This window comes from Saimiri boliviensis, chromosome 1, assembly GCF_048565385.1.
Source record: "Saimiri boliviensis isolate mSaiBol1 chromosome 1, mSaiBol1.pri, whole genome shotgun sequence".
NCBI classification, from domain to species: Eukaryota; Metazoa; Chordata; class Mammalia; order Primates; family Cebidae; genus Saimiri; species Saimiri boliviensis.
This window is the reverse complement of record NC_133449.1, coordinates 160,006,459-160,289,307: the sequence shown is the minus strand read 5'-3', so window position 1 is coordinate 160,289,307 and position 282,849 is coordinate 160,006,459. Positions and strand designations below refer to the sequence as shown.

General features: G+C 48.6%; 7 protein-coding genes, 1 long non-coding RNA gene and 3 pseudogenes across 17 annotated transcripts; 5 read left to right on the top strand and 6 right to left on the bottom strand.

Moving 5' to 3' along the window:
- Window positions 1-13,203: 13,203 nt before the first annotated feature.
- Window positions 13,204-35,880, top strand: SLC26A2 (solute carrier family 26 member 2). Of its 7 annotated transcripts, XM_074379411.1 has the most exons (6): window positions 13,292-13,450; window positions 17,168-17,301; window positions 27,061-27,110; window positions 27,980-28,149; window positions 30,171-30,897; window positions 33,143-35,880. In XM_074379411.1, the coding sequence occupies exons 5-6, from the start codon at window positions 30,196-30,198 to the stop codon at window positions 34,673-34,675; spliced, it is 2,235 nt and encodes a 744-aa protein (XP_074235512.1). In that variant the 5' UTR covers window positions 13,292-13,450; window positions 17,168-17,301; window positions 27,061-27,110; window positions 27,980-28,149; window positions 30,171-30,195; the 3' UTR covers window positions 34,676-35,880. The 7 variants fall into 7 exon arrangements, with proteins under 7 accessions (XP_039326080.1, XP_074235503.1, XP_074235512.1 ...); XM_074379402.1 differs by lacking the exons at window positions 13,292-13,450; window positions 27,061-27,110 and adding an exon at window positions 13,243-13,264; XM_074379416.1 differs by lacking the exon at window positions 17,168-17,301.
- A 16,009-nt stretch (window positions 35,881-51,889) lies between these two features.
- On the bottom strand, window positions 51,890-59,363 carry TIGD6 (tigger transposable element derived 6). The gene is given in 8 exon segments (XM_074379378.1): window positions 51,890-53,863; window positions 53,866-53,987; window positions 53,989-54,956; window positions 54,958-55,165; window positions 55,167-55,201; window positions 55,204-55,359; window positions 58,580-58,783; window positions 59,125-59,363. Coding segments are annotated over 6 exon segments (1,623 nt in total). The 5' UTR covers window positions 58,580-58,783; window positions 59,125-59,363; the 3' UTR covers window positions 51,890-53,729.
- A 5-nt stretch (window positions 59,364-59,368) lies between these two features.
- Window positions 59,369-114,324, top strand: HMGXB3 (HMG-box containing 3). Of its 2 annotated transcripts, none has more exons than XM_003934010.4 (20): window positions 59,369-59,829; window positions 63,522-63,660; window positions 65,055-65,229; window positions 69,242-69,739; window positions 71,654-71,752; window positions 80,014-80,145; window positions 85,657-86,075; window positions 87,771-87,946; window positions 88,085-88,182; window positions 91,858-91,956; window positions 94,066-94,215; window positions 98,203-98,504; window positions 98,997-99,124; window positions 102,242-102,373; window positions 103,274-103,458; window positions 106,961-107,180; window positions 108,844-108,977; window positions 109,795-109,911; window positions 111,475-111,684; window positions 112,934-114,324. In XM_003934010.4, the coding sequence occupies exons 2-20, from the start codon at window positions 63,524-63,526 to the stop codon at window positions 113,399-113,401; spliced, it is 3,879 nt and encodes a 1,292-aa protein (XP_003934059.1). In that variant the 5' UTR covers window positions 59,369-59,829; window positions 63,522-63,523; the 3' UTR covers window positions 113,402-114,324. The 2 variants fall into 2 exon arrangements, with proteins under 2 accessions (XP_003934059.1, XP_010342839.1); XM_010344537.3 differs by having other exon boundaries at window positions 59,744-59,829; window positions 85,900-86,075.
- LOC101040808 (transmembrane protein 185B-like) lies at window positions 74,307-75,293 on the bottom strand (annotated as a pseudogene).
- Window positions 90,474-90,570, bottom strand: LOC120365924 (small nucleolar RNA U13; annotated as a pseudogene).
- A 158-nt stretch (window positions 114,325-114,482) lies between the features above and the next one.
- On the bottom strand, window positions 114,483-149,017 carry CSF1R (colony stimulating factor 1 receptor). Its single transcript, XM_003934081.4, has 21 exons — window positions 148,764-149,017; window positions 143,642-143,899; window positions 142,925-143,209; window positions 141,120-141,256; window positions 140,314-140,473; window positions 135,648-135,840; window positions 132,482-132,597; window positions 132,263-132,383; window positions 131,954-132,144; window positions 130,010-130,125; window positions 123,004-123,130; window positions 122,782-122,886; window positions 121,847-121,957; window positions 121,044-121,206; window positions 118,632-118,717; window positions 118,417-118,514; window positions 117,408-117,530; window positions 117,216-117,327; window positions 116,427-116,526; window positions 115,506-115,614; window positions 114,483-115,408 (listed from the first exon to the last, which is right to left on the bottom strand). The coding sequence occupies exons 1-21, from the start codon at window positions 148,810-148,812 to the stop codon at window positions 115,283-115,285; spliced, it is 2,886 nt and encodes a 961-aa protein (XP_003934130.3). The 5' UTR covers window positions 148,813-149,017; the 3' UTR covers window positions 114,483-115,282.
- A 2,442-nt stretch (window positions 149,018-151,459) lies between these two features.
- On the top strand, window positions 151,460-152,764 carry LOC101043886 (histone-binding protein RBBP4 pseudogene; annotated as a pseudogene).
- A 20,907-nt stretch (window positions 152,765-173,671) lies between these two features.
- Window positions 173,672-216,835, bottom strand: PDGFRB (platelet derived growth factor receptor beta). Of its 3 annotated transcripts, none has more exons than XM_010344540.3 (23): window positions 216,356-216,835; window positions 197,381-197,547; window positions 195,933-196,256; window positions 195,126-195,392; window positions 194,256-194,383; window positions 193,970-194,144; window positions 193,225-193,417; window positions 192,466-192,581; window positions 191,052-191,175; window positions 190,274-190,485; window positions 186,886-186,980; window positions 185,465-185,597; window positions 184,775-184,879; window positions 184,314-184,424; window positions 182,809-182,968; window positions 181,712-181,872; window positions 180,649-180,767; window positions 180,326-180,448; window positions 179,449-179,560; window positions 178,937-179,036; window positions 178,229-178,334; window positions 177,093-177,325; window positions 173,672-175,764 (listed from the first exon to the last, which is right to left on the bottom strand). In XM_010344540.3, the coding sequence occupies exons 2-23, from the start codon at window positions 197,418-197,420 to the stop codon at window positions 175,575-175,577; spliced, it is 3,327 nt and encodes a 1,108-aa protein (XP_010342842.3). In that variant the 5' UTR covers window positions 197,421-197,547; window positions 216,356-216,835; the 3' UTR covers window positions 173,672-175,574. The 3 variants fall into 3 exon arrangements, with proteins under 3 accessions (XP_010342842.3, XP_003934058.3, XP_074235452.1); XM_003934009.4 differs by having other exon boundaries at window positions 197,381-197,426; XM_074379351.1 differs by lacking the exons at window positions 195,933-196,256; window positions 197,381-197,547; window positions 216,356-216,835 and having other exon boundaries at window positions 194,256-194,385; window positions 195,094-195,367.
- Window positions 216,836-227,840: 11,005 nt separating this feature from the next.
- On the top strand, window positions 227,841-247,176 carry CDX1 (caudal type homeobox 1). Its single transcript, XM_010344602.3, has 3 exons — window positions 227,841-228,384; window positions 245,458-245,603; window positions 246,145-247,176. The coding sequence occupies exons 1-3, from the start codon at window positions 227,940-227,942 to the stop codon at window positions 246,352-246,354; spliced, it is 801 nt and encodes a 266-aa protein (XP_010342904.2). The 5' UTR covers window positions 227,841-227,939; the 3' UTR covers window positions 246,355-247,176.
- Window positions 247,177-254,563: 7,387 nt separating this feature from the next.
- Window positions 254,564-276,059, top strand: SLC6A7 (solute carrier family 6 member 7). The gene is made up of 14 exons (XM_003934011.3): window positions 254,564-254,876; window positions 259,280-259,463; window positions 261,257-261,388; window positions 261,574-261,808; window positions 264,344-264,482; window positions 265,877-266,011; window positions 267,069-267,172; window positions 267,287-267,411; window positions 268,404-268,516; window positions 268,611-268,742; window positions 269,240-269,339; window positions 269,536-269,636; window positions 270,152-270,319; window positions 274,414-276,059. Exons 1-14 carry the CDS (start codon window positions 254,844-254,846, stop codon window positions 274,621-274,623), a joined length of 1,911 nt encoding a protein of 636 aa, XP_003934060.2. The 5' UTR covers window positions 254,564-254,843; the 3' UTR covers window positions 274,624-276,059.
- On the bottom strand, window positions 262,975-274,420 carry LOC141580080 (uncharacterized). The gene is made up of 2 exons (XR_012512084.1): window positions 274,313-274,420; window positions 262,975-265,227 (listed from the first exon to the last, which is right to left on the bottom strand). It is a non-coding gene; the product is annotated as an uncharacterized LOC141580080 (long non-coding RNA).
- Window positions 276,060-282,849: the final 6,790 nt, after the last annotated feature.

The window sequence follows — 282,849 nt, the reverse complement described above, 5'->3', positions numbered from 1 at the left end:
TCAGTGAATGAGCAAAAATAAATATATAAATAAATAAATGAATGAATAAAAGAAGATCCATGTGAGTTGGGCTATACCTGTAGTATTCAAGAGGCTGAGGTGGGAGGATTACTTGAGCCCAGAAGTTGGAGGCCAGCTAGGCTCAAGTGAGACCTTCATCTCTCAAAAAAAAAAAAAAAAAAAAAAAAAATTCCTATAGTACCCAGTTCCCAAGTGTTCGCCTATCAAATAGTAACCAGCCCAATACTGCTTAGGAGACATCAGACACATTCAGGGTGGCAGGGCCATGAACTCTATATCATGATTATCTTTCAGAGGTATTTCCCATTCTTTTTTTTTTTTTTTTTTTAAGACAGGGTCTCACTCTGTCGCCCGGGCTAGAATGCAGTGGCGCGATCTCAGTTTACTGTAACCTCTGCCTCTGGGATGTAAGCGATCCTCCCACCTCAGCCCCCTGAGTAGTTGGGACTGAAGTACACTTCCATGCCCAGCTAATTTTTGCATTTTTCATAGAGATGGGGGGTCTCACTATGTTGCCCAAGCTGGTCTTGAACTCCTGGACTGAAGTGATCTACCCACCTCAGCTTCCCAAAGTGCTGGGATTACAGGTATGAGCCACTATGCCCAGCCTGTCCCATTCATTTTAACTATTGCAAAGCATTTCACTGTATGGGGGTACCGGAACACCATAGGACTACCCTCTGCAGCCAGGTTTCTCAACCTTGACACTATCAACATTTTGGGTCCAGTAATTCTTTGTCGTGGGAGGCTGTCCTATACGTTGTAGGATGTTTACTCTGATTTCTACCCTAGACACCAATAACATCTGCCCTAAGTTGTAACAACCAAAAATATCTCCAGACATTTCCAAATTACCCCAGTTGATATCCATTATCCCATAGTTAGATATTTCAGTTGTTTCTAATTTCCTAATATTAGAAACAATGTTGTAAGAACATCCTTATATCTTTCATTAAAAAATACCTAGAAGTGAAATTCCACGTGATGTGCAGTTATCTAAGCAATTTGATAAATAATGTCAGATTTTTGTCTCCAAGGCTTTACCAGTGTGAACGACAGTGCCTGTCCCTAACCCCTACCCAACCTCTCAACAACGTGTTGCAAAAAAAAAAAAAAAAAGAAAGAAAGAAAGAAAAAAGAAAAGGCCGGTGTGGTGGCTCATGCCTGTAAGCCAAGCACTTTGGAGGCCAAGGTGGGCAGATCACCGGAGGTCAGGAGTTCAAGACTAGCCTGACCAACATGGTGAAACCCCGTCTTAAAATAAATAAATAAATAAATAAAAATAAATTCCTGTTGCCTAGGAAATGAAACACTTTTTCTTAATCCTGGCATTAACAGCTCCCTAGAACTTGTCCCCAACACTTCTTACTTTGTTTTCCACAATTTCTCTACACATATTCCAAGCTTCACCCCAATGTTTTCATTCTTTTTCGGTTTTGCTTCTTTATTCTTGCTGTGCCCTTTACCTATCCCTTACCCCCCAATCCAAATGTCATTACTTCTGTTGATTCTTCTTTGATACCCCATTTAGACTTTCTACTTGCAACCCCCAAACTATTGGTTTCCTTCCATTCTAAGGGGAGTTGCTACATTCTAGGTTATTTCTGCACACCTATACTTTCATCAAGAACAAACTCCTTGAATTATAGGAGTAAAACTTAGCCCATTTAAAAAAGTTTCCTAGAGCCAGGCATGATGGCTCATGCCTGTAATTGCAAGTACGCAGGAAGCTAAGGCTGGAGGATTGTTTGAGGCCAAGAGTTTTAGGCTGCAGTGAGCTATGATCACGCCACTGCATTGCAGCTTGAGCAACAGAGTGAGACCCTGTCTCTAAAAAGAGATTTCCCAGAGATCAGCACGGCTCCTTTTCCATAGCATATCCACCAAGCTTAGTTCTGGTTAGAAATATAAGCAACAATTTGCAGAAAAACCTACTTTTATCTCATTTTTCAACATGCCAGAATGAGGAAGGCAAGGCTATTGAAACACTTCAGTCTAATTGCTGGTTGGGTACAAATAAGTTGGTATTTGGAGTGAGTCACCTAACACCTAACCTGTGAAATGGACCTGATTTCAGATGTCAGGGAAGAAAATGGAAATCTGAAGCTTCTTTTATTGGTAACAGGGGCTACCAGAAGAGTCAGGGGAGATGTTTGTATAATCTAATTTAGACAAGAACATGTACTATTAGAAAGAGGAATACAAGATTTAGATCCAGCAATGCCATTGACTCATTCTGTAACTTTGAGGAAGTCCCATCCTCTTTCAAGGTTTTGATTTCCCTATCAAAAAAACAAAGGATTTGAACAATTTATCTCTAATACTCCCAGTTCCATGACCCCAGGTGGGCTTTGAGTGAGGGAGGTCACCGTATTTGCAATTCCAGACAATCCCCACCAACCCCACAAGAAACCTCATCCCCATTAGCAATCAGTCCCAGCTTTCTTCTCCCACTATCCCCTGGTAACCTCTAACCCAGTTTCTCTCTCTATGGGTTTGCCTATTCTGGACATTCATATAAGTGGATTTATATAATATGTAGCCTTCTGTTTCTGATTTCTTTCACTTAGCATAATGTTTTCAAGGTTCATACATGTTGCAGCATATATCAGTATTTTATTCCTTTTTTTCCAGCATGGTCTGCTGAAATGTATCATTCCTTTTTGAATGAAAAGTATCATTCCTTTTTATGGCAGAATAACTTTGCATTGCATAGATATACTGTATTTTGTTTGGCCATTCATCAGTTAATGAACATTTGGGTTGTTTCCACTTTTTGGCTATTATGAACATTCTTGTACAAGTCGTGTGGATGTAGTCATTTCTCTTGGGTATATGTCCAAGAGCAGAATTGCTGGGTCCACAGATGGTTTTAAGTCTGCAAGTGGGGCCAGGCACAGTGGCTTATACCTGTAATCCCAGAACTTTGGGAGGGCTGAGTGGGTGGATCACTTGAGGTCAGGAGTTCAAGACCAGCCTGGTCAACATGGGGAAACCCAGTCTCCATTAAAATTGCAAAAATCAGGCGAGGTGGCATTCATCTGTAATCCCACTACTTGGGAGGCTCAGATGGGAGAATTGCTTAAACCCTGGAGGCAGAGGCTGCAGTGAACCAAGATCGAGCCACTGCACTCCAGCCTGGGTGACAGAGCGAGACCATCTCCAAAAAAAAAAAAAAAAAAAAGAAAGAAAGAAAGAAAAGAAAAGAAAAAAGACTGCAAATTTGGAGGTAAAAAGGAGGGAATAAAGAAAAGAAAAAGGACCAAGTAAGGAACCAAATGGATCAAGGAGAGAAGTTTTGCAAGGTCCCTTTTTGGAAAGAACAGCACTCTGAAATTCAGGACCTGCTATAATGTGAACAGGCTGGTTGGCATATGAGCAGCCACCACAGATTCTAGTGTGGGGTGTAAAGGTCTCCACAGGCCATTCGTCACTACTGCCAGTAGCCATGGTGAAGGAATTGATGGTATTCAATTGGGAGGAAGCTCTGAAATGCTTTTGGGCGTGAGAGACGGTGCCAGTTTGTTCAGGAAGGTTCCAGAGAACAGTAAAAGCCAGCAGATGAGACACACAGATTGTTATAAGAAGACAGTACCCAGAGTGCTTAAGAGGTAGAGCTTGGGAGTTAGACCTGGGGCTGAGTCTGGGCTTGTTATTTGCTATCTGTGTAAATTATTTAATTTCTCCTGGACCTCACTTTGCTTGTCTGTAAAATTGGAATTGTTTGACATGGTTGTTTTGGAGAGTAAATGAGATAATATAGTAAATATAATGCAAAGCTGTTGAATATTAAGTTAAACCATATAAAACTGCCAATGATTATTTTTATTCTGCACAAATGACAATTTCATACTGTTCAGTTTAATCATCGGAATTCAATCATTACTAGCTATTGTCACTACCAAAGACTAACTGGATTACCTGATAGGTAGTGAGCTCCCTGTCACTGAAGATATGAGAGCAGAGACTATGGCAAAGAGGAATCAGATATCAATATTTATGTAAGAAGATGACTCTGGGGCTAGCAAGTCAATAAGGAGGCTGTTGCAATCTTCCTAGAGGAATGAGGAACTGGCCCAGGATGTAAGGCAAAAGAACGGAGAGGAGTAGGTTAGAAACGAGAAGGAGAAAGTGGAAGCCACACGGGCTGACTAGGAGAGGGGGCATGAGAAAGAGTGATGCAAGCTTGTGTGACTTGTGTGTCCTTGAGCCCCTGTAGGACACCCCGGAGGCACTAAGTGTCCCCCTTCTGGACATTTCACTGGAGTTAAATGTCAATTTAGCCTTCATTTCCTAACAGAAGCCTTTGTGCTCCTGGCTTGCCAAACCCTACCTCTTCCGGGAAGCCAGAGAAGGGAAGACAGTCTCCCCCGCGAACCAGCCTTTAGAACTGCCGGAACAGGCTTGTCGGTCTTCCCTCTCCTTCTGTTCTTACCTTGGCACGCTCCCACATCTCATTTATGCTTACTGTCATCTAGAGTTGAGGTCAATTCCTGGTTGTCTGGCTGCCTGATGATTTAGTGACTTTATTTGGCTACATGGGACCTGTTGAGTCTGTGTCCCTGAAGCTTGGTTAATCTTTGAAGTTCTCTTCGTTTTCCCTTAAGAGATAAAACCTCTAATCTGGGTCTGCCGATGAGCCATGAAAAAGTTTGTCCTTATGTGCATTTTAACCTTATGTCTGTTTTTCTAAAGGCAGATTATGAAAGTAATCTATACCCCAGAAGAGTTGGGAACTTGGGGCCATCCTGGAAAGTCATAAACTTAGGTCCTAAAAACATGCTGTTTGGCAACAGTCACAGAAAGGCTGGGCCTTATATGGCACATCTGTAATCCTCAGGAGGCTGAGATGGGGGGATGTGGGGGGATTTCTGGGGCCCAGAAGCTGAGTTTGAGGCCAGCTTGGGTAACACAGCAAGACCTTGTCTCCAAAAATTAAAAAAAAAAAAAAAAAAAGGAAGGCAACAGGCAGAAGGTGCGTTTGGAACCAGACAGAGCTGAGTTTAAACCTTTTTCTCACAATGCATCATTCTGACATTGGACACATTATTTACTCTCTAGTCTTCATTTTCTCATTTGGAAATTGTGGGAAACTGATATTTATTTTAGAGAGCTGTTGTGGGGAGAGCAGTATATGTACTGAAACTGGTTGATGGCCAGCACTCCATAAATTTTGCGATAAATAATGATAGTGAAGTATGAGGCAGTGACATTTGCTAAAAAGAAGTAAGATAGATTTTTTTATTACTTTTAAGCCAAAAATTTTTTAAATAAAGTAATACATCTTTGAGTTGCAGATAACTGAGAATATACAAATAAACAAAATAGGAATATAACAGTTACTACTCAGAAAAACATTTTAATATATATCCTTTTTTTCCAATCATGTAATTTAAAAAATACAACTGTGATTTTGCAACACATATTTTGTTTGTTTAAAAAATATGTAAACAGCCGGGTATGGTGGCTTATGCCTGTAATCCCAGCACTTTGGGAGGCCAAGGCTGGTGGATCACATATGGTCAGGTATTCGAGACCAGCCTGGCCAACATGGTGAAAACCCATCTCTACTAAAAATACAAAAAATTACCCAGGTGTGTAGGTGTGCACTTGTAATCCCAGCTATTTGGGAGGCTGATGCAGGAGAATCACATGGACCCAGGAGACGGAGGTGGCAGTGAGCCAAGATAGCATTATTGCACTCCAGCCTGGGTGACGACAGTGTGAGACTCCGCCTTAAAAAAAAAAAAAATAGCTGGGTGTGGTGGTGGGCACCTGTAATCCCAGCTACTTGAGAGGCTGAGGCAGCAGAATTGCTTAAACCTGGGAGGTGGAGATTGGGGTGAGTTGAAATTACACCACTACACTCCAGCCTGGGTAACAGCAAAAATCTGTCTCAAAAAAAATTAATAAATAAAAATAAAAAATACATATATATAAAAAATAAAATACATATAAACATCTGTGCTATTAAATATTCTTTTATCAAGTGATCTTTTATGGCCTCACAGACTTCCATGGGGAGGCTATACTATAATTTATTTAACATATTTTTAACTGTTGGTTATTTTGACTGTTCATTTTTTTAAGTGAACATTTGTGTAGTTAAATCTTTGCCCACTTGCTTATTTTTTTTTTCTTCTTAAATCAAAAACTTGACCAGAAAGATAGAACAAAATAATCCTTTACGATGTTGTCCTGGCTATCCAGAAATCTGAATGTAAATAAGGAAATAATAGGAAAGTCAATATTTTAACACAAAGATCATGTTTCATTTTGAATGACCATCTCCCACAGCTCTTAGCCCATGTATCTGAAAGAACAGATCTGAATGGTGGGGTTTGTAATTGCTGTGAAATGTCAAACAACAGATCACTTTCTGTACCTAAATATTTATAACAAGGGTGATTTGTACTCCTTCACCCTGACTGTAAGAGTCACATTACTTTTCTTTCTCCAAATCAAATTTGATTTCAATGTTTTTATTTTAATTTTAATTTTTTTTCAGTCAGGGTTCAACCAGACCAGATCAAATTTTGTATGTTCTAAGCCCCTACCCCACAGTGCTGGCAGGATATTCAATCTCAATAATTACTGTGACCAATATCCCACTCCGGGGTCATGTGAGGGTCTATTGGTCTTACTCTAGCCTCGAAAAGCCTTCTGGCCTTTAGTATGCTCTGCCTCTACAAATACACCCCTCATCTAAGCTGGTATGGCCCCAGAAAAGCTAGCAGTTCTGCTCTTAGCCACGCACTGGAGGTCCTTGCTATGGCTGGGACCTCGCTCCCAGGCTCCAGCCTCCCAGGTCACTAACAGCCACCCTCATAGGAGGCTCTCCCCACTCTCCAGGGCAGAAAATGGCCTGGATTCTTTTCACTCAAGGATCCTGCAAAGCTTAGACCCTGTCTTCATTTTGTGGGAGGCTCTCAAAAGTCTTTCTCCTTGACTACCTGGCCCTCCATTCTTCCTCCTGAATTTAAATAAGAAAATAATAGGAAACTCAACATTTTAACGCAAGGATCACGTTTCATTTTGAATGACCATCTCCCACAGCTCTTAGCCCATGCATCTGAAAGAATAGATCTGAATGGTGGGGCTTGTGATTGCTGTGATATGTTAAATAACAGATTGTTTTTTGTACCTAAATATTGATCTGTACTGAAGCACTTCAGCCTAATTTCCCTCCAAGGCCAACAGCAGGAATAGATAGCTGCTTTCTTGAGCCTGGGCATGGTTGCTTTCTGCCCTGCCAAGGTGGCCCTAAGAGGCAACTGGTCATGAAGGGTCAAGCCCCCTTTAGGGATTGGGTGAGACAGGGCAGAGGAAAACTGTCAACATTCAGAGAACTGCTTATAATATTAAAAGAGTAAAAACAACATCAGTGTCTGTCAGTGCTTAGATAATTGATGATACATGCAAAGAATGGAATGCTATGCAGCTACTGTGGCCAATTACTTCCTGTCTCACATCCCTTTCTTACCATGCAACTTTGACACTTGACCCATCGAGACTTGAGGCCTATTCCCCTCCCCTTAGAATCAGGCAGGCTTTTATGACTATGAACCAACAGACTGCAATGGAGGTGAAGCTTCGTGGCTTTTGTTTTTGTTGTTGTTTGGCACGATCTCCTGTTGCCCAAGTTGGAATGCAATGGCACCTTCATAGCTCACGGCAGCCCTGAACTCTCGGGCTCAAGGGATTTTCCCACCTCAGCCTGCGGAGTAGCTGGGACCACAGGTGCACACCGCCACCTCTGGCTCTTTTTTTTTTTTTTTTTTTGGTAGAGACTAGGTCTCATTACGCTGTCCACACTGGTCTTGAATTCCTGGCCTCAAGCAATCCTCCTACCTCAGCCTCCCAAAGTGCTAGGATTATTGTGACCCACTGCACTCTCTCTCTGTGACTTTTGAGGCTAGATCCTAAAAGGTTATACAGCGTCCCCCTTACTGCTGGGACATTGGCTCTTGAAGCCTTCACCTACCTTTTAATCACAAACTGTCCTGAAACTGTGTGAGAAAGTCTAAACTAGCCCCTGCAGAGAAACATAAGAAGCCCTGCAACCATATGAAAGAGAAAGATGGCAGTCAGCTGCTCTAGCCCCGATTCTGTCCCAACTCTAGCCACTATCTAGAGTCACATTGCATCTCTGAGAGATCTAAGCCAGAACCACGCAGACAAGCCTTTACCACATTTCTGACCATGCAACTTTGACACTTTACCCATTGAGAAAGAAACTGAGAAAAAAATAGGCTGGGCGCAGTGGCTCACGTCTATAATCCCAGCACTTTGGGAGCCTGAGGCGGGTGGATCACCTGAGGTCAGGAGTTTGAGGCCAGCCTGGCTAACATAGTGAAACCACATTTATACAAAAAACAAACAAACAAACAAAAAAAATTAGCCAGACGAGGTGGGGCGTGCCTGTAATCCCATCTACTTGGGAGGCTGAGGCAGGAGAATCGCTTGAACCAGGGAGGCAGAGGTTGCAGTGGGCCAAGATCATGCCATTGCACTCCAGCTTGGGCAACAAGAGCGAAACTCTTGTCTCAAAAAAAAAAAAAAGTAAATCAATAAAAATAAATTATTGTTGCTTTAAGCTTCTACCTTTTGGAGTGATTTATTCAGCAATAGGCAGAAAGCAGCTCTATATGCACTGATATAAAATAATCTTCAATACATAATTTTTAAAAAGGAAAAGAATGGTATGTATTCTGTACCCCTCTAGTTTAACAATATATACAGAGAGAGTCTTATATATGCATACAATAGTGGTTTGCCAAACCTAGGTGTGCTTAGAATCTCTAGTGCAGCTGGGAGCTGTGGCCCACGCCTGTAATCCCAATACTTTGGGAGGACGAGGTGAGGGGAATCACTTGAGGTCAGGAGTTCAAGGCCAACCTGAGCAACATAGCAAGACCCCCACCTCCACAAAAAGTACAAAAATTAGCCAAGTGTGGCAGCACGTGCCTATAGTCCCAGATTCTTGGGAGGCTGAGGGGAAAAGGTCACCTGAGCCTGGGGCAGTTGAGGCTGCAGCAAGCCACGGTTGCACCACTATACTCCAGTCTGGGCAACAGAGTGAGACCCTGTTTCAAAAAAAAGGGAAAAAAAAGAAAAAGAATCTCCTAAGGAGCTTTTTAAAAAAAAAAAAAAATTATTTTTTTAAATTTATATTTATTTTAGATTCAGGTATACATATGCTTGTTTGTTACATGGATATATATATACCAGAGGGAATTGGGCTTCTAGTGTACCCAATACCCAAATACCCAAATAGTGAATATTGTACCGGACAGGTAATTTTTCAACCCTTGTGCTCCTCCTTCCGAGTCTTCAGTATCTGTTATTTCCATCTTCGTGACCACGTGTACCCACTGTTTAGCTCCCACTTATAAGTGAGAACATGTGTGTTTGGTTTTCTGTGTCTGAGTCGTTTTGCTTAGGAAAATGGCCTTCAGCTCCACCCATATTGTCGCAAAGGACGTGATTTTGTTCTTTCTGATGGCTGCATGGCAGGCTTTTAAAAACTATCAATGTCTGGGTCCACTCAACACCAATAAAATTATATCTGGTGGTGGGATCCAAACATTACCATTTTTTTAAAAGTTCCCCAAGAGATTCTTTTTTTTTTTTTTTTTTTTTTTGAGATGGAGTCTCGCTCTTGTTGCCCAGGCTGGAGTCCAGTAGTGCGATCTCGGCTCACTGCAACCTTTGCCTCACAGGTTCAAGCAATTCTCTTGCCTCAGCCTCTCGTGTAGCTGGGATTACAGGTGCCCGCCATCATGCCCAGCTAATTTATTGTATTTTTAGTAGAGAGAGGGTTTTACCATGTTGGCCAGGCTGGTGGAAAACTCCCGAACTTGTGCAGCCAGAACTGAGAACTCTGGTACAGAATAAGCCTGGAAAGCAACACAGGAAATGGGTGATGTTTGCCTCTAGAAAGGTACACTGGGGTAAGAATGTATAGGGTATGAGGAAGATTTACTTTTTCCTGTAAACCCTTTGACCTTTTGAATTTGTTTACTTTGTGTTACCTATTTACAAGAACAATCAAGCTAAGGTTTTAAAAAATGCTTTTTAAAAAAGCAAAACGGGCCAGGCATGGTGGCTCATGCCTGTAATCTCAACACTTTGGGAAGCTGAGGCAGTGGGATCACTTCAGGCCAGGAGTTTGAGACCAGTCTGGGCAACATAAAGAGACCCCATCTCTACAAAACATAAAAAAATTATCTGGATATGGTGGTGTTTGACTGTGGTTCTAGCTACTCAGGAGGCTAAGGTGGGAGAATCACTTGAGCCCAGGAGTTCAAGGTTACAGCGATCTATGATCTCACCACTGCACTCCAGCCTGGGTGACAGGAGACCTTGTCTCTAAAAAAAAAAAAAAAAGACACTTATAGCAGTGAAAATGAAGGCTGCATAATACACTGGGAATAGCTCATTCAATAGTGGGGGTCCAGTGGGAGTTCAAGGTCCAGTGGGGCTCAGAAGAAGTGACCTGTCCCACCCGGGAAGAGTGGGTGGTCAGGAAATGCTGAGGAGGTAAATCCTGAAGTGGCCCCAACCTGAAATGACTTCTTTGCTGGCCTACCATGTCCCCAGTGCATACATCATTAGTTATGCTTTGGAAAAGCTGTCGGGAAGGATAAGAGCTGTAATATGCGGCCCTCGGGCTATCAGTCACCTCTATGAACCCTGAGACCAACAGGAGGGAAAATGCCCAGGCTGGGAGAGGTAAAGCAATCCAAGTGCTGCTGACACCATGTCATCCAGGTAATGTCATTAAGGTAAAGCTAATGATTAACCAGCTTTCCAGTAGCAGGGATTTGATTACCCCTCCACCCCCTTTGATTCCTGCTGTGGAGCACTGGAGCATCAGGGAAGGTAAGGTGGCATGGCAGACCAAAGCCCGGCTCCATGGAGCCCCTTGGGATGTGTGTGAGGTCAGGGAGGGACCACAGCATTAAACAGCAGCCAGGGATGCTGAACTAGGAGGCAAAGAGGCACCAGTGGCCAACCTAAAGCTTCTTCACTAGCACCTTCTCCTGGCCCCGGGCCATAGCTGCATGATCTTGGGTGTTGGCATGTCATAGCTCCCAGGTCAAAATCCACCTTCATCCCATCTCAAAATCCACTGCTTGTTAGCTAAATAAACTTGGTAAGTAATAATATTCTCAGCCCCAGTTTCTTCAACTGTAATGCACATGAATATGTATAAAATGAAATCAAAGAATGATAGGCAGTATTAAATTGGACTGGTCTGGTGTTTATTTTTGTTTGTTTGTTTGTTTGTTTTTGAGATGAGGTCTCACTCTGTCACCCAGGCTGGAGTACAGTGGCATGATCTCGGCTCACTGCTCTCTCTGCCTACCAGGCTCAAGCTATTCCCCCACCTCAGCCTCCTGAATAGCTGGGATTACAGGCACATGCTACCATGCCTGGTTTTTTCCATTTTTGGGAGAGATGGGGTTTCACCACATTGTCCAGGTTGGTCTGGAACTCCTGTGCTCAAGTGGTTTACAGGCATGAGCCACCATGCATGGCCAAATTCGGCCAGTCTTTATTATTGTCTGTTATGTGCAAGGTCCTGGCGTCCCCAAATAGACAAGAAAATAAACAAACAAACAAATAAATAAATAAATGTTACATGCAAGAATGCAAGTGAATTCTTGCATTAGGAAATACTGAGGCAGTAAATCCTGAAGAGGCCCCAACCTGAAATGATTTATTTGCTGACTTACCATGTCCCGAGGGCATACATCATTAGTTATACTGTGGAAAAGCTGTTTGGGAAGGGTAATGGCTATAATATGTGGCATTTGGGCTGCCAGCTGCCTCTATGAACCCTGAGACCAAGAGGAGGGAAAATGGGGCTGGAACAAAGTACTTTACACTGATTGCATTACTTGACCCTCTCCAGGACTCTGGGTGCTAGGGTGTTAACCACCCTTTGACAGGTGAAAAGGTTGATGCCCATTGAGGTGAAATGATGTGTCCTCAGCCACAAGGGACAGCATCAGCTTATGACTTTTCGGAAACTCTAAATCTGATGGGTGACAGAAACTTGGGATCATCTCTAGATAAGAAAGGGAGTGCCTTGAATGACTGTGAAGACATTCTCTGGAAAGGGAAGGAAGTTAATCATGCTTCCTTCACAGGCACTCCTTCACTCCCATCTAGTGGGCCCAAGCAAGCTACAGACAAGGTGAAGAATGAACAGATTAATACTGGCCACTCAATAGTGGCCAGTTCGGGGCAGATAATTAAATCAAGATGACCCGAAAGGATGTGACTGGCTGGCTAGTTTACACAGGGTGGTCAGGGCCTAGCTGTGGAGAGGGCTGGTGTTTTGGATGAGACCTGAGAGACCAGAAGAAATCAGATAGCCAGAAACAATGTCTAGGTCCCTAAAGAGAACAAGCTTGGCGAGCAAAAGGGGCCAGTATGGGTGGAGATCATCAAGGAAGGGAGACAGAGATGAGTGCCTGAAGCATGCAGGACCTTGAGGGAATAGGAAGGGTTTGACTTTACCTGTAAATGCCGTGGAAAGCCACTGAGGATTTTAACAAAAACTACAATTACATTTTAATTTACATTTTACTTTTTGTAGAGACAAGAGTCCCGCTATATTGCCCAGGTTGGTCTCGAACCCCTGGGTTCAAGCGATCCTCCCTACTCGGCCTCCCAAAGTGCTTGGCTCATAGGCATGAGCCACCGCGCCCGGCCTTTTAATTTGCATTTTAGCCTGGCTACTGGAATCTTTGATGGGGAATGAATTAGAGTGGGGCAAGAGCCTCTAACATTCCAGGAGACCTTTTCCCTTTCGAGGCCTCAATTTCCCCTTCTACAAAAGCGGGTGGGAGGGAACAGGGTCCCAAGAAGCCCTAGGTAAAGACGTGGCCAATTGCAAACGCTGGGCACTTCAAAACTTTGGGCAAAGCGCTTCCGCGCCTCTCCTGCTGCTTCATCCCCGCCACACATTAGCGGCCGAGGCCTGTCATCAGCTCTCCTTGGAGGACTCAACGCCACACATGCAGGGGCGGAACCTTCCTAAGAAGCCGTGTAGCGTAGGCTCTTCTGCCCAGGACAGCCAATCGCGAGGAGGAGAGCGGCCAGGGGGCGGCACCCTCGCCGGTCCGGGCCGAGTTATTGGTTGGCGGTCGCGTCGCTCGCTCGGCAGAACTACGTGACTGTCTCGGCCGCTGGGATTCGCACCGGTTCTGCCTCCCGCACCTCTACGCCGGTGAGTCCTCGCAGCGCCCCTGGATGTCGCCAGCCGGGCCCCGCCTCCTCCGGAGGCCGAGCAGTGGGCGGGGAAAGGGACGGACGGGTTTAGCTCTGTCGGCGCCGCGGTGTCCACCTCAGTCCTGCCACTGTGGAAGACGCGCACCGCGGCGCCTGGTCGCGTGGGGCGGCCCGGACCCAAGAGGTGAGAAGAGGGAAGCGGACCAGGGAAGAGGGAGGGAGGGGTGCTGGCCGCCGCGGGGTCAGCGGGCCCCTCCCAGAGTCATCCTGCCTGGGTCCCCGCGTCGTAGAAGCCCAGATCAGGGGTTCCCGCTGTGGAGGGGGGCGCGCGTCGGGTTATTTCCCGCGTGGTCTGGGGCCGGGCGAGTGGCGCTGCACCCCTCGTATCTGGGCCCGCCCCTCTGGCTGGCGGCTGTCCACTCACCCGCCACCCCGCATATCTTGCTGGGTGCCACGCACCCCACTGTTCTTCCAGTCCTCGTTGAATATCTGGAAGCGGGACCGAGGAGATAGGAGCCACCACCACCCCGGACAGATGGGGAAACTGAGGCCTGTACAGTCGAGACAGCTTGGTTATGTTGGTTATTAAAAATCACACACCCCGGCCGGGTGCGGTGGGTCAAGCCTGTAATCCCAGCACTTTGGGAGGCCGAGGCGGGTGGATCACGAGGTCAAGAGATCAAGACCATCCTGGTGAACATGGTGAAACCCCGTCTCTACTAAAAATACAAAAAATTAGCTGGGCATGGTGGCACGTGCCTGTAATCCCAGCTACTCAGGAGGCTGAGGCAGGAGAACTGCTTGAATCCAGGAGGCGGAGGTTGCGGTGAGCCGAGATCGCGCCATTGCACTCCAGCCTGGGTAACAAGAGCGACACTCCGTCTCAAAAAAACCAAAAAACCAAAAAAACAAAAATCACACACCCGATTAAGTACAGAATCAGGACCTGTTCTTTCTGACTCATACACTAAGTTGAAATTCTTTCACTGGATGGATGGAAACACTGAGAAGACAGAGAGGGCCCAGAGCCTTGCCTAAAATTACACAGCAGGTCTTTTGCAGAGCTAGGACCTGTACTCAGCTCTCCAGACTCATAGATTATCAGGCTGGACTCCTTCCCTGCACAGATTGGGGAGCACAGTGAGTTAGAAACGTTCAGAACTTAAATTTCCTTCTGGCGCCCGTTCTAGTTAACCTTGTTTTCTTCCTGTCCCTAAGAGCTGTTGATGTGAAATCTACAACTAATGCAATATGCAATACTAGATTAAGCAGAACTTTTGTTTTTGAAAATTGAATCAATAAGAAATGGAGGCCCAAAACTGTTGAAACAGAATGAATCATTTAAACAAAACAACAACAACAAAACCCAGGAATCTGAAGGCAGGACAGAGACTGCAGGCAAGACAGAGACTGATAGCTATTGTTTATTGAGTAAATGCTATGTGCCAGGCACTGTGGTAGCTAGTTGTGTTAGCCAGCAAGTTAGGTAACGTTACCCCATTTTACAGGTCAGGAATTGATGCTGAGTAAAGTGAAGTTTTACTCGGTGCCGTATGGCTGCTGAACAGTGTAGCTGGGATCTGAACAGAGGTCTATTGGACTTCCAGAACACATCCAGTGATTCTCCAAGTGTGGTCCTAAGCTCACTGTTCAGTATCATCTAGGGTGCGGAGTCCTGGATCTTATCCTTGGATTTGCAGGGGTGGTCCTAAGAAGCTCACAGCTTTGTATATTTCAAAATCATTGTACTGTAATGTGCTGCCTCCTAGGGGAAGATCTAGAGATGAACATATTCTGGGCTAGGGGTAATTTTTGAGGAAAGCAACAATCACACTTTTATTTTTGCTTATTTCTGATTTGACTGTTTTTTCTTTGAGACCTGGTCTCACTGTGTCACCCAGGCTAGAAGTGCTGTGGCGTGATCTAGGCTAACTGCAGCATTGACCTCCTGGGTTCAAGCAATCCTCCCACCTCAGCTTGGACCACAGGTGCATGCTACTACACCTGGCTAGTTTTTGTAGAGATGGTGTTTCACCGTGTTGCCCAGTCAGCTTTCAAACTCGTGAGCTCAAGAAGTCCTCCTGCCTTGGCCTCTCAAAGTGCTGGGACTGCAGGCATGAACCACTGTACCTAGCCCATACGTTTATTTTTTATTTTTTCCCCATGATTGACAGGAGAATAATCACAATTTTAGTGAGCACAAACCCCCAGGCAGATGCTTGCCAAGCTCTTGACATAAGCTTGGTTTTGCCTTGTGGGGGCAGAAGAGTGGGGGTTGAAGAGTTAAGTTAGAATGGGGAAAGTCACTCCTTTTTTCTTATCAGATAGCTGTTAAATTCACTCAGCAGGTATTTGCTAAGCACTTATTAGGTGCAAGACATGTTCAAGACACTGAGAATACAGCTTTGAACAAAACAGAGCAAGTGACTCCCTCATGTGAAAGACAGACAGCTAACACTGTGTAGTATGGAATGGTGAGAAGGGATATGGAGAAAAATAAAGCAAAGCAAAGGGCATAGGAGTGCAAGGCAAGGCTGGGCCCATGAGGGAGATGTGGAAATGGCAGTAATGGCAGTGATATATATATATATATGTTTTTTTTTTTTTTTTGAGATGGAGTTTCACTTTTGTTGCCCAGGCTGGAGTGTAGTGGCACAACCTTGGCTCACTGCAACCTCTACCTCCTGGGTTCAAGTAATTCTCCTGCCTCAGCCTCCCTAGTAGCTGAGATTACAGGCACCTGCCACCACCACACATGGCTAATTTTTTATATTTTTTAGTAGAGATGGGGTTTCACCACGTTGGCCAGGCTGGTCTCGAATTTCTGACCTCAGATGATCCACCTGCCTCGGCCTCCCAAAGTGTTGGGATTACAGGCGTGAGCCACCATGTTCAGCCTGCTATTTTACATATTTTTTTAACTTTTTTTTTTTTGGTAGAGTTGAGGTCTTGCTATGTTGCCCAGGCTGGTCTTGAACTCCTGGCCTCAAGTGATCTTCCTGTTTTGGCCTCCCAAAGTGCTGGGATTACAGACATGAACCACCATGCCTGGCCTCTATTTTATATATCGTATCTAGGAAGGAGCTCGTGTATAAGGTGTCATTTGAGGCTGGGCAATATGAACAAAGGCCCCGAGGACAAAGGCTGCTTAATATTTTCAGGGACTGGTGATTGGAACACTCATGCATAGGAGGAAGCAAAACAGTGGGCGGTTTCAGATTCATTTATAGAAGCTGATACCAACATTTTTAGACTATAATTGGTAGGAGGTGGGGAGCCAGTGCAGATTTTTGGGGAGCATATCCAAATGGTTGACCTCATCTTGCTAATGAATGCTTCTTTTGCAGAAGAGACATGCATAGTGCTTTAAAAATGTAGGTTCAGGCCGGACACCATGGCTCATGCCTGTAATCCCAGCAATTTGGGAGGCCAAGGCCAGCAGATCACTTGAGTTCAAGAGTTTGAGACCAGCGTGGACAACATGACAAAAACCTGTCCCTACAAAAAATACAAAATATTAGCTGGGCATAGTGGCATGCACCTATGATCCCAGCTACTCAGGAGGCTGAGGTGGGAGGATCACTTAAGCTTGAGAGGTAGTGGTTGCAGTGAGCTGAGATCGTGCCATTGCACTCCAGCCTGGGTGACAGAGTGAAACTCCATCTCAAAAAAGATAAAAAATTAAAATGTAGGTTGAATATTAGAGGAAACTAAGTGAACATTATACAGGAACTCTGTACTGTTTTTGCAACCTTTCCGTAGGTCCACAGTTACTTCAAAATAAAAATGTTTTTAAAAATTAAAAATATGAAGATTTAATAAAGTGTTTAAGGCTGAACTTTGCCTGCAGCTTCTTTTTTGTTGTTGTTGTTTTTTAACTTTTTTTTTCTTTTTTTTTGAGGAATTCTGGAATCTCTAGCAACTTTCAAATAGTTCAAAAACGAGAAGAATAAAAAAAAATCCCTATGAGTATGGAGAGAGTACTTTAACATCTTACATGAATTGTAAATTGTTTAATAGGTGAATCGTTATTCTGTAAGTATTCCATGTATCATTCTTTCAACTTTTCTGAAGGTTTAAAAAAACCTTCAAAATAAGCAATCAAGTGACAGTATAGTTTCGAATCAGGCAGGCTTGTTCAAGTCATGATTCCCCTACTTACAGGCTGTGTGTAGCCAGGCGTGATGGCTCACAGCTGTAATCCCAGCACTTTGGGAGGCTGATCACCTGAGGTCAGGAGTTAGAGACCAGCCTGACCAACATGGTGAAACCCTGTCTCCACTAAAAATACAAAAATTAGCTAGGCACAGTAGTCCCAGCTACTCGCGAGGCCGAGGCAGGAGAATCGTTTGATCCCGGGAGTGGAGCTTGCAGTGAGCCCAGATCACACCACTGCACTCCAGCCTGGCCAACAGAGCAAGACTCCGTCTCCAAAAAAAAAAAAAGCTGTGTGAAGTACTAGAAAATTATTTCCAAATTATATATTCTAGTCTAGTCTACTTATTTTTATTTTAAAAAAATTATTTCTTAATTTTTTTTTCTTATATCGTAGCTCTTACCAGTCTAGTTTGAGATTTTTCCATCTAAGAGAAGAGACTTACTTTGGTAGTTGACTTGTTCATACTAATACTGGATTAATGTTAAGACTTGAGGTTTTCCACAAACTTGAGATCTATAGGTTGTTACTAGGTTGGCTAGTTTTTCTGTAATTATTTGATGTATTTATACACTTACGGAAACTGGCATAGGCAATCTATTAAAGGAAAAACGTTAGCAGTCGGGATACTTGGGTTCTGGATCCATCTCTGCCTTTAAGTAGCAAATGATTTCACTAATCTGAACCTTGATTGATTGATTGAGACAGTCTTGTCTGTCGCCTAGGCTGGAGTGCAGTGGTGTGATCTCAACTTACTGCAACCTCCATCTCCTGGGTTCAAGTGATTCTTATGCCTCAGCCTCCCAAGTAGCAGGTATTATAGGCATGTGCCACCACACCTGGCTAATTTTTATAATTTTTTTTTTTAATTAAAGATGGGGTTTCACCATGATGACCAGGCTGGTCTTGAACTCCTGACCTCAGTTGATCCACCCACCTCGGCCTCCCAGAGTGCTAGGATTACAGGTGTGAGCCACCACGCCTGGCCTAATTTTTGTATTTTTAGTAGAGACTGGGTTTCACAATGTTGGTCAGGCTGGTCTTGAACTCATGAGCTCAAGAGATATGCCCACCTCAGCCTCCCTACGTGATGGGATTACAGTTGTAGACCACTGGCGCCCAGCTGAATCTATATTTCTTATCTAAAAAAACATAGCGGTTAGATTTCTTGATCTCTGTCCAGCTCTAAAGTCCTCTAATTCAGGAAAACTGCCATTAATGATTTGATCATTTAGCTTGAACTGTCTCATGTTTGGGACAGAGGGTTATGGCTGCCTGTATTCCAGGGCTCCTGACAACAGGTTAATTTTTCTACTGACCCTCACTGCCTGTGGTTTTAGGTTGTGTATGTGTTTAACGCAGTTACTTAAGCACACATACACAAACGTGCATAACCGTATTTACAATAGGTTGTGAAGCTCAGTTTTAAATGGCCTAGCTTTCTTAGGAAAATCCCGGTACAAGTTGAGTATCTCTTATCTGAAATGCTTGGGACTGGGAGTGTTTCCGATTTCTGATTTTTTGGGGTTTTTAAATATTTGCTTTATACATACTAGTTGAGCATCTCTAATCTGGAAATCTGAATTGTACCAGTGAGCACTTCTTTTGAGCATCATGTTGGTACTCAAAAGTTTCAGATTTTGGTGCATTTTGGATTTTGGATTTTTTGATTATTAATATTATGTTATCAAGTCTATCCAATGAAGCTATCATATTTTAAAACCAAATATAACTGTTTTTTGAAAAATATTACAAAAAGAAGTAAAACACTGCTTAAATACTTTCTCCCAAAGTTAGTTGTGTGTGTTTGGGCACTTATGAAACACATTTCCCAAGGCTGCGTATCCAGAGTATTGGAACATTCAGTGATAATTTCTTAGGAATTGAAATATAAACTGCAGTTGAAAACAAAATGACTTAGGTGGGCACAGCAGCGTTTGTCCCTAATCCCAGCTAATCTGGAAGCTGAAGTGGGGGATCGCTTGAGGCCAGTAGTTCAAGGCTGCAGTGAACTATGATCACGCCTATGAATGGCCACCACTCCAGTCTGAGCAACAGTGAGATTGTGTCTCTTAAAAAAAAGAAAAAGATAATTATGTAATAGATTATATTCAAGCTAGTCTTTTCCCCTTCAGATAAGAATTAGACTTTTTATAGCTTTATTGTAGTGTAATTGACATACAATAAATTGTATTAAAATGTACTCTCTCTATATATGTATATATAAAACTGTCACCACAATCAAGATAGTGAACATATCCATCAATCCCCAAAATTTCCTCATGCCCCTTTATAATCTCTCCCTCCTATCCCTCCTTACTTCCTATCCCAAAATAACCACTGATTTACTTTCTGTCACTATACATTAGCATAAACTTTTTCTTTTCTTTTCTTTTCTTTCTTTCTTTCTTTTTTTCTTTCTTTCTTTCTTTCTTTCTTTCTTTCTTTCTTTCTATCTTTCTTTCTTTCTTTTGGTGGAGGTGTCAGGAAATGAACTTGGGGACTGATTAGTTTGCATTTTGTAAAGTTTTTTCCGTGAAATCTCGTTCATCTAATATTAACATAGTGTACAATACAGTGGCATTAAGTACATGCACAATGGCTTGTAACCGTTACTACTATTTATTTCCAAAACTTGAAATAGAAACTCTGTAACCAGTAACTCACCACTCCCCCCAACAGTAAACGCTTATCTGTTTTCTGTCTCTATGAGTTTGCTTATTCTCTCTCTTTATACATGTATTTTGTTGTTGTTCTGTCACGTGGGCTGGAGTTTAGTGGCACGATCGTAGCTCACTTCAGCTTTGACCTCCTTGGCTCAAGCAATCCACCCTCCTCAGCCTTCCCAGAATGCTGAGATTATAAATATGAGCCACTGTGCCTGGCCCCTTTTACCTTTGCTAGATATTTTGTGTAAGTGGAATCATACAACCTTTTGTGTCTTTTTAAAAAAATTAGATCCAGGTACTACATGTATCATGTCAGTCTTTTGCTTAACATGATGGTGTTAAGGTTCATGCATGTTGTAGATGAAGAGTATCAGAAATTAATTCCTTTTTAATTGTCAAATAATATTCTATTCCATGGTTATACCATGCTTCATTTATCTGTTCATCTGTTGATGGACACTTGGATTGTTTTCTCCTTTTAGCTATTGTAAATAGTGTTGTTAATACTAATACAATATCTGTTTGAGTTACAGTCTTTAATCCTTTGAGTATAAGTGGAATTTCTAGGTCATATAGCAATGCTGTGTTTAACTTTTTGAGGAATCACCAAACGGTTTTTCGTTGTGTTGGCACCATTTTACATTTCTACCAGCAGTGTATCAGCTGTCTTCTTTTGAGATGGATTCTTGCTTTGTTGTCCAGGCTAGAGTGTAGTGGCATGATCTTGGCTCACTGCAACCTCCACCTCCTGGGTTCAAGCAATTATTGTGCCTCAGCCTTCTGAGTAGCTGTGATTACAGGTAATCAGGTGTGTGCCACCACCACGCCCAGCTAATTTTTGTATTTTTTATTGCCATGTTGCCCAGGCTGGCTTTGAACTCCTGACCTCAAGCGATCCACCTGTCTTGGCCTCCCAAAGTGCTGGGATTACAGGTGCGAACCACGGTGCCCATCCTCATATGTCTTTTAAGGAAACAAAAATCAAATTTTTGTCAAACAACAGTCAAAGCTAATTCTTCTTGGAGAATTTTTTGTTAAAATAGCTTTTTAAAATAAAAACCAATCTCTCCATCAAAAACTATTTATTAGATACTTCCTGTATGTGCCTAATTCTATGCTAGGTATTATGATAATACACAAAAATTGTAGAACATCTTGAATAATTTTAATCTAGTTGGGAAGATAAAGCACATATTCAACAAACATTTATTGAACATATGAATGGAATTCAGAGGAGGATGAGATACCATATAGCTTTCCCTCCACCCCATTTATTTTTCCAATGTTGGCTTCTCTCCTGTGCTTGAGAACCACATTTCTAATTGCCTGCTGGACATACCATCTGGACATATTATAGAAATCTCCAACCTAAAAAACCCAAAGTCAGACTTTCTGCTGCTTCCTGTCTTTCCATTTTCTTCTCCATCTTCCTGTATGTCATCCTTCCTTTTGTGTGGTCCCTCTCAGAATTCATCTTAGACTTGTTTGCATATGTCTTTTTAAGCACCACGTCTTACCTAGTTGTACCACTGAAACGTCACACCTCTTGCCCTGCCTTGGAGGTTAGGCCTCTGGTAACTATCTTAGAGGATGAACTCGTGACTTCTTGGGATTACATAAAAACTAATCTTTCCCTCCAGCCTTACCTCCTACAACTTTGCTCCTGGAACTTGGTATGATGTTTTCCCGGGTCTTGGACTATACTGTGACCTTTCACTTGCCTGAGTTATCTTTTCCCTTTTTATTAAGGTTGCAGCTTCCTACTTCACATTGGCCTGCAGCCTATTCTCTACTCTCAGAATGCTCTAAATCTTTCTGTTATGGTACTTAGAATGCTGTTTAAAACTGTCTTAATCCACTGATTGTGGGTAGAAATTGAGTTCTTTATGCCAGGCGAGATGGCTCATGCCTGTAATCCCAGCACTTTGGGAGGCCAAGGCGGGCAAATCAAAAGGTCAAGAGATCAAGACCATCCTGTTCAACATGGTGAAACCTCGTCAGTGCCAAAAATACAAAAATTAGCTGGGCATGGTGGCGCGTGCCTGTAGTCCCAGCTACTCAGGAGGCTGAGGTAGGAGAATCACTTGAACCTGGGAGGCAGAGGTTGCAGTGAGCTGAGATCGCACCACTGAACTCCAACCTGGTGACAGCGTTCTTATTCATTTTAGCAGGAATTTACTGAACCTCTACTATGTGCTAAGCATTGTTCTTGATAATGGAAATAAAATAAGTATGAGAAAGACTGTAAATAATAGTTTTACTTATAAGTAACAGAATTTCAAAAGTCTGAAGTGCTGTGAAGAAAATAAAGCCAGGTAAGGATATAAAGAATGCTGGAAAGGAGGTATTTTATTTGGTTGGGATGGTCAAAGAAGGTTTCTGTGAGGAGGTGACATATAAACTGAGGCCAGACATGGTGGCTCACACCTTGGCGGTGGCTACACTTTGGTAGGCAAAAGTGGAAGAATTGCTTGAGCCCAGGAGTTCGAGACCAGCCTGGGAAACATAGCGAGACCCTGTCTCTATAAAGGAATAAAAACAAATTAGCCAAGTCTCATGGTGTGTACCTGTAGTCCTAGCTACCTGGAAGGCTGAGGTGGGAGGATTGCTTGGGCCTAGGAGTTCAAGGCTATAGTGAGCTACGACCATGCCACTACACAGCAGCCTGTGTGACAGAGTGAAATCCTGTCACTAAAAAAAAAAAAACTGAGACCCAAAGGATGAGAACATGCCTGTACAGATCTGTGAGATGATTATTTCAGGCAAAGAGAACTTGAGCAAGTGCAGTGACCCCAAGAATGGAATTGACTTGGCATGCTCCGGCAACCTCAAAAAGCCAGTAGGAAATAAGGGCGAAAAGGGAGGCAGTGTTCAGATCTTGTAGGATATTAGAGTATTCCAGGTGAGGGAGAATAGTAGGAGGGCAGTGAGATGTGACTGGATTTGTTTGGCTAGTGGGGAGAGGATAAATATATTATTCAAGGCACAGCAGACAGGACTTTCTGATGGATTACATATGGGAATATAACATAGGGCAGGCGTCCCCAAACTTTTTACACAGGGGGCCAGTTCACTGTCCCTCAGACCGTTGGAGGGCCGCCACAGACTGTGCTCCTCTCACTGACCACCAATGAAAGAGGTGCCCCTTCCTGAAGTGCGGCGGGGGGCCGGATAAATGGCCTCAGGGGGCTGCATGCGGCCCGCAGGCCGTAGTTTGGGGACGCCCTGACATAGGGGAAAGAAAGATTGACATCTAGGTTTGGGGTTTAGGTTCTGATGCATTGTGTCTAGCACAGTGGTTAGCTTATAGTAGGAGCTTAAAATATGTTTATACTTTAATGAAGACCAGTACCCAACCTCTAGGAGCTCACATGGAAAAGTTAGCCAATCCAGCCGGAGACGGCTTGTTGACACCTGAGAACACCGATGGAGTACGCAGGGGTTGCAGGCCCATGGATGGATCTGAGTTTTCCTCTGATGAGTAGTCATCTTAGCTTTTCCTCCAAAGGACTGGTCCTCTCACAGTATTAACTTCTCAGTCCAGGGCAAGGGCCTGGAAAGTAGCCTGCACTTTAACCATCCTGGTTGTAGCCATCTGTGAATGAAATGGAGAGGAATACAGAAGGCTTTGCTCATCCTTGGCCCTCCTGGACCTTTATAGTGCTATGATCTTTCCCTGGACTTTCTGACAACAGTGAGTTAGAGGATCAGATGGTACTGTATACATGGAGAATCTGTCTTGGTTGTACCTGTTTATAGTTTATTTTTGTTTATTCTGAGAAAGGGTCTCATTCTGTCGCCCAGGCTGGAGTGCAGTGGCATGATCTCAGCTCACTTCAGCTTCCACCTCCCGGGTTCAAGCAATTCTCATGCCTCAGCCTCTTGAGTAGCTAGGATTACAGGCGTGTGCCATCACGCCTGGCTGCCTTTTGTATTTTTAGTAGAGACGGGGTTTCACCGTGTTGTTCAGGCTGATCCCAAACTCCTGACCTCAAACAATCCACCCACCTCGGCCTCCTAAAGTGCTGGGATTATAAGTATGAGCCACTGTGCCTGGCCTAGTTTTGTTTTTCTAAAACTACCTTAAACTATTTTTTATCCGTAAAAGGAAAGGTAAAATGCTTTAGTGAAATAATATAACATCAGACCAGAACATATATAATTATTTGCCAAATGAGTGATACAGTAAGTGACTTTCTCAAAAACTTTCAGGGCCTATGCATTGCCTGCAGATTAAAGGCTCACTTTCTTGACCCGGCGTAAAGGGCCCTCCAGATCTCCCCCAGGTACCTCTGTTGGCTCCTCTCCCACTAATCCCCCGTAAGCATTCTGCATTTTAAATATAACATTCTCATTTCTGATTCTTTTCCTCCAACATTAGAACTATTGCTGTTTGTGTTTTCTTCTCCCTCACCTATATTCCAAGCCTTCTCTCATCCTTTCAAATCTGACCTAGACTTCAGAACCCGAGTTAGGTATGTTCTTCCCTTGAAGACTTTCTAAACAAACTATTCTCTTTCAGATTTTTCTCTGCTTAGATGCCATAATCATAGTAGTCAGTAGCTTCTGGTTTTATTTAGCAGTGAGTTTGTAGCATATATACATAGGTAAAGCAAAGCATGATTATGGAACTTTGTGGATTCAGACTGGTGGCTGAGTTAGTTCTACTTGTGGGACTGTTTCTGAGTGAATACCTAAGTTTCTAAGAGCTGGAGATGAGAAAGGACCATGGCCATGAATGTAGAGAAAGGGAGAGTTGGGAACAAGATTGTCAATATTATTACTGGATCATTTTGGGTATCAGCTAGGTGAAACTGGAATGTGTAGAATAGCTGAATTTAAGGTGTTCGGAAATATCTGAAATTAGAGAAGCTAATTAGATAGGAATAGTAACATATTAAAAAAGGATCTATTCTTGGGAATCCCAAAATGTACATTTTATTACTTTGCTCTGTCATTTATAAGCTGAATAAATTACTAAATTGGGCCAGTCCTTTCACTTTTAAACTATCTATATCTTTAAAGTGGGTTTCAAGTAGACAGCAAATTGGACCCTATTTTTTAATTCTATCTGACAGTCTCCATCTTTAATTGGCAAGTTTAGACCATTTAGATTTAATGTGATTTTTTTTATTAAACGCTACCATCTTACCAACTGTTTTCAGTTTGTTCTGTTTATCTTTTATCTTTCTTTTCTACTTTATCTTGTGTTGACAGTTTTTTATGATTCTATTTTATCGCCACTATTATTATTTGTATCTTTTAAAAAATGTAGTGGTTACTCTTAGGTTTAAATGTACATCTTTAATCAGAGCCTATGTTCAAATAATATACTATTTCATATCTACTGTAAGACCTTACAGTTTGCTGGGCATGGTGGCTCATGCCTGTAATCCCAGCACTTTGGGAGGGCAGAGTAGGAGGATCCCTTGAGCCCACAAGTTTGAGACTAGCCTGAACAACACAGCGAGACCTCATCTCTTTTAAAAAATAATAATAATCAAAAAAAATTTTTAAAGACTTTAAAATTCCCAATTCCCCCTCCGATTCTGTGTGATTGTTGTGTCACACATTTATTTTGCATATGCTGTAAACAAAATGCATTCCCATCTTTGGTTTAAACAGTTATCTTTTAGAGCAATTAAATATATATATATATATATATATATATATATATATATATATATTTTTTTTTTTTTTTTTTTTTTAAGACAGAGTTTCGCTCTTGTTACCCAGGCTGGAGTGCGATGGCGTGATCTCGGCTCACCGCAACCTCCGCCTCCTGGGTTCAGGCAATTCTCCTGCCTCAGCCTCCTGAGTAGCTGGGATTACAGGCACGTGCCACCATGCCCAGCTAATGTTTTGTATTTTTAGTAGAGACGGGGTTTCACCATGTTGACCAGGAGGGTCTCAATCTCTTGACCTCGTGATCCACCCGCCTCGGCCTCCCAAAGTGCTGGGATTACAGGCTTGAGCCACCGCGCCCGGCCCAATTAAATATTTTTTAATTGAAATAATGAATTTTACTTTATTTGTTCCATTTCCTGGACTTTACTTCTTTGTTATGTAGAACTGAATTTCTGATTGGTATATTCTTTTTGCCTAAAGAACCTTCCTGAAACTGTCTCTCTCTCTCTCTGTATGTCTTTCTCTGTTTCTCTCTCTCTACCCCTTCTCTTCTCCACTCCCTCTCTGTCTTGGTCTCCCTTTCTCCCCTCCTCTCCCTCTCCTCTTCCCCCCACATATATATATGGTGCTGGTCTGCTGGCCTGAAATCCTCTTAGTGTTTATCTGAGAAAGTTTTTATTTCTTTTTTATCTTTTATTGATTTTATTTTATTTAAGACAGAATCTCTCTCTGTCACCCAGGCTGAAGTGCTGTAGCATGATTGCAGCTCATTGCAGCCTTAACCTCCCAGGCTCAAGCAATCCTCCTACCTCAGCCTTCCAGGTAGCTGGGGCCACAGGTATACACCGCTATGCCTGGCCTCTTATCTTTTAAAATATTTTTTCTAGGTAAAGAATTCTGTGTTAAAAGTTATATTTCTGGGGTCAGATGTGGTGGCTCATGCCTATAATCCCAGCACTTTGGGAAGCCAGGGTGGGAGGATCACTTCATACCAAGAGTTTGAGACCAGCCTGGGGAGCTTAGTCTCAAGACCCTGTCTCTAAAAAAATTTAAAAATTAGCCAGGTGTGGTGGTGCACACCTGTAATCTTCACTAAGGAGGCTGAGGTGGGAGAATCACTTGAGCCCATGAAATGGAGGCCACAGTGAGCCATAATTGCATGCCACTGAACTTCAGCCTGGGGAGCAGGGCAAGGCTCTATTTCTAAAAAAGATACATATTTCTGGGATGTGAAGATACCACTCTATAATGTTCTGGCCTCCATGATTTCCAATAGGAAGTCTGCTATAATTATTATTTTTGTTTCTACATAAGTAATATATGTTTTTTCTTTGTCTTCAGGATTTTCTCTTTGTCTTTTGTTTTCAGCAGCTTGAATGTCATATGTATAGGTGAGGATTTTGTTTTTATATTTATCCTTCTTGGTATTCTCTGAGATTCTTGGAGATAGATATAAATGCAGAATGTGTGTGTGTGTGTGTGTGTGTGTGTGTGTGTGTGTTTGTGTATACACATATACATATTTTGTTTGCTTGTTTGTTTTGTTTTCTTTTAAGACAGAGTTTCACTCTTGTTGCACAGACTGGAGTGCAATGGCACCATCTTGGCTCACTGCAACCTCCACCTCCTGGGTTCAAATGATTCTCCTGCCTCAGCCTCCTGAGTAGCTGGGATTATGGGCATGTGCCACTATACCCAGCTAATTTTATATTTTTAGTAGAGATAGGGTTTCACCATGTTGGTCAGGCTGGTCTCGAACTCCTGATGTCAGGTGACTTGGATCTATATTTTGATGTCTCATTAATTTTGGAAATTTCTTGGCCATCACATCTTGAAATACTTCTTCTGCCCATTCTCTCTCTTCTTTTGGGATTTTAATTATGCATATGTTTGATACTTTGATGTGTCCTACAGCTCTTGGATATTATGGTACATTGTTGATAATTGGGTTTTTTAATTTTGTTTTGTTATTTAAATTGTTTTTGCATTTTAATTTAGGTAATTTCTGTTGACTTGTCTTTGAGTTCATTGATTCTTTCTTTGGTTTTCAGGTCTACTAATGATCCTATCAGAGGCATTCTTCATCTCTGTTACTGTGTTTTTCACTTTTAGCATTACTTATTTGATTTTTTCTTATAGCTTCCATTTCTTTGTTGTATTTTCTAGTATTAATTTTTATCTATATTCTTCCCAGATAGCAGCCATACAGGGCAAGATTTGGATTCCATGTTTTTTCTTATGTCTCTTTTGCATATCTTAGGCTTGGAAAAACCTTTTGACCCAGAAATCACCAAGAGCTCTCCAAAGTAGGACATTGGTGCACTCAAGCTAGCTCAAGAAAGCAGGAAATGAGAAGAGAGTCACAGACTGGTTGCGTTGTGGAGCAAAGAGCTGCTGGGTGTATCCATCAACCTGATTGATTTTCTCAGGGTCAGTGGCCATCTAAGTCTATTCTTTCTTTCCTTATCTACTTCAGAAGACCATCAAAATATTTACTCTTGTTAAACCTAAGCAACATGAGTATGGGTTACTTTTACATATCTTATGTTTTTGAATAAGACATAGGTCCTGGATTTTGTCACTTTCGTAACATTAGGTTTATAGAACCTCACAAGGGCTCCTTTTTCTGTCAGTTCCAAAATAGGAAACTTCCTGAGTCCTTCAGGAAATATGTTGTCTCAGCTGGGTGTGGTGGCTCACGCCTGTAATCTCAGCACTTTGGGAGGCCAAAATGGGTGGATCACCTGAGGTTAGGAGTTTCAAGACCAGCCTGACCAATATGGTGAAACCCTATGTCTCTATTAATAATACATAAATTAGCTAGACGTGGTGGCATGCGCCTGTAATCCCAGCTAGTCAGGAGGCTGACACAGGAGAATTGCTTAAACTCAGGAGGCGGAGGTTGCAGTGAACCAAAATCATGCCACTGCACTCCAGCCTGAGCAACAGAGCAAAACTCTGTCTCAAAAAAAATAAAAAATAAAAAAATATTGTCTCTATCTGGCCATAGTCACAAACGTTTGTTCATTTATTGATTCATTGATTCAAATGTTTTGTAAGCCTGCTATCTCCGCGTTACTACATTACATTCAGATTACACTGATGAACAAGATGTCTTTCCTCCAGGAGCTAGAGATTCCCACTTTGCTAATAAAAGAGTATGTTTAGTACTATAATGGAGGTGCAACATGCTATGGGACCCAGAAGGTGTAGTATTTCATTTGGGCTAGGGGAGATTGGTTAGTGCTTTCTTGAAAAGGTAGCATCACAACTGGGTTTAAAAAAATTATTAGGATCTTGACAGGCTGAGGTGGATGGCCATTCCAAGCTAAGTAAACAGCTAATGTAAAGACACTAATTCATGAAGTATTTGATAAACGATTTATACTCTCTACTCCTTTGAGACCCAGGTTCATTTTCTTCTTTTACTCCTGTTATTTGACTTATTTTTTGTTGTTGTCCTTTCTCACTTTTGGTTATCTTTACCTCCTTTGTTTTCGTATAGTTCCTAGTGGTAGGTCTTAACGGTATTAGTTTTACCGTAGGACCCAGAGATGGAGGATCACCTGTATTTCCTACAATACAGGAAGTGCAGGGCAACATTATTTCTCTATTCAACCCGTGTTGCAGAGTGTGTACTTAGACTAGTAAAGTGAATTTTAGATGAATGTGGGCCCTGCCCACAGAGCAGATGACTCCGTACTAGAACATAGTGGAATAGACCACAACCTGCTACAGCATGGATGAGACACTTGGCCCGTCAGCCCTCTCCATGCCCTTTACATTCAGCATCCTCATGTCAACTTCTCTCTCCTCTTTCCTACGAAGCAACGGAGTACTGTTCAAAGACTCAAATGCATTCTGCCCTAGTTTATTTTTATTGCCGAAAACATTTACCTTTACCCTGCAACTTACTTTTTCTTCCATTTATTTTCAACATTTAGCAGGTTGTTTAAAAAGGGACCCAAAATTTTTTTAAAAAAGGACCATCTTCCTTGTTCCAGGGACTGGTAGGTAGGGGTTAAGGTGACAGCAGGGGTTAAGACCAGATCCTCTTTTGCAATCTGCCTGGGAGGTGAAAAGCCTGGGAAGAAGACCACTGGTAGCATATGTATGGAAAGGGAACAGGCTGCCCTTATACCTTTTCTGGAGGAAAAACTGCAGGGGGAGCCAGGCATATATGGAGAAGAATCCTTAATGGCTTACACTCTTGAGAAGTCCTGTACCCAGCCAGTTATTTGCTTTGACTTGGCTGTTTATGGTCTGGTTCTGGTCTTTTCTTTTGTCCCCTACCCAAGACAAATGAGTCTCAATTAAGGAAAAGGGACATAAGATACCTATTCCAAAAGTGAATTCCTCTTAACTCTCATGAAATGGCAAGTAGAATTGTTAGCATATGTGAGCCCTGAAAATCACTTGATCGATGAACACTGGTATTTTCTCTGGTGTAGGAAGCTGAACCATCTATCTCCAGAAATGTCTTCGGAAGGTAAAGAGCAACATGACCTTTCACCCAGAGACTCGGCTGAAGGAAATGATCCCAGTTCTCCATCTGGGATCCCTCTGGAGCTTCAAAGGGAATCAAGTACTGACTTCAAGCAATTTGAGACCAGTGATCAATGCAGACCTTATCCTAGGATACTTATTGAGCGTCAAGAGAAATCAAATACAAACTTCAAGCAGTTTCTTATTAAAAAGCTGCAGAAGAATTGCCAGTGCAGTCCAACCAAAGCCAAAAATATGATTTTAGGTTTCCTTCCTGTTGTTCAGTGGCTCCCAAAATACGACCTGAAGAAAAACATTTTAGGGGATGTGATGTCAGGCTTGATTGTGGGCATTTTACTGGTGCCCCAGTCCATTGCTTATTCCCTACTGGCTGGCCAAGAACCTGTCTATGGTCTGTACACATCTTTTTTTGCCAGCATCATTTATTTCCTCTTGGGTACCTCCCGTCACATCTCTGTGGGCATTTTTGGAGTACTGTGCCTTATGATTGGTGAGACAGTTGACCGAGAACTACAGAAAGCAGGCTATGACAGTGCCCATAGTGCTCCTTCCTTAGGAATGGTTTCAAATGGGAGCACATTATTAAATCATACATCAGACAGGATATGTGACAAAAGTTGCTATGCAATTATGGTTGGCAGCACTGTAACCTTTATGGCCGGAGTTTATCAGGTAAGAAGCAATGAAACCAACTGGTTATTTCTAGAAAAGTAATCTATTACATGAAATCTCATCTCTGTATGGGATCTTAGGAATCACAATAATTAAAGGTATCATTTATCGAGAGCTCAGGGTTTATAAAGGGTAGAGGCAAAATTCAAACCCTAACTGGACCACAGGTAATATAAGGCTGGTTCTCTGGACCTCACACCATCTAGTACAACTCTTTAATTTTACATGTCAGAAACTCTTGGCTTTGCTTGAGATTATTTATGGTTGGTTATTGGCAGAGTCAGCATTAGCAGTTAGGCAAGTGGGTAACAGATGGGGGTTGAGAGTGCAGGAGTTTTTCTTTTTTTTTTCTTTTTTTTTTTTTTTTCTTTTTTTTTTGAGGCAGGGTCTCTATCACCCAGGCTGGAGAGCAGTGGCACTATCTTAGTTCATTGCAACCTCAGCCTCCCTGGCTTAAGCAATCCTCCTACCTCAACCGCCTGAGTGGTTAGGCCTACAGGCATATGCTACCACACCTAGCTGATTTTTGTATTTTTTGTAGAGACAGGGTTTTGCCATGTCGCCTAGGCTGGTTTCGAACTCCTGAGCTCAAGGAATCCTCCGGTCTCGGCCTCCCAAAGTGCTGGAATTATAGGCGTGAGCCATCACACCCAGCCTCAAATTCTAAATGTCCCTCACCTTCCATTAGAATTGCTAATCTATTGAGTGACTCTTACTAAAGGTAGTAGTTCTCTTGGATTGTTGTGGAGAGAGGGAAAAAGTTGGGGACCACAGTTTCATATTATCAGCCAGGAGAAAGGATTAGAAATCAAATTCTTCTTGAGTCTCCTATAGAATCCACTAATCTGTCATTATCATCATGCCCCTGGCTTTTGGCATCCAGGAGCCAGTGCCAGGATTAAACCTCTTCTCTAATACAGGCATTTCAAACCAACGAGGGAAAGGGAAGAGTAGCTCACTTTATTTGGTGCTCAGACGAGTGGGGAGGGAGAGTGAGGATGGTGTGAAGGTGAGCTGTGCTTCTTAGAGTCAACTTACTTACTTATTTATTCATTTATTTATAAAGAGACAGGGTCTGTTGGTCTCAAACTCCTGGACTCAAGTGATCCTCCCAACACAGCATCCCAAAATGCTGGGATTACAGGCATGAGCCATTGCACGCAGCCAACTTTTGCTTTTTTGTTAGTATGCCTCACCAAGAAGGAGGAAGGCATAATAGAATTCTTAAAACTTATTAGAAAGTGGAAAAAATAAGTAAAATGCAGAATTATTGTTAATATGGGAGACAGTATGGCATCAGTACACATATACTACATGAGAATGGTTTCTTAGTATGAGGTTAAAGATAATTGTACAATTTTTAAAGTGTGATTCTATTTTGATGTGAATCTAATTTTTTGCTTTACCAATTAAAACTTCACTTGTACACTTGCTCTTAGACAAAAGGCTGAGAAGCAGTAAGACTTGACTTTTACAGTAATGATTGTATTTAAGGAAAATACATGGTTTCTTAACTAGAAGAATTTTTCCAACTTGAAGTTTTCTTCTGGATCCTTGAGAATTTTTTTCTTTTAAAAGAGATCTGTTATGGCGGGGTGCGGTGGCTCATGCCTGTAATCCCAACACTTCGGGAGGCCGAGGCAGGTGGATGAAGAGCCAAGAGATGGAGACCATCCTGGCCATCATGGTGAAACCTCATCTCTACTAAAAATACAAAAAAATTAGCTGGGTGTGGTGGCACACACTTGTAGTCTTAGCTACTCGGGAGGCTGAGGCATGAAAATTGCTTGAACCCAGGAAGTGGAGGCTGCAATGAGCCGAGATCGTGCCACTGCACTCCAGCCTAGTGACAGAGTGAGACTCTGTCTCAAAAAAAAATAAATAAATAAAATAAAAGAGAGAGAGAGAGAAATCTGTTCTTTGTGATGGAAAGAATGAAAAATTAAAAAAAAGAGGTGTGAACCTTATTCAAGCTTAAGTAATATTGTATGAAAAGATAGAAATCTCATGTTCCTGTCTCACCTGGGCTAATAATTAACATTGTGACCTTGGGCAGGTTGCTTAGCCCTTTAAACATAATTTTTCCTTTGTAAAATGAGAAGATTGATGTATGATTGTGTTTATTCTAGCTCTGACATTCTGTGATGCTCTGATGATATGTCTCCATGCAAGAAATGTCAGGATAATACAAAACGTAGACGTTCTTTTCCATTTGTATTTAACAGTTCTATATCCTTCCTTCCAGGTAGCGATGGGCTTCTTTCAAGTGGGTTTTGTTTCTGTCTACCTCTCAGATGCCTTGCTGAGTGGATTTGTCACTGGTGCCTCCTTCACTATTCTTACATCTCAGGCCAAGTATCTCCTTGGGCTCAACCTTCCTCGGAGTAATGGTGTGGGCTCACTCATCACGACCTGGATACATATCTTCAGAAACATCCGTGAGACCAATACCTGTGATCTTATCACCAGCCTTTTGTGCCTTTTGGTTCTTTTGCCAACCAAAGAACTCAATGAACACTTCAAGTCCAAGCTTAAGGCACCGATTCCTGTTGAACTTGTTGTTGTTGTGGCAGCCACATTGGCCTCTCATTTTGGAAAACTACATGAGAATTATGATTCTAGTATTGCTGGACATATTCCCACTGGGTTTATGCCACCCAGAGTACCAGAGTGGAACCTAATTCCTAGTGTGGCTGTAGATGCAATCGCAATTTCCATCATTGGTTTTGCTATCACTGTATCACTTTCTGAGATGTTTGCCAAGAAACATGGCTACACAGTCAGAGCGAACCAAGAAATGTACGCCATTGGCTTTTGTAATATCATCCCTTCCTTCTTCCACTGTTTTACTACTAGTGCAGCTCTTGCAAAGACATTGGTTAAAGAATCTACAGGCTGCCAAACTCAGCTTTCTGGTGTGGTAACAGCCCTGGTTCTTTTGTTGGTCCTCTTAGTAATAGCTCCTTTGTTCTATTCCCTTCAAAAAAGTGTCCTTGGTGTGATCACAATTGTAAATCTACGGGGAGCCCTTCGTAAATTTAGGGATCTTCCCAAGATGTGGAGTGTTAGTAGAATGGATACAGTTATTTGGTTTGTTACTATGCTCTCCTCTGCACTGCTGAGTACTGAAATAGGACTGCTTGTTGGGGTTTGTTTTTCTATGTTTTGTGTCATCCTCCGCACTCAGAAGCCAAAGATTTCATTGCTTGGCTTGGTGGAAGGGTCCGAAGTCTTTGAATCCTTGTCTGCTTACAAGAACCTTCAAACTACGCCAGGCATCAAGATTTTCCGTTTTGTAGCCCCTCTCTACTACATAAACAAAGAATGCTTTAAATCTGCTTTATACAAACAAACTGTCAACCCAGTTTTAATAAAGGCAGCTTGGAAGAAGGCAGCAAAGAGAAAGGTCAAAGAGGAAGCAGTGACTCTTGGTGGAATCCAGGATGAAGTGTCAGTGCAACTTTCCCATGATCCCTTGGAGCTGAATACTATAGTGATTGACTGCAGTGCAATTCAATTTTTAGATACAGCAGGGATCCATACACTGAAAGAAGTTCGCAGAGATTATGAAGCCATTGGAATCCAGGTTCTGCTGGCTCAGTGTAATCCCTCTGTGAGGGATTCCCTAACCAAAGGAGAATATTGCCAAAAGGAAGAAGAAAACCTTCTCTTCTATAGTGTGTATGAAGCAATGGCTTTTGCAGAAGCATCTAAAAATCAGAAAGGAATATCTGTTCCCAACGGTCTGAGTCTTAGTAGTGATGAATTGGGAAAGTAGAAGAATGCCTAGCCAATAGGTTAAAATTTCAAGTGTCCAACATTTCCCATTTCCACAGTGGAAAATTTTGCACACTTGAAATTTTAACCAAGTAGCTAGATATTATTCCTCCTTTGAAGCTAATGGCGTTTGTTATATACACTGCCAGCAGAGCTTATAGCTGGACAGAGTCAAAAAGAAGAAAATATGGTTTCAAGCTTTCTTGCAGATGTGAAGGATTCCTGGAATGCAGTAGGTATGTATTGAATTGAACTGTAAAGTAGTTCCAAAACTTAATTACTGTACTGTTTTAGGGCATATTCCCTTCTCCAAGAGATGAAGCGGTGAAGTTGAGATTTGCATTGGAAGTGGCATAGTTGTCTTTATGTGGCTCAGTGAAGGGGGAGAGAAAGGAGGCAGGGAAAGAATGTTGCACCTGCTGTAGTACCAGTAGATCAAGAGGCTTCTGGGTCACCAGGTTATACCAGATAGGTTTGTTCTTGTAGTTCTCTATCCCCAGGCTTTGCTCTCCAGATGGCAGCAGGTTTTTAGTAGGGAAGTGCCATTGCTCTCCGTAAGGCAGAGTCTCATCAGGGGTTTAACACCTGGGCAGATTAGTAACGTCCTGAGACTCAGCCTGATATTAGACAGAATACCCTTTATAATACATTTGATGTTTTTAGTCGTGCCTTTTTGTTTAGGGTAAATAGGTAAGCACAAAGAACTCTTCAAAATCAGAAAATACAATAGGAGTCCTTCCTGGTCTTTTCTGTGATCTCTGTCTGTCCTTATTTCTGAGACTTTCTCTACCATTAAGCTCTATTTTAGCTTTCAATTATTCTAGTTTGTTTCCCATGGAATATGTCTTAAAATGGTATTTTTGTCAGTGACAATCTTGCCAGTCAGCAATTTCTAACAGCATTTTAAATGAGTTTGATGTACAATAAATATTGATGACAATGACAGTTTTTAACTCTTTGAGTCACCAAAAACTATTATGCAGGAGGATTTAGAAGGATCACATTCACAAAACCCAAGTGCTATGGATGTATTATTCATGATAGCTGGCCACAGGTTATAAATTGAGGAATAATTTCCTTTCAAAAAGCAAGAATGTCCAACATTGAAAGTTTATGGTTTTATATTTGGACCTTGACAGGTAAGAAAAAACCAGGTTCTCCAAAGTTAGGAATAGGGAACTAATTTATGAAACAGCCATTTTTTTTTTTTAAAAAAAGCAAACTGCAGACGTACAAAATTATTTTTCAATCTGTTCCTACATTCTAAACAATTTAAATATTTATGAGAAGCAAACCCTATGTGTAGGGCATCTGTTGGAGTGGGATGCTTTTAGATATATATTAAATATGTACATGTTTAATATGTATATTTAATATATATAATTATATCTATATTATCCATATATATATATATATATGTAATTTAGCTGTTTTGTTAGCTCCATAAGCTGCCAGTGTTGCTTTTCTGTTGGTAGAGTGCTCCCATTTGTTGACATGGAAAATACCTTTCCATTAGCACAACAAAATAGTTTCTCAGTAGAAAGTCTGGATTTCTGTTTTGTAGGTGATTCACATTATGATTAAATGTAGGTTTCCTGAATTTTGACATCCTTTTAGAACTTGAGTCTGGAATTCCAGAAATATCACTTGCTCCTTGTATTTGTGCTTGTTTGTTTTTAGCCAGCATTTGCCCTTTCTATCCAGCCTTGTGAATAACAGTAGTAAAATCACAGTATCTTGGTCAGTCTTTATTTTTTTCCTGTTTGCTTTTTTAAGAGACAGTCATCCAGGCCAGAGTGCAGTGTGATCATAGCTTACTGAAGCATCCAACTCCTGGGTTCAAGTGATCTTCTCACTTGGCCTCCTGAGTAGCTAGACCATAGGCATGCGTCACCACATCCTGCTAATTTTAAAATTTTTTTCTAGAGATGGGGTCTCACTGTGTTGCTCAGGCTGGTCTCAAACTCCAGGCTCAAGCAATCCTTCAGCCTCAGGCTTCCAGAGTGTTGGGATTACAGGCGTGAGCCACTGCACTTGGCCAAATCATTTGTTTTTAATCTCTCTTGCCCTTCTCCCAAGGCAGGCTTAAGTTGATACAGGTGTCTAATACTCTGTAACAGAGTAATGAATACATGCTTAAGACGTTATAATTAACCAACACCAACACAGAAAAAAATATCATTTCAGCCATAGACTGGAAAATCCCTTAGGACGGATAACAGGATTTGACCTTTACCTGTGACTTCTGTCCGTATGTGGATATAAACAGTTCTGGAACATTATGCATAACAGTTTACAAACTCTTGATCTATGTCTGGTTTGTACTTGTCCCACCCACCCAAACAAGCAAGAGCTTCTGCTTTTCGTAGCCATTTGTAAAAACATTTAAGATCTCACTAGAATTTATATTTCATCCTCTCTACTTGGGTTGAGATGTTTTGATTGCTGATATTCAGAGGAATCAAACCTGGAACCAAAGCCTAACTTGCCAATAAAAAAAGTTTTCATTTGCTCTCTTGACCAAAGGCTTGAATTTCAGTTCATTAGGCGTTATATTTTAAATACTATATTGATACAAAAGCATCTTGCTCTCTAAACTTTAGAGTCTAAATGAAGCATTTAGTATATGCTTACTGACATATACAGAATTAGTATATGCTTACTGACATATACAGAATTCTGAATATCATAAAACGGTTATCATTTAATTGAAATGTAGTGTGGTGTACTCTTGATGGTTAGAACTCTTACAAATTACTTATTTTTAAATTTGTTATAGCCAGAGGGTTGGAGTGTGCCGGTGCACAGGTGGACTGAGGAAAACATTGTAGAGGAGTGAAGAGAATAGACCATTGAAAAGACTATTGGCAGTGGAGGCAGAAGAGAAGGACACACTTGAATAGGATCCAATCCCTGGGTAGCCCCCACACAATAATAGGGAGACCAGGATTAGGAGCCATACCTCTGAGAACAAGGTCTCTTTCTAGAGCAAGTTTCTTTCTAGAAGGGAAGAGTCACAGAGTCAGATTCACCAAGGGGCTGCGGAGCTCATGGTAGCCTGGGTTAACCTACTCTGAAGCATGGTGTCTTCCTTTTAAACTGAATGACTATAGTACTCTCTGTGCCTCTGATGGTAATAAAACTGACAGATGTCTAATTTTTTTTTTAAGTAGGACCAAAGGAAAACAAGATTTAGATAGTCCGACTTTGCTTTTGAACAACAGCAGGCATTGCAAGTCAAAATTTGTCAAATTTACATATGGTAAATTATGAATTAAAAATGTGTCCAGGTGTTAGATGAGTTCATTCGACTATTTTAATGCTAATGGCTGTGATTTTTTTTGTTTTTTTTGTTTGTTTGTTTGTTTTTTGAGACGGAGTTTCGCTCTTGTTACCCAGGCTGGAGTGCAATGGCACGATCTTGGCTCACCACAACCTCCACCTCCTGGGTTCAGGAAATTCTCCTGCCTCAGCCTCCCGAGTAGCTGGGATTACAGGCACACACCACCATGCCCAGCTAATTTTTTGTATTTTTAGTAGAGATGGGGTTTCACTATGTTGACCAGGATGGTCTCGATCTCTTGACCTCGTGATCCACCCGCCTCGGCCTCCCAAAGTGCTGGGATTACAGGCGTGAGCCACTGCGCCCGGCGGCTGTGATGTTTTAACAACAGCAGCAATTCTCTGCAGTGTACAGCCTCAGTAATTAGGGTTGGCCCTGATCTGAATATAAAAGTGAGAAAAGGTCTACAGTGCATTACTTGGGAACTGACATTGAGTCCTGAAGTTATAATCCATTTGAGTTCTGTGATCCTTATTGTTCTTAATGAATTGTATTCCTCTATGTTTTCTTAACAGATGAGCCATAGGTTTCTTTGTATCAATGTAGACATTACTTCAAATACCTCTGAGGACCTACCCTAGTCTAGGACCCAAGTGCTGGGACTATGGTACCGCATCCAGTAGATAAGCTGTGTAGTTAACACTCCAGGGAACACACTAAGGTACTTAGGGAGGTGCTTTGTGGAACATGTTGAAGCTTTGAGAGCTGAGCACGAGGCAGTGGTGTCCCTGCACTATTCAGGGAAAGATTACACTGTGAAATGGTAAACATCCAGTTGGCAGGATTTACATTTTGCTTAGTGTTTCTGCTTTTTAATATTTCTCTCCCCCACCTCAATATTTTCTTTATCCATTCTAGTGATGCCTTATTTAAAATTGGGCTTAAACTGCAAAAAGAATGAAGTTAGATTGAGAAAGCTGTTAGATCACTGAGTGGTATTGAGGGTGAAACTTCACTAGTGAAGTTTCCTCAAGCCTAAAATAATAATAATTAAAAAAATAGAAAGCTTTTAGGCTCCAAATTTGTGAGGGTTTTTTTTAAATTTTTAATTTTTTTGTATAAACAGTTTAGATAATCCTGAATGTAATCATTAACTTGGGTGCTAATTATAAGAATGAAAATTATAATGGAAAAGGACAAAATAATATACCAGCTGGTTTGTTGTTATAGTCCATGTATTAAAATACTATTGAAATATGTTAAAGGTAAATTTTTAAGGTTTAACAAAATTTAGTAACTTGTAGGGATAGAGAATTTAGATGTGGAGGTGTGGAGATTTTTATAAGGTAATTTTTATCCTGAGAAGGACTTAAAAAAAGTTTTGCAACTGAAAATTTAAAGTAAACATGTTAAATATATTTAGAAAGTAAAATAAGCATTATAATAAATAGTCGATTCTCTGGTGTGTATTTTTTATCTTAGTGTTGTAAAATAGGAAAATAATGAACTGAGGTCTAGAAACTGGAATAAATGAAGGACACTAACTGCCTTTATTTTAGATACCATGTTTGTAAGTCTATAGATAAGCAGCTTAAGCCAAAAAGGTCTTTTAACTGAAGTTTTAATAAACGTATTTTGGAGACACTCTCTTCCCTTACCCCATGCGTCATCCCTGAAATAATAAGATACATGGAATTAAGCAGCCCTTGCCTTTTCAACACAAATGAGTTGGAAAATTGTGGTTTGAGTTCTGTTGCTGCCATGGCTTCTGCTTCTTAGAAATGAGTGTGTATGAACGAACCAATCTATGTAATAAGCTACCTTTTTTTGGTCTTCTTTGCAACTTCGTATACAAACCAAGACAGTATCAGGGTGACAGGTGAATGAATTTAAATTCTCAGTCTTGTCTATTCACCAAAAAAGTATACTGCCTTTTGTTTTCTTTAATTATTCAAGGTTGATGACTTTTAGGAACATGTTTTATACTGTATTTTTTAATTAAAGCAAGTGCCTTGATGTAACTTCATGTAAATCATTGCTTAACCCTCTTATGGGATGAGAATGAGTCATTAATGTATTGCAGCCTACTAGAAGGGAGGGAGAGTTGGCTAATAGCAGATACTTTTCTTCTAGAAGGCTATGTTTTATGCTGTTTATTATGTAAAATCCTATATGTGTGTTGAGATTTAGAGGTTTCATTTCTTTTGTCTGCTAATAAATTGTTACTCTAATAATACATTAGTCTGTATTTAAATTATTTAAGTGCACGGATCGTTCTGACTAAATCACATTTAGGCCTCAGTGAGTTTTAAAATACTACCTGTTGACCAGGCATGGCAGCTCATACCTATAATCCCAGCACTATGGGAGGCCAAGGCGAGTAGATCATTTGAGGTTAGAAGTTGGAGACCAGCCTGGGCAACATGGTGAAACGACATCTCTACTAAATATGCAAAAATTAGCTGGGTTTGGTGGTGCACACCAGCTACTCAAGAGGCTGGGGCATAAGAATTGCTTGAGCCTGGGAGGCAGATGTTGCAGTGAGCTGAGATTGCACCTCTGTACTCCAGGCTGGGTGACAGAATAAGACTCTGTCTCAAAAAAGTATATAAATAAAATACAACATCATCTGTTTACATTTGGAGAGTAATTCAGTCGTGTTTCCCAGCAATAACAAAAGGATCTGTCCTCATAGAAGGACATAAAGAAATTCAGTTGTTTTTCCTTTATGATGTTGAATGAGTCACCTAACCCTTTGGTGAAGAGGGGAGGGCTAGATTGCTTGAGGACCCTTTTCGTTTTTTGTTTTGAAACAGGGTCTTGCCCTGTTGCTCAGGTTAGAAGTGTAGTGGTGTGATCATGGCTTACTGCAGCCTTGACCTGGGCTTAAGCAATCCTCCTGCCTCAGCCTCCTGGGTAGCTGAGACTATAGGTGTGTGCCACCACATCCCTGATAATCAATATTTTTCTATTTTTTGTAGAGACGGGGTTTTACCATGTTGCCCAGGCTGGTCTTGAATTCCTGGGCTCAAGCGCTCCTCCTGTCTTGGCCTTCCAAAATGCTGGGATTACAGGCGTGCATGACTCCTATTCCATACAGTGCTGGGATCAGAAAACCCAATTTTGTATCATGTTTTACTACTATCTTAACTCTGAATTTGGGCAAGTGACCTTTGAGTGACATTTTTTCCATCGGTAAATAGAGGCTAACACCTTATGATGACTGAGAGAGCTAGGAGTGGCTTCCTGACTGGAGCACCACACTTTGTAAGGAATAGAGCACTACCCTCACCCTATAGTTGCCGTGAAACCTCTCCCAGAATGTCCTCTCCTTTATGCCTCTCTCAATTCATGAGGGTACAGGGTTAAGGACAGTTTTTAGCCTTCCTTTTGCAGTAACCCTGAGCATTCTCCCAGCCTCATTCCCACCTCACAGAGCGCAGGAGTTGAATAGTCTAAGGGTCCTTCCAGTCTTAGCATAGTGCACACTCCTGCCTGTAAGCAGCACCCTGTGAGGTCCACGCGGCCGTTCTCCAGCATCTCCGTCCGCCATCTTGGAGGGCCCTGCTTCCCCATCTGCCCTTTCAGTGCCTGTGTCCTCGGCCCCTTCTCTCTTCACTTAGCACCACTGCTTAAGTTCTTTATTTTCAGATCCAGTTGAGGCTGATGAAAGTATGACACAGGGAAATAGCCATATGTGCAGGTATACACATACAATTGTAAAAGGGTTGGCTCACGGACCTTCATATGTTGAACACCTTGCATTTTAAGCCCCTTCTAGATAACTTCATCCACAGCACTTTGCTATCTGTGGCAGCTAATAAAATATTTCTAGCCTAACCATTCTAGAACGTCCAACAGTGTATCCGTCTATATATAAGTCTCCAGGGCTGTTGTTACTAGACAACTCTGCCTGGATGCCCAGAGACATCTCACATGTAACATGACCCTCAAACTGGTCTTCCTTTCCCCTGGTAACGTACCTTGATTATGGCATGACCTAGCCACTTAAGCAGAAACCTGAAGTTTCATGAATCTTCGTTTACAACTCCCACACGAAATCCATCTTACTTTGTAAATGCCTCTCAAATCCAACATATTTTTCCTACCCCTCCGTGTTAATTATTTCCCCTCAGGACTATACCACAACCTAACTAGTTTATCTGCTTTTCTACAATCCAGCCTCCATGCTAAGTCATCAGTTATTTCACTTAAAAAAAAATTGATCATTGCTACTTGTCAGGGCAAGTAGAAGGGGTCTCCAGCGTCTTTAGGATGAGTTCAAAATAAATGGTCTAACCCACAAGACTTTTTTTTTTTTTTTTTTTTCAGATGTTGTTTTATTTATTTAGGTTCTGGGGTACACGCGCAGATCGTGCAGGATTGTTACATAGGTACACACATGGCAAGGTGGTTTGCTGCCTTCCTCACCACCACCACCACCACCACCACCACCCCCGCCACCCCCACCAGTCACCAGTTTCTGGTATTTCTCCCCACGTTATCCCTCCCCACCCTACCCCCGCCCCCCGCTGTCCCTCCCCTAGTCCCAACTGACTGCAGTGTGCGATGCTCCCCTCCCTGTGTCCACCACGTGTTCTAACTGTTCAACACCCGCCTTAATTTTTCTTATTCTGTGTATGTGAGTATGTGATATTTGTAAGGTTGAGAATAAAGACTAAAGTTAGAGAAAGAACACTTTACATTAATCATACAGCTCCTATGTAACCTTCTTGTTTGTCAAACATACCCTGAATGGTTTTGAAAAGTATTAGGTTGCTGTATCCATCACTTGTTAGACTTCAGTGATCACTTTCTACTTTATCCATTTAAATATTCCCTAACATATCCAAAGTTCTGTTATTGATGCATAAGTGCTCAGACATAAAACTATTAAAATATTATTGATAAAAAGATGAGGCTCTATTTTACTACAGCGTTTGTGCCACTAAGCTTAAGTCCCTTGAACCTTTAAAATTATACTTCAGTTTTTTTCTTTTCTTTTTTGAGATGGTGTTTCGATTTTGTTTCCCAGGCTGGAGTGCAGTGCAGATCCCGGCCCACCGAAACCTCCGTCTCCCAGATCCAGGCGTTTCTCCTGCCTCAGCCTCCCGAGCAGCTGAGACCACAGGCACGCACCACCATGCCCAGCCAATTTTGGATCTTTATAGATATGGGGTTTCATTTATGTTTGTCAGGCTGGTCTCGAAATCCTGACCTCAGTGGATCTGCCCGCCTCGGCCTCCCAAAGTGCTGGGATTACAGGCGTCAGACACTGCGACCCGCCCACTTTCGTTTTTTCTTAGTTTTCAAATCCAGTTATGTCAAAAGTACATATAACAAGAATTTGAATGTAAATTATTTTGGAATTGAATCCAAATCATTAAATACTAAATTTGGCAAATGCATTTGACTGGGCCAGAAATTGTTTTTAAAAATTGAATAGAAAGTGTGACAAAGCTGAAACTTGTAAAATATACATGCTTTTATGACAAATCATTTTGTGATCATTTAAATTTTCAAGTTAGCAGTGTTATATAGTAGACTTCAATATAAGTTGGCTGTTTGAAATGTGAATATTGGGCCGGGCGCGGTGGCTCAAGCCTGTAATCCCAGCACTTTGGGAGGCCGAGGCGGGTGGATCACGAGGTCAAGAGATCGAGACCATCCTGGTCAACGTGGTGAAACCCCGTCTCTACTAAAAATACAAAAAATTAGCTGGGCATGGTGGCGCGCGCCCGTAGTCCCAGCCACTCAGGAGGCTGAGGCAGGAGCATTGCCTGAACCCAGGAGGCGGAGGTTGCAGTGAGCCGAGATCGTGCCATTGCACTCCAGCCTGGGTAAGGAGAGCAAAAATCCATCTCGGAAAAAAAAAAATTGGGGCCGGACGCAGTGGCTCACTCCTGTAATCTCAGCACTTTGGGAGGCTGAGGCGGGTGGATCACGAGGTCGAGAGATCGAGACCATCCTGGTCAACATGGTGAAACCCCGTCTCTACTAAAAAGACAAAAATTAGCTGGGCATGGTGGTGCGTGCCCGTAATCCCAACTACTCAGGAGGCTGAGGCAGGAGAATAGTCTGAACCCAGGAGGCGGAGGCTGCAGTGAGCCGAGATCGTGCCACTGCACTCCAGCCTGGGTAACAAGAGCGAAACTCTATCTCAAAACAAACAAACAGAAAAAAAACAAACAACAACAACAACAACAAAATCTTGTGACATTTAAAGATACACTTTGAGAATATATTTCGAGTAAAATAAGCCAGTAACAAAATGATGGATGTTATCATTTCACTTATATGATATAAAATAGTCACACTCATAAAAACAGAATGTGAAATGGTGGTTCTCAAGAGCTCAAGACAGAATAAAATGGGTAAATGTTATTTAACGCATACTGAGTTAGTTTTACAAGAGGTAAAATTTCAAGAAGTGTTTTGCATAATGAGGTGAATGTAGTTGACATGCCTCAAATACACAGTTTTTTTTTTTTGTTTTTTTTTTTGTTTGTTTGTTTTTTTGAGACAGGGTCTCAAATTGTCACCCAAGTTTGAGTGCAATGGCACAATTATGGTTCAGTTCAGCCTCACACTCCCAGGCTCAAATAATCCTGCCCCTCAATCTCTCAAGTAGCTGGGACCACAGGTACACATCACCATGCCTGTCCATTTCTTATAAAAAAAAGTTTGTAGAGAGGATGTCTCCATATTTTCCCCAGGCTGTTTTCAAACTTTTGGATTCAAGCAATCCTCCTGTCCTGGCCTCTCAAAATCCTGGTTTTACAGATGTGACCCACTACCAATGTCTTCTGACATGTACATTTAAATAGATTTAAGAAGGGAATTATATATACCTTTACAATTTTTTTTAACTTGACAAAATACAGAATCATAAATCTTTTTTTAAATTACCTTTAAATCACCGGATGTGGTGGCTCATGTCTGTAATCCCAACACTTTGGGAAGCCGAGGTGGGCAGATCATGAGGTCATGAGTTCGAGACCATCCTGGCTAACACGATGAAACCCCCGTCTCTACTAAAAATATAAAATTAGCTGGGGATGGTGGCACGTGCCTGTAGTCCCAGATACTCGGGAGGCTGAGGTAGAAGAACTGCCCGAATCCGGGAGGCGGAGGCTGCAGCGAACCGAGACTGCGCCACTGCACTCCAGCCTGGGTGACAGAGGAGGACTCCATCTCAAAAAAAAAAAAAAAAAAAAAAAAAAAAAAAAAAAAAAAATTACCTTTAAATCATTAAAGTGTTAAAGTGTTTTTCTCACACAAAGAATATACATGTTCATGATTAAACACATGGTGAAAATAAGACTATTTCCAAGGCTACTCACTTAGAGAAGATAAAAGGAACACCGAAAATGAGCTAAGAAACTGGGCAAGGTGGCTCATGCCTGTAATCCCAGCACTTTGCAATGCCAATGCAGGCAGACACCTGAGGTCAGGAGTTCAAGATCAGTTTGACCAACATGGGGAAACCGTGTCTCTACTAAAAATAGAAATTAAAAATTCCTGATAAAAATCCCTTTATGAGAGAACCAGGCATCATGGTTCACATTTGTAATAATAGCTACGTGGTACATTAAAGTTGGAGAATTGCTTCTGGTCAAAACACTAAGACCTGCCTGGGTTACGTAGCAAGACCCCATCTCAAAAACAAGTGTCTTTTTTTTTTTTTTTTTGACAGACTCTCACTATGTTGCCCAGGCTAGAGTGCAGTGGCACGATCTCAGCTCACTACAACCTCCACCTCCCAGGTTCAAGCAATTCTCCTGCCTCAGCCTCCCGAGTAGCTGAGACCACAGGCTGGCACCACCATTTCCGGCTATTTTTTAAAATTAATTTATTTACTTCAGGTGCATACTATATCTGGCATTTCTTCCCATGTTATCCCTCCCCATCCTCCCCTCCCTTCCCATCCCCTGCTGTCTCTCCCTACCCCCCTCAACTACCCCCAGTGTGTGATGCTCCTCTCCCTGAGTCCACATGTTCTCGTTGTTCAACACCCACCTATGAGTGAGAACATACGGTGTTTGGCTTTCTGTTCTTATATTAGTTCGCTGAGAATGATGGTTTCCAGATTCATCCAAGTCCCTACAAAGGACACAAACTTGTTTTTTATGGCTGTGTAGTATTCCATGGTGTACATGTACCACATTTTCTTTGTCCAATCTATCATTTATGGGCATTTGGGTTGATTCTATGGAAGTCTAGTATTTCTTTTTTTTTAGAGACAGTTTCCAGTTGACACTCAGAAACAGGTTATTCAGTTTCCCAGTGGTTATGCGGATTTGTGTGTGTTTCTTGATCCTGAGTCCTATTCTGACTGCGCTGTGGTCTGATAGACTGTTTGTTATGATTTCTGTTCTTTGGCGTTTGCTGAGGGGTGATTTGCTTCCAATGATATGGTCAATTTTAGAGTATGTGCAATTTGGTGCTGAGAAAAATGTATATTCTGTGGATTTGGGGTGGAGTGTTCTATATATGTGTATTAGGTCCACTTGGTCCAGCTCTGCATTCAAGTCCTGGATATCCTTGTTAATTTTCTGCTAATATTGACAGTGGAGTGTTGAAGTCTCCCACTATTATTGTGTGGGAGTCTAAATCTTGTTTTAGGTCATTAAGAACTTGCTTCATGTATCTGGGTGCTCCTGTGTTGGGGACGTATGTATTTAGGGTACTTAACTCTTCCTGTTGGATTGATTCTTTGACCATAATGTAGTGTCTTTCTTTGTCTCTTTTGATCTTTGTTGAAGTCCATTTTATCAGAGACTACGATTACAACCCCTGCTTTTTTTGTTATCCATTTGCTTCGTAAATTTTCTTCTATCCCTTTATTGTGAGTCTATGTGTGTCTTTGTATGTGAGATGGGTTTCCTGAATACAGCACACCGATGGGTTCTGACTTTTTATCCAGTTTGCCAGTCTGTGTCTTTTGATTGGAGCATTTAGGCCATTTACTTTCAATGTTAATATTGCTATATGTGATTTGATGCTGCCATTTTGTTACTGACTGGTTTTCTTTCCAGTTTCTTTCCATTTTCTTCATTGCATTTTTGGTCTTTGCCAACTGGTTTGCTTTTGCAGTGACTGGTACTTGTTCCTTTCCATGCTTAGTGTTTCTCTCAGGAGCTCTTGTAGGGCAGGTCTGGTGGTGACAAAATCTCTCAATAATTCCTTGTCCGTAAAGGATTTTATTTCTCCTTCACTTACAAAGCTTAGTTTGGCTGGATATGAGATTCTGGGTTGAAAGTTCTTTTCTTTAAGGATGTTGAATATTGGCCTCCACTCTCTTCTGGCTTGTAGGGTTTCTGCAGAGAGATCTGCTGTGAATCTGATGGGCTTCCCTCTGTGGGTGACCTGGCCTTTCTCTCTGGCTGCCCTTAGCATTTTTTCCTTCATTTCAACCCTGGTGAATCTGACGATTATGTGCCTTGGGGTTGCTCTTCTTGAGGAATATCTTTGGGGAGTTCTCTGTATTTCTTGAATTTGAAATTTGGACTGCCTTGCTAGACTTGGGAAGTTCTCCTGGATAATATCCTGGAACATGTTTTCCAGCTTGGATTCATTCTCGCCGTCATATTCAGGTATACTGATCAAGCGTAGATTAGGTCTTTTCACATAATCCCATATTACTTGGAGGCTTTGTTCATTTCTTTTCACTCTTTTTTCTCTTGTCTTGCCTTCTCTTTTTATTTCATTGAGTTGATCTTCAATCTCTGATATCCTTTCTTCTCCTTGATCGATCTGGCTATTAGAACTTGTGTTTACTTCACGTAGTTCTTGTGCTGTGTTTTTCCACTCCATCAAGTCGTCTATGTTCTTCTCTATGCTGGTTATTCTAATTAGCATTTTGTCTAACTTTTTTTCAAGGTTTTTTTTTTGCTTTGCTTTGAGTTAGAACATGTTCCTTTAGCTCAGAAATGTTTCTCACTAGCCACCTTCTGAAGCCTTTTTCTGTCAATTCGTCGCACTCCTCGGTCAAGTTGTGATTCTGTGCTGTTGAGGAGTTGTGATGCCTTGAAGGAGAAGAGGTCTTCTGGTCTTTGATGATGGTTTCATCTTTTTTGTGCTGTTTTTTTTCCCATCTTTGTGGATTTACCTGGCTGTGGTGTCAGGGAGCTGCTTGATGAGGTTGCTTGTCTGCCCAGGAAGGCCAGGATTCTGTAGTTCTCTAACATCACATTCCTATATAAATTCCGCTGTGCAGGGTCCAGGCATTGCCACTCCTCCAGAGAGAATTCTATGGCCATATCCCTAAATGTCAATGGTTCCATTTCTAGGCTTCTAGGGGGTCCCGGCGTCGTAGCTGTAGATCTCCAATACCTGCAGGTCACAGGGCCACACAAACCAGGCGTCTACCCACAAGACTTTTAAAAACTCTGCCCTGGGGCCGGGCGCGGTGGCTCAAGCCTGTAATCCCAGCACTTTGGGAGGCCGAGGCGGGTGGATCACGAGGTCAAGAGATCGAGACCATCCTGGTCAACATGGTGAAACCCCGTCTCTACTAAAAATACAAAAAAAATTAGCTGGGCATGGTGGCGTGTGCCTGTAATCCCAGCTACTCAGGAGGCTGAGGCAGGAGAATTGCCTGAACCCAGGAGGCAGAGGTTGCGGTGAGCCGAGATCGCGCCATTGCACTCCAGCCTGGGTAACGAGCGAAACTCTGTCAAAAAACAAAAAAACAAAAAAAAAACTCTGCCCTTGCTTTCATCTCCAGCCTTTTGTTCTACCACATGCCCTTTGCTTGGCATACCAACCACTGACCTTAGGTGCTCCCAAACGGACCATTAAACAAAATACTCCGGGCCTTTATATATGCTCTTCTGCCAGGAGTTGCCTCTCAGCCCTGTCCCCCTAACTCCCTACTTTTCCTTCCAGACCTGTCAAATGTCCTTTTTCCTTGGCAACATTTCCTACTGAATTCCTCTTCTCTCATTCAGGGGCTCCTTTGGGCTTCACCTCTATACTCCTGTATATCTGTGCATCCTCTAAAATGACATTTACCACTCATAGAGTAAAATATATTATTTGCATATTCTCTAAAATGACATTTATCACTCATTTCACCAGACACCATGTATCTCCTCTACTAACCGATCTTCTTGACATGGACATGTTTGTTGGGTAATTATTTCCCCAGTACTGGTTCATTTCCAGAGCATGAGTGTCTATCCACGATCAGTTTCATAGCCTATAGTTTTTTGGTTTGGAGTTCTTTTGGGGGATTTTTTGCTTTGAGACAGGGTCTTGCTCTTTTACCCAGGCTGGCATGCAGTGGTGCAATCATGACTAATTTCATTTTTGTAAAAATGAGGTCTTGCTATATTGCCTAGCCTGCTCTCAAATTCCTGGGCTCAAGCAATCCTTCTGCCTCAGTCTCCCAAAGTGCTGGGATAACAGACGTGAGCCACCATGCCCAACCTGGCCTATGGTTATTAATAGGTTGGAAAAAATCTCTAGTGAAGAGATAGCATGTAATAGAGGGGATTAGGTGGTCCCAGGCAATTACTTCTAGGTAAATTGTTTGAACAAGTCCAACATCCTATGTCTCTTCTTTCCTCGTTGCCTGCCTTCTCAATCTGTACCACATCAGAGAAATTACAAGTGGCGGCTCCATAGGTTTCTTTAATTGACGGAACTGTCTCCGTATGTAGTCCACCCGTGCCCTCTGGTGGCCACAATATGATACCACATTCCACTTTAAAGATAAATCTGGCTTTAGGTAGCATGAACAGCAGTTTAATAGGTCCACAACCTTGGAATTAAATTATCTGAGTCTATTGTGGTTTTATATTATGATTGACTAAAAATATTAAATAGTAAGCCATGCTTGAAATATAATAGACAATAAATCTTAGCTTACTTGCTTTTGAATCAGAGCCCTTATGAGTAATGGCACAGAAAACTCCTTGAATTTTAATCTATTGATTAGGCTGGTGGCCCTCAAACACTGAACTCCAAGATGTGTTAGTGGAAGAAAGGGCTGATAAGGCAGGTCCCTGACTCTAGATGGTACTCATTACGTTCCAAATAGGGACAGAATGACAATAGAGCGCATTTATAGAACACGTAGTCTGTGCCAGGTATACCTTTTTATCCTCATGACAACACAATTGAGGGAGGTGCCTAGGCCTAGTATGTTGGCCTACAGAGAGGATTAGTCAACTGGAGCAGAAGTGGGGTTGCCTCTCAAGTGAGGTTGGAATGACCGAAGAGGCAGGGAGAAGCCACAGAAAGCCTGACAAGGGATAATATCAGCCTCTTTTAGCTTAACAAAGTACCAAAATGACTGGTGTCCAATAGAATCAAAGTTTTAGCCTGTGTAAACTAAACTGCAAAAGTTTTCTTTTTTTGGATGATTTCCATCTCCCAGGATCTAAATCATGATATATTAAATAAATCAAGAATGTTACATTTGTTTTTATTTTATTTATTTATTTTGCGATGGAGTTTGACTTTGTCACCTAGGCCAGAGTGCAGTGGCAACCTCTATGTCTCGGGTTCAAGTGATTCTCCTGCCTCAGCCTTCCAAGTAGCTAGCATTACAGGCATCCACCACCATACCCGGCTAATTTTTGTATTTTTAGTAGAGACGGAGTTTCACCATGTTGGCCAGACTGGTCTCAAACTCCTGACAGGTGATCTGCCCACCTCAGCCTCCCGAAGGTCTGGGATTACAGGTGTGAGCCACTGCACCCAGCCAGGAATGTTAAATTTGCTTTTTAAAGAAAGCAAGTTTAAGCACATATTTACTGAACATCTACCGTATGCAAAGCACTTAGACAAACTCTTTCATACTAAACTCCTGGGTGTATAAATGGAAGCCAAAAGAGATCCTGCAATGACTTTTTGGTGGAGGGACATGGCTTCAACTATATATCATATATACTTCATATACTTATCAAATTATATTCTATATAATTCATTATCAAAGAAGAGAGATTATAACCTGGATTGGAATTATGTTTGAGGCAACTATATTCATAGAAAAATTTTGTAAACCCTTTTAAAAGGAGTAAAACCTTATCTTATCTCCAAGCCATTTCTAGAATTAAAGCTTAATAAAGCTTTAAAAATAAGGTGACTTTGACACATCATATGTGTCTATCAATTTATTCACAAATGTGCCTGTGATGTGTCCAGCACCGTCCTAGGCACCATTAAGATTATAAAGGTTAACTGATTCCTGCGTTCATGGAGCTTACATTCTAAAGAGCCAGAGAACATCTAGAAAACACCTGTTTGAGTGGTAGAGACAAGAAGTTTGGAGGGGATGAGGGGAAAACAGGTGGAGTAGTTGCTGGAGTCTCCAAGAAAGCCTAGAAGGAAGAGGATTCCAGTTAGTTCTTAAAGAACGTGTAAGGCCTAGGTTAGGAGAGAGCAGGGTGAGGCATCTGGGCAAGGCACACAGGCAGAAGTCGGTAGGCAGTGAAAGAAGACAATGGCCTCTTCAGGGAGCATTATCTACATGGAATTGTGCCGAGCTAACAAGGTGGGAATGCAGGCTGTAGTCAACTATAGAGGATACTAAAACTCAGCTAACTAGTTTTTTGGAGGCATTTGAAAGCCACTGCAGACACTTGGGCAGGGGAAATGGTGTGATGCCAACAGATCAAACAGTATGTGCAGAAAGGACTGCGGGGGAAAGGTGAGGGAAGGAATTAGATACTATGGCAGTAATCTTGACACAAGAGGATGATGAGAACAATTAAAAAGCTGACAAAGAGATATAACCACAGGACTTAGCCTGAAGAGTTTTCCTCTCCCACGTTAAGAATTTTAAATATGTACAGTACTTTTAATTCAGATGATCATATTAGTTTGTTAAAAGAAAAAAATATCCAAAATAAGCTATAAAAGGATCTACTTAAGGCCGGGCACAGTGGTTCATGCCTGTAATCCCAGCATTTTGGGAGGCCGAGGCGGGCAGATCAAGAGATCAGGAGTTCGAGACCAGCCTGGCCAACATGGTGAAACCCCGTCTTTACTAAAAATACAAAATTAGCCGGGCATGGTGGCGCGTGCATGTAATCCCAGCTACTCAGGAGGCTGAGGCAGGAGAATCGCTTGAAACCGGAAGGTGGAGGTTGCCCTGAGCCGAGATCATGCCTGGGTGAAAGAGCAAACCTCGGTCTCAAAAAAAAGAATCTAAACATCTGCTGTTTTTCAATGATTGTTGTTTTGTTAATGTGAAAGCAATACTTTCTATGATTAATCTGCTATATCTGTTTTGACTAAATTACTACAAAAAGAAAAATCAATGAATTCCTATGGGTTTCTGAAATATCCAAAAATTTAACCTGAAGTGGCAGGGGGTGGGGGGGATGACATCACATCATTAGCAGGTATTGTGTGAAACTTCTAAAAACTGAAACTGACATGTATCTGACTTACTACGAATAAATACTCTAATAAACTCTCTAGTGAAACTTCCTCTCACCCTTTCTGGAAAGTGAGAGGCATGCTGGGCTGCCTGTTCTCCCCCATGATTCTGATTAACAGGATTCTCTGTTATTATAACCTCCTTCCCAGATTGTATCCACGTCACATTTTTTTTTTTTTTTTTTTTTTTTGGAGATGAGGTCTCACTGTATTGGCCAGGCTGGCCTCAAACTCCTTGCCTCAAGTGATACTCCCAAAGTGCTAGGATTACAGGCATGAGCCACCATGCCCAGCCTATGTCTTTAATGCACTGTATTTCCTTGTACTCCAGCTCCCTAGTAGTGAAATGCCTATTAAAACATTAAGGCCAGCATGGCAGTGTGCATCAGTAGTCCTATCTATTTGGGAGGATGGCTTGAGGCCAGGAATTAGAGACAGTAGTGTTCTATAATCATGCCTGTGAATAGCCACTGCATTTCAGCCTGGGCAATATTACAAGACCCTATCTCTTAAATTAAAAAGAAAAAAAAGTCTTGTAGTGCTTCTGGTATATCGGCAGAAAGGAGAAAGAGTTCTAGAGTAAGAACAGTTGATTCTTTTTTCTTTTATAAACAATTAGTAATGGGGGAGTGTTCAGATGGCCAGCTAAAGAGAGAAGTTCTAGAACTCAGCTAGACCAGCATATTGCTTTATTTAAATTGGCTCAATATCCTATTTAAAGCTGGACCAGTGGTTTTCAAAGCATGCAGCCTGGACTGCATCCGCTGAGAATACATTAGAAATGCAAATCTTTGGGTCCCACTTGAGGTCTACTGTATCAAACTCTGGGGGTGGGCCTAGCAGCATTGGGCTTTAACAAGCCTTCCAAGTGATTCTGTTGTGAGCTGAATTTTGGAAGCCCCCGAGACAGACGTACGGGAAAGAAGCTAGACGCAGGCCCATAGTGTACTTGATTTTCCTGTGATTGGTTCGGTTTCCAAACTTGTCTGCACATAGGAATCACCTGGAGAGCTACAAAAGTACCACTGCCTGTGACCCATCACCAGAGACTGTGACTTAATTGGCCTGGTGTATGGCCTGAGCTTTGGAATTTTTAAAGGATTCTCAAGTGATCCTAATGTGCAGACAAGTTTGGAAACCCTTGGATAAATCAAAAAACATCTTGAATCAAGGACCAGAGACAGGAAAAAATAGAAAAGAAAAAGGAAATAAAAGACAACACACGTCAAATTCCATTTCCAAATCCCATTCAAGGAAGTTTCCTGGCTATTTCAGAGTACTGGAATATTGTCATAATAATATTGCTTTAAATTGGTTCAACAGCCTATAAAGAAAACTTTATTCTTGTAAACTGTATCTTCTGAAATAAATTCCTGCATTATTTTGTTTGGAGGAAATCTGTAATTTTGGAATCAAAAAGGGTTTGTGTCACTCTTTCCATTAAATATGCATCTATGCCATTTAATTGTCCAAAAATGGCATCAGGAACACCTACACAAGAGGAAAGGAACTAAGTTTCTGTACACTTGATATGGCTTCTGTGATGGTGACTCTTGGTTGCTCTGGTAAAGATACTTCCCCTTCATCTTCACTTCCTGCTTCCCTGGTATTTTCACCAGCCACCGTGCCCTGGATGCTCTGTGTCCTGGGAGATAATGAGATCATCATCTGCAGTAACAAAGCCCTGGAAATTTACTTCATTTGGGACACGGGTGGCAATAGCCACTGTGTGCCACAACTTTTCAATGGCAATGTCTGGTTCACTGGCTGCTGATTCTGTGTCATATTCTGCAAATTCCATTGGGATGATGCCTGCCTTCTGCCAACATTTCACCACTGTGGATGGTGTGACTGACCACGCTGCAGCAATCATGTCAATGACCTGCTTGATGTCCACCTTTTCTTGCCTCTCACTGCTGCTGAGCTTGAGGAGGATCTGTTTTAGAAGGTGGCTCCCGTACAGAACTTTCATGGTGTGAATTGTGCCAAGATTCAGTGGCTGTAGGACAGCAGTACAGTTTGAGGGCAGATATCCAACCTGAATCCTTTCCAAGCGTGGAAGCATGTTATGAGCAGAGCAGTTGTCGATGAGCAAGAGGACCCGGCATTCCGCCCTCTTCATCCTGGCATCCACTTGCATCACTCACTCATTAAACAGATCTCTTGTCATCCAAGCCCACTAGTTGGCTTGGTAATCGCAAGGGAGGGAATGGATGTTCTCGAGGCAGCGTGGGCTGGCTGGCCTACCAACAATCAATGGTCTCCTTTTTTCAGTCCCCGAGGCATTGCAACAAAAGAGTGCTGTCAACTACTGCTTTGCTTTCTTGCCCCCTCTACAATGGTCTCCTTCAGCAGCAAGCGTGTGCTGGGGCAGCAGCTGGAAAAACACTCCTGTCTCATCAGCATTAAAGATATCATCTGGGTTGTAGTCGGCAATCAGTTTTATAATTTCCCCTGCATACCACTCATTAACCTTATCTATTCCTAGACCATTCATTAACCTGTCACTATCTTCCGTATAGCTTGCTTTCAAAGCAATTCCATGGCGATCTCTAAATCTGTTCAGCCAGCGTACATTTGCTTGAAAACTGTCATAGCCAAGCAATGTTGGCCAAGTTTGGTGCTTTTTTCTAAATGATAGAACCAGTCACAAGAATGTTTTTGGCATGGATTTCTTGAAACCAAGCAAAAACAGCCTTATCAATGTCATCATAAAGAGCATTCCTCATCCTTTTCCGCTGGGGTCCCACGGATGCCTCCCACACCTTTTCTTCAAATTTGGTGCGATCCTTTAAGAATGTAGACAGTAGAGAGAGTGATACCAAATTCTTTTGCCATGTCACCTTTCCTCAGTTTCCTGAGTCTACAGCTTCCACAACTTTGATTTTCTCCTCCAGAGAGAACTGCCGACGCTTCTTGTTCCCCTTGTTTGCCATTTCCAGGGAATGAGGCCTGGCCACAACTAACAGGGCTGTCTGGTTCCCTCCTCGAAGCTTGCTTTGCCCCATCTGTGGAAAACAGAGAAGACAAAATGGAGTACCTATCAGGAAACAAAGATAATGGATTTCCTCTAAAAGATGGTTCAGGTTTTTACAAACTGTATTAGGAAATGACAATTTATGGTCAAAGTCAAGAGAATATAGGATCCATGCTACTGACTTTTTGTAGAGGCTACTTATAAAGACTCCTAGAATGTTTGAAACAGAAGAGATATTATCTAGTTTACTTAAACTTTCTGAGCCTCCATTAATATGGGAATAACAATGTTTGCTCTGCCTATCATGAAAATAGACTGAAATAAGAGGCTGTGAAAAAAGCTTTGGAAATAGCATTGCACTGTATACTTCAGAGTTATTATCCAGCTTCTTTGATGAACACAGAAACTAAGGCCCTGGGAAGGGGCCTAGTCAGGTTCATGCAGCTTAGATTTCTTAACTCAGATTTCTACTTATTATACAAAGGGTGGTCAGGGGTGTCCTCACTAAGATGGCATTGAAGCTGAGATCTCCAAGAGTATAGGGAAAGGGCTGTCCAGCAAAAGACATAGCATTAGCAAAACCTCAAAAGCAAGAATAGCTTGAGGTATTCAGGGAACTGAAATATTTGCATGACTCCAAGTATATGACAAAGACAGGGGGCCAGACCATTCAAAGATGCCATGGTAAAGAGTTGGTATTTTGAGTGGAATAGACATCCACTGATGTTTTCAGGTATTTTAAAAGGATGGCTTTGGCTGTTTTGTGAAAAGTGGATCAAAGAGGCAAAGAGACCAATTAGGATATTAGGATGATGTTGCTGATAATCTGGGTGACAGATTATGGCAGAACTGATGGGCAGGTTATGGTACAGTCCCTCTTGCAATGGCATAATCTCAGCTCACTGCAACCTGCATCTCCTGGGTTCAAGCGATTCTCCTGCCTCAGCCTCCCAAGTAGCGAGTAGCTGGGATTATAGGCATGTGACACCCCACTCTGCTAATTTTGTATTTTTAGTAGAGACAAGGTTTCTCCATGTTGGTCAGGCTGGTCTTGAACTCCTGACCTCAGGTGATCTGCACACCTTGGCCTCCCAAAGTGCTGGGATTACAGGTATGGGCCACTGCACCCAGCCCCTGTTTTCTTATATTAAAATGAAGAGGTTGGACTCAAGCAGGAAGGCTTATCACGATCTGATATCCAGGCCTGACCTAGGAACTAATGAATCAGAATCTAGGCGGAAATACATATTTTTGAAAAGCTCTCAGAGTGATTCTGATCTGTCCCATGGTTGCAAACCACAAGACCAGATGATGCCTAAGGGTCCTTTCAGATTTAAGTCTTGGATCCTAGGTAGGTTCTCCAAACTCAAATGCCTTTAGGGACCAGGATGATGGCATAAGTGATTAAAACAGGGATTAAAGTATTTGGAGAATGTGGTAGTGTATCCTGTCTAGAAGTATTCAGAATTTAAATTAAGCAGCCCCCCGGCCCCAGGCTGGTCCAACAAAACATGACCCAGCAGTAGCAGTTCTGGGTAATTGCCTTAGTAGGCATTTTATCATGAGAATCCTCAAAGGACAAGAGAATCTGCTGGGACTTTACACTATGACTGTCCCTTCTCAAGGGTAGATTTTTACTATCATCTCCATACATATATCCATCAATTCATGGCATGTGCTATGTGTTAAGGAGTATGCTTGATGCCAGCCATACAGAGATGAATGCAGCATAGTGCCCAGCTTTGAGGAGCCTTCCAGGGAAGCAGGGAAGACACTAGAGTATGTGAAAACTATAATAGAGGTTACAGAGTACTATTGTGATATAGCTGGCCTAGAGTTAGAACCTGAGCAATGCCATTTTATACAAGACAAAGCTATTTTCCAAAAATAAGTTGTAATGGCTGCCCCATTCTCCTCGAAATAACTACTGACCTTGGCTTCTGTAAAATGCCCACTATGTAAAGTTGCTTGCCTTGGCTTATCAGTAACTGCCAGAAGTGCTTGCCTTTGCTGATCAGTAAGTGCTAAAAAAGTTGCTTGCCCTGCATCCCCTCACCCTCTCGGTCCTAAATCCAGCATGTGGTTTTTCAGCTTAAAAACCCCCGCTCCCCCTGAACTCGGGGCCACAGGTTGGAGAGATGTGAGTCCTCCGTGGCCGCCGGCAATAAAGACCCTGCAATTTGGTATACTTCTGTCTTGGCGTTAACTTTCTATGCTCGGTCCAGTATAACACTATTGGAACATAAAAGTGCAGATAATCAGCTAGAGTGGGGCATCGATGGGCAGTGCACTTCAAAAAGGGAACAATACGGTGGGTCTTAAAGAATAAACAAGTAGGAACTCATGAGATGAAATATTTAATATGAAAGGCAATGAAATACTACAGAAAATAGAATGTCCTGTTCAGGAACAAGGAAGTCTTTGGAGAAGAAAGCAAGGACCAAATCACAGGAAGTCCTAGTTAGGATTCTAGCTTGCTTTGGGGGCATTAAGAGACTTTTGATGGTTTTTTAGTTTTGTTTTTTTGGAATGACATGATCAGATTTACAATTTAGAGTCATTTGGTTGCATGCAGGGCAGAGAACCTAATGGGTAAAGTTGATTTTCCTAAGAGATGGCCCTAAATCTAAAGACAAAAGCAGGGTAGCCCAGCAGGCCATATACAGTTTGGACGTGAATTTGAGTGCAATAGGAAGCTACTGAAGGATTTTAAGCAAGAGAGATGACTGCTGTGTAAAGAATAGAAGGGTTTCAGAGAAAAAAGCAGGAGTCCACACAAGATAACGGTGGCTTGGATTAGAGTAGCAGTAATAGAGATGGTGAGAAGTAGTCAGTTTGAGGCTGTTTTTGCAAGCCTTGTGATTGACTGGATGTGAGGTGAAGGTGGAGTCAAGGATAAAACCCAGGTTTCTGGTTTGAGCACTGAGCAATCCAGCGGATGGTGCTACCATTTACTGAGGTGGGAGGATCTGCTGCGTAAACCTAATTTGTCAAGCACTTTACATGCTTAATACTGCTTACTGGTGGCAGGGGTGGGATTCAAACCCTGGGAGGCTCACCACAAAGCTAGCACTCCAAACACTACAGAGTGCTATGTAGCTGGTTCTGGGAACTACTAATACTGAAAGGAGACATAAAGAATGAAGCAAGAGCCAAATCAAAGTCTTGGTCAAGCTAAGACGTCTGCATTTTATTTTAAATGAATGAGACATTGGAGGGTTTTAAGTAGGGAGTGACTTGGTCAGACTTACAGTGCAAAACGATCACTGACTGCTTCGTGGAGAACAGATAGTAGAGGGGACGTGGGGAGAACTACATCAGTCCAGGCTGGAGATGACGGTGGCTAGAAGGTTGGTGAAGGTGGTAGATGGAGAAAGGTAGGCAGACTGGACACACATTTGCAGTAACAGTGAGAGCTGTGCGGGAACTTGTACAAATGTGGACAACCTGTGACACTGGAGAGAAAGGACAATCCAATCCTATTTGATTTCTCTCCACACGGTCATTCAGCTCAGCTTGAGTCACTCCAGGAACTCAGCTCCCATCACACTATCCGTGGGCCGGTGAGAGAGACGGATTGAGGGTAGATCGCTGGAGTGACGAAGGCACTACTCGATGCGGCACTACGTATGAAACCCATCCTGAATGAGAGCGAAGGACTCAGACAAGCTGAGATCAGGCCTTGAACGCCGTGCTGAGTGGGTGGTAATGTAGGTTTCCCAGCGCCAGACGAGGCTCTGAGAGGTGAGGCGGGGCCTAGATTCCCTCAAGCTCGGCACAGACCCGCCCCTGTTACCTGAACGCCCCACAGCAGTAACCGGGCGCTGAGTGGCCCGCGTGCCACACCGCCGGCAGCCACAGCTTCCTCCTCCACCCGTGACCTCTGGCCGGAAGCTGTCCGTTCCCCTTAACAGACCCCCTCCAAACCTTTAAGCAGTGCGTATGGGTCCGCCCCCCAGCTGGGGCTTGGCTGTTGCGCATGCGCGAGGGGTCGCACGCAGTCACGCGCACCGGCCGTTTCCGGTGCGCCGCGAGGGTCGCCGGGACGGATCTCCCTGGCGATTCGTGGTGTGCTGCTGCCGCCGCTGCAGCCGCTAAACCGGTGCCGCGGTGACGTCCGTGTCCCTGCTGTCTTCCTCGAGCTCCCCGGGGCTTGATCCCCGGGGCCCTCGGCAGGCATCAGTGAGGAGCCTGCGGAGCGAACCTGTGCTCCTGCACTTGCCCTTCACGATCCCATATCGCGACTCCGAGGAGGGGAAGCGAGAGGAGCTGTCGCGACTCCGCGCCGTGTGTCGCCGGGCGGGGCCGCGGGGCCGGGGCTCCTCCAGCCCCCGGGATGCGCGCGCGAGCCCTCGCCTCCACTTCCTTGTTGCTGCTGTCACGACTGGAGCCGCCTCTCGCCGACAGCGGGGAGCGCGAGTGCGCCAGCCATCCCCCTCGTCGAGACCCTGGGCCGAGCGCCTCCGGGAATGTGAGCGGCGCGGCTTGCACGCTCCTCCGGGTAAGTCCCGCCTTCAAGGGCCGTGCTGGGCCGCTGGGCGACCTCGAGTTAGGTGCTGCGGCTCTCTGAGCCTCTATTGACTCTCCCACAAAGTAGAACCAGTGAACCTTAGTGTCTTCCCGCAATCCGAATGAGACATTCGGACGTCCCAGACGTCTTAGCTTGAGCAAGACTTTGGTTTGGCTCTTGCTTCATTCATAACCCAGAATGAGGGAGAGGAGCTAACCCAGAGTCAAACTGTGGCCCGTGGCTGAGCCCTCAAAGGACATCTCGTGAGATTCCGAGGAGGATCCGATGGGACAGTGAAAGTGTCTCGCATATTTCAAGTACTGACCTTAACTTAATTTTACAGATGATTACAGAGAGTTAGGGTAAGTAGATTGCTTAAGGTCACAGGGCTCCGTGCTGGTGCGATTAAACTGTGTAGCTTATACCAGAACCCAGATCTTTTGTCCTCCAGAGCCCTTGGTTTTTAACCTTTATATTTATTGTCCTGCTTTTTTTTTTTTTTTTTCTTTGCATTGCTATACTGAGGCCTCGAGTCTGTAAACAAACTTGGACCCAGGCTTAGAACAGGGTGGTAAAACAAACAAAACCCTAGGGTAGTCTCCTGCGCTCAGTCCAAGGTGGTTGTAATGACTGTTTCCTAACTCGTTTTGCTCTGGGTGCTTAGTACCCTAGATGCCATTCTTTACAGATGCTTTCCTGCAGTTACTGCCCTTCTCCACAAGGCTTTCAACCGTCCAGAAGTCAATTAAGGGCAAAAAAGCGCAGTTCTCAGGTAGCCTTGATTTGAAATCCTGCTTCCCTTATCCTTTACTGGCCTATTGCTTACCCAGCCAAGTTGTAGACTACCGTATGTTCTCTTCCTAGGTTGCACTAAGACAGTTAGAATGTGGATTTTGTTTTTCTTTGTTAGTTTAGTTTTTAATGGGAAGAGGAATCATTTAGAGATGACAGAGAACTAGGAAGAATGGGAAGAGGAATCATTTAGGGATAACAGAAAACTAGGAAGAACCTTAGGAATCATGTTTAACCTGGGGCATATCTTTAAAATTATAGGTGAAATACGGTGTGTTTGCACTTTCTAGGAGAGGGTTTTTTTTTTTTTTTTTTTTAACCTTTCACAACATTGTCAAAAGAATTCTTGCCTCCAAAAAGATTAGGAGCCACTAGGTTTATCCTCTTCTCACAGCAGAAACAGTTGAAATTTAGGATGTGGAATAGGCTTGAGATCATATGGTTAGAGTTTAGGTCTCTTGACTCCACATGCAGTGCTCGCTATACCTTATGATTTGTGAAGTCTAAATGAGATGTGAGTGGGCTTTGTACTACACAAAGCAGTCCCATATTTACTACCAAAACTGCCTCTTCCCAGAATTCTAAATTTCCTCCTGACAGATTTTTCAGGGACAACTGTGTTATTTCCCTCTTATAAAATTCAAGTGGTTTCTGGGAGCCTTTCTCCCTCCAGGGATTGAGACTTGCGGTAAAACTCCAATTTAGAACTTGGCTACAAGTAAACTAACTGTTCTTGAACTAATTCTTATGTTGTTTTTATGCCTCTTTTCCTAGACATAAAAGCTGTTAGTAGATTCCCTGTTTTTTAGGTCAGCACAAGAGAGCTGATGTTGGTTGGTCAGATGATTGTTTAGGTCTTCCCTGTCTCTAGCTCCTGGCATATGTTGCTATTTAAATTAATTACGATTGGCCAGGTGTGGTGGTGGCTCACTCCTGGAATCGCAGCACTTTGGGAGGTCAAGGCAGGAGGGTTGCTTCAGCCTAGCAGTTTGAGACCAGCTTGGATAATATAGTGAGACCTCGTCTCTACAAAAAATTTAAAAATCAGCCAGATGTGTGTAATTTAAAAATTAGTGCACGTGTGTAGTCCCAGCTACTTGGGAGGCCAAGGTGGAAAGATCACTTGAGCTTGGGAGGTGGAGACTACAGTGAGCCAAGATCACACACCATTGCACTTCAGCCAGGAGAGAGAGTGAGACCTTGTCTTAAAAGTAAATACATTTAAAATTAAAACGAATTCTTCAGTCACACTAGCCATATTTCAAGTGCTCGGTAGCTATATGTGGCTGGTGGCTACCATATTTGACAGCACAGATGTAGAACATAACATTTCCATCATCAGAGTTTATTGAACAGTGCTGGTTTGGAGGGTTGCCAGTAGAGATGGGTAGCAGCATAGCATAATGAAAGAAGGCCCAGGGAGTTGGATTTTTGAATTGAAAATCTATCAAGTCCCTGTTTGGGATTGATGGCCTTGGGCAGGTTGTTAAGCATCTCAGACACAGATGATAATCTTTAACAGAAGCCAGATGTGGTGGCTTACGCTTGTAATTGCAACACTTTGGGAGGCTGACGTGAGAGGATCACTTGAGCCCAGGAGTTCAAAACCAGCCTGGACAACATAGTGAGATCTCATCTCTGTTATTATTTTTAAATTATATAAAATTAAAAAAAAACTCTTAATAGAAAATGAACTCTTTCATTTTTTTTCCTACCAATTATCTGACTTTAGGAATGAACCCAGCTGGGTGCAGTGGTTCACACCTGGGATTCCAGCACTTTGGGAGGCCAAGGTGGGCACATCGCTTGAGTCCAGGATTTTGAGACCAGCCTGGCCAACATGCCAAAACCCCATCCCTCCAAACAAATACAGAAAATTACCCAGGCCTGGTGACACGCACCTGTAGTCCCAGCTACTCAGGAGGCTGTGGTGGAAGGATTGCTTGAGCCCAGGAGGTTGAGGCTGTAGTGAACTGAGGGTGTGTCACTGTACTCCAGTGACAGAATGAGACCCTGTCTCAAAACAAAACAAAACAAAACAAAACTCTTTTCATTTGTATAGCAATTGACTATTTTCTTTTTCGTTTTTTTAAAGATTTTTTTTTTTTTTTTTTAATAGAGATGGGGTCTCGCTATGTTGACCAGGCTGGCCTCAAACAGTACTCCTATCTCAGCCTCACAAAATGCTGGGATTACAGGCATGAGCCACTGCACCCAGCCAACTATTTTTAAATAGAGTTGTGTCTATTGTATCCTTTGAGTCCTATCACTATAAATCTGTGGGAAGGTAGGTGAGACATCTCTTTTTTTATACATGAGAGGGAGAGAGCTGAACAAAAAACAGCTAAAACACCTGCCCAAAATTGCACAAGCTGGCAGAGTGTAAAGAAATCATATAGGCCCTTACTACATGTTTGAGTGAATCAATATAAAGACATTTGCTTAAGTTGATGAAGCATAGGAGGAATGGGCCAGAACGTCTGGTTCCTGGCCAAGCATTCCTTTTACCTGTTTCCATATGGAATTGTTATAATTTGAGGCTAATAAGTCTTTGTGTTAAAGGGATGGGTGGGTACTGTATCCCATGAATATAAGTGAAAAGCCTTTCTAACCCAGTAGTCACACATTTGCCCGCTCTAAGGAATCACCTGAGGCATTTGTTAACCATATGGATTTCCATACCCTCTGGAGATTGTGATTCAGAAGGGCTGTAGTGGAGCTCTGGAATCTATGTTTAACAACCAACCCAGGTGCTTCTTGGGATATACTGAGTTTGGGAAATGTTTAAGCCTTAAGGCACTGGCAGAGGTATGGGATTATTTGATTAGGAAGCCGCTGCCCCACTTAGGGTAGATTCTGGAAACTTTATTTTTGACTTTCCTTTCCTCTAGCCATGGACGCATCATATGATGGTACTGAGGTAACTGTCGTGATGGAGGAAATTGAGGAAGCCTATTGTTACACCTCTCCTGGGCCACCCAAGAAGAAGAAAAAGTATAAAATACATGGAGAAAAGGCCAAGAAACCCAGGTTAGCCAACACATTTTGGTTGCTGTTGGTATTTATAAATGGAAGTTGCTTGGAGAGCTGCATTGAGGAAAACTGTAAGATTCTTTGAGAAAGAGTGTTATTATTGAAGTCTTGCAGTGAGCAATGGGTAGTGGGAAGTGATGGGATTTCTGCCAGCATTGCCATTACTGGCTAGACTTTGCTTTTGTTTCCAGGTTGTCACAGGAAGTTGTACCATACTGATGGTAGAAGCTAGGTACAAAAGAGCTACATTATTTATTATGCCATTGTTGTTATGTGAACATTTAAAACAAGGCATTAATTACAAAATAGAAATAAAGCCAGGCGCAATGGCTCATGCCTGTAATCCCAGCACTTTGGGAGGCCAAGATGGGTGGATCACCTGAGGTCAGGAGTTCGAGACCAGCCTGACCAACATGGTGAAATCCTTTTGCTACTAAAAATACAAAAATTAGTCGGGTGTGGTGGTGAGCACCTGTAATCCTGGCTACTGGGGAGGCTGAGGGAGGAGAATTGCTTGAACTCCAGAGGCGGAGGTTGTAGTGAACCGAGATCATGGCACTGCACTCCAGCCTGGGCGACAGAGCAAGACTCTGTTTCAGAACACACAACACACACACGCAAATAATACCAATTACATCTGTACAGAATATCCAAATTGTGGCTCTAATCTCACTCTTGACTGTGAATACCGCAAAATTGCTGAAACTACCAACATTGGTCATTTTAATTGGTCTGTTTGCTTCCCTGTCTTATCCTTGGGGAGGTGCTGTTGACCAGGTAGGTGATCAAATGCTGGGTAGGGGAATACAGAGTGTGAATGATAACCAGCCCCTTGAGGAAGCTTTCCCTGAGAGTTGAATGACAGGACAGGACACCTGTATCTTTCTTTGCTTTTGTTGGGTTTAAAATCATCCTGCAAAAAAGTGATCTTTAGGAAAGTCAGTCAAAGAGCCTTTGCATCCAGTTTCTGAAGGGAGAACAGCCACTTGCTGTCTTTCCTGTTCATTTTCCCCTCCTCCCTTGGAGCCCCTTATCTTCCTGGATAGTTATTCCTGACCGTAATATAGTGGCTCTAATGTAATAATTTTAATATGGCAGCTTTTATAGGCATTTCTCGTATATGATGAGTTTTCATATTACAAAGCGAATGTAATATAATTTGTGTTGCATTGACAGCTATCAGTTATAATCAGAAATAAGAATATAACTTACAATAACAGCATCTGAGGATGTTATTTAAATGTTTCTTTAGTTGACTTCCAGCCCCTGTTTAGATAAATGCTTTGAAATGAGAAGCTAGGTTTTATCAACCTCTTGACTACCCATACCTTAGCATAGTCGTACTTACTGGTTGAATAACAGAAAGCCTGAAGAAGTCATTGCTTCCTCAGGTCTGCTTACCTCCTGTACTATTATGACATCTACCTGAAAGTGCAGCAGGAGCTCCCCCACCTCCCTCAGTCCGAGATCAATAAGAAGATTAGTGAGAGCTGGAGGCTTCTCAGCGTGGCCGAGAGGAGTTACTACCTGGAGAAAGCCAAACTCGAGAAGGAAGGTTTGGATCCTGTAAGTAATTTTTTTTTCCCAGCTATTTTTCCCATTGGTTCAGTGATGAAGGCCTTGGGGAAACCAAGCCCCCGGTTCTGTTTCCTTTTCTTTTCTTAGGAGAGCTTTGGTGATTTTATCCTTCTCGACTCTGGTCTTGCTTGTTTCCATTTTGATGACGCCCTGCACTCTCCTGTCCTCTTCGGTTGCAGCAATACGTGGAGCTGACATTTTTTGTATTTTTTGCAGTGAGCCTTAGGTTCCTTTTCTAAATTTTAATGTAACTTGGAGCCCCTTGTAGTTACTATAATGTAGCAACTTTAATGTGGTAACTTTAACATAGTAGTGTATATAGGCATCTCTCCTACACCATGAGTTTTCATATTCCAAATTGAACGTAATGTAATTCGTATTGTACTAACTGATCAGTTATAATCAGGAATAAGGCTTGCATGTTTAGAGGTAGATAGAGCTGCTTGTGTAATACAGTACCACATGATTTTGTTAGCACTGGTGATTAGAAACTATGCTAAAGCAAAATGCAAGTAAAGCCAAAGATGGAGAAGACTGAAGCTTTGAGTGCTTGGGTTAAAGGACTAACGAGGAAGCATTGAGATTTACGTCTGTCAGCATTTTCTGTTTTCTAGTTCACAATAACAAAATACACTGACACCTATTTAAACTGCTGGGTTTTTGTTTCTTTTTTTGAGAGTATCCCTGTCATGGCATAAACTGCTGTTTTGTTTTGTTTTGTTTTGTTTTGTTTTAAACTGAAATTCCTGCAGGAAGAATAACCTTGCTGTTGCAGGCTGAAATCTTTTAACCTTAACTCCTTCTTTCAGTAGAAACGATTGTCTGTAACTTGTATTTTGGTAATGTAGAGCGGCAGCAACAGCTATGTTACAGCAGAACCGGTTGTATTTTTCCTTGTTGGAGCCCCTCTGCCACTGTCTTTTAGATTATTTTGTGCTTATTGGCCTGGCATTCTTTTTTCTGGGAGAGCTTTGTCTTACCTGTAGGCTTGAAGATGCCACTCTGTGCTCCATCCTCTAGGTGATTTGCTTATTAACTGTGAGTCTGGGAAATAATCCCTGTAGTGGAGTGAAAGTGGAGTCTAGGAAAAGTTTACTGTCTTTGGTTTCCTTATTATAATGAAATCAGCAGTCTGGGCCAGGTGTGGTAGCTCATGCCTGTAATCCCAGCACTTTGAGAGGCTGAGGTAGGAGGATCACTTGAGCCCAGGAATTTGAGACCAGCCCCTGGGCAACATGGTGAAACTCTGTCGCTACGAAAAATACAAAAAAAAATTAGCAAGATGTGGAACACACCTGTAGCCCTAGCCACTCAGGAAGCTGATGTGGGATCAGTTGAGCCCAGGAGATGGAGGTTGCAGTGAGCCGTGATTGTACCACTGCACTCTAGCCTAGGCAACAGAGTGACACACACATCAGTAATCATTTTGTGCATGGTAAAAGAAAATCCTACCTAATTCTGGAGTGATTTGGTTTTTAAAAACTACACACTAATGTCGATTATTATCAAGCCTTTAAAAAAATTTAAATCACCTGCAATGATTCTTCCTTATTTACCTGCTTATTTGTGTCTACCACTATCTGCCACTGCCACCAAGAACATGAATAGGTTAGCTCTGATACTAGCCAAGTGACCATTTTAACTTTTGAGTCTTGATTTCCTCATCTGTAAAATGGCAATAATGTCTTCTCATAATGTTTAAAATAGGTAATATAAATCACCTAGCTGAATTATTGATAATATTGACATATAAATACTACCCTTTAGTAGATTAAACATTTAGTGACCATATAATAAGGAAAAGTGGCATTTATTGAGTACTTTGAATATACCAAGACTGAGCGAAGCTTTATGTGCCGTGTTTGACCTCTCCCAGACTGCCTGGCATGATGGTAAGACCCTCAATGCCTGCATACCTTGGGAGCCTGTCAGAGCCCTGTGGCGGGCTGTCTCCTCAACAGCCCGTCAGGTCTCTTGCCAAGTGCGGGTTCCAGTGTTATGCCTCTAATCTATAAAATGAATATCATTCAGGCCACCTGGGTTTCTCTGTGCTTGGATTTGTGAAGTCCAGGCCATCCTATGTGTATTTGCCACCATTTAGTCTTGTTCTAACATGGATGCTTGAAAGGGTGGCTTGAGAATGCCATTTCCTCATTACCTCTCCAATAAAGGCTCCATCAGAGATTCAGTCCGTCTGCTTTTATGCTTCATCTGAGTGCTGCTTTTAACTTTTCATTTCTGAGGGCTTCCTTTATGCCCTAAGTAGTGTCATTGACTTCTTGCTTTTGATTTATTGAAGAATTCTTTTGTGGTTGACTTTACTGTTCCTTTTAAAAGATACTTCTGAAGTATTTTTTTGTTCTGTTTAATTTCAGGTCTCACTTAACTATTCATTTTGTAATTTCCTGTTTTCCTTATTGGGTGCCTTTAAGTTTAAATTGAAAAATAAAACATAAATGACTTTTTCTTAGTGCCAATTAGCTATTCAGGGCTGTGCTTCTTAGTACCTGGCCTGGAGTCCCAGCTTTATTGCTTACTAATTTGTGTTTAGGGAAAGTTTACCTCCCTGAGTTTCATCCTTAATTTTCTCATTTGTTAAATGGGAATAATAATCTTTTCTAACTTAGTAGTGTTGTGTTTTTTTGTTTTGTTTTGTTTTTTTTTTTTTGAGATGGAGTTTCGCTCTTGTTACCCAGGCTGGAGTGCAATGGCGCGATCTCGGCTCACCGCAACCTCCGCCTCCTGGGTTCAGGCAATTCTCCTGCCTCAGCCTCCTGAGTAGCTGGGATTACAGGCACGCGCCACCATGCCCAGCCAATTTTTTGTATTTTTAGTAGAGATGGGGTTTCACCATGTTGACCAGGATGGTCTCAATCTCTTGACCTCATGATCCGCCCGCCTCGGCCTCCCAAAGTGCTGGGATTACAGGCTTGAGCCACCGCACCCGGCCAGTAGTGTTGTTTTTAAGATAAAATCAGATAATGTGTTTAAAAGCATTTTGTAAACCTGAAGGTACTAGGTGATTGTTAATATTCACCTTTTTTTTTTTTTTTTTGGAACGGAGTTTAGCTCTCATTGCCCAGGCTGGAGTGCAGTGGTGTGATCTTGGCTCACTGCAACCGCCACCTCCCGGGTTCAAGCGATTCACCTGCTTCAACCTCCCAAGTAGCTGGAGTTACAGGCATGTGCCACCATGCCTGGCTAATTTTGTGTTTTTAGTAGAGACGGGGTTTCTCTGTGTTGGTCAGGCTGGACTTGAATTCTTGACCTCAGGTGATCTGCCCGCCTCGGCCTCCCAAAGTGCTGGGATTACAGGCATGAGCCACCAAGCCTGGCCAGTATTCACGTTTTTTTTTTTTCCTTAGTATATTCAGGACCTTATCACATAACCCCTTCTATATACATTTTCTCTCACAAAAGCTTCTCATGAAACCCCTTAGCTTTTTGATCTATTCATCCTCTTCTTTGTAAGTCTGGGGAAAACCAGTGAGGTTAGAATCCTTACTTGCTGCCTTGAGTTTCAACTTAGCCCGTTAACGTGTATTTTATGCTTTTTGGGTTTTTATTGAACATTATATATTCTGGTGTTTGAATCTTATACTACTTTGGAATCCTAAAGTATCAAAGCTCAAAAGGAACTCATAAACTGCCAGATTCAGCTCCCTTGTTTTACAGATGGAGCAGCTGAGGCTTCAGGAAGGGAAAGGATTTGCTCAAGGCTATGCCAGGCCTCAGGTTCCAGCTCACAGTTTCATATGGCAAGACCAGTGCCCTTTCCAGAGTTCAATCCATGCTGTTTGCTGTGTGATTGAGTGAACAAGCTATACTGGCTAGTGTGATTCAGATGAAGATGACTGCTGTTGACAGGGGCTGACCCTATCTGAATTAGGTCAAGAGAGTAGTTTTTCTAGTTTCTTTTGCAGAAAAGCAAAAGCGCTCCGTGTGGTCTTAGTCTATTTATCTCTGCTTGTCTCCCCCTTCCTGGCTTCCTCATCCTCAGAACTCTAAGCTCTCTGCACTGACTGCTGTGGTTCCGGACATCCCAGGTTTCCGCAAGATCCTCCCACGCTCAGATTACATCATCATCCCCAAGAGCAGCCTGCAGGAGGACCGAAGCTGCCCTCAGCTAGAACTATGTGTGACTCGGAACCAGATGTCCCCGAAAGGACCTCCTCTTGTGTCCAACACTGCCCCAGAGACAGTGCCCAGCCATGCAGGCGTGGCGGAGCATTGCCTGGCTGTGGAGGCCCTGGCTGAGGAGGTGGGAGCCCTTACCCAGTCAGGTGCTATACAGGAGATTGCCACCTCAGAGATCCTCAACCAGGATGTGCTCCTAGAGGAGGCTTCCCTGGAAGTAGGGGAGTGCCACCAGCCTTACCAGACAAGCCTGGTAATTGAAGAGACCTTGGTGAACGGCTCACCAGACCTCCCCACTGGAAGCCTGGCTGTGCCGCACCCCCAGGTTGGGGAGAGTGTATCAGTGGTAACAGTCATGAGGGTAAGTGGCTTTGGTACTGATGTCTTTGGCTTTGTCTAGAGTTACTTAAAGGGCAGCTAGCACCGTGCAGTATGATTCTAGAGCAGTGGTGATCAAGAGTGCTGCTGTGAGCCGGGCGCGGCTCAAGCCTGTAATCCCAGCACTTTGGGAGGCCGAGGCGGGTGGATCACGAGGTCGAAAGATCGAGACCATCCTGGTCAACATGGTGAAACCCCGTCTCTAATAAAAGTGCAAAAAATTAGCTGGGCATGGTGGCACGTGCCTGTAATCCCAGCTACTCAGGAGGCTGAGGCAGGAGAATTGCCTGAGCCCAGGAGGCGGAGGTTGCGGTGAGCCGAGATCGCGCCATTGCACTCCAGCCTGGGTAACAAGGGCGAAACTCCGTCTCAAAAAAAAAAAAGAGTGCTGCTGTGGCACTTCTCCTGATACTACAGTTCTCTTGATTGTTTCTTGCCCCTGGGCTCACTCCAGAGTTGTTTACAGTTTCTCAGGCACTCTTACCAACTCCTTTTTGCCCAGCTTAGCCAGGATTTTCTTCACATGAGATGGTATGTAAGCTACATTAGCAAGAAAGCTGCAAATGGTATTTGAATTATCCGTGAGTCAAAGCTAGTATCTGTCAGGCTATTAGTCAGGATTTTATGTTTTCTGAAGACCGTTTTCCTTTTTTTGAAATGGAATCTCACTCTGTTGCCCAGGCTGGTCTTGCATTCCTGGGCTTAAGCAGTCTTCCTGCCTCGGCCTCCCAAGTAGCCAGGATTATAGGCTTGTGCCACCACACTGGCTCCCTGAAGACTATTTCAGCAAACAATGGCACCCTGAACTGTGTACAAGAATTTTCACCCAAGACCGGAACCCAGGTCTTCCTAGGTACAAATGGGGTAGGAAGAAAGAAGTCATCATCAAGGCCAGGTGGTTGGGACTCATATCTGAGAAAGAGGAGGCAAGTTTCTACAGTGGCCTAAGCGTCATTCTCAGTTGAGGGGAAAGCAGCACTTTAGTGATCTCAACAACCTCATCCCCTAGAAGTGGAGAGAAACTGCTACTGTGCCGTAGTATAATATGTAACCTGCCCTTTATAACCTTGGAGAGGATAGCATTCTCAGAGACGGGAGTCTTCCTGTTCAGGCTGAGGACCAGCTCGCTGTAGTCCTTATGGTCTGGGCAGAAGAGAGCAAGTACCCTTGCAATCTGTCCCAGATCCAAATCCTTTTATTTGTTGCCTCAGTGCTGTTTATGATAATGAAACATGCCACTAGCCCGTTTTTGTTTGTTTGTTTGTTTGTTTTTTGAGATGGAGTTTCGCTCTTGTCACCTAGGCTGTAGTGCAATGGCACGATCTCGGTTCACTGCAACCTCTGCCTCCTGGGTTCAAGCAGTTCTCCTGTCTCAGCCTCCTGAATAGCTAGGATTACAAGCGTGTGCCACCACGGCCAGCTAAGTTTTATAGTATTTTTAGTAGAGACGGGGTTTCATCACGTTGGCCAGGTTGGTCTCTAACTCCTGACCCGAGGTGATCTGCCTGCCTTGGCCTCCTAAAGTGTTGGGATTATAGGCATGAGCCACCACACCTGACCGCCACTAGCCTGTTTAAGGCAGGTAAATAGGGGGCTAAGAACACTTGAAAGGGTTAGAATTGGGTTCTCTCACTAACTGCATATGTGAGCTTAGAAGTCCTAAATCTCTTAGAACCTCAGTTTTCTCATCTGTAAAATAAAGATAGCACATTTCCTGTGGTAATAGTTTTCTCTTTGTTCTTAATTAAACTTTCTGAGATAATCATAGATTCATTCCTTTTAGCAAGCACATTGGGATGAGTACATTGTTATTAAACTTGATCCAGGCATCCAGTGTCAAGTGGCCTGGGTGTTCTTTACTCTGTTTCAGTGAAACTGTCCTCTTCATTGCCCGTAGGATTCCAGTGAGAGTAGCTCCTCTACACCAGCCACACAGTTCATCATGCTGCCTCTGCCTGCCTACTCGGTTGTGGAGAACCCCACCTCCATCAAACTGGTCAGTACTGTCTGTGGGGGACTGATAGTAATTAGGGTGTCAGAGCACTTTTTTCGTTTCTGAGCTACCAGTTGTAGGACCAAGTAGATTTCTTAGAACCTCAAGATGTGAGGACTGGCAAAGGTTTCAGGGATGATGTGGTCCATGTGTTCATAATGTGGGTGAGGGGGTTGTGGATAGATCTCCATGGGATCCATGAGCTCACCTCAACTTTTTTTACAAACTTTTTTCCTGGAATAGGTTCTTTGACTTTTAGAAAATTTTCAGAAGCGTACATGATTTAGGAAAATGAACAGCCACTGATCTAATTCAATACTGTGATCGTACAGATTAGGAGAAGGGCCCAAAGAAGAGAAAGGACTTGTTCAAGGCTGCTAGGTTACAAAACAAGTCAGACTGGATTCAAGTTTCTTGATTCACATGCAGTTGATATTTTTCTCCTCACTCACTGCAGCATTGGGGCTGAGATTTATCCCTATTTCTTTTTCTTACACTATTATAAACGGCATTTTTAAAGAAAATTTTCAATCTCTGATTGCCTACAGCTAGTACTTTGTAATACAATTGATTGCTTTGTGTATTGGGCTTGTATTCTGCAACTTTGCTAAACTCACTTATTCTGGTAACTTTTGCAGATGCTATTGGGTTTTCTACATTGTTAATCATGCTGTCTACAAGTAATGTCAGTTTTATATCTCCTTTCTGATTTGAATTCCATCCTTGTCTTGCCTTATTATATTGTCTAAGACTTCTGGTACAATGCTGAATAGAAGTGGTAAGAGCAGACATCTTTATCTTGTTACTCATGTAAAGAGGAAAGGATTCAGTCCTTCATCATTAAGTGTGTTTTTTCTATAGGTTTTTCCTACATGCCCTTTATCATGTTTAGGTAGTTCCCTCTATTCCTAATTTTCTGAGGGTTTTTATCAGGAATGGATCTTGGATTTTGTCAAGTGCTTTTTCTGTGTCTATTGAGAGTATTATAAAAATTTTCCAGAAGTTGGCTTATGTAGTGAACTTCACTGTTACTCATATTGTAAATCACCCTTGTATTCCTGGGATGAACCCCATTTGACAGTGATGTATTATCCCTCTTATAGATTGCTGGATTTGATTTGCTAAAATTTTGCTCAGAATTTGATTCAGAATTTTCTTCTACAGTCTTTGTTTTTTGTATCAGGATAATGCTTGAGTCTTAAAATGACTTGGGAAGTATTTTCTCCACTTACTTTCCTTAAATGGCAGTATTACCAGTGAAGTCATCTGGGCCTGGACTTGACTTTATGAGAAAATTTTTAACTGGAAGCCCAATTTAAAAATATATATATAGGACTGAATATATATTTTAAAAAATACATATTCAGATTGTCTTTTTTGGAATGAGCATTTGGTATTTTGGCTTTGAAGGAATTTGTCCATTTCATTTAGGCTGTCAAATTTATTGACATAAAGTTGTTCATAACATTCCCTTATTACCTTGTAATAAACACTGTACTTATCTGCAAAGATAATTTGAACTGTTTTTTTTCTGTTGCTTACAGATGAAAAAGTTTAGACCTTAAAATACTACTTGATTCTGTTGGCCACTTCTGGTTAAGGCCACTGTCTCCAGCTTTCCAATGACAAGTATTGCTTTACATTACAGCCAACTAATATTCTAAGATTCTTAGAAATGGACAAACCACTTGTTGCTTATTTCGTTTTTTTTTGTTGTTTTTTTTTTCCTGGACAGTTCCTGTGTGGAAAAATTCAGGGTGCTAAATAACACCCTGAATTTTTTTTATGGCCTGGTCACAAGTTCCCAAGGGCGGTGGCTCCTCCCTCTACTAACGGGTACTAACAGAGACCTTCATACAGCGCAGATCTCAGTTACTAACACCTAAATGTTAACACCCATGGGATTTGCAGTCCCTCTGTTCATGCCTATCACTTTGCTAAGATCCACACCAAGCACATATTGTTTTATACAATCTTTAAAGATATCTACAGTAGACACTATGCAATTTGTTTAGAAACTATGAAGTTTCTAAACAAAGAGAATTCTTTATATTTGCTATTTGTCATAACATAATGTACGTTATGACATGATAGCAAATTTTATAATGTTATACATTTGCTATTATGTATAACATAACATGTCATAACATAGGCACAGTCTAAAATACAGTTTTGTACTAGCAGTTTATAAAAATACTTTTTAAACAATACTTTTGATTGGTACAGTAGCACTTTAAAGAAAACCAGTATATAGTTATTTCTTTTGAGGACCTACTAAAACAATTCAACTTATTGCTCCCAGCTACATCTAAAGCACAAACCTGGAAAGCAAGTTCTCTTACCCAGGTACGCACTTAGACTATTAATTGGCTGTAATGTACAGCACACACAGCCACATACTCAAACAGCCTCTATTTATGATGCATACTGGTGAAGCATCAATCTCAAACAGGGCATGAAATGACAGTGTTTGGAGTCTGTTTCCATTTCCAAGTTTGGGATGAACGAATGAGAAGCAAAGGCAAGGTGGAGTGTGTGTATGGGCTCTCTCTAGGTGTTAATCTGGCGTATCAATATTTAACTTGGGAGGTGGGGGAATGTATTTCCCACCTGGCCTTCTTCCTAAACATTGGAACAATTTTCAGAGCTTCTGGAACTGATGTTTTGTCAGCACCTTCACTGTCTTCCTGATGGAGATATGGAATGTTCCCATATTCTCTTAAAAGTGGGAAAATTTCAAGCAGAAACTGACAGAAGTCTCTGAATATTAAACCACCAGTGATTTGCCCCCTTTTCCCTAAGTGTTGTGGCCATTAAAGTTAGTAACAAAAGCCCAAGGGGGACAAACATGGAGATGGAGGAGAATGTATTGTGGTCATCCAATCAGTGAACCAGCAGGACCTCAAAAGTGAGCGGGGCACAGTCATTATCCAGCTGATAGCCATGGTCACGTGTGTTCTTCACTGGCTCGGCAACCATGTCCAGGGACTGCAGGAACAAGAGGGAACAAACAATGTAATAGAGGACAACCAGGCAAAGGAATAACGTGAGGATCCAGAGGGAAACGACCACCACCAGCCATGGCCAGTGAATAATTCTTTACAGCCTTAGGGTGATGAAGATGAACTCCACCATGTTGACTGAGCCCAGGATCTTCAGCTGCAGTGACCTATTGTGTCGGAAGCAGGTGTGCCCCAGACGCAGGTGGCCATGGACATGAGGGCATGAAGAGAAGCATGAAGACCAGCAGCCAGGAGTGGGTACCCCTCTTCACTCTATTGTAGACCACGACTTCAAACATGAGCAGCAGCAGGTGGATACCCATAGCGATCAGCATGGCTTTTAACTCCACTCAGGCCTTCCCCTTGGGGCAGTAGTAAGGGTTGTGAGTTCAAACACCTGCGCCCAGCGAGGAGCCCATGATGACTAGGAGCTTCCACAGCCATATGTGGGTGAAGACAGCCCAGTAGCTCCACTGGATGATGCTGGCGTAGATGAGGAACTTATTGGGATTGAAGTCCTGGAACAGGCCCCTGGGGTTCATGGCGGAGGCTGCCAACTGCTGGCTGGGCCTGCTCCCCTGTGACGCTCAGTGCCTTGTCTCTGCTGCTCCCCCGCCGCCGCCTTCTGGCCAAATGTCGGGATGCCAGGAGCGGCATAGTGGAGAGGCCGGAACACGTGCGCCCACTCACATGGCCTGGTCAGTAGTGCTCTGCGGCACAACTTGTGTGGGCCTGCGCGGCACGGTGGCTACAGCAGCTGCCTGTCTTCATTCTATGCCCATTAGGGAGGTACCTACAGTGTGTAGTGCCAGTAGAGGCCTGGGGCCTGGCAGGCTGCAGACTCCCCAGCGGGCCCATTGGCCATGAGCAGGCCACATCCTTGGTTGGTAGGCGGATGCTTCCAAGTGACTCCCAGAACATGGAGGCAGGAGTGAGCTCACATCCTCCCTGATGGCCAGGGGTGGACCCTCCCCAAGTGTACAATTCAGTGATATTAAGTACATTCACAGTGTTGTGCAGTCATCACAAATACTATCTATTTCTAGAACTTTTCAGTTTTTCCAAACAGAAACTTTGTGCCCCGTTAAACAGTAACTCTGCATTCTTCTTCCCTCCCACTCCAGGTGACCTCTGTTCTACCTTCTGATTCTCTGAATTTGTATATTCTGTGTACCTCATTTAAATGGAATCATACAAATAACCTTTTGTGTGTCTTTTTCACTTAACATCCTGTTTGCAAGATTGATTCATCTTGTAGCGTGTATCAGAATTGTACTTTTGTGGCTGAGTACTATTTCATTGTGTGTATATACCACCTTTCTTGTATCCCTTCATCTGCTGATGGACATTGAGGTGTTTCCAGCTTTTGGCCATCGTGAATAATGCCGCTTTGGATTTTGGTGTACAAGTACTAGTTTGAATCCTCCTTTTGGGAGTAAAATTGTTGGATCTCATGGTAATTTCTGTTTAAATTTTTGAGGAACTTTTACCCTTTTAATATCTGTATAGTCTGTAATGATTTCACTTCTCTTGTTCCTAATAGGGATAATTTGAGTTTTTTCTTTTCTTACTGATTTTACTCCATTTTTTTATTTCACTGATTTCTGCCCTGATAGTTCTCACTTGTTCTTTTTCTCATTTCTTAAGGTAGGAGTTGATGTCATTGATTCAAAAGCTTTTTCTTGTTTTTTTTTCTACTTTCTTTTTTTTTTTTTGGTAGATAAGGTCTCACTCCATTGCCCATGCTGGAGTGCAGTGGCACGATCATGGCTCACTGCATCCTTGACTTCCCAGGCTCGACGCCCCCCTGCCTCCAGCCTCCCGGATAGCTAGGACCACAGGCGGACACCACTGCACCCAGCTAGTTGTTTTAAATTATTTGTAGTGACGGGGGTCTCCCTGTGTTGTCCAGGCTGGTCTTGAACTGCTGGGCTCAAGCAGTCCTTCTGCCTTGGTCTCTGAAAGTATTTTAATTACAGGCATGAGCCTCTATGTCCAGCCCTTTCTTTCTTTTCTGATGTAAGTGCTTACTGCTGTAATGTTCCCTCTAAGCACTGCTTTAATGTCATTCCACAAATTCTGATACGGTGTGTTTTCTTTTTTGTTCAATTCAAATACTTTCTAATTTACTTCTTTGGCCTATGAGATATTTAGCAGTGTATTATTATTTTTGAGACAGAGTTTCACTCTTGTTGCCCAGGCTGGAGTGCAATGATCTCAGCTCAATGCAGTTGCCTCCTGGGTTCAAGCTGTTCTCCTGCCTCAGGCTTCTTAGTAGCTGGGATTACAGGCCTGTGCCACCGCTCCTCCCACACGCACCCACCCGTCCCACCCCCCCCCACCCCGGCTAATTTTGTATTTTTAGTAGAGACGGGGTTTCTCCATGTTGGTCAGGCTGGTCTTGAACTCCAGCCTCAGGTGATCTGCACACCTTGGTCTCCTGAAGTGCTGGGATTACAGACGTGAGCCACTGCGCCTGGCCGGAAGTTTATTATTTACTTTCCAAATATTTGGGAATTTTCCAGATATCTCTCTATTATTGATTTATGATTTAATTCCACTGTGGCCTGACCTTTCTGATTTATATAATCTGAATCACTTTAAATTTATTGAGGCTTGTCTTATGGCCCAGAATGTGGTCTGTCTTGATAAATGTTACATACGCTTGAAGAGAATGTGTAGTTTGCTCTTGGGTGGAATATTCTATATATATCTAATTAGGTCAAGTTGATTGATAATGTTCAACCCTTTATATCCTTACTGATTTTGTCTACTTGTTCTATCAATTATAAAAGAAGTCATCTTGCTGGGAACAGTGGTGTGTGCCTGTAATCCCAGCACTTTGAGAAACTGATGCAGAAGGATTGCTTAAACCCAGGAGTTCAAGACCAGCCTGGACAATTCAGGGAGACCCTGTCTCTACAAAAAAAAAAAAAAAATTGCCAGATGTAGTGATACACACCTGTAGTACCACCTACATGGGGCTGAGGAGGGAGGATTGCTTGGGCCCAGAAGTTGGAGGATAGAGTGCTATGATAGTGTCACTATAGCCTGGGCAACAGAGTGAGACTCTGCCCTCCCCCTACCCCCAAAAGAGGTGACATCTATCATTGTAGATTTGTCTGTTTCTTACAGTTCTCTTAATTTTTTGTCACATATTTTGACTTATGAAGTATGTAAACATATAGGATTGTTGTGCCCTCTTGATAAATTGACCCTTTTGTTTTGCTCTGAAATCTCTTTATCTAATGTCCAGTTTTTAAAAGTTGTTATATCAGGAAATAATATTTTTGCATCCTTTTACTTTTAACTAATTTACGTCTTCGTATTTAAAGTCTTTTTGTTTTGTTCTGCTTTGTGTAGATGCCATATAATTTGGATATGCAAGCAAGACCCTCTGACAGTCTGTCTTTAAAAGAGGTTGTTAAGCCATTTATATTTAATATGATTATTGATATGGTTATGTTTAGATCTGTCTTACTATTTGTCCCATCTGTTTTGTTCTGCCTTCTGATGTAATTTTTTTTTATGCATCTGTTTACTTTCTTTTATTGGCTTTTAGCTATTGACTTTGTTTTGGTTATTTTAATAGTTTCTTTAGGGTCAAAATACATATTTTTAACTTATCAGTTTATTTTATCTCCAAAAATCTCTGCTGCAGATAAATGATATGTTGTAGATAAGAAAGCTGCAATATTTTAAAATAGGAACATTTTGCAGCTTTGACTCATGGAGAAACTGCTTATTTCTCTTGAGTTTTTATTCTCATGGAAATGACTGTTCTTTCATGCTCTAATAAATGTCAGCCAAGCACTTCTAAAAAAGTGTTTTATGATTAATACTTAGCACTGAAACATCATCCTTGGACATTAGCAGTTTTTTCCTAAAACCATTTCTCTATCCTGCTGTTAGGAGGATGTCCAAGTTCATGGTAATTTACTTATAAAACTAACCTATCTTAAATGTTTATCCTGCTTTCTGGAGGTGTTCAGAATGAGAATTATGCAGCAGCCACAACCTGAGAAAGGATCAGAGATGTTTTTTATTGCAGTATTAATAGTCTCTCACAAGTCTGTAGAATCTAAGTGAATGTTTCCTCATTCCTTATCTCACTTTCTCAGCAAGACATGCCTACAAAATAGGAAGAACAGGTGATTTTACAGAGAAAGAAACTCAGGGCCCAAGAGTTAAGGTGCCTTACTACCAGTTCATTCAGTGTGTTAGTGGCCAAATTGCAGTCCAAAGCCTGGTCTTTGTCTCTTCGGTGCAACACCACTTCACACTCATCCTTGACTTAGGACTGCTATCATAATTGCCTTGTCTTTAGGCTTCCTTGCAGAGGTAGCTAGTGGTAGTTTGTTGTTTCCCCAAGGGAGCTTTTTGTTTTTCGGCCGGGCTAGGGAAGCTGGGATTAATAGCTGAGTAAACGTTCTTATGTGACAGAACAAATCTGACAGTTTTTTTTTTTTTCCCAGCCTTAATCTAGAAGTGGAACATGACTAATGAATGAGTAGTTTCTATTTGTAGCTGAAATGTAATAAACCGTTGTAATACATTTTGCCCAAAGGGAGATCAGTGGAGATGGTAAGAGCCAGTGGCTATAGATATTTATATGCAAATAACTACATTCTATTGAGTATCAAAGGGTAGGGCCTGGCTTATACTCCTGATTTGCCCTGATTTTTTCAGTGACCATGGATCTATTTTTATTCTGAATCCCAGGTCCTTGGTTCTCTGAAGAAGGAAGATGAAGCAAATTCTTTGAAGTATTTAGAGCCAGAGGGTACAGCTGGGTGCATAGAAGGAATGTTGGGCCAAGAATCGAGAAATCTGGATTCTAGGTCTAGCTCTGCCCTTGATTGATGATTTGAGGCAAAGCATTTAACCACTCTGAACCTCAGTAGTAATAATACATACTTAATACAATTGCTGCAAGTATTAAATGAAATACTGATAAAGTGTTCAGCACTGTGTGGTGCCTCGCTCAATGCATAGCAACTATCACTTTCTTCATTCTTCTGGACCTAACTGTGTAACGTTGGGCAGCTGTCTTGCCCTGTTTGAACTTAGTTTCTCCATTTCTAAAAAGTGAATTTGTTGTATCGTAGAAGCTTTCCGACACTGACCTTTTATGGTATAATTATCAATTGGTTATCCTTCCACAAGCTCGTGACCTCCTGGTGTTGCTGTGGTTATAGTGGTAATAAACATCTGAGAGAGATTGGATTGTTCTATTGATTCTGATATGCTCTTTATTTACAGACCACTACATACACCCGCCGGGGCCATGGGACGTGCACCAGCCCAGGCTGCTCCTTTACATATGTCACCAGGCACAAGCCACCTAAGTGCCCTACCTGTGGTAACTTCCTAGGAGGGAAGTGGATCCCAAAGGTAAGGTCCATTGGCGCTTTGGAAGCCTCACAGAGTAGGCTTTCTGTTAGGAAGAGGTGATTTTTAAAAAGTTAACATTTGTTTTTACTTTCTGACTATACAAGTAAATGATTTACATTGTATATAGTTTGTTTAAAAAATACAAAAGCAAAATAGAATAAAATGTTATCCAAGCTCATATACCATCCAAAGAAAAGCCGTTATTAGCATTTTGGTGTATTTCTTTCCAGTCTTTATTTCTGTGAATAAGTTCGAGATCTGTTTTTTTTCTCCGTTCTGCCTTTCTCTTTTTTTTTTCAGGTAGAGATGGGGTCTGGCTCTGTTGCTCTGACCTCAGTCTCCTGTATCGGCCTCCCAAAGTGCTGGGATTACAGCACTGTGAGCCACTGTTTTCTTGTTTTTTTTTTTTTGTTTTTTTTTTTTTAATTTTTTTCGTGGATACTTCTAATACTATAATACTTTGCTTTTTTAAATTTAACATATCATACCTTTAAATATTCTTCAAAAATATTATGTGTTTAATAATTTCCATGAACTACTACGCCATGTTTATTTACTTATTTCTGTCATCCCCCCATCTAAATCTAGATGTCTTCAACACTTTTATTTGACACTCATCAACAGTTAACAGTGTTTCTGTTTATGTCACATTGTGAGTTCCTTAATGACCTTGGTATCACCCACAGTCAATAAATAAATGAGCATCACAGTTGTGCCCTTCTGAAGTTCTGTTTAACATGTTGTCACCTGTGTGTGTGCCTGGTGCAAACTAGGCAAAACATACATATGTTATATGAAACTATACATTTTAAGGACTAAAATGGATGGAATAGGCAGTAAATTCTCACCTAATTCAGAGAGGAGAGACATTTATAAGGACTGGGACAGATGAAAGGTTTTATAGAAGAAAGAGAGTGTTGAAGAATTAATAGAATTTGGGTAGGTAGAAAAGGAGAGAGAGGCCTTATTTTAGTGAAAATTCCTTACGTTAGGTTTGTAATTATCATGTTTAACTCAGCATGGTCCAAACTTAAGTGTAGAAAAACCTTGGATAGCAGCATACCTTAAATCTGGGTCAATTTTCACACCTCTTTGAGAAATACTAGGGTGGTAACTTTTGTCCTCTGGATGAGTGTTTTGGCTTCTGACCAAGTTCAGGCTAGCACCAATTCCAGGAGACAGAACAGGGTATTAATTAAGAATGCAATTCTGGAGTTAGCTACTCAATTCAGACCCCTGCTTCCCAAGGTTTTTAACTATGTCATCTTGGTCAAGACATTCTGTGTCTGTTCCTGGATTTAAGTTTTTGTCTTGTCTGTAAATCGAAGTTAGTACCTACTTCATTAGGGATGTTAGCAGAGTCAAGTAAGATTATCCATATAGATTGAATGACACAGTTTCTGGTACATATTAAATCCTCAGTGAATGTCCTGCTGTCATCATGATAGATGTTAATTTAATTTTTAGCCCTACTATTGCTCTTTATGTTTTCACTTCTAGGGTCAGGAAGGACTTAGTGCTAATGTTTCACAGGAGATTTGGTCAAGGCTCTTGTGCCATCTTCTTTGATGTGTCTCTGTGAAGCCATCAGTGTATTCCTAATGTATTCCCCCAAAATGGGGAATAGCTGCAGTAGGAAGATTGAGCTGGATAGTAGTCAGAATTTTCCTTGGCCTTTCTTGACTAATGCAAAGCAGGTCTTTCACAGGACTGTATTTCCTGTGCTTGTGCATGGAAGGCTATCAGTGATCATTTTGGTTTGTCCCTCCTTCAGGCTATTTTTACTTTGGCTTTTTCGTTTCTTGTATGTGTGACTTTCTTTTTCATTTCTTGTACGTGTCGTTTTTTTCCGCTTTGATCGAAATAACTTTTTTTTTTTTTTTTTGAGGCAGAGTCTCTTGCTGTGTTGCGTAGGCCCATTTCGACCTCTTGATCTCAAGTGATCCTCTTGCCTCAGCTTCCCAAGTAGCTGGTACTATAAACTGGCTTTAACTGAAATAACCTTTATTTTTTAAAGACGGAGTCTTGCTCTTATTGCCCAGGCTGGAGTATAGTGGCACGATCTCAGCTCACTGCAACCTCCACCTCCCAGGTTCATGTGATTCTCATGCCTCAGCCTCTTGAGTAGCTGGGATTACAGGGATGTGCCACCATACCTGGCTAGGTTTTTTTTTTGATTTTTAGTAGAAATGGGGTTTCACCATGTTGGCCAGGCTGGTCTCAATCTCCTGGCCTCAAGTGATCCACCTGCCTTGGCCTCCCAAAGTGCTGGGATTACATGTGTAAACCACAGTGCCCAGCCTGAAAAACTTTAGAACCATGGTTCTCTTACTAAGATCACGGTCATGGCATGAAAACAATTTTTTTTCTGAGCTACCTTCCTGCCATCTTGACTTGCTAAGTCAAAATTTACCAATGTGTTTTGCAAGAATTACCATGTAAAGAGTAGACACCGTGATTTCTACAGCTAATAGAAACAGTGAGAGAAGATAGGTAACGTTTTACCGTCAATGCACTTAGAATTTTAGAGATAAAATTGACTTTGATTATCAGCTACTTCAGCTCTTTTGAGTTTCCAGCTAAGGAAAAACAGATTTTAAAAAAGCAACTTACTAAATTCACACAGCTAATTATCCCATTGCCTTTTCCACTAAACCACATTTCTCGGGCATTGGTATGCTGTTTAGCTGCAGAATGTAAGACAAGCTTGTACAACCCGCAGCCCAGAATGGCTTTGAATGCAGCCCAACACAAATTCATAAACTATCTTAAAACATTGAGATTTTTTGTTTTAGAACAACTGGTAATCAGTGTATTAAAATAGTTGACTTAAGCATCTGCAGTGGTGACTTCAACTTCAACTCCTGGTTCAATACTGATGGAAGTAATCTGTTTAACAATCTCAGAAGGACTGTGCAAGTCAGTTAGTTGCTTGTGGATTCTCATGTGGAGATTCCCGTGTCTTAGGAACCTTCGCCACAAGTTTTTCTTGTAGTGATTCTCAAAGTCTTGGTAGGCATTCAAACTGGTCCTTTCACTGAGATTCTTTTCCTTTGCTCCTCTGATCAAGTCAGCACACATCTTCTCCAGGGATTTTATGTTTCAGCTCATTAGAGCAATTTGACTTTGGTGAATTGCCACCTCCAGCTCCATGGGTGTTTTTCCAGTGTCTTTAAAAGCCTTGGCTGCAGCGGGCTTCCTGACCCACTTGTTCCTCGTCAAGAGCTAGCTGCGGTGAGTCAGGGTCAGGAGCAGGAGCGGGTGGACCGCGGCTGTGTACCACCTAAAACCGTGTCTTCCTCAAAGAGCAAAACATGAGATTTTTTTGGTGTGATTATTTTTATTTTTTTAAGCTCATCAGCTATTGTTAGTGTATTTTATGTGTGACTCAAGACAGTTCGCCCAGTGTGGCCCAGGGAAGCCAAAATTGGACACCCCTGATCTATTAATAAGATTTCTTGAATTCTGATTTTTGAGGCAGCAAGTGTAATTTGTTTCTAAAAGCTCCAAGTGTGTTTGTGCCAGTCAGGAAATGACTCACCTTTTGTTGTATTGTTCTAGAGTTCATACTGGCTAAAATTAGCCCAAGAAATAAGTGGCATAGTTCCCAAAAAGTTGGATAAAACAAAAGATAGTATATAAGGCTGTTTAGCTCAAGGCTTCATTCTTAAGACTCTCTGATGGCAGTGATCGAGGTCTCTCTCAGCCCTCAGCCTCTTGTGTTTACCTTGTTTACCTTAAATTTTGAAAGTAACATCTAAAATGAGTAGGCTGAGTTAATGAAATGTGAGATCACCAGGTAGAGTTGTTTTGCTCAGATTGCTTAAATTACCCAATCTTTCTGCAGTGATTTTTGTTTAAAATAGCCTACTTAGTAAGCAGTGTTTGCTCAAAGATTTTTCCTCTCCTGCAGTAAATAAGCTCTGTGCACTTGACTTAGAATTTTTCTCCATGTTAACTTACTCTATAATTAACTCTCCATGTTAACTTACTATGTGTTAGAACCTGAGAATGCTTTACTGAAGAGCTCTTAGGGGTCATCTGTTACTTGCTCTTTTTTTTTTTTTTTTTTTTTTGTCTTCAAACAGGACAGGGTCTTGCTCTGTCACCAAGGCATGAATGTAGCTCGCTGCAGCCTCAGCTTCCTGGACTCAAGTAATCCTGCTACCTCAGCTTCTCGAGTAAATGGGAACATAGGAACACAGGCTGCATGCCGGCATGCCTGGCTAATTTTTTTTTTTTTTTTTTTTTTGTAGAGCTGTGGTCTTACCATGTTTCCTAAACTGGTCTTGAACTCCTGGGCTCAGGTGATCCTCTTGCCTCAGTTTCCCAAAGTCTTGGGATCACAGGCCTGAGCCACGATCCCTGGCTGTTACTGGTTCTGAACTAGGGGAAGTGCAATGTGCAGGTGGCTTTGTAAATGTTGAGGGGTTTTTGGGTAGTCAGCAACAGGAAAATAAGTCATATTGAAATTTAATGACATTGGCAGACACTGAACTTCCTGTAATGTGCAGGGAGGTTCTATACACTAAAGAATTAGGTCGCCCAAAATGCTGTCTGGCTCCTGTTGACAAACACTGAGAGCCCAACCCTCTGCTATTTCATAAGGAGAAATGAGGATTCAGTTGGAGCTTGCCTTAGACCACATAACTAATTAGGAGTGGAGCTAAACTAGGTAGAAGCCCGCCTTTATGTTTCTTAATTTACAGTGCCCTTCATGATACACATGATGGGCAAAAAGCCTTTCTGAAACCTATTCCAGAGACAACCACTATTTAAAAACATTTTTTAAAAGTGTGTATGTTATTTCCACTGCAGCATTAATTGGATAAAAGCTAAGACAGCAAGGCCTTTTTTAAACCAGGTCTAGCTGAAATAGCAGCTGCTATTTTTAGTGAGTTTGAATATTTGTAGCACATAATAATGCATGAGTTAATTTGAAACAGTGCAAAGTATGTGACGTATGTGTAAGTCATTCTTAAGACTCACCTTAAAGAATCTGGGACAAAACACAGAATTTTTTTCAAAGGAGATGGGAAACTTTGAATCTGTCCACATGAGGTTGTGGCCACATTGAGATTAACTGAATCTCATAAAAGGACCACCAAGGTGAACAACTTAGGACTTCTAGGCCCTGTGAGGCAATATGTCACCCTCTTTCTAGACACAGAGAAGAAGGCTTTGAATATTGTCAAACTAAATGTGAAACTAAAAAATACTAACATTTGGTTGATGAAACCCGGAGAGGCTTTTCAATATGAATTAATTAGAAGGTGAAAAACTTTATTCAAAGGAAAGCGTTGAATACCATAGTGAAAGGAACTTGTAGTCAGAAGACTTAGATTCAGCCTAGTTTTTACACTTGAGACCTTAAGTTAACTTCTTCCTTTCATGGACCTTGGTTTCCTGTCTGTTGCCCATGTGTTACTAAAATGATCAAATGAGAGAATGTTTGTGAATGTCATCAACTGTGAAATGCCTTACGTATACAAAGTATTCTTATTTTTCTAGGAAAAGCCAGCCAAAGTAAAAGTGGAATTGGCTTCTGGTGTGTCTTCCAAAGGCTCTGTGGTGAAAAGAAATCAGCAGCCTGTCACCACTGAGCAAAATTCCTCTAAGGAAAATGCCTCCAAACTGACTCTGGAGAATTCAGAAGCTGTAAGCCAGCTTCTGAACGTAGCTCCGCCCAGAGAAGTAGGTGAGGAGAGTGAGTGGGAGGAAGTGATCATCTCCGATGCCCATGTTTTGGTTAAGGACGCTCCTGGGATTTGTGGTGCAGCAGTCACTAAGACACCAGTCATCAAAAGTGGTGTGCAGCCTGAGGTCACTCTGGGGACAGCTGACAATGACAGTCCTGGAGCAGATGCACCAACACCATCCGAGGGGACAATTGCCTCTAGTCCACTCCCTGCTCCTAAAAAACCTACAGGGTAAGTCAATGTGTTTGTATATTATAGAGTTGTATTTAAAATAGCAGCCTTGGAAATGCCCCATGTTTGTTTTATCCAATGTCTGTATAGCATGCCTGTGAGAGGCAGCAGAGCCCAGGCCATGGTTCCTGTTTTATAGATGCAGAAACCAAGGCCTAGAGATATGTAAAGATTGTTTCTTCCCCCTGGACTCTGCTATCCATGTACTGCTGTCAGATTACTTAAACATCTCTTCTTGTTAGTCTCCCTAAAGCTGTTATTACAGTCTTGCTGATACAGGCTCTGGGTAGTATTGAAACTATGAGTTACCAGTTTTGGAGACTGGATTTGGAAAGAGAAGCTTTATTAAAATATCCTGTAGAAAGAGTTCTGGCCTGATGACTCAGTACTGGTTCTGACTGTTTCTGGCTTCTGTTTGACCTTAGGCATTGTCACTTCATGTCTCTTGACTTCAGTCCTCTCGTCTGAAAAATCTTGAATTGGATATTAGAAAATCACAGGCTGACTGTACAAACTGAAGTTTATAAAACACGCAACCTAGTACCTTGCAAGTTGGAGGAAGTCACTATCTTTTTCTCTCCTTTTACTCCTTAAATGTTTAGTTGGATTCTCTGTATACCCCTTCCCTAAGGAAGTTGTGTTCTAGTAACTGAAGACCCTTATTTGTATCAGTGGTTCTCAACTGGTAACAATTTTGCCCGCAGTAGGACACCAGCAGCCAATTCCACTTTTAACTTTGGCTGTTTCTTCCAGGAAAAATAAAAATACCTTGTATACTTAATACCTGTATACCTAGTATACAATGTGTGTGTGTGGTATTTCCCACTTTTTTTAAAACACAAATCATAGCACAACATACATACTTCTACATCTCACTTTTTATTTATGTTTATGTTTATTTTTATCTTTTTGAGACAGGGTCTCACTTTGTTATTCAGGCTGGAGTGCAGTGGTACGAACACAGCTCACTAAAGCCTTGACTTCCCTGGCTAAAGCCATCCAATAGCTGGGACTACAGGCACGCAGTACCATACCTCTCTAATTTTTGTATTTTTTTGTAGAAATGGGGTTCATGTTGCCCAGACTTTTCTTGAACTCCTGGGCTTAGGTGATTTGTCTGCTTCAGCCTTCCAAATACATCTTGCTTTTTAAAAAAATATTATGTAGCAATATACTTTGACGATGGTTTTGTATATTTAAAGGATGAAGCTGTGCACTTTAGACCTTTTGTTTGAAACACGTAAATCACTTTAGCAAATGTTTGTTGAAGCCTTCTGTGGTGTAGCCCTGTGCTCAACATTGATGCTGCAACGGGGACTCTGTTTTCTAGGGTCTCCAAGCTGCTGTCATGAGTTTATGCTCTAACTAGAGGTAGATTACATGTTACAGCTGTAACAGAGATTGGCATTACACGCTGTAGACATTGTTTTACACGTCTGTATCTTCCCAGTGATCCCACAACATATAGGTAATTACTGTCCCATTTTACATATTAGGAACTTGAAGTTAATAGAATAATAAATTATTTGCCCAGGGCCACACAGCTATTTAGTGGTTGAATTTGAACTCAATCTGTGTAAAGCTTGATAGTTTAACCCCAATACTATCCTCTAATAAAGCACTATGTAGAGGTTGCACTTTGGTTTTCGTCCCTGTGGTCCAGAATTTCCAGATTTCTCTTCTTACTCTTTTCAGAGTTGACCTGCTTACCCCTGGGCCCAGAGCTCCAGAGCTTAAAGGCAGAGCACGGGGCAAGCCCTCATTACTGGCTGCAGCAAGACCAATGAGAGCAATTCTGCCAGCCCCAGTCAATGTGGGGCGAGGCAGCAGCATGGGACTGCCCAGGGCCAGGCAGGCCTTTTCCCTGAGTGGTAAGGGCTGGCACATACCTGGGATGGAGGGGCTGTCTGATGGGTAAGGGACAGGAGTGGGGGTTAAGAACGGGCATGAGAGACTTGGGGAGACTCTGAATGCACTTAAATCACCAGTTTGGCGCCTGGTTCTCTCAGATAAGACTCCCTCTGTGAGGACTTGTGGTCTGAAGCCAAGCACACTGAAGCAGCTGGGCCAGCCCGTTCAACAGCCATCTGGCCCTGGTGAAGTGAAGGTAAGACCCATTTTCCAGAGGGGGCGCTGTTTGGGGTCTGGCTGCTTCCATTTAATGTATCAAAGCTATAGGTAAAGGCAGATCCTAATTCTTACACATTGGTAGACCTCTGGGAGGAGATTAACATGAATGATTTATCTATTTTTTAAATAATTTCTTTTTATAAAGTGAATGCGTGTTTTTAAATCTTTTACTTAGAAATAATTTGTAACTTAGAAAAGTCACAAAAATAAAAATAGTACAGAGAACACCTATATACTTTTTACCCATAGTGATCTATTGTTAGTAGCCCATTTTGCTTTATCTGTTTTGTTCATGCTTGTTCCCCCCACCATATGTGGGTATATACACGTGCATCTGTGTAAAATACACGTTGTAGGGTAAGTAATGCCTTCATGCTTGTTTGTGCATTTCATAAGAATAGGGATATTCTGGGTTTTTTGTTGCGGTGGTTTTTTTTTTTTTTTTTGGTAGCAGTGTCTCACTCTGTCACCCAGGCTGGAATGCAGTGGCACAATCTTGGCTCACTGCAGCCTCCACCTCCTGGGTTCAGGTGATTCTCCTGCTCAGCCTCTCCTGAGTAGCTGGGATTATAGGAGTGCACCACCACGCTCAGCAAACTTTTGTATTGTTGGGAGATAGGGTTTCACCATGTTGACCAGGCTGGCCTTGAACTCCTGACCTCAAGTGATGCACCCATTTCAGCCTCCCAGAGTGCTGGGATTACAGGTGTGAGCCATCACACCTGGCGTAGAATAGGGATTTTTTTTTTTTTTTTTTTTTGAGACGGAGTTTTGCTCTTGTTACCCAGGCTGGAGTGCAATGGCGCGATCTCGGCTCACCGCAACCTGCGCCTCCTGGGTTCAGGCAATTCTCCTGCCTCAACCTCCTGAGTAGCTGGGATTACAGGCACGTGCCACCATGCCCAGCTAATAGAATAGGGATATTCTTTTACTGAAACATGGATGCATATCTTTACTCTTGCATTTGTATTCCAAATTGTGTCAGTTTGACCTGTGAACCCTGAAAATCTGAGATGGTCTCAGTTAATTTAGAAAGTTTATTTTGCCAAAATTGAGGACGTGCACCTGGGACACAGCCTCAGGAGTTCCTGACGACATGTGCTCAAGGTGGTCAGAGCCGAGTTTGCTTGTATATATTCTAGGGAGACGTGAGTCAACATACACAAGATGGACATTGGTTCAGTCTGGAAAGGCAGGATAACCCAAAGCAAAAGCGAAGGACTCAAAGCAGGGAGAGGACTTCTGGGCCATAGGTAGTTAAGAGACAAATGGTTGCATCCTTCTGAGTTTCTGCTTACAAAGGAGGCAGTACGCATTTACCTCAGTGAGCAGAGGGGTGACTTTGAATTTAATGGGAGGCAGGTGGGCCCTAAGCAATTCCCAACTTGACTTTTCCCTTTAGCTTAGTGATTTGGGGGTCCCAAGATTTCTTTTCTTTCCACAGACCCAATTATATATATATATATATATATATATAATATATATATGTATGTTTTTTTTTTCCCCCCCTAGAAACAAGGGTCTTGCTTTGTTGCCCAGGCTGTAGTGCAGTGGTGCAATCACAGCTCACAGCATCCTCGAACTCCTGGGCTCAAGGAATCCTCCCAACTCAGCCTCCTGAGTAGCTGCTTACACAGGCAGGCACCACCATACCAAGCTAATTTTTAAGTTTTTTTTTTTTATAGAGACAGGGTCTCTTGCTATGTTGCCCAGGCTGATCTCAAACTCCTGGCCTTAAGCGATCCTCCCTCCTCGGCCTCCCAAAGTACTGGGATTGTAGGCATTAGCCACTTCACCTAGCATCTTTTTATTTTATTATTTTTTTAAAAGCCCCTACCATTTTAGGACAGTTCCATTATATAGCATATTTTTCTCCAGTCTAAGATGCAGTCTAGGATCAGATATTAACATTTAGTTGTCCTGTCTCTTTAGCATTCTTTTAAAAATGAATGCATGGTTGAAGAAAATACAGAAAATTCAGGTAAAGGAGAAAGAAAAGTCTCTCGTGATCCTGCCACCCAGAATGACCAGCTGATGTGCTTTCAGGTCTTTCCCCGAATTTGTGTATGTTTATTTTTTAATACAATTTTTTAAAAGTCAAAAACTTGGCTCTTAGGCCATACACTAATTTGTGGCTTATATCTTTCACTTCATTTAATGATACAGATATGAAGAATTTTCTGGGTCTCCAAATTCCATGGATTAGTGGGTTTTGTTTGTTTGTTTTGGCCATATGTAGCTAGAATAGTTATCAAGTTTTTTTTTTCATGTCAGATGGTTAATGTGCTGACATTGTAATGAGGTTTGAGGGAGGCACATCTCTCCCATGTGCATGAATACCAGATTGTCACGATTGTGAAAGGATCTATCAAAATTTCCTAAGTCAGCATTTTTCAAGCTTTCGATCACGACCCTCAGTAACAGGCATATTTTTACATCACTGCCCATTAGACAAATATACTAAAGGTTTAAAGAAGCTGTGCCCTTACTATATGCAGTCACTTTGTCATTTCTCATTCCTGTTTGCCAAATGCTGGTTTCAACTCATTAAATTAAAGTTATGACCCCTCATTGGATTGTGGCCTATAGTTTGAAAACTGTGTCCTGGACCAAGTTGGAATAGGAAAATGGGTCTGCCATCCCTGGTCATGTGTTCTTTGTCCATTAACTTCCTTTAACAGTTTTACATTTGCCCTGACAGGAATATCAACTGGCTTTTACTTTGAGAACTGTTTTGTTTTCCACACAGATGTGGTGGCAGCTCTGGGTGTTTGTGTGATCTTGCGGTGTAGAAGGAAGGTATCTGGTTAGCATCAGTAGTTTTGTAGATTTCCAGCCCCTAGATTCCCTTTATGTACACTCTGTTACTTGGGTAAACCCCAGTCTTCTCTGTAAATAGTTTCCTTTTGATTGGTGTCATTGGGTATTTGTTAAAAGCCACAAGCTCTTTTGCTAGTTTTAAACCAGTTACATGAAATGTTCTGAAAATCAACTTAAATGCATTATTATAGAATAATTTTAATTTTGTATGCTTTTTCTTTTTTTATATAATTAAAATGCACATTCTTTATAAAACATTTGAGGCTGGGCATGGTGGCTCATGGCTGTAATCCCAGCACTTTGGGAGGCCAAGGGGGGAGGATTGCTTGAGTCCAGTAGTTCAAGACCAGCCTGGCAACATAGTGAGACCCACATCTCTACCAAAAACAAACAAAACAAAAAAAAAAAAAGAAAGAAAAAATTTTGTAGATAGTGGTAAAGAGGGAGAAACAACCATAATCGTCCTCTTACCCTGTGACATTTTAGTGAATAGTCTTTCAGACATTTTTCTATGCAAAATTATTCAACCATGTATTTGTGTGTGTAAAAGCCATTATGTGCTTTTATAACTAAGTAGTAGTTGTAAATCCGATTCATGTTTCTAATACATGGTATTAGAAGCTGCACAGAAGCATGTGGCAACCCCTGGACTTGAACATGACACTCAGGCTTTGGTGGGCTGCTGACCGCCAGCTGGCAGTCCAGAGGGCTCATTTGGAGAACAGCTCTATAAATTCCCCAGGAAAACATTTCCTCAAGTCGTTTCAGGACATAGAACCTCAGGAGTTTGGCTGAGGTTCAAAAACACTAAACAGTTTATTCTGATCCACAGCTACCAAGTGGCCCATCCAACAGGACTTCTCAGGTTAAAGTTGTGGAGGTCAAGCCCGATATGTTTCCTCCATATAAGTACAGCTGCACTGTCACATTGGTAAGTGTGCAGCTAGGTGGTGGCGGGGTGGCATGGAGGTTGTCTTGATTTTGTGGCTGAAGGTCAGTAGGAGGCTGGGAGAGAGGGTGGTGGTACCTAGGGGAGGGATATAGATTGTTAATCTCATCCCTGATGTAAATGATAGCTACTGGATAAATCTGCTGCATTGTTTTGGTTCCTTTCCAGGTGAGATTTATAAAGTATAGGACAACTGAGATTAGTATATTTTTATTGAGAGTTGCAGGAGATGAGAATCCAGTCCAAATTTAACATTTTAGCAGTCTTGGAACCTTCTAACCTAGAAAGGGTGTTCCACAGTTACGGTTTCTCTTTTTTTTTGAGATGGAGTCTTGCTCTATTGCCCAGGCTAGAGCAGTGGTGCGATCTCGGCCCACTGCAACCTCCTCCTCCTGGGTCCAAACGATTCTCCTGCACCAGCCTCGTGAGTAGCTGAGATTATAGGCACCTGCCACCACACCCAGCTAATTTTTATATTTTTAGTAGAGACGGGTTTCATGCTGGTCTCAAACTCCTGACCTTGTGATCTGCCCGCCTTGGCCTCCCAAAGTGCTGAGATTATAGGCATGAGCCACCGCACCCGGCCATCGGTAGTATCTTAAAGTAAGATTCAGAAATACTTTAGTAAAGCAACTTATTTTGTTTAGCTTAGTGTTTCCCACAGGGATTTTTCCTTTATTTTTAATATAACACATATTAACATCCCAATTTTTTTTTTTTTTTTTTTTGGTAAATCAGTGGTGAGTTAAGACTTAAAAAGGGTATAAAAATAACACAGTTAATATTCAAAACGGAACTCCAGATACAGAATATATAGATGAGTTTCTGTCTAGTTTTCTTTTTTTTCCCGGGGGGATGTGGGGGGCTTCTCCGGGCTCTGTACATGGTTCCTATATACACAGACACACATGGCTTTCAGATTGTGGTGTGTCTGTGGGGGCTGGGGCTAGGGTCTGCTCCTGGGACCCACCTCCCTGAGGATCCCTTCCCTGCTGAGAGGCCTAGGTGACATTGGGATCACCCTTTTGAAGGGCAGGCAGCATAGAGCAGGAAAATAAATACTAGATGGTTAAAAGACCTGATCCAAAAGGAGTTCTGGCTCTGCTGCTAGCATGCCATATGTCCCTGGGCAAGATCCTTTCCTGCTATGGTCCTCAGTTTTACTGTGTAAAATGCTGCATTGGCTTAGATACCTTTGGGGCATCTGTCACTCTCAGCATTCTCTAATTCTCTTGATGCTTAAAGTATCAACCAACCAGTATCTTTTGGCAGTTTCTCTAGCTGATTTGATTAAGATGAACAGATTTTGGGAGAACAGCTAGATTTTTAAAAATTCTTGCCTCATAATGGCAGACAGGTTCAGATAGGGTCATTCATTGATCCATCCATTCAAAAAATATTTATTGAGCACATACCCTGTGCCAGGCTCTGTGCTGGGGATTCAGTAGCAAACAAGACAGCACGGTATGATGGGTTAACCTCTGGCCTGGCCTGATCTCTAAGGAGAATGTGCCTTTTATCCTGGAGATGTGCTCAGGTTTCTTTTTCCTGTGACCTAAATGTAATCACTACCTTCTCCATGCCTTCACTCTCCACTCCCTTAGGAGGCAACTAGATTTACCACTAGGAAGAACTACCCCTGAGTAGACCCTCTTTTCTGCTGATTAGGTAGTAACTTGTCATAGGAGCTTAGATGCTGGAGCTTTGAGCTTTAGTAGTCCATAAGTCACGGTTTGTCTTTAGGCAGGGCTTGCACTCTTTAGTTCACCAGTCTCTAGCACTCGTTCTTTAAACAGACCTGTTTTACTCCACCAACTGCCTGGACCCTAAGGACGTTTGCATTTCTGACCATTGAGAGTCAACTCTCTTGTTTCACAGATAGGGAAGGACTGAATTTGCCAAAAATTTACAGCCTGTGTTCAAAGTAAAAGGGTAACTGCAGAAAAGGTTAAGGCTCTTGAAGTTAGGCTAAATCTGGTTTGCAGCTGCCACTCTCTTCTCTGATGTACTGGCAGCTCCTCATTTTGGTCTGGGCTCTGCCCAGGTTTAACTTAATTTTTGTAGAATTAAACATTGGTCTTACTTTTTTAGGATTTGGGCCTGGCTACATCAAGAGGCCGGGGAAAGTGCAAGAATCCATCTTGTAGCTATGTCTACACCAACAGGCACAAACCTCGGATTTGTCCCAGCTGTGGTTTTAACCTTGCCAAAGACCGGACTGAGAAAACCACCAAGGCTATCGTGAGTTCCTTTCCCAAACACACCCTGGCTTGTTTTGGGCTCTGTTAGTGAACCTGTCTTAGTAGAAATAGGAGGATTTTTCAAGTACATGGTAGTAGTTAGAGCTTCCAAACTGGAACCAGGTTGTGGATTCTGAACCTGAGCAAGTGCCTTCTTTTCTCTGGGCCTCCTTGTCCCCATTGCCAGGGTGAAGGGGTTGACTAGGTATCTTGATCTCTGAGAACCAAGAGTTCATTCACTGCAGAGAATATTAGCATGGGCCTTAAGTAGGAATCAAAGGAGAGGGACGAAAGGCTTCTGTTCTCTTACCCCTGAGGCCTGATGCAAGACCTGTAAGTCGATTTACTGTTTTGGTAAATAGAGAATACCAACCCCAGGACTTTGTAGATGAGACCACTGCTGCTTTCTCAGGTTCCTTGCAAAGCTTTTAGCTAATCAAAGCTTTATTTCTATCCGTCTAGGCAACCCTCCTCTCTGAAATTGGGCCAAGCTACTTGGATGGTAAAATACATTCCACTTGGCTCCTTAGGGATTTTTTTATTACTATAACCAGGAAAAACGGGCATTTTTAAGAGGTCCTCAATTTCCGTATGAGTTTTTTAAAGTGAACAGAAAATGATGGCACTGGAGGCAGCAAGTGGAATGAGTAAAGCAAGAGTAAGAAGAGAAATGTTACTGATCTGCTTTGGGGGAAGAGGGGGTGGCACACAGAACAGGTCCGGACCTGAGACGGAGCCTGGTCACTGCAGATCAAGGCCAGACCTTGAAAGACAAGCAGATTTTGGATGGAAGGGGAAGGTATGCCATACTTAAGGGTAAGCGGGAATGAAAATGAGTAGTGTTCCATTTGGCTTGAGGAGGTGATAAGGGAATGGGGTGTGGGAGAAAGGGCGTGAAGGAAAATAAAACCTGAAAAGCATCTTGGAACCATGTCATGGAAGGTCTTGTCAGTTTGTTCTTCAGTCAGTGGGGTCCCACTGAATGTTCTTGAGCCAGGGAGAGGCCTAGAGGAAAGTGATGGAACTCAAGAGGGGAACTTACGGGATGAAGGTTTGAAGATAGGGAGAACTGCTTCAAGCTTAAAGGCTTCTTTGTATATGGAGAGAGGCCTTTGTGGTGATGCATCTCACTTTGGTCTCCAGGTCTGTTTTTGTGCTTGAGGTGATGTTCTGAGGTGATTGTCCTTGTGAGAAAGGAAAGTGGGACCAAAATGTGTGGGCACTGATGGCTTGGGGGAAAAAACACTGGGGCTAGGAGCGAACCTGAGTTAAAATCTTCCCTCTCCCGAACTTTAGTTTCTCCATTGGTAAAATAAGGTGGGCAAGGTACATTAGATGTGGGCGTTTTACTCTCAGAGACAGGAGCCTTAGAGAAGACTGAGAATTGAGCTTCAAGGAGTTTATAAATCCCTGAAATTGCATGCAAAATGGGTCTGTAGCTTCCATCAGATTCTCTGACTCCACTGGATGCCTACAACTGGAAGTAAGCTTTCTTCCTGGATTTTCAGTGGGTTTGATGTGCTCCTCTTGCCATAGCATTGATCACACCCCATACTGACTGCTTCTCTTAACTCCCTATGAGACCACAGTCTCTTCTAGGGCAGGTATGTGTGTGTTTCCTACACCACCTAACCTTGGAACCTGCATATACAAAGTGTGTATATCTGTAATTAGGGGATGGAATTGAGTTTCTGTGTAGGTAGAAGTTCTGAGCATTCCTTTCTCCTTCCAGTTCATTTTAGCTACTTGTGTGGTTTGCAGCTGAGGTGGACGTTTACTCTCGATCTAGGATGAAGTAACTTTTCAGGTGACATGGGAAATTATCTGGGGACCTCTTGCCAATTTCAAATCCCACTCTAAAACTTATATCCCTCGGTATTTGGTTAACCGAGAGCTGCCCACCCCTAGGACCCTCATCTGCAGACTTTCCATCACTTTCCAGTCTCCTAAAGTTTTTGCTGGTCAGAACCACAGGGACCTTCTTGTGTGTTGTCATTTGGAGCCCCCTGGTGACCAAATATTTTTTATGCTTTTTGTCTTCAGCTATTGTCATTAAGACCACATCTCTGAGCTGGAATGGTAACGGTCTTCTCTATCCTTCATCTCTGCCTAGAACCACAGGACAGTATTACTGCCAAGTGGTCTTCCAGTTATGGTTTCATCGTTGTGACTGAGAACACACAGCCTCTCAGGGCAGCTCATTCTAGTGTTAGTCAGCTCTTCTGCAGCCATTAATTCATTCATTCTCAGCATATATTGAATGCCTCCTATGGGCCAGTCTTTCACAGATGAATAGGATATGCCCTTTCCCTTGACCTTACAGTCTAGTGGAAAAGAAAGATAACCAAACTATTACAAAAGTTGTCATGGGTATGCAGCATTAATAAAAAGCTCCTTGTTATTAAGTGTCTTAGTCTGTTTTGTGTTGCTATAAAAGAATACCTGAGGCTAGTCAATTAATAAAAGTTTATGTGGCTCATAATTTGGCAGTCTGTACAAGAAGCATAAAACCAACGTCTTTTTCTTCAGCTGAGGTCCTGGTGAGGGCCTCAGACGGCTCCCACTCATGGTGGAAGGCGAGGGGAGCTGGCAGGCTTAGAGATCATGTGGAGAAAAAGGAAGCAGAACACATTCATCACCTCCCTTGCCCCACCCCACGTTAATCTACTCATGACGGATCTGCACCCATGACCCAGATACCTACCTTTAGGACCTGCTGCCAACGTTGGGGATCACATTTCAGCATGAGATTTTGAGAGGATAAGCATCCAAACTGTAGCATTAAGCATTTAACTTCTACAGAGCCATGTATAATATGTCTATCAGATATGAATCAGTATCTTGTGCGTGTCTCAGGCATCATGCTTTTTGGGAATCAGTAAATAAGCAGAATCCTATCCTTACTGAAGGGAGGAGGGCAATGGTTTAGCAGGTGTCAGATGATTAATTCTACAGTCAAGAGGTGCACTCGGGGAACACAAAGAGGGGAGTGATTCATGCTGGCTTGGCAAAAAGGATCAGGGAAGAGCCTCCACTGAAGAGAGACCCACTTAGAACGAACTGTTTTTAATGAATATTTCAAAACATTGTTCCTGGAAGCCTCTGACTGGTATCTAAAATTACCTTGTACCCAGAAGCCACTGATAATTAAAGACAGATAATTTTAAGCAGTGCAGATACCTGTTTATATATCAAAACTATCATTCATAGAACCTTCATTGCACCATAGGCATTGTGCTAAGTGCTTTACTTGAAATATCTTACTTTAAAACACTCCAGCTCAGCTCTGGAGGTCAGTAAAAGAAAAAAAAGACACACAAAAAATCTTACTTAATCTGTATAATAGCTCTAGGTTTAGGAGATTAATGCTATTTTTATGCTCCATTTCACAGATGAGGAAGTTGAGACTCAGAAAGATTAAGTAAATTGCCTTGGGTCCCACATACACAGCTGTTAAGTGGCATATCCAGAACTGAAACCTGGGTCTGTTATCCTCCAAACCCCATACCTGATCAATGAGAGCTAGGTGTTGAATTCATTACCAGGAGTTGTGTATAATCCTGTTGTTTACTGAGACAGGTTGAATATCCCTTACCTGAAGTGCTTTTTACCAGAAGTGTTAAGAATTTTGGATTATTTCATAATTTACAGTATTTGCAGAATGCATACTCCCTAAGCATCCCTAATCCAGAAATTTGCAATCTGAGATGCTTTAATGAGTGTATCAATTGAATGTGGTCAAAACGTTTAGGATTTGAGAGGATTTTGCATGGGGGTACTCAACCTGTAGAGAAACTGAGCGCCACAGAGAAAAATAACCAGCCTTTAGTCACATGGTGAGTTATTAGCTGAGCTGGTTAGGAACTTAGGTTTCCCACCTGTCAGTCATGGGCCCCATCTGTCTGCTGCTCCCAGACTTTTATTATTTTAGCCTAAAGCTGGCTCTTTCTGCCCTGAGCGCTTGGTGATCAATCCACTCTCTTCCCAGGAGGTGAGCTCACCACTCCCAGATGTACTGAATGCCACAGAGCCCCTGAGCACAGCCCAGAGGGAGATCCAGCGCCAGTCCACACTGCAGCTGCTGCGCAAAGTTCTGCAGATTCCTGAGAATGAGTCAGAGCTGGCTGAGGTCTTCGCCTTGATTCATGAACTCAACAGCTCTCGACTTATCTTGTCCAACGTGAGTGAGGAGACAGTCACCATCGAGCAAACCTCTTGGTCGAATTATTATGAGTCTCCGTCCACGCAGTGCCTTCTCTGTAGCAGCCCATTATTCAAAGGGGGACAAAAGTAAGCACCCCTTAACTCTGCCCCTAGCTGCCCCATCCCACTTGGCTCATATTGCTCTTTTCTTCAGAAAACTTGAAAGCTATCACAGTGAAGATGTTACTCTCTGTTGTTTTTAGGCTTCTTTACCTTTCTGCTTGCTAAAAGTAAAGTAATGATTGGTAATTATCATTTCTGTTGAAATGCCTGAAAGTTATCACCAGCTTAGGATTTAGTTTACATCTGGACTGCCTCACACAATGTTTAGGTTTGGGAATTCATTGGGATTGGTTAAATTTTGTAATAAATTCAAAGTTAGATTAATTGTGGGGATGATTCCACAGATTCCAACAAAGTGGAAATACCTACCTAGAAATCCTAAGCTCCAGCAAATGAGAATTTGCCATTGATCACTGAGCCCTGGGACTCCATAAAGAAGTCTCTTTCCCTTCTGTTTTTTTTTTTTGTTGTTGTTGTTGTTGTTGTTGTTGTTTTTGGTGATGTTTCTGGTACTAGCTCCCTGGCCGGGCCCCAGGAATGCTGGCTGCTGACAGCCAGCCGTCTGCAGACGGTGACTGCCCAGGTGAAGATGTGTCTGAACCCCCATTGTCTGGCCCTGCACAGCTTCATAGACATCTACACAGGTGGGTGCCAACCTTCTCTTCCCTCAGAGCATCCCATAGCAGGCTTGGGAACTGCCTGCATGGATGAGACCTCTGGCTCTTTGAGCACTGGACCTTCTCATATGGGGTTTCTGAGGAAGAGGGAATCTTCTTCCTAAAGATGTCAGTCCCAGGAGATGACATTTACCTTTCAAGTGTTGAAGCGCTTAACTGGTATCTTGAAAATAACAGATCTTCATTGTGGAAAGGCTGGAAAATGCAGACAAATAAAAAGAGCAAACAAAAAGTCAAGAGTATTCCTATTGCCGTGAGATAAACACTTACTTAACAATATGCTCAATCTTCCAGAAATGTTTATTCCTCTGTGCAGAATATAAGAAATTGTAGGATTTATAGTCTTTCTTTGAAGAAAAGCACAGTTGTGCTAGATGTTTTGGAATGTGCTTTTTAAATTTAGGGGTACATTGTGGGGATCTTCCTGTGCCAGCAAGTAGAGAAGTACATGGCTATTTTTAAAGGAATGTATGGTGCCCATTTTATATTTTTATGATTCAGTCTTTGTGTACAGCCCTAATTTGTCTTTTGGACAAATACTCAGAAGTGGAATTGCTGTACATTTACCCTTTCCTCCCCTATTACTCGTCAACATCAGGCATTTAGGTAACACTCACCATGTACCAACCATTGTAAGACTGAATCCTAAGTGGTGTTTGTAGAATTGAATGCTAAAGATGAGAGCATATTTGTGATGTATTCTCTTTGTCTTAGAACTTAATGGTGCTTTGTGTTTTTAATGTCTTATATCATTAGATTGAGTTTGTACCATTTTATGCTCTCGCCAACAGTTAATGAGAGTGCCTGATACCCTGTAGTCTATCTAGGCCAGTACTCAGATTATTTATTTAATCAAAATGTATTTTAAAATTTACATACAGTGAAGTGTGTTGCTTTCGGTTCCGTAAGTTTTCACATTTGCACTCAATTGTGTAGCTGCCTTCACAATCAATATATAGAACGGATCTATCACCCAAAACATTCTCTTGTACTGTTCTTTGTATTTAAACCCACCTGTCTCCCCAACCTCTTTTAACTGTTTGATCTCATCTTTATCCCTATAGTGTTCGCTTTCCCAGAATGTCGTGTAAACACAATTACAGCATGTAGCCTTTTGAGTCTGGCTTCTTTTAGTAAGCTAATCAATCCTTTGAGAGTCATCCATGTTGTGTTTGTCAGTGGTTTGTTTCTTTTTATTGTGGAGTAGTTTTCTGTTGTGTGGATGTACCATAGGTTGTTTATCTTTTCCCCATGGGAGGATATTTGGTTCACTGCCGGTGTTTGGCAGTCACAAATAGAGCTGCTACAAATATTTGTGTACTGGCTTTTGTGTGAACCTTTCATTTCTCTTGGGTAAATACCTAGGAGTCAGATTGCTGGGTCATATGGTAAGTGTGTGTTTAATTTTATAAGAAAACTGCATTACCAAAGTGTCTTTACCGTTTTGCATTCCTTTCAACAATGAGTAAAAATTAGTTTGCTCTACATGCCCAACACTCAGCATTATCTGTTTTTGTTTTTCAGCCATTCTAATAGGTGTGTCTCCACATAAATTGTAGAGTCAGCTTGTCAATATCTACAAAGTCCTGCTTGAATTCTAATTGGATTGTGTTCAATCTGTACACATCAATTTGGGAAATTTTGACATGCCTAAAAATGTTGAATCTTCCAGTCCATAGTCTTTCTCTCCATTTTAATAATCAGTTTTTTTTTTTTAGTTCCCAGCATATAGGTGCTGCACATATTTTGTTAGACTTAAGTATTTTTTTTTTCAGTGCTAAGTGGCATGATTCAATTTCCAGCTATTCATTGCCAGTATAGAAATACAATCAAGTTTGTTGACTTTGTAGATGAGTATTATAATTTTTTTAAGTTCATCAATTTTATAGGTAAAATATAATCTTAATTTGTTGTATTTCTTTGTCATTTTTATGATTCTTTATGAGTTTTTTCTCTAGTAAATTTCTTTTGTGAATGTTTCCATTCTTCTTTTGGACTCTTTTTGACAGTTTTCTCTGTTTATCACTCTATTTATTTAGTTTTACCTCTTGCCTGTCAGAATGTGATATCAGTTGTCTTTTACGTTTGTACTTGGTGATTTCTGAGGGCATCATGACTTTTTTGCTTTTTTAAAAACATTGTATGGGACCAGAGCTCTGCTCTCCCTTTTGGTTTCACACTTCTCCGTACCCTTCTTCACTGGGAACACAATTTGCTTTTGTGCAGATTAGTGCATTATATTTTGTGCACATATAAAGTCACTCACTTTTATTTGTCTTAAATTGACTGCACTTAAATTCCTCTGATTTATTCATTGCAGGATTTGGTGTTGGAGTGATTTTATAGCCTTTGATCCCTTATACATTCAGGAGCTAAAGGATGCTCCTGGCCTTTCCCTAGATGTAGTTGAATGAAATGTAAAGGAAGAGTGATACCTTTGGTCCAAGGACTGAACTGGGTGGGAGGAAAGTGTTTCTTGTTTTTATTGGGGAAAAAAAGATGTATGTACTATTTTATTATTGTTTTCATTTTTTTTTTAATTTAATGATGTATTATAGGCAACTTTGTATCAGAATAGTTAGGTCTACTTTTTTAAAAATGGATTCCATGTTGTAATACTTTATTCTTTTAATGCTTTCTATTTTATGAATGCACCATAATGGACATTTAGTTTTGGTGTTTTTGCTTTGCCTTTAAAAAAATATATATATATATGTATATATCTTGAATAAAATAGAGATGAGGCCTTGCTATGTTGCCCAGGCTGGTCTTGAACTCCTGAACTCAAGCAGTCCTCCCACCTTGACCTCTCAAAGTGCTGAGATTACAGGGATGAGACTACAGACCACACCCACCCTGTTTTTTTTGTTTGTTTTTTTTGTTTTTTCTCTTTTTTGAGATAGAGTTTCTCACTGTATTACCAGAGCTGGTCTAGAACTCCTGGGCTCAAGCTATCCTCCTGCCTCATTCTCCCAAGTACCTGTAACTACAGGCGCACACCACTGCACCCAGCTGGTGTGTATTCTAGTTTTTGCCATTGTGTATAATACATTAGTTTTCTGGTTGCCTCTTCTTAACTTGCAGGTCTCTTTAATGTGGGGAACAAGCTGCTGGTAAGCCTGGACTTGCTTTTTGCGATCAGAAACCAGATCAAGTTAGGGGAGGACCCCAGAGTGTCTGTCAGTGTTGTTCTGAAGTCGGTGCAGGAGCAGACAGGTAAAAGTTGCTTTCCTCCCTTTCCCAAGGTTAGTCCTAAGCTCCCTGGGAATTTTCAGAGCAGGCTTTGGTTAAAAGACTCATTTTGGAGAAGGGTCTGATCATTTCAAAAAGGAGACAGTCTTGACTTGTAACGTACTCTTTTGAATTTTACAAATGCCAAACTAATTTGGAAAAGCATGAGTCTTTCTGTGCATACAGGGACCCTTAGCAAGAGATTACAAGTGACTTCTAGAAGCACCTTCTTTGGTCATTGGGAGACTTGGCCCCAGTGCATGTTAGTCAGACTCATTCTGACCACAGCTTCTGGATGTCTGCTTCCAGTTTCAAGGCTCATGCCAAGACCAGAGGGTGAGGACCACCCTTTCTGTCTAGAATTTTTTTCCTCCATGCCCTCTTGACTCCTATATGTGCTTTTCTCATCCCGTTCCTATAGGTTCCAGTCTCCCTTTACCTTGCCTGCTGTGAGAACAGGAGAGCAAAGCTGCTAGAGTTACATGGGCCTATGTTTCAGCCTTGGCTCTACCACTTACTTGCAATGTGATTTTGAGCAAGTTATTCTTGTGCCTCTGTTTCTCCAGTTATAAAATGAGAATAATAGCTGCTGGTTCATAAAGAATTAAATTCCTGTGAGAATTAGTGAGGTAACATGTCAAAGCTCTCAGCACAGCATCTAGTACTTAATATAGGCAGCTATGACTCCAGTGGGAAATGCCCTTTGGGTTGCCCCCTGAGCACTTGCAGGCCAGGTCCCTGACCCTCAGGGTATTTAGCATAGCTGGCTGTTCTTTGAGAAGAATCAGTCTTGCAGAATGGCTCTACTTGCTGCCCACTGGCTCATCGCTAGTGGCTTCAGGGGCTTTTTCTGTGCCCTTCTCAGTGTGCTTGCTCTTCTTCCAGAGAAGACTCTGACCTCAGAGGAGCTGAGCCAGCTGCAGGAGCTGCTGTGCAATGGCTATTGGGCCTTTGAGTGTCTAACTGTCCGAGACTACAATGACATGATCTGTGGCATCTGTGGTGTGGCCCCCAAAGTGGAAATGGCCCAGAGGAGTGAAGAGAACGTGCTGGCACTGAAGAGCGTGGAGGTAAGTGCCTCTCAGCCATTGTGAGGGACCTGCGCGACTCTCTTGTTTTGGCAGCTGCCTTCCTGTATGATATCCCCCAGAGGTGGATAACTCCAGCCCTGTCCAGGTGAGGCGAGTGGCTTTTTCCTCCTACAGCCCGAGAGTTCATTTAGGGAATGCCAGATGGAAATAGAGGCATTTGTTTGTTCAGTTTACTCACTTGAAAAATGTATTTATCCAGTGAATGAGTATCAAAAATATATAATAAATATATTGAACATAAACTAAATGCATGTTTTAGTTGGGAAATAGTAGTTTAAAAAAAAGTTTCTGTCCTTATGGAGCTCACATTCTGGTCTAGGGACACGGGAAACAAATATCTATCCAGGAGTAGTGAGTGCTGTGAAGCACAATCAAGCTAGCTGGGTAAGGAGGAGAGCGCAGTGTCGTGGGAAAGGGCATTTGTATTTTATAGAGGGCAGTTGGTGGGAGGGCATCTCTGATACAGTAGCATTTGGGTAGAGATCTGAAACCCGTGTGGCTTTCTGGAGGAATATTCCAGGGAGAGGGAGCAGCAAGAACAGGGTCTGAGGACCAGCAAGGAGGCTAGTGTGGCTCGAAGTGTGGGGGAGAGGGAGGGAGCGAGCCGTGGGACGTTGTGTGAGGTTTTGGTGCTGCAGGAGGCCGACTCTATGTAGGGTAACATGAGCCATTTTAAGGACTTGCACAGAGTGAAATGGAGAGCCACTGAAGGCGTTGGAGGAAAAGAGTGACCTGAGCTGACTTAGGTTCTGAACTGAAAAATTTTCACACAGTAATAATACCAAATTCAGATGGCTTCATAAATTAATTATAACAAATATCCAAGAAATATTATTCCAAACATAGGCAAACAGCAAAAGTGGATATATTTCCCCAACTCATCATGTAAGGTTGTATAACTTTGGAAACAAAATCAGACATTTGATGTAAGAGAAGAAATTTGGGCTGAATGCGCTCATGAATATAGATGAAAGTCTGAATAAGATAATAGCAAAGCATATCTAATGAATAAAGTAATGCATCATGACAGTTTATCACAAGGAAGCAAGCTTGTTTCAACATTAGAAAATATGTTAATGTAACTCACTACTTAACAGATTAAAGGAGAAACCCCATATAATTTCATTAAATGTAAAAAATAAAATAAAGGTTTTCCAGTGTGAGTCTACACCCATATTTATGGTAAAACTCTTAGCAAACAGAATAGTTGGAAATGTTCCTTAACCTTCTATAGGGTTTTTAAAAAAGCAGTCCCATAGATTACTTTTCCCTGTGATCGTGCCATGAGGTCTGATCACTCGTAGGCAGGGACTGCCCCTTGAGTGTGATACTAGTTGCATTGGAGTGTGAGGTTTCCATCTCTGAACTCTACCATAGCAAACAAGAGCCTGGAACATGGGGTGACCTTCAGGTACTGGACTTGCATCTCATTTGCTCACTGCTCAGGCAGGTGCAGAACCTCTAGAGAACAGCTTTGGTGTATTTTGGCAGGACCACTAAACATATGAAGGGTTGAATGCATGGTTCTGTCTTTTTCTTTCCACCTAAAAAACCAGGCAACTAAAACAACCATTTTGCGTGTGTTATCAAGAGGCTGTTTCCAGATTGATTCAAAACTGCTTGCCTGGTAGTAACAATAATAATGCAGCTAAGATTTATTAAGCATTCTATTACTATGCCAGGTTCTTAATCTGTGCTAAGTGCTTTACTGTATGACCTAATTCTCCCCACAACCTCATCAGGTTTTTATAGACATAGGCCCTGGAGTCCAAGGGCGTTGCCCAAGCTCACCCAGCCACGGAGGGGTGGGGCTGAGATTGTCCTTGCTCTTTCCCAGCCACTGACTGTGGAGTCTGCACCCTAAGCACTGCCATTCTCACCAGCCTCCGCGGACTCTGAGTTCTGGTTTTTCTGATCATATCTGGCCATTTTCTGATCATACCTGGCCATGCAAGTTTACGGTTTCTAAGAATAGATATGCCCACCTCCCTTCAGAAGTGCCATCTCCTAGTCCTACCTGGCACCTGTCATGTCCCATCCAAGACTCCCATGTCCCATCCAAGACTCCCATGTCCCAGAATGGAGTAGCATTCCCTTCACTCTCAGTTTGTTGTCTCTTCTCTTCAGTGGTACCAGGTACTTCTTTCATAGAGGTACTACTTTGTTTTGTGTGTGGAGAATAGTGTGGTGTGTGTGGGGAGAAGGTATCCTGAAGTCTGTGAACTAAAACAGGAAGTTATGGAACAAAACTTAAATATGCTGTTATCCGTGAAGAGACTTGTTAGCCCATCTCTCGGGGTTATATAAAGGAGGACCCTGTGGATAGTTTGTGTACTCAGTTGGCATCACCTGTTCCCTTGCTCCTTGTGGAGAAGATGGACTCAGCTGGCCTCGTTCCCCTAGGTGTGCTGTTTACACAGAGCATGCACTAAGCACCCTGTGAGGTGGCGAACAAAGAGGAATAAGGGCAGGGGAAGAGTCTTTATGAGGATCAGTGGTTCTTGGACTTCAGTGGGCCTAAGAACTACATGGGGCAGTGGTTCTCACAACTTTTTAAAGTGGAGGGCTTGCTGGGTCCCACCCACAGGGTTTCTGACTCAGGAGATACGGAGTGGGACCAGGAATTTGCGTTTCTAGCAAGTTTTCAGGTGGTGCTCTTGCTGCTTGTCCAGGGACCACCCTTTGAGAACCATTCCTCTAAGGAACTTTTTTAAATGCACAATTAGGAGTTTAGTTCAGAAAGGTCAATATGTGGCCAAGGATTTTACATTTCTAGTAAGTAACCTATACAATTCTGATTGGGGTAGTGGGATCCCGGTCACGTTTTGAGAACTATATAAGAGGGCATTGCAAGAAGGAAAATTGAGTACCACAAGTGCTATTAATAGATGTCTCTAATAGGTAAGTAATGCTTCTTTGGGTAGAGGAGATAACTGTGCTGATGATGTGTGGGAGGAGGTCGGCGATCCACAGGGCCTTGGAAAATGATTGGAATTTTACTCAGTCCAGTTCTGCTCATTCTTGCCAGTCTGGTATCAGGAGTAAGGTTTGGGCTTTGGAACTAGACCTGTGTTGACGTGATTGTTCTGTTGCTTACTCGAGTGCTCTTCATACTCACCTCAGCCATCCCCAGACTTGTTTTTTAGTAGTTCATTACAAAGGGTCTGGCATGTAACAGGTATTCATATGGTACCTCCCCTTTCTTTGGAAGACAGGGAAAGTGACATGAATAAAGATCTAAGAGAAGGGACTTGGGCATTATTCATGCCTGGGAGAGTACTGTGGTGTGGGAGAAAGAAATATGACCAGAAGGCGGGTGGGTACAGAGCCATCAAATTCAAGTTTCCTTGGCAATGCCTGGCTGTCAAGACTCCCCTCACTGAGCCTTGGTTTCCCTGTATATATAATGGTGGGGTAGACTGTTGTGCTGCTGATGTTCTGTGACTCCTACAGTTTGGCCTTCTTTATCCTGACCTTCTAGTTCACCTGGCCTGAATTCTTGGGCTCTAATGAGGTAAATGTGGAGGACTTTTGGGCCACGATGGAGACAGAGGTGATTGAGCAGGTGGCATTTCCTGCCAGCATCCCTATCACCAAATTTGATGCCTCTGTTATTGCCCCCTTCTTCCCACCACTCATGAGAGGAGCTGTGGTCGTCAACACTGAGAAAGACAAAAACCTGGATGTGCAACCAGTACCTGGTAAGGCCACCTGGTGGCTGATTGGGGTCCAAAAAAGGGCTCAGTCAAGAATGTGGGATATTGTCCATGGCAAGATAGCACAGTGGCAGAGAGAGAGCCAGGCCCAGCTGCAGGATTCCTTCCAGAAGGATAATGACAGCCCGTGTCAAAATCTCGTAGATTTTAAAGTTGTGGTGAAGAGTTTTGAAGAGCTGTCAGCCATATTAAATAGCAGGGGCACACAGCTCACTGTCAGCCTTCTGGGATACACGGCACTGAGTAGGGGAACGCCTGTAAAAAATGCTGATAATGCTCCATCCCCAAAAGTTTTCATTGAGAAAGTGTAGGGGCAGGCCAAGGAGTCTGCCTTCAAAACAGACCTCCCAGATGGTTTGCAGCTAGTTTTATGGATTATACATTGAGAAACCCTGGACTAGCAGTTAAGAGGATAAATAGGTTTCTAACAACCTAAGTTTGATCCCCAGCTATGCCACTCAGTAGCTGTGTGACCTCCTGTCAGGTCCTTTCATTGCCCCAAGCCATTGTTGCTTCATTTACAAAGAGGGTGTGATAATAGCTACCCACTTCATAGATCACTGAAGATTAAGTGATTTAATGCAGTTGGAGTGATAGCCGCCGCCTTTTTTTTTTAAACTGTAACTCACAGTAAGGAATACATTTTGCGTCATGACGCCGAATGATATTCGTACTATATATGCAAGTGTATATATCCGTAACTGAAACGACATTCCCAAAACAGTATTTTTTCTTACCAAGTGCAATGCACTTTATATTCTATCTTATGTCATTTTCGAATTTTTGAATATGACCCACTTAATTGACAACATAAATACTTAATGTGTTATAATCCACTGGTTCTCAAACAAACAGTTCTTCCTAATATTAGATATTGAGGTCTCGCCTCATATTCACTATTAATACTTTAAGACCTAGGCATCGTTTTCTTTCTTTTTTTTTTTTGAGGCTGGGTCCCACTTTGTTGCATAGGCTGGAGCGTAGTGGTGCAATCTGGGCTCACTGCAACCCCACCTTCCTGGTTCAAGCAATTCTCAATTCTCTTGTCTTCACTTCCCGAGTTGCTGGGACTACAGGCACACACTACCAGACCTGGATAATTTGTTTGTATTTTTAGTAGAGACGGGGTTTCACCGTATTGGTCAGGCTGGTCTTGAACTCCTGACCTCAGGTTGATCCACCTGCCTTGGCCTCCTAAAGTGCTAGGATTACAGGTGTGAGCCCCTGCACCCAGCCTCCAGGCATTATTTTTTAAAGACCCCCACATAATTCTCTTGCTTTAGCCAGGTTCAGGAACATTATGTAGAGAGCACTTTTAAAATGAGAGCTGCTGCTCTCTTCTTACTGCTGCAGCTTGGTTCTGAAAAACCTTAGAAGACTGGATTAAAAGCTGACTTATTTTAGGGTTTTTTCCAGCAGCTGTTTGCAGGGTATTCCGCTCAGATGTTCCAGGGCAGAAAGCCAGTTCTTAGAGACTTCAAATATCTGCAGAAAGCATGGACCTGCCTTGAGTCCCACCTCTGCCAGCCCTGGGGGAGGGCTTGCTTGACACAGAGCTGGCTTCCACTGTTTGCTGTTTTGTGGGCCTAGCTGTGGCCTCTGGTGGCTGGCAGCAGCACCCTCCCACCACCACTCTTGTCTCTTGCAGGCAGTGGCAGTGCCTTGGTGAGGCTGCTCCAGGAGGGCACCTGCAAGCTTGATGAGATTGGGTCCTACAGTGAAGAGAAGCTGCAGCACCTGCTGAGGCAGTGTGGCATACCCTTTCAGGCAGAAGACTCCAAGGTGAGTGTCAAGGGCAGTGGTGGATATCGGGGCTTCTGAAGTAAGCTGATTGGTCCACTTTTCAGAGCAGGGATATGAATACCTGTGACGGCATCTGCCTTGGACAGAAGGTGCTGGCAATCAGGGATGCCTGGGAGACGGGCAACAGCTAGATGGTGACATGTATGTGGGGCCTGGCCTCTAGCAGTTCCTCCTGTTGAAGATAGTGAGTCTAGGCTCTGGGGTCAAGAATCCTGGCCTCTCCTCCTTACTGTGTGTGACCTTGGATAAGCTGCTTTATATTTTGAGCTTCATTTTCCTTGTTTGTAAAATGGAAATAACCAAAATACTAACCTTGTGAATTTGTTGTAAGGAATGCACTTTACACAGTGTCTGATTATTACCTATGCAAGCTCTTAGAAAATGCTTACCATTACATACCTAGACCGTGTATGTGTCTGTTTGATTCCTACCTCGTTTACTTTCCTGTTTATATTTCTGTGCTATTGAAAATGTTATGCTTCCTTTAAGATCAGATTCAAATGTTCAAATCTCCCCTTTGATGATTTCTTTGCTCTGTAAAAAGTGAAAGGACTCGGGCCTCAGACTCTGACAGCTTGGTTAGTCTGGCTGGCTTTGTCTGTGACCTAATCCTTTCAAAGCCTCTGACTGCTTATCTGTACCTAGAGAAGGTTAGGCTTATGAGGCTGCAAGGCCCACTCTGGCCTGGGCAGTTGATTCTTTTGCTTTGGGTGTTGGGTGAGTGTGTGGTGCTGAGCACCAGGCACAGTCCCTTAGCAATCACTCTTATGTTTGTAATCTTGTTCTTCTACTCCAGGACCAGCTCTGCTTCTCCTTATTGGCCCTCTACGAATCTGTACAGAATGGAGCTAGAGCTATACAGCCCCCACCTCACTTCACAGGTGGTAAAATCTACAAGGTGTGCCCCCATCAGGTAAGAAAATAACAAGGTGGAGCTTGGAGTAAATTTGCTAATGTTGAACTTCCCACACAGAGACTGATCCAGCTCAGTTTTGGGGGCTGGACTTAGGTCACCAGGCAACCTCTGGCATAGCTGCCCAGAGGTCAGATACTACCTCGAGGCCTAGGGAGGGAGGCTGGGTCTTCGTCAGTATTTTTTAAGCACCCCACCACATCCTGGGCATCAGCTCTTGAGGGTATAAGGGCCAGCTTGTGTAAAGAATGGCAAAGATGTCATTCCTCCGTAGTTGACTGTATATTTTAGTAGGGAAATAAAGTCACCACAGCTTGTGGCAGCAGCTCCGAAGAAATTAGATAAGGGCCTAAGATAGAAAGTAACAGAGGAACCTGCTGTCTGTGGTGGCAGAGAAGACTTAAGACCTGCAGGATAGGGAGGAGCCCAGTGGTAAGCCAGGGAAGGAGTGTCACAGCTGAGGGACCACCAAGGCCATGAGTGGGGAAACAGAGTGAGCTGAGAGGACAGGGGTTGGAGGGCTCCCCAGGGGTCAGATCATGTAGAGCTCTCTAGGCTGGAGTAACAGTGTGTATTGTATTCTGAGTGATGAGGGACCTTTTAGATGACTTTGAATGGGAAACCTGTGGAAGGGTGTGGACAAGGGGCACTGGCTTAGCACTGGGACAGGTTATGTACTAGATGACAGAGTGGCCCAGGAAGATGCCGGGACAGAAACCCCACTTAACAGGTACTGAACAGGAGACAGGTGGCTTAGCAGAGCCTTCAGTTCACCGAAGCACGTGAGCTAGTGGGGGCCCTCACTGTAAAAAGATCATCCAGTTCCCAGCTACTTGAACAAGCTGTGCCTGAAAGAGATGCTCATGCTTCTACCCTGGGCAGATCAGAGCTTGCTCGAGGGATTGTGTTCATGCGACTGGGGATCGTCTCATGAGAAGCGGCTGACAGCACAGGGATAGCTGTAGATCTTGGGGGCTGTGATGGGAGTGGCATCATTTGGAGGTGACAGCCACGTGGGTATCCCAGAGCCATGGAATGGTGCTTGGACAGCCCTATCAGTAGAGGTGTTTACTAGACTACGTTGTGGGTTCCCATCTGAGCAACAAGCCCACTAGGGTCTGGTGGGGAGCTTGCTCTAAATACAGATGCTTAGACCCCACCCCAGAGACCTTGGTTTCTTAGGTTTGGCCTGGGGTCCAGGCATCTCCATTCTTAACCAGCTCTTAGCTGCTGCTGCTGCTGTTTAGCTAGTGTGGTGAACTGGTAGATGATGTGGAGAGAGTGAGGTTTTGAAAGATGTTCTGAGGTACCTTTCAGCCTAAGTTGAGGACAGGATTCTCCCAGCTCTCTCTAAGAAGAGCAAGGATGAGCTGGTGACTTCATTTAAGGACAGAAGTAGGAAGGGAGCAGGATGGCCATGGCGTCAGCCATGAAGCCGATTACTCATCTTCCTGGGAAGAAGCGAGTGAGAACTGTACACAGTCTGTCTGCAGACGGGCTTCCTAATTAACCCTGCGCCACCCGCCCTCCCCTCCTCCACCCTCCACACTCTTCTTCTCCCAGGTGGTCTGCGGTTCCAAGTATCTTGTTCGGGGTGAGAGTGCCCGTGACCATGTGGACCTGCTTGCCTCTTCCCGCCACTGGCCACCCGTCTATGTGGTAGATCTGGCCACGTCAGTGGCCCTGTGTGCTGACCTCTGCTACCCAGAGCTGACCAACCAAATGTGGGGGAGGAACCAGGGCTGTTTCTCTAGCCCCACAGAGCCACCTGTGGTGAGTCACCTCCTGAGGAACTGCCATGTCTACCCAGGCCTACGTGTCTTGCTCCGTTGCCCAGGCTGGAGTGCATTGGCGCAATCTCGGCTCACTGCAACTTCCGCCTCCCAGGTTCAAGCAATTCTCGTGCCTCAGCCTCTCGAGTAGCTGGGATTATAGGCACGCACCACCACGCCCTGCTAATTTTTGTGTTTTAGTAGAGATGGGGTTTTGTCATCATGCCCAGGCTGGTCTCGAACTTCTGGGCTCAAGCAATCCAGCTGCCTCAGCCTCCCAAACTGCTGGGATTTCGGGCGTGAGCCACCATGCCCAGCCTACTCTGTAAGTTTTTACAGACCAAGCCCTCTGAGGACACAGCATGTCACTTAGCGTGCCCAGGATAGCCCAAACATAGGTACCTTGTGTTAAAAGAGGTTGCCTTCCAGAGAAGCCTAGAAAGTTGCCACCTTTGAGAGTCATTGTGGACACTGACGTATTAAAGGCCCCAGCCAGCCCTGGAGTACATTTAATTCACCATGTCTTACATTTAGTTGACCATGAATACACCACATGGCATGCCTGTTGTGATCTGAAGACACACCGGTTTAGAAAACACTGATCTTATCCAACCCTCTCCTTTTATTAAAAGGGAAAAACTAAGGCTCAGAGGGGGAAATAGACTCTTTTAGGTCACATAGCAGATCAGTGGCAGAGCCCTTGTCTCTGTGTCTTAGTATATTGCACCAGACAGTATTTCTCATAGTCATGTACCCTCCAAGGCCAGCAGGCCAGCCTTTGGCCTTTGCTGGAGTAGATATAGAACTGAAAATTAGGAAGAAGGGAAGAATCAGAAGGGTCGAGTGCCCCAGCCAGGATGCATTATGGGAAGTGAAGGCCTCTGGCTTTGCCCTGGAGGAGTCCCTGGGGCTCACTGGCTCCATAAGTATGCCGGGGACCCCAGAAAGGTGTCTTACCCTCCGTCAGAGCCTGATCTTTCTGCTCCCCTGCAGCCCCTGGCCTGAATGGACTGGGAACAATAATAGCTCAAGTAATCCAACATCTGCTCTGGGAGGTGGCCACTGTTACTGTCCCTGTTCTCATGTGAGGAAATGGAGGCACTGCAGGGTGGGGGTTGACCCAGGAGACACAGTACATGGTGATACTAAGATTCAAACAGGGCTGGCTGAGCCTACAGTGTTCTCATTACCACATGGGTTCTACCTTAGTCATTCCTTCTTGTCATAATGCATTCTCATTTCTCCTCTAGAGTGTGTCCTGCCCAGAGCTCTTGGACCAGCATTATGCTGTGGACATGACAGAAACTGAGCACTCTATCCAGCACCCGGTCACCAAGACTGCCACACGGCGTATTGTCCATGCAGGCACACAGCCCAGTTCTGATGACCCCAGTGCTGGGCACCACTCCTTGGCCCTGTGCCCTGAACTGGCACCCTACACAACCATCCTGGCCTCCATTACGGACAGCAAACCAAACAGTGTCCGGCAGCGGCCCATTGCCTTCGACAATGCCACTCACTATTACCTCTACAACCGCCTCATGGACTTCCTCACCAGCCGCGAGATTGTCAATCGTCAGATCCATGACATCGTACAGAGCTGCCAGCCTGGTGAGGTGGTCATTCGTGACACCCTCTACCGCCTTGGGGTTGCTCAGATCAAGACGGAGACAGAGGAGGAGGGTGAGGAAGAGGAGGTGGCCACAGTGGCAGAATAAGCCAGGCTGTTGTACAGGGACTACACCATCTCTCAAGCCATAGTGAGGCCCTTGCCTGAGCAGAGCTGTCCAGGGGACCTGCAGAAGTGGTCTCCTGTCAGGAAGGGCCTCTGACTGCTGGGACTGACCAAAGAGCTTCCACTCCCTGAGCGTGGCGGGGCCCAGGGTCCTCGGTTCTCAGCCCTCCAGGGGTCAGGAGTGGTGCCAAGAAACCTCTTCTGGTCCTGAGAGAGTACCTGGGGGACATGGTATGTTTAATGGAGGGAAGGGAGGCTGAGGGAAAGGCTGGTGGCTTCCCTGGGGCCTGCTGTGGGTCAGGGTGGAGGTCCTGGGTGGGCTAAGGCATGAACGCTAGTACTAGGTGAGAAGGTCTCTCCCACCCCTGAGGAGCCCTGGTTTCAGCCCCCACAGCTTCATGAATTGCATAGCCTGTTGCCTTTGACTAGGGGCCTTTGTGGCCTCGTTAGCTCTAGGGGTCCCTTTGGGCTCTTGATTCTCCCTGAAGGAGGGATGCATTTCTCTCCTGCTCTTCCTGGACCCACATGTGGGGGAAGCTGAGGACGGACAAACAGCCACAGCTCTCTTCCAGGACTGTCCTCTCTGCCCCAAGCTTTGAGGAAGAGCATCCCCTCCCTCCTTTCCCTGGCCACTGCTGCTGCACCCAACATCCTGTCTGGGCCTGGGACCCTCTCCACAAGAGGGGATGTGGTCCATGGTCATGACATAACCTGGCAGCAGTAGAAAAACTCCCTTCTATGAAGGGGAAGCAGACTGGGCCATAAGTAAACAGCAGGACTGGCTCAAGTGCCCAAGGTTTGCTTAGGGCCTGGGAATTGGCCATGTGTTAATTTATTGAGAGGAGTGGAGTAGGTGGCTTTTTTCCCCTCCCTCTTCCCCCAACGAGAATAAAGTTTATTAAATTATCTGGTTTTGGTGAAGCAGGAGTCAATTCCGTGTACATTGTATGGGGCACAGTGTGGTCAAGCTGCAGAGATGTGAGCTTATCGCTTCATGAGAAGGAGGGATAGAAGGCCCAGGGCGTGTGCAAGCACTTGTGTGGCACAAAGAACCAGAGGCTGGCTGCAGTGATGCTGTTAGTTTAATGTTGACAAGGACATCCCACGGCGTGTCTGTTAGTGAGGATGAGTCAGCTTGGGGGACTTTGTGCTTCCTGCTTGGTGTGGCCAGCCACATGCCAAGGTCCCCTGCCTTCCAGCCCAGCATGACGGGACTGGGCTGAACACCCCCAACGTTTAGCTGCCACTTGGCTCATTATAGCAGTACCAAATCGGGGGTGGGGGTGGTGGGGCTGTGGAGTAAAGGCTCATAGGGCAGAGACTAGGAGGTCCTGGGAGATTTCTCTAGGAGCCACCCTGCTCCCAGGGGCCTGAGCTGAGCAGGGTGTGAGCACCTGCCGCTCCTGCTGCTCCTCTCTGAGAGGGAGATCTCACTTCTCTGCCAGTCTGTGTCGTTCAAGGAGCCTGACAGTGTAGCTCCCGGGCACTTCACAGGCATAAAGTCAGTCCATTCTGTTAAGATGAAGGGATTAGGAAAGGGGGTTCCTGGAAGTAGGGATGTTAAGAGCGGGCTGGAGGTCTGTCCGTTGGCATAGCAAACACAAGGCCAACGCCGTGAGAACAGTAGGGGAAGCGGGAGTGAGGGCTCAGCCCCCAGCCCCTGACTGGCAGTGATGGCCCATGCTCAGGGAGTGCGATCCTCTGATCTCCCCTGGATCCCTCACCTTCCCAAGTTCGAGAGATGGGCCGAGCTGTTGAGTGAAATGACTGAAGGCAGAGTTTGTGTGTACTCCCCATGTTGTCCCATCCATGGAGGAGTTGAAGCTTGGAGGAGGGGAGAGTGGTGCTCCCTGTCATCGCCTCCTCAGTAGAACTGATAGCTGTTGGGCGGCAGCAAGGGCTGGGCGATATCCCCTTGCTCGAAGTGGGCCAGCTGCTCACTAGAGCTCTCCTCCGGCTCACTGCTGCTTCTCGGCAGATTGGTATAGTCCTAGGGGTGGGAGAGACCAGAGACTGTCCGTCTGGATCCATCAGGCCCAGCCCAACCTGCTTTACCAGCCACCCACCCCGAGCCTCACCCCACTCACCGGCTCTCTCCCGTCCTCTTGGGTCTGCTCCCGAAGGAGGGAGCATATCTGCTGGAAGGTGGGTCTGTGGGTGGGCTCTAAGGCCCAGCAGGCCTGCATAATGCCATATCTGGAGATAGGACAGAGGATGCCCATGTGCTCCCTGGGGTCCGGGGGTTAGTAATACACGCCCCTAGAGAGACCTACCCAGCAGAGGTCCCCAAACCTAGTCAAAAATTTGAGTTTAGTATAAAACTTGTGCTGAGTCCTTGGCACACTTTATTACTTAATCCTCACAGTAACCCTTGCAGAAGGGTGCTCTCATCACCCTCATTTTGACAGATGAGGCCATTTTGGTATCCTCAGGGTCACTGCAATAACAATCTGAAAAGCCTGAGGTTAGGGACAGGTGCAGTGGTTCACGCCTGTAACCCCAGCACTTTGGGAGGCCGACGCAGAAGGACTGCTTGAGGCCAGGAGTTCAAGATCGGCCTGGACAACGTAGTGATAGCCTATCTCTATTAAAAACTTTTTAAAAATAGCTGGGCTTGGTGGCGCACACCTGTAGTTCCAGCTACTTGGGAGGCTGAGGCCAAAGGATTGCTTGAGCCCTGAAGATTGAAGCTGCAGTAAGTTATGATTGATTGCACGCACCACTGCACTCCAGCCTGGGCTACAGAGCAAAACACTGTCTCAAAAAAAAAAGAAAGAAAGAAAAAGAAAGTAGTCATTCAGGACCAGCCCTAGCGAAGAGCTGCTTCTCTGAGAACATCCCCCATACCTTGAACTCAAAAGGGGCTTGTAGTGTCCACTGCGGGAGAGAGAAAGCCTGACTCTGGGACATTTGGGACAGGGGAAGACCAGGAGGACCACATGGCCTTCCATCCCGTTCCAGCAAAAGCCTGGACTGTCCTCTTCCCTCCCTGGGATCCCTTTGCTTACATATCCTTTGGGGCAAATGCAGGCCGAGCCATTTGGTATCCATCCTTCACCATTTTATAGAACCTGCTGTTCACCTGGATGCCCGGGTAGGGATTCAGTCCTGCGAAGGCCAAGGTCAGGTGAGAAGCCGTGCTGTCTTCTCCCGCTTCCTGCACACCCACACACATCTCAGTGACTGGGCGTGAAGGGTTCCAGCTAACGACACTGCACCAGCAGCTGCTCTTGGCCAGTGCTTCCTGTGTGCCAGCCTCTGTGCGGCAGCCCTAGGCTTTGGGAAGGTGTGAGCCTCCAGCCAGGCCTTAGCACACCAAACAAGAATTCTAGCGCAGGCTTTGGGATCAGACCAAAGTTTCAGTTGCGTATCATGAAAGCGGGAACAGACAGGTGGTTATGAGTGTGTCGGAGCAGTACGTTTATGGACTGAGTACAAGTCCCTGTGCCTAGTCCTCAGGAAATGGGAGTTCTTTCTACTAGAGCCTAGTAGCAGAGAACTGCATTTTCAGGGGTCTGTGGACTTCAGACAAAGGAGGGAAATGGACAAAGGAGGGTAAGAGCAGCAGCTGCATGAGCAGAGACAAATGAGGAAAAGAGCCGGAAAGGAGCGCCTGTCAAGGGCAGGGGTGGGCCCAGCCCCGCAGGAGCCGTGATGCTGGCTTTTGAGAGCCCTTGCCCATTTCTGCACTCCCACCACCCCTCACTGTGTCCTGGGCACCAAGCATCTTTGTCCGCCAGTGGGGCAACCAGAGGAGCCAGCTCCGGGCTCTGCCTGGAGTGGGCCCAGTGGCTCACCAAGTGAGAAGATCTCCCAGAGGAGGATGCCATAGGACCAGACGTCACTCTGAACTGTGTAGACACAGTTAAAGATGCTCTCCGGGGCCATCCACTTCACAGGCAGGCGGGCCTGGGGTGACAGTCCCCAGTTATTTCGGGCCCTGACTCTTTACCCCCTTCCCAGCTGGCCCAAGCCCTCCCAGCACTTACGTTGCCCTTGACGATATAGTTGGAGTCATTCATGATGTCCCTGGCCAGCCCAAAGTCGCCAATCTTGGCCACATGACCATTGGTCAACAGCACATTTCGCGCCGCCACGTCCCGGTGGATGCACTGTGGGAAGGCACCGCAGGGTTACTCTTGGGTCCTTTCCTACCTGAGCCCGAGTTGAGGAGGATGGCAGGGAGGGCCCCAGAAGGCTCTGAAGTCCCTGTTGAGGGAGTGGACATCAGTTTTGGTCGTTTACCACAAACCCGTGTCTATGCCTTCGACCAAGGCCCAGGATGCTTAGACACACCCGTTACCCTGAGCTGTCATGGCCCTTCTTGCCCTTTGTCCGCTGAGTGGTCCACTCAGGCCCCAGAAGCAAAGGGCCCCTGAGCAGAGAGCAGTCTCTGAACCCAGCTGTTACATCCGATCATAGCAGCTGCCACCTGCCAGGCCCTTCCCTAAACTGCACACCTTGAATCCTTTTTTCCTCTCAAACAGTCATTAACACTCATTTTTATGGGTGTAGAAACTGAGGCACAGAGAATTTAAATAGTTGATTGAAGTCACAGAGCAGATGGCAGAGCCAGCAATCAACCATTGACTCCCAAATCTGTTCTAAGGAAGATGGCAAGAGCTCCCATTCCCCGGGCTCTTCTTCCTAGGCTGAGTGTACTTCATATATCATCTGACATCCTCCAAATTCTATGAGGACGTTCCCATTATCATCCTTACCAGACCATGTGCTCCATGAGCGACAACTGTTGTTTCTTCTGCGGTTTAGTGAAAACAAATGAATAAAGCCCGGTACCCTTCCTCGTCCGCACACTGGGGACACAGGTGCCCAGCCTTGGGCACAGCTTTCTCCCAGTCAGCCTGCAGCTGCCACCCAAATGACTCTCTTGCCCTCTGTCTCCTCCCTACCCTCTTCACAGCCTCCCCATCCTTCCTCACGCAGCCTCCCCGAACAGAGACCTGGGTGGCCACGAGCCAGGGTCAGGTTCCTACTCACATTCTTGGAAGCAAGGAAGGCCATACCCTGGGCCACTTGGCTGGAGAAATGAAGCAGGTCCCGGAGTTCCAGAGGCCGTTCACCCTCCTTGTCCAGGTCTGGGGTGGAAAGCGTTGTGAGGGCAGCCCTGCCACACTCCCACCCCCTGTCCCAGCAGCCCTTTTCTTTTCTTCTTGTCATCAAGCAAGTGGGGCCTGGCCCTGGGACCTCCTTACCTTGCTCAGAGGAGTCATTTGAAGAAGTGGAGACGGGCCTCATCTCCATAGAGGTGTCCACACCCTGGCTGGAGAAGCCACTGTCCCTACATAGGAGAGAGGGTTGGGGGTGGGGGTCAGCCCCCATCATTGTACTGCTCGGCTTAGGCCTTGGCCTCCCACCACCCCACGGTCAACTGGAATGTCCCTTTCTGATAAAAAGCCCTCCTGCCACACTCCATCCAAGCGAGCATTGGTTTCTGCTTGGCTGTCCCCAGTTGGGGAACTCACAACCTATGGTTTTGGGCAGCTCTGCCCGTGAGAAAATTACTCACTCTTCCTAATGCCAATCTGACCCTCGCTCTACCCTCAAGGGCCACAGAGAAGTTGGAGTCCTCTAGCACTGGAGCATATTTGAGGGCCCCTTCTGAGTCCTCTCTTCTCTAAACACAGCGCCTCTCACCCCTGGCTTCACATTAAAATCACTTCGGGAGCTTTTAGGACCAGGGTAATTACAAATAGTCCAGAAACTCTAGGGGCAAAACAGTCATTCACAGATTTAAATCTCCCCAGGTGATCCCAAAGTGCAGCCTAAGCTGAGGCCCACTGGGCAGGAGCAGTGCTGCGTAAACTCTAATTCACGTGCAGGTAGATCACCCCGGAATCTCTGCAATGCGGATTTTCAAGCAGCAGGCCTGGGTGGGTGGGCCTGAGGTGGTGCATTTCCGGCAGTCCTCAAGAGATACCTGTGAGAGCACACTTGGGGTAGAGTTTGAGAAGCCCGGATGGAGACTGAATTGCCACTACTGCCCCTCACGTTCCAACCAGATAGGAGCTCTCTCCCTTGCGCCCCCTCTGCGCTACAGATGTACACCTTGACAACATCCATACTCTAGTGTTCCCAGAAAGAGAAGCCAATGTTGAATTTATGATCTGACCATGGCAAGACCTTCCCCTCCCTTGTTTTAGAAACTTACACTTCTATTAACGTAGCCTGGGATCATTTTGGCAGAGTTGGTTCCCAGACCATGTGCCCACAAAATTACCCACTCTGGGAATACCTTCTCCATCTGTGTATTTGAAGAGGGAAGCTAATAACTTCTTTTGATGCGGATTTTGATCTGATTTTCAAAGGTCTACTGTGTGCCACCCTCATAGAAGTATCAGGAAATCAGAAGAGGAAGCGAAAAATGGGAGGAGGCCCCATTTTTTAGGACCCTGGGTGAAGAGATGGGCTCCTTCCCTTTTGCCGCCCCAGGCGTGGCAGCTGACAGTGTCTAGGATGAGGGCACAGTGTACACCCTTTTCATTCTGATCCTGTCCTGGCCCCACAAGCCCCTGAGACAGAGACCTCCAGGACAGCAGCGTGGTTTGGGTGAATGCTGGACTGGAAGTCAAGAGGGCAGGATTCTAATCCACGCTCTGCCTCTACCCCTGAGTCATGTGTGACATGAATCTCTCCACTTCCTCTCTTTGGTTCCCCATGTGGCTCTGTCCGTCGGATGGCTCTGTTCTGGATGGCTTCCAGGAGTCACAGCACCACAGAACAATAGAACTGGAAAGACCCTGAGAGGTTCAACACTCTGACAGCTTGGCTGGGGAAACAGGTCCAAGTGGGCCAGGGACCTGGCTGGCCACAGTTACGCTGTGTTGTCTCCTCTCACCCAACAATTCACACACCCTGTCCCCACTCCCCCGTGGCAATGTGGGACACTGGTGTTGGTGACTCAAGTGGAACAGGTGCTCTGCAGCGTCGTCAGCACAGGCTATGGGAGAAACAGGTGACTCCTCCCCACATACATCTGCCTATCTCTTTCTCTCTTTTTTGAGACCGAGTTTTGCTCTTGTCACCTAGGCTGAAGTGCAATGATGTGATTTCAGCTCACCACAACCTCCGCCTCCTGGGTTCAAGTGATTCTTCTGTCTCAGCCTCCCAAGTAGCTGGGATTACAGGCATGCACCACCACGCCTGGTTTTGTATATTTAGTAGAGATGGGAATTCTCCATGTTGGTCAGGCTGGTCTCAAACTCCCAACCTCAGGTGATCCATCCGCCTCTGCCTCCCAAAGTGCTGGGATTATGGGTGTGATCCACCGTGCCCAGCCACATCTGCCCATCTCTGACTAGGGCTCCAGGCACAGATCTTGGTTGATCTTTTACACACACTGGGTGGTGATTTCATTGACACGTCTCTACCAGACCATAAGCTGCTTGTCTTTGCCCTCTCCCCTCCCAGAACATGGTAGGTGCTCAAATATCTGTTAAGTGAAGGGAGTAGAGAAACAGAGGTGCTCATAAAACCTGTGGTGGCTACTTCCCATGGCACAGGTGGCAATCGGCCACACAGCCACCCGATCCTGAGCTGGCTTTGAAGACAGACTTGGGTCCCACCTCCCAGACTTGGCATTTCTGTTGTCCTTTGCCAGGGGCTACCTGTGGACATGTTTCTTCTCCAGGGGGATGTTCTTATAGCCGGTACCTCCCTCGGGGCCCTGGCCAGGGCTCAGGCTGGGTCCCAGCATGGCTTCAGTCTTCTTTCGGAGAAAGTTGAGCAGGTCGCCATAGCAACAGTACTCTGTGATGACCAGTAGAGGGCCTAGAGCAGCCAAGCGTGTGGGGTGAGGCAGGTGCTGAGTGCTCCCTTGCGCAAACAGGAGCATGGGTCTGGGGCAGTGAGGTCACTGGACCAGGACCTGGCACAGCTGAGTTCTAACCCCAGCTCTGTGAGCAATTTTCCCTGTGCCTCAGTCATTCCATCTGTTTAAAACAGACAACCTTAAACAAAAATGTAGCCCAAGAATTATTTCTTTTGAAGGAAAACGATGGCAGCTCAATGTAGGTCAGAGCTGCTATCAGTGAAAAGGATGTGGGGCACTCAGAGTCCCAACAAAGCCCAGGGCACCTTTGTGGGCAATGGGGAGAATGTCGAAGCATCCTTGAATGGAGACTTAAGAAGTAGGTGTTCGAGCAGGGGCCCAGGAGCTGTCCCATTCATCTCCTCCTCCAGGGGCTCCAATGCTGCTTATCAGTCTCTCTCTATGCCCCAGGCTGCCCGTGCAGCTCCTGACTAGTCCAGGAGATGGGGCCAGGAGTTTAAGGGATGCTGAGACCAGGATCCCACTGGTACTTAGAGCAATAGGATCCTGAGAAGGGGAAGAAGGAGCAAGGTGGCCCTGGGGCCCTCATATCCCCCATAGGCCCCAAGACCTTGGCCCCATGCCCACCAAGGCCCTTACCTCCGTGGGTGCAGGCTCCCAGAAGGTTGACGATATTCTTGTGCTGGCCCAGGTGGCTCATGATCTTCAGCTCGGACATGAGGGCCTCCTTCTCATCCGTGTGGGCCGTGGCTGGGAGAAAGGACCACAGGTCCCACAGATGGGGGTGGACATGGCACCACACAGATACATGGGGGCCAAATGCAGAGACCCATGGAAGCAAGCAGGGGGTACCCCAAGACCCAGAGAGGCCAAAAGAAGAAGGAAAAATGCAGACACACAGATGGGAGAGAAGAGGGATGGGCCTGTCACTGAGCTGGTCTTTGAGTGACAGGAAGCCAAACTCTGGCCAGGCCATGCCCCTAGGTGGCCTCTCTGTACCCCCAGCCATTTTGGAGCTCAGTCAGAAGCCCCTTGACACCTTAAAGGGTGACCTACACCTTTTTTTTTTTTTTTTTTTTTTTTTTTTTTTTTTTTTTGAGATGGAGTTTTGCTCTTGTTGCCCAGGCTGGAGTGCAATGGCATGATCCTGGCTCACTGCAACCTCTGCCTCCTGGGTTCAAGTGATTCTCCTGCCTCAGCCTCCCAAGTAGCTGGGATTACAGGTATGCACCACCACACCCGGCTAATTTTTCTATTTTTAGTAGAGATGGGATTTCTTCATGTTGGTCAGGCTGGTCTTGAACTCCCAAACTCAGGTGATCTAGCCACCTCAGCCTCCCAAAGTGCTGAGATTACAGGTATGAGCCACTGTGCCTGGCCAACCTAGACCTTCTTGGAGCCAGGAGTCAGAGGTGCCTGGAGCTCACAAGAAAAGCCAAGTCCTTACCTCTGAGCTCTGTCCCTCAGGCTTCGACAGGCTGAAATGTGGGCAATGCCTCTTGTGACACCAGGGCCAGCCCACCCCCAGCATCTCCCACCTCCCATCCCTTCCCTCTTCCCCCCTCCTCACTCACACTTCAGCATCTTCACAGCCACCTTCACCACAGCATCTTCCTCGCCCAGACCAAAGGCCAAGGCCTCCACCACCTTCCCAAAGGCACCGGCTCCGAGGATATTACCTGCCATGCACACAGGTTCCTTAGGTCCCTGAGCACCAAAGGGCCTCTGTCCAAGGGCCCACGGGCTCCCTGCAACCCCCACAGGTCCTGTGATAGGAAGGTGTGCTGCCATCTCACCAAACTGCAGGTTGTTTCGGGGGAACTCCCACTTCTCGTTGTAAGGCAGCTGCGTGGGGTCGATGAAAGTGTAGCTGTTGCCCTGATAGCTCTCAATGATCCTCCAGCGGATCTGGTACTTGGGCTTCTGCAGGAGGAGGAGGAAGCACATGGCAGCCAGGGCTGGCAGCTTGTGGACCTCATCTCTGACCCCCAGGAGCAGGGGTGTGGGCAGTCCTGAGGCACCCAGTGGAAGAAGGCAGGGCAAGGCCTGCTGTGGGCTGAGAAAAGTCATATCTTCTCATGAACATGGCACTGAGAGCATGTTCCTGCTTGACTCTGCCTTCTTTGTGACCTTTTCTCAAAGCCTCAGTTTCCCTATTTGTGTATTGAAGAACTTGGACAGAACAATCTCTGAGGGCCTTGATATCTCTGATAATCTGATAATTCCTCAGCCAGGAGGGAGGATGGAACATGATCTATCCATCTGTCCATCTATTCATCCATCCATCTGTCTGTCTGTCCATACACCCTCCCATCCAAGTATATTTTTTTAATTGTGGTAAAATAAATATAACATAAAACTTAACATCTCAACCATTTTTAAGTGTATGGTTGAGTAGTATTACGTAAATTACATTTTACATTGTTGTGCAATCAGTTTCCAGAGTTCTTTTCATCTTGCAAAACTGAAACTCTTCCCATTAAAGAACTCTCCATTCCCTCCTCCTCCTCCTCCGGGCGGTGGCAATCATGATTCTACCTTCTGTCTCTATGAATTGTACTGCTCTAGCTACTGCAGCTCAGTGGACTCACACAGCATGTGTCTCTCTATTGGGGTTGTCTTATTTCACCTAGCATAATGCCTTTGAGGTTCATTCGTGTTGCAGCATGGGTCAGAATTCCCTTCCTTTTTAAGGCTGAATAATAATAGTCCCATCCAAATATTTTCTTGAGCATCTACTTGTGTCAGGCACCGTTGATTTGGAGTTGAACAGGATAATGTCCCTGCCTCTCCATGGAGTTTGCATTCTAGTGGCTGAGAGAGGCATTAAACTCAAATAAATACATATGTAGGAAATTTTTGAGTGGTGCTATGAAGAAGATAAAGTAAGAAAAGTCAGGGAAGGCCCCTGAAGAGCCTGCCATGCGACCATCAGAGGACGAATTTTCCAAACAGGGCATGCAAATAGCATCCATGTCGCCTTGACATGGGAACGATCCTGGCAGGTTTGAGCTAGAGGAAGGCACCCATCATGGCTTGAGGGAAGTTGGGGGAGGTTCCAGAAGCAGGAAGGTTTTGAGGGCTATGAGGTGAGTGGGTTCCCTTCTGGGATTTTTTTTTTTTTTTTCAAGACAGGATCTCTGTCGCCCAGGCTGCCATGCAGTGGTGCAGTCTTGGCTCACTGCAGCCTCGACCCTCCAGGTTCAAGCAATTCTCCCAACTCAGCCTCCCAAGTAGCCAGGACTACAAGTGTGTGCCACCACACCTGGCTAATTTTTGTATTTTTTGTAGAGATGGAGTTTTATCATGGCCCAGGCTGGTCTTGAACTCCTGAGCTCAAGCAGTTTGCCTGCCTTGGCCTCTCGAAGTGCTGGGATTTACAGGCGTGAGCTATCACGCCTGACCGGGCAGCGAGAGGCCCTGAAGATTTGACACAGGTGAGTCACGATCTGACTTTACTTTTTGTTTTTGAGACAGGGTCTCGCTCCTTCACCCTTGCTGGAGTGCAGTGGTGCAGTCTCAGCTCCCTAGGCTCAAACTCCTGGACTCAAGCAATACTTCTACCTTGGCCTCTCAAAGTGTTGGGACTACAGGCATAAGCCATCGCACCCAGCCTTGACTTTACCTTGTTGAGAGAGAGAGAGAGAGAGAGAGAGAGAGAGAGAGAGAGACCCCACCTACTAGACAGTGAGCTTCTGGAGGGCCAGGACTTTTGGAAAGACCTATTTCCTTCCTTAGGCTCTCCATGCTGTTACCAACCAGCCAGGGGAGGCTCAGTGCTGGGATGTGGGAAGGAGGAGCGGCTGCTCCTGTTTCTTGCCCGGGGGCAGCTGTTGGAAGGGGGCATCATGCCAAGGGTTGCCTATGAGAAATGCTGATGGAAGACCAAGTTGAGGGGTGATGTGGAAGCCGGGATGGCGCAGTGGAAGACACAGAGGCCCTGGGTCAGCAGCGTAACTCTTCCTGGCCAGGCCTTGGGGAGGGGAGCGGTATGGCTGTGCTTGCAGCTGGGCCCCTTCCCTGGGCACCTGAGCTACAAAGTTAAAGGAAGCGTGGACCAGTGCCAGGGAGGAGGCTGGCCTGTAGCTGCCCGGTTGAGAGAAAAGATTCCAGTCATGTCCTTTGCAGCAACGTGGTACAGCTGGAGGCCATTATCCTAAGCGAATTAACACAGGAAGAGAAAACCACATACCTCATGTTCTCACTTACATTCGGGAGCTAAACATTGAGTACGCAGGGGCGTAAAGACAGCACCAACAGATACTAGGGGTTACTGGGTCGGGGGAGGGGATGAGGGTTGAAAAACTATGGATGCGAACGCTCAGTACTGGACGATGGGATCCATACCCCAGAGCTCAGCATCACGAAGCATACCCACGCAACAGACCTGCACATCTAACCCTGAATCAAAACTAAAATGTTGACATTATTAGACAGGGAGGAACGTTCCAGCTAACCATCACGAAGAACTTCTGGCTGGTAGTTAGGGAGAAAAGACTGCAATTAGAAATCAGTAGGGACAGCCAGGCGTGGTGGCTCAAGCCTGTAATCCCAGCACTTTGGGAGGCCGAGACGGGTGGATCACGAGGTCAAGAGATCGAGACCATCCTGGTCAACATGGTGAAACCCCGTCTCTACTAAAAATACAAAAAATTAGCTGGGCATGGTGGTGCGTGCCTGTAATCCCAGCTACTTGGGAGGCTGAGGCAGGAGAATTGCTTGAACCCAGGAGGCGGAGGTTGCGGTGAGCCGAGATCGCGCCATTGCACTCCAGCCTGGGTAACAAGAGTGAAACTCCATCTCAAAAAAAAAAAAAAACAAAACAAAACAAAAAAAAAGAAATCAGGAGGGACTTACTTCCGGGATCTGATTCAGGAGGTGGACTACAGGTGAACTTCAGGGTGTGCTAGAGCTTGGGGGAGAGTCTGAAATGCGACACGGAGAGAAGAACGTTCCGAGCCTCCGAGGATCCAAATCCTGCCTGTGGGTGCTTTTCCAGCCCAAAAGACATCGACAGGGTGAGGAGGGGAGTCTTTGACCTCTCCCAGCTACTTCCATCTCTAGGAGCCTCTATGGCCAAGGCTGTTTTTCCTTCTCACCACTTCTCCTTCCTTTGTCCCTCCGCAGCTGGGCTGAGTCAGCCCCCTCCCTGCCCCCAGCTGGGCAGGGAGCACTGCTGAGCGGGAGGGGATCGAGGAGGAAGAGGTTTGCTTGGATTCTCAGATCTCTGAATCCTAGGCTCCTATTCCTGGAAGTGGACCAAGGTGCCTTCCACTGGCCCCAGGAACCCTCCCCTGCCCCTGCTGGGCCTGTAAACCTCCCAAGGCACCTGTACCCGTCCTGGACAAGGCTCGTGGGTGTTTACCCTGAGGCAGCTTGTCTTCCGAAGAAAAACCGTGTGTGAGAGATCAACAGGTAGGGATGGGCCAGGTTTCCTGAGAAGGGTGGAGGTCATTGTCATGATAGCAGTGAGTTCTTCCTGAGCTCTTCCTGGGAGTGGGGCGCTGGGCTAGACACTCAGCGCGCGTCACTCCATTGATTCCTCACAATGGGCCTAAGCCCCAGGCCCACCCCGACTTCCTCCCTTCTGTGCATCCTCTCCACCAAAGGGGGCATGGAGACATCAAAGTCCCACCCCCAACCCCAGTCTAGGCCTGCTGGTTCCGGGTGAGTGGATGCTCTCTGTCCCAGGAAGGTAGAGATCTGAACACTTCCCAGTAGAATCTTTGGAGACCCTCCTGTCCCTCCTCAGAGCTCAGTTCCAGCCCCCAGAATTGCAGTCTGTCCACGGCCTCCGTTCCCTCCCTTCCCCACTGCCTCATCCATTCCCCAGTGCGCCTCCTTCTCCAGGGGAGCCTGCTGACTCCTGCCCTTTCCTCTTCCCCCTCGGCCCCCCTTGTGGTCACTCTGGAGGACAGGAAGGTGATGACTCAGCCCCGAGGCAGAACAAACCCTCCCCACAGACAGGCCACTTCTTTCCCCAGGCCTGGGCAACGAGGAGAGGCCAGGCTGAGTCCCTGGTGAAAGGGCAAGGCTGCGAACCCCATGGGGCAAAGCAGAGGAGGATGGGAGGGCAGGTGCTGAGGCAGGGGCATGACCACCTTGACCCCTCAAAGTCTGGTCCCAGGGGTGGACACCTCAGCCTAGAGCTAAGGGGTCTGCTAATGGGTGTATAAGAGGAGGGTAACCTGAGGCTACAAGTCGTCTTCTCACGGCCTTGCATGGGCTCGGGGGGGCAGCTGAATTTCCTGGACAAGAAGCATAGAGGTGACCGGGAGTACGTGTTCCAAAAACGGTCCCGTGGAGAGGGGCACAGTGTTCCGAGGCACAGCCAAGAGGGCTGGTCAGCCCAAGGCAGAAAGGGCTGCAGGGGGCCCAAGGCCCTTCTCTGGAATCTCTGCACAGCTGTCCTGGCAGCTCTGCGACAAATTTCATTGTCGCAGAGGTGAAATTTGCAGACTGAAGTTATTGAACTGATCAAGGAAGTGGAAATTATGTCCTCCAAAACACATCACAAGAACTGGGATTATAGATCCAGGGAAGAGGAGACCCAGGGCCCACGAGGCAGTTTTCAGTTCCATGTAGGGAAGAACATTGCAAAAATTGGAGCTGCTCCGAGAAGGAACGGTGGCCACGAGAGAGAGTAAGGTCCTCTCCCTGGAGGCGGGTGGGCTGGGCCAGCTGCTGTGGGCGCGTAGTCAAGGAGATGACACCCAACCTCAGGCCTCCCCCTCCTTCTCTCATCCCAACATGCATGAGCTAACTCTGGTTCCCCAGCCAACTTCCTCCTGGGACAAGAGCGTGCAGCTCCCATCACGGAGACTGTCTGCCTCCAGCACCCTGCAGTCGTCTGTGTGCACTGTGGCACAGAATCCTCACAACCGCCTGTTAACAATCCCGTTTTACAAATGGAGAAGAGACTTAGAGACACCAACTTTCCCATCGTCCCGTAGCCACAGAGGTAGGATTTGGACCCAGATTCACTGAAGTCCAAGCCTCTGGCTCTTAACTAGACCATCAGGAGGCTCTTGGCATGTCAGAGGAGGAGGAGCTGTTAAAGAGTCCCCAGACCCATGGTATCAGAGGGGAAACTGAGGCCCAGAGAGGACAGCGAGTCAGCCGAGGTTACATGGCAAAACAGTGTCAGAGCTGGACCTGGATGCTGCGGTCTTGACCAGGGCTGCCCTCAGAGTAGCTTTCTCATGCTGGGTGCTGGCAGGAGCAGAGAGCCCGATCCATGTGTCCCTGGGGCTCCCCAACATCCCTTCCACCCTCCCCACTTCAAGCCCTCTTCTCACGAAAGCCCCAAGGGGTGTGGGGAAGAGGAGGCAGGCAGCCAAGGGGACACAAGATGGGTCTGAGCCCTTGATCACACTACTCCCTTGTTCAAACCCACTGGCAACCTTGGACCTACAGGATAGGGTCCAACCCTTCAGACCCCCAGCCTCACCCTGGTCTTCCCCTCACCTGCCCCTCTGCACACTCTACCCTCTCCCCCAGAGATACCCTTTCCCTGAATCTCATCTCCCCTGCTGCATCCCCCATCCCCCAAGGCCTGTCCCACAAACGCCAAGCCACCTCCTCCCGGCAGTCTCCCTTACACACCAGCCTGAAAAGTCCTTCCACCTCTGACCTCCCACAGTCCTCCGGCCTGGTCCTTTCAGCTTCTGATCACATCGCACACGGTCTTCGTGTGGGCAGGCAGGTGGTAGAGGCCTTGGGTTCTGGGGACAGAAGCCCCTGGGGCCCAGTGCCAACCATATCCCTCGGCCGCCCAGGGGGTTTTTTAACTTTGCTGAGCCTCAGTTTCCTGATGGGTAAAATACTAATATAGTCCCTGCCTCCAGCTTCTTGTGAGGGTAAAATAAGATGAATCAGCATTTCACCTAATGTTTGGGACATGCTTCAGAGTGAGTCCCCGCTCAGGGTTAAAAACCAGACTCTGCCTTTGACCAGCTGTTGATAAGGGCAACTGTCCCAACCTCCCAGAACCTCAGTTTACAACTCTGTAAAATGGGCTAATAACACTAGCTACATACAATGGTTGCTGAGGACATTAAATGAGATGATGTAGGTGACATGCTACAGAAAACCCCCCCGCAAATCACTATCACGTACCCAGCGTGCAGTGACAGGAAGCCCACTTAACGTGCAACATGTACTAAATGGCGGCTTTGACTGACAGGACGGTAACATGAACAATGAAGAGGATGGTGAAGGTCACAGGTCCTTGTCCTCACTAGGCCACGTGTTACTGAGGGCAGGGCTCAGGCCTAGCCCTGGGGACATCCCCCCTGTGTGCCCATCTCATCTGCCCCCTGCTGGGTGCTGGGATCCCCTGGGCTGAGACCCCTGGGCATTTCTATGCTGCCCCGGCATGCCGTTCTTGCCTTCACAGCCTCTCTCTCTATCACCCATGCCCTTGCTTTCATGGCTGTTTTTTTGTTTGGGTTTTGGAGCTGGGGTCTGGCTGTATCACCCAGGTTGGTCTCTAACTCCTGGCCTCAAGCAATCCTCCTGCCTTGGCCTCCTGAGTAGCTGGGGTTACAGGTGTGCCTTTGCTTTCATGGCTCTCTGATTAGCATCCATTGCTCACACTTGACAGTAAACTGTGAGGGCAGAGCCTCAGATGCCACCCAGCAGCCAGCTCATGTTGGTATACCGTAGGCATCCACTAAAGAGCTGTTAGCAGTCTGACTGACTGACTGAGGAGGAAGGGTGAATCCTTGTGGCCTGGGGGTACCGTCCCAATCTGGCTCACTCAGGTGCCCGGCCGCCCCGCTCCGCTCCGCTCCAGCTCACCTGCTTGTACTTGTACGATAGCAACAGGAGCAGCAGCAGCAGCAAGGCCATGAGGGACATGCAGGCGACCACCACCGGCGTGAAGAGGAACTCATCTGGGGGAAGCATGTGGGGTCCTGGAAGGCACGAAGCAAAGGAGTGAGCAGGCAGGGGCGCCGTCAAGCCCCCTCCCCAACTGAGATCAGGCCTGCACATGGCCCCGAACACGGTGCGTGCTCAATAATGCTTGTTGACTGAATGAAGCAACCCCCACTGGAAGCCTCCGGGGCCTCTCCTGCAGACCCTCCTGCAGAGGGAGGCCGAGAGGACAGCCTCTCCAGCTCTGCTCACGCCCAGCCCCAAACCTGTCCACAGTCACAGCCTCCTGTGGCTGGGGTCAGGGCCTCTGGGGTCATACGGTCTCACCCTCTGCCAGTGCAAGAAATCTCTCTGCGGCAGCCTGGCCTGGAGCCCGGCCGTTGCTTACACGCACACCCCCAGTGACGGGAGGCGATGACTGTGCACTGCACTTCCAGGAAGCTCAGTCAGAAAGGCCTGCTGGAGGTCACCCTGCCACCTCCCTCACCTGCATTTCCCCTGCAGCCCCTCCACATGCCCTTTGGAATCACATAGCCCTTCTGAGGGTCTGCAAGCCAGGCCCCGTGGCCCCTGGGTCTCCTCTTCCCTGGATCTATAATCCCAGTTCTCATGATGTGTTTTGGAGGACATAATTTCCGCTTCCTTGCTCAGATCAATAACTTCAGTCTGCAAATTTCATCTCTGCTACCATGCCCTAGGGAATGACGCCCGCCCCGTGCACAGCACAGCCTGCCGCTGTGCTTCACACAAAGGCTCCTTACCAGCTGGTCCCGTGATTCTCAGAGGCCCACAGCATCCTCAGGCTTTTGACAACCAGGCCCTAGCACCCACTGTGTGTCATATCCTGGCCTCTGCCTGGCTCAGAGGTGGTCACTCGTGTCCCTAGCTGCTGGCCTTGGAGCAACTGCTACCAGGGTCCACTGTGTTTTGGAGGGACTTTTTAGGAGGCGTGTGACATTGAGCTTAGGGAAAATTATAGTTATTTCCTAGGTTTGTGGGAGTTATCAAGATAATCCCTGTGAAGAGCTTAACACAGTGCCTGGCACAGCAGAAGCCTTCAACAAAATGTTGGCTTTATTATAATATACAACCTACAGCAGTGAGACCCAGAGTGACCACAGGCACTGCACGCAGCTGGACCCTGGGAGCAGTTGCTCCAAGGCCAGCAGCTGAGTACACGAGTGACCACCTCTGAGCCGGGCAGAGGCCAGGATCTGACACACAGTGGGTGCTGGAGTCTCGCTGTCAAAAGCCTGAGGATGCTGTGGGCCTCTGAGAATCACGGGACCAGCTGGTAAGGAGCCTTTGTGTGAAACAGAGCAGCAGGCTGTGCTGTGCACGGGGCGGGCGTCATTCCCCAGGGCAGCCTCTTGCCCAGCAACCCCAGATGGATAGACTGCATCCGGAGCAGGAGGGAAGTCAATCGGGGAGACATGGAGAAGACGGGCATGAGCTGGCCCTGAGCTGGGGATGGACCTTGCTCCTTGCTCATTTCCTGCCTCCCTCCCTCATCGGACTCTAAGCTCTGTGCGGTCACTGCTTCCCTGCATCAGGCCCGTGCCAGCACATGGTACCAAATGCCTGTACATACGTGTGAACAATGCATGAGTTCGAGCGCGGGGATAAGAGTGGGGGCCGGTTGCTTCAGGCTGCTTTCTCTCAGACCACCCAGTCTTACTGCTTTGGGAGACCTGATGGGCAGGAGGGACTTGGACTGGCCCAGAGATATGCTCCTTGGTATTGCTGGGATCTGCTCCAAAGGCGGATCTGACCCCGGCTCCCTCAGCAGGGTGGTGGGGCAGTTTCCAGGACCACCTCCTGTCTCCACCTACAGGAGCAGGGGTGGTGTGTAAAGCGCCCACTCACTTGCAGTGATGGGTATGAAGGTCCAGGAGCCACTCCCCACGCTGTTGTGGGCCCTGCACTCGTAGGTCTGGTTGTGCTCTAAGGCCTCAACGGTGAGCAGGCTCTGCACGGTCACCTTGTGGAAGGGCTCCTGGCTCAGGACCTCAGGGTGTGGGTCAGCCCAGACCTGCAGCACCTGGGCCTCGTCACACCTGGGAAGAGCAGAACGTGGCTCAGAGCTTCCAAGTTCCCAGCACCAGCTTGTCCCTCCCACTCACGGGGTACTCAGCCCCTGAGCCCAGGCAAGGGAGGTGAGTGGAGCCCACTTGCCTATCAGTGTGGCCACTGCACTGCAGCCATGTCACGTTGGGCTGGGGGTACCCAGAGGCACCACACAAAAGGGTGCCAGAGCCATTGATGAAGGTCCATGTGATGCTTACCTCTGGGGGGTCTGAGGAGGAAAGGAGGAGGCCCCAAGTCACACTCTCCCTGCGACCCACCAAACTCCCAGTGGCTTCAGCCCAGGCCGTGCTCCGCCCCAGCACTTACATCGAAGGGTGAGCTCAAACGTCAGAGTTCTCCAGCCTCCCGGGTTTCTGGCCAGGAAGGAGTAGCGGCCAGCCTCAGAGGGCTTCAGGCGAGGCAGAGAGAGGGTGAAGGTGTGCCTGCAGAAGAGAAGCGAGCGGCCTTGGTGAGCCCCAGCCTGGTATGGCCCCTGTCAGGATTGCGAAGTCAGACAACAGCCTTAAAGGGGTTGATTTTTGGTAAAATATCCAGGGCCCAACTACCCTGGCTGAGCCAGGTCCTCAGGCAGGGTGCCACTGAGCCATGCAAAAACCACCAATCCGATTTCCTTTGTTGGGTTTTTTATATGAAAGTGGTTTTTTCCCCTGAGGTTTAATAGAGGTGACGTCTTTAAGGTGCTGGGAGCCCTATCACCCGTCTCCTACTTTGACCACTATCACTAATCTTTCACAAAAGCTGCACTCCCTCCTGAAAATCCCTGAAGTGCCAACCTTGCCAAGAGGGACTAAGAAAGAGACAAGAGGTAGGATGCAGGGCCCTGGGTTCTAAGCTGTGTTGCTGCAGAGATCGGGGTTCAAGTCCTGGTGCTGCTGTGTCTTGGCTGTGTGACCGTAGACAAGTACTTAACCTCTCTGGATCCTGCACTTCCTTTGCTGTGAGAGTGATATTGATGGTAACTAATTCACAGGCTTGGCCTAGGATTAAAGGGACACGTATTTAGGGTGCTTGACGCAGAATTTGACTCATTGTGGGCACTCAATTTAATGGTACTCTTCGTTACAGAAAAGGCCCAGGAGCGATTGCTAACAACAAAAATTATCCTTGGCCGATTCTGGGAAATTTTTTATTTTTCCTTTAATGTCTGTTTTACAATTTGTCCATCATCAGCATGTGTTGTCTAGGTAATAAATATGTTTAAGAAGTCCCTCAGTTCACTGTCAAAAAAAATAACATTTTAAAAATTATAGCAGATTACCAGTTCTTGCTTGGGAAATGTCTGCAGCTACTACTGGACTAAAGTCCATGGTATTCAAAGAGTAGTCTCATCTAGCCAGACCCTGGCAGAGAGAAGCTCTCTGTCCATGTCACTTCTTGAGATAACTTCCACCCCTTTAACTAGAAAGACTGTGACTTTTTTGGGTGATTGAAAGTCACCATTTTGAACATACCCATCACATGAACTAAATTCTGTGGCTGTTTGGTGTCTGGGCTTGTCTGCCTTGTGCTGAATGTACCCAGACTACTGTTTAAGGGGATGGATCTCATGTTCCTTTACTCAATGTCTCTGTGGCTTATGGACCCCTGAAACCCATCCATGGACCGGCCCCCTCCAAAGGCCTACAGATTCCAGATTCGGAACTTCGGCTTTAAATGAGAGGAAGACAGAGACCCTGGCCAGAAAGGACCAGAAGTGAACTGAGAGGAGGAAGATGAGGACAAGAAAACATCCTTGTTGCTTCTGGCCATTGACAAGCAGGATTCTGGAAATCAATGAGGTTTAGGCTTCTAGAGATAGCATGAGAATCCCAAAGAGTTTTGGAGTTGTCTAAGAGATCAACACAGGGATGACAGATTATCTCACGAGCCAGCCACGCTGGAAGTACTGCCTGGGGCCTGTGTCGAGGAGAACTCTGAGGCCACGTCTCGACTCTGCAGGAGAGAGCGGCAGAAAAATGGATGAGTGTGTGTGGCATGCACGCCATGTATCTGCTGCCCTTGATCAGGCTGTACTGTCTCATTCTGAGAGGGCAGGGTAAGACAAGACTATTTTAGGCCAGGCGCAGTGGCTCGGGTCTGTAATCCCAGCACTTTGGGAGGCCAAACCTGGTGGATCACCTGAGGTCAGTAGTTTAAGACCAGCCTGACCAACATGGTGAGACCCCGTCTCTACTTAAAAAAAAAAAAAAAAAAAAAATTAGCTGGGTATGGTGGTGGGCACCTGTAATCTCAGCTATTTGGGAGGCTGAGACTTGAACCCAGGAGGCAGAGGTTGCAGTGAGCTGAGATCGCGCCACTGCACTCACCCTGGGCAACAAGAGCAAAACTCATCTCAAAAAAAAAAAAAAAAAAAAAAAAAAAAAAAGAAAAGAAAAGAAAAAAAGAAAGAAACGATTATTTTAATAACTGGTATACCTGGTGTGAGTGTTCCTCTCTGGGACAAAGCTTTCTTGTTAAGAATGTACCTGCTTAAGCCACTTTGGATGGGAAAGACCCCAAGAACACAGTTCATAAGGGGACAGGGAAAATTTCTACAATGTGCATGTGGAATACAGAGGATCATGGTAGTGGAGAGGTGGCAGCAGAGGAGGTGTGGAGTTATTATAGATTGCACTTCGTGGGAAGGGTTTGAGCTTACAGAGAAGAGCAGCCAATGAGAAATCCTTGGGACTGGGTGACCACAATCCTTTACAGAACATGTCATGTATCTGCAATTGTGTAATGTTAATTCCCTCTTCCCCTCCCTCTAAGCCTTTGTATGTAGCAGATAACATGTGCAGTCATTATCAGGAGTGTGTCTATGAGTGGGGTTGTTTTCTGAGTTTAGATTGGCCCCAAGAGAGGAAAATGAATGAGACTGAGAGTTCTTGAGGGACCATGAGAATGCACACTTCCAAGAAATGGTAGAATTTTTTTTTTTTTTTTTTTTGAGACGGAGTTTCGCTCTTGTTGCCCAGGCTGGAGTGCAATGGCACGATCTCGGCTTACTGCAACCTCCGCCTCCCGGGTTCAGGTAATTCTCCTGCCTCAGCCTCCTGAGTAGCTGGGATTACAGGCACGTGCCACCATGCCCAGCTAATTTTTTGTATTTTTAGTAGAGACGGGGGTTTCACCATGTTGACCAGGATGGTCTCGATCTCTTGACCTCGTGATCCACCCGCCTCAGCCTCCCAAAGTGCTGGGATTACAGGCTTGAGCCACCGCGCCTGGCCTGAAATGGTAGAATTCTTGAGTGGCGCCTTGACTATCCCAAAGATGTAGGATGGAGGGGTAAGCCAATTTCATCCAAATCTCAAACACACGTGGCTAATATTGGGATTCCATGAAGTCAAGGAAAGTGAAGCCCAGAAAGGGACTGGGACTTGCTCAAGGTCATACAGCAAGGTTGGGACATGAGCCAAGTGTCCCGATTCTTGCTGAAGCATCCCCCAGGACGTGTAGGGCTGTGCAGACGGGAGCTGACAGGTGGTACCTGTATGTGCTGTTGCTGGTGACATTAGCAAGCTTGGGCTCAAGCTGGTGGTCAGAAAAGGGTCCCAGGTAGGTCCAGTTAAAACCCTGCAGGCCTGGGTAGGCCTCCACCATGACTTTGAGGTCAAGCCCCTCGCCCACGGTCACCTCCTGGATGAGATTCTGCTCAGAGCTCAAGTTCAAGTAGGCACTCTCTAGAAAGCAGAAAGACAAGCATCTTGCATTAGTGGGAAGATGTCCTGGTTTATTTGTCCGTTTTGTCATCCACCAATTGATCCAGTCCCTGAGCAGCTATGTCACAGGTACACAGTCCCCACCACCACCCAAAACTCTCTGACACCCCTCTTCTTACCAGCCCTTCAGAATCCCTGGACCAAAACTTTTCTCACTGAGGCCCTAGGAGAACCTGGGCAAATTCCTGTCCCCATTTGTGCCTCTATTTCCTTATTTGTGTAAGGAAGAGATTGAATATATCTGTGATTTTTCCAACTTTTTGAAAAAGTTTTGGCAGCAAGAAACACACACACACACACACACACACACACACACACACATTCACTCACTCATTCTTCACATGCCGTCATCCATTTCCCCTTTACTGGTCATAAGTCAGTCAATACGGCTTCTACATATAGCTCTGGAGTAGGCTTGTAACCCAGGCCAGCCAATGAGGGTACTCTGTTCTCTCTGGCCCAGTAATTGGTTTGGGTTACCATGAGTCTGTAACACTCCATTCCATGATTTTTGTTAGGACTCTGGGAAAGAGGAGCCCTCATTTCACTGGGGTTGCTAGGTCAGATACGACAAGGTGGGTAGTCAGACTCCTACAAGGGGAAAGCCTTCCTGTGGACTAGGCTCAAAAAGAAAAAGCAGAACTGACAGTTGGGGAGCCATAGATTCTTTCCAGCATCAGCTGAACACCTGGATCCAACTGTTCCTGATGCTGATGTCTATGAGCTTTTTAGCTATAAGGCAAAAAAAAAAAAAAACCTCTTTTCATTAGGTCAGTTCGAGTTCGTTTCTGTTACTTGTATCTGAAAGAGTCCTGCCTAGTTTCTCCTAATGAAATTTTGCACAGATTGAAATCCAGCTGCTCTTGTTGAATCTCAGGCAAAGGAATTATGGCAAGAACCCCAGTTCACTCAGCCTCTCTCTGCCAGTCATGGTAGCCCTTGACATACCTTCTTAAAACCTCAGGGCTAAGCAAGAAGCCCTGAACTAGATGATTTCTAAGAGCTCTTCTCCTTAATTTATTCTGTCTAAAAATCTGAAATTCACCATTCTTTCCAGACATATGTCTACTCCAAAGACCCCTATGGTTTCCCATTGCCTCCATTATTCAGCTTGGCATTTCAAGGCTCTCTTCAGTCAAATCAGGTCTCACTATGCTCATCCAGTCACCTCTCCTCTTCCTCCCTCTCCGCCCCCCACCCTCCCTACACTCTCACAGTCTCTACGTTCTACCCATGGGTCTCCTAACATCCCTGAACACACACCATAGTCATTCCAACCTCGGAGGTTTCACTGAAGCCATTTCCTCCACCAGGAATCCCATCCTCCTCCTCTTTTTTCTCATCGAGGCATTTTTATCCTTTAAGACTCACCTCCATGAGGGAGTCCTTCTCACTGCTCCGGGACATGGGAACCTCTCACTCCTCTGGACTTCTGTTGCCCTTCCAGAATACACACTCATTAGGCACCACATCTGTACTGCTTCCTGCATCTGGTTCTCCCACAAGGTAGCTTTCTTCTCTCTCCAACTCGTCTGTGAGCTTTCAGGGGCAAGCCTCTTTCCTTCTTGCTCTGGCTGTCCCAACAATTCATCTATCTATTATTCATCCATTCATCCATTCAACCATCCAAACCCCAGCAAATTCCCACTACCTTCACCATTACCACTCTAGTCCATCCACCACCAGCTCCAGCCTGGACCACTGCGGCAGCCTCCTCCTTCACCTTCCTGCTTCCATCCTTGTCTCCCTACAGACAGTACTCAACAAAGCCCAAGAAAGCTCTGTTAATTCTTATTACATGCAATCCCACCATGTCACTCATCTGCTCAAAACCTCCCACAGCTCCGTCTCTCTCAGGAGAAAAAGCCCAGGGTTTTTTGTTTTTGTTTTTGTTTTTTGAGATGGAGTTTCGCCCTTGTTACCCAGGCTGGAGTGCAATGGCGCGATCTCGGCTCACCGCAACCTCCGCCTCCTGAGTTCAAGCAATTCTCCTGCCTCAGCCTCCTGAGTAGCTGGGATTACAGGCACGTACCACCATGCCCAGCTAATTTTTTGTATTTTTAGTAGAGACGGGGTTTCACCATGTTGACCAGGATGGTCTCGATCTCTTGACCTCATGATCCACCCACCTCAGCCTCCCAAAGTGCTGGGATTACAGGTTTGAGCCACTGCGCCCGGCAAAAAGCCCAAGTTTTTACAGTGGCCTCCAAGGCCCTGTAGGATCTGCCACCTCCCCTCTTTAGCTCTCTGACGTCGTCTGAGACCACTCTTTTTCTTGCTGTCACCCCACAGCCACACTGGCCAACTTGCCTCCTGAACAAGCACAGTCCGGCCGCAGGACGCAGCTCCCTTCTCCTTCAGCAATTTAAGTCTTTGCTCAAACATCAGCTTTCCAGTGAGAACTTCCTCGGGGACCACACTATTCTGAAGCTGCGAATGCTACGTCATTTGTTTTTAATAATTCACTTGGCTTATTGCTTGCCCACTCCCAGCTAGAACACAGACTTCACGAGGTCAGGGATTGTGTCTGTTCCATTTGCAGCTGTATCCTCGGCATCTAGAACGACATCTGGCTCAGAGTGTGAATGAACATAAACATGTATTAAGTGACTACTGTATGCCTGTACTAGAAAGCAGACAGGATTAGAAGCTATAACTGAGGGACAATTCGAGGCGCTTTTGCTCTTCTTCCCCTTGACCCTGCCAAAGCCCCCAGTGCAGAATGGGGTCCGCAGCAGAGCTCACATTCTGTGGCAAGTCTAGTGCCTGCCACGCACTTTTCAGGGTAGTGATGCTTATGATTCTCAGCCCCCTACCTCCGTCTCCCATAACATTCAGCACATGAGGCCTGGCCAGACCTAAATGACGCAGAGCCTGCTCCCACGCTGATGCACTCCCACCTTGCCTCAGGCTCCCAGTCCAGTGACTGCCACTGCCTCTACCCAATCACCATCACCAGAGACCTGGACGTCATCCTTAGCTCCCCCTTCTCTTCCTCATCCCTGCGTCTCGGACTCTTCTACCTGCCACTGGCCATCTCCAGCCTCCAGACTCCCACCCAACCCACACGGTGCCAGGCTGAGCCTTCTCACATGCTATCTCCTAGTGCACACGTGGACAGCACGTCCTCTGTGTCAAACCGTTTGTTCTAAGTACTTATGTATATATGTATGTATGTATCTATCTTTATCATCTATCCATCCATCTATTCTTCCATCCATCCTTCCATCCATCCATCCATCCTTCCATCCATCTATCCATCCATCCTTCCATCCATCTATCCATCCATCCATCCATCTATCCATCCATCCTTCCATCCATCTATCCATCCATCCATCCATCCATCCTTCCATCCATCCTTCCATCCATCTATCCATCCATCCATCCATCCATCCATCCATCCATCCATCCATCCTTCCATCCTTCCATCCATCCATCCATCCATCCATCCTTCCATCCATCTATCCATCCATCCATCCATCCATCCATCCATCCATCTATCCATCTATCCATCCATCCTTCCATCCATCCATCCATCTATCCATCCATCCATCCATCCATCCATCCATCCATCCATCCATGAAGGCAGTTACTGTTAATATCTTCATTTTACAGGTAGAAAAACTGAGACACAGGGAGGTTCGCAACCTGCTAGTCCTTGGCAGAGCCCAGTTGGAACGCTGCCTGGGAGTGTGTGCTCGTGGCCACCACACAGTGCCTCCTCTGTGCAATCTGAGCCCGTCACTCTCCTTTTTTACAATGATCTCCCAACAGATTAAGATGCAGTTCCTCACTCACCTTCAGACACATTTACCTCCGGCCTCTGCTTCTGCGTCTTTCTCTACTCCCCGGTGGCCACTCCTCACACCATTCCACCTCCCAGCTGCTGTCAGCTTCTTTCAGTATTCCAAATGATCTATGCTCTCTTTGCCTTTGAGCCTTGCCTATGTTCCTCCCTCTGCTGGAAGTACTGTTCCCCTTCCTTTCCCACCCGTCTGCCCAGCTAACCCACCTTTCCTCTTCCCATCCTAGTTTAGAGGCCACCTTCTCCAAGCTTGGGTTGGGGGACCCCTCAGTGTTCCCAGGACACCTTGTGCTTCCCTCATAATCGCTGGGTGATCATTGTCTTTTCATGTGTTCATAAAGGAATGTGTGAAAGGCTGAACAAAGGAAGTCCAGTAGGGAGCTACTACACCCCAATCCCCAAACACACACACACGTGAAAAATGGTGCTAAGTTGCAGCCATGCACTGTAAGAGCTCCACGGTAGGAGAGAGTCCCGGGAGAGGGTAATGGAAAGCTCCTGAAACACAGCTCCCAGCAGAGATATCCTTAGCAGGTCTCCTTCCCTGACACTGGCTTCCTCCTCAAACCCCTTCTGTCCCCGCTCCTGCAGGACCCCTGCCGACCGTCTGCCACCACCCTGATACTTACCTACCACCCAGAAGAACATGGAGGTGGAGCGGCTGCCCCGCACGTTGCGGGCCATGCAGGAGTAGTTACCAGCATGTTGGAAGTCCACTTGCTCGAGGTCGAGGGTCAGGACTTTTTGGTAACGGTTATTATGAAAGTCAGATCGTTGACGGATTGTGAGCTGCAGCCAGAGGGAATGGAGGTAGTTGAGGGATAAAAAAGATCTGGGTTCCATTCCTCAGCCTTTAAGGATTGCTATCTGCCTTTCCTCTGGGCCTGTTTCTTCACTCGTAAGATGGAACTAACAGTGAGGAGCAAATGAGAGCTGCATGCAAGTGTCTGCTTAGGGCCGTGCCTGGAACATGGCAGGCGCCGTGGGAAGGGAGAGCCTCTTAGAGGCAACCCAGCGTGATTCCCTCCTGGAATCCTCCCTCCTCCTCCTCCCTCTCTCCCAAAATCTTTCTGAAATAGCCATTATAGTCCTGGGTTTCAAAGGTGGCCTAGGAAACCCTTGCTAAATCAGAAGTGAGCTCACCTCTGGCTTTTGTCTACAAGCTGGGGCAAAGGCCATGTGTCAAGGGGACAGAGAACCACCTCCTCCCCTGACCCCCCAACAAGGTTCAGCAGCACAAGCTTGAGTCCTGGTTCTGCGTCAGCTACTGACTGGGAGTGAGATCTTGGGTGAGTCCACGCCCCTCTCTGGAGTCTGAGCTGTGCCTTCAGCTGAGACAGCCAGTTTGGAGTGGGAGGCCCAGGACTACCCCCTGGGAAACCTGGTATGCTGGGAGGATGGCCAGACTTCACCTTGCCGATCCCCAGGGACTGACCTTGGTGTTGTTGTGTTGGAGGAAGACATCAAAGTGAAAGTCAATGTTGCTGGCTGAGCACACGATCTGGGCAGCCTCCCCTCGAATCCTCACCAGCTCTGCAGGCTCCAGTGTCAAGGCTGGTGGCCCTGGGATGACTGAGACCGGGAGAGAGACCCCTGCACATGATGGTGCTGTCACTCTGCTCCCTGCCATGGGCCACGTCACTGGCCAGGGTCCGCACCACCGCCCCATCCCAAATCCTGGGGGACTTGTCCTAAAGAGAGCTTGGAAAGTCCACTTTCTCCATCCTCTCCCCCTCCCCAGTCCCGTCACCATTCTCCACTCTGGATTTCTGCACCAGCCTCCTCAGAAGCCTCCCTGCCTCCCTCTGAGTCCCCTACGCCTGCACTTCTCGCAGCAGCCAAAGTGACCTCTTACAAATATAAACGGGAACACGCCTCTCTCCTATGTAAACATTCAGGGCTTCCCATTACTCTCAGAAAAGCAGCCAAAGTCCTTCCCACACCCTACCCTGTTTCCGACCGCCCTGACGCCCCCACCCCTTGTTTGCTGCACCGCAGCCCCCGGGAACCCTTTCCCACCGCAGGGCCTTTGCCCTTGCCTTTCCCTCCCGGAATACCTTTCCTCCCACGCTTTGCATGGGAGCCTGTTCTCATCCTTCAGATCTTTAGCTCAAAAATTCCTCAGCGGGGGGCCTGTGACCAGCTGATGTGAATTCGCCTCCCCAGCACCTCCACGTCCTCCGCTCCCCAGCTCGGTTTCTCACTCATCACGTTTGTATTTACTTTCTATTTAATAGTTAGACTCTCTAGTGGAATGTCAATCCATGACAGGAATATTCCGGTGACCAGCACAGTGCCTGACACACAGTAGACCTTGAATTCATATTTATGCCCATCACTGCTCTTGAAAATAATCTAATCCAGATTTCTAAGGCCCAGGCACAGGAAAGGACTCACCCAAGGTCCCTGAGAGGGCCGTGGCAGAGCTCGGGCCCAGGACTCCTGGCTTTTGGCCAGCCCAGGGCTCTGCAGGATCAAGTGCCAGGAAAGAACCCTGACGGCCTCCTCTGCCCACACAGCTGGGGTCCTTTGACCTCCTGAGCAGGTTTTGTGGCCTCAGATTCAGGAGAATTGGGCTAGCAGCTTCGTTCTGACCCTGGCCCTCGTTACAGGGACCGATTGCTGTCTCAAGCCCAGGTCCTCAGCCTGGCACCCTGCTTACTCTTACCAGTCCTCCCAGAAACCAGAATCCTGCCTGCATCCCAGCAGGGGAGACTCCACCTCCACTGTCACCTGGCCACAGCAAGCGCTCACCACCTCCTCCTCTACTCTGCCTCTCAGCTCAGGATCCCTCCTTCACACGCCCGGCACCTGGCTTTAGGCAGGCCCCGAGGGGGAAGTCCATGTCTGAGGCTGAGCTTCAGTCCTCTTTCCATTCCAGGAACATTCAGAGCTGTTCCTCCCTCCCCACTTGGTCCTCGCTGTCTCCCTGCTGAAGCAGATCTTCGCACAACCACCTCCTTCATGTCATTAGATTTCAGCTCCTTCTCAGCGAGGCCGCCCACCCCACCTGCTCTTTATTTGGCTACCCTGTTGAGTGCTTTTGTGTAGCATGTCTAACGATCTGCCCCGACACCTTGTCAGTCCCGCCCCATAGATGATCGTGGAACCATTGGAGGGAAGAAGTGAAGACATCTTGCTAACCCCCATCACGCCCAGTCCCCAGCCACCCCCTGTGTGGCTGCTGGCTCTCTGTTCCCGCTCCCCAGGCCTGGCCCCCAGTCCCTCTGCCCCACGCACCTTTCTGCACTTTCAGCCGGATGCTGACGGACGTCACCTTCCTGCCACCCATCAGGGCACTGCATTCATAGTAGTGGCTCTGAATGTACTTGGCCCTGTGGATGGTGAAGCCATGCCAGGGCGAGAAGGAGTAGTTGGTGTTGCGCATGAGGGGCCGGCCACGGGAACGCACGAGCGAGACACCTGCCTCCAGTGCCGGGTCTGTGAGCAGGCAGGGCAGCAGTGCATCCTGGTCCTCGAACACGACCACCTCCTGTGCCAGCACATTCCAGGCCCGGGCAGGGTCTAGGATAGAGGGGGGCACAGGGTTACAACTGCCCTCCCTCCACTGGGCCAAGGAGTATCTGGACATTGGTGACAGGGAAGCTGAGAGAGGCTGATGTTTCATCTGAGGTTACACCTTGCCAGGATAGTTTGGTGGATGCTTCAGCATGGGCGCTCCAGAGTCAGATGCACCTGGGCTCCAGTCTAGTCCCATTACATGATGCTGCATGACCTTGGATAATCCCTCTGCACTTCTAGAAAATGCATCATCATAGACCCACCTTGCACAGTTATTATGAGGGCTGCATTACATTAGAAGCTCTGCTCCAGGTCCGTGCTCATAGCCAGCACTCAGTAAATGCAGAGCTGAATGGTTACAATTGTTAATTTTAGGGCCCATTGGAGTGGGGCCTGCTGGGCCAGGCCTCTTGGGAGGAGGCTCAGACTCCTCACCTTTGACGTAGAGGTGGATGGTGGCGCTGCTTCCCAGGGGGTCTCCAGGCTCAATGCAGCGATAGGTCCCCGTGTGTTGGAAGGTAGCGTTGGTGGTGGTGAGGGTGCTGCTGAGGCCATCGGAGTGCAGGGTCCAGTGAGGTGATAGGGTCCTATTCCATTCCACGCTGCCATTACCTGCACATCGCAGGCTCACCGTTGCTCCCGGCTTCACAACCAGTTCAGGACCACTGGGCTCTATCACTGGGATTCCCTGACCTGGTAAGAAGGAGGGACAGCAGACAAAAGTGAGGTCTGGGGTGCACCCCTTGGGCCGTCCCTGATTCCAAGATGTGTGGTAGCCTGGCAGGAATGGTGCTGTGCCATCAAGGGATCGCCTTGAACAAGCCCCTGCCCCCTGGTCATTTGCTCAGCTCCTAACCCTCAACCTGCTCAGGGATGGACTGATGTCTCTGAGGCCCAGGAGGTCCCTCCTCTGAGAAAGGGGGCTTGCAGCTTGCTCAGCCTCCCACCCAGGCCTCTGTCCCCAGGATCCTCAGCCTTCTGCCTCAGTCTTCCCTGCTGTGATGGCATCTTTCTTCTCCCCAGGAATGGACTCTTTTAACCCTGTGTACAAAGTAGATGTATCCCTACCACCGAATGAAGAGACAAATGAATGGAATGTTCATGGCCAAGTCCTCTGATTTAATTCATATGGGAAAAACATATATATATAGGACCTTAGCCCAGCAGAGTTAGAGAGGTCCTAAGAATCTCCTGGTGTACCCAATCCCACCATTGGACATCTGGTCTGTAGCACAGTGAGATGGGAGGTGTCGTGCCTTGGTTTCCCCACCTATAAAATGGGGACAATTATACCCACTCATTGGTATGTTAGGCATTTTAAAGGCATGGGAAGCCCTTAGAACAGCACCTGACACCAAATGAATGGCTCAGTAAGAGTTAGTCACTATGTTTATTACCTAGTCTGTACCCAGCAGCTCGCCCCTGCACCCCCACACATCTGTGTTTACTGGGAAGCCAATCTCTTTTAAGGAAAATTTTCTTGAAGGAGAAAAGAGAACTTGAAACCCCTATCAGGCTGTCTGGGAAGACGGCCCGTTGCCTCTGCAGCATCAGCATTTTTCTGGGGCCTAAAATTAGGGGCAAAGGAGGGAAGTGAGAGCTGATTCAAGCCTCCAAGGGGCTGCCAGGTGCCCCCCCAGCCTGCGTGGGTGGGAACATATTGTTGGCGACGGGCTCAGCCTCCGGTTTCCGTTCAGCCTGTGGCCCTTCTACAGGGATGTTCTCACTTCTGCTTCCCCAGCCTCCTACCACTGCCCTCTCTCCAGGCAGCTAGAGGGAGTGCCACTGGCAGGGCAGCTGCAAGGCCCGGCTCTGACGCTAACCCGCTGGCTGACCCTGGCCATCCAGCTTCTCAGCTCTGACCCTTCCTATTCCCGGTGATGGGGGCATAATGACAGGCCAGCTCCGAGGGCTTCAGGTGAATTCAGGGTTTCTCCATTGTTTTCTGCAAATCCCCCTGAAATGGGAATACCCCCCGCCCCTGGCAACCATAGAGCCCAGGATTGGAAAGGTTTCTTCTCTCAAATGCTCTCAGGATGGCTTAATTCATGCTTTGATTTGTATTCATCAGAATATACAGCCCCTCTCCCCAAGACTCTGATCAGCAGAAGGGACTGAGTGAATTGTAAATACTGCCAAGGCTGCCAGCTGGGGTTGTAGCCCTCCTATGCAGTGCAACCACCAGGAAGAGGGACAAATGTCATTTCTAGCAGCCTTTTAGCAAATCTCAACAGAGCTGGGGCTTCCCTATCACTGCTGCAGCAACCTAGGGCCCCCAGGCTGGAGTTTTATAGCAGGAAACAGCTTGGAGTGTGGGCTCACACCAACTTGGGTTTGGAACTTGGTTCTTCCCTTACCAGCTGGATGAGTTGCTTAACCTCTTTGAGCCTCAGGCTACTCTTATGTCTGATGGGAATAATCCCATCTCCCCCCACAAAGAAGTCAGCTGGAAGTTGAGTGAGATGATGTGCCCTGGGCACCCGATTTAATTGTTACATTTCTAATGTCCCTTCTGGGCCAACTCTGATATTTCAAGATTTTAACCTTGGATTCTGTGATTCCATTTTTCCTTTTCTACACCTGCCTCATGTCTCACAGTGGGCTTCTCCTTTCCCTTCCTCCAGCCTATACCCTGCCTTGGCCGCCGGTAGATGTGCAGGGAGAGGCATCTGATTTATTTGGTCCTATCCTATTGTCCCAGATATTCATGCATGATAGGGCTGATACCTGCAACCTCCAAAGCCAACTTCCCCCGCTGGCTTGGCCCCCATCCTCCTCGGGGTGGGGGTGTGGGCTGATGAACACTAACCAAGGCCCCTTTCTGTACCTGTCCATTCTTCCCCTCTCATCTCCGCTCCCCCGTTCTCCCCATGCCCCAACTACCTCCCACTTGCTGGCAACTCCTCCATCATCACCTCCAGAACGTGCCCCAGTCTATTCTCTCCCAACACACACATACACACACGCACACAGAGCACAGCACGGCTGGACACAGCCCCTCCTCAGCCCAGGATCTCATTGCAGTGATGAAGAGCGAGCCCCTCTCTCCAGGGTCCTCCAATTCCATCCCCAGTTCCCCCGCAGTGGCCCCTCATCCCCTCACCATTGGTCTCCTGGGTTGAAAACTTAGGTTTCCAGCCTCACCGTCTCTTCTTTCTCTTAGGACTGGGCCCTGGACAACCCTCCGGCCCTCCTCCCACACACAATTCCCCTGTGAAGGGAAAATCAAAACTTGGGACCCTAATTCATTCTGCCAAAAGGAAAAAATCAAGTTGAAAGCTGAGTCATGCAAGAAGCTGCCTTGCCTCTTGTTCCTAAGCAGATAGCAACAGATGAAAGGTAAAATATCCCACAGGCAGCTCCTCTATGTTCGCCTTCCCTAGGTAAAGTGCCAATGTACTGAGCCGAAATAACTGACCGTTCCCCTAACTGCTCCTGTGCTTTTGCAACACGTGGACTACCACACCCTCCCCTTTTTCCTCCCATCCACTTTCCCCTTAAATATTAAAGCCCTCGAATTCATCCTTGGAGAATGGCGCAGATGGCACAGACCATAAACTGCTTTGGTGACACCATGTTTTTTTTCTCACCGACATGTCCTTAACTTTGGCAAAATAAACTTCTAAATTGATTGAGCCAGGCACCGGTGGCTCACACCTGCAATCCCAGCACTGTGGGAGGCCGAGCCGGACAGGTTGCTTGAGTTCAGGAGTTCAAGACCAGCCTGGCCAACCTGCTGAAACCCCATCGCTACCAAAAATTTAAAAAAAATTGGCCAGGCATGGTGATGGGCACCTGTAATCCCAGCTACTCAAGAGGCTGAGGTGAGAGAATTGCTTGAACCCAGGAGGCAGAGGTTGCAGTGAGCCAAGATCGCGCCACTGCACTCCAGCCTGAGTGACAGAGCAAGACTCCATCTCAATAAATAAAAAATAAACTATTTGATTTGAGACCTGGCTCAGATACTTTTTGGTTTAAGCCCCACAGGCAAGTTCTAGGTGTGAGGACAGGACAAGGCAGTGAAATCATCCCCTGGGACTCTCTGAGATGAGAAGAATAGTCTCCCTCTTGATGGGAGGTGGTGGGTACACTATGTGTGCATTTGTCAGACCTCACCGAACTTAAGAACCTGTGCTTTCTACCGTATGCAAGTTACATCTCAAAATAAAAAGTCCAGGCTGGGCACTGTGGCTCACGCCGGAAATCTCAGCACTTTGGAAGGCCGAGGCAGGCAGATCACCTGAGGTCAGGAGCTCGAGACCAGCCTGGCCAACATGGTGAAACCCCATCTCTACTAAAAATACAAAAATGAGCCTGGCATGATGGCATGTGCCTGTAATCACAGCAGGAGGCTGAGGCAGGAGGATCACTTGAACCCAGGAAGCAGAGATTGCAGTGAGCTGAGATCATGCCATTGCACTCCAGCCTGGGCAACAGAGACTTCATCTCAAACCAAAAACAAAAACACAACTCCAAACACTCAAGCCTAGTGAGATTGCCTGGGCCAGAAACATGGTGAGTGGGCCATCTCCTCCTCATCAGGTACCAGAACGCCACGGCCCAAGGGTCCTCCCATGAAGAGGCCAGGGTGAGGCTGCCCTTTTTCCCTTTCAATCCCCGTCCTCCTGCAAGGTCCTTTTGAATAAGCAGGCAATAGAATAGAAACACGTTTGTTGGGCTGACAAGCCAAGCACAGGAGCCCCTCACCTCTAGTCATGTTCCACGTAGATGGAAATTCTGCAGAACTGCTGCTGTCTGGAGACCTCCTGAGACTTTGTAGTCTGTGTCTAGGAGGGCTCCGGCCCAGCAGACTCTCACTGGCCTCTTCCCAGTCCCTCCTCTAGCCCTATATCCCTTTCACCCCAAATTCCCCTCTCCCGATCCCTGGGCCAGAGAGGCCAACCTCTTGCCTCTCCCTCCAACTCCTTACGCAAGCCTTCCAAGGAAGAGCCACCACCCCTATCAGGCCCTTCCAGGTCAGGTCTTGCATCGAATCATCGAATCACAGGCTTGCAGAGCTGGCAGAGCCATCAGGGGCTCTCCAGGTCCCCCGACTCAGTGTAGGTCTGGACCAGCAGTGCTGGCATCTCGCATCTCTGGGGAGTTTGTTGGATATGCAGAATCTCAGGTCGCACCTGAGACCGACCGAGTCTGAATCTGCACTGTCACAAGATCCTCAGGTAACTTGTATGCACAGGAAAGTATGAAAAGCACCGCTCTGGTCCAGTCTATCACTGCCCCCCTGCCCCCAACACCTGCAATTGAATAGAAGTGGACACTGAAGCCTCAAGAGCATCAGAGGCTTGTTCAGGACACGCAGTGAGTTGATGGCGGAGCTGGGACAGATCCACAGCCCCAGCCGGGCCAGTTCCACCCCATCCACATTCTTTCCCCCCACTACCTCTCCAAAGCAGATACCACAAACCTGCAGCCCTGTGCTGAGGAGATGAAAACACAGCCTGGGGACACCCAGAGAGGGGCAAGGGCTGAGTCCCTTCATGGGGGAGTCTTCTGTCACACCCCCACCAAAGTCCCCCACACCCCATTCTGTTCTTACCATGCCAAGCTGTGGCCACCAGCAGGAGCAGCAGAACCCCTGGGCCCATGGCCACGGTGGGGAAGTGGCAGGCAGGTGCAGGGCTGGGAGGTGCCCAGGGCACGGAGCTACCAGTGACTAGCTCTGCCGGGATCGGGACACTGGACACACGTTCCTCTCCTCTGCACTGCTTGTTTGTGTTGTTTTCCTCTTCCTCCTCCTTGGGCTGATCCTCTTCTTCCCCTTTTAGCTAGGCAAGGCAACCACAGAGTTTGGAAATCTTGGGTCTTTACGAAGAAAACAAAGCCTTGACCCCCAAGAGGGAGGAGTCGGAGTCTGGGGCAGGGCCAGTCTGAGCCTGGAAGGAGCTAGCTAAGTTTGGGGCCCTTCTAAAGCCACCTGCAAGGGGTCCTGAGAGAAGAGACACGTCCAAGAGCAGCCCGGCAGTCGGTCAGTAGCACAGATGAGGGCCTCCAGAGTGATCAGGCGGCTCTGGTAGAGCCCAAAGAGAAGATAGGTTGTGTGATACTGTGAAATAAATAAATAAATAAATATATGGTTTTTGTCCTCATTTCCTGGCTTACAACTCTTAAAATCCTTGGAATCTTCAGAGTAATAAATGTCTTTTAAAAATTTATTATTATTATTATTTTAGAGATGGAGTTTCACTCTGTTGCCCAGGCTGGAGTGCAGTGGCTTGATCGTAGCTCACTGCAGCCTCAAACTCCTGGGCTGAAGCCTTCAACCTGTGAGAGCTGACACTGTCTCTAGGTAAATAGTGTTTAAATTGAATTGGAGGGCACCAGATTCGTGTCTGCTGCAGAATCTGAACAATTGGTTGAGTGCTTGAACTATAGGGCAACATACCCCATTCCCCACATCTCGTGCCAGAGTATTTTGTGTTGTGAGACTATAGGACAAAGAGAGTTTGTTTTTTTTCATATGTACAGGTTGGTCGGGGAGAATCTGATAATATTGGCAATGAGTTTCCATTTACAGGACACTTAGTAGCCAAATCCTTTACCTTCACTGTCTCCTTTAGTCCTGCAAAACTATGTGAGTACTACTGTCATTCTCATTCTACAGATGGGAAAACGAAAGCTCAGAGAGATCGAGCACCTTGAGCTTGTCCATGCTCAAACAGCTACCAAATGGTGGAGACAGGATTTGGATCCCAGCAGTCTGGTTGTGGAACTGTCTTTTGTGGGTTACTCACATTGTTTATTTTTATAAAGAATCTAATTGTTCTGCATAATTCTTAAAAAATATAGCATTCCTTTGCTCCCTCTTCTCCCGAAGGCAATTGCTTTTACCTCTTTTAGTTGATTCTCTTGTTATTTTACTTCTTATCTCTGAAGAACACGGTCATTTTTTATTTATTTATTTATTTATTTATTTTGAGACAGGGTTTGGTTCTATCACACAGTGGTGTGATAGGAGTGGAGTGCAGTGGTGTGATCTTAGCTCACTGCAACCTCCACCTCCTGGGCTCAAGCCATCCTCTTACCTTGACATCCTGAGTAGCTGGGACTACAGAGGCATGTACCACCATGCCTGGAAAAGTTTTGTATTTTTGGTAGAGATGGGGTTTCGCCATGTCGTCCAGGGTGGTCTCAAACTTCTGAGCTCAAGCTATCTGCGTACCTTGCTCTCCCAAAGTACTGCGATATGTATAGGCATTAGCCACCATACTCAGCCTGAAGTTACTTCTTGAAATTGAAAAATTGTGATATAACATTGATCCAGGAAAATGATCATTCCCATGTACTCAGGTGTGTGTGTGTGTGTGCATTTGTATGTATGAATGTGTGTGTGTGTATAGATATATATGTACTTCAGAAAAGCATTTTGAACCTTTAGCAATCGTGAATAACAATCAAAGCTGACTCAAGAAGAAAAAGAAAATCCAAATAAACCTGTAACAAGGAAAGAGGTTTAATCAGTAATCAAACACCTCCCAACTAAGCAAAACCCAGGACCAGATGACTTCACTGGTGAATTCTTCCAAACATTTAAAGAAGAATTAATACCAATCCTTCTCAACTCATTCTATAAAGTCAGCGTTTTCCTAATACCAAAGCCAGACCAAGACATTGCAAAAAAAGATATCTACAGACCAATATAAATGCATGAATGAATATAAATGCAAAAATTTTCAACAAAATGCTAGGAAACAATTTTTTTTTTTTTTAAACAGGGTTACTCAGGCTGGAGTGTAGTGGAGCAATCTTGGCTCACTGCAACCTTCACCTCCCACTTTCAAGTGATTCTTGTGCCTCAGCCTCCTGCGTAACTGGGATTACAGGCACGTGCCACCATGGCCAGCTAATTTTTGTATTTTTAGTAGAGATGGGGTTTCACCATGTTGGCCAGGCTGGTCCCAAACTCCTGACCTCAAGCAATCTGCCCTCCTTGGCCTCCCAAAGTGTTAGGATTACAGGTGTGAACCACTGTACCTAGCCACTAGCAAACCAAATCTAACTTCATGATTATACACCATGATGAAGTGGGATTTGTCCCAGAAATACAATGGTGGTTTAACATATGTAACACATCACATTAATAGAATGAAAAAAAAATCCTCATTTAATCATGTCGATGTAACTGTAAAACCCAACACGCTTTCATTAAAACCAAAACAGACCTGCAGCCTCCCACCCCTCCTACAACACTCGACTCCAGGATTCCCCTGCTTGTTTCCCGCTCGCCTGCCTGCCATGGCCAACAAGGAAGCAGCCTTCAACAACGCAGTGGAAGAACGAGTGATCAACAAGGGGTATAAAATATGGAAAAAGAGGACACATTTCTTTATGATTTGGTGATGACCCATGCTCTGGAGTGGCCCAGCCTAACTGCCCAGTGGCTTCCAGATGTAACCAGACCGGAAGGGAAAGATTTCGGCATTCATCGACTTGTCCTGGGGACACACACATCAGATGAACAAAATCATCTAGTTAGAGCCAGTGTGCAGCTCCCTAACGATAATGCGGAGTTTGATGCGTCACACTACGATGTGAAAAAAAAACAGAATTTGGAGGTTTTGGTTCAGTTAGTGGAAAAATTGAAATAGAAATCAAGAAGTAAATGGGGCCCATTGTATGCTCCAGAACCCTTGTATCATTGCAACAAAGACTCCTTCCAGTGACGTTCTTGTCTTTGGCTATACAAAACATCCTTCTAAACCAGACCCTCCTGGAGAGTGCAACCCCAAATTGTGACTCTGTGGACAACAGAAGGCAGGCTGTGGGCTTTCTTGGAACCCAAATCTCAGTGGGCACTTGCTTAGTGCTTCAGATGACCACACCATCTGCCTGTGGGATATCAGTGTCATCCAAAGGAGGGAAAAAGTGGTGGATGTGAATACCGTCTTTAGAGGGCATAGAGCAGTAGCAGAAGATGTTTCCTGACATCTGCTCCATGAGTCTCTGTTTGGGTCAGTTGCTGATCAGGCACTTATGATTTGGGATACTCATTCAAACAAATACTTCCAAACCAAGCCACTCCGTTGACGCTTATGCTGCTGAGGTGAACTGCCTCTCTCTGTCAGTCCTTACAGTGAGTTCATTCTTGCCACAGGATCAGCTGACAAGACTGTTGCCTTATGGGATCTGAGAAATCTGAAACAAGTTGCATTATGGGATCCGAGAAATCTGAAACTTCAGTTGCATTCCTTTGAATCACATAAGGATGAAATATCCAAATCTCCCAGGTTCAGCGGTTACCTCACAATGAGACTATTTTGGCTTCCAGTGGTACTCATTGCAGACTGAATGTCTGGGATTTGAGTAAAACTGGAGAGGAACAATCCCTAGAAGATGCAGAAGACAAGCCACCAGTTATTTTTCATTCCTGGTGGTCACATCGCCAAGATATCTGATTTCTCCTAGAATCCCAGTGAACCTTGGGTGATTTGTCCTTTATCAGAAGACAATATCTGCAAGTGCGGCAAATGGCAGAGAACATTTATAACGATGAAGACCCTGAAGGAAGTGTGGATCCAGAAGGACAATGGTCCTAGATATGTCCTTACTTCTTGTGGTTTTAGACTCCTTCTTTTCTTCTCAACCCTGAGATTGATTTAACACTCATTTTGAGACACAGACTTTGTTCAGCTATCCCTCCATAGAACAGGTACCACCAATAATGCTATTAGCCCAAACAGTGAGTGTTTTCTAAATATTAGTGGGAGGACTTGATTCAGCAAAACCAGAGACTTACATTGACATTTTCTTCAGGAATGTTCTAGTAACAAACCCAGATCTAAAATAGCTACAGAAAGGGGAATGTGTGATTATTTTTCTTCTTCTTTTTTTTTTTTTTTTTTTTTTTTTGAGACGGAGTTTCACTCTTGTTACCCAGGCTGGAGTGCAATGGCGTGGTCTTGGCTCACCGCAACCTCCTGGGTTCAGGCAATTCTCCTGCCTCAGCCTCCTGAGTAGCTGGGATTACAGACATGTGCCACCATGCCCAGCTAATTTTTTGCATTTTTAGTAGAGACGGGGTTTCACCATGTTGACCAGGATGGTCTCGATCTCTTGACCTTGTGATCCACCCGCCTCGGCCTCCCAAAGTGCTGGGATTACAGGCTTGAGCCACTGCGCTCGGCTGTTTTTCTTCTTATGCTATATCCCAAGTTTTTCAGACTCATTTAAGTAAAGGCTAGAGTGGGTAAGGAATAGAGCCAAATGAGGTAGGTATCTGAGCCATGAAGTATAAATACTGAAAGATTTCACTTTCGTTCGGGAAATATGGGGCATTCAAGTCATATAGATTCCTACTCAAAAATCTTGACTCCTGACTTTCCAGGATGCAGATTTTCATACGTAGACCAGTTTCCTCTTGGTTTCTTCAGTTAAGTCAGAACTACATATTCCTCTTTCCCCATATATTTTTGCTCATTAGTGTGTTTCTTGAGCTGTTTTCATATGATTTCTTTCCTTTCTGTGAAACGATGTTTTTGTTTCTTTAACTTGGGACCACCAAGTTGTAAAGATGTATGTTTTTACCTGACAGTTATGCACAGGTAGACTGTCAAGTTGAGAAGAGTGAATGAATAACTTGTATTTGTTTTAAAAATTAAATAAATGCTTGATAAAAGTTGCTTTATTTTTTCAGGTGTTCATCCTTGACCACTATTTGATGCCATCTCCATTGTGGGTGATCTGTTTCACTAGCAGGCCTGTTACTCTCCATGACTAACTGTGTAAGTGCTTAAAATGGAATAAATTGCTTTTCTACATTAAAAAAAAATCAAAGCAAAACCAAACCCACCCAACAAACTTTAGCAATAAAAAGCAACAGCCTCAACATGATTAAAGGCACATGTGAAAAAGCACAACTAGCTCAATGGTAAAAGACTGAGAGCTGGTTTCTTTAGAAACAAGACAAAGATGCCTGCTCTTGCCATTTCTGTTCAACATAGTACTGGAAGTCCTAGCCAGAGCAATCAAGAAGAAACAGAAACAGAAGGCATCCAAATTGGCAAAGAAGAAGTAAAACTATCTCTGTTCACAGATGACATGATCCTATACATAGAAAAATCCTAAAAGATCCACAAAAAACAACGGTTAGAGCTAATATACAAATTCAGCAAAGCTGCAGGATACAAGATTAACAAACATAACTCTATGGTACTGGCAATACTCCAATAAGAAAATTAAGAAAACAATTTAATTTGCAATAGTATCAAAAATAATAAAATGCTTTGGAATAAACTTAACCAAGGAGATGCACGACTTTTACAATGAAAACTACAAAATACTCTTGAAAGAAATTAAGAAGACCTTAATAAATGAAAAACTATCTCATTTTCATAAGCCAGATGATTTAATATTTAATAAGATGGTGGTAACTCCCAAAGTGATTTATAGGTACAAAATAATTCCTATCAAAATCCCAACAGCCTTTTTCTGCAGAAATGGAAAAGCTGACTCTCAAATTCATATGGAACTTCAAAGGACATTGAATATGCAAAACAGTCTTGAGAAAGGAGAATATGAAGAAGTCACACTTCCCAATTTCAAAACCTACTATAAAGCTACAGAAATCAAAATAGTGTGGCAACAACATAAGAACAGCTATGTGGCTCAATAGAATAAAGCTGAGAGTCAGGAAGTAAACTCTCACTCTATGGACAACTGATATTCAACAAGGATGATGACACCATTCGATGGAGAATGACCAGTTTTTTCAACATAGGTGCTAAAAGAACTAGATATCTACTTGCAGAAGAATGAAGTTGAACCCTTATTTTACACCACTTATAAAAATTAACTCAAAGTGAATTAAAGACCTAAATATAAAGGCTAAAATTATTAAACCCTTAAAAGAAACCACAGAGGTAATATTCATGACCTTGGAATTGGAAATGATTTCTTAGATATGTCCCTAAAAGCACAACTAAACAAAGAAATATAGATAAATTGGACTTAATCCAAATTAGACATTTTTGTGCATCAAAGGACACTGTCAAGAGAACAAAAACACAGAATATTTATATTCAGAATAAATATATCCAGAACAAATATATAGAATGAAAGTTGTAGTGTTTCCTACAACTCAACAACAAAAAGACAAACAAATTTAAAAATAGGCAAATTCAAGTATTGCATGTCTGTACTTAAAAATGGGAGCTAAACAAAGGGTCCACATGGATATAAAGAGGGAGAGAATATACTCCAAAGGGGGAAGGATAGAAGGGAATGGGAGGGGGCAGAAAGGAAGTGAAAAATTACCTATTGCGTATGACGTTCAGTATTTGGGTGTTGGGTACACTGGAAGCCGAATCCCCACCCTTATCCAATGTACCCATGTAATAAACATACATATGTACTCCCAAATCTAAAAATAATTTTTTAAAAAATAGGTAAATTGAATAGACATTTCTCCAGAACACATGAAAAAATATTCAACATCATTAATCATTATGGAAGTGCAAATCAAAACCACAATGAGATACCACTTCATATATACTAGGTTGGTCATAATAAAAAAAATCATAGAATAACAAGTGTTAGTGAGGGTGTGGAGAAATTGAAACCTTTGTACAGTGTTGGTGAAAATGAAAAATGGTGCAGCTGCTATGGTAATCGGTTTGACAATTCCTCAAAAATTTAAACATAGAATTATCATAGGATCCAAAAATATCACTTGTAGGTGAAACCAGAAGAATGGGAAACAGGAACTCAAACAAATACATGCGCACAGATATTCAATGCAGCACTGTTTACAATAGCCAAAAGGTGGAAACAGCTGATAGACAGCGAAAATGTGATGTGACCATACAATGGAATATTATTCAGCTACAAAACGGTATGAAATACCTGCTGCAATGTGGATGAACCTTGAAAACACTGTGTTAAATCAGTGAAGCCAGACACAAAATGATATGTGATTCCATCTGTATGAAACATCCAGAACAGGTAAACCCATAGAGGCAGACAGTTGTTGAGTGGTTACCAGGGGATATGGGAAGGGAGAATGGGGAGTGGTTGCTTATAAGGTTTTCTTTTGGGGTGATGAAATGTCTTGGAACTAGATAGAGGTGATGGCTGCACAGCATTTTAAATGTCCTAAATGCCACTGTACATCTTAAAATGGTTAATGTTCAATTTTATGTTATGTAAATTTTATCTCAAAAAAAAAATAAAAAAAAACAGAAGGGATAAAGATTACCTTAAACAAAAACTAAGAGAATTAATTGCCAGCGGACCAATACAAAGAAAAAATGCTAAGGGAAGTTCTTCAGGTAGAAGGAGTATGATACCAGTTAGAAAGTTGGATATACATTAAAAAATAACACGTGCTGGAAATGGAATAAAGGTAAGCATAAAAAGTAACGTTGCCTTGGGCAGGTGCGGTGGCTCATGCCTGTAATCCCAGCAAGTGCTGGGAGGCCGAGGTGGGTGGATCATGAGGTGAAAGCCCATCTCTACTAAAAATACAAAAAGATTAGCTGAGCATGGAGGCATATGCCTGTAGTCCTAGCTACTCAAGAGGCTGAGGCAGAAGAATTGCTTGAACCAGGGAGGCGGAGGCAGTAAGCCGAGATCAAGCCATTGCACTCCAGCCTGGGCGACTGAGTTAGACTCTGTCTTAAAAAAAAAAAAAAACAAAAAAAACAAAAAACAAAAAAAAAAAAAAACAAAAAAAAAAAACCTGTTGCCTTTTAAATGCTTGAAAAGATAACTATTAAAACAGACATTGAGAAATTTTTTCCTGTCAAGGACCAAATAGTAAATATTTTAGGTTTTGTGGTCATACGCTCTTCAGGGCAACTGCTTAATTCTGCAGTTGCAGTGCAAAAGCAGCCTTAGCCAACACATAAACGATGGAGCGGGCTATGTTCTAATCATACCTTATTTACAGGTATGATTAAAAACAGGAGGCGGGCTACATTTGGTCCATAGGCTATAGTTTGCCAACATCTAATTTAAAGCAAAAGTAGTAATGTATTGCATATTTATAGCAGATTAAAAGTGAAATATATTGTTGTCATACACCACTTTTATATATGCATTTACGACAATCTCTGCAGGGGATACATTCCAGTACCCATGGTGTCTGCCTGAAACTGCAGAGTACTAAACCCTGTATATGCTGTTTTTTCCTATGCCAACTGTATTAGTCTGTTCTCATATTGCTAATAAAGACATACCCAAGGCTTGGTAATTTCTAAAGGAAAGGAGTTTTAATTGACTCACAGTTCAGCATGGCTGAGGAGGTCTCACAATCATGGTAGAAGGCAAAGGAAGAGCAAAACCCCACGTAAGATGGCAGGCAAAACAGTGTGTGCAGGGGAAGTCCCATTTATAAAACCATCAGATCTCGTGAGACTTAATCACTACCACGAGAACAGCTTGGGGAAAACTGCCCCCATGATTCAATTATCTCCACCTGCTCCCACCCTTGACAGGTGGGGATTATTACGATTTAAGATGAGATTTGGGTGGGGATGCAGCCAAACCATATCACCTACTTACCTATGATAAACTTTATCAATTAGGCAAGGTAAGAGATTAACAATAACAATTAATAATACAATAAGACAACTATAGCCGTATGCTGTGATAAAAGCCATATGAATGCAGTCTTTCTCTCACTCAAAGTGCCTTAATATTTTGGGGCCCAGATTGATCACAGGTAACTGAAATTGCCGATAAGGGGGAACTGCTGCTCTACAAAAGACGGGAAGGAAGGGTGTGCATACTGTTGTCACATCCTCATGCTATATTAATATTTTTTGTTTGTTTTTTGAGATAGAGTCTCACTCTGTCACCCAGGCTGGAGTGCAGTGGCGTGATCTTGACTCACTGCAACCTCTGCCTCCCAGGTTCAAGCAATTCTCCCACCTCAGCCTTCTGAGTAGCTGGGATTACAGGCACCTGCCACCATGTCCGACTAATCTTTGTATTTTCAGTAGAGACAGGTGTCACCATGTGGGCCAAGCTGGTCTCGAACTCCTGACTTCAGGTGATCTGCTTGCCTCGGCCTCCCAAAATGCTGGATTACAGGTGTGAGCCATGGTACCCTGGCCCTCATGCTATATTTAAAGTAACATTTTATCATTTAAAGGTAGACTTTGATTAAGATATATGTTCTGCCGGGCGCGGTGGCTCAAGCCTGTAATCCCAGCACTTTGGGAGGCCGAGGGGGGTGGATCACGAGGTCAAGAGATCGAGACCATCCTGATCAACATGGTGAAACCCCGTCTCTACTAAAATACAAAAAATTAGCTGGGCATGGTGGCACGTGCCTGTAATCCCAGCTACTCAGGAGGCTGAGGCAGGAGAATTGCCTGAACCCAGGAGGTGGAGGTTGCAGTGAGCCGAGATCGCGCCATTGCACTCCAGCCTGGGTAACAAGACCGAAACTCCGTCTCAAAAAAAAAAAAAAAAAGATATATGTTCTAAAACCTAGGACAGTCCCTAAAATTTTTTTCTCATTTTAATCAGTAAAAAAATTTTTAAAGAGATATAAATTATAAGCCAAAAGTGGAAAAGAAACAGACGTAATGCATACTCAATCCAAAGGAAGACAGACAAAGATGGAAAGAAAGAAGACCAGATGGAATGAATAGAAAACATCTAATAAGTTGGTAGAAGAGAGGATTTTAACATGTTATCATAAGAAATGATAAAGTTTAAGGTGATAGACATGCTAATTACCCTGATGCGATCATTACACAACATATATGTGTATCGAAACATTATACTGTACTCCATAAATATGTACAATTATTGAGGCCGGGTGCTGTGGCTCGTGCCTGTAATTCCAGCACTTTGGGAGGCCGAGGTGGGCAGATCATCCCAGGTCAGGAGTTTGAGGCTAGCCTGACCAATAGGGTAAAATCCCGTCTCTACTAAAAACACAAAATTACGCCAGGTGCAGTGGCTCACACCCGTAATCCCAGCACTTTGGGAGGCTGAGGTGGGTGAATCACCTGAGATAGGAGTTTGAGACTACCCTAGTTAACATGTTGAAACCCCATCTCTACTAAAAATATAAAATTAGCCGGGTGTTTTGGTGGGAGCCTGTAAAATCCCAGCTACTCGAGAGCCTGAGGCAAGAGAATCGCTTGAACCTGGGAGGCGGAGGTTGCAATGAGCCAAGATCATGCCATTGCACTCCAGCCTGGGCAACAAGAGTGAGACTATGTCTTAAAAAAACAATACAAAATTAGCCATGGGTGGTGGCGCATGCCTGTAATTCCAGCTACTCAGGAAGCCGAGGCAGGAGAATTGCCAAAACCTGGGAGGCAGAGGTTGCAGTGAGTCGAGATCACGCCATGACACTCCAGCCTGGGCAACAACAGTAAAACTCCATTAAAAAAAAAAAAAAAAAAAGGACAATTATCATGTGTCAATCAAAAATAAAATAAAACTTAAAGAAAGCTGGAATTGCTGTATTAATATCAGACAAAGCCGACTTCTATTAATAGAACTCTCATTTTAATGCCATTTCTTACAGTTTGTAAGAAAAAAGAAGAAAATAGAATCCTCATATATGTATCGCTAGTCAGGATGCAAAAGAGTAGCCACTTTGGAAATCAGTCTGGTGGTATCTTATAAAGTTGAAAGGAAACCCTTACCATAATTCAGTACAGTAATCCTACTCCTAGGCATTCCAAGTAAAATGGAAATCGATGTTCACACACACACAAAAAAACCTCTAAGTAAATGTTTCTAGTGGCCGTATTCATAATCACCTCCAACTGGAAACAACTCAAATGTCCCTTAGCTGTTAAATGGATAAACAAACTATGGTATATCCACATAATAGAATGCTACTTAGCAGTTAAATGAGACAAATTTCTGACCTAGTCGATGACTTGGATGATTCAAATTCTTTATGCTAAGTGAAAGAAGCCAGATTCAAAAGGCTTCGTCCTCTATAATTTTACTTACATGACACTCTTGCAAACAAACAGAAAATAGATCATTGGCTGCCAGGGGCTGGAGGTAAAGGGAGAGCTTCAAAGGATCACAGGGGAATTTTTTGGGTGATGGAAATATAGCTTGATTATGACAATGATAACGATGACTATATACCCTTGTCAAAAGTAGCAGAATTGCAGACTAAAAAGGGTGAATTTTATTGTGTATAAATTAAATTTTTATAAAACAAATGGGGAAAAAATGTAAAGGGCGAAGAATAACCAAGACAGTCTTGAAGAAAATGAAATAAAAGAGGGAATTGTTTCTCTGGTAGATATCCAGAGAGATTATAAAGATGCTTAAGACAGTCTGATGTTGTCTCACAGACAGACACATAGACCAGTGGTGCAAAATAAAGACCCCTGTATCTGGGCACAGTGGCACGCACCTGTAGTCACAGTTATCCAGGAGGCTGAGGCAGGAGGATCCCTTGAGCCCAGGACTTTGAGTCCAGCCTGGACAGCATAGTGAGAACCTATCTCTTAAAAAAAAAAGTACTAGATATGGATCATATGGACACTTGACAAATTATAGAACCGGTGGAACGGGGGAGGGAAAGACAGCCTTAAATGGATCTAAGATCATTGGCTCACCATATTTTTTTTAAGTACAATTCATTTCCGGCTAACAACATATACAGAAATTAACTCCCTTACCAAGTGTTGACTAAGATTTGGAGCAACAGGAAATCTCATCCACTGCTGGTAAGGGCATAAATTGATACAACCACTTGGAAAAACAGCTTAGCATGATTTACTTAGGTTGAAAAAAGGGCATTATCTTACTATCCAACAAATTCTACTCCCCAGCAAGCATACATACAACTTAAATGTGTACACATGTGTACTAAGATACATAGCAGCCTTTGTCATTATAGCCTCAAGCTGGAAAAAAAACTAAATATCCATCAATAATAGAACAGATTAGTAAAAAGTAGTATTTATACAATCGTATAATATAAACCAAATAAACAATGAAATGCAGCTACACATATTACATGCATGCTTGGCTACATGGTGGCAAATACCTTCTCCCATTCTGTGGTTTGTCTTTTCCCTCTTTATGATGTCTAAAGGAGATTGCACCAATGGTCCCCATTCTTTCTTTTACAGTACCTGAGCTCTTTGCCATGTGACTTGGCAGTTCCTCTAAGAAAAAAAAGGTGATACCTATTTTTCTACCCCTTGAATCTGGGCTTGATCATGCGGAAGCTGCTTTGACCAACAGAAGGAGATGGAAGTAAGGGTGTGCCCGTTTCAAGTCTAGGCCACAGAGGCATTGCATGGGGTTCTCCTTGCCTGCAGATGTTGCTAAATTCACTATGAGAAAGATAAGCCTGAGCTTGGCATGGCCAAGGCTAGATTACAGCAGAGTCCCCAGCTGTCCCAGACGTATGAGTAAACCCTAGCAATCCAGCTAGAGCTGCTGAATAATGTAGATGAGTGAGAAATACATGTTTATTGGTATATGTCACTGCAGATTTGTAGGGTTGTTTGTTGGCTATGCGACAGCCAACTGATAGAGGGAGCTGAGGTAAGCGGTAGGCCTGGGAGGGTTGGATTTTGCCAGCCAGAGGCAGGGAAGAGAAAGAAAGACATCTGAAAAGAAAGGAACAGCAAAGGTAATCAGCAGGCCACTGGTCTGTCACCGGCCATCACAGGACCCAGGCAGAGGGTAGTGGTGCTGGCAATCCCCTCCCACTCTTCTTTTTTTTTTTTTGTACTAGAGGTCACTGTAAGATATTCATCCATAAAGAGATATGCAGTCTCCCTAAATGGAAGGCCCCACAAACCATTATTCTCTTAATCACAGCCCCTATCCCCACCTCAACCACTTGCAAGAGTATGTATATACTCTTCCTGGCATCTGCCTGGGCACAGACATGCTCATCCATCCATTCACCCATCCATCCATCCTTACTTTATAGTTTTAAAAATAGTATTATATGCTATTCATTGCATTGGGTTTTTAAAAATTATTCAACACATCTTAGAAATCTTTCCGTATTGGTTCATAAAGATTTGCCATGTTGTTTAAATTGCTGCACTGTACTCCACGATATGGATGTACCGCAGTTTATCTCACCATTCATCTAGCAAATGGACATGTTAGTTCTTTCCAATTTTTCTCCATTGCAAACAATGCTCAGTGGACATCCTTGCACATGAATCTTTGTGCGAATACGCTGTCACTGGAGCAGGATCCATTCATAAAAGTGGGATTGCCGGGTCAAAGGGTAGGTACGTTAAAACGTGGAGATATTCTTAAATTGTGCCCCCCAAAAAGGCCCAGTGGATATTCAGTCTCACCAACCATGTGTGAGAAATGCAGCATCACTGATTCTTCTCATGCTGGATATCACTGATCTTTAAAATTGTTCACAGTCTGAGAGGAAAAACTGTTCATTCATATGTACTTTCTGTATGAGTGGTGAAACGAGCATTTTTTTCCATGTGTATATTGGCTATTGGTATTTCTTCTACAGATATCCTTTGTCCATTTTTTGATTTGGCTTTTTTTTTGCCTTTATTGATTCATTGGACTATTTATTATTTATTTTTTAGACTGAGTCTCACTCTATTGCCCAGGCTGGAGTGCAGTGGCATGATCTTGGCTCACTGCAACCTCTACCTCCCAGGTTCAGGTGATTCTCCTGTTTCAGTCTTCTGAGTAGATGGGATTACAGGCACCCCCATCATGCCCAGCTAATTTTCTTATTTTTAGTAGAAGCAGAGTTTCATCATAGTGGCCAGGCTATTCTCAAACTCCAGACCTCAAGTGATCTACCTGCCTTGGCCTCCCAAAGTGCTGGGATTATAAGCACGAGCCACTACACCTGGCCTATTGGACTATTTATTTATTATCTGTATTATGTCTGCTAATCCTATTATCAGAAATGCCAAAAATGTTTTCCATCAGTTTGTCACTTCTCTTCTAATGTTCTTTTGGTTTTTGTATTCACACAAAGTTTTTAATTTGTAAAAACAGATTTGTGTAGTCAAATCTGTTGTCCTTTCATTTCTGACTTCTGGGTTTCATATCTTGCTTACGAAGGCTGAACCATTTATTGTTTACAAGGCACTTTCATTTCTATTTTCCCAGGCAATCAGTGAAGTGCATAACTCTACTGTATAGAAAAGAAAAAGGTCAAAGAAGGTTAGTGACTTATCTCAGCTCACACAGCTACGTTGGTGAAGACTCAGAGCCAGAATCCGAATTGTCAGAGTTGAAGGCCGAGGTAGCCAGACACCACTCCCCGTGACCTGGGTTGTCTCGCCAGTACCCCTGTGCCCCTTGGAGCATTTCTGATAGGTCACTGACATCCATCTGTTGTGGGAAGCAGTTAGCCCATGATTCTCTATCTGAGCCAGATCTGCCTCCCTATGACACCCACCTGTGGCCCTGGACCCTCAGGCAGCTCTGCTCCCTGTCCCTTGACAGGCCTCCAGTGATGCAGACAGCCCTTGTGGTCCCCGGAGGTACCAATTCTCCAGGTTGAGCACTCTGGCTTCTTAGTAGTCCCTCCTGGGACATGGTCTCCAAGCGCATCTGGACACCATCACTCTCGTCAGATCAACAACATGCAAGGTCATCAGTGTGACATTAGCTTCTTAAGTCCAGCACATTTGGAGACAAGCCCTTAAGTGTTGCGACAGGGGCACAATCAGATGCCGCTGAGGAACAGAGGATGGAGAGTCTGTGAGGCCTTCCAGAGCAGTGGCATTTCAGCTGGGCCTTGAAGGAGGAGCAGCCGCCCTGCAGGCAGAAAGGAAATCCCAGGAGAGGAATAGCATAGGGGCGGAGAGGGTGAAATATCAGGACTCCCCGGGGCCAACCAGAGTGTGAAGGAATGGAGCTGAGATGGGAGTAGAAAGGAGGTGAGGTCCAAGTGCTAAAAGTCCCTGACCACCTGGTGGGGTGCCTGGGCTTGATCCTATAGGCCATGGGTCCTTAATGGCCTGTAGGCCTCCAGAGGGGTGCACCTCTAAGGGAAGTTCAGGGACCCCTCAGAATCACAGGGGTAACTGTTAAAATGAAGATTCCAGGACCATCCCAGTCCTGCTGACTCAGGGGTGGGAGGTGAGCACCTGCACGGGTAAAGCTCTCTAGCAGATTCCCATGCTCACTCCTGGCTGAGGTCACTGCCTTTGAAAGCCCCTAGATGGCCTTGAGGAAAGCTGGGAATCCCTAACATGGATGCAAAGTTTGTGTGCGATCTTGGGGTAGTGTGCCCAGCTCTCATGCAGTTCTCACCAAGCCCTTGACCCAGGCTGGCAGAGAACCCTCTCTGATGGCATATGCGCAGGGGGAGGAGGACTATAACCAGCAAGAGGGGTAGAGGCTACAGTGGTCCTGAGGGATGGCCCAGGCCGCCTTGGCAGGACCTGTCTCTGTCCCCAAGATCAAAGGTTGCTGCTAGTCCTGTCATTTCTATCCATCCAGCCAACTCCTATAGCTCCTTCAGACTCGCTGCCTCCTGGAAGCCTCCCTGTTCCCGCCCAGTGGGAGGGTATCCGTATTATGCATCCCAGGGCTCTTGGGCTCAACTGCATCCCAGCATTTTCCTTGCATGGCAGGCTTCAAAGTCTTATCAGGTGCTTACTATGTGTCAGGCAGCATACCCAGTGCTCTTTGGAATTTTCTCACTGAATCCTCAATTCTAGAGGTAGGTGTGGTTATTATCCCTGTTTTACTGAAGAGCAAACCAAGGCTCAGAGAAGTTAAGTCACTTTCCCAAGATCACACAGCTTGTGAAGGTATTTCTGCCTCCTGTGCCTGTGGTATACCAGACCATTCTGATCCCCTGATTTTAGGCATATAAAGAGTGAATGAGTTAATGAATGAATGCTGTATCCCAAAGCTCTGTGAGCAGGAAGGTACTCTGTCCTGGAAAAGTGGCATTCAGAGGCTCAATCTTCTCTCTCTCTTTTTTTTTTTGAGATGGAGTCTCATTCTGTCACCCAGGCTGGAGTGCAGTGGCATAATCTTGGCTCACTGCCACCTCCACCTCCCAGGTTCAAGCAATTCCCCTGCCTCACCCTCCCAAGTAGCTGGGACTATAGGTGCCTGCCACCATGCCCAGCTAATTTTTCAATGTTTTAAATAGAGATGGGGTTTCACCATGTGGCCAGGCTGATCTGCCTACCTTGGCCTCCCAAAGTGCTGGGGTTACAGGCATGAGCCACCACACCTGGCCTCTTTTTCTTGCTTTTTTTTTTTTTTTTTTAAAAATAGGCAAGTCTCCTTCTGTTGCCAGGCTAGAGTACAGTGGCAGAATTATAGCTCACTGAAGCCTCAAGCTCCTTGACTCAAGCAATCCCCCTGCCTCAGCCTCCTGAGTAGTTAGGACTACAAGTGCACACCTCTCACTTGGCTAATTTTCTATTTCTTTTTGTCGAGTCAGGGTTTCACTGTGTTGCCCCGGCTGGTCTCAAATGCCTCCTGGCGTCTGGCAGTTCTCCTGCCTTGCCTTCCCAAAGGGCTGGGATTACCTGTGCGAGCCCCACACTGGACTCCCTAATATTTTCTGAGTGCTGTTTTATGTGCCAGGTACCACACCAGGCTCTTTCCATATTTATCTAATTTAGTGGTTTTAACTCATTTTGCAGATGAGGAAACCAAGGCTCAGAGAAGTTAGCTCGCTTGCCCAAGGTCCCAGAGCCAGGGAATGACAGAGCTGAGACCGGAAGCAGTCAGCCTGGCTGCAGAGCCTATGCTAATGACCACCACATGGCACAGGGTGATCCTGACCTCCCCCCAGCAGTGGGTGTGCTGACTGCCAGTGGACATGAGTGGGGTAAGCCCTGACTCAGGAAGCCTTGGTGATGCTGCTGGGAAGGTGACCAACAAGAATCCCAGACTGACGTTACCCCTTCCTGTGGCAGAGGAACTTTGAGAAGAGTTTGCATGTCAGCCCAAGGATTAGGAAATTCTGAAGTGAATGTGTGGGTCGTGTCACACTTCACATACTGAGAACCTAGTCCCTGTCTCCCTGCCTGGCTCCTGGACCCTGAAACCTCCAAACCTCAGGTCAAGGACAGCTTAGCCCCTACCCTTCTGCCCAGACAACCCCAACTGCAGCCCATGCCCCGGGACCCAGGAGGTCCCCGACCAGAGAATGGAGAGGGCCCACACTAGGAACCAGGGACCCAACTTTATGACAGTTTGGCCACTGGTTCTTCTTTGACCTCAACCAGAAAGGTTCAACCACGCCTATCTCTAGGGCTGAGCATTGAGCTCTAGTGTCTGAATTAAAGTACTATGAGGTATTTGCTCCCATTACTATTCCAGCTTCACAGTGCAGCTCAAGGCCATACCCTGTAGCAGGGTTTGCAGGAGACTTTGCAATCTAATCTCTGCCTCTTCTCTCTCCATCCACTCTCCCTGCTGTACTGAACACCTGCAGCTCCTGCATATACCCCCACACTCTTTCTTCCTGTTCCACATACTTCTGCTTCCACCTGGACCATAAGCCTCCCTTTGCCTGAGTCCCTGTATTGTAGTCTCTCATGGCTCCCTGAGCCTCCGGGCACTTCTCACTGTCAACAGAAGCACAGTTATGAGGGTGGTTATTGGTGTGATGTCATTCTGACCCCCTCGTTCGGCAGCAGGAGTTTCCTGCTAGGGCTAGTCTCCCTTCTGGTCATCTTTATACCCTCTACACCTGGCCCTGCCTGGGAGATGAGTGCTCAGTCAATGCCAGATGCATGAAGACATGTGTAAACAATCCAATGAATGCATGCATGCATGAATGAATGAATGAATGAAGAGAGAGTGGAAGTTCTCCGCTCTCTAAAAGCAATCCATTCAGCAAATGCTTCATGTGTCAGGTCTTGTTCTGGGCCCAGGAAGGCCAAGGCTCAGAGCGCTTCCCTGCATGCAGGGACCTCACTGCCTGGTGGGAGGTAAGACAAGTAGCTAAGAGGTGTTATACAGTGCAGCTGATAATACCTGACATCTATGGACAGTAACACAAATTGTCATCCAATTTGGAAACTTTGTGACGGAAAGGGGTGCTATTAATAATTGCATTAACGCAGGAGCATGAAGAAGGACTGTTCCGGGTCATCCTGTCCGCTGGGCACACCCTTCATATCAGTCTCTGGACTGAGCTGTTTGCACAGATCATCTCATTGATCCTCCCAGCCGCCTTAGGGGAGAGCTATAATTACTCCATGTTACAATTGAAGAAAGCCTCAGAGATGGTAAGTGACCCACCTGGAGTTACACAGCTGAGTGGCAGAGCTGGGTTTTGAACCCAAGAACCCAGAGCCACAGCCCACATGTTCAACCACTGATCTTCATCAGTGGCTGGGGCTCTCAGGAGGATTGAGGGTAAACGGGAACAGCCTAGGCTTTGGAGCCAGAAAGACCAGGAATTCATTCCTCACCCCTAACTACAGCCAGGTCCCCGGCCTCTCAAGGCTTCATTTCTTCATATGTAAAATGGGGAAGGGGCTATTGACTCAGGCCCAGTGAGATAATAATGCAGGCGAAGGGCATGTAATAGGTATTTCCCAATCATTGGCCCCGGCTCTGGGGACATGGTGGTGAACAGGTCAGACGTGGTCCTTCCCTTCTGCAGCTCACAGCCTATTGTCAGAGCCAGGAGACGAACAAAGCCAATGAGGGAGTTGCAAGATGTCCTGGGACCCCAGGAGAGAGGAGTCAAGGAAGGCTGTATCCGAGCTGAGTGGGAGTGAGAAGGGTGAGAAGCTGGGTGAGTGATACAGAGAGGAGGAAGAGAGAATGTTCTGAGAAGGAGAAACCGCAGAGTGAAGGCCTGGAGGCGAAAGAGTGCACAGGGTATGGGAGGCTAAAAAGGCTGGACAGATGCGAGGGTCCGTGAGAGGCACAGGGTGTGAAGAGAAATCCCTTTCAGCTGAGGAGTCAGGAAAGCTGCTTGGAGGAAGCAGCTTTTGCTGGGCTGGAAGCTTGAGCAAGACTTTGACCTTCAGCTGTGGAAGACTGGGCATTCTAGGTGGTGAGGGCAGCACAAAAAATGTGCAGAGGTCAGGAAGCTTGTGGTCCACACAGGGTGGATGCGCCTTGGAGGGTAGATGTGGGAGAGGCGGTAGGAGAGGTTGGAATCAGACAGGAGAGGGCCTTGGAGATTCCATGAAGGAGTCTGGACTTTGTGGAGCCATGGGGAGCCATTGAAGATGTTTGAGCAAGGGAGCACCGAGAGCATCACTGTGCTTCAGGAAGATCAAGAATGAAGAAGAGAAATTTTCAGATGTGGAAGCTTCCCTCTTGTCTCTTCAGAGAGGGAAAAGACGACTTAGAATTCTGTGATTTTCCGGAAACTGTATTACTTCCCCATGTTTGTGACTTTTCCAGTTCCTGGAGTGAAGACCCACAAATCTGAAACCAGAGACTGTGGCACTGCAAAGCGTAGCTGGGCAAGAGCAGCCTGCTGTGAAGCCCGGCAGGAGAAGGCGAGGACCCCCGAGCGGGTGGGGGGCGGGAGCTGCTGGAGGCGGTAGACCTCCATGCCGAGAACACGTGGGTGAAGGACGAGCCTGCTGGGAGGGGGTGCTACAGGCAGACAGTCTGGCTTCTGTGATGTCCCCAGGTCCCTGCCCCAGGCCAACACCCCCTCACCAGACCCCTACACAGCCGTGGCAGATTTTCTTCCGAGCTGTGGGAAACTCATGGCCCAGAGTGGCCCCAGAACCCCATCCGAAGGAGGAACCCCCTCGGGAAATCCCAGGAGCCACATTCTGTGTCGGCAGCTGGCCCCTGACTGCAGGGCTCAGCCTGCTGCCCACTCTGAGATCTGGAACTGGATTTAGACTTCCCCGGGGAAGGTAGGAGCGAGGAGGCTGGCAGGCAAGAGCCTCCCTCGGGTGACCGTAGCCAAGCCACTTGACGGCTCTGAGCCTCAACTTCCTCATCTGGCCTGATTGCCCCTCGGCTCCTCTCACAGGCTAATTGTGAGGATCAGATGGGACCACCGGTAGGAGCACAGTACTACACCACGAGGGACCGGGGCCGAGCAGGGTGGTGGGGGAAGCCTGGCTTTCCTGACGGTGGGATGCCCCGTCTGGGGTGATGGCTTAGCAGAGCTGCAGCAGCGCTGAATTGTACCGTGGGAAGTTTCCTGCCTTGCCAAGCCCTCTTGGTGCTTCTGGTTATGCCAGGGAGAATGTCGTAGCTTGGCGCATTTCTGTCTTCAACTCTTTTTTGTCACTGGCTTATGACTTTTCTCAATAAACCGAAGAGGTTCCATACTTTCTCCACCAGTCCAGAGCACTTAGCTAGAATTAAATAACATTGTTTCTGTTGTTTTTATGTTTAACTTTCTTAGCCTCCCAGAGCACTATAATAGGTACTTTAAAGGGAATTTTTAGACTTCAGTAACATTTTTATTTTATTTTATTTTAGAAACGGAGTCTCACTCTGTTGCCCAGGCTGGAGTGCAGGGGTGTGATCTCGGCTCACTGCAACCTCTGCCTCCTGGGTTAAGCACTTCTCCTGCCTCAGCCTCCCGAGTAGCTGGGATTACAGGCCCTCACCACCATGCCTGTTCAGTAACATTTTAAATCTTTATTCTCTTGACTCAACAACTTTTTGTCCAGAAATTTATGCTATGGAAACAAATACTTAAATATGCAAAAATGAACATATTTTGTAAATAATGGCCATTGCAGCATAATTTATAACTCTAAAAAATGGGAAATGGCCGGGCGCGGTGGCTCAAGCCTGTAATCCCAGCACTTTGGGAGGCCGAGGCGAGTGGATCACGAGGTCAAGAGATCCAGATCATCCTGGTCAACGTGTTGAAACCCCGTCTCTACTGAAAATACAAAACATTAGCTGGGCATGGTGGCATGTGCCTGTAATCCCAGCTACTCAGGAGGCTGAGGCAGGAGAATTGCCTGAACCCAGGAGGCGGAGGTTGCGGTGAGCCGAGATCGTGCCATTGCACTCCAGCCTGGGTAACAAGAGTGAAACTGCGTCTCAAAAAAAAAAAAAAAAAAATGGGAAATAGCCCAAATGCCCCTCAGTAGGATGTCTGGCACAGTCTTGCTTTTAAGCTATGCGTGTCTCCCAAAATGAATGAATGAATATCTGTATTTCCCACGGACCTGTGAGTATGCCCACGATGTATTGTTAACCGAAAAACAACCAGTTGCACAATGGTAGTGGGAGTTTGGTTGAAAATCATAGCTACATTCTATGTAGATAGGTACAGATATGAATATTAATGTGGATATAAAGGAAAAACAACCTTGAAAAATATAACTAAACTATTTATAGTGAGAAGCAGAATTCCTACAAGGTAAATTCATACACACAGAGTCATAGTTACACAGAACATATAGTTACACAAATTAGAAACAAAATGCATATTCAAAGACAAGGAAATATCCTGATGCCCAGTAAAAGGAAGTTTTAATTCTAAAACTGAACACTGGAACTAAAATGAGAGAGGCCTGTTAGAGACGGTGCCCTAATTCAAAGAAGAAGGGATGGCTGGGTGTTGTGGCTCACACCTGTAATCCCAACACTTTGGGAGGCCGAGGTGGGCGGATCACCTGAGGTCAGGAATTTGAGACCAGCCTGGCCAACATGGTGAAACCTCATCTCTACTAAAAATAAAATATTAGTTGGGTGTGGTGGCATGTGCCTGTAGTTCCAGCTACTCGGGAGGCTGAGGCAGAAGCATTGCTTGAACCTAGAAGATGGAGGTTGCAGTGAGCTGAGGAGATTTCACCACTGCACTCCAGCCTGGGTGACAGAGTAAGACTCCGTCTCAAAAAAAAAAAAGAAGAAGGGACATGAATGGGGGTTGGGAGGTCCTCATCAGCTGCAGGTCAGGGCCCCGGCAGAAATAGTTCCTTTCAGTCTTTCCCTCTTTTTCCAAGAACAAAGACCCTGGCTATGAGTGTGGTGATGGAAGAATTGTGCAGTCCATGTGGCTCATCTGTCTGGGAGGAAAATCCCAGCTCACTCATTTTCCCTGGGTCCGCCTGAGGGGAGAGATTGGGAGGCAGGAGTCCAGCAGGGACCGACCTATAGTTACCCCAGACCCTCCTGCCCTCTGCACAGGGGCCCGAGAGGCCCAAGCCCTCCCCTAAATGGTTTAACATTATTTTCTTCTAGCTGTCAGATGATCTTAGCCTTCCTCTCTCATTGAGCCCTTTCCTACCCTTTCTCTCAGGGAAACACAGCCCTGGCAGGTCTCGAGACAGAAGACAGGAGTTTTGCCACAGGCTTCCCCAGTCTCTGGCTCTGCCAACCTGGGTGGACCCTTTACCTCTCTGAGTGCTGACTGGGGAATCAGTCCAACTTCGGCTCCTATCCCGTCCCTGCCACGCCGACCAGATGGTCTTGAGCAAGTCACTTCAAAACCTCCCTGAATGCACATTTGATTTGATTTGAATGCAGATCAAAATTGTGAAAATAAAACAAAATTTCAGGACCTTCCCAATTTATCATGCCAGTGGGAAAAGTTAGACCCTGGAAACTGAGTCACATAACAGGACTGCTCTCTGACCATTTCCTCCTGATTTTTGTGTTGAGATTGTTATACGTTAACCAGGCAGCCCCCGATTGATTCTTTAGTCAAACCTGGACTAAATGACTGGAAGACAGACACCTGGTGGTCCTTACCTCTTTACAAATGAGTGTTAAGCAGCCCCCTTAAAGGGTAATCAATAGCAGCCAATCAAATCTTGATTCTCTATGTTAACCTTTGTATGGAAACTGTGATCGTGTTGCACGCCCCTCTTTTTGGTGGTATAAACTGTCCTCCCCTCACCACACACAGGGAAGCACCGATCACTATTCTCTGGTTTCCCTGTTTTCCTCCTGCCCTCACACTTTGCCCTGGAATGAACGTCTTTAGAAAACAAAACAAAACAAAACAAAACAACAATAGCTTGGACTGGCATCTCATCTGTAACAAGAGCGAATAGTAGGACTTGGGTCATTGGAGTGACGTGAAGGTAAAATGAGAAAATTCGTGTGACACAACCAGACAGCCCTGGGGCACAGTAACTGTTGGATACGTGGTGGCCAGAGTTCTATTATCCTTCCTCTTATTGTGACACCTAGCTCCTTTTACCCGTAGGACAATTGAGGGCTGATGTGGTGTAATTCACTCAAGTTGCCTTAAGGAGCAGGTTGGAGGCACAGGGAGCTGAGATCTTCTGACCTCTAGACAGAGGCTTCTGCATCAGCAGAGACGATCCCTGTCTGGAATGTGGGGTAGTTATTCCCTTTACAGGGCAGATCTGGGTATTGCCTCATTCAGCTCCTGCCACGGCTAGAAGAGAAGTCACAGGCTCGGAGTGTTTTCTGAAGCCAGGACCGCTGAGATGGTGGGCTTTGCATGGCCAGGCCTTACAGCCATTGGGTATTTTCCCTGGTGTGGCTCAGCTGCCCCTGAGTTGGCGGCTGGGCCTGTGAGTCAGAGCTGCCCCACGGCTCCATTCCTTTCCCCTCTTGAAGCCACAGCCCCAGACTCCTGGACACAGTACAGGGAGACCTGTGGCTCCCAAATGAGGTCCTTCCGCCACCCACCCAAACGGAGATGCCCTTTCCCAGCTCAGAGAGAGCAAGGGAGGGCCTAAGGACACACAGTGATGCATCTCAAGCTGACACCCAGTCCCCCTCAAGTGAGCCAAGTACAGGATTCTGGGCCCAGGTGGGAGGGCCGCGAACGCCTGCCTGGGTCTGAGACTCCTTGCACTGTGCCCCGTGCCCCTAGAAGCCCTATTGCCCCTGGCCCTGTGTGACTGCCAGGGTCCCACAGGCCTGGACTTGGCAGGAGAGACTATGGCTCATGCTGGCCCCACAAGGGTCAGCTGAGCTGCTGCAGCTGTGAGGGGTCTGGGGCCTGTCAGGTGTACACCCCTCTGCCCTCAGAGCCGCAGCGTGGCCGCCACCCTATTGCCTTCCCTGGCCTTACCCTGGCCGCAGCTCCCTCTGCTTCCTCTCTTCCTCTTCTCCACCTTCTCCTCACTTCTTGCTCTCATGCTCTTGGGCACTCTGTCTGCTGTGCTCCTACCTGGAGCCTGGAATCTGGGTGATGACTCACCTGGCCTTGGAATCTGAGCTCTAGCAGCTGCCTGTCACAGGTTGCACTGGCCTCAATCCGGGCCTGTGGGCGCAGTGGAGGGGAGGGCGTCGCAGCTGATAGCCAAAGCCAAAGCACAGGGTGGGGGCAGTGAGGCTCAGCACCAGAGCCTCCAAACAGCCCTGCAGCCCCACACCCTCCTGCCCAACTCAGGCCAGGCTCTGCGGAGCCAGAAAAACCTGCCTGCTTTTCACCTTGGGAAACCAAGCCCAGGGTCTAGGTGGCCCAGCTCCTAGCGAGGGGTAGGAGAGTGAATATCCCCACTTTACAGATGAATGAAATGAGACTCGGAGCTGCAGCGATCTGCCTGGGGACCGGAGTCTGGGTGAGCTGCACGTGGTGCCCCACTCCACACTCCCCGTCCCCCAGGGACAGGAACCCAAACCTGAGAGATACCACAAAGTCTGTGAGTGAGAAGCACCAGGTTTAATATTAAAATCTTTCCCTTAAAAAATCATACACAGGTAGGAAAACTTAACAGCATACAAAATAGCACTTCTGCTGTATAAATGTGAGTTAATGTGAGTCCTAAAAATACTTGTAAACCTAGGTGATTATATCTTTGGTACCGTATTGAGAGCCCACTCTCCCTCCTTGGACCAACTTTGGGGATCTCAGGGAAGTAAGGTGCCAACCTGCAATGCAGGGCTGGTGCCCGGAAGGACTGAGCTTCCTGCGATCCTTTCCCAACCCTCCCTGTGCCGGGGAGTCTTGGCTACAGCCCTGACTGCCCTGGCACCTCCAATGCCCACTGGGGCTGGGGACAGTGAGATGTCACTGCTAGGTCTGGACAGTAACAAAACCATACTCCCCATGGAGTACTGCCTCAGGGATGGGGCAGCTGGTGGGTGAGAAGGAAACCCCCGAAGTGTCCACCTCTCATATCCTTCTTGGGGTACCCATCTGAAGCTTCTTGTCCTTTACAAGACATAACTATCCTCATTGTCCCTTCTGTCTTCGACACAGACCTTGGCGCAGGTGCTGGAGTGGTGGGCTGCAGGAGGTGATGTCACTTGCCCTCTTTGTCCCTTTTGCCCAGGATACCCCTGGAAGTCATTGTGGGTAGTGAAAGAGGTCCCATGGTCTTCCCATGTCCCTGGGGCAGCTGCCGGGGGCTTTCCAGGACTCTGGCTGTCACTCTAAGTCAAGGTCTGGGCAGCTGCATTCTTGAGACTTGCTGGGGTCCCGGGGAAGGCACACGGTCCCTGAGTCCTCAGAGTGTGATGTGTGGTCTGGAATCTCCCCGGAGCCCAGCTGACCCCCAGGATGGAAGTTTAAGGTATATGGCCTTGCTTCATCTGGACAAATGTGTAACCACCTGGAATAGTCTAGAATGTTAGTGCTGGCAAGGCCCTTGGAGTTAATAGGTCCGACTTGTTCATTTTTCAGAGGGGAAAACCGAGGCCCAGAGAGGGTGAGGGATTCCTCCAAGGCCTCACAGCAGGTCCAATGCAGAGCCAGGGACACATATGACCACTTCACACTGGCACATCAACATCCTCATCACAGAGGCGGGACCCATCTGTCCCAGCAGACTGGTAGATGGATTAAGACTGAGGGTGATAAAGAAAAAGCCCCAGGACTGATGGCCCTGAAGGACAGGGAAAGGGCACTTGCCATGGCCAGGTGTGCTCCAAGTGCCCTGGGCAAGGGCGGCAGGCTGGGGGTGGCCCGTACTGGGCTCAGCCTCCAACATGAATTAGGTTGCCTAATGGCCCAGACCAGCTCGGGCCAGGGAAAGCAGGGACTGGCATCACAGGGAGGAGGCTGGCTTTCTTCTGGACGAGGCGGCACTGCCCAAGTCCAGGCCCCAGCTCAGCCAGCAGCCAGCGACTCTAGGGTCCCTTCCCTAGCTCCTGGGTGGATAAAAGTGCAAGGAGAGAGCTATGATTCCTTGAGGGGTAGCTGGCTGAACAGAAAAAAGTTACTTTACCACCTCAATAACTCCAAGGAGGGAGTCCCCAGGGTGGGATTCCACCTCCCCACCTATCAGCCAGGGAGAGAATCCTAGATTCTGGGTCACCTAGTCCAACTTTCCCATCTTACATATGGGGAAACTGAGTCCCCTGGGGGAAACCCTGGCTCAGAGTCACTTGGCCTCCCCAGAGGCAGAGGGCTGGCTGTGGCCCCTGCAGTTTTCTCGCCTCCTAAGCCAGCCCCAGGGTTTGGGGCACAGCACGTCAGGAGCAGAAAGCTTCCAGAAGGGGACAGCTGATAAGGGCTAACAGGTGGCCCAGCCAGGCCAGGCCAGGAGGTGCTGGGTGCTGGCAGAGGGGGAGCTTCAGGCAGGGCAGGGTGGGGGCCAGCTCCCTACAGGAAGCTGTCCTCAGCTTCTGGCCGAGGTGCCGGGCACCCTGAATCCGGTGGCTGCTCCAGCTCGGGCTCCGGGTCCGGCTCCACCTGGAGCTCAAGCTGGGGCTGTGGCTCTGATTCCTCCTGGGGCTCCAGGGGGCTGTCACAGGAGATGGTGGAGGAGGTGTTGACTTCATTCAGGGTGGAGCTAGAGGAAGGAGGCAGGGAGTGAGGGCTAGGAAGGAGCCCACGAGGATGCTACAGCAGCCATGAAGAGCCTTCGGAACAGCCACCCCTGTGCCGTGGGCTTTACACACTCCGGCTCATTTAACCCTTGTGAAAACTATGCAAGGCCTGCACCGCACGGAAAGTGTGGCTCGGAGAGGTTAAGTCACTGTCCCACTTCACACAGCAGGGAAGGGCGGGAGCTGGAACTTCGGAGCAGAGTCAGCTGGCTCCAAACTTCATTTCTCACCCGCCAGCATCTCCCTCCTCTGCATGCCTGAAGGTGTATGCTATCTCATTTAATCCTCGCAATGACCCCCAAATAGAAGTACTTTTACTGTTTGTATTTGACAGAAGAGGACACCAGTGTTAAGACAGTGAAGCAGCTTGTCTGAGGGCACAAAACAGGGCGAGCATTCACACCTCAAGCTGTGTGAGCAGTGCACTTCACTCCTCTGCACCGTTTACCGCCGGTTCGCCTCTCCAAATGGTGGAGCAATGAGGGCCTTCAGGGGCCTTCTAAGGCCTGTGTGCACCCCTAGCACATATGGAGAAACTGAGGATCATAGAAGAGAAGACTTCCCAGGTCTCATAGCGGCCATTGGCAGAGCTGGGACAGAACGCCAGCCTGACGCTCCAGCCACTTCACCTTAGGCTGGATCTTGCTTTGGAGATGGGTGTGGCCTCGTGGCGAGCCCTTCTCTCCAGTTAAGGGGAGATCCTGTGTGGACATTAAGTCCCGGCAACAGCAGAGTCCTCCTATAAAACCCCTCTGAGCTGTCACTTCACCACTTCCCAAAGCAAAACAAAACCATAAATCTCCTTCCCAGTCTGAATTCTGTCCTGAATTCCTGTAGGCACCTCTGACTCCTACAACCATGCAGGCTGCCTCTGGCCCCAGGGCATGGTGCTTAAGAACAGAATATAGGCCTCTGGCTGGCCAGGACCCACAGTTAACAACTGGGGTGCTGGGGATGCTAAGTAGGTTTGCTTTCTCTCCTTGGGGCTAGTACAAGGCCTGGAGATGAAAGAGTATAGATAACCTCTGGGCACCCCCACAAAGGAAAAGTTACCTTGCAAATAAGTCCCAGCCCATACTTTATTTTACTAGCCTGCGCTTTCCACTTCAGTGCATCAAAGTTCAAATGAGTTCCGTTCTGTCTTCTATTCATTGGTAGGAATCAGTGCTTACCCTAGGTAACTTACCCCTGAGGCAAGCCTGACACACCACACACACACACACACACACACACACACACACACACACACACAGAGCACATGATTGCTTTGGCCCCAGGCCAGAGTAGCTACCTGGCTAGGCTGGGGGAACCCTCCAGTGGGCCCTCGTCAGCAACCTCGGGTTTGGGGTCAGGCAGGGGAATGATATAGTCGTTGTCACCCTCATTGGGCTGCACAGCAGTGTAGAGGACGGAGCTGGTGTCCAGGGGAGACCGGAGGCCATGGAACCCAGGCAGGCGGGCCTGGGACCGAAGAATGGCTGGGTGGTCACTCCTCAGAAACTCCTCATCCACCTGCTGGTACTTCTGTTCCCAGGGCAGGGAGAACCAAAGAAACAGGGATGGTCAGGCCAGAAATGCCTTCAGGGATCTTCTAACCTGGCCCATCCCCCTTTGTATAAATGCTCAGAGGGGAAAGGGATTTGCCCAGCCCACATGGCTGAGCTGTCCTCCCACCTCCCATAGAATCTCACAAGGTATGGTGAGCCCAGGACCACCCAGCGAGGGGCGGTTATCAGACCAGCACTCAGGACTCTAACTCTTTCCCAGGTTCAGAGCAGACAGGTACAAGCTCTCATGCTACCTCAGCCTCCTTCTGTAGGCCCTCAGTTTCTGTTGCTGCGAAGTGGCAACAACCCTACTCCATCTCCCAGGTCCCTGGGACCATCCCCAGGGGGGAATGCGGAGGTGGGAAATGGACCCAAGGAAGGAGCTGCCTCTGTGTTAAAGGCAATGTGTACTTCCTCCTCACTCGGACCCCTGTTGCTGGACAGGGCAGGGTTTCAGGATCCTCTTGGCTCCATGGGCCTTGGACAGACAATCCTGTGACAGGATCCAACTGGTCAGGCTGTTCATGGTCATGTAATCTGGGGCTATTCACACTTCCCCATGGTTCAGCATGGAGGCAAAGGCCGGAGGGAGGCAGCAGGACAGACAGGGCTACAGGCCCCTCCCTGCATCAAATCAATTGCTTCCATGTAGGATTCCCTTTCATAAAGCTCTGTGATGCTAAAATAAACTCACAGCACCAGCCCATCCCCTCCTAGAAGCAGCAGGGAAACTGAGGCCCAGAGAGGACAAAGGTTGGTCCCCTAAATGCCAGCCCATCACACAGAGCCTTGTATTCAGTGTCTGACTTCTTCCTTTGCCCACCACCACTGCAACAACCCAGAGGTCTCTATGCTGCAGCCCCATCCTGCCTCAACACACCTTTTTGTAACCTTCGCCCAGCAGTCTCTCGAGAAGCAGCACCAGCTGGGAGAAGGGGGGCCGAATCTCAAATTTCTCTTCCCAGCACTTCTGCATGATCTCGTAGCTGGGGACAAGGAGAACGGTCAGGGTCTCTGGCCCAGGGTGCAGGGGACAAGGCAGGGCTGGGGGAGCTGGAGGCTGCTGCCTCTCAGAACAAGGTGAGCCACAGAAAGGAGTGGAGGATGGGTCTATCCAGAGGTCCTGCTTCTGGATGTTCCCTTGGGAGGTCTCTCAGCACCCCCACCCAGCATGGTTCCATGGGCTGACTAGGCCTGGGTGAGCACAGGAGGCAAGCTTGGCCTATCGTTTTCAGCCCTGCAGCTTCAGCGGTCGGTTCTTGATGGCATGTGACCCCACCCGAGCCCTCGAAGGTCAGCTCTGACACTTTTGCTGGCACTGTGGAGCAAGCAGTCGGACATGAGGCTGACACTTCTGGTCGCCTTTTGGGCAATGCTGGACTGAAAATGAGGCCACAGAGAACAAGGCAGAGCTCAGGGCTAGAACCAGAGTTTCCTGATGCCACCCTTGGAATGGCTGGATCCAGTTACACCAAGGCTTTCTAGATTACTGAGCTAACAAATCTCTCATCTTTGGTTTAAGCCAGTAGAGTTAGATATCTATTGTTTGCAGCATAAAATCCTCCCACATGCATGGGGTTCCACTCACATCTCATCGGAGGCGTGGGCAGGCTGGGCCATGCGGTACCCCCGCTTGATGGCATTGTAGAACTGCTCGTTCATGGGCAGCTCTGGGTAAGGGGTGCCACCTGTTGGGGAGCAGAGACAAGAGATACACAGGTTCAGGGGTGGAAAGGTGGCAAGGCACCCTCTTCTATAGGACAAGGAGAGCCATGCTGGCCGTGGCATTGGGAAGTGTGGACTCCTTCATGGGTTCCAGACGGCAGAGACTGCAGCCCTCCCCAGGATAGACAGCCAGAATGTGAGAGCCAAGTAGGCTTTCTGATGTCACTGTTCCAACCCGTCAATACTCAGACAGGGAGATAAAGAGATCCAGAGAGGGCAAAGAACGTCACACAGCAGGGAGAAGGCAGCAGAGCTGGGACCTGAACCAGAATCCCTGTCTCAGGCTCATCCATAGCCCTGCCAGGCCAGAGATGTGAACAGTCAAGGTAGACACCATGTCAGGATGCCGAGGGCTGGGGGAGGAAGCAAGCGCACCCAAAGTGAAGATCTCCCACAGCAGGATCCCGAAGGACCACACATCACTCAGGGTGGTGTAGAGGCTGTTGAAGATGCTCTCCGGGGCCATCCACTTCAAAGGCAGAAAGGTCTGTAGGGAGGGTCAGGACGGGTGCTGAGTGCAAGGAAGGACCCCAGCCCCACTCTGCACCTGGGACAGGAGGAGGGTACCTGGTGGGTCCCACCCACAACCACTCCTCCCTTCCATTCCCTGTGAGGGCCCTGGTCTCTGCCCAGCACAGTTCCCATATCCACCCATTGCTGTCCAGAGGACCAGAGGCTGTTTCTTTTCTCACTAGCTGTGGACAAGGCAGCCTCTGTCCCTGGAGAAAAGCCCCAGGGTCTGAGTAGTGAAGTGGGGGCGGGGGTGCAGAAACTTGTCAAGGCACCCCCCGGCTCTCATCTTGGCTGCCTTTGATCTCTGTGCCTAGCATGCCACCATCTGGGGATTGCTGAAAAGTGGGGAGATGAGAGACAGGCAGGATGGTCACATTTTAACCAAACCAATCCCGGCTACTACGTGTGACCTGCTCATCTGTCCTGCCTTCTCATCTGTGCTTCTTCCTATGCCCACCACTGCTGGGAAACACATTCGGCCTGTTCCCCCTTCCCCCTCCCTGGACCCATTACAGCCAGCCTTCCCCACGGTACTGGCTCCATGCACTCCTGGGTGGCTCCCCTTCCTGTCCCTGCACACACAGCTGGGCAGGCACAGCCCATCACCACTGTCAGGGCAGGCCACGAGGAGCCCCACACAGCTCTCCTTGGAGCTGCAGCCTCACTGGTTGGGAGGGAATCTGTTCCTGCAGTCACAGGCACATGGTGACAGCCCCGCAGGGGCGGGGAAGGTACTCACGCTGCCTTTGGAGATGTAGTTTGAGTCTCGCATGATGTCTCGAGCCAGGCCAAAGTCACAGATTTTGACCAGCTTGCCCTCGCAGATGAGCACGTTCCTGGCCGCCAGGTCTCTGTGGACACACTGGGTTTGGGGAGAGGGGAGCTGAGGGCTTGGGGACAATTATGGGGAAAGACCTCTCCACATCAAGGACTTTGGGAAAATGCATCACTGTCCGGGTACAAAAGGCCACCCTGGTGTGCGGGCACTCTTGGAGGACACTGGCTAGCTGGGTGGCCCACATACCCATGGCCCCCACTCTGCCCCACCACAGCCACACGTACATTCTTGGAGGCCAGGAACTCCATGCCATTGGCCACCTGGTAGCTGAAGCCCACGAGGTCTGTGTAGCTAAGCACTGGAGACTCGTTGATCAAAGTCGCCTGACAGGTCCTCTCAGGGGCTACAGGAGAAGCAAAGGGTCACCTGCTACCTCATATCTCCTTCTGGCCCACAGGACCCCTGCCCTTTGGCTCCTGGGAGACTGAATGTCTAAGACAAGTGGCCACTAATCATCTAGCTCTCCCAAAAGGAGAATGATTTTTCTTTTTTTTGAGACAGAGTCTCACTCTGTCACCTAGGCTGCCAACTCTCTCACTCCCTGTAGGTTCTATGCCTGTTTTGGATCCATATACAGGGCTTCTGTTTAGGGGTCCACTACAGAGCAGCTTGGGCCAGTGCAATGATGTGATCTCAGCTCACTGCAATCTCTGCCTCCTGGGTTTAAGCAGTTCTCTGCCTCAGCCTCCCAAGTAGCTGGGATTACAGGCACTCGCCACCACGTCCAGCTAATTTTTGTATTTTTAGTAGAGACAGGGTTTCGCCATCTTGGCTAAGCTGGTCTTGAACTCCTGACCTCATGATCCACCTGCCAAAGACTCCCAACATGCTGGCATGAGCCACCGTGCTCAGCCAGATGAGAATGATTTCTTAATATCAAACTCAAAGCTCTCCTACTTTATCCATGCCCTCGTTGGACAAAAACGCTTTTGGCATTAGCCCTTAGGCTGCTTTTGCCCCGCCTGGCCTGCCTGCCTCTCAGGGACACTAGACCAGCCTGGGGCTGGAACTGGGCAGGTCACTTTCCCTAGCATCCCAAGAGCCCAGGTGCTCCCACACCCCAACTTTCTCTCTCCCTGTAGGTTCTATGCCTGTTTTGGACCCATATACAGGGCTTCTGTTTAGGGGTCCACTACAGAGCAGCTTGGACCAGGTTGCTAGCCTCAATTTCCACATCTATGAAATGGGTACAAGCTTCCCTTCTTCCCAGAGTTTTTGGCAAGGCTGGGCATGTGAAGGCCATGAGCCTGTGTGGGCATGGGATACTATGTCGCTGTGTCCACCCACCAGAGGGAACGTAGTTATCATAAGGGGCCATGTAGTTGGAGGACTCGATGTCTGCATATTTTACGTCTCCTTTCATGTCCAGCATGGGCACGTAGTCCACAGACTCATCCTTGCTCATGTCCATGTAGCCACCGTCGCTCTCCCCGGTCAGGGACACATGGCTGGGGGTAGAGGAGCATCACAGGAGAGCCTGCAGGCTTTGCCTTTCCTTCCCCTCCTGCCCCTGGCCACTCAGGGATTTCTTCTCTCACTCACACACTCACTCATCCTCCTTCAACCTATCTCAATAGCAATGCCCACGGATTGAGCCTTTTCAACCCACCCGCTGGGCCAAGCTGGGCACTGAGGTTGCCAAAATGACGGTTAGAACCCAGACAGCTCACACCCAGAGGCGATTACAGCACCCCAGGACAAAGGTCACAAGTTGGGTGTGTACAGAGGCACCTTTCTGCGGCCTCCCCAGCACCACCCGGCTGTGGTAGTGCCTGGCAGCAACCCAGCGTGGGCAGCCAGGAGTCACCCCGATACCTATGCCTGTAGCATCAGCTCCCCAAAGAGCTGTGGGGATCTACACATATCTGTCTCTATGAGCAGGAAAGAGATGACGAGGAAATTGATCAAAATGTGGGAGAAAGCAGGAGTGAGTTTTCATGTCTTCTGTATGCTTTTCTGAAGCTACTATTGTCTTTGGTTTTGTAGTCAGCAAAAGAACTAAGAAATGTTCTTTTTGGAAAGATGAGGACAGGAGTTGAGCTCCCTGAGGGGCAGTGTAGAGGCTGATGTGCAGAGGCTGCAGAGAGGAACACAGCCTGGAGCACCACTGTGTACATTGGGAGGCCTGGCTCTCGTCTCACCACAGCTTCTGCCCCCTCCTCCACCATTCTGTGCCCTGGACAAAAGGGCAAACACCCACGACACAGGTATGGCATGTCACATCTGTAGAGGGCTTAGCGCAGGGCCTGGCATGACTGTTATTCTGAGTGATTCTGTCCACTGCCCCGTCACAGCCTCAGCTTCTTCTCCTGGACAAGGGGAGGAGAAGGAGCAGTGCTCCTCAGGTTCCCCAAAGATTCAGTCCCTGGCCTCCCTCCCGGTACCTGGGCAGTGGGAGCCCGACAGGCAGTGCATTGCTGTAGAGCTCCGCGCTGGGCGGGCGACGCTTGTCGGAGTGGTGCTGCAGAAAGGTATGCTTGTTGCGGTGCAGAAAGTCCACCAGGTCTCCGTAGCGGCAGTACTCAGTGATGATATAGATGGGTCCTGCGGAGGGACAGGCTCAGAGACAGTCCCTACGGAGCCCTCAGGTGTCCCCTTAAGACCACGAGGCTCATCAGGGGCTGAATGTTGGGGAGGCACTTTGGCATGACAGCTAGGAGGCTTCGGTGCCTTGCAACTCCGGGTTCTTTTCCTGCTTCTGTGGCAGTGAACAAGGTATGTAGTCTCCCTGAGCCTTACCTTCCCCACCTGTTAAGTGGGGCTAATTACACCCAGCACAAAGGGCTGTCATGAGGATTAATGAGATGATGCCTTTGTTGGCCAGCAGTGTTAGCTCTTATTGATGTGTTTTCAAACTAAAGCTTACTTTGGAGCCCAGTATAGAAAGCAGATAAAGTCCACTGTTGATAATGATCACTTTAGTAATTAAATTCAACTACAGTGCATCTACTCAAAGTCAATCAGTGAGAGCCTGAAGGTATCTACACAAACAAAAATTTTGAAATGAGTGTTCACTGCAGACGTCAGTCAGTCTGTGTACCCAGCAGACTTCTGTATTTTGTTTTGGTTGCGTAATGCTGAGGAAAATCCCAGATCTCACAATAAGCAGCTGTAAATGGTGATAACATTTTTTTTTTCAGCCTATCTGGCAATCAGAGCTTCAAATAAATACAGTTGGCCACAGAGACAATCTTCTATCATCAATTAACTCCCAATTAGCAAGCTGGTGGTCTCCAATGGTGGGAGTATAACTCATCTTAATGTCATGTGAGCTGTCATTTACTGGCTTTCAAAATGTACTGTGAAAATAAAAAAGTGTCAGCCAACACCATGGTCTGGAAGCCACTGGGACTGGTGACCTGACTAATCCTTCAGTGGTGAATGTGTTGTGATTTTGTGTTTCTTTATTTTATTTTATTTTTTTTCAGATGGATTTTCGCTCTTGTTGCCCAGGCTGGAATGCAATGGCATGATCTCAGCTCATCGCAACTTTCACCTCCCAGGTTCAAATGATTCTCCTGCCTCAGCCTCCCAAGTAGCTGGGATTATAGGCATGAGCCACCATGCCTGGTTAATTTTGTATTTTTAGTAGAGATGGGGGTTTCTCCATGTTGATCAAGCTGGTCTTGAACTCCTGACCTCAGCTGATCTAACCGCCTCAGCCTCCTAAAGTGCTGGGATTACAGGTGTGAGCCACTGCGCCTGAAGATTTTGTGATTTTCTAAACCCCACTGCCCTCTGGGACCGTGCAGTGAGGGTCCTGGAGCAGACGGGCATGGACCCTCCAGTGGGAGTGTGCTGCTGTGTGCGGCCTGAGGAGGGGGCAGGCGGGGCCTGGCCTTGGTGGTGGGCACTTTCCCTGAGTCCTCTGGGGCAGTGGGTTCTGTACCTCCTTTGGTGCAGGCCCCCAGCAGGTTGACCACGTTCAGGTGAGGCCCGAGGTGGCTCATGATCTTCAGCTCCGACATAAGGGCTTGCTTCTCACTGCTGCGGGCTGTGGCTAAGGAAAGCGGGGGCCCCAGGCCAGGCCCAGTCATGGAGGCCCCACCAGGGAAGCCTCTTCTGACTCTTCTGCCCCACCCTGTGTTGCAAGACCCAGGCAGCCCGGGGGTGGGAGGTGAGCACTCACACTCTGAGGAGGGGAAGAGGCCAGGGTAGGGTGAGGTGGGCTGAGAAGGCCAGGTTGAGGAACCCTCTTCCCAAACCCAACTTGAGAGCAGCGCCTGCTGCAATGTGACTGCCCCTCTTGTGCCCGCACATCAGCATCAGACCACCCTGGGAGAGGCTAAGTGTGTGGGGAGGGGCAGGGAGAGGTGGGGGCCAAATGTGGAGGGCTCCAAGACTACTCACATTTCAGCATCTTGACGGCCACTTTCATCGTGGCCTGAGAATGGCTCAGGCCATGAGCCGTGGCCTCCACCACCTGCCCAAAGGCCCCAGAGCCGAGGGTGCGTCCTAGTGTAGAGATGATCCCTCAGCTCCTGGCCCACCAGGAAGCTGCACCCCCGCCCCCTCCACCCTTCCTGCCCAAGGAGGGGAAAGAACCACTCTCTTACGTCAACCGAGACGTTCCTTAAACCCCCTTGGACTCAGGTAATTCCCTAAACAGACGCCCTTGCAACCACAATGCCCCCGCGCCCCGTCTTTCCAGGTGTCTCATCTAAGTTCTGCCTGCTTTCTGCCCCATCTTTCATCTTTGGAAAGTTTCTTCCTTCCCCAAGGGGGCATGCTCTTCTGTACCACCTCAGCTTCCCCAGTCAGATCAGGCCTGCTACTCAGCCTGTCCTCAATCCTTCCACTTTTGCCACAAAGGCGTCCCATCTCTCAGGGTCACAGGATGCTCAGGGTCACTCAATGCTGGGCAGTCCCTGGGGGATGGCTCATCCTCATTGCACATAGTAGGAGACGGAGGGCCAGAGAAGGCAAGACACCAGCCCTAGGTCTCATAGCTAGTCATGGCAAGGCTGGGACCAGACCTCAGAGAGTCTTCCTGCCCAACTTGAGTCCCCACCCTGCCACCTGAGGCCTCCCAGGACTGACCCAGCACAAGCTGGTCCCGAGGCAGCTCCCACGTGGAGTCATAGGGCAGCTGCATGGGGTCCACGTAGATGTACTCATGGCCGTCAGAGCTCACAGACTCAATCACCTTCCATCGGATCTCGTAACGTGGTTTCTGGAGGACCAACCCCAGGAATGGGTTATCAGAGGGGGTCTCCAACCTTGACGCCCTAAATTAGGTCCATCCATCTAGGACACATGGGGCAGGAGACCCTGAGGCCCACAGAGAGGCAGGGGCATATTTGAAGTCACACAGCAAGTGCTCAACCGAGCCAGCGTCTTCATGGGCTCAGAGGGAACAGGGGCCAAGGGCTCCCAGAGGAGGTTTCAGGACTTGGCAGACTGAGGAGCAACTGGCAGCTGAGGGCCTGGTTCATGAGAACCTCCTCTCCAGCTTCTCTCCCATCTTTAGCTTCTCCTCAGATGGAAGTGGTGAAGCAGGCAACCCCAGAAAGTGACATCAGATAGGGCACTTGGCTGGATGCAGATGACCCTCCCCACGCTGGTGAATCAGAAAGATGTAAGCCTAGAATGCTGATATATGGCCAGGTGTGGTGGCTCATGCCTGTAATGCCAGCACTTTGGGGGGCTGAGATGGGCAGATCACCTAAGGTCAGGAATTCAAGACCACTCTGGCCATCATGGTGAAACTCCATCTCTACTAAAAATACAAAAATTAGCTGGGCGTGGTGGTATGCGCCTGTAATCGTAGCTACCCAGGAGGCTGAGGCAGGACAATCTCTGGAACCCGGGAGGCAGAGGCTGCAGTGAGCCAAGATTGTGCCACTGCACTCAGCCTGAGCAACAGAGAAAGACTCCATCTCAAAATAAAATAAAATAAAAGAAAGAAAGAAAGAAAGAGAAAATGTTGACATCTAAGGGTGTTGGAACCACCCAGCACTGGAATTTTGGAATGATGGAATCATGAGGTGCTGCAATCCTGATTCAGGAAGCTTAAAATGTTAGAATCACAAAATGGTGAAATCTCAGAACAGAACATTGAAATCGCAGCCTAATAGGATCAGAATGCACTTCAGAAGAATCACAGGGTCTCCATGGGTAAGAGCTGGAAGAACTCTGGAGCCCATGCCGGAGTCCAGCCCAGAGGTCCCACGCTCCACGGCTAGGACGAGAGGAATGTGCCTCAGCAGGACCCAGGGGCTTAGAGACACAGAAGGGGCAGGGGATCCTGGATAGCTTGGGTCAGGCTCAGGTTGACCCAGACTGCTGGGGGTGGAGGCACCTCGGACACCCAGCATCACTCTAAGTAAGTCCCCACCTGAGTTCCATGCTGAGCCCTGCCTGTGGCCAGATCACCCAGCACTCAAGGAGGTCAGAGGGGTGGAATTCACGCACAATAATGATGTGCCAGTCCTCACCCATTAGGCTAGGGAGCGGCTTACCTTCTGCCAAAGCATGATGAGGATGATAAGGGAGATGATGGTGAGGACCACCAGGGCCAGGATGGCTGAGATCACCACCACCTTGAAGGGCAGGGCTGCAAGCAGAGATGAGAGCAAGCCATGAGCAAACTGAGCAGCTGCCCTCCCCTCACCCCACCTCTGGCATCACAGATCCCTCCGTGCACGTCCTGCCGGAACAGAAGCCCCACCTGCCCATCAGCCTGCAGTGTCAGACCCTCAGCCTCTCCCTCCAGGCCACACATTCAGCCTATCATGTGAATACTCCCTCCCCTCGGTAATACCCCTACTCAGATCACTGCCGGCCTCCATATCCCTTCAGCCCTGCCAGTCAGGCTGGCCTTGCTGCCAGAGCTCTAGATGGGGTGCAAATCCTGCTCTGGGTTCCTGTCCATTGCCTGGAGCTCCCATTAGCCCAGGAGTCCCTGGGGGCTGGGCTGCGGCTCACCTCTCCTCTGAGTCCACACCCTTGCTGGGGCTGCCACAGCTCAGTCAGACTCCAAGTTCTATGCCTGACCCAGTGGCCAGTGAACTGAGTGGCCACTGAGGGAGCAATGGCTGAGACCCCCAGCCTGATGAATCCAGACCTCAGCGTGGAGGCTGCTTCCTCCCATCTTCACCCAAAGGGCCCAGCTGGGGTTGGAGTGGTGACGGTAGTTACAAAGTAGGGCTCACACCAGCACCCCCAAGCCTCGAGTCTCCTCCACCCTCAAGGTCTCAGCCGCTTTGCTATACAGCTTCCCACTCTCCCCATTCACCCCTGTCAGACCTGCATCTCCCCTGCCCTGCCCCACTGGCCACCCGTGAGGTCCCCTGGAACTCATTCCCTCCTCTTCTGTCCCCTATCTGTGCTTCTTTTCTCCCCAGGGAGTCCTGTCCCACCTCCTCCTCCCCATCCATTGCTATCACCTCAGTTCCTAAAACCACACCTGGCACATGGTAAGTACCTGATCCTATTTGTTTTGTTGTTGTTGTTGTTTGTTTATTGATACAGGGTGTTGCTGTGGTGGCCAGGCTGGAGTGCAGTGGTGCAACCATAGCTCACTGCAGCCTTGAACACCTGGGCTCAAATGATCCTCCTATCTTGGCCTTCTAAAGTGCTGAGATTTCAGGCATGAGCCACCATGCTCAGCTCCATGTAGTGACACTTTTTTTTTTTTTTTTTTTTTTGAGACAGAGTCTCACTCTGTCCCTTAGGTTGGAATGCAGTGGCACAATCTCGGCTCACTGCAACCTCTGCCTCCCAGTTCAAGGGATTCTCCTGCCTCTGCCTCCCGAGTAGCTGGGATTACAGGCATGCACCAATATGCTCAGCTAATTTTGTATTTTTAGTAGAGACAGGGTTTCGCCATGTTGGTCAGGGTGGTCTCAAACTCCTGACCTCAGGCAATCCACCCTCTTCAGCCACCCAGAGTGCTGGGATTACAGGTGTGAGCCACGTCCCTATTTGTTGAATTACTAGGTGAATGTCATTCTTAAGTTTAAAATCTCTGGATGCTTCCCCACGTTATCGGTAAAGAAAAAAGGCCAAATTCCTAAAATGGTACATAAGGCAGAGGCTTCATGACTCTATCTCTGCTTCCATCTCCACTTTTGTCTCTCACCACATATCCATTCTCCCTTACCCTTACCCATCCTCCCCATGCCTTCCTCCTCAGGGTCCCAGACCAACATCTCTCTTCTTCTCCTTCCTCCCACTCATCACACATCTCGGAACTGGGAGGGAAGCCTGTGTCTTCTAGGAGCCATTGCTGGAGGCATGAAGGAGCCCTCCTGCAACCATCCCAGGCTCTGTGTGCTGAGGCTCAGCTTCTCATTCAGGCTTTAGTCACACAAAAGTGTCTCATCTGCCTTGGCTCAGAGCTAGGGTCTTCCACTCAGGCTGTCTACACTGTCTGCCCAGATGCCCACTTGCTCATGGAAGGTGTGTGCACATGTGACAACATGGGTGAGATGAGGGTATGAAAGAAGCCCACCCATCCACCACAGGGCAGGGGACAGGAGGCAGCTCTAGACAGACACATGCGTGGACACGCCCAAGGACCTGCACACACAGGGACCAAGACACCTCACATGGCCTTTGGAGCCCTGCCTGCTCTGGGTCTGCCCACCCCTGTAGCTCCATCCCACAGCACTTCCTTCCCCTTTATCTGCCGCCCTTCCAACCCCTAAATTCCACATAGTCGATCCTCCAGCCAGGTTGAGTTGAATTCTTTCCATTTCTAGGAACTCATTTTGTCTCTGGGCTTTTACACAGGCCATTCCCTCTGCCTGGGACACCATTCCTTACCAGGCTAACTTCTCGTCATTTTTTAGGTTTTGACCTAAAGGTCCCTTTTCTAGAATACTTTCCTGAATCCCATAGCTGGGCATGGGACCCCTTCTCCCTCCAGGCTTTGCCCTTAATGTGGTAATCCCGGGGGCAGGGGGAGATTACCAAGTTCCTTGTCTACCTTCTCTCTCTGGACTGTGGGCACTAGGAGGACCAGGCAGGGCTGTGCCCTTTGACTTTTGTCCTTCATTGAAAAATTGGGTCCTCGTATTTACTGAATGAAGAAGAAAGGTGAATAAATGAAGCACATGCATACAGGTGCATGTATGCATAAGGACGAGCAGGTAGACACACAAAAGCATCAGACACTGGTAGGCATTGTTTATATGCACAAAAATTACAGCAGGTGTATGTAGATAGGAATTATGCTTGCACACTTTTCTAGAAAGGGGTGCTCCAATTATATGCTTACAGACATGCACTAGGCCAGTTTGCATGCATGCAAAGGAACTGTACATACATTGCTTGTATACATGTATAGGAATCGTGTACCCACAGGTACCTGTATACAGACATACACTGTAGGTTTAAACACATGTCTAGGGATTAGGCATGCTCATGTACATGGCTTACAAATAAACACTTGGTGGGTTTGCACACATGGACAGGTGGGGTGCACATGTACGCTTATACACATACACTCTAGCTTCACAGGAGTATCTGGGGATTGAGCATTCTTCAGTACATCACTTAGAAATCTACACACAGAGGGTTTGCACCTGTGTTCAAGGAAGAGGAATGCTCATGTACGTGGCTCATGACATGCATATAGTCTATGTACAATTCACTTAAGGAGACAGTGCTTTTCGTATCCACGGTCTATAGTCTTGTGTTTGTACACATGTGTACCCATAATGTGTACGCTGGAATGTATGTGTTCCTATGCATGTACACAACAGCATTTCACAATGCTCCTGTTTGCCCCGGGCATGCTACCGTGCTCCTTTGGCCTGCTGTGGGTACATGGACACAGTACCAATTAGGCAGAGTTAAGGTGGGGGTTGGGATCATCAGAGGCCTCCGAGGCTGGGCACTCACAGTGTGGCACCACGATGACCTCCTGTATGTCCTGGCCCACAGCATTGCGCAGCGTGCAGCGCACCGACATTGGCCGATCCACGTGCTGCAGACGCAGAGTGCTCACCACCTCAAACTCCTGCTCCTCCTCCCAGTATGTCACGTTCGTCTCCAGCTGGCTCTCCTCTTCGGAACTGTTCCCCAGCAGCGTGGGCGGCAGCTCCCGTGGACACCTGCCAGAAGAACCAGTAGGGTTGGTTGCCAGCCCCTTCCCCTTGCAGGCAGGGAAACTGAGGAGAAGCTGGCGGAAGGAGCCAGGATGTGTCCAGTTCCTGCTATGCGCCTGGTTCTAGGCGGGCTCCTCCCGTGGTCCCTCTACTGGTCAGCAGGGGGTGCTCCTACCCCAGAACTGACAACGCTGATTGCAAAATCCATTCTTCTTTGATCCTCAGGGTCACACAGTGTATGGGGTAGAGGCAGAACCTGCTCAATCCTGCCTCTGTCCACTACTTTAGAATCAGCCTGGCCAAGAGTGCAGAACTGAGCTACAGGCCAAGTGAGGTCTCCGGGGCACAGCCCCTGCACTGTGCTAGGCCAAACTGCCCAGAGGTAAACGTAAGGAAAAGGAACCATTTAGGTCACGCAGTGTAGGACCAAGGAGCTGGCGACCTGGCCTCCTAGGATGCAACTCTATACCTGGAACAAGATGCCAAGAAGAACAGGTGGGACTAGGTAACCTTCACGAGCTTTTTCCAGCCAGCTGGGGGACCCTGGAAGACTGAGGCCCGGGTCTGCTCACCTTTTGAGGTCTCTGCAGGCAGACCAGATGATGTCCGGCTGGGGCATGCCCCGGCCACGACAGCGGACAGTCTGTTCCCCACTGTCAGGGTGGCTCTCGCTTAGCTCCAGCACGCGGACAGGAACTGCATGGAGAGGGCACTGGGTCAGGAGGTGGGAAGGTCAGGACAGTCAACAGGACAGGTTCTCAGGGAGGACCTGGCCCAGAGTCTCTCCTGGAGGAGGAGGGCTGCAGACTGCAGGTGAACATTAAATACCAGGAATCAGTGCGAAAGCCAATGGGTTCCTTCTGAGTACTTCAAAGGAAGCGCCTCAGCAGGGTGCTAGTCTGTCTTTAACACCTCTCTGAGACTTGCTAATCTTCCCTTTTAACAAAGAGGGGCTAGGCCTCCATCTCAGAGTCCCTGGCTGACAAGCCCACGAAGCCAGCATTTAATAGCAGTGTTTAGTCTTCTCTGGGTTTATTTTGGTGGTTGCTTTATATTTATGACATGTGATGCTGATTTTCCATCTACAATAGAGAGGTTACATTTTGTCTTTCAAAATAAATTTATTTTTAGAAAGTCAACTGACAAAACATTAAGTCATTATCATGTCATTCCTCTGCTCAAAACTCTGCCATGGTAAAAGCCAAAATCTGTACCAGGCCCACAAAGACCTCTGTGATCTGCCCTTCTCCCCACCCACCCATCCCCATTCTGACTTCATCTCCCACCACGCTCCCCACCAGCCCCCTTCCGACCACACAGGCCTTTCAGCCATTGCTCTGGCTTTTGCACTGCCCGAGGCACCCTTTCCCCAAACATCCACTGAGCTAATGTCTTCACCTTCTTCAAGGCTTCATGCAAATGTCACTTCCTGAGCCCTGATCATTGTATCAAAAGTGCGACTCTCACCATCACCCTCCGCCCAGCACTTTCCACCTTCCCTACCTGGCCCCTGTTTTTCCTCTCCCACAGTGTTAGTTACCTTCTAACCCATGTAATTTGCTGGGGTTTTCTTCCCTACTGCTTTAGTGTTTGTCTTTCCCTACTTGGATGCAAGCTGCACACAGGCAGGGCGGGAAGTTCAAGAACCCGGAACAGACAGGCATATGGTAGTTGCTCAATAAATACCCATGGAGTTAATAGTACAGTTTAAGTGGAATCTGAGAAGGAAAAATCATGGCCTTGGTACATCGGTGCCTGAAGTTTCGGAAACACCAACCTAGCCTGATGGCCTCCTTATACAGCTGGGTAAACTGAGGCCCAGAGGTCAGGTTCACAAGGCAGTGGGTCAGTGACCTAGAATCTATCTCCTGAGTTCCGGGTTCCCTCTCCCACTCCTCCTATGGGTGGGTGGACAGTGCAGAAAGGGAGAGGGAATGGAGGCAGGGAGGGGAAGGCGGAGGGACGTGGGAGGGGCGTGCTCATCACCATTGATCTGCAGCTGGAAGGAGAGCTGGGCCTCAGCATCCTCATGGAAGGCCCGCATGGTGTAGTGGCCAGCCTCTGCCACCTTCACGCGAACCAAGGTCAGCTCTGACACGTACCTGGGGAGCAGGACAGGCAGCTGTGAGCTGGAAGAACTCTACAGTTCTCCTCACTCTCCTGGCATAAACAGGAACAACCCCCAGGGAGGGCAAGGGCTTGCCAAGATCACCTAGGCGTTGGTAGCAGAGCCAGGACCCAAACCCAGTCTCCTAAATCCTTGCGCATAGGCAGTTCCCCTAGAACTGAGGGTTGAGATGGACTGTGGGTGGGGGTGGGCGGTGTTGAAGGGAAAGTCCTGTTTCTCTCCCCTTCAGAAAGGCAAGACACTGCCCCATCCTAACCTGTCTCAGTCTCTGTCAGCCAGCAAATCTCCAGCCTCGGGAATACCACAGGCCATGAGTGGCCTGCCTGGCACCCTCTGCCCCAGTCATCTGGCCGTTTACTTCTTGGCTGCTACTGCTCGCCCCACCCATCACAAGGACAACTAAACATCTGGGTGATCATCTGACTGGAGTCTGTTTCCTCCACCAGCCCAGAAACTCTAGGAGGGAGTCAGCTCCGGTCACGGCATCATCCCCAGTGCCTGGCACCTAATACACTCTCGGAAAGCTGGACCTAGGTTTGTGGCCGAATGCCGAGGCCTGCCTAATGGCTGCAAAGAAACATAACTTCAAGAATGGGGTGGGAGAGCAGTCTGCTCACCGGGTCTCCGACACGTTGCGGGTGGACAGGGCGATCTCGCCAGCGCTGGAGTCACCCAGGGTGCGGTTGTCTTTGAACCACAGGACGGTGGGCGGCGGATAGGCCTCGAACACTACCTGCAGCGTCCGGCTTCGGTGCAGCTCGGCAAACTGTAGAGCGTCCAGCTCTCCCAGGAGCCGCACGTAGCCACTCTCTGCAAGGAGCGACTGTCAAGGGCGGGGTCCTGGAGGCAGGGCACCAACTGAATCCCAAAGGAGGCCTGCCTGGGGGACAGGGCTTCAGGCCTAGGGACCTTGCTGGCTGGCCAGTCATGGAGTTTCTGGAGCTGAGGTTGAAATTGGGATGGGGACAAGGCCTGGAGAAGGGGCCGAATTTGGGGCTGATGATGTTGGGGCCAGCTCCTGGGGTGGGACCAGAGTTGTACCAATAGTTCTCTGTTCTGGGTCAGTAATGGCTGAGACTGGGGTTGAATTTGGGGATGGGGCTTCCTGGACCTGGGATGGCAGCTGGGCTTGGAAATCAGGTTGGGGCTGGGGCTCTGGCGAGTCAGAAAGTCTAGGTTGAGGTAAGGTTGGATTTGGGGCAGACACTGCATTTTGGTTTGGGTTTATCCTAGAATTGGGGTTCTGGTTGGCACCAAGGCTAGCTAGGGCCACACTGGAGTGTGGCTGACTATACCCCCAGGGCTGTGACAGGCTCTGGGTCCAGCTCAGACTGGGAGTTGGGCTGAGCACAAGGCACGCACCAACCACAGTGATGTTGATGGCCTTTTCATCCTGATGGTCATTCACACTCTCTGTCACATTGCAGATGTAGGTTCCCGAGTCGTCCAACTCGGCACTGGGGATGTGCAGGATGGAGCGGATGTGGTAAGGCATATCCAAGAGGAAGTCGGTCACCGGCTCCACCAGCCGCCCGCTCTGCAGGGACAGGTTGGGCAAATCAGGAGGGGCCAGTGAGGAATCAGTCCACAAGCCAGACATCCGCCCCTGCCTGGCCCCTCCTCCGACCCCTGCCTGGACCCACATTACCTCTTGGCGGGGGTACATCCACTCAAAGTTGACCACCTCATTCCCGATCACGATGCACATGAGGGTGATGTTCTCGCCCTGGCGGACCACAGTCTGCACAGCGTTCACAGAGACGTTGATAGATGACACTGGTGGAGAGAGAATGGCTTAGGGCTGGGGAAGTCACCACCAGCCACTAGCACTTCAGCTTGGGGATAGGGTACGGGGCTGAAGAGGGAAATGATGACTGATGTAGAAGATTCATTCATTCAACAAGTATTTACTGAATACCTACTACACGTCAAGTACTATTCGAGCTACTGGGGCTACAGCAGTGAACAAAATGGACAAAATCTCTGTTCTCATGAAGCTGATATTCTAGAAGGGATAAAAGTCTGGAAATCAAAGTACCCTCTGGAGATCTACATACAGGAGACATGTATTGAGCACATATCATGTGCCAGGTGCTCTCCAGCTTTTATTTTATTTAATCTTCACAATGATCCTATGAGGCAGGCAGTCATTGTTATCCTCACATTACAAGAAGGGAAGCAGGCTCAGAGAGATTATGTGCTTTGTGTAAAGTCTCTAGGATGGAAAACGGCAAAGCTGGGCTTTCAACCCAGCTGGCTCTGAAGCTTGTGCCCTCGCCAACCATTTTATACAGGCCAGCTCTGCCACTATGGTATTCTGCAACAGGGGACAAACTCTACCCTCTCTGCGCCGGAGTCTCCTCACCTGTAACATGGGGAAAACACTATCTCCCTTCCAAGGCTGTGGTGAGAATCCTATGAGAAATGGAGCCACACACTGTGGAAACTGTAGAGGGCTATTCTTCTGTGGAGGGTTATACTCGTCTCTGCGGAGCATCGGGCCAGAAAGGGAGCTCACCCTGGAGTCTGTAGACATAGTAGGCGTCGGAATCCACCTCCCTGTCCCCAATGGTGGTTTTGCAGATGTAGCTTCTGTCCTCGAAGATACCAGAAAAGCCACGTTGGTGATCGTAGAGGACAGGCAGTGCAATATCCCCTTTCTTCTCATGCAGCGTCACCACCAGCTGCGGGTCTGTCACTCGGCATGGAATTGTGGTCTCAGTTATTTCCGTGAGAAAGATGAATAGTTCCTCGGCGTCATTAGGGAGGAAGGCCACGGTGGGATCTGCCGCGAGTGGAGCCGTAAATGAGTCAGGGGAACTGAGTTTCTGGCCATCCCCTGAATTGTTGTGTGGCAAATCATTTGCCCTCTCTGGCCCTCTGTCTCCCCATGACAGAATAGGGATGCTCCCAGAGGAGCATAAATCAAGAGTTAGAGCTAGTCCCTTCCAGCTCTGATGTTGGATACGGACAGAGTCAGGGGTAAGAAAGGAGACGAGTCACAAGTTGAAGTGCTGCTGCTATCTGGAGTTTGGAGGATGGTGACGATGGGATGTGAGGGCCAAGAGGGAGCAGGTTGGAAGCAGCTGAGAATGTAGAGTTCTTGGCAGGCAGGAATGGGGTGACTGGCAGGGAGCAGGCAGATAACCCAGACTAAGGAGTGGGGATGAACACTCTCCTAGACTGAGCCAGGCTGGTTCCATGATTGCCTGCTTTTCTAGGATGGCCGCATTTCACAACAAACTAAAGCACTCTCTGGACTTCCCCTGAGGTCTTCAGCTGACAAGAGGGGTAAGGAGTGGGCACACAGGCTGGGGGCGCTTACCTGGCACAAAGATGTAGAGCCGCTTCCGCTCATCCAGCTCCAGGCCACGGGAGTCATTGTAGGTGCAGAAGTATTCCCCCGTGTCTAGCCCAGTGAGGTTGCTCAATGTCAGCACACTGAGGAAGCTGCCGTCCTGGGCCTTGGCCATTTCCTGCGGGGGCTCCTGGGACATCCGTTCCCATACCACCGGAGCTGAACCCGAGCAGGTCAGAATGAAGGTGCTAGAGACATTGAGGACAAGCTCTGGCCCGGGGGGTGTGATGACTAGGCTCTGAGAGACCTGCGGTTCCAGCAGTAACAGCAGGGGCAGCAACAGCAGCTGGCCTTTGAGAGAGGACGTATCAGACATCAGGGCACAGGGACCGCAGCACCTCTCCCGGGGCTGAGCCTGAGCGGGGGCCACATATACACAGCCCTCAAGTCCTTAAAGAGCACAGTTCCTTTATCTGACATAGACGGGGGCTCTCCAGCCTTGGCTCCGAGGACCGCTCCCCCAGCTCCAGGGTGCCAGGGACTCCTCCAGACTGCCTATGTCAGTCCTTTAGACCCCAGCCTGTGAGTCCTTCAGCAGTGCTGTGTGCAGACAGTAGGCACCAGAAGGGGCCAGGAAATCCTCGGGAAGCAATTCCCTGGCCTCCAGTTCCTGCATTGCTTCCCAGGTCACTTTCTGAAGCCTTTTCCCTACAGCACACCCCCTCCCAGCTGCTCAAGTTCTGCCCAAGGCCCAGAGGTGGCTCTGGGTGGGAGAAGGATGGGAGGGAGGGGCTCAGGTAGCTCGGAGTGGGGGTACAAAAGCTGCTGAGGCCCCTGTGGGCTGGAGGGGACTGGGGTTGGGGCTGCATGTGTCAAGTGATTGGTTCCCCTCCATGACATCCCCTGGAGAAGGATTTTATAGGCCAAGCCCTCCATGCCCCCTGGTGATAAAGACCAGGAGGGGAGGTGGGCGGTCAGGGAGCTAGTCCATCTCACGGTCCTCTGCCAGGCAGGCTGCTGGCTGGTCATTAGTTGCTGGGTCAGCCGCTCGGCCCCTGCAGAGCTGAGAACATGTTCACGGGCAGGAGTGAGCAGTGGGCCGTGCTGAGAAGCCCAGCAGGGCCTTGGAAGCTCCCGGCCAATGAGGGGTCCAAGCGGGGTGCCACAGACCCACCAGACGGAGGATAGGAGGCCAGGGGTGTGTGCCAGAAGAGGGGGTGGGGTGTGGAGCGCCAATCAAAGGATTTGAGCTGATGGTTCTGGACAAGCAGGGGCCCACTGACGCTTTCTGAGCTGAAGGGCTGGCAGCTGGAGGCCTCCACAGAGCCCCCTGGAAATCCAGGAAGCTGAGGCCGGAGAGCGGAGCAGTGCGCCTGGCGCTTCACGCCCTGCTGCCAGCACACATCACCCCTGCCAGCTCCAGGGTCCTACTCCGCAGCCCCCCGGGTCCCCTACCTTATCTCCCATCTACCTACCTTTGAAGGCCAGAGCTGCCATCGTACCCGGAAGCTGCATGGTGTCCTGCAGAGTTAAACAGGAGTCAGGGCCCAGGGCGGGCAGAGGCAGTGCCAAGGCCTATCTCACCACCTGCTCCTGCAGAATGAGCCCCAGCTTGGGCCACCCAGCCTTCATGTCCAAAGGGCTGAAGTCAAAAGCAAGGACAAAGCCTGATAAGGGCACTCATACCCACAGGCCCTCTCCTCTCCATCCCGGACTCAGCCTTGGGGGGCTCTGGCCCCTGCTCTGGCTCTGCCTGTGACTCTCATGTGGCCTCGGCTGCGTCCCCAGCCTCTCTCCGGGCCTTAGTTTCCCCATCTGTACAGTGAGGGAGGGGAAGCTGGGCTGGATGGTGTCCAGTGGCCTGCCAGGTCTGACAGCCTGTCCTCCGGGTGACAGTTCCAATACCAGGCCCTTATCTGCCAGGACAAATATTTGGGAAAGTGTGATGAAAGGCCTGGGGGGAGGAGTGGGAAGGCCAGAACCCAGAGAACTCCCGCAGCTCCGCAAGCACAACAGGAAATGGAGGCGGCTGTGGGCTGTGGGAAGGGAAGCGGGGGAGCCGCGGCTGTGGAATGTGGGGGGTGGGCCTGGACCCCTTTGCTCAGCCCAGAGCATACAGGGAGGCCCAGGGCAGAGCGGCTGGGCCCAGGAGAGGCCCGGTGGAGCAGCCAGGACTCACAGGTCCTTGGAGGCCAGTGAAGCCAGACTCCCCACCCCCACCCCCAGGGTCCAGATGGGGAAACTGAGGCTCTGAGAAGGTGAGAAGTTTGCCCAAGATTCCACAGCAGAGCCTGTCCGAGAGCGAGACACACAGAGAGAGACCTGGAATGACAGAAGCAGAAAGAGACAGAGATACAGAGACAGGGGGTGCGCGGAGAGACAGGACCGGAGGCATTGAGAACCGGAGGCAAGGACAAAGACAGAGGCAGGCTGCATGGGGGCGGCCTTGCTTTCCCCTAACTTGGAAGACACACCTTGGGTCCCAAGAGACCACCAGGAGCTAGGTTTGCCAAAAGTCCACCTGCAGCATTGGCAGGAAGGAGGCCAGAGGATGGCGGTCACAGAGCTTGAGTTTGGGAGGTGGTGATGTGAAAAGACAACCACGAGGCTCCTCTGGCTGTGGGCTGCCCAGCCCGGCCTGCCTCTAAAGGCCATGCCCAGCTTGCCCCCGCCTCCCCATCTCACTCCTTTTGGTTTCCAATTTAGGGCTGCGGACCAGGTTTGGGCCCCAGCACGGCACCTCTCGAGCCACTGCTCTCCCTGTGGCCTAAGTCCCCAGCTCTGGAAGTGGATGATGGTGAGTGGCACCACCACCAGGGCTGCATTCACATGTCAGGGGTGGGACAGAGGCGAGGCTCCCCCTCCCGTGGACCTCCAGTCTTAGCTCTGTCCAACACCCCAGGAAGCAGTCTGAGCAAATCAGCTCTTCTCCCCATCCCTTTCAACCGCCTGCCAGGTCTCCTCATTTCTTCCTTTCCCCTCTCTGAATTGCTCCCGACTCAAAGCCCAGCCCTCTGACACCCCCTCCACAGCCACTGCTCCCTACCATCCCTCTGTCCCAGCCCCTCCAGCTGGACGCCAGGCCTCCTTGGTCAGGAGGGAGCAGCGCCAAGGCGGAGCCAGCAGCCCCCACAGAGGCCCATCTGCCCCTCCGTGGGTGCCCCTTTGGCTGCCCCCTTCCCGCTAGAGATCTCAGCCAAAGAAAATCATTAGCAGCCGAGGCTGGGGGAGGGGGTCACTTCAGCCTCCCTGCCCCTCCCCTCCCAGTCTCCCTGGCTGGCCACACTGTTTATTATTCTAAAGCAGGAATTTGGCTGCCTGGCCTGGAGAAGGGAGGTCACTGCAGCGGGGCTTGCCTGGCTCTGGAAGGCTGGGCTGGCGGTGTGGGCTGAGCCCTCATGGCATGCAGCCCCCGACCCTGCTCCCATGTGGCACTCCATCCTCTTCCCTTCAGGCCCCCTCCTGCCAGGCCTGGGGCTAGGGGTGGCTTAGAGACTCTGAGCTAGGGGGAATGGTTTTCGAATGGGCAGCAGAGGCCCAGAGAAGGACAGAAGCATGCCCCAATCACACAGCAAAAAGGCAGATTCAAGCTGTGGGGAGAGGACAGGCAGACAGTGTGGATGTCGTAGGGAGGGTGTAGGCACCCCGGGGATCTTAGACTGCCTTTGCTATGAATAGAGTAACAGCTCCCTTCATAAGCGCCCTGGGACCCACTGTGAGACTGAACGAGCCTCCATCCTCTGTAGACTCTGCTTCCCCATCCATACAGAGGGTTTATAGGTGTCATCTCTAACAGCTGCGCCTATGGTGAAGCTCTGCCTTTAAAAAAATTTTTTTTTTTGAGATGGAGACTTGCTCTGTTGCCAGGCTGGAGTGCAGTGGCACTATCTCAGCTCACTGCAACCTCTGCCTCCCAGATTCAAGTGATTCTCCTGCCGCAGCCTCCTGAGTACCTGGAACTACAGGCGCCTGCCACCACGCCCAGCTAACTTTTGTATTTTTAGTAGCGATGGCGTTTCACCATGTTGGCCAGGATGGTCTCGATCTCTTGGTCTTGTGATCTGCCTGCCTCGGCCTCCCAAAGTGCTGGGATTACATGCGTGAGCCACCACGCCCAGCCAGCTCTGCCTTTTTGACTGGCCAAAGAGAAGGTTCTAGTTACCATGAATCTTACTGGGGTGTTTTGAGGAGGTGGGGGCTAGTAAGCAGGAGGGCGCTACATTCCTGAGACTAGAGTCCCATGAGAATCCGCTACCCGTCTCGCTCCGCAGATGGAGTTTCCATGACTATTCAGCCATAGACTTGCTGTGCTGGCTTTGACAAGTTGTTTCCCTCTCTGGACCTCAGTTTTCCCATCTCTACAATTAACAGTTAGACAACAGTGTTTCAGGGGACTTCTGCTGGTGATGTGGAACCCCAGGAGGTGGCAGGGGAAGAGTGGTAGGGACAGGCTGGAGGGCCAGGGAGGGCAGAGTAGGGCTTAGGGCACCCAGACATGACCTCCTAGGCCATCGTGGATGACTCCCTGACACCCCCTCATTGTCCATCCAATGTGTTAGGGGCCTCTTTGTGCTTCCCAGAGGCTGCTCTGGTTCCAGCCTATCCCAGGGAGGCCCAGGCAGCTGACTTGATGGTGGTGGGCTTGCCTGTGACAATTTCCTCTCTTTAGGAGGACAGTACTCCAGGGAAGGGTCACCTAGGACAACCTGTATGTCACAGTCAGAGAGCAGGCACTCCCCCACTTGCTGTCCCTCTTGCCTAGGAGGCCTCTAGAGTAGAGAGAGGGAGGGAACCCCTGGGTGTATTGGGAACATTTTGCCCATGAAGAGAGTGGGTTGTATGCCAGGAACCCCTCAGGATTCCTTCCATTCTGGCCAGGTTGGAGGCTCAGAGGCCCAAGGTGGAGATCGTGCCTAGCTCCTCACGTGACTCAGAGGGACGGACCCCTTAGGGGAGCAGAGTGAGGACCCTAAGCCCATGGGAGCAGAGTGAGGATCCCAAGTCCAGGGGCACAGATTGGAATGCCAAGTCCAGGGGAGAGGAGTGGGCACCCGAGTCTAGGGGAGAGAAGTGGGGGCCCCAAGTCCGGGGAGAGGAGTGGGGGCCCCAAGTCCAGGGAAGAGGAGTGGAGGGCCTCAAGTCCAGGGGAGAGTAGAGGGTCCCAAGTCCAGGGGAGAGTAGAGGGCCCCAAGTCCAGAGGAGAGTAGAGGGCCCCAAGTCCAGGGGAGAGGAGTGGGGGGCCCCAAGTCCAGGGGAGATGAGTGGAGGCCCCAAGTCCAGGAGAGAGGAGTGGGGGGCCCCAAGTCCAGGGGAGAGGAGTGGAGGGCCCCAGGTCCAGAGGAGAAGAGTTGGGGGGCCCAAGTCCAGGGGAGAGGAGTGGGGGACTCCAAGTCCAGGGGAGAAGAATGGGGGCCCCAAGTCCAGGGGTGAAGAGTGGGGGGGCTCCAAGTCCAGGGGAGAGGAGTGGGGGGCCCCAAGTCCAGGGAAGAAGAGTGGAGGTCCCCAAGTCCAGGGGAGAGGAGTGGGGACCCCAAGTCCAGGGGAGAGGAGTGGGGGCCCCAAGTTCAGGGGAGAAGAGTAAGGACCCCCAAGTTCAAGGGAGCAGAATGGGGGCCTGAGTCCAAAGGAGTAGAGTAAGTTTCCAAAGTCCAGGGGAAAAGAGTGGGTGCCCCAAGTCCAGGAGAGCAAGCATGCTTGGGGAGTCATTCTCAGAGCCCAGACTTCCCTCCTCCCAGCACGTCCACTTCTCCACTCCTTTCCCACCGCCTTAATCTAAATAAATCCAGCCCATCTTGGCCACATCCGCCAGCAACAGCTTCCCTCCCTCAGGGTCCTGAGGCTCCCACGACACAGGCAGGCCAGGGAGGGGGCCCTGCAATGCTGCGGGGGCTGATGGAGGAAGCCTGCACACGGTGAGCACATGCACACAGCACTGATGCACAGATACCTGCCTACACACTCGCTCACACGCTCCTCTGAAACACATGTGTATGCAACAGGCCACGTATGTGCCAAGCCCTCATGCAGGCACCAAACATGTGCACACCCACACAAAACACATGCACACAGCTTTCACTGTGCCCAGCACAGGTGGAGATGCACCCATGTGCAACAGTTCACATGCATGGTGCAGCACATACAACATGCACAGAACTGTGCAGACAGAACCCCAGATTCACTGGAACACACAGCCATATGCATGAACAGACAAGCCAGAAAGCCCATGTTACTGTGTCAGGAACCATTCTGAGCATTTGGCATGTATTGGCTCACTTGATCCTCAGTCAACCCTATGAGGTAGATACATTTCCATGTTACAGGTGGGAAAACCAGAGCACTTAATAACTGGGCTAGGAATGCAGAGCCAGGAGGGGTAGAGCGGACATTAAAGTGAAGTGGTGTGATCCATGCTGTATGCCACCAGCCCCACCCCTTCTCTGACCAACATGCATGTTCGGTCGGGTCTAGGGAGATGGCAGTGGGGACTCAGAAATAGATGGATTTGAGAGTTACTTAGCTGAGAATTGACAGGACTGGGTGATTTAATATTGAGGGGTTGGGGCCGGGCGCGGTGGCTCATGCCTATAATCCCAGCACTTTGGGAGGCCAAGGCAGGTGGATCATGAGGTCAAGAGATCGAGACCGTCCTGGTCAACATGGTGAAACCCCGTCTCTACTAAAAATACAAAAATTAGCTGGGCATGGTGGTGCGTGCCTGTAGTCCCAGCTACTCAGGAGGCTGAGGCAGGAGAATTGCTTGAACCCAGGAGGCAGAGGTTGCGGTGAGCCGAGATTGCGCCATTGCACTCCAGCCTGGGTAACAAGAGCGAAAATCTGTCTCAAAAAAAAAAAATTGAGGTGCTGGAGAGGGAGGTATGCACCCTTGTATCTGGCTTGAAATACTAGGAGGCAGGAGTGTGTGTCTGTGCGTGTGTGTGTGTGTGTGTGTGTGTGTGCGCGTGTTGAGGGGACAATGCCATTTTCTGACATGAGAATGAAGCCAAAGAGCAGGAGTGAGAGCTGAGACTGAGCTGGTTTAGGATACGGAGGGTCTGTGGGCACTGAGGGGAGAGACGGATGCTCAGTCTGGAGGCCGGGAACAGGCCGTGTAGAAACAGCAGTGAGATGGGATGAGAGAGGGCCATCCTGCCGCAGGGAGAAGTGGGGGGTGCTGGGGAAAGGCAGTCTCAGGCCGGGGATGTTCTGAATAAACCAAATGCCTGAGGGAGGAGGAGGCCTGGCTGTAGGGTTATGAGGTCAGAGTCTTAGAATGTCAGCGCACCAAAGGCCTCAGGGATCATCTATCCAATCCAACGGCCGTTCTGTGTTCCATTGTACTGGTGGGGAAACTGAGGCTTAGAGAAGGAAGGCGAGAGTCCCACTGTTTTGGCCTAGACAAGATGGGCTCAGGTGGTAAGTGGGGCTGAAGCTCACCTGCCTGCGCAGCTCCCTGCCTCCAGCCCCTGCTCAGACATGAGGCTGGTGGCTCAAGGCCCCAGGGTGCAGGCTACAGCGGCTGCCCCACCCTCTCCACAGCACACCTGTCCTGACACACATTGACCTTTGTTTCAAAGTCACTTTCTCTGTACAGGCCCAGTCAGGTAGGGATTGGTGACTGGGACTCACAGGAGGTAATTTGCTAAGTTGTTGACAGAAGTGAGCCACAGACTCCAGGCTCCTGACCCAGTCCAGTCTTCGGATACTTTACAGGCCTGGGACAGACTGGCAGGGGTTTGGGGTGGGCAGCCTGGCACCTGGTTCTAGTCCCAGCTGTGACACCCACTTATAGAATAGTGGTCCCCCCATCTGCAGAGAATACATCCCAAGGCCCCAGTAGATGCCTGAAACTTTGGATAAAACCAAACCCTAGCTGGGCGCAGTGGCTCATGCTTATAATCTCAGCACTTTGGGAGGCTGTGGTGGGTGGATCACGAGGTCAGGAGTTCAAGACCAGCATGATCAACATGGTGAAATCCCATCTCTACTAAAAATACAAAAATTAGCGGGGCGTGGTGGCACGCCTGTAATCCCAGCTACTCAGGAGGTTGAGGCAGGAGAATCGCTTGAACCCAGGAGGCGGAGGTTGCAGTGAGCCGAGATCGCACCACTGCACTCCGGCCTGGAAGACAGAGCAAGACACCGTCTCAAAAAGACAAAAAACCAAACCCTATCACCAAACCCTATACATACTGTGTTTTTCCTCCTACAAATACATACTTATCATGAATTTTTATTTATAAACAAGGCACAGTAAGAGGTGAACAACATTAAGTAATAAAACAGAACAATGATAACAATATACTGTAATAAAAGTTATTCGACTGTGGTCGCTGCCGTAAAATATCTTACTGCACAGTATCACCCTTCTTCCTGTGAAGGCGTGGGATGGCACAGTGCCTACATGATGAGATAAAGTGAGGTGATGCTGCAGGCATTGTGAAGTAGCGTTAGGCTACTACTGACCTCCAGATGTTATCAGAAGGATCATGTATGTCATCTGCTCCAGGTGACCCTGGACCATCGAGCCATGATGATGCTGATGGCTGGATGTCAGGAGTGGCCTTTGTTGATGACTACCAGGAGGGTAGTGTATACGGACAAAGGGATGATTCACTCCTGGGCGGGACAGACAGGACAGTGCAGGATTTCATCACACTACTCCGAACAGCACAAAATTTAAAGCTTATAAGTTGTTTGTTTCTGGAATTTTCCACTTAATGTTTTTGGACCACAGTTGATCTGGGGTAACTGAAACTTCAGAAGGCAAAACTGCAGATAAGGGCGACTACTGTCCAGTCCTGTCCCTTACTGAGCCTCAGTTTCCCCATCCGTGCAAAAGGGTGGGCAAAACTGTCCTGAGGGTACTTTCAGGGCTGGCATGCTGTGGCCTCAGGACTCCATGCCGGGAAGGCAGCTGTGCCGAGTTGGAATGCTGGGCTCAGGGTGGGGGTGCTGGGGAGGGGCCCCAGCCGGGATGTCATGACTCAGCTCAGAGAAGGCTGCCAGTTCCAGGCCTGGGAGTGTGTGGGGGCAAGAGGCATCTGGAGCCAGGGATGAAGTCCTCCTGCCAGCAGCTAGTGAGTAGGAAAGGGACAGCAGCATAGCCTGGGCCTGGCTATGAGTCCGGCCCATGTGGCTGTCCCCAAGCAGGCTGAGATGTGGGTGTGATCTGGCCATGTGGTTAGGGAGCCCCAACCTGGGAGCCAGGAAAGAGAGCAGACTGGCTTCTCCACCCAACCTTTGAGAACCTTCCAGCCCTGGCCCTGATGGCTCCCTCACAACTGAGGGAGGAAGACGAGGCTGCCCCCAACTCAGTTCCCCAAGGCCCAAGCCAGGCCCTCACACTCGTCACTCACTCCGTGCTCCTCTCCCCATGAAGCCTCCCCAGGGAACACAATGGAAAGAAATGACCTATTTTCTGGAAGTCCAAAATAAGATGAAACATCTGCCTGGAACAGAGCCAGGCCGATAAAGAACGGGCTGATCTCCGAAGCCCAAGACCCCCTCTCCGCAGCACACACCCCCTCACCCATCAGAGTGCATGTGCTTGGGGGTGGGGCCGGCCGGCTCCTTGGAACAGTGCGTGGGAAAGTGCTCAGTGTGTGCCTCACGGCTGCTGGGGGCCCAAGGGAGGAGGCCTGGGTCCCCAGGAAGGCTGGGAACCAGCCAAAGAAGGAGGTCAGTGAGGGAGGGAGGCCCGCTGCACACCCCTACCCAGCGGCTGCACAGCAAGCACTTCCTGCCTCCTGCGGCACCTTGAGGGCCACCCCCAGGGCCCTGTGGATTCCTGGTCCAGAGTCCCCCCACTCACCCCGGCCCCATCTGGGCCTCCAACAGCCTTAAAAATAACAATAATCATAATAGTTACCTGATTTAGTACAGTTGACCCTTGAACTACACAGGTTTGACTGTGCAGGTCCACTTACACGTGAATATTTTGCACATGTGAAAAATTCACATCCTTCCTATCTCGCCACCTCCTCCACCTCTGCCACCCCAAGAGCAAGGCCAACCCCGCCTCTGCCTCCTCCTTCTCAGCCTACTTAATGTGCAGACGAGGGAAAAGACTTTTACAATGATCTAATTCCACTTAATGAATACGGAATGTATTTTCTCTTTTTTGTGATTTTCTTTTCTCTAGCTTACTTTATTTTTTATTTTATTTTATTTTATTTTTGAGACGGAGTTTCTCTCTTGTTACCCAGGCTGGAGTGCAATGGCGCGATCTCGGCTCACCGCAACCTCCGCCTCCTGGGTTCAGGCAATTCTCCTGCCTCAGCCTCCTGAGTAGCTGGGATTACAGGCACACGCCACCATGCCCCGCTAATTTTTTTGTATTTTTAGTAAAGACGGGGTTTCACCATGTTGACCAGGATGGTCTCGATGTCTTGACCTCATGATCCACCCACCTCAGCCTCCCAAAGTGCTGGGATTACAGGCTTGAGCCACCGTGCCCGGCCTTAGCTTACTTTATTGTAAGAACACAGTATGTAATATACATAACAGACAAAATACGTGTTAATTGACCTTACGTTATCAGTAAGGCCAACGGTACACTATTAGCAGTTAAATATGGGGGGAGTCAAAAGGTATACATGAATTTTCGACTTTGCAGTTGGTGGGCGTCCTTAGCACCCTGGTTGTTCAAGGGTCCACTGTACTTGTTACCCACCATCTGGGCGAAGCTCCTTATGTGAATGATCTCACCGAGTCCTCAGAACAATCCCATGGCATGGGTACCGCTTCCTCATTTTACAGATGAGGAAACTGAGGCACGGAGCAGTTACACTGTTTGCCCAAGAGCTTGCCAATGGTGGCTCCAGCGTTCAATCCTGGGCAGACAGGTTCCAGAGCACACAGCCCAATGCCCGTGTGACAGCCCGTCTGGGGCAGGAGGCAAAGATGAGGAGCCCCGCAAAAAGGACAGCACAGAACTTTCTCTAAAAAAGGTACCTGGCACAGAACAAGCTTGAATAAAAAAATAAAAGTCATCAGCCTCATTCTTTCACCTTCTTTGTCCCAACTTCTTTCGTTCGTTGATGCTCTCTTCGGAGCTGGGTAAAGCTGAAGCTGACAGTTTGAGTAGAAAACAGTCACACTATGTTTCACATAGCCCTACAATCTTAGTACATTTCCACTATTCACATATCCCCGACCTTCTCTGCAACTGCACGCCTCCCATGACAGGGATCTCACCACCTCACCTCTGTCCCATTTCATTCTTAGCCAGCTCAGCAGCTTCGGAGGCCAGACTATCGAGATTTGTTAATTACACTAAGTACAGTTTATCTCACTGTGGTCTCTGCTTATTGGTCCTGCTTCAATCCCCCAACCACCCTCTCCCCAAACACAGGACGTCTCCCTAGTCATTGTTCTGATCCCCCCAATCTGGAAACAAACAAAAGCCCCTACTAATTTAGAGCCAGGCACTCTGCTAAATAAGATCGTCTGGAGATTTTGTCATCCTCAGGACCACCCTGTGACGGGGGTACACTCATTATTCCCATTTACAGAGGAGGATACTGAGTCTCAGAGACTTTTGGTGACTTTCTCAAGGTCACATCTTAAGTGTTACTTAAGTAACTTTCCCAAAGTCACATAAGTAAGATGCAAAGGAACTGGAATGCAAACTCAGGCGGGTCCAACTCCAAAGGCTACGTTCTTTCTTTTTTAGAGACAGGTTCTTGCTCTGTTGCCCGGGCTGGAGTACAGTGGCAAGATGGCATGATCATAGCTCACAGCTCACTAGAGTCTCAAACTCCTGGGCTCAAGCAATCCTCCCGCCTCAGCCTCCTGAGTAGCTGGGACTATAGATGTGCGTCACCACAACTGCCAAAACCTGAATTCTTGCCCGACATGCCAGACTGCCTATCTCCTACCCAGAAACAGTTCTGCCTATCTGGCCAGACTCCCTCTAATGGAGTCCATATGGAATCTAGTATCTCAGGGGTGAGAAGATCCTCGGGGGTCTGGGTCCCACCTCTGCTCTGACTAAGGGGCAGTGTGTGCAGGGGGGCCTGTCCTGAGTCACCAATAATTTTAAAGTCAAGTTAGGGATAGAACTCAGGACCTTTCCACAACTTCACTGCAGAGGCTGAGGGTCAGCACACAAGACTGAGGAGAGGGGTCTTTGCTTAGGAAAGCCGGGGTCTGGCAGGGGCAGTGCTCGTGTGGGACAGAGCATCCAGGCAATCAGCCCAGGTGTGTTGCCAGCTCTGCCACAGACCTGCTGTGCTCAGGGTCCAGGCCCGCCCCTGCGGGGGCCCAAGCACCCCCTTCCACTGTTTGCAGAGGGCCAGGGCCTCTGCAGCTGCAGAGCTCCAGGCCTCTACCATCCCAAGCTGCCCTCCCCACCCCCACCCCCCAGAGCCTCATCTCCAGCCGGTGTCATGGCAACAGAGAGTGCCAGGCCCTGGCAGCCAAAGGAGCCCCTGAGAGGGGTCCCAGGCTGAGACTGAGGAGGGGGGTGCGGCAGGCGCAGACAAGCAAACCTTCTGTTCCCCGGGCTGCTGCCAGCCCCGAGCGGCCATGGGCAGGGGTGGGGGCTGCAAATAGAATGGGTTCTCAGAGCCAAATGGGCAGGGGACAGGCAGGCCTTGGGCCATTCACACTGACCCACCAGCACACAGCCTTCCCCCACAGGCCCAGAGCCTGCACATAGGAGATGGGGAGCTAGCTAATGAGTAAACCCTCCGCTCATCAGTGCCAATTACCGAACACTGAGATTCCCCTCAGAGCCCTCTGGGGCAGCAGAGCAGGAGGGCAGAAAACCCCCGTTTCACTGACCCTCTCACCGTCTCAGCATCAGTCCTCCCACCCCTGTCTTTGGTCATTCACTTTCCCGCCCGTCTGTGCCTCAGTTTACTCATCTGTAGATTGGGGCTCGTCACTGAGTTGTCAGGGCTACTGAAGGAGTTAACACAAGCAAAATGCTCAGAACAGGGCCTGGCACACAGCCCTCTGCAAAGTTGGTGGCCACATTATTATTATTCATTCACCAGAGGGAGAAGTCACTCACTCACTCAGCCTCGTGCGCACAGCCAAGGCTCCACAGGACTAGGCTTCTCAGCAAAGAGAAGCATGTCAGAAGTGAGACGGTGCAGGAAGGCCTCTCCCAAAAAAGGCTCCGCAGGAAGAGGCAGTTGCTATGATTCTTGGTGCGATCCGTAGCAACAGCCCTTCTCAGTATACTGAGGCTCACTGAGGAGGGTCTCATCCTAGCACACTCAGGGATTTAGTGACTAAATCGAATGACTGACAGTCCACTGTCTGTCACCTACTTCTTTCCTGAACTTTTGTCTTAGTCCTTTAATATGACTTCCCACAAACCAGGAAACCTGCCTAACAACAGTCTGGACTCTCGCCAAGTTCTTTTTTTTGTGTGTGTGTGTGAGACGGAGTTTCGCTCTTGTTACCCAGGCTGGGGTGCAATGGCGCGATCTCGGCTCACCGCAACCTCCGCCTCCTGGGTTCAGGCAATTCTCCTGCCTCAGCCTCCTGAGTAGCTGGGATTACAGGCATGCGCCACCATGTCCGGCTAATTTTTTGTATTTTTAGTAGAGATGGGGTTTCACCATGATGACCGGGATGGTCTCAATCTCTTGACCTCGTGATCCACCCACCTCGGCCTCCCAAAGTGCTGGGATTACAGGCGTGAGCCACCGTGGCCTTCTCCAAGTTCTTAATATGAAATTAGGACTGCAGTAGGTGCTCAATAAATGCTTACACAGTATGAGGGATTACATGGCTCTGTAGGGTCAGCTCTTCGGTCCTGGGGCCTCTGCTGCCTCTTAATAACACAAGATTCAGTAGGCTATGGAACTGACATGGGCAGGCACTGGTGACTCTTTCCTTCCAGGGAGGCGATGGGATGAGCTGGTGGACATATGGCACTCTGAAGCCAACAGGCTGTGCCTGATGCCATCCAGGGCAGAGAAATGGCATGGGAGCCCCGCCAGGCTGCGAGCCTGGTTCCAGCTGGAAGCCATTTATTCCTGGGTCCAAGCCCCAGATCTATCACCTCGTAATTGGGTGACCTCTCTAAGTTTAGCTTGTCTGAGTCTTGATTTCCTGGGAAATGGCATGAGAGACCTCCTTTTCCATTGCTGGGAGGGCCAGAGACGATGACGCACTTGGCACATCATGGGTGCTCGGTAAATGGTAACTCATAGGAGTCTATGATGGCTCCAGTGGGGAGAGGGAGCATGGCTTCCTGAGGGAGGTGGCCTTGAGGTAGGCCTTCAGGGTTTCATTGAGTTCTTTTGGCAGAAGATGCCAGGGAAGGGTATCGCCAGGGCTCTGTGAGAGATGACAAGGCATCTGGGAGAAATGGCAGGGAGAGATGTGTTAGGCTAGAAACTGAGGCTCTTCAGCAAACAGGTAGGTGACGGCCAGGGAAGGAGGCAGGGAGACTTTGGGAAAGGTCTATGGTGCTGTGTGAGGATTTGCTCTGGACGCACTAGGAAGCCAACTTTTCAGGGCATTGATAGTGATGGCGGGTGGTAGCTGCTGGCTGGGCAGGGCAATGCTGTAATTCCAGGCACTGTGGGGAGGGGGCCTCCAGGCAGGAAGATGACACCAGCAAGCTGGCATTTAGTGGGAGGCTGTGGATTAGGATGGGGACAGTGGAGGCAGCAAGGCCGGTTTTGGGGATGAAGACATCCCAGACCCAGCCTGAACTTCCTGGCAGGATCAGTTACATAATTTGTGGGTCAAGCACAAAATGAAAAGGCAGGGCTCCTTGTTGAAAATTATTAAGATTTTCAAGATGATGACTACAGAATGCTAAGCCAAACATAGGCCTTCATGAGGACTCATCCTCATGAAGTCATCTCCGTGCCCTGGACTAAAGGGGAGGCCATCTGTCTGTCTCCATCCATTTATCCATCCATCCATCTACCCATCTACCCACCCACCAATCCATTTATGCATCTCTATATACGTTTATTTATCTAGTCACCATTTCACTTATCCATTCAGCAGATAGGCCACGGACTGGGGACTGACAAGATCACAGATACGGGTGAGATGGGAGCGCCCACAGTCCACCAGGCCAAACCTACAACTTTACCTTTAATGCTCTGGGTCAGGAGGGCCAGGGCTTCTGTGACATGTTTAGAAAGCTGAGCCCTGCCCCCTCTAGGACTAACTGGAACCCCCACCCCACCCCGTACCCACTGAAGCTCAGCCTCAAGTGGAGAAGCTGGTGGGGCCACTGCCTTTGGGTTTTCACTTCTCAGAAGGGAAGGTAACAGAATAGCAGCAACAAGAATGTGCTAAGACACACATGTGCCACAGAAAGCGTGGCAGGAACTCTCAGAGACTAAGGGCAGAGCTGGATGGACCTCTGGGGGTTACTAAGCTTCTCCCTCGGCTTCTTTCCACTTTATTATAAGAGGAAACTATAATTAAAATGAAGAAGTGGTGTGGCCAAAGGCTCGGGGGTCCAGCAAACTACCCAGGAAGATTCCCATCTCTTGTTGGGACGGCTTTGCTCCTTTTCAGCCCAAACTCTGTGTAGAGAGAACTGGAGGCTGAGCCCTGAACCACAGAGGTGGAGCTGGGTCTCTCTAGGCCTTCAGAGACATGGGGAAGATACAGCACCTGCAGTGGAACAAAGGTGAGTCCAGGTCCCAGGCTCACCATCATCAGTGATCTGTAGGGACCTCAGGTCCCAGGCTCGGCGCCATCACCAATGATCTGTAGGGACTTTAGGTGCAACCCTTCCCCTCTCTGGACCTTAGTTCCTATCTATACAATAAAGCAGTTGAATCAGGTGACCCCCAAAAGTCCTTTTCATCTCTGATATTCAGAAACTTTCAGACCCCCTGACCCTCCCAAGGGACAGCCCTCTCCATCATAGGGCAGAGAAGCTGGTATCTCTGGCAGATAAAAGGTTTTGGGCACCTGAGACATCAAATAGCCCTGATCTGAACTGAGGGGAGGAGAGGATTTTAATGTGGTTAAAGCAATACACTTTGATTTTCAGGCCAGGGGTGGGCCGCTCCAGGAAGCATCTGGTGGATGTGCGGGGCGGGGGTGGGCTCTGGAGCTAGGGCTTGGAGGTTCGGGAAGTCTTTATCCTGAGGATCTGGGCCTGAGGGCTCAGGAGGGATGTGAGGTGGCTTCTACACTAGAAGCAACACGTCAGTGAATTTCACACCCACCCCCACTAAAGGTAGGTCCCTGTGCCCATTTCTCCCCTCAACTCTGGATCCCATCACCCATCTGGGCCAAAGTCTTGCCTCCTCTTGAAATCAGAGCATATGAGGTTCGAAAACTCAGCACTGGAAGGGACCTAAAGGGTTACACCATCCACACACAGCCCCTTGTGGGTCCACCTCCCTGGCCCTCCTTGCTCAGCATCCCAGGAACATGGGCATGTGGGCTCTGTGGGAACCCTCTGAGCTCCTCGAGAAACTGAGCATGTTAAGGGGACACATTAATTGTTAGACGGTTCCTCCTTGTTATTGCAGGTTCAAGTTTTCCCTTAGCGGTCATCGATCCTGACCTCTTTCTGTAATGTGTAGAGAAAGGGTAAGAAAAAAAAAACCCTTTCATTGTGAAGTTAAATATGCATGATCCCTGAGTACACAGCAAGGCTTGTGCAGCTGCCAATCTAGGCTGGCGTGGCTTGGAATCCTGAAATTGTTTTAGGGCTGGAAGAAAGCTTTGCCATCATCTGGGTCAACCTCCTTGTTTGACTGATGGGAAAACTGAGGCCCCAAGAGAGATCGACTTGTGCACAGTCCATAGGGTTCTAGGGTCTGATGACTACCTGTGAAATGCTGAGGGCCCCCACAGCTGAGGCACATTCTCAGGGTTTACACTGGATCCCCAGGGGCATCCCAGGCCCCAGCCAGCCTCTCATCAAGGGGCTCTGGAGTCAGAAACACCCGGGGCAAATCCCAGCTCTGCCACTTCTGAGCTGTGGGACCTTAGGCAACTGACTGCGCACTTTCTCAGCTGTAAAATAGGGAGAGGTTAGCCAGGCACAGTGGCTCATGCCTGTAATCCCAACACTTTGGGAGGCTGAGGCAGGCGGGTCACTCGAGGTCAGGAGTTTGAGACCAGCCTGGCCAACATGGTGAAACCCCGTCTCTACTACAAATACAAAAATTAGCCAGGCGTGGTGGCAGTCACCTGTAATCCCAGCTACTTGGGAGGCTGAGGCAGGAGAATCGTTTGAACCCGGGAGGCAGAGGTTGCAGTGAGCCGAGATCACACCATTGCACTCCAACCTGGGAGACAGAGCAAGACTCAGTCTCAAAAAAAAAAAAAAATGGGGAGAGTTTATATATCTAATTTTGAGGTTGCTGTAATGGTTAAATTAATCTAGTAAGTATTTATTAAGAATGTCCTGAATGCTAAGCATGTTCTAGGCGCTGAGGAATACAGCAGCAACTTCGAGGTATTGGATGTAAAGCAGAATTGAAGTAGACACAGAAACTGCTAAGAACGGGTTGGTTCCTGTTATATCATCCTGCTCACACTGCTTCCTAGCTGAGGTGCTATAAGCCCTGACCCTGGGGAGGGGCCCGACACCCCTTCTCTTCCCTCTTAACACTCTGGTCATAAGACAAGGGCACTGAAAAAAGATTCCCATTCCAAGAACCCACTGCCCACTGGGTTCTGAATCAATTGCAAGAAATGGGTGGGCATTTCAGAAGCCCCTTTCATCCCTTTCTCCCTCCTCACTGCACTCAACAGCAGTCTGTTCTCAGCAATGCCCAGAGCACCCTCCTTTAGCCTAGGAGGCAGCTGGTCTCAGAGTCAGACTGTGGCCTGTGCCTGGAGGATGGACACAGATCTTTAGAACATGCGTGATGTCCAGGTCCCTTTCACAGGCAGAGCCTTTTGCCGGTTGCAGACTAATTTCATGGTCAAGTGAATGCAGGAGGCCAGGAGAGCAGTGGCTCTCTCAGCCGGTGGCCAGAGGTCCAGCTGTGAAGTACAGGAACTGTGCTCAGCGCCTTGCCAATGTTGTTGTCTCATGGAGCCCACATGTGGGCTTGCTGCTCACAGAGGAGATTGAGGCCCAGAGAGGCAAGGCGCTGGCCCAGAGTCACACAGCCAGAAACGGACTCAGGGTCAATGTATAGTCATCTGATCCCCAAGCCTGGTGCTGTTTACCCACAGCGCTCACTGCCTCCCAGCTGTGGAAGCAGCTCAGAGAGGGGATGTTGGAGGTCTGAGGTTGGCCACACGGTAGATTTCAGTTGAGCCAGGGCAAGCACTGGGTCTCCTGACTCTTGATCCACGGTGCTTTCCGCTGCCTGCCACATCCGTGGGCAATTACGAGTCCCAGCTCTTCTTCTCACAGACGAGGGGGGCTACTGATAACTGCCGTCTGGGAGAAGGTGCTAACCAGATGGTCTCCTTCCTCTCTGAGGACCAAGCCAGGGCCTGGGCGGACCTTGGAGCAGTCAGACCTGAGGCTCTGCAGGAAGACGGAGATTCCTCCCTCTGACTGGGAGCTTCCCGGAGAGCACGAGGTGAAGCCTTTAAGGCCAGGCTGACTTCAGCCTAAACACCACCTCGACCCACTGTGTGGCCCTGGCAAAGTCACCTGACCTCTCCAGACCTCAGCTTCCTCATCTACAAAAAGGAGATCATAACGCTGATTTCAAAAACTTGCCATGAGGATTCCTAGGTGTGGGAGGTGCCAGGTTCTATGCCTGCATGGGCTAGGTGTTCAGGGACAGGGACCACTGTGACTGTATGTCCCTGAATGCTGTGAATTCAGGGTCTCCTGCTTGGACCCTGAATTCACAGCATTCAGGGACATACAGTCATGGTGGTGGACTGCATGACTTCAGAACTTGTCACTAGAGGCCTCTATGCTTCCCTCTTATCTCACAGAGGGAAGCAGAGATACTCCTCCCTGCTTGCAGTGGAGAAATGCCACCTGGAGGAGCCACATGATGTCCTGCAAGGGCACCTGAGGCGATGGCTGGAGGGCTGGTCTAGTCTCACACTTGGGAGCAGGTCTTCAGTGAGCTCCTCCTCCCTGGTGAGATTCACCAGGACATCTCAGCCCCACTGCCTACCCAGGGCTGGGCACTAGGGGCAGAGCACAGGATGGTGAAACCTTTCCCCAGCAGAAAGTGCAGCCTCAGGTCTGACTGCTGGGGCCTGAACAATCTCCAATGAACAAACGAAACTCAAAACAGATCACCCACAGGAGAGGGCCAAGTAGCACGGCTTCAGCACAAAGTGCATGGCTAGCACTTGGAAGATAGGAAGAACCTGGGAAGGCTGCCTGGAAGAGGTGGAGTACAGAATATCCCTGAAAGAAAAGTGATGAGGAAGGGCATTCCAGGAAGGGGGGAAAGGGGGGGCAAATGCCCACAAGCAGGATAGTGCACATTTCTTCCGGGAATTCTGGGATCTGACTGGTGGGAACAAAAGGCCCAAGTTTGGAGTAATGGGGCACAAGGAGGTTCCAACCTCTCCAGGCTGTGCCACTTTCTAGATGTGTGGCTACAGTCATGTGGCCACGTGAGCCTCAGTTTCCTCATGTATAAAGCGGAGGTAAAAACAGTCGCTGCCTCTGGGGTTGCTGGTGAGCATTATATGATATCAGTCTCATAAAGCACTCAGTGCAGTCGCGGCGTGCCGCGTCAATCAGTGGCAGCCTCTGTTTGGAGCTGGGATTTTCTCCAGGCACTGGGGAGCCACAGGCGGATCCTGGGCAGGGAGGTGGTGTGATCAGATTTATGCTTTAGAATGGCATGGAGAAGGGGTAGAGTCCAGAAGGAGGGAGACAAAGAGGGGGCCTGAGCAGCTGCGTGGGGCCAAAGGAAGTGGCCGGTGGCTGACCCCTTCTTCACAGAGAAGCCCCCAGATCTGATGGCCAAGTCCCAGCCCCCAGCCCCCAGCCCCAGCAGCATGACCACTAGGGGGTTGCCATGGCCCCCCCACCGTCATCCTCAAACTTTTCTAGCTGCTGGGGGTTTAGAAGGATATCATAGGAATTTAGAAAATTTGCAAATCCATTTAAATCTCCAAAGGTTGCCTGGCCGCTGACTGGCCTAAAGCCAGACTGACTCTTAGAAACAGGGTTTGGGCGGAGAACTGCAGCGAGGGTCCTCGTCCCCGGCTTCCGGTGTACCTGCCTACCTTCTCCCAGTTCCCCTCTCCCGTCACCACCCCCCCCACCATTGACTGTGCTGTAATTTGGAAACCCCCACTCAGCACTCAGAAACCCCTAGGGACTGTTTGATGAAGGCAGGAGCAGCCGGGATGATGAGGCGGAGGCCACTCATCCCAGAGCCAGGGAAAGGAGAGAACTGCCTCCTCCAGCCCTGACATCACCCATAGTCTCCCAACCTCCTCTCATCTGGTTTTGTTAAAAATACCTTTCATTTGTTTTACCTACTCAAAGAGACACAGGCTAGGGCAAAGGGACAGGGCATGGAGCTAGGGTTCCCACCCCTCCCAGCACTTACCTTGCTGCCGATGGCTTCTGGTGTGGGCACAGTTCCAGGCTCTGGACAGTCACCCCCTCCAGGAAGCCCTCCTTACTGCTGCCTCCCCGTTATCAGAAAGACTGCTGGTCCCAGCGTGGGTAACAGCTGGGTAGAAGGACAGGCAGGACTGTTGCAGGCTCCTGAAGGCTCAGGAGAACGAAGGGACGGAGGAAGGGGGCTGCTGCAAGGGTGAGGAGCAGCCCAGCTCCGCCTCACTCCGCAAGCATCCTCCGGGAAGAGCAGAGCCACCGGAGGGGCCGCCCTGGGTCTGGCTGTCTGCGTTGGGCAGGGCGGGCACAGGCTGCTGCTGGGCAGCTGGGCTGAGGGGCCGGCTCTCTCCTCCTCCTCGTTGATCTCCTCTCTGGCTCCAAGTTGCTCACAGAGCGATTCTGGGTCCCAGATAGGGCGGGCGGTCACTGCTGGCTGCTGGCAGCCCCAGGAGCTCACACCACCGTGGGCTTCCCCGCCCGCCCCCTTCCCCCCGCCTTTGGGGGAAAGGCTGTAGAGTGGCCTCTGATTGGCCCAGCTGGGAGAAGGGGGGCAGTGGGACAGGGAGGGTGGACGCGTGCGTCTGTTTTCAATTTCAGTTTTTTTCTCCTCTCTCTTTCCTTTCCCCCAAGTTTCTTGTTTTTCTTCTTTTCCCTCTGCTTGCCTCCCTCCCATCGCCCGATCTCTCAGGATGTGAGGGGATGCTTAGAAATTCCACAGCCCACGTCAGCCACCAGCAGCTGAGTCACTTTTATCAAAGTGTGGCCTGGGCCCCACTTGCCCAAAGCCCAACTTGGGTGGCGGCATCCCCTTGCCATGACACCCAGGGGAGAGTCATTTCTCGGTGCCTCAGTTTCCCCATCTGTAAAGGAGATTCTGATCATCTCTGTGGTTGATTCAGTCAACATTCATTCATTGAACAAGCATACAGAGCACCTACTACCTTCTAATACTATACTGAGTGCCGGGACACAGTAGTAAGACATGGTCCTGACCTCAGAAGCACCCAGGCTCATGAGTGAGACATTCAGTGGGCCAGCAGGTACCCAGTGGGCAGACAGGAAGCTGAGAGTGCATTTAGAGGGACTCCTAATGGAGGCCTGAGAGAATCAGAGAGCACTGCTGAGAAGAGGTGGCATGGAAGAGATGGAAAGACCCTCCAAGCCGATCAGTCATTTTTCAGAAGGAAAAACCAAGGCCCAGGGCTGAATTGGCACAGAGAGAGAAGGCGATTTGGTCAAGGTCACCCAGCACAGGATGGATATATCTGGATACTGACAGACATATTCCTCTTTGAGTCTCAAAGCCCCTTGGGTGCAAGAAGAGGATTATTTACCGCATTTTATAGATGGGGACACTGAGGCCCAGAGGAGCAAAATAAGCTTCCCAAACTTTCACAGCAATGGCAGAGCCAGGGCAGAACATGAGTCACATGATGGAAGGGACACAAGTCATCTGACCCCCACCCAAGACTCCCCCATTCCAGTGTAGATGAGCCCCCAGCCCTGCTTTCTTCCTAGGATCCCCCTGTGGCTCTTTCATTCAGTCACTCAACAAGATCGTTTCAAGTATCCGTTTGTTGCATTTCCATTCTCTGGCCCTCCTTTCCCACCAGGGTTTGCCAAGACTCCTCCAGGGCCCCAGGCTGGGTCTCTTCTTCCACCTCAGCTTCTCAGATCAGAGGACATCTCCACTTACAGACTCCTAGCCCTCGGATGGCAAAGGGCTTTATTTCAGAAGGGCATATATTGTGGGCTCACCATCCCTGCTCCCACTACTGTACATATGGGGAACTAAGTCCCAGAGGGTGAAGAAAGGTGTCCCAGGTGACACAGGTAGAGGCTGCCTCTGCCCTCCTTCCACTCTCCCCTCTGCACTGCTAAGTCCTTCCTCCTCAGATTCCCCCAGGCCCATGTTCACAGAGCAGGGCATTTGCCTGAGCTGGGATTCCATGCCAACCACAGTCATCTACCTTGCAATCATTTCTTGGTCTAGTCCCAATCGGGATTGCCCAGCAGAGCATGTGGGCTGAACTACACGGAAAGAGAAGTGTTTTTCAGACTGGCTCCCTGCCACGGGGTGGGGACCATAAGAGTACCCAAGAGAGGGGGCCTGGCCAGGTCTTTATGGCAGCAGGGTCATAGGGAATGTGAAAAGATCCCACAGGGCACAAGGACAGGGATTTCTTGTGCCCAAAGACTCCATCAGAAATGTACAACTCTCCTACCATCTGCCTGGGCCATTCACCTCTGAAGCCTTGGCTGAACCTCTGTGGCCAGGACAGCCTGGGGGGAGTCAGAAGACACGCCAACCCCTAGTCTCCAAAGAAGGTAGTCTGGGAGTCAGAAGACCTAGCCACAGACTTATTGGGAGGCCTTGAATAGGTCCCCTGGCCTATCTGAGCCTCAGTTTCCCTAACTGTATATAACAGGGATGGACTTGCTGTGCAACAGGCTCTTGGGATGTTCTGTCTGCAATTTCCCTTAGAGCTGGACTCTAGCAAGGGGGAGGAAGATGGTGGGCCCTAGGGCGGGTACAGCTGGGGGCCAGAGATTCAGCACAGAGGGGAGGGGCAGTTGGCGGTGGCTCCCCTGGGAAGCTGGCGGCCTCCAGTTTCCGGCCAGCCCAGCCATCCTAAGACCCATCTGGAATTACTTAGCCCCTACCACCATTAACCCTTGGTGGGCACCAGGACTGTTCCTCCTCCTCTCAACCGAGATATAGTTGGGAGGCGCAGAGCCACAAGGAGCACCCCAGGGCACTCATCAAGGGCAGGACAATGGAGGCAAAGGTGTCATGATTGAGAGGGGAGGTTGGAGAGCTAGAGATGGAGCTGGGTTCGAATCCCATCAGCTGCTCCATTTTCAAGCTACGTGAGCTTAGTTAGGCAAGTCACTGAAACTCCAGGGCCTTGGTTTCCTCCTCTGGAAAATGGAGATAAGTCAAAGACTGATTCATAAGCCTCTTAGGTTTGTACAAAGGACTTCATTGCCTGGAAGTGTCATTACTGAAATGGTGAGTTCCCTCATTTGAGCAGCATTCCATCACAGTGTCTCCTGGGCTGAGCCCTCCCTTCTCTGGGCCTTGGTTTCCCTGCGTGCACTCTGAAAGGACAAGCAATGGACGGGACACATGGGCAGTGCAGCACCGTTACCCTGGGGTGGTCAGTGTGGCCCCCAAGCCCACCGTGGACAGGACAAGCTATGAGCATCCTCACACCTGCCCAGATCTGGGGAGCCCAGTCCAGCCTTGGACAATGCTGTCCTGGGGAAGGCTGGGCTGAGAGTGGGTGGGCAGAGGATGGAGTGTGGGGAGCCCTGCCTGAGGTGGACTTGGATGGGGTGCAGTGGGAGAGGGGGGCTCTGGGCCGTAGGGTTCCACACTGCCCTCCCCAACAGCATGGTGGCGCACTCAAGAGTTAAATGTCTGGACTCTGATGTTGGCAGCTCCAACCCAGCTCCACCACCTCCCAGGCGTGTGACGATGGGCGATGACGTGGTCTGAGCTCCCTGAGCCTCAGTTCCTTCAACTGTTAAATGGGAACACATGTGCCTACCTCACAGGGTTGTGGAGAGGCCTGAATAAACCATGCCCCTAGGCATTTTGTCAAGCCCTAGAGCAGAACAAGAAAGTGCCACAAAAGGTGACTGATCCTCAGGTGTCACCAAGAGCTGCTGTCCCAGAAGTCCACCGTCAGGGCTGGAGGGAAGCTCATCCGACATGCTCATTTCACAGCTGCTATGACTGACGCCAATAATGGAAAGGAACTTGGGCAAGGCCTTGCGATGTGTCAGCCACAGACTGGGACTGGAACCTCCGCTTGCTGTCTGGACTCATAGGCCCATGCTCTTCCCCGGAGGAGGGAGCCAGGCTGAGCAGACCCCTGTGCTAAGACCCCCCCTCCCACCCACGCTTGTCAGAGCCGGAAGCTGCAGCTCTCAGTGGGGCAGGGGGAGGGAACCGGAAAGGGAGTCTGAGTGGGAGAATTCCCAGGAGGCTGCTCAGCCCTCACTCAGGCAGGCCAGCGGCCACCACATCTGGCTCTCCCACGCTCCCGGCTCTGCCCCCACTTCCAGGCTCCCCAGGCAGGGTTGTGGGGTGGGGTGGGGGTGATGAGGAAGCAGCACACATATCCCTGGCGCTGACACAGTCGTCTTAGACACCAGGGCCAGAAGGGCCCTAAGATGTGTCCCTTCCACTGGCATGGAAACTGAGGCCCAGAAAGTGGAGGTGGCTCGTCTGAGGTTCATGGTGGGGGTGGGAGGAGCTGGAATATGGGACTCCTGACCCCCAGCTCAGTGTCCCTCCAGCCATGCATGCCCTGAGTAGAGCCGGCAGATCTTTGTGCCTATGGCTAGGGAACCAGAGAGGCATAGAGTGAGAACTGTCCCCTACCTCCTGGACACTCAGCCTTCTGAGTGGGCAGGGGGACCAGTGGGGACCCTGGGCCACATTCCCTCCCTAGATTCCTAGGACTCTCTTACCTAGCCAGACTATAGCCACCGAGGTCTGCCAGGATCCCAGGAGACAAAGGCTTCAAGACACTGCCCGTTCAGCCTCTCCCCGCCCCCTTGCTGGCCTCCCTTTCAGTGCCCCAGGACCGTGGGCCACTGGAGTGTGTCCTGCCTGGTACATGCAGATGGCTCACAGATCTCCAGAAGAGCAGGGCCCTCACCCTCACTGGATGCACTGGCTCCTAAGGCCCAGAGTGCTCCAGAACCTGCTTGAGGGTACATAGCAGGCCTGGGGGTGGGGGCCTCTCACTCTAACACCCAGGCCACCCTGTTCCTCCTACCATCCATCCATGCAACAGAAATTAATTGAGGACCTACTGTGTGCCCTGTCCTCACAGAGTTCACAAGCAAACACCCAAGAAACCACGAATTAATAATAGCAAATTGTAGGCCAGGCACGGTGGCTCAAGCCTGTAATCCCAGCACTTTGGGAGGCCAAGACAGGTGGATCACGAGGTCAAGAGATCGAGACCATCCTAGTCAACATGGTGAAACCCCGTCTTTACTAAAAATACAAAAAATTAGCTGGGTATGGTGGTGCATGCCTGTAATCCCAGCTACTCAGGAGGCTGAGGCAGGAGAACTGCCTGAACCCAGGAGGTGGAGGTTGTGGTGAGCCGAGATCGCTCCATTGCACTCCAGCCTGGGTAACAAGAGTGAAACTCTGTCTCAAAAAAAAAAAAAAAAAAAGCAAATTGTGAGTGTGATGAGAGACAGAGAGAATGCGCTGGGTGGATGGGAGTTCTTGTTCAGGTACAGTAGGGCTTCTGTGGGGAAGGAACAGGCCTGTGAGGCCATACACATGCAGGAGCAGGAACAGTGTTTGAGGCAGGGGGAAAAGCATCTGCAAAATCTTGGAGGCCAGAGAAATGTTGATGTGTTTCAACAAACAGAAAAGAATGGCTGGGGCAGAGAGCGGGCTGAGTGTGGTGGAAGATTGGTGAGGTGGTCAGCAGCCGGGCATCAGGGCCTTGTGGGCCCGAGGGAGTCTGGCTTTTATCCTGAGGGTCAGTAGGGGCCACTGCAGTATTTTTTTTTTTTTTTTTTTGAGACGGAGTTTCGCTCTTGTTACCCAGGCTGGAGTGCAATGGCGCGATCTCGGCTCACCGCAACCTCCGCCTCCTGGGTTCAAGCAATTCTCCTGCCTCAGCCTCCTGAGTAGCTGGGATTACAGGCACGTGCCACCATGCCCAGCTAATTTTTGTATTTTTAGTAGAGACGGGGTTTTACCATGTTGACCAGGATGGTCTCGATCTCTCGACCTCGTGATCCTCAGCCTCCCAAAGTGCTGGGATTACAGGCTTGAGCCACCGCGCCCGGCCACTGCAGTATTTTTAAACAGGGGACTGATGAGACCAGGTCACCAAGGTGCACAATGGAGAATGGACTAAAGGGGGCAGCAGGGAGGCAGGAGGCAAGTGTGGAGGTTGCAATGGCCGCCCGTGGACTGAATGCTATACACACACACACACCCCTGCTCCGCGCTGCCCGCAATTCTTCATCCACCTGAGAGGTTGCAGAAATGCATCTCAATGGGGAGTTTGGGCTTCTGGGTCCCAGCCTGTGCCTGGCCAGTGGACTCACAGTACAGCCTTCCTTTCCTGGCCTGTGTCTCCTCTGCACAGGGGGTCAGACACGGTGCTCCTCTGAGAAGGATATCTATGCCCTGGGTCTCTGGTTCTTGCATCCGCTCTGCTCCCTAAGTGTCTGTCTCCTGGGGACTACCACCCTTCCCTACCCCTCTGTTTCCCTAGGACAATCAGTGGCACCCAGGCATTCACTGAGACAAGGCAACTACCTGTCAGCGAGTCCTCCAGCAGTACCCAGGAGTGCCAGCAGGTGGCGCCCCCAGCCCCTGGAGGGGCAAGAGGGGCAGAGGAAAGGTGTTGGGAGGTAAGAGGTTTCTGGAAGGCAAAGATGCCTCACAGGAGCCCCCCACATCTGTCCCAGTCTGGAGGTGAGCGGGGCAGGAATTAACACCACTGATTCTGAGGTGGAAGCGGGGACTCAGAGGGGAGTTAATGTGTCCGGGGTCACAGAGCGAGACCGAGGCTTCGCTGGGATGGACCCCCGGGCCAAAGCCCTCGCGCTACAATCCAGAGAGAGCTTCAAGAGTCTAGCAGTGGGGCGCAGTGGGCCTGTGCCCGATAGTTGGCCCTGGTGCCCACCAGCTTCTCTTAGGCCAACTATTTCCAACAGAAAGCTGAGCCCAGAAACTTGTCTCTTCTAAGGCCATAAACCTGATTGAAAAACCAAGTTATCACTAAGATCTTTATGAGGCCATCAGCTCTGTGCCCCACCCCAGGAGGCCCTGGCTGGGTGTGTGAAAACAGCCTGGAGGGAGGGCTTCCAAGGGGAAGAGGGGCCGACCCGGGAGCCGGAGGAAGGAGGGGTCCAATAAACAGCCACTCCCAGGGACAGGGGCTGTCAGAGAGGAAGAGGCTGACCACAGAACAGGGTAGACAGGGCCTTCTCCATGCACAGAGCCACACTAGGCTGCTATCCCAGGCAACCAGACCCAGTGAGCACAGGGGGAGACTGAGGCCCAGGGGCTCAGGGTCACGTGCTGAGTCGGAAGCCAAGGTCAGGGAGGACCTGCAATTTCAGACTCCCAGCCTGGGTCTTTTCAACAAGGTTACAGTCTCCTGGTGGGGGGAAGCTGGGGGTGCCACATCTGGACTTCCACTGGGGGTCCACCTAGGGGTGAGGACGAAGGGAGTGCAGAGGCTTTTTTGCATGAAGAAGTCAAAGGAGGAAGAGGAACCAACTATTTGTTTAAGCAAAATTCCAGCTAACAAACTAGGGGGCAGGGAGGCACACACAGCTCACTGTCCTGGCAGTGGGGGCCGGATAGAGAGGAAAGAAAAAACTACCAGATAGGACATTGACTTCTGTGTGACTTCAGGCAGGTGACTTCGCTTCTCTGAGCTCCAGCTTCCTCCCCCTGCAAAATGGGGCTAACAATCAACCCCACCTCCTTGTGCTGCAGTGAGGGTAACACACGCAAAGGCTCGGCCTGATACCTGGCACCTAGTAAATGCTTCGTACGTAGCAGTGCGATTGTTATTGTTATTATTACTCCAGCAGAAAGTCAAGGGCCAAACCCTGCAATCTCAGAGAGAACTGAGCTAGGAGTCAGAAAGCCCGGTACAGGGGAATCCATAGGAAGGCTGGGGGCCTGCCCCAGGATCTGTCGGTGGAGTGGGACATCCGCCCTGGGAGGACACACTACTGAGGGACCACAGAGCCCTGGAGGGGCTCCTCAGGCCTCGGGGATCCCTGGTCTGATCAGGAAAACAGTCTTTGCTCTGCTGGGAAAGGACTGCCGCTTTGGCCCCCATCTCTCAGCCACCGCCTAGTCCTGGCCACCATCTCCATCACTCCTGGAGCCCTGCCCGGCTTCCTGCTGCTCTCTGGCGCCCCGCTCTCCTCTGGCTCATTCTCTGCACACCAGCCACAGCTATCTTCCCGCCACTGCCCTCCGCCACTCTAACCCCTAGCTAATGCCCTCATCAGGCTTGTCCCACCAGGGCCTGCCCTGCCCCTTGCCGGACTCCTCTCCTGCCGCTCCCGCTCCAGACTGGCCTTTCAGTGCTGGGGGGCAAGTGTCCCCCTAGGGCCTCAGGGCCTCTGTTCATACCGACCCTTGGCCCCTGACACCCTTCCCCACTCCCTGGGGCCTTGACTCACATGTCACTTCCTCCTGCAAGGTTTCCCTGACTCCTCCCTCTGGGTCAAATCTCCCTATTCGTGGCCCTTGCCAAGATGTAATTTTATCTTTATTTGTGATTATTCTATTCATACCTGTCCACCCCACCAGACCCCAACAGTAAGCACCGCAAGGGCAGGGCCTGACTCAGTACCCAACATAGTGTCAGCACAAAGGAGGTGTGTTAACTTCTATTTTTCAAATGAATGAATATATAAAGAAATGAATTCATATCATATGCCGATTTCCTATTTATTTATTTCTTTGAGATAGGGTCTCGCTCTGTCACCCAGGCTGGAGACCAGTGGTGCCATCTTGGCTCACTGCAACCTCCACCTCCCAGGTTCAAGTGATTCTCCTGCCTCAGCCTCCCAAGTAACTGAGACTACAGGCACCCACCACCATGCCTGACTACTCATATGCCTATTTCCAACCTTTAAGGCTACCATTTAGGCCTGACAGAGTATACTCTTGAAATTAGAGGGCACGTGGAGAGCACCCTTCCCCCAGGATAGGCATCCTTTCTCTGGCATCCCTAACTTGAGACCAACCTCCAGCAGTCACTTCCATACCTCCTGCAATGATGAGCTCACTGTCTCTCATGACAGCCCATTTCCTGACAGATGGCCCCTTACCGAGCCCTTTCTTACATATGGGTGGGCTGAAATCCATGTTGCAGCCTGCAGCTTCCTCCCTGAGATCCCAGGTCTGTCCTGTCTTCCTCCCCAGACTCAGACCCCATCCCAGGTCCTCTCTTCAGTCCAAGCAGTCCCAGCTATCTCAGCTCAGAAAAGTGGAGGTCAGTCCTCTTGGGCCTCTTCTCCCTCCTCTGTGTACCTGCCAATTTCCCACCAATCCCTTGAAAACTTGAGTCCTAAGCAGAGCCCAGAGCTCCAGATGACTTCTGAGAAACATTTCAGCACCGCATCCGCTTCCTGACCTGGGAAAGTGGGATAGTCCCTGCTGAGGCAGCCATGCTCATCTGTGTCATGTGCTGATCCACACACATGTGGACAGCCATGTGCTCCTGCAAGGTAGCCAAGGGCTCCACCCGGTCAGCAACAGCCAGGATCTTCCCTCCCCTCTCCTACAAGCAGCCTTCATTTTGCTGCAAACATTGGGCACTACCCCTTTCCTTTCTGAGCCTCAGGGCTTCTACCTGTGCAATGGAAAGGGTTCCTCTGAGTGGAGGGAGCCCTGTGCTGGCTGAGTCTCCAGCCCTGTCACATATCAGAGCTCCAGAAGAGCGAGCATCTCACCAGGGCCAGCTTCACCGGCAGGTCACCAGTACAGTCACACAGAGCCCAGTGTGTGGAAGGGCCCGAGCTCAGGTGAATGTTCTGCTGCCACCATCCTGAAATCCTTAATCCTTTTCTAACAAGGGACCTCATATTTGAATTTTGCTTTGGGCCCTGTAAATTATGTTCTAATCCTGAAACATCTGCCCAGCCCTGAGATGACACCGACAAATCCCGGATAATATGGTCACCCAAGAGAGACAGGTTGAACAGTAAGACACTGATTCTGACCTTCTGGAGACCACACACCCCTGCATGATGAGAGGAACCCAGGAAATGTGGGCCCATCCAATCTCACAGGGGCTTCTGCACAGCTCCCTGTGGTACAAAGCCCTTGTGGGGGCCAGGCACAGTGGCTCACACCTGTAATCTCAGCACTCTGGGAGGCCGAGGCGGGTGGATCACCTGAAGTCAGGAGTTTGAGACCAGCCTGGCCAGCATGGTGAAACCCCATCTCTACTAAAAAATACAAAATAAAACCCAGCTGGGCATGGTGGCAGGCACCTGTAATCTCATCTACTTGGGAGTCTGAGGCAGGAGAGTCACTTGAACCCACTAGGTGAAGGTTGCAGTGAGTCCAGATTGTGCCACTGCACTCCAGCCTGGGCAAAAGAGCAAGACTCCATCTCAAAAAAGAAAAAAACAAAAAGCCCTGTTGTGGGGACCCCATCTGACTTCCTGACCCAGATCCCTGTCCTTCATGAATTCTTCCCCAAATCTTGCCCCCACTCCCAGTTCACTGACACTCCCTCAAATGTTCCCAGCCTCCACTCCCCCTTAGGTAGCTGTGAAATGTTTCCCAGTCCCTCACATGGGGTGGAGGAACATAAGGCATTTAAAATGCCAAGGGGTCCCAGCCATCATACATGGATCAGGGCTTTCGGATCCCGATTCACACAAACCAACTGCTACAAAGGCATTTTTGAATCAACTGGAGTACTTTGAATCTGAACTGTGTGTTAGGTAATACCCAGGAATTTGCCTTAATTTTGCTAGACGTGATAATGGCATATTATGTAAGAAAATGTCCGTGTGTTTTAGAGATGCGTGCTGAAGTATGTAGGGGTGAAATGACATGATGTCTGGAATTTGTTTTAAAATACTTCAGAAAAGGGGGGAATAGATGAAATAAGTATGACAAAACCTTAACAGTTGTTGAAGCTGGGTGATGGGTGCACGGCAGTACATTACACAATTCTACTTTTGTGTATGCTTGAAACTTCTCAATTAAAAAAGAGGGTGGGGGGTCATCAAGATAATTTCCTAAAAGTTTCCTGTAATGTTCCCAGAAGACTCCCGCCAACACACACACACACACACACACACACACACACACACACACACACTATGCCTTTTGAGAACTTTCTCTAGAAGGCCAACCCAGGCAGTCCCCCAACTGTAAGGAAGACTCCTGTGTGTCCATATGTGCATCTCACCAGAGAAAACCATCCACAGCTTCCATGACCAGAGGGGTCGTGACCCCTCCATGCCAGAAGATTAAGGACCTGCGATCCTACAGACGGGAGCCCTGTTTGAAGTCTGCGTTTTCCCTCACCTCAAACTGGTCACTGTGTGAAGTTGGCCTAGAATTCCCTGGCCCCTGGGAGCTCGTTCCTCCACCTGTAAAATGGGGCTGCAGAGCGGTCCACGCGGCCGCTGGAAGGACAAGGTGCTCAGGCCTCAAGGCCGCCCCCTGGAAGGCGATTCCCACTCGCAGCGCGGCCTCGACCCTCGCCCAAGACGCGCCCTCCGCGCCCCCACCCCCTCCAGGCCCTGGCCAGTCCACCTCCCGCTTGGGGCGGCAATTTGTCTCCTTTTGAACCCCCCGCCCCCGACGGGTTTCCCCCTTTGATTCGCTGCCCGGAGGCTTCCCCCCGCTTTGAAATGCAAACCCGCCTCGGCTGGGGCCGCGGGCGGCCGGGAGCTATAAAAGGCCTGGGTGGGGCGGGCGCGGCGGCAAGGCCGGCGAGTTCAGGTGAGCGGTTGCTCGTCGTCGGGGCGGCCGGCTGCGGCGGCTCCAGGGCCCAGCATGCGCGGGGGGCCCCGCGGCCACCATGTATGTGGGCTATGTGCTGGACAAGGATTCGCCCGTGTACCCCGGCCCCGCCAGGCCCGCCAGCCTCGGCCTGGGCCAGCCCGCCTACGGCCCCCCGGCCCCGCCCCCGGCGCCCCCGCAGTACCCCGACTTCCCCAGCTATTCTCACGTGGAGCCGGCCCCCGCGCCCCCAACGTCCTGGGGGGCGCCCTTCCCTGCGCCCAAGGACGACTGGGCCGCCGCCTACGGCCCGGGCCCCGCGGCCCCTGCCGCCAGCCCAGCCCCGCTGGCATTCGGGCCCCCTCCGGACTTTAGCCCGGTGCCCGCGCCCCCTGGGCCCGGCCCGGGCCTCCTGGCGCAGCCCCTCGGGGGCCCGGGCACACCGTCCTCGCCCGGAGCGCAGAGGCGGACGCCCTACGAGTGGATGCGGCGCAGCGTGGCGGCCGGAGGCGGCGGTGGCAGCGGTAAGGACCCCTCCCTCGCCCTGCGCCTCTGGACCGGCAGGTGCTCGGGCGCGCCTCAGGCCGCCCCCTGTCTGACCTCTGCTCCGGCGCTGCCCGGGTTCCCGGGAGTGTGGACCTCCTGTCCACTCTCGCCCTGGGGGGGGGGGCAGCTCTCCGGGCTCCCTCTCCTGACAGGCTGTCGGAGCGTCCAGCAGCACAGCCCAACCCTCTCTGTACAGATAGGGAAACCGAGACCCCCTGCGAAGTGCGGAAATGCGCCTGCGGCCGCGGAGAAAGGCCCTAACCAGAACGCAGGCTCCCAGACTTCTGTCCCACACTCGTTTAGCAACACCGGCTCCGCGCTCTCCATCCGCTTCTTCCACTCCTAAGCCAGCCGATTTTGCAAAGGCGGCCAGTTCGCCCCAGAAGGGACGATTCGCTAACTGTGCGAACAGGGCAGGTGACTGCTGGCCAGGGCTGAGTCTCCCCATCACACAGTCAAGAGATCGGTGGGTCATATCCTTCGGGCTGAAAAAGAGCCCTCTTTGGCCAGACCGGGGCAAGGGGTCTGTACCTTACCTTCCCGGAGTCCTCCCTGAACTCTTGACCCCGGGGGAGGGGAAGCGCCAGCAGGGCCAAGGGGGCTACTGTTTGGCTCCTGAGCCTGTGAACCTCCCGCCCCTAGGCAGGCCTCTCTGATCTGCCCTCTTCAAAGGCCGGGGAGGGGACAGGACAAAGGGCCCAACTTTAATGAGGGGCGGCTTGACCTCCGTTATGGGTTCCCCCCTTTGTCATGTAACTGGCTCTGTCTTGGCTCGGTAGTGACTCCTGTCGGCCGGAAAGTGAACACGACGTTCCATTGTCCCGACTGTGTCCGGCCTGTCCTGACAAAGGCCACCTGGCCTTGGGGGCGGGAAGCTGGCCTGCCCACCCTTTGATGTCCAGCCCCTCCTCCCCTTCCCCCAGCTGGGAATAAGCCTGGGACTTCCCCCACCTCCTCACTCTCTTTACCCCCATCTCCCCACACACACCCAGCTTGCCTCAGGGCAGATGCTGGTTGGGGGGGCTTGATCAGGAGCTACAGGTTCCGGCCATAATCATATCCCCCTCTTGGAAGTCCCAGGGATACAGAACCTCCTATCTGCCTCCAGGGAGATGCAGCGAACCAGGCTCTGCCACTTGCTTCTGTGACCTTGATTAAATAACAGCGAATGTTTTGGAACGCTTCCTAATGGATCAGGCACTGACCTGAGATCTTGCATGTATTAACTCATTTAACTCTTAAAACATCATAGTAGGTACTATTATCACCCCATTTAAGATGAAGAAACTAGGCCATAGAGAGGTTAGGTACATGCATAAGGCTATATATATAACCCAGAACTGTGGGGCTGGGATTTGAACCCAGGCTGACTGACCACCAAGTCTGTGCTCTAATCCTCTACACAGCAGCTCCTCTTGCATCAATCATTGTTTCTGGGTTTCAGTTCTCCCATCTGTGAAATTAGAGAAAGGGGGTTCTGCAGTGGTTTGTAACCCTTGTTTACGTTACAGAAGGACTCCTTTGAAAAATCTGCTGAAAGGGACAAATCTTCTCCCTAGGAAAAAAACGTTGCATCATTGGACAATTTCAGGGGTTCTGGGGGCCTCCAGAGGCGTTATCCATAAATCTGGAGTTAAGAACCCTGCATGATATGAGAAGAGGTGGTGGCACACCAGTGCTCAGGCTCCTGCAGTTCTCAGTCTGCGAGGCTCTGGAGAAGGAAGCCTGCCTTTCCTGCTCCTCTGTTCCACTTGCTGCTTCCTGCTCATGGGGTGACTTTGGAGATGAATGGGGAGGTTCTCTATGTGTGGGGACTTGGTGTGAGGGAAAAGGATTGTGCCAGTGGGTGTCAGAGGACTGGGGGATCCTGGAGGAGCTTCCATACAAATCACCTCGTGTCTCTGGGCTGCTGAACCCGGCTCAGCCTCTGGTCTCAAAAGTTGCTTGAAAACTGTTGCCTGCAGGCAGATGAGTCTGCCCTGGGCAAAAAAAAAAAAAAGCATTTCCCGCTCTCCCATAATAGAGAAAAAGGCAGAAGGAGTTCTGGGGGGTCCTGAGGCTCCAGGAAAGGAACTTCCCAGGAGCCAGGTTAGCTCCCTTCTGCAGAGGATGCCGGAACCCTGACCTTCCTGAAGTTAGAAGGTGCTGCCTGTCTTCCCGGGGCATCTGACTCTCCCTTCAGTGCTTCTGAAGTGGGGCAGAATTGGGTTGGGAATGTTGACTCTCCCTGAGATAGAGGCCAAGCCTCTCCTGTCTCTGGCCTCAGTTTCTCCTTCTGGGCAATGAAGTGACAGGGTTTCCAGGAATGGTTCCTGTGCAATGCTGCTGTCCAGGACAGCTGAAGGAAGGTTCGTGCATGCCACTGGCCTCCCAAACCCCATGGGCACTGGCCACCAGGTCTTCAGCCTGCCACCAATCCTGGCCAGCCCCTTCTTCCCCTGTTTCTGAGCCTTGAGCATTCAAGAACGGACAAACTGGCCGTGCAGGGTGGCTCACATCTGTAATCCCAGCGCTTTGGGAGGCCGAGGCTGGTGGATCACGAGGTCAAGAGATCGAGACCATCCTGGTTAACATAGTGAAACCCCATCTCTACTAAAAATACAAAAATTAGCTGGGCATGGTGGCACGTGCCTGTAATCCCAGCTACTCGGGAGGTTGAGGCAGGAGAATTGCTTGAACCCAGGAGGCGGAGGTTGCGGTGAGCCGAGATCACACCATTGCACTCCAGTCTGGGTAACAAGAGCGAAACTCCGTCTCAAAAAAAAGAATGGACAAACCGGACAGTTAGAGACCACACATGTAGATGAGGAAACCGAGGTACAGAGACTGCGAGGAATGTTCCAGTTTCGCACAAGCGGGGCTGAACTGGGCTAGATGTCAGAAGAGTCGATTTAGAATTTTCTGATGGTTTCCCATCATGTGTAGGATGAACCCCACACTCCTTCATGAGGTCTACAAGACTACAGCGTTTGCAACTGTCTGCCTCCCTGACCTCATCCCCGGCTGCTCTCACCTTGGCTTCTAAGCTCAAGCAATTCCAGCTTCTTTTAATTCCTGAGACCTGCCAAGTCCTACTGCTAGTCTTGTTCTCTCTTCCAGGAAAGCTCTTTCCCCTGATTCTTTGCAGGAGTGGATTCTTCTTACCCTTCAAACCTTTGCTTAATCGCACCTCCTCTGTGAAGCCCTCCATCATTTCCCAAAGTGGACTCCTCGCTACACCCATGGCGAATCTTTGCTGTGTTTCCTTCAGAGCACTAATGCTTATCTACTCACTTCCTAACACTTGTTGTTTATATGTTGTCTGTTCCCATGAGGTCCAGAGCTGTGTCTGCTTAACTCACCACTGCATCCTGGCACCCAGCTCAGTGCATGGCATTTAGTAGGTGCTCAGTATATTTTGTTGAGTGAATGAAGAGGGCAAGTATGAAGACAGAAGGCTTCTCTGGGGAACAGGGGAGTGGGTGAGATCTTGGCTTTCACACAGGTTTCTGGGGTTCCAGCCCTAGGATTGGGACTTGTGACTGTCCAGCCAAGCAGTTCAGGTCAATGGAAACCTGGCTGCCTCTGTTTCTCCACTTGGATGGCACCCTGACTCACGCGGGGAAGTGCGGTTGCTGAAGCTGGGACTAAGACTTCAGCTTCTTCTAAGGAGGGGGCGGTGACAAAGGGAAAGATGAGAGGGAAGCTGTTGGGCTTCAATCAGTCTTCAATTCCTAACGACGATGTTAGTCAGCTCCAACTAATCAGTGTCCCTTGAGTGAGGCCGGGATAGGAAATGACTACAAGGCGTTTTTTTTTTTTTTTTTTTTTTTCCTTTTCTCTTTGCATTTCATGAGGAGCATTTTAAATATCAGCATTTGCATTAGGAGGGTTACAAATCACCCCTCTGCAGAAGGCTCAGCCTCCAATTCCTTTGAATAAACTGCTCCACAGGTTAATGGCCCATTGGGGTGGCTGAGGTCTCAGGACTAGGGAGAGGTTCACTGGGATGAGACTGGGAGCAAGGTTTAGATGTTGGTCCAACCTCTTCAGCTTTCTGATGGGGAAACTGAGGCCCGTGTAGGGTATGAATGCTCCTCTCTCCACACAGTGCAGGCCCTCGCCCTTGGCCCATTGCCACAGCCACCAACCTGCTCTCTCACCTTCAGCGTCTCTGTGATGCTCCAGCTGTCTTCTAAAACCATTGCCATATTTACCTTCTCAAGGCACCTGCCCTGCTCAAGAGCATTCTGTGGCTCCCGACAGATATGGAATTGCCATTTCATTATTGTAAAATCCAGCTCCATTACTGTGGCATTCAGAGCCTTCTTGAGAGCTGGCCCTAACCATCTATTGAAGCCATTCTACTACTACGCCTAGATAAGGCAAGTTAAGAGCCAGGGCTGGGGAGTCTCAGACCTGGGATTGCATGTCCTTAAGAAGCTGTATAGCCTCAGGCAAGTTAATTAGGATCATTTCTCTGAGTCTGGGCTTCTTCCATTGTAACAGGATAATAATAGGATTGCATCTCGGAAGAGACTGTAAAGCGCAGCTCTGCAGCTGGCACACAGTAGGTGCTCAGGGCATCGGTGCCTGTGACCACCTCTACCAGACCTCAGCAGGTGCACTGGAGCACACACCTCACACTCCCTGCCTCTCCAGTCTAGTCCCTAGGCCTGCATTGCCCTCCCTTCCCTCTCCTGCCTCTTCACTAGCTCAAATGCTGCTCCTTCTCCAAGGCTGTCTCCTGTAGGAAGCCCTCCCTGATTCCACCCTCCCAAGCACTGCATCAGGCGCTTGTTTTCATGACACTTGGCCCTGACCGTATACTTTCATTGTCTTGTTTATCCCTGCCACCTACCAACCCCACCCTGCCTCGCACATAGTAGGAGCTCATGATAGAGCAAATAACTGTGGCATTAGCCAAATATTTACCATGGGCCAGGCACTGTGCCACGAACTTTGTGTGGGTGATCTCACTAAGTCTCATGCTAGCCCTGTGTGGTGTAAGGATCTAGGATTAGACTCATTTTATAGATCAGGATAATGAGGCTGAGAGAGAGGGCAAGGGGGCCTGCCCAAGCTCACACAGCTAGGACATGGCAGCACAGTGTTCACACCCAGTCTACAGCCCAGCAAGTGTCTGTGAAATAAAGCCACACACTCAGGAAGGAGAACCTGAGAGCCCCCTTCCCCATGGGCATCCCAGCCAGGTGGAGGGGAAAGGAAGCTAGGCAAGGGATGTACTGTAAGAGGCTGCGGGAGGAGGGAGCCCAGCAGGGGCTAGGTTGTTTAGAAGCGATTCTAAGGCAAAAGCTACATTTGACACCTCATTGCTCAGATGTAGCTGGGAAAGGGAATGACCCAGTTAGAAGGTGGCAGAAGGCTTTTTTTTGGTTGGGTGTTTTCTCTCCCCTGCTTTGGCAGATATTGCCGTTTAGAGCTTAGGGAATCATTGTGAATGTCCAAAATGGTTTGTTAGCAGCAGGGTCTGGCGTGTCTGTAGGCAGTTATCTTAATGGGCCAGCCTCTCAGGTTTCTGTGTTGGAGCTCCTGGGATGTGGAAAAAACATTCACATCTGGAATCAGGGCCATCACCAGGTCAGCATGCCAGACCCTCCCCATGCCATGCTCACCCCTCAGGCTTGTGGGATGTACCCCACGTGGATCCCCCCCCATCAATAGAAAGAAGGAGCAAGCCCCACACCCTCCCATGGCTTCCTGTTGCTCTTGAAACCAAATCCAAGTTTCTCTGTTAGAGGTTCTGCCGGCCTCTCTAGCCTGATCTTGTGCCTCTCTCATTCATTCATTCAAGCAAGCAAGCAGTAATATTCTGGGTGTCTTCTGTGATGAACATGCTCTTAGGCATTGGAGAAAATGGTCTGTACAAGGCAGACGGGTTCACCTGCGCAAGGAGGCTGCCCTCTCTGCCCCCACTCTGCTCCTCCCTGCCTGGGGGCCTTCGTGCATGCTGTTCACTTCCTGGAATCTCCCTCTGTCTTCATGACATGGAAGCCTCCTTCTCAACCTCAGGTCTTGGCTTAAATGTGGCCTGTTGGCTGGGCACAGTGGCTCACGTCTGTAATTGCAGCACATTGGGAGGCCGAGGCGGGAGCATCACAAGGTCTGGAGTTCAAGACCAGACTGCCCAACATGGTGAAACCCCGTCTCTACTAAAAAATACAAAAATTAGCTGGGCGTGGTAGCGGGTGCCCGTAGTCCTAGCTACTCAGGAGGCTGAAGCAGGAGAATCGCTTGAACCTTGCAGTGAGCTGAGATCATGCCACTGCACTCCAGCCTGGGCCACAGAGCAAGACTCCATCTCAAAATAAATAAATAAGGCCTGTTCCTGGTGTCCTCTCCCAGCTAAGTAAAGCAGGGTTCTTCCCCCTACCTCCCCACTCAGTTGAGCTCATGGCTCGATTTCCTTCCTACTACGAATCCCAGTTTGTCATTATTTCATTTGTTTGTTTGTTTTTAATCTACCGCCTCCTCCGCCATGAAGGAGGTAATAAACTATCTATCAAGTAAGTACTGAGCAGTTACGGTAATCATGATGCGAACCAGCATCTATTCAGTGCTCAGTGTGTTCAACATTTTTTCAAATGCAAGACTTCTGTCCCCAGAACGGCACATTTCTTCTCCATTAGAGGAGTGGCTCAGGCTAAGCTTTTCGAGCAATGGAGATAGGCGGAAGGCTGTGCTTTGGAGGCTGAGCTGCCCACTGCAGGGGTAGATGTGGGGAGCAAGGGAGACAGGACTCAGAGGTGCCACCTCGGCTTGTGATCTGAATGGCTGGAGGATGGAGGTGCTATTTATTGAGTTAAGGAAGCAGAGAAAGTAGCAGATTTGTTTTATGTATTCACCAAGGATTCATCAAGTACTCACTGTGTGTGATAGGTGCTGGTGAGCTAAATGGCATGGCCCTAGCCTCAAAGAGCATTCAGGGAGCCAAGGCCTAAGGGGAAGGTCTTCACCAAGGTCACGTAGCCAGCTAGGGGTAGGAAGGGGCTGGAGGCAGAGCCCCTCACTGCAGCCCCACCTCGAATGTGAGACTTCAGGAGCTACACCTGTATGGAGCAGCAAGGGCTGCACTCCCAGACTAGACTAGAGGAAGATGGCCAGGTGAGCAGCGGCCTGGAAACTCCACCAGGAAACAGCCCAGAAAGGCCTCAAGTTCTTCAGCCTAGGAGAAGACCCGAAGGGATGCAGCTGCTGTCTGTAAATCTGAAAGGGCTGTCCAAGGCTGACGGTGTCCCTGTGGAAAAACTCAGGAGGGATATAAATGGGTGGCAGATGCAAGAACCGGCTCCTTTGCAGCGAGTAGGCGTGTGCTGCAGTGTGGGCGTCCCGACCCTGGTAGGAGTTTGATCTAGCAGTGTTGACCAGTAGGACTTTCCACCATGATGGAAATGCTCTGTGTCTGCGCTGTCCAGTTGGCTAGCCACCAGCTGCATGTGGCTGTTGAACACTGGAAATGCAGCTAGTGTGACTAAGAAACATATTTAATTAATGTGGCTAGTGGCTGTCATATTAAACAGTGCAGAAAAATCCCTCTCAAGAGTTCCCAGAATGGAAATCCATTCTGCATGAGCTCCTTGTTCTTGCACTGAGGAATCTCTCCTGCCTCTTTTTTTTTCTTCTTTTGAAACGGAGTCTCATTCTGTTGCCCAGGCTGGAGTGCAGTGGCACAATCTCAGCTCACTGTAACCTCTGCCTCCCAGGTTCAAGTAATTCTCCTGTCTCAGCCTATAGAGTAGCTGGGATTATAGGCACATGCCACCATGCCCGGCTAATTCTTTTGTATTTTAGTAGAGACAGGGGTTTCACCATATTGGCCAGGCTGGTCTCATACTCCAGACCTTGTGATCTGCCTGCCTTGGCCTCCGAAAGTGCTGGAATTATAGGTGAGAGCCACCGTGCCTGGCTTTTTTTTTTTTTTTTTAAGATGAAGTTTTGGCGCCGGGTGCGGTGGCTCAAACCTGTAATCCCAGCACTTTGGGAGGCCGAGGAGGGTGGATCACGAGGTCGAGAGATCGAGACCATCCTGGTCAACATGGTGAAACCCCGTCTCTACTAAAAGTGCAAAAAATTAGCTGGGCATGGTGGCACGTGCCTGTAATCCCAGCTACTCAGGAGGCTGAGGCAGGAGAATTGCCTGAGCCCAGGAGGCGGAGGTTGCGGTGAGCCGAGATCGCGCCATTGCACTCCAGCCTGGGTAACAAGGGCGAAACTCCATCTCAAAAAAAAAAAAAAAAAAAAAAAAAGATGAAGTTTTCCTCTTGTCACCCAGGCTGGAGTGCAATGGCATGATCTCAGCTCACTGCAACCTCCAACTCCTGAATTCAAGCTATTCTCCTGCCTCAGCCTCCAGAGTAGCTGGGATTACAGGCACACACCACAATGCCTGTCTAATTTTTGTATTTTTAGTAGACACAGGGTTTCACCATGTTGGTCAGGCTGGTCTTGAACTCCTGACCTCAGGTGATCCACCCACCTCAGCCTCCCAAAGTTCTGGGATTACAGGCGTGAACCGCCGCGCCTGGCCACTCTCCTGCCTCTTTCAGCTGCTTTGTCTCTGTGGTAACATCATCATCTTCATCATCATAGTTTTTATTAATAAGTACTTTGTTAAGTAGGTTATCACATTGGTCTCCATAACTACCGTACGAAGAAAGCATTCATGTCTTCATTTTAAAGATAAATAAACTAAAACGCAAAGAGGTCCAGCAGCTTGCCCAGGGACATACCACTGGCGTATGGCCAGACTCAGGGAGAGCCACTGGTCTCTGTCTGACTCTAAAGTCCCTTCCCCTTTGCTACCTCCTGAAGCCAGGTCCAATTGTGGACCTTGATGAAGACAGGGCAGCAGATGATGCAAAGGTGGCCCTGGAGGAGGAGGGTGCAGAGATAATGAAGAACTCTAACCAGGAAGCAGACTGACAGTGGGGAGGAGAATCTGGCTAAGGCTGCTGTGCTACCGAAATAGCTGGCCTGGCCAGCGTCCCCCTTTCCTCGCCCCCATGCCAGCCTCATCCGTGCTCAGGGCTTGAGTGGGGAACCATGATATTAGCAGCCTGGGACTGCCAGATCAGCCAGGACAAGGACCCAACTGTGGGTCAGGCAGAAAGCCTCATGTCCCAGGAAGGACATCCTTCCATCGTGGAGCTGGTGAGGTTAGGCACACTGGAGGGCCTTCCCCCTGGTGGTACAGATGGGGAAACAGGCCCAAATAAGGGATCACATGTCCAGCTGGTGGGCCTGCCAATCTCCCCACTACCAGGCCACTGTTTTCTTGGCCCTGTAGCTTCCCATTAGGCGACGTTCCTCTCTCGCACGAGGGACTCCACCAACGTACCCACTTCTGCAAATAGCTCTGTTTTCTCCTTTTTTGTCTCCACAGCTTTTTACCCTTTTCCAGACTGCTCTCGCAGCCCTCCTGTTTCCCAGGCAGGGTAAGGAAAGCCCAGGGAAGTTCAGTCACTTGTCAAGTCCTTCAACTAAGAGGGCCAGGCTGGACCACAGCCCAGGTCTCTGCCACCAGGCAAGGTCTGGAAGCTCGCCTGTACACCCAGCCTTTACCAAACCTCAGTAGAGTGTGACGCGACTACAATTTAGACCCCTCACCAGAAGTGCTACCACCTCTGAGCTGGCCCACGCCCTGCCACCCTTGCAGCGCTCCTACATGTGTTATCTGGGGCAGGGAGATCAGTCCTCCTGAGTCCCTCTGTCCCAACCTTTCCTTTGCCTATTGGCCCTGCAGCCATCCACAGCAAGTGACCTGCCAGCTCTCTGAACTTACTTCCTTATCTTGGAGAAGGGGGCTCTTTGCAGCAGGATTCTATGGCTACCCTGTTCCCACCTCCCCTGATCCCCTGCTGCCAAAAGCCCTATGCCCTTCCGTTTGTCATTCCCACACTGGCGTCACAGACACGGGTGAGCTCCCCATCGCCTCTTGCTGCATGCAGTGTGGCTCTCTGAGGGACTTGGCTGGAGGGTATGTTGGGCGTGTGCTTTCTGCAGGGGTTGCCCAGGGTGGCAGGCAGCAAGGTATTGGGAGTGGGGAGGTCTCATCCTTAAGGGAGGGCTCAAAGCTACAGTCTAGAGGGTACTTGGACTGGTGTACAGGCAAAACCGAGGCCCAGAGGAGAGGAGGAACTAATTCAAGGCCACACAAATGGCATGGAACTGGGACCAAGACCTACTGACTTCAGCTGGTGGTTCAGAATCCACAGGGGCCTTGTTAAAGATGACTGAAAAATTGGCTGGGCGCGAGGGCTCACGCCTGTAATCCCAACACTTTGGGAGGCGATGCGGGTTGATCATGAGGTCAGAAGTTCAAGACCAGCCTGGCCAACATGGTGAAACCCCGTCTCTACTGAAAATGCAAAAATCAGTCGGGCATGGTGGCATGTGCCTGTAGTCCCAGCTACTCAGGAGGCTGGGGCAGAAGAATTACTTGAACCCAGGAGGCGGAGGTTGCAGTGAGCCAAGATCATGCCACTGCACTCCAGCCTGGGCCACCGAGCGAGACTCTGTTTAAAAAAAAAAAAAAAAAAAAAAATGACTGAGAAATTAAGATGCAGTCAGTCCAGGCTGGGGCCTGGGAATCTGCATTTTTAGCAAGCCCCTGTGTATACAGACATGCATGCCTCTGTGCATATGTGTGTTGGGGGTTCGGATCTTGAAGCACAGGCAGTTGGGGCTGGACCACCCAGAGAGGAGTCAGGAAGGTTTCTGGGGCTGGATTTGTAGTCTAGGCCCTGAGGGCCAAAGCTGGTCATTCCCCAGGGCCACACACCCAGCAGGAAGAGGGCAAAGGAAGTGCTGACCTAGGGGCCGTTTGGTTGTGCTGGAGCAGAGGCCACACTCTGTCCTTGCCTGGCCCAGGCTGGATGGGGAGCCCCTACTGCAGGCCACCGTGGCTCCTGTCCCCATCCTCCAGCTGGGCAAGCTCAGTGTCTAGACTCTCAGAATGTGAAATTGGTCTTAGAATTCTTTCAGCTACAATAACAAACACAATCAGAGAATCAACAAACATTGAGAGGTTCATGTTTCCAAGTTGGAAGGGACCTTATAAGTAAATGGTCTTTTTTAGCAGACTGGCCATTGCACAGATCCGTTTCCTGGCATTCCTGCCAGATGGTCATCCCACCACTGTTGGAAACGAGTAAGACCTTCCCCACGCACCTCCTGCATTCCAGGTACTTTGCTGGACATCGCCCATCCAACTCAAGTGAGCCCCTGTATGCCGTAGGGTTGGAGAGAACTACAAGAGACCTCGTACTATCCGATTGATAGGTTCTATCGCTGTTTCTGAGGCCAGATAGATCTGGCTTTGAATCCCACCTGCCTGATGTGTGGTCCTCTCTGAGTTTTCTCATCTGTAAAATAGAGTAACAGTTGCCCAACTCCATGGGTCATTGAGAGATGTATACAAAGATCCTGGCTCATGAACGTGTTGGCTGTTATTAGAATATTAATTTTCCCCATTTTGCAAATTCAGAAAATGAGACTCAGAGAGGTGAGGAGACTTCCTAGGTTACCCAGCCAGTGAGAAGTTGCACTCTACAACCACAGAGGTTTGCTTTAATGACATCCAGGGGCCCTGGGCTCCAGTCCCAGCTCTGGGCTGGAACTCCTGACTGCCCCAAGACACCTCTAGAATCACAGAGTGCACTTCTGTTGAGCTCCAGAGTCCAGAGAAAGGTCTGTGGGCCAGATCTTCACTGGCAGCCTTGCCAGCACAGAGAGGAGTTGACTATACAGCCAACCACACCTCAGGGCCACCTGGAAAACTATCTAAGTACTAAGTTTCTGAACCCCGTTTTAGTGCCACTGAATTTTAATTTCTGGGGCTAGAATCTGCACTGTGAAAAAGCTCCCCAGGCAGTTCCAAGGCTGCTGGCCAGGTGCTGGGAGCCATTGGCCTGTACTGTGCACGCTCTAGGGGACGGGAGTTTGCTACTTCTCATGGTGGCCTGATGATATGGATGGGGCATTCGCATCCCAAAACTGGAACACAGAGAAAGCCTCCCATTTGGGCGAGTTACCCAAGGTCCCTCTGTGCCCACCCCTGAAGAGCTAAGGGGGCTCCTCATTCTCCCTCCCACCCATTTATGCTGGCATCTGGCCCAGAGGGTTACTCATTAGATGACTGGGCGTGGCTGGCCCCTCAGCAGACACCTGTTACAGGAGCCTGGACTTCCCTCTTAGCTCCAGCGTCCCAGGGGCCTGTAAATAATTCATCCTGAGCCCTCTCCCCACCCCACTGCTCTCACGCACCTCCCTGCCCGCTCCTTCCCAGGCTGCAGAGGTTTCTTGGGGCAGTCAGGAGTTCCAGCCCAGAGCTGGGACTGGAGCCCAGGGCTCCCTGCTGTCATTAAAAACACAAATTCAAACTTACGCTTGGTAAAGATTCTAAAACCCCCAAAGTCTCCCTCCTACTTGTGGCTTTCCAACCTCCAGTGCTCCCCCAGGGGCACCCCCTGTGACTGGCTTCTTGTATATTCTTTCAGAGAGAACTATGTGGGTACACAGATGTGTGAGTATGTGTGTTTCTCCCCTGTTTTCATACATAAATGGCAACATACTATTTACACTATTCTGTCCTGCTTTTTTTCCCACACATCTTAGAACTTGCTCCATATTGGAACATATGGGGTTTTAAAGTTTCTTTTTAATGACTGCATAATGCTCCTCTCTACGGCTGCACCATCCCTTATTTAACCAGCTCCCTGCTTGTGTACATGGACGTTGTTTTTCGTCTTGTGCTATCGGAAACAGATGTAGCTTTGGGCAGTTCTTGGTGGGATCAGTTGCTGGAAGTGGGATTCTTGGGTCAAAGGGTATGTGCCTGTTGAATGAGGCTAGATATCGCCAAGCTGGGCGCTAAGGAGTATGTTTCGGTTCTCACTCCTGGAAGAGCATATGGGATTCCCTGGTTCCTGAGCCACACGGTGTGATAGCAAACATTTTGTTCTTTGGCAAAGCCATTTTCTTAGCATAAAACGATGTGTTACAAGCAGCTCCACCAGAGAGAAGTTGGCCAGTGGGTTCCTGAGCCCACCAGCCCCTCTCCAGAGCCCAGAGAGGGGTGACAAGGCCTGTGGGCCAGGTCTGTCCTGGTAACCTTGCCAGGACAGAGGGAAAATGGTACAGCTAAACCCTATCTCCATCTGGTCTCGCTCCAACCCCTTCACTTGTGGAAGAGCTGGGTCTGAGGTCAGAACACCTGAGTCCTGGTTCGTACCATGACCAGTCAGGACGGCCCTCCACAAGTGCCCTTTCTGAGCCCACTTTCCCGCACCTGTGAAATGCCTGTCATGGGTCTGGGCTTGCTCAGCGGAAGGAGCAGGAGTGGGTGCTAGGACTGTAAGGAAAAGGCATCTTCAGGACCACTGCCTGTGATCTCTAGGCCACAGTCTGGGTGGGCAGGGAGCCTCATGCCCTGCCTTAGGCCCGTCTTCCTCAGGGTGACTACGAGCCCTCCAGGCATTTCAAGGGCCCCCAGTCTGGGGCTCTCACTGGCCTTGCCTCACCCCGGTCTGAGCCCTCCTTTTCCATACGTAGCAATGGAGGGGTGGTCTGCTGTTCAAGCTTCTGTTACCAGCACTCTGGGGGCTCCATGGCAGGCTCAGTGGGCTCTAAACATGGCAGCTTGAGGCGTGGTGCCCTGGAGAGGCAGCAAGAGCTCTAGACGGGGGGCATGGCCTGGGCCTCCGCTGACCCTGACTGCCCAGGGTGGTTAGATTAGAAGAGCTCACCAGGCCTCTTCTTTGGCCCTCCAGCCGCCATGTAACCATTGAGAACTGTGGTCTCTTCCTCAGTAAAATGGGAGGAGCCTAAACTCTCACAGTCCCTTCCGGCTTTAGCCCAGGGAATCCAGTGGGTCTGTGGATTCAGAGCCATGCTGGGCTCCGATGCCGGTGGCATTAGGCAGAACTGTGTTTGAGCCGGCATTGCATTTTCTAGGCCAAGGAGAGGTCCCATCTGGAGCCAAGGCCTGGGCAGCCACTCCCTTATCCCTTTCCTGGGGCCAGGCCTGGCGGAAGGCCGAGGCTATCCCGGGCTATGCTGGGCAGCGGGCTGAGGTCAGTGGACATGGAAACGTCCGATGCGGTTCCTCTGCTCTGGCAGGAAACGCAGGGAAAAGCTGCCCAGGAACATCTGCTGTCTCCCATTCTCCACAAAGCCATTTGGCTCACGGGGAGCCCAGTGGCTGTCCTGCCAAGCTGCGTGGGCTTAGTGAAGGGGGGCAGGTGTCAGAAGGGGGGTAGGTGGGTGGTTAGTGCAGGGGTGCTGAGGGACAGGCAGGGCTGGGGCTGAGACCCAAGAAGGTGAAGGCTGGGGGGTGGTGGGGGCACTTGGGAGAGGCGGGAGGGGTTGATGGTCTTTCAGAGACCTGCCATACCCTGGTGGGAGCATGTGCGGGTCTGGATGTGCTTGCCTGTGCCTCCTATTTATAGCCACGTGCTCAGCTTCTTATAAAGGAAACTGGTGCTTAGCCAGGCCCCACACCAGCCCGGGCCAAGCATGACTCTTAATATTCTCTCCAGACAGACCTCTGATCCCAGTCCCAAAGAAAGCCCTGACATTAACCCCAGTTGGTCCTCAAATCGAGGTCTGGGCCCCAGGCTGAGCCCCACAAGGAAGCCAAGCCACGCCCTCTCTCCTACATTATGGCAGCTCTCCCTGCATTTCCCCTTCCTCTTGCAAATCTGTTCTCTGCGCAGTAGCCAGAGTCATATTAAAGCCTACATCAGACTCTGTGTCTCCTCTGCTCAGAATCCGGCAGTGGCTCCCATCCCAAACGGAGGAAAACCCAGAGTCCCTCCCTCGTCTCCTGTCCCGTCCCCCTTCTCACTGCACCTCAGCTCCAGCAGCTTCCTCACAGTTCCTCACTGGCAGACGCCAGGCACACAGCAGGCACACAGCAGGCATGCTCCACCTCAGGGCCTTTGCCCTTGCTGTTTCCTCTGCCTGGAACCCTCTCACCAGATGTCTGCATTTTGAGATGGAGTCTCATTTGGTCATCCAGGCTGGCGGGCAGTGGTGCGATCTAGGCTCACCGTAACCTCCACCTCTTGGGTTCAAGTGATTCTCCTGTTCTGCCTCAGACTTCCCGATAGCTGGGATTAAGGTATAGGCCACCACGTCCGACTCATTTTTGTATTTTTTAGTAGAGACAGAGTTTTACCATGTTGGCCAGGCTTGTTTTGAACTCTTGACCTCAGGTGATCCTCCCGCCTCAGCCTCCCCAAGTGCTCAGGCATGAGTCACCACACCCAGCCTGGCATGATTCTTTTCTTTTACCTCCTTTAGACCTTTGCTGAAATTCTTCTCAGGAAGGCCTTCACGGCCCATTCTATTTAAAATCACAACCCGCCTCCTCCCTAAATTCCCAGACATCCTTCCCTGCTACCTTTCCCTTTGTGTGTGTGCGTGTGTGTGTGTTTGTGTGATAGAGTTTTGCTCTTGTTGCCTAGGCTGGAGTGCAATGGGGTGATCTCAGCTCACCGTGACCTCCACCTCCAGGGTTCAAGTGATTCTCCTGTCTCAGCCTCCTGAGATAGCTGGAATTACACGCATGAGCCACCATGCCCAACTAATTGGTCTCTCTGTGTTGGTCAGGCTGGTCTTTTTTTTTTTTTTTTTTTTTTTTTGAGACAGAGTGTCGCTCTTGTTACCCAGGCTGGAGTGCAATGGCACGATCTCGGCTCACCGCAACCTCCGCCTCCTGGGTTCAGGCAATTCTCCTGCCTCAGCCTCCTGAGTAGCTGGGACTACAGGCACGCGCCACCATGCCCAGCTAATTTTTTGTATTTTTAGTAGAGACGGGGTTTCACCACGTTGACCAGGATGGTCTCGATCTCTCGACCTCGTGATCCACCCGCCTCGGCCTCCCAAAGTGCTGGGATTACAGGCTTGAGCCACCGCACCCGGCGGTCAGGCTGGTCTTGAACTCCCGACCTCAGGTGATCCACCCACCTCAGCTTTCCAAAGTGCTGGAATTATAGGCATTAGCCACCGTCCTGAGGCTCCCTGCTTCCTTTTCATCTGAAATACTTATCAATTAGCATATCAAATATTTTCCGTGTCTATTTTTCTTTTTGCCCGTCTCCCTCCCCTAGAACATACGCGTCATGAGGACAGGGGTTTGCTTTATTTTGCTCAGTGCTGTAGCCCAGTGCTTGGCTCACAGCAGGAGCTCAGTGAGTACATTTCTGCCTGGTGTCTGGACACAGCAGGGAGTATGGATGGCTTGGGCAGTCCAGCCTCTGGTGTGGTATCGTAAGCCAGAGCCTTTGAGGTAACTGGCAGGTCCTAGGGGTCTACCAGCAGCCCCAGTCCTCCCCATGTGACATTGAAGCCATCCCCAGGCAGCAACTGGGAGTGCACACCTGGGACAGTTCCAGATTCTTTCTGCTTCCGCCTCGACCTGCTGCGCTTGCCTTCTCTCTTTGCTTGCACGGGAGGAAAGAGCAGCTGCCGTCTCATTAGTCTCCATCACCCTTGCCTGTGGGCATCCCCTCCACGGCTCCAGCATTCAAACCCGTCTGACATCTGACTACAGAGTTAGAACCACCTGGGGAGTTTGTTAAAAATGCGAATTCCACACCCAGGCTTTCTGATTAACTGGTCAGGGACGCCCTGAAGCTGTGTTCCTCACAAGCTCCTGGAGAATGTCTGTTCTGAAGCCACATCTGGAAGCTGCTGGTTTAAAGCTGTTGGAGCTGGCCTTCGGAATAGGGCTCGGGTTGGGAGACCTGGTTGACGCCGCAGCTCCGTCAGCAGCCTGCCGTGTAACCCTGAGCTGGTTGCTCTCCTGCTGTGAGCCTCACTGCCTCCCCGACGGGCCTGGGAGGAATACCTGCCTCCCATACTGTGAGTCTGCAGGTCTGAGTCTGGGGAATGACTGTTCCCCAGAGGGGAACCCTGCCTGGGGTGTACATCTCTCCCCACCGCAGGGTCCTGCTTCAGGGAGCCTGGATTGTCTTCCTCCTGGGGGTCCTTTTTTGCAGTCTCCGCCTCTCAACTCACCTTCCTTCCTGGCTCCTTCTGCTTCTCAGGTAAGACTCGGACCAAGGACAAGTACCGCGTGGTCTACACCGACCACCAACGCCTGGAGCTGGAGAAGGAGTTTCATTACAGCCGTTACATCACAATCCGGCGGAAATCAGAGCTGGCTGCCAATCTGGGGCTTACTGAACGGCAGGTGTGTATGTCTTCCCATCTCAGCCATAGGAGCAGTTCGAGGACTATGATCTCCAGGCTGCTAGCAGATTACAGAGCTCAGTAGAAGGAAAACAGAGAGGTTGAGTCTCCAGGCCATTGTCACACAGCACAGCAGAAACTGAGGTGCTGCCAGCACCCTCCCTCAATAAAACCCAATATCCTTGTCCCCAAAGGTGGGGGTAAGAGGATCTGATTAGCCACAGGCTACAGCAGGTTAGGATCAGTGCCTTAGGAGGTGTACGTGCTGTTTACATTAGGGGAGCAGTCACGGGGTAACAGGGAAGGCTTCCTGGAAGAAGTGTGGCCTGGGAAGATGGGGAGGGGGAAGGTTACAGAGAAGGGCATCTCCAGGGTAGGGGTGCAGGGTCTAGAACGGGGGAATGAGTTCAGGGCCCATGTGGTCTGGGTGGCTGGAGAGGGGACAAGCCACATGGAGAAATAGGGGCTCACTGTCCTGTCTCCTTCTTGCACTCTCCCCTCCGCTCTCCCTGCTGCCACTTCTCTGTCCTCCAACCCCACAGGTCAAGATCTGGTTTCAAAACCGGCGGGCAAAGGAGCGCAAAGTGAACAAGAAGAAGCAGCAGCAGCAGCAGCAGCCCCCACAGCCACCGACCGCCCATGACATCACAGCCACCCCAGCAGGGCCGTCCCTGGGGGGCCTGTGCCCCAGCAACACCAGCCTCCTGGGCACCTCCTCCCCAATGCCTGTCAAAGAGGAGTTTCTGCCATAGCCCCATGCCCAGCCTGTGTGCCAGGGGACCTGGGGACTCGGGTGCTGGGGGTGTGGGTCCTGTGGACCCAGGAGGTCTAATCTGAGTCTCAGTCCTGCCACTGACCTTCTGGGACACAATGGACAGTGACCAATCTACGATCTGCATGCCCTTGACCCATCTGTGCAGTAAGCCTGTTGGATAAAGACCTCTTCCAGGGCCTGTGCTCTAGACCTCTGGGGGAGAAGGGAGTCCAGGGTGGATGATCTCAATCTCCTGTGGGCATCTCAAGCCCCAAATGGTTGGGGGAGGGGCCTAGACAAGGCTCCAGGCCCTGTCTCCTCCTCCATAGGTTCAGGGGTGCCGCGGAAGGCTGCTATAGGGACCCGACTGACCCTGGAGAAAAGGGATGGAGCTAAAATAGATGGGCTGCTTGCAGAGCATGCATGACCTGAGAAACGTGGTCAACTCACACCTGCCTCTTCCTGCAGCCTCACCTCTACCTGCCCCCATCATAAGGGCGCTGAGCCCTCCCCAGGCTGGCTGCTAAGCACAAAGCCCACAGCACTGGCTCTGACTGCTCCACTGGGTTGCAAAATCACAGCCCTCATGATCACTCTCAGTGAGGCCTCTGGATTGAGAGGGAGGCCCCTGGAGGGGAGAAGCGGGCAGAGTCTACCCTACCAGGTTTCTATACCCCACCAGGCTGTCCATCAGGGTCCAGGGAGCCCCCAGAGGACTTTATCTGGACCAAGCAGAGCTCACAGCCGGACAGGTGCTGTATACAGAGTGGAATCTCTTGGATGCAGCTTCAAGAATAAATTTTTCTTCTCTTTTAAAAAATGCAGAAAAATCATTATACATAGCATTAAAGAAAGATTTTTGAGAAGTACAAATCATCCTCGCCTTCCCCAGCAATTGTGTATTCCTTTCCCCTTTGTTTAGGCTCACAACAAGGTCACCTTTAAGACACATTTGAAAGATCAAAACAGGACACTGTTCAAGTAGGTCTGTGAGACGATGTAAAAACGTGAGTTCATTTCGTAAGCATAATCATCAGAGTCACTCTATCAGTCTTTTGAGTTTTTCAGATATGTTCAGTTCAGAGTTTTCTTTTTTTCTTTCTTTTTTAGACAGAGTTTCGCTCTTGTTGCCCAGGCCGGAGTGCAGTGACGCCATCTCGGCTCATCGCAACCTCCGCCTCCTGGGTTCAAGATATTCTCCTGCCTCAGCCTCCCAAGTAGTTGGGATTACAGGCATGCACCACTGCGGCCAGCTAATTTTGTATTCTTTTTTTTTTTTCTTTGACCAGACTTTATTTCTACTTTGTGGAATGGTAACTCATATATTTTACAGGATTCTATTACAATAAATTCTATTTTATGATACAACATAAAAAAATTTAGTAAATTTACTTAACTTTGCTTAACTTTTGAAAATTATATGCTTTCCCTTCAAAGTCAAATCAAGTGTTTTTTGTTTGTTTGTTTTTGTTTTTTTTTTGAAGTGTAGCACTTTTTTTTTTAAATTGCATTTTAGGTTTTGGGGTACATGTGAAGAACATGCAAGATTGTTGCATAGGTACAAACATGGCAGTGTGATGTGCTGCCTTCCTCCCCATCACCTATATCTGGCATTTCTCCCCATGCTATCTCTTCCCACCTCCCCACCCCCCCGTCCCTCCCCCATTTTCCCCCAACAGACCCCAGTGTTTAGTGCTCCCTTCCCTGTGTCCATGTGTTCTCATTGTTCAACACCCACCTATGAGTGAGAACATGGGGTGTTTGATTTTCTGCTCTTGTGTCAGTTTGCTGAGAATGATGGTTTCCAGGTTCATCCATGTCCCTACAAAGGACACGAACTCATCGTTTTTGATGGCTGCATAGTATTCCATGGTGTATATGTGCTACATTTTCCCTATCCAGTCTATTATCGATGGGCATTTGGGTTGAATTTTGTATTCTTAATAGAGACGGGGTTTCTCTGTGTCAGTCAGGCTGGTCTCGAATTCCCCACCTCAGGTGATCAGCCCATCTAGGCCTCCCAAAGTGCTGGGATTACAGACGTGAACCACCGAGGCTGGCAGGTTTTTCTTTCAATAGATGACGTTTGTTGCTCACCCCCATGTGCCAGGCGTGTCAGCGTGGGAAGCACATAGTGCTTTCCCCTAGACTGGAGGAGGGGTGTGAAAGCATGGTCTGGGAAGATGTGGAGGGGGAAGTTTATAGAGAAGGGCATCTCCAGGGTAGGGGAGCAAGGTCTAGAGGGGGCGAATGCGTTCAGGGTCCATGCGGTCTGGGCGGCTAGAGCAGGAGAGAATCCACAAAGCCCCCCCTCAGGATCTGACTTCAGGGATCCTGAATTGCTCTTCAGAAGTCCCCAGTCCAGTGGGGAAGACTGCCATGCACACAGATGACACTAATATAACAGGATAAAGACCAATCAGAGCTATACTCAGAGCGTCAAGGGAGACAGAGCATCCAGGAAGAGCAGAGCGCACTCCTAGCTTATCCTGGAAGGCTTCCTGGAGGAGGTAATGTTTGAATTGAGACTGAAAGGACTAGTGAGTATGGGTCAGGCCAAGAAGGGAATAAAGGAGAAAAGGAACTTGAGCAATATGAACTGAAAGTCTAATTTTTTTGAACTCTTGGGAATCTGCTACCTGGGGCCTTCTCTCCCCAGGGGCTCTGGTGCCAGCTGCCTGCCCCTCTGTTTACTGTTCTGGGAGGTGGCCAGGCCATAAAAAGTGTGCACAGCCTGCCTGCCATCGCCCTTTGCTCCCGGGGCACATGATAACAGCGTACAAGGTGGACCCCGGCCTGGCACAGGCCCCTGAAGAGCAGCAGGCACTTCTCTCTCCTCCCACCAGTGGCCTGGGAGACAGTGGGGCTCCATTAGGAATGGTGGACACCTGAGGCTTGGGAAAAGACCAGGCTTCCAAGAGCAGAGGGGGAGGGGCTGGTGAAAAGGTGGGTGGCACTGAGTGACTAGAGTTTTCTGATTGTCACAAAAATGTGCTCTGCGACCCTAGGGTAATAGCTTCCCCTCTCTGGGCCTTCATTTCTGTATCTGTGACATTGGGGAACTTGTCTACCATAAAGAAGTAACTCTGGTCAAGTGAATTTGGGAAATCCTGCAGAAGCCACTCCTCTGATAGAGTCACAGTGGGTCATTAGCACATCAAAGTCTCTGACAAGCCCTGCAGCAAAGAAACCCCTTGAATTTTCTTTCATCTGGCATTCCCCAAGCTTTGCTACCTAGGAGGCCCCTACTCACACCTCCCAGCATCCCACTGAACTCTACACAGTCTGCAGTGCTGGGATGTTCAGACTGGAGGGCCACACCTTCTCCGTGACTCAGTATTTAGCGCAGGTTTTATAGTCAGATGACCTGGATTTCAGCGTGACTACTTCCAAGCTGCAAAACTTCAGGCAAGTTACTTAGCTTCTTAGAGCCTCAGTTTCCTCATGTGTCAAATGGAAATAAAATAGACTTAACTGAGCTTAGGAGTGTGTTTCACACAGGGCCCAGCACATAGTAAGTGCTTGTTTTTTGTTGTTGCTTTGGTTTTGGGTTTTTTTTTTTTTTTGAGACAGAGTTTCGCTCTTGTTGCCTAGGCTGGATTGCAGTGGCACGATCTCGGCTTGCTGCAACCTCTGCCTCCTGGGTTCAAGCGATTCTCCTGCCTCAGCCTCCCTAATAGCTGAGATTACAGGTGGCTGCTACCATGCCCAGCTAATTTTTGTATTTTTAGCAGAGACGGGGTTTTGCCATGTTGGCCAGGCTGGTCTTGAACTCCTGACCTCAGGTGATCTGCCCACCTTGGCCTCCCAAAGTGGGATTATAGGCGTGAGCCACTGCCCCTGGCAAGTGCTTGTTTTTGAACCACCTGCTCACGGGACTGCTGCCTCCCAGTGTGAGAGGCTGGCAGGCCTGGCTGATGTTCTACCCACCTGAAGGAAGACCAGCCTGTCTCCCCATTAGGAAGACCTCTGCCTGGCAGGAGGTCAGTGGCCCCTCCTTTGATAGAGTCACAATGGTGCATTTCCACATCAAAGGGTGCGCTGCAGCCGTTGCCCACATGGGAGGGCAGGGGGTTGGATGGGACCCACAGGTTGGGTTGATGATCACCTACCAATGGACGTTTAGCCCCATGAAAAAGGAAACTCATCTAAGGCAATTTCCAAGCGGTACATTGTGCTGCCTTGCATCTTACGAGTGCCCTGTCACCCAGAGTTCCACCAGAGATTGGGGTGTTGTAATGGCTCAGGAACGAGACCCTGCAAGTCTAGTCAAATCTCACAGCCGCCGGGCGCGGTGGCTCAAGCCTGTAATCCCAGCACTTTGGGAGGCCGAGGCAGGTGGATCATGAGGTCGAGAGATCGAGACCATCCTGGTCAACATGGTGAAACCTCGTCTCTACTAAAAAGACAAAAAATTAGCTGGGCATGGTGGTGCGTGCCTGTAATCCCAGCTATTCAGGAGGCTGAGGCAGGAGAATTGCCTGAGCCCAGGAGGCAGAGGTTGCAGTGAGCTGAGATCGCGCCATTGCACTCCAGCCTGGGTAACAAGAGCGAAACTCCGTCTCAAAAAAAAAGTAAAAAAAAAAAAAAAAATCTCACAGCCACCCCAGGGATGAGAGGCGTTCAGCTCTCCTATCAGGAATGACATGTGCTGCTTTGCATATAGCGACTTTGTGCGGCCCTCCAAGGCCCACAGACTGCTTATGTCCTCTAGCAAATCAGAATTGTGCATGTCTGCTCTGTTTACACACAATTTCAGGGAGTCCATAGACTCCTAACCCTATGCTGAGCTCCTCAGTCTTATGGAAAAGCCAATCCCATCATTGATTGCCAAGAGATTGGTGGGAACTGAGGAGAGCAATTGCAGCGCTACTCTAGAGAGGCATGCGCGGTTGGGAAAGAAGTATTCTGAGAGGAGGTCTCCGGTAGCCAAGGATGTGTGTGTGTGTGTGTGTGTGTGTGTGTGTGTGTGTGTCCAAGGATGTGTGGTGAGGGGGGTGGGCTGTGATAGGGGTACATTGGTTAGAACAGGAGGACTGTGGAGCTCTGAGGAAATCAACCTGGCTCTGCGTGTTTGAGATGATCTTTCGGGGGCTCCAGAGCTGGGAAGCACAGCCGACCTCAGCCAGGGCAGCTTTGGAGGGCAATCCTGTCCCAGCCAGGCCACTCTGGGATCACTTCCTCTGAACCACTCCAGATGGCCTAGCAGCCTGGAACCTTGTTTTTCACAGTCATCACACCCTGGTGTGACAAAACGCATGCTCTACTGTGATAAAATCTGAACGTTTAAGCAAATTAAAAATGTTTATTTATATACATTTAAAAATATCTCCCTACATAATAAAAGGAAGAACATTTCATCTGACACTTCCCTTAAATCACGCACACACATCTCCATTGCACTTCTGGTTTGACAGGATACCAAAACAGAGGGGAGAAAAGGGGGAAAGGGAGAGCGAATATTTACTATTTGGATTCCTAAGCAGTCATTTTGTTAAGAATTGTTCAAACCTCCTCTGGAATGAGGGAGAGGAGATGGTGGCGACAGCAATTGTCAAACGTGCTTGGTCGCTAGACTCCTGACTGTTGTATGATCATAAAATTGGAGCTTCAGTGGGTAGATTGATTTATGTGGATAATGTCTTTTAAAAAATTTTAGAGTTTGTGCTAGGCATGGTGACTCACGCCTGTAATCCCAGCACTTTCGGAGGCAGAGGCCGGCAGATGCCTTGAGCTCAGGAGTTTGAGATCAGCCTGGGTAACATAGCAAGACCCAATCCTAAAAAGAAAAAATGCAAAAATTAGCCAGTCATGATGGCACACGCCTGTAGTCCCAGCTACTTGGGAGGCTGAGGTGTGAGGATCGCTTGAGTTCATAAGGCAAAGGTTGCGGTGAGCCAAGATGGAGCCATTATACCTCAACCTGGCTAATAGAATGAGACTCTGTCGAAGAAAGAACAAAAGAAAGAAAGAAGAAAAGAAAGAACAAAGAAAGAAAGAGAAAGAAGAAACAAAGAAAGAAAAAGGGAAGGAAGGAAGGGAGAATCATTGGCCTCTGCCTCTCCTAGCCATGACCCACAGCTTTCCTGGCTTCATCTCCAAAGCCCAGTGCATGATTTCACTCCTCTGGGATAGTTTTCTCAGGTGTAAAATGAGATACACAAACCTGTCTTCCCACGCTGTTGGAAAGAATTAGAAATTAGATATTGGATGCAAACATCCTTCATAATGCAGACAGTAGGGCTCCATAAATGTTCCTTTTCTTCACACTCACAGCCACTCTTGGCCCCATATGGGTCAGCAGGCTGGGGGCAGAGGAGACACCTCCCTCCTGGGTCTGGAGAGCCACTGGCCTACCCTGCGTGGCCAGGCTCAAAGAAGGGAGCAGCTTGAGAGGATCGGGGCTGGGGGAAAGGTAGATTGGAGCCCGGCCAGGCCTTTACCCAAGCCCATGCTTTGACTTAAACCCCTCCCACCTTTTTTCAAGCTCCAGGGTGGGAGAGAGCCAACCCTTATTCTCATTCCTCCCCAGAGACTTCCCCCCATGGCACCTGATGGTAGGCCAAACAGATGTATGAGTAATACCTGAATTGGGACCCTCGTAAGAGTGAAAAGGGCATAATTTGTCATGTATTTACTGGTCCGCTAGTGTATATCAGTCAGTCTCAGCAAACCAACGTGTGCCATTGCTCCAGCTCGTAATTACCCATCCTAGCCACAGGCTCACTGGACCCTCAGAACATTCTGAGGCAGCCATGCATGGGCTAGCTTGTGGCCCATTTTACAGATTTGAAGTTAGAACTTTCCAGAGTCCATACTGCTGCTGGACAGAAAACCAGTTACTGATGATCTAAGCCACAGATCACAGTGACACTGTGACACTTACCTGTCCCTTCTGCTCACCCAAACCTCCCCATTTCACTTTCTTTCTTTCTTTCTTTCTTTTTTTTTTTTTTTTTTTTTGAGACGGAGTTTCGCTCTTGTTACCCAGGCTGGAGTGCAATGGCACGATCTCGGCTCACCGCAACCTCCGCCTCCTGGGTTCAGGCAATTCTCCTGCCTCAGCCTCCTGAGTAGCTGGGATTACAGGCACGCGCCACCATGCCCAGCTAATGTTTTGTATTTTTAGTAGAGATGGGGTTTCACCATGTTGACCAGGATGGTCTCGATCTCTTGACCTCATGATCCACCCGCCTCGGCCTCCCAAAGTGCTGGGATTACAGGCTTGAGCCACCGCACCCGGCCACATGTTATTTCTTTTTTTCTTTCTTTTTTCTTTTTTTTTTTTTTTGAGACGGAGTTTCGCTCTTGTTACCCAGGCTGGAGTGCAATGGCACGATCTCGGCTCACCGCAACCTCCGCCTCCTGGGTTCAGGCAATTCTCCCGCCTCAGCCTCCTGAGTAGCTGGGATTACAGGCACGCGCCACCATGCCCAGCTAATGTTTTGTAGTTTTAGTAGAGACGGGGTTTCACCATGTTGACCAGGATGGTCTCGATCTCTTGACCTCGTGATCCACCCACCTCGGCCTCCCAAAGTGCTGAGATTACAGGCTTGAGCCACCGCGCCCGGCCCCATTTCACTTTCATTTTAAGGAAGGGAGGGGAGTTGACGACCACTGCTAGCCTAAAGGTCCATGCAGCCTGACTCCGTCCCTGGTGTCACTCATTAGCCCTGTGACTTTGAGTAAGTAACTTAGCTTTCCTGTCCCTCAGCTTCCTCATCTGTAGAATGAGAGTAACAACACCTGCTGAGAAAACAGGACATCTAGCTCAGGACCTTGCACATTTTAGGTGCTCAATAAATATTGATAGTTTGAATAATTGGACTAATGGTGGCTTGGGCAACTCACAGTCAGTGAATAAATGTTAACTGAGCACATACTAAGTGCCAGGCTCTCTGTGCTAGATGTTTTCTGTGCTCCATCTTTCTGAATTCTTCACAGTCCTGAAAGGGAGGTGAGATTCTTATCCCCTAAGGTCGCACAGCAAAGAAGACGCAGTGGGGTGGGCTATCAGTGTCCAGACGCGTGGCTGGCCTCTCTCGTGGCCCAACTGTGAAAAGGGAGTCCCTGAGAGGGCAGGTCACTTGCCCAAGGTCACGCAGGAGACCGAGGGTTTCCGTCGCGAACCCCCTCCCCATTCGCTCGGGGCCCTCCAATCCGCAGCTCTGCGTGCGGGGGCGCGCGCATCCCCCAGCCGTCCGTCCGTCAGCCGGTCTGTCTGGGTGTCTACGCGGGCGCAGCCGTGCACCCTTCCTTAGCCGCGGGCGCTGCGCAGGGACAGACAAGGCGTTCGCAGCGCCCTGCCCGCGCTCCACGACCGCAGCCGCCAGACGGCAGCGCCTGCGTCCGTGCCCGCCCCAGCCGGTGCGCGGGAGCCGCGGGGGCAAAGGCGCAGCGGCCGCCGGACCATCCCTTGCGCCCTCGCTCTCTACACTCCGCTCCCGAGCAGCTGAGCTGTCAAGCCCCAGCCACCCGCCCTCCAAGATGAAGAAGCTCCAGGAAGCTCACCTCCGCAAGGTAAAGCACGGGGGCGGGGGGGCGCGGGGGCGCACCCGGAGGAGGGCTGAAGAGACCCTCCCCCATCGAGGCCCCTGGGGAGGATCTGAGGGCGCACCCAGACCGGCTTCGGGATCTGGGGAAGGCCGGGCTCAGCTGGATTACAGGGAAGGTCAGGGTCACCGTCTGCGCCCCACCTCTGCCCCCGCCATCTGGGGTTCGGGATGTAGTATGAGGGGAGCCCTGGTTCACCGGGCCGGGCCTGTGAACAGGTGTCTGCAGCCCCGGGAGGCGCGGGGTGGGGGTTGTGGAGGCCAGGCACCCACCTCCCCCTAGTTCCAGTTCCACCCTAATGCTCCCCGCCTGGGGCTGATTGCCGGGTGTGAGGGGTGTTGGAATACCTGAGCGTTGGGCTGGACTCATTTGAGCGTGGGGAGGTGGGGCTATGGACCTGGTGGTCATCCATACTGAAGCAGGCTCTCTGAGCCTGCGGGAGGACTCTCCTCTTTCCTGCCTGCTCCTCCCCTGCCGGCACATCACCTGCTCCCTCTCAGCCCCCTGGGCTTTCCTGCTGAGACCCCAGGCAGGGCTGAAGGGAAGCAAAGACAGGGAGGGGCTACAGGAGGCCCGAGCATCTGGGAAATGGAGATGGAAGCCTGGATAGGAGAGCAGCCGTGGGCCCAGACCTCAGGCTCTTCCCACCTCACCTGGTGGGGTTGGACCTCTCAGCCAAGCGGTCATCGTGTGGGGAGGGGGAATACTGGGGGAAGTTTTCTGGCTTGTGCCTGTCCTAACCAAGGAGTCAGATCTCCTGAGTACTATTTCTGCAGCTCCCACTTGCCTGGTGACTTTGAACAAGTTCATTCTCTAACCTGAACCTCGAAGTCAGCACCAAAGCAGGCCCCATTGGGTGTGTGAGGGGTGGGGAAGAATGCAAAAGAGCTGGTAGATGTAAGAATACTGTTTTCAGGGGCTGGTGTTATTAACCTCCCTACACACACACCCACACCCCCCCACACACACACACATACACACATACACTCACACATTCATTGAAGTTCTCTGCCCTCAGGCAGCTGGGCTTGGAATCACTGTGGTGTGGTTTTTTTTTTTTTTTTTTTTTTTTAATTCACTGACATCAGTGGCTTCTTGGGACCATTTGTGGGTCTCTTGGGTCCTGTTTCCATTCCTTTCCACTCTCCTTCTCTTCCCTCTGTGCCACAGGGCTGCACATTAGGTAAATAGCCATGTTTTGCTCAGCGCTTGCTGGGTGCTGGGCTGGGGGGTTAGCAAGCTTTATCTCATTTAATACTCCAACACTTCTGGGGGCTAGGTCTTGGTAGTCCCACTTTATAAATAAGGCAACTGAGGCACAGAGTGGTGAGAATGACTGCTCACCTGCAGGCAGGCTAAGCAACCTAGAACCAGCAGGGCGGAGCGTTGGTTCTAGGTTGCTACCTCCTCTCAGGGTCCTCTCCCTTGGTCTCAAGCAGTGGGCAGGGAATGAGAAAACGCCAGGGTTCAGCAAAGGAGCAGCAGTGCTGAGATGAGCACTGGACTTGGAGTCAGGGCATCTTGGTCCAAGTCTTGCTCCGCCTTTAACTAGCTGTTTGACCTTGGGCTTATCTCTTCTCCCTGAAACTCGATTTCCTAATCTGCACAATGATGAAGTTGGACTCCAGATTTCTATTGTATCTCTCTGTCCTGAAGAGCCTTGCCCTGGGCAGTCTTGAGTCTCCCAGCCCCTGCTGTGGGTCCCTAAAGGTGAGCATGCAGGTCTGACAAACTCAGGTGTGTGCTCCTGCGTGCCCCTGGGGTAGCGAGTGGGAGACTCCGGAGTGGGAACCTCACACGCGAGCAGGAGTATGAAGCAACTCATTCAGCTTCCAACCCTGCCCCAGCTATTTGATTGTTTTCTTCCCTCTGCCAGCCAGTCCCATCCTCCCTGTCCCAGCCTCCTGGGATTCATCCCATTGTGGGGTTGGGGACTCCAGTTGGGCTCCTGATTGGCTCAGCTTTGGAGGACCCCATCTCCTGCCCCTGAAGCAGAAGCAGGCTTCCCTCTGATTGGGGGAGGAGGGGGACGAGCTGGCAGCATCCTGCTCTTGGAACTCTTGTCACCATGGAAACAGAGAACCGGGACCGCTCCGTGAGCATGGAAAGGGCAGCTTCTCTGGAGGGATCAGAGGAACCTCATTACCGGGACCTCCTGCTAACTGGTCTGAATGGTGCTGGGGGCGGGGTGGGGTCTCAGGGTGACAGGCCTGCTCACCACCCAACACCAGGACCAGTGTCAACTGGCTACCACCTCATCCCTCCCAGAGCTTACCTGGAAGTGAGAGGTTCCTGAAGGCTGATGCTCACCCAGCTGGAGAGGCAGCCTCAGGGAAAGGGGCATCGGAGGGGAGGGGTGGGTTTCATGTAAGTCTGGGATCTGCCACTCCTGTCACCTCAGCCATGTCTATGATCACAGCTAAAGAACTGCCAGGCATGTTTTTGTTTCAACCCTTGCAGCCTAGTTACTTTAAAAACAGCTCTTCATGCTCTGTCATTGTTACCGTCACCCATCTTAATGCCTGGCTGTCTGTCTCACCATGGCCCCTGTGGCCAATAGCCAGCTTCAGGCAAAATCACCACTGTGGTCACCATCACTGAGGGTTTCCGAAGGGAGAATGCCCCATGGACCTCTCACTCACTTTGAAGAAGGAAAGGAGACCTTTGGGACAGCTGGCCTCCCCTCTGCCCATGTGTCTCTCCTCCAGGGACAGCAAGATTATGACTTTCTGAGAGAGATCATGCTTAAGTACCTTCTTCCTGCTCATGAGCCAGCATTCATAAAATTCACCCAGACCTCAGGCTCTCCCACCTTGCCTGGGGGGATTGGACCTCCCAACCAAGCCGTCAGCGTGTGGGGAAGGGGAGTACCGGGGGAAGCTTTCTGGCTGAAAAGTACCAGTCCTAACCGAGGAGTCAGATCGCCTTGGTTCTCAGTAGACCCCATTTGAGCCACGGAGCAGGTGTGGACTCCCTCCCTCAGGGGAGCCCCAGGTCCCTCCAAGTCCGCTTCTTTCCATGCTGAGGGCTCCCGGCTTCTTCCTGTTGTCCTCTGATAACCTCTTTTCCTGAACCCCCTCCAGTCTGGCCACCTGCCCTTTGGACATGCTCCATATCGTATATCGTCTGCATCTTTCTTTCTTTCTTTCTTTCTTTCTTTTTTTTGAGACGGAGTTTCGCTCTTGTTACCCAGGCTGGAGTGCAATGGCGCGATCTCAGCTCACCGCAACCTCCGCCTCCTGGGCTCAGGCAATTCTCCTGCCTCAGCCTCCCGAGTAGCTGGGATTACAGGCACGCGCCACCACGTCCAGCTAATTTTTTGTATTTTTAGTAGAGATGGTGTTTCACCATGTTGACCAGGATGGTCTCGATCTCTTGACCTTGTGATCCACCCGCCTTGGCTTCCCAAAGTGCTGGGATTACAGGCGTGAGCCACCGCGCCCGGCCCATCTTTCCTAAAATACAGCGCCCGGAACGGAGTAGCCAAACTCCAGCACTGGTGGGTGAGGAGACCTGGCTTTTGCATCAGGAAGCTTTGGGCCCCTGACCTAGCTCTTCCACTCACCAATCTGCTAGAGACCTTGGCTATGTCATGACGCCTCTTGGAGCCTCAGTTTTCCTTGTGGTAAAAATGGAGCTTAGATGAGTATTCAGCTCAAAGAGTTGTTCTGAGAATGCAATCAGGTGAGTGAGATGTCTAGCGCAGTAGGCACATAGTAAGTTCTCGATATACAGTAACTCTTACTAAGATCATCCTCATCCTCATCAAAGTAGAACCATCCCGGCCGGGCACGGTGGCTCAAGCCTGTAATCCCAGCACTTTGGGAGGCCGAGGCTGGTGGATCACGAGGTCAAGAGATAGAGACCATCCTGGTCAACATGGTGAAACCCCGTCTCTACTAAAAATACAAAAAATTAGCTGGGCATGGCGGCGCGTGCCTGTAATCCCAGCTACTCAGGAGGCTGAGGCAGGAGAATTGCTTGAACCCAGGAGGCGGAGGTTGCAGTGAGCTGAGATCGTGCCATTGCACTCCAGCCTGGGTAACAAGCGCAAAACTCCATCTCAAAAAAAAAAAAAAAAAAAAATAGAACCGTCCCTTGATTTGACCTCTGTGTTAGCCAAACTAAGGTCAGGGTAGCTTTGTTAGTGTCTACGTACCCTCCTGGCTCCGTAAGTTTGTGGTCACTTAAAATTCTGAGTCTCTCCTTCATAAGACTGGGTTAGTCCAGTTGAGAGCGCTTGAATATCTGGACTGATAGAGAGTGTCTTTTCATTTAGTCCTGTTCAAGTCCAGAGTTTTGTCTTGAGGTCGCATTTCTAGCCTGGCCTCAGTGTTCTCCCCCACCTCTCTGGTCTCTCTCATTGGCAGCCCGTCACCCCAGACCTGCTGATGACCCCCAGTGACCAGGGTGATGTCGACCTGGACGTGGACTTTGCTGCAGACAGGGGGAACTGGACTGGCAAGCTGGACTTCCTGCTGTCCTGCATTGGCTACTGTGTGGGCCTGGGGAATGTCTGGCGCTTCCCCTATCGAGCCTACACCAATGGAGGAGGTATGGGTCTGAGGCCCTGTTGGGGGGTGTCTGGGGTGATGAGCCAAGGCCCTGGGGTAGAGTGAGCTTTTTGGTGGCCTCAGTCACTGTCTTCTAGGTGACCTTGGGCAGAATTCATTGAAAGCGGTTTATAGTAACCTGGGTCTGGGAGGAGGGAGTTCACACCATCTTGTCCTTCATGTCACCCAGGCCCTTCCTTCCTCCCTCTCATCCCCGGCGAGGGTACCCACAGCTTTCCCTCTCTAAGGCTGGCCACGCCTGCACGGTGAGCGGAGGGATCTGCCCCTGCTTTGTGATGAAGAGCTGTATCTGCCTGCCAATGATCACTCCGCTTTGAGTGCTCTCCCCACCCCTCCTCCCCTACCTCCTCCTGAGCTACGCTCCATCAATCATTCCCTCTCTTGAGTCTCCAATCTTTTTTCTTCTCTTGGTTCCTTCCATTCAGGCTGCAAACACAAAGTCTCTCCCATCTGAAACAAATTTCCTTTTGTCCCTGCTTCTCCATCAAGTGACCGTTCCAAGTCTCATTAGCAAAAGCTAAGGCTGAGCGCTCACCACCTGTCAGGCCCTGGGCTTGGCACTTTCTGCACCCATCTCATTTACTCCCAGTGATGACCCTACTGGGTGGGCACCAGGGATATGATGAGGTAGCTGGAACTCAAAGAGACCAGCATCCTTGCCCAAGGTCACAGGGTGGCAAAGCCAGCATTCCAACCCAGGACTATCTCCTCCCCAGCCAGTGTATTCTCACCAATACTCTGCACCTCCTCCTGTCTCTAGCAAACTCTTGAAGGAAGCATATATTGAGAAAGTGAGAGAAATCCAAATAAAGCTAGATGAAGCAAAGAAAGGATAAATTTACATGGCTAGGCTGTGTGGGACTAGAGCTGGCCTCTGAAGCTCCAGGACCTTGATGTTACCCCTGGTGTCTCTCGGCAAGCCCTCTCCCCACGTCCTACTCTTCCTCTCTGTGTGCTGGCCGAATTTTGTCCGGAGACAGGCTTCCTCCCTGCACTTGGTGGGGGCAGGCTTCGGGGGGAGGTGGCCAAAGACAACTCTGTAATGACTTCATCTTCAAAGGGGTTTAACAACCTGAGAGCTTTGCAGAGCTGCTCTGTCTGAATGAATCTGTACAGAATTGCAGGGAAGGTCTCTCATGGGCCTGGCTTTGGCTAGATGCCCACTGGGGAGGGTGGAGAGGGTGATGAACTCCCTCCTCCCGGCCCCAGGTTACTCTAAATCACTTCCAACTAATTCTGCCCAAGGTCGCCGAGGAGGGGGTTGGTCGATGTGACTGGCAGCCCTTCCAGAGCCATATGGTGGTGGGCAGTTCTCTGAAGAAGTGACTGCCAATATGAGAATCAAAGGGGAAGGGCTGTTGGGCCCACGGAACCACAGGTGGCAGTCACAAGTATCTGAGGCGGCATGGTGGAGAGGGGCAGGCAGATAGAGTGGAGCCAGATTCTGAAGGGTGCTGGTTTCTGTACTGAGGAACCTGCACTTTCTTCAGGAGAAAATTCACACATTCTCTCCCTCACTCATTCATTCACTCCCTCAGCAGGCGTTTCTCAGCGTCTGCTCTGAGCCTAGCACTGTTCTGGGCACTGGGGCTCCAGAGGTGAGTAAATCCCTGCTGGCCACTCTGGCCCTCCGCAGTCTGGTGTAGAAGAGAAGAGAAGTGTCCCATCAGGTGTGGGGCGGGGGGGTCTGCAGGCCAGGGGAGGGGCCGGCTAGAGCTGGGCTTTTGTGGGAGCTGCCCCCAAGACACTTGCTGACCACCCCGCTCCTGGCAGGCGCCTTCCTCGTGCCCTACTTCCTCATGCTGGCCATCTGTGGCATCCCCCTCTTCTTCCTGGAGCTCTCTCTGGGCCAGTTCTCCAGCCTAGGGCCCCTGGCCGTCTGGAAAATCAGCCCCCTCTTCAAAGGTGAGGCCTCAGGGAGGGAAGGGGCTCCGGGTCTGGGGGAGGCAGGGAGGTGGCCCCTGGAACCCCCACAAACTCCAGGCAGAGAGGGAAGTGAAACCCAGAAAGCCGCCAGCTCCCCGGAGGCCACCCCACCCGGCTGACAGAGGACGTGGCCTGGGCAGCCCAGCAGCCTCTCCCCACACCAGGCGCCGGCGCAGCCATGCTGCTCATCGTGGGCCTGGTGGCCATCTACTACAACATGATCATCGCCTACGTGCTCTTCTACCTCTTCGCCTCCCTCACCAGCGACCTGCCCTGGGAGCACTGTGGCAACTGGTGGAACACAGAGCTCTGCCTGGAGCACAGGGGCTCCAAGGACGGCAATGGGACCCTGCCCCTCAACCTCACCTACACCGTCAGCCCCAGCGAGGAGTACTGGAGGTCAGGCAGCTGCTGCCCCCGCAGCATCTGAGGGGACCCTGCACCATGGAGGGTAGCCAGAGGGCGTTCCCAGGGGGCTCAGCCTGCACCGCCAAGATGAGCCAGGTTCTAAAGGGTGAGCTGATCTTGGCGGTGCATGCTGAGCGCACGTGCTGGCTTTGGCTAGATGCCCACTGGGGAAGGTGGAGAGGCAGGTGGACCCTGGCTTTTAATCCCAGCTCTCCACCTGACCAGCTGTGTGACTGTAAACAATTTATTTGGTTTCTGTTGCTTTATCTGTAGCATGGGGGCAATAATACTAGGTATCTCAGAAAGGCCGTCGTGAGGATTAAAGGAAAGGAAGCATATATAAATAAATTGTGCAGTCCAGTCTGGTGCTGGACTGGGTAGTAAGTGCTCAATAAATACTAGCTGAGAATGATGATGATGATGATGATGATGATGATGATAACATTAATAGTAACATTGGCCGGGCACGGTGGCTCAAGCCTGTAATCCTAGCACTTTGGGAGGCCGAGGCGGGTGGATCACGAGGTCGAGAGATCGAGACCATCCTGGTCAACATGGTGAAACCCCGTCTCTACTAAAAATACAAAAAATTAGCTGGGCATGGTGGCGCGTACCTGTAATCCCAGCTACTCAGGAGGCTGAGGCAGGAGAATTGCTTGAACCCAGGAGGCGGAGGTTGCGGTGAGCCGAGATTGCGCCATTGCACTCCAGCCTGGGTAACAAGAGCAAAACTCCGCCTCAAAAAAAAAAAAAAAAAAGTAACATTTTGGAGTCTCAGTTTCCTCCTCTGCAATGGGGGTTGGTAACAGTACCTGCTTCGTAAGATGTTATCCAGTCAGTCATGTACCCACTCATTCTTTTTTTTTGTTTTTTGAGACAAGATTCTTGCTCTGTCACCCGGGCTGGAGTACAGTGGTGCAATCTCAGCTCACTGCAACCTCTACCTCCTGGGTTCAAGCAGTTCTCTTGCCTCAGCCTCCTGAATAGCTGGGACTACAGGTGCACACAGCCACGCCCAGCTAATTTTTGTATTTTTAGTAGAGATGGGATTTCACCATGTTGGCCAGGATGGTCTCGATCTCTTGACTTCGTGATCCATCTACCTCTGCCTCCCAAAGTGCTGGGATTACAACTGTGAGGCACCACTCCCAGCCCACTTATTCTTTAAATAAATATTTATTGAGCAACTGCTATATCATAGGTAAAGCACTTAGCATAAGGCCAGGACCATACATAGTAAGGACCATCTCAGACTCGTCTAACAGAGATAGAACTAAAACAGAGTAAAGGCTTGACATCAGAATTAAACAACATAGTGCAGGTGAAATCATTATCACAGTGCCAGGCCCATGGTGGGTCCTGCTGGGAATGGTGTGTGTCAGAAAGACGTTGCACTCACCAGCCTATCCCAATGCCCCACTTTATGGTCAAGAAAACAAAACATTGTCACTGCATTCTGTGTTTAAAGAAAAAAAAAAAAAAAAAAAGGAAGCCCAGAGGTTTGCTCAATATTGCTCAGTAGTTAGTGACAGAGGGAGTACTGACACTAAGGACTCCTGATTCCTGATCTTGTTCTGGAAAATTCTAGAATGTTCCAGAGAACACAGACCCTATATCCCCATCCCTTCACCTACAAAGGACTGCTGTTGGGAGATTTCTCCCAGATAGGCTCCGTGTCTTGAAAGGTTTTGGTCTTTAACCTGCCTATAGTGCACACAGTTCATTCATTTGTCCACTTCCAGTCCATTTGAAGGGTCCACACCTGCTGAAGAGTTTATTGGACCAGTGGGAAAGGATTGGCCTGAGTTTGCAGCTTAAAGCCAAAGGATTTGATGCAGTCCCTAGCAGCTGCCAGGGCTCTCCATGGCCATGTCACGGCCCACTGCATGGGTCAGGATGCAGACAGGAGGCAGCTGGATTTTCAGAGGGTTTCACTGAAGGGAGTTTAGTGAAGGGACTTTTCAGAGGGTCACAGAAGCCACAGGGAAAAATGTAGCATCAGTGACTAGCAACAGAGAGAGCTGTTACCACCTCTGAACCTAAGAGGCAAATGGGAGGGAACCAGGAGAGAATCAGAGCCTTGGAAGAGAGGCTGCCCAAAGAGCACAGTGATGGCCAGGCCCCGGATGGTGTGTGTGTGTGTGTGTGTGTGTGTGTGTGTGTATTGTACACATGTATATGCAAATACCCAGACCCCTCATCTTCCCCCTACTCCAATCTCCCACTGTTGCCCTCCATCAGCCAAACCCGCACAGAAGCTGAAGAAGAAGGAAGAAGAGGAAGGCTGGTATCGAACTCCTGTCCTCAATCGATCTTCCTTCCTCAGCCTCTCAAAGCTGAGGAAGGGGTAAGGTCTGGTGAGGCCAGCCTCCTGGGCCAGAGTTGGTAGGAGAAGGATGAAGAGGGACCAAGAGCGTGTCAAGTGGAGAAGAGCAGTGGGGCCTTGTGGGCTGGACATGGCTTGACTCCATGTCTGCGGAACCTGGTGGGGTGACCAGGGGACACTGAGACCTTTGTCTTCCACAGCCGCTATGTCCTCCACATCCAAGGCAGCCAGGGCATCGGCAGCCCTGGGGAGATCCGCTGGAACCTCTGCCTCTGCCTGCTGCTGGCCTGGGTCATCGTGTTCCTCTGTATCCTCAAGGGTGTGAAGTCTTCGGGCAAGGTGAAGCCTTGTGAGGGGCGGGATGGGGTGAGGGCTTCCTGGAGAAGGCAGGGCATGGACTGAGCATGAGAAGATGTTGAGACTTCAGCTGGGAAGAGGGGAAGGGAGAGAGCATGGGGACTGGGGGATGAGTGCTGCCTGAACAGAGACGTGGAGGTGAGGACGCACTGGGGCTCAGCTGCTTTGCTAGACTGGAAGCTCACCATGGTAGGGTCTACATTCAGATGTATCCTGACCCAGTGCTTGGCGTTTTGAATGAGCTCAGCAAGAGTTTGTTGAATGCTTGGAGTACGAGTACGTGAGTCAGGCTCTTTGAGATGCAGGTGACCAGAACCCAATTATCACACTCAGTTGGAAAGCCCAGAGGGTGTGTTTCAGGTGCAGCTGAGTCCAGGGGGTTCAATCAGCATTATCAGGAAGCTGGTTCGCTGAGTCTCTCAGTAATGTTTCCTTCCAGGTTGGCTTCCTTCTGAGGCTTCATTCTTCATGAGGTACATACAGCTCTAAGCATACATCCAAGCTTGGTAAAGGGTTGTCTTTCCCCAGTTTGCAAATATTCTAGAACTGAGTCTCATTGGATGAGCAGGGCTGTGCATCCCTCCCTGAATTAATCCCGGCAGCTGGGAGGATGGAGTGCTCTGCTTGGCTGGGCGTGGGTCACATATCCACCCCTGGAGCTGGGAATAGAGTCAGATCCATGGTGGGAAAGTCAGGGGACTCTTACCTGAAAAAGGCATACTAGAGACTGGAAGACAAAACCAAGGATGGCTACTTTAGGTGATGGAGGGGTGGAAAGGATAATAAAGCCATTTTGAAAAAACTCAGAGAACTGCGGGATGGTTTGCCCTATCATTGATAAATCAGAACTTGTCTCCTCTGCAAGGTGCAGATGATGTGAGTATAGTTTACGAGGAACGGAGCCATTCAAGACAAAAAAGGGCAGAAACCTTACAGAAAGAGAGGAAAGCTTACAGTCAATGCCAAGGCAGTGAGGATGTTGAGACCTGATGGTGTTTGCTGAAGGGGTGGCTGGAGGTTTGGGAAGAGGAGAGAGGGCGGAGTGAGTTTGGGAATGTCGAATGTCTGAGGATGCTGCATAGTGGGTTTGCAGGGCAGGGAGTGGACACGGGGAGGAGGAGGCTTTTATACCCAACAATGGCGACCTGGACCAGGGGCTGTGGTGGAGATGGCCCTGGGAAGCAAGGTGATGGTGCTCTGCTGATGCTGGGTGTGTGAAGTGAAGAGGGAGCAAAAGAGAAGCCTCATGGATGGAGGCCGGTTCCTGGCTTGGGCTACCCAAAGGCTGGGGAGGCAAGTGCCACAGATGAATTTACAGGGAGTGGCACAGAAAGAAGCTCCCTGATACCATTGGCTCCTCACTAACTATCCCTCAGGTGGTGTATTTCACGGCCACGTTCCCCTACCTCATCCTGCTCATGCTGCTGGTCCGCGGAGTCACCCTCCCAGGGGCCTGGAAGGGCATCCAGTTCTATCTCACCCCCCAGTTCCATCACCTGTTGTCTTCCAAGGTGAGCCCCTCAGGGTGGGGTGCAGGTGGGGGTCAGGCCTGAGCTGGAGAGTGGAAAGAGGGCTCCCTGGGACGCCCCAGTGCCAGGCACTCTGCTCAGTCCTTCTTGTGTCCTTTTATTATTTATTTTTCTATTTTAAAATTGATAGGTAAAATGTTATGTATTTATCATGTACAATGTGATGTTTTGAAGCATATGTACTTAGGGGAACTGTGAAATCCAGCTAATTAGCATATGCATTGTCTCACATAATTATCGTTTTTGTGGGGATAACACTTAACATCCACTCTCTTAGCATTCTCCAAGAATGCAATATCGTGTCACCAGCTGCAAATTAATCTAAACACTATCCTTCTCATTTTACAGAGGAGTAAACTGAGTCTGGAAAGAGTTTTTAATAAGCTTAAGGTCATACAGCTAGGGGATCGCAGAACAGGGATCCCAGCCTAGATCTGTGTGACTGTAAAACCCAAGGTGGGCATTATTGACGATGGTGATAACGATGGTACTGACAGCCAGGGTTAACATGTATTGACTGACGACTGTGCCTGACCGTGCCCGAGTGGCTTGCATGCATGCAGTGATTTAATCCGTGTTCCTCCCATGAAGTAGGCACTGTTCATACCCACTCATTACAGATGGAGATCCTGCAGTTTAGAGGGGTGTCGTGGCTTGCCCAGGCTGCACAGCTAGAAAGTGGTGAAGCTGGGGTTCAAATCCAGGTCCCAGGACTCCAGAAAGAAAGTAAAGGGGTTGTGCAGGCTTATTGCCAATACAGATCCCCTGAATGCTTTCCGTTAGGCTCTATGTCCTTCAGAACTGGATTGAGCTTAGAGATCATCTTCTAAATCCTGGGTGGGAAACTGAGGCCTGCAGAAGGGAAGGGACTTGCTCACATCCCACCGTGTCAGTGTTGGGACAGGCTTTGCTCGTGTCACTTGTGAGTGAGGCTTGTGACCATGCCATCCCTGGACCTGTCACACCGTCTTCATTCACCACCTTCCTTCTCTGTTCTTGACCCCCTGCACACCCTCCCTTTCCATTCTCCCCGGCACAGGTGTGGATTGAAGCTGCTCTTCAGATCTTCTATTCCCTGGGTGTGGGCTTCGGGGGGCTCCTCACCTTTGCCTCCTACAACACGTTTCACCAGAACATCTATAGGTCAGTGCCCCACAGCCTCCCAGACCCGGGGGTTCAAAGCAGGGAGGAGAGTGGCTGGCCAGGGAAGGCCTCATAGGCTGAAGGGAAGGCCCACATCTGGACTTCTTCTGGTAGAGACACTTTCATCGTCACTCTGGGCAACGCCATCACCAGCATCCTGGCTGGCTTTGCCATCTTCTCCGTGCTGGGCTACATGTCTCAGGAGCTGGGCGTGCCTGTGGACCAAGTAGCCAAAGCAGGTGGGCAGGCTGCCAGGACTCGGTGGGGTGAGCGTGTGTGTCGGGCAGAGCTGGGGCTGGGCTGGTGGACCAGCAAGATTGCGGAGGGGGGCCAGGCGCGGTGGCTCACGCTTGTAATCCCAGCACTTTGGGAGGCTGAGATGGGCGGATCACTTGAGGTCAGGAGTTCAAGACCAGCCTGGTCAACATGGTGAATCCCCATCATATTAAAAATACAAAAATTAGCCAGGCATGGTGGCACATGCCTGTAATCCCAGCTACTCAGGAGACTGAGGCAGGAGAATCGCTTGAACTCGGAAGGTGGAGGTTGCAGTGAGCTAAGATTGGGTCACTGCACTTCAGCCTGGGCAACAGAGAAAGATTCCGTCTCAAAAAAAAAAAAAAAAGATTGTGGATGGGTATGTCGTATGTGTGCATATGCACACAGGTACATGCAAAGGAACGTGTCCTAGCTGGTCTCTGGCGGTCCATGTGCAAGGCGCTGGGTGAGCAAACGAGTGTGCATTAGCCCATGTCTGGAGGTAAATGAGTTTCTGTGCAAGATTGTCCTGTTTTGTGCCTTGGTTGTACAAATAAGTTATAATGTGTGTTGAGGTGTCTATGTGCAAGTGAAAAGGGTAAGAATGATCTTGTGAATCACTGTGTCTTGTGCCAGTGGATGCATGTAAGTGTGTGTGTTAGTGGGATTATTTGTACCAATAAGTGTGCACATACCTTTATTTCAATGAGGTGTTATATTGGGGTCTTGTATTTGTTTATTCATGTACTAATTAACCGATTGATCCTATCAGCCTATGTTTATTGAGCACCTACAATGTGCTGGCCTATGTCTTGGGAGTTAAGGAAGTGTCAGGGGGTGCATTTAACTGATCATCTCTGGGTTAGGCTAAGCAAGCCGCCCAAATGGGTGTAAGTGGCCGTGTGTGTCTGAGTGTGCATACGGGAGCCCGCCACATGACCCAAGCTGCTGACCCCGTGTGCCCTTGGCCCAGGCCCTGGCCTGGCCTTTGTCGTTTACCCGCAGGCCATGACCATGCTGCCTCTGTCACCCTTCTGGTCCTTCCTCTTCTTCTTCATGCTTCTGACTCTCGGCCTGGACAGCCAGGTGAGCCTCATCTATGGCAGCAGGTACCGTGTGTGTGTGTGTGTATGTGTGTAAGGGGTAGAACTCTGACCCCCAGCCCCTCCTCTCTCCCCAGTTTGCTTTTCTGGAGACCATTGTGACAGCTGTGACAGATGAGTTTCCGTACTACCTGCGGCCTAAGAAGGCGGTGTTCTCAGGGCTCATCTGCGTGGCCATGTACCTGATGGGACTGATCCTCACCACCGACGTGAGCGGTGCTGCAGGGAGGGTGGCAGGTGGGCGGGACAAGTGCAGATGCCTGCAACAAGATCTCTGGCCTGGCAGAGCAGTCGCTGGGCCACCTCTGTCTTCCTCTTTTCAAGGAACCTAGACCCTCCCGGGCCCTGTCTCCCAAGGGGGGCAGCTTGGCCTTGTGACCCAGAGTCCTGGCTTTGGAAACTAAGTCTGCAAGATCTGGGTTCAAACCTCGCTCCTGCACTTGCTGAGGGGGCTTCAGGATAAATGACTTCCCCTCCCTGAGCCTGTTTTTCCTCGTCGGTGAAAGGAGGTTTCTATAATAGACGGCTGTCATGGGACTCAGATAAGACAAGGCCTAGAAGGGCTGAGCTGGCAGCCAGCTGTCGCCCTGTCATCTTGTGTTCCCAGCCAGCATGGCTGCTTCCTGCTCACTTCTTGCCAAGAGAAGGGGCTGCAGCAGAGAGCGAGGCCCCGGGAGGGGACACCAGAGCTGTGCTTGTGTTTTAGGGGGGCATGTACTGGCTGGTCCTTCTGGATGACTACAGCGCCAGCTTCGGGCTGATGGTGGTGGTGATTACCACATGCCTCGCCGTGACGCGGGTGTATGGTGAGAAGGGCCATGGGAGGTGGAGTGGAGGCTCTCCGCAGTGGGAGAGCGGGCGTCTACCCTGGGGCCCCCCAGTACCTGGGTCCCTGGTCCTCAGGGCCAGGGTTTCCAGCGGGGGCAGTTGGGGTAGAGGAGGGACTGCTGGCGCTTATGGGGCCTGCGGGTGGGGCCATTCCTCCTCCCCTCCCCTGTGCAGGCATTCAGAGGTTCTGCCGAGACATCCACATGATGCTGGGCTTCAAGCCGGGCCTCTACTTCAGGGCCTGCTGGCTGTTCCTGTCCCCAGCCACGCTCTTGGTAACTGCAGCGGGCGGGAGGGTGGCTGGGTGGGGCCCCAGAACAGAGCAGGAGTCCTCTCTGCACGTTGAGTCCGGTAGGGCCACCGTGGCCCACAGTGAAGGGCTGCGGGGTGGGTACCAGAACCCTAGTCCATCCCCTCCCCCGATGCCCCCAGCTTCTGTAGCTGTGCTGGGCGTGGCTCTAGTCCCATTGGTTAAATGGGTGGGTCTTTCCCCAGCCCCAGGGCCTCAGGATTGGAGCCTTTAGGCTGTGCTTTCTGTCTTGGGGCTGCAGCAGCTCAGGGATTGGGGTGCTTCAGAACTGGGCTGCTGCAGGTCTTGGTGTTGGGTCTAGCTCAAGCCTTGCAAAGGCTCTAGCGATGGACCACTCCAGTTCCGGTATAGTTTAGGATCCTGGGTAGCTCTGGGCTGGACTGTCTCAGGCCTCGGGCTGGCACTGGACGGCGCTACCTCCGGCCCTAAGGTATTTTAGAGAAAAGCCCGCCAGTGATGCTGGGAGTCCTCAACCCGCAGGCCCTGCTGGTGTACAGCATCGTCAAGTACCAGCCCTCGGAGTATGGCAGCTACCGCTTCCCGTCCTGGGCTGAGCTGCTGGGTATCCTGATGGGCCTGCTGTCCTGCCTCATGATCCCAGCCGGCATGCTAGTGGCTGTGCTCGGAGAAGAGGGCTCGCTCTGGGAGGTGAGTCTGCCCACCCTGCCCACTCTCAGCCTTCCTGACCTGCGGTCTGATGCTGGGTCCCCCTGCTGGAACAGAAAACACCTGCGCCCACACCTTATCCAGCTTCTCTGAGCCTGAGGAGACCCATCTGGGCTGAGGCAGATTCAGGGGCTGGAGTCCTGCCCTGTGGCACTTTGTACCATGTGAAGCCTTGGGGGAGGGGCTGGTACAACCCAAAGACCACTGTTCACGAGGGACCAGCCCCAGGTCCCACCATGGGTTGGGTTGGGGAATCGGGTCTTGAACTCAGGTCACCAGCCCAGAGCTTGCTTCTGGAACTCAGGGTCAAATGGCGACAGTGAGGGACCCCAGAGGGCAGGCTGTCACCCTTCTCCTGTGCCCAGGAGTCCTGCTGCGTCCCACTGGTGGCCCGGGATAGATGACGGTGTTAGTCCTGCCCATGCCTAGCGTTCTGGGGAGTGACTCAGATAAACATATAGAGTGCACTCGTTTGCCATGGGGTCTGAGGCCTTGGAAGAGGGGAGTAGTGACCTTTGCGGGCCAGCAGAAGTGGTGTGGTCTGAGCCTCACTGCGCCCTCTCAACACTGAGCCCTGCACTTTTGCTGCCGCTGCGGCGGCGTCCTCCGTTGGCAAGAGGCCGTCATCATGAATGCAGCTTGTGTGAACCCGACGGACAGCATCCAGAGAGAGCGTGGAGGCACCCACACCACGTGCACCCCGCCAGAAGTGTGCTGGAGCCAGCTAGTACTGGTTCATGAGAGCTAATCCTTAAATACTCAGGAATGTGTGAGCTAGGCGTTAAACCATGGGTAGCTAGAAACTGGCAATGGTGATGTTTACACCACAGAAAACGGCTGCAAAGCGGACCTCCCCTGCGCCTGCTTTCTGCTTATCAGCACCTGACTGCTTCCTCCACTTGCCCCACGTAGCTCCCACCCCTCAGCTGCCCCCGCTACCAGGCTTCACCTGCAGGGGTTGCTCAGAGGCAGAAGTGGTTTATGCCTCCCCCACCCCGCTGCCAGACCACTGGCGCAGCCCAAAGTCTAGCCTCCGTGCTACCTCCAATTGCTGTGTGACTCGGGGCAACCTCCTTCCCGTCTCTGAACCTCAGGAGCTGTACCCCTGCTCCTTGCTTGAGAGCCAGGGTACCTGCAAAGGGAAGAAAGACAGGGGAGTTGCTCAGGGTGGAGGCTCCAGCTCCTAGGAAGCTCATGTTCCCCAAGCCTTGCTAACGAGCCACTGGGAATGCTGGGCTCCCCAGCAGTCACCACTGCCCCGCTGCCCTGCTCCCTGTCCCACAGCCAGGTGGAAGAGGCATGTTTTGGGGACTCAAGAGGAGAGGTGAGCACCGTGGAGGAGGCATTCCCCAGCTCAGGAGTGCCAGCTTCAGAGGCCAAGGCTTCCAGCACTCACCCTAGGATCAGAATCCTGCCTCTGCCATTTGCCAGCCTCGTGGCCCTAAGCAAGTTACTGCACTGCCCTGAACCTCAGCTTCTCTGGCTTTATTTTTATTGTATTTATTCATTTTGTTTTGAGACAGTCTTGCTCTGTCACCCAGGCTGGAGTGCAGTACAGTGGAGACAGTGAGCATAGTATCCAATAAGTAGTATTTTTTTTTTTTGTCATTTTTTGTTTGTTTCTGGAGACAATTTCACTCTGTCACCCAGGCTGGAGTGCAGTGGCACCATCCTGGCTCACTGCAAACTCCGCCTCTGGGGTTCAAGTGCTTCTCCTGCCTCAGCCTCCCAAGAAGCCAGGATTATAGATGCCCACCACCATGCCCAGCTAATTTCTGTATTTTTAGTAGAGATGGGGTTTCGCCACGTTGGCCAGCTTGGTCTCGAACTCCTGGCCTCAAGTGATCCGCCCACCTCGCCCTCCCAAAGTGCTGGTATTAAATCTCTCTGTCTTTAAAATGGAGACAGTGATAACCTACTTTTAGGGCTGCTATGAGAAGAAAAGGAGCTTATCAATATAGTCTGCATTGTGAAAGGCAGAAAAGCAAAATATTGTAAAGGTTCAGGATGGGGTCAGGATGGGTTCAAATCCCAGAGCCACCACTTCGCACCTGTGTGACCTTGGCTGACTTAACTGATCTCTCTGACCTTTAACATTCAGATAATAACAGTGCGGGCAGATGATAAAAGTAGAGACACCCCTCTCATCAGGACACTGTAAAGATTAAATTAGCCAGTGCTCAGCACAGAGCTGGAGTGCAGTGGGTGCTCAGTTTTACACCAGGGTTCTCACAGGGGGTGATTTTGCCCTTGGGGGACATTTGGCAATGTCTAGAGACATTGTTGGTTGTCATGGAGGGGAGAGGGGCACAAGTGGGGGATGCTCCTGTCTTCCAGTGCACAGAGTTGAGGGACGCTGCTGAGCAACCTTCTATGCACAGGACAGCCCTCACAACAGAGAATTCTCCAGACCAAAATGTCGGGGCACTCAGGCAGAGAAACGTTGGTCTGAGCACCCCAGTTTTCAGCTGGAAACAAATTGAAGTCCTTGTTCTCAGGGAGCTTATATTTTAGCATGAGAGACAGGCAATAAACAAATACACAAAGGTAATTTTTGCACTTAAAAAAAAAAAAAAAAAAAAAAAAGAAGCCAGGCACCATGGCTCACACCTGTAATCCCAGCACTTTGGGAGGCTAAGGTGGGTGGATCACAAGATCAGGAGTTCCAGATCAGCCGGACCGACATGGTGAAACCCTGCCTCTACTAAAACCCCCAAAATTAGCCGGGTGTGTTGGCGTACGCCTGTAATCCCAGCTACTCAGGAGGCTGAGGCAGGAGAATTGCTTGAACCTGAGAAATGGAGGCAGAGGTTGCAGTGAGCAGAGATCACGCCACTGCACTCCAGCCTGGGCAAGAGAGCAAGACTCTGTCTAAAAAATAATAAGGAGAAGAATACAAGAATAAATGAAGAATGGTACTTTGGCCAGGATAGTCAGAGAAGACCACTCCGAGGAGGTGACAGACCTGACTAAACCGACAGGGTGACCCATTAGGTGTCTAGGGTGAGAACATTCCAGGCAGAAAGGCAACATGTGCAAAGGCCCTGGGGCAGGGGGCTGGCACGTTTGAGAACACACAGAGGCCATTGCAGCAGCTGGAGCAGAGCGGGTGGAGAGAACTGGTGGAGCTGATATCAGGAGGTAGACAGGGCCCAGGAGCTGGAGGCCCTGGTGCACACTTTAGATTTCATTCCCAGTGAGATGAGCAGCCATTGGCAGGTTTCTGAGCAGTGGGGTAGCATGCTCTCAACACGTCTTCCTAAGTTTCACTGCGCTGTGAGTACCGAGCTATGGGAGACCCTGGGTAAGGGCATCACACACGGTATCTCCCTTAGAACCTGCCCAGCGGGCTGCCCAAATGTTAACTGCCTCGTTCTTTAAGGACACAGGGGCTCTCTCTTCTCCCTGGCAGGGCAGGCAGAGGGCTTTGGGAATGTGGTGGAGGAAGGAGCAACTCTGTAATCTCCAGGATTAGTCAGCATCCTCCATCCATGGAAACTGGGGCCCCACAAGGGAAAGGTCAGAGGCAGAAGGACGCAGGTCAGGGCTGGAAGGAACCAGGAAAGCCAGCTGCAAGCCCACCTCAGTTCTCCCGGTTCACAGCTCTTTTCCAAAAACCCCCAGCTCCTTAAGACTCAGCGTTTAGGGGAAGCCTCCTGGATAGGCATTCAGACACTCAGAGGAGGGGCCTGCCGTGTAATTATAGCAACAGCCGCCACTTCCCAGGCCTTACTCTGTTCCCAGCACCCTGCTTAGTGCGTCATCACAGTGCCCTCACAACAACCCTATGACGGGGCTGGGATTCCCAAGTTACTGATCAGGAAGCAGAGCACCGAAAGCCAGGCGGCATTGCCAAGAGCCATCCAGCTTGAAGCGGTAGAGCAGGATTCTCACCCGAACAGGTGGATCCCTCCCCTGGCGGGGGGAGAAACGTCATAATGCCCCCTCCCCCGGGGGGCTGTGGCCAGGACTCACCAGGTGATGTGGTCAGGTCTTTGCTGGGCGCCTGGCCGCAGCGAACCCTCCACCAGCGCTGCCTGTTTCCTGTTTTCACTGCTGTCATTGCTTTGCTGCAGCGGCTCCAACAGGCCAGCCGGCCGGCCATGGACTGGGGGCCATCGCTGGAGGAGAACCGGACGGGCATGTACGTGGCCACACTGGCTGGGAGCCAGTCACCGAAGCCACTGATGGTGCACATGCGCAAATACGGGGGCATCACCAGCTTTGAGAACACGGCCATCGAGGTGGACCGTGAGATTGCAGAGGAGGAGGAGTCCATGATGTGAGGGAGGAGGCAGGTGGGCAGGAGGCCCTGCCCAGGACCTCGAAGTCCCGTCTTAGAAGCCTGCAAAGGCCGACTGTGCCCTCTGGGATTCTGAGAGGCTGTGGGAGGTTGCCAAAGGGATGCTAGTCCTCCGGCGGAAGTCCCTCCTGCAGCCTCTGCCTCTCCTGAAACCTCTGACAACCCCCTACACACACACAGACATACTCAGACCCATCCAAGCTGAGAATGATCCAGCTCAGCCCTACTTTGCAGATGGACATACTGAGACCAGGAGGGGAGGGACTTGCCCCAGGTCACGTGGCGGAGGGGACTTGACCCCACACCTCCTGACTAGCCTGCTCCCTTTCCCCTGGGGCAGCTGGCACCACCTTCTCATCTCTATTCAGGGCCTACAGTCCTCCCTTTTTGGGGAGAGCCTGCCTCCACACACCTCAGCACAACCAGAATCTTGAGCTGGGCAGGGAGGGTCAGGGCCCCAGAGGTTCTTGACGCTCCGAGGCCCTGGGAATCAAGGGTCGGTGAGTTAGGTGGGGAGAAAGATCCCTCGGGGCTCCCATGTGCAGGCCTCCTGAAGGATGTGGGAGCTCAGGGCCCTGGAGGATGGGGAAGGTTTGCAGACAGAGGAAGAAGAGGGCAGGGTGGGGAGGAGCTCTGGGCCAGAGGATGCTGAGCTGCCTGGGCAGAGACCAAGAGGGTTGGAGACACTGGTTTTACCAGATCACAGGAGGGTTCAAGCCAGAAGGAAAACTAACAGGGGGAGCCAGGGCTGATGGGGTGGGCGGGGATTTGCATGATGAAGAATATCCTTCCGGGTCTATGCAGGGGGGATCGGAGGGGACACGGGGTGGAGCGGGGAGGCCCGTGGAAAGTGGGAAAGAGGTGCTGGTGGCCTGAGCCAGGGTGCTGAGGCTGCGGGTGGGGAAAGGAGGCCCCAGCACTTCAAAGAAGGGCCACCCCTTCACCCACTGGCCCGCAAGCCGCACAAGCTGGGGAGGTAGGAAGGGTCACTGTCAGGGCCCAGGGCCCCTCTCTTCCCATCCCTTGTCCTGGTGGCCTTTAGTGCCTCCCCCAGTCGCAGGAGCTACAGGGAAGCTGGCCTTGGTCACCGGTGACAGGACAGCCGTGAGACTAGGAAGCAGCTCACACCCGTGGCTGGCGGCTCCCAAGGTCACCCACCCTGCTCCAGGACGTGGGCCCTGGGCCCGGCGTTGGGATAGAGCCAGAGGGCAGAGGGGAGCCCTTGGTACCGTGGGTCCCTGGGGGCGGAGGGTGGGTGCAGAAATGCCTGAGCATGGCTCATGCACACAGCATTCTCCCTCCTGCGGGAGAGGGCTCCCCCACGCAAGTGTGGCTGGCCTCTGTGCCTGTTTCCCGCTGCAATCCCCGTCCTCCGTGTTCTGTTGGTTTATTGTTAATAAAATGAGGTCATGCTCCTTACCCTGTCTCCTTACTGCTGAGAGCCATGAGGTGGGCAGCACAGGGCTCCCCAGCTCCCACTGGACGGGGAGGAAACAGGCTCTCCTGGCTTCTGCCCCCGGCTCTGACCTTCCCCTATGGCAGTGGGGGGTGGGGGTGGGTGGGGCTCAGAAAGGAAGACAACTCCAGGCCCTTGGAGACTACTAAGGTTCCCTGTTATACAGACAGATAAACTGAGGCCCATGGAAGGAAGGAGACTTGCTCAAGGTCACCCAGTCAAACCAGGCAGAGCCTGGGGCAGCGGGGGCCAGCAAAGCAGACCCCGTGAGCATTCTCCTTACCCAGGCCCACGGACTTCTTCCCTCTCCCACTCCTCAGCCCTGCCAGCAGGTGAAGGCCAGGACTAGGAGGAGCCAAGAGTTTCCCAGGCCGGAAGAATCTCCAAATATCCGGGTCCCACCCACCCCCTCCTGGCAGGGCCTTGTCATATAAAAGAGCCCCAGGGCCTTTCAAATGCGAGGCGCAGGTGTTTGCAAAGGCTTTGATTGGGGGTGGAAAGGAAGGGCGGCTGCATATTTCAGATATTAATAAATTCCCCCTAACAAAGGCTCAGGCCCCCCTCCCACTCCTCTTTGTTTGGGGCTCTGGGTCGGGGGAAAGAGATGAATTTGCTAATTTGCAAAGTGTGTGAGAATGGCCTTCGGAATTCAGGTGCTTCTTCCCAAGAGGCAGGCTCCATTCAGCCCTGCTGGCAGTGCCCTGGTCCTGAGCCTTCTCTGCGTGTCCTGTCTGGGGTGGCACGGGCAGGGGGCCATGGACTTTCGAATGTTCCTCACCAGGCTCTCAGCTGCAGCCAGGTGTCCTGGAGTCAAGAATGGAGCATCTTGGGAGTCCAGGCTTCCCTTCGCAAATTCCAAGTGTGAGGTTGGAGGGTTCTAGGAGTCCGTGGGTCCCACTAGTTCCACTTCCTCCTGCCCTCCCCCCACCCCTGCCCCACCCTTGCCACTGGGCCTGCCTGGCCCAGTCGCCCAGTTTCTCCTGCTTTTTCCATTTCCCCTGCTCTCAGACAGCTTTTCCTGCCACCCCACCTTCTCCTCCCTCCGTCGGCGGCGACATCTCCCAACCGCCCTGTCCTGATCCCTGTATTGACTTTTGGTCTCCCTGGCTCAGAACCGCCACCAGCCTGATTGCAGTGGAAGCTGACTGGGGAACAGGGAGCCCGCAGCTCAGAAGAAACATCAGCCCTGTCTGCAGTAGGATCCCAGCCTGCTGCCCCTGAATACCCTACCTGGCAGCAAACCCACATGCCTGTAGGGCCAGTCGGGAACCTGGGTGAGCAAAGCTGTTGGTTTGAGCGGGAGAATATATGTAACTGACCCTCAGCAAGTGCTGGAGAGACAAGAGGGAGTAGTGAGGACTGTGGCGAACTAGAGAAGAAAGCACACCTAGCTTAAGAGGGAGGCTACCTCTCAGAAGTGCGGGCCCAGGCTGCCAGATCTCCGGGTTTTTTAAGGGCAGCTGGAAATCTGAATTTTTTTTTATGAGCAATGTCCCAATGTGCAATGTGGATGACTGATTTAGAAGTTGTAAGAGGCGGCCGGGCGCGGTGGCTCAAGCCTGTAATCCCAGCACTTTGGGAGGCCGAGGCGGGTGGATCACGAGGTCGAGAGATCGAGACCATCCTGGTCAACATGGTGAAACCCCGTCTCTACTAAAAATACAAAAAATTAGCTGGGCATGGTGGCACGTGCCTGTAATCCCAGCTACTCAGGAGGCTGAGGCAGGAGAATTGCCTGAACCCAGGAGGCGGAGGTTGCGGTGAGCCGAGATCGCGCCATTGCACTCCAGCCTGGGTAACAAGAGCGAAACTCCACCTCAAAAAAAAAAAAAAAAAAAAAAAAAAAAAAAAAAAAAAAGAAGTTGTAAGAGGCCAGGCATGGTGGCTCACACCGGTAACCCCAGCACTTTGGGAGGCCCAGGCGGGCAGATCACTGACGTCGGGAATTCGAGACCAGCCTGACCAACATGGAGAGACCCCCGTCTTTACTAAAAATACAAAATTAGCCAGGAGTGGTGGCTCATGCCTGCAATCCCAGCTACTCAGGAGGCTGAGGCAGAAGAATCGACTGAACCCCAGAGGCTGAAGTTGTGGTGAGCCAAGATCGCCCCGTTGCACTCCAGCCTGGGCAACGAAAAGCAAAACTCTGTCTCAAAAAAAAAAAAAAAAAAAAGCTGTAAGCACGGCTCAATTAGGGCCTCCTGTCGGCCTCTCTGCAGCTGACTACTCTGCAATTTCAGGGGATGAGCAGCCCAGAGGGGTTACCCAGGTCCCACGGGGAGAATGTTCTGGAGCTGAGGTCAGGCCCCAGGGCTCTCCGCCCTCACAGCCCTCTACTGCCTGTCTCATCTGATCTGTGTGTCTGTGGACCCCTGAACTTGGGAGGCTGGTGTGGAGCCTTGAGAGGCATCGTAGGTGCCTGGCTGGAGTCGGGGGTAAGGTGCCCCGGGTTCCTTCCTTCCTGTTCTGGGGCTTGTCAGAGGGTGCCGTTGGGCACCAGGAAATGCTGAGATGAGGAGCCTGGCCATCTGCAGCCACAGCCAACATGTGTTCTCTGTGGCGGGGAAGGAGGGACAGCAGTGGAGGGGCAGGGGCTCCTCCACACACCATTAGATAAGCCCTATTCCTGAGGCCAAGTGAGGGTCAACAGGCTCCAGGGGTCACACTGGTTACCTGAGTGTCTGATCCTCAGTGGCCCCCGAGCCCTGTGTTCCCTTCCATCACCCCAGCCCAGCCCATGCTTCCATTGTACCCTGAGCAGGCCCAGGCCCTGCCTTCCAACCCTGGCTTAGGCAGTGCCTTCTGCCCTGAGCCAGTGTCTTCCCACCCACCCATTGGGATCCTAGCCATCCTTTAAGTCCCTCTAAATATGCCCTCCCCTGTAAGCCTTCTTCAATTCCCCAACCAGATGTGGATGCCTAGAATCTTCAGGGGGGTCTGGTTCAGCCCTGCATCTGGTGAGTCCTGACAGCGCAGCCCTGCCTGCCCAGGGCGCTCACATCCTTTTGAGACAATGCATCTTGTTTCCATAGAGTGAAGACTCTTAGGCCATGCTCCTTGGACCCCAGAGCACTTTGGGGCTGCAGCAGGGCTTGGTGTAGAAGACTCAGCCTGCTCAGCCACACTGACCTGGATTCATTCCCAGCCCCGCCCCTCCCCGGCTGTGTGGTCTTGCGGAAGTCACTTAGTCTCTCTAAGCTCTCATTCTTTTACCTGTAAAATGTGGGTAATGACAACTCCTGCCTTGTAGCAGCATCACCCAGGGGCTTGGTGGGCGTGCGATACACAGTTATTGACTAGAGGAACACACTTGTGTCTACCACCTCTGCCCCACTACCAACTCCTCCAGGACAGATTGGACTCTCCTCATCTCCCAGTCGCCCCAGTGACTCCACAAGGCTGGTTCACAGCTTTGCACCACGAAGCATCAAACTGAACACAGTTCTTTGGTTCTTTGGTGGCTCTGGGGATATCCAGCAAAGAGTTAAGACAGCCGCAGGCCCCTCCGAGTTCTACGTGACCCTTACTTGCTGAGCCCCAGCGTCTGCGGTGGCCAGGCTCCTCCAGACTCATTTTTTGCTGGTGGCGCATGGAAAGTTTGGTTCTCTGAGCTCCAGGCCACTCCCTCCGGGGCCTGAGTCCTCGCTGAAGCTGGTCCTGCCCTGGAAGGGTGTCCAGGGCCGCCTGCACGTCCTTGGATCCTCAGCCAGCATTCCCCCTTGCTCCGTCTCTGCATGACTTCCTGCCGCCAGGACAGAGCAGCAGCCCGCCCCCTAGGGCCGTGGGGAGCCCTCCTCTCAGCACCCCCATTCAGAATCACTTTTTGTTTTGGGAAAGAAAGCCTTTTCCTGCTCAAGTCCATAGGTTCTGGGAGCAGCAACCCTAGGAAACTGCAGCCAGGGAGCCAGGTTCTGTAATCCAGGGAGCTGGCACCTGTAATCCCAACTACTCAGGAGACCAAGGCCATAGGACCATCTGAGGCCAAGAGTTCAACACTAGCTTGGGCAATGTGCCAAGACTTCATCTCTACCAAAAAAAAAAATTTTTTTTTTTTAAAACAGCCAGGCATAGTGGTCTGTGCCTGTAGTCTCAGCTACTCTGGAGGCTGAGGCAGGAGGATTGTTTTTCGTTCTGTAGAGGTTTTTTGAGACAGGCTTTCCTTCTGTCATCCGGGCTGGAGTGCAGTGGCGTAATCACAGCTCACTGCAGCCTCGACCTCCCAGGCTTAAGCAATCCTTCCACCTCAGTCTCCCTAGGAGCTAGGATCACAGGTGCACACCACCAAGCCCAGCTACTTTTTATTATTATTATTATTATTTTTTTGAGACGGAGTTTTGCTCTTGTTACCCAGGCTGGAGTGCAATGGCGCGATCTCGGCTCACCGCAACCTCTGCCTCCTGGGTTCAGGCAATTCTCCTGCCTCAGCCTCCTGAGTAGCTGGGATTACAGGCACACGCCACCATGCCCAGCTAATTTTTTGTATTTTTAGTAGAGACGGGGTTTCACCGTGTTGACCAGGATGGTCTCGATTTCTTGACCTCGTGATCCACCCGCCTCGGCCTCCCAAAGTGCTGGGATTACAGGCTTGAGCCACCGCGCCCGGCCTACTTTTCATTATTAAATATTATTATTATTATTTTATAGAGACAGGGTCTCACTTTGTTGCCGAGGCTGGTCAGGAATTCCTGGGCTCAAGCAATCATCCTGTCTCAGCCTCCAAAGTGTTAGGATTACAGTTTAAGTCATCTTACCCAGCTGGATCTCTTGAGTGACGGGGTAAGAACCCTTCTCTAAAAAGAAGAAAACCGTGGGCAGTAGGAGCCAACGAGGCCTTGGACTGACTGGTCAGAGTGGAACCTGTTGCTTCACCTCTCTGACCCAGCGTTGTCAGACTGAAAAGGAGAGAATAGCTTTCCCTTTGCAGGGGATTCGATGAGATAAATTAAATGCTCGATACATATTTTTAAAGACCAATCAAAGTGCTTAGCACAAAATGTGGCATGCAGAAGCCCTCTATATGGAATGCTTCTCCTTAGCCAGCTGTCCCTTGTACAGATAAGGAAACTGAGGCTCAGCTCCCACCTCCAACCAGCCTGGGGAGAAGGAGGCTGGGAGTTGGTGTGCCTGGAGCCAGGGACCGGCTAAGCTGGAGGCCAGGCTTGCCAGCCCCACTGGTGTGCCCTGAGGACCCGGCCTCAGTGTCCCCATCTGTAAAACAAATGGATTGAACAAGGACAGAGGGCTCTGTAGAGGTGCCTTGGAGGAGGGAGGTAAGCGAAGGGGAGCTCTCTGCCCCCACTCACGCCATGCAGCCTTCTGCTGGGGACCACGCCAGGGGAGCTAGGGAGGGGAGCAGCATCCCTCTTCAGAGATGGATTGGGATTGACTCTACCTGGGGGGAAGGAAGTCTCATCCCTACAGGAGGATGAGTTTAAGGATTAGGAGCTCTGCAGGTTTCTCCAGTGAGCCAGATGCCCTGCCCGATCACTGGGAGTAGGGGTACAGGGGGAGCGTGGGCACAGCAATAACATCCTCAGTCCCAAGCCTGGCTTGACCTTGACTCTGTGGATCTAAGATCAGGGTCTCAGAGAACTTCAGGGCTAAGGTGGCATGACTTAGAGGCAGGGGAGGGGCCTATAGTCAATATTGATCTAGCTGAGTCAGGGGAGGACAGGGAAGTGGGAAGCCTGGGGTGGGGCTCCCTGATAACTGCATCTTCAGGCTGCCATTGTGACTTTGGAAAATGGGGTGGGGACGATGGGGGGAGGGGGAGGGGATGCTCCATGCAAATTCCCAAACCTAAGTAAGGGCTTGCTTACTAAAACTGCAGCTGCCTGGACCCCTGCCCAGAAGAATGGGTCTTGTTCTCTGAGGGTGGGGCCTGAAACATCTGTATGTTTCGCAAAGTCCCTGGTGAGTTTGCAGCAGCCGGCTCAGTTCCCAGACTTGGGGCCCACAGGTTCAGTGTCGTTGCAATATGAGGAAACTGAGGCCCAGAGAGGGGATGCGACTCCTCCAACGTCACTTTGGGAGAGGATGCTGACAATCCTCCCTTTTCTCCTGGAAAGAAGGAACTGTCCCTCTGCAGCTCCCTCCACCTCCAGCTGAAGCCCTGGGTCTGGGAAGGCACGGCAGAGCCAGGAGGCCCTGAGGGCAGTGGCCTCTGAGACCCCTGGTGGGCTAGGTGGAGATGGGAAGGTAGGGCTGGCCCTAGGAGGAATGACAAGGAGAGGGCATTTCCACAGGACTGGACCTGCCCCACCTTGCCCTTTGCGCACCCCCAGCACCTGCTAGGGGATGTTTCCTGAAAGATTACCACAACCCACGCCTGGGGAAGGCCATTTCCACCGCTGGAGCCTACCCATGCCCTGAGAAGGCACCATATCATGGCAGATTCGGGACTCACTCGGCCCTCACACACCTCCGGCCCCCGCAGCCTCCCCCTGAGCCTGTTCTGCTCACCCTGCCACCACAGTTCTGGGCTCCCAGTTTTTGCCCTGCCTCCGTCCCACCAAGCGCCCTCACAAAGCCTCAACCAGCGCCATCGCCATCTCTCCTTCCCCTGGGTTCCTGCAACCCTTGCACCTGCAGATCCAGTCCCATCCCAGCCCGCCTTGAGTTTTTGTTCTCTGCATGTCTCTCACTGTCTGGAATGGCACTGGGGATTCCTGGGGGCCAGGAGACACGAGACAGGTCTAGCTCATCTCTGAACCCTCCTTGGAGCCCAGCCCAGCCACAGCACGCCCCAGGGAA

Bases quoted from the DNA above. Each gene is read 5' to 3' on its own strand.
- CDX1 (XM_010344602.3), top strand. From the start codon at position 227,940: ATGTATGTGGGCTATGTGCTGGACAAGGATTCGCCCGTGTACCCCGGC. The intron at 228,385-245,457 runs GTAAGGACCCCT...TCTGCTTCTCAG, and splicing joins CGGAGGCGGCGGTGGCAGCG to GTAAGACTCGGACCAAGGAC. The intron at 245,604-246,144 runs GTGTGTATGTCT...CCAACCCCACAG, and splicing joins TGGGGCTTACTGAACGGCAG to GTCAAGATCTGGTTTCAAAA.
- SLC26A2 (XM_039470146.2), top strand. From the start codon at position 30,196: ATGTCTTCGGAAGGTAAAGAGCAACATGACCTTTCACCCAGAGACTCG. The intron at 30,898-33,142 runs GTAAGAAGCAAT...CCTTCCTTCCAG, and splicing joins TTATGGCCGGAGTTTATCAG to GTAGCGATGGGCTTCTTTCA.
- HMGXB3 (XM_003934010.4), top strand. From the start codon at position 63,524: ATGGACGCATCATATGATGGTACTGAGGTAACTGTCGTGATGGAGGAA. The intron at 107,181-108,843 runs GTAAGGCCACCT...TGTCTCTTGCAG, and splicing joins GGATGTGCAACCAGTACCTG to GCAGTGGCAGTGCCTTGGTG. The intron at 108,978-109,794 runs GTGAGTGTCAAG...CTTCTACTCCAG, and splicing joins TTCAGGCAGAAGACTCCAAG to GACCAGCTCTGCTTCTCCTT.
- PDGFRB (XM_010344540.3), bottom strand. From the start codon at position 197,420: ATGCAGCTTCCGGGTACGATGGCAGCTCTGGCCTTCAAAG. The intron at 184,425-184,774 runs GTGAGTAGTCTT...CGCTTTCCTTAG, and splicing joins GGCCGTCAAGATGCTGAAAT to CCACAGCCCGCAGCAGTGAG. The intron at 177,326-178,228 runs GTGTGTTGAGGC...CCCTGGGAACAG, and splicing joins TGGGCGAAGGTTACAAAAAG to AAGTACCAGCAGGTGGATGA.
- SLC6A7 (XM_003934011.3), top strand. From the start codon at position 254,844: ATGAAGAAGCTCCAGGAAGCTCACCTCCGCAAG. The intron at 264,483-265,876 runs GTGAAGCCTTGT...ACTATCCCTCAG, and splicing joins GTGTGAAGTCTTCGGGCAAG to GTGGTGTATTTCACGGCCAC. The intron at 267,412-268,403 runs GTGGGCAGGCTG...CCCTTGGCCCAG, and splicing joins GGACCAAGTAGCCAAAGCAG to GCCCTGGCCTGGCCTTTGTC.
- CSF1R (XM_003934081.4), bottom strand. From the start codon at position 148,812: ATGGGCCCAGGGGTTCTGCTGCTCCTGCTGGTGGCCACAGCTTGGCAT. The intron at 123,131-130,009 runs GTGAGCTGGAGC...CTCCTCCTGCAG, and splicing joins TATCGTACAAGTACAAGCAG to AAGCCCAAGTACCAGATCCG. The intron at 122,887-123,003 runs GTGAGATGGCAG...TGTGCATGGCAG, and splicing joins CCGAAACAACCTGCAGTTTG to GTAATATCCTCGGAGCCGGT.